The sequence below is a fragment of the Cyprinus carpio genome, chromosome B23 (assembly GCF_018340385.1).
Source record: "Cyprinus carpio isolate SPL01 chromosome B23, ASM1834038v1, whole genome shotgun sequence".
NCBI classification, from domain to species: domain Eukaryota; kingdom Metazoa; phylum Chordata; class Actinopteri; order Cypriniformes; family Cyprinidae; genus Cyprinus; species Cyprinus carpio.
In genome coordinates this window covers 16,805,213-17,045,354 of record NC_056619.1, presented here as the reverse complement: position 1 = coordinate 17,045,354, position 240,142 = coordinate 16,805,213, and the positions used below count along the sequence as shown (strand labels likewise).

At 38.0% G+C, this 240,142-nt stretch overlaps 18 protein-coding genes, 1 long non-coding RNA gene and 1 other non-coding gene across 37 annotated transcripts in view; 14 read left to right on the top strand and 6 right to left on the bottom strand.

Moving 5' to 3' along the window:
* Positions 1 to 2,030: 2,030 nt before the first annotated feature.
* On the top strand, positions 2,031 to 15,684 carry ankrd33aa (ankyrin repeat domain 33Aa). Of its 2 annotated transcripts, none has more exons than XM_042750966.1 (5): positions 2,031 to 2,162; positions 11,495 to 11,853; positions 11,972 to 12,101; positions 12,185 to 12,325; positions 13,634 to 15,684. In XM_042750966.1, the coding sequence occupies exons 2-5, from the start codon at positions 11,575 to 11,577 to the stop codon at positions 14,431 to 14,433; spliced, it is 1,350 nt and encodes a 449-aa protein (XP_042606900.1). In that variant the 5' UTR covers positions 2,031 to 2,162; positions 11,495 to 11,574; the 3' UTR covers positions 14,434 to 15,684. The 2 variants fall into 2 exon arrangements, with proteins under 2 accessions (XP_042606900.1, XP_042606899.1); XM_042750965.1 differs by lacking the exon at positions 2,031 to 2,162 and adding an exon at positions 5,687 to 7,752.
* Positions 15,685 to 18,516: 2,832 nt separating this feature from the next.
* Positions 18,517 to 31,571, top strand: acvrl1 (activin A receptor like type 1). The gene is made up of 12 exons (XM_042750484.1): positions 18,517 to 18,991; positions 22,168 to 22,239; positions 22,413 to 22,445; positions 22,545 to 22,587; positions 22,660 to 22,847; positions 24,833 to 25,020; positions 25,456 to 25,555; positions 26,121 to 26,267; positions 26,428 to 26,703; positions 28,316 to 28,513; positions 29,604 to 29,734; positions 30,486 to 31,571. Exons 2-12 carry the CDS (start codon positions 22,170 to 22,172, stop codon positions 30,630 to 30,632), a joined length of 1,521 nt encoding a protein of 506 aa, XP_042606418.1. The 5' UTR covers positions 18,517 to 18,991; positions 22,168 to 22,169; the 3' UTR covers positions 30,633 to 31,571.
* Positions 31,572 to 34,128: 2,557 nt separating this feature from the next.
* Positions 34,129 to 54,211, top strand: LOC109088362 (activin receptor type-1B-like). Its single transcript, XM_019102516.2, has 9 exons — positions 34,129 to 34,337; positions 48,547 to 48,786; positions 49,568 to 49,813; positions 49,889 to 50,119; positions 50,471 to 50,638; positions 50,750 to 50,906; positions 51,016 to 51,140; positions 51,532 to 51,662; positions 52,010 to 54,211. The coding sequence occupies exons 1-9, from the start codon at positions 34,247 to 34,249 to the stop codon at positions 52,133 to 52,135; spliced, it is 1,515 nt and encodes a 504-aa protein (XP_018958061.1). The 5' UTR covers positions 34,129 to 34,246; the 3' UTR covers positions 52,136 to 54,211.
* A 610-nt stretch (positions 54,212 to 54,821) lies between these two features.
* Positions 54,822 to 88,270, bottom strand: LOC109083090 (histone-lysine N-methyltransferase 2D-like). 2 transcript variants are annotated; one of them, XM_042751289.1, is made up of 54 exons: positions 87,678 to 88,270; positions 87,276 to 87,358; positions 86,798 to 86,909; positions 85,348 to 85,550; positions 84,129 to 84,238; positions 83,872 to 84,034; positions 83,608 to 83,779; positions 82,270 to 82,384; positions 81,669 to 81,850; positions 81,293 to 81,450; positions 80,274 to 80,423; positions 79,141 to 79,943; positions 78,888 to 79,022; positions 78,389 to 78,502; positions 78,189 to 78,293; positions 77,920 to 78,101; positions 77,670 to 77,834; positions 77,134 to 77,243; positions 76,998 to 77,039; positions 76,736 to 76,906; positions 76,354 to 76,542; positions 76,153 to 76,266; positions 75,372 to 75,635; positions 75,200 to 75,283; positions 75,027 to 75,113; positions 74,785 to 74,946; positions 74,614 to 74,683; positions 74,279 to 74,517; positions 74,066 to 74,139; positions 73,914 to 73,964; positions 72,232 to 73,824; positions 71,983 to 72,138; positions 70,259 to 70,380; positions 68,333 to 70,149; positions 68,115 to 68,238; positions 67,577 to 67,664; positions 67,438 to 67,498; positions 66,834 to 67,066; positions 63,792 to 66,746; positions 63,571 to 63,714; positions 63,291 to 63,455; positions 62,957 to 63,104; positions 62,779 to 62,860; positions 62,508 to 62,683; positions 62,297 to 62,421; positions 62,069 to 62,204; positions 61,842 to 61,957; positions 60,426 to 61,746; positions 60,203 to 60,339; positions 58,448 to 58,578; positions 58,070 to 58,355; positions 57,904 to 57,977; positions 57,714 to 57,822; positions 54,822 to 57,620 (listed from the first exon to the last, which is right to left on the bottom strand). In XM_042751289.1, the coding sequence occupies exons 2-54, from the start codon at positions 87,322 to 87,324 to the stop codon at positions 57,528 to 57,530; spliced, it is 14,967 nt and encodes a 4,988-aa protein (XP_042607223.1). In that variant the 5' UTR covers positions 87,325 to 87,358; positions 87,678 to 88,270; the 3' UTR covers positions 54,822 to 57,527. The 2 variants fall into 2 exon arrangements, with proteins under 2 accessions (XP_042607223.1, XP_042607224.1); XM_042751290.1 differs by having other exon boundaries at positions 79,150 to 79,943.
* A 4,031-nt stretch (positions 88,271 to 92,301) lies between these two features.
* dhh (desert hedgehog signaling molecule) lies at positions 92,302 to 98,488 on the bottom strand. The gene is made up of 3 exons (XM_019097984.2): positions 97,496 to 98,488; positions 94,668 to 94,929; positions 92,302 to 94,014 (listed from the first exon to the last, which is right to left on the bottom strand). Exons 1-3 carry the CDS (start codon positions 97,805 to 97,807, stop codon positions 93,221 to 93,223), a joined length of 1,368 nt encoding a protein of 455 aa, XP_018953529.2. The 5' UTR covers positions 97,808 to 98,488; the 3' UTR covers positions 92,302 to 93,220.
* A 4,778-nt stretch (positions 98,489 to 103,266) lies between these two features.
* Positions 103,267 to 122,337, bottom strand: lmbr1l (limb development membrane protein 1-like). Its single transcript, XM_042750358.1, has 16 exons — positions 121,954 to 122,337; positions 115,624 to 115,708; positions 114,192 to 114,225; positions 113,578 to 113,717; positions 112,410 to 112,513; positions 112,187 to 112,310; positions 109,540 to 109,608; positions 109,328 to 109,392; positions 108,829 to 108,901; positions 108,564 to 108,647; positions 108,402 to 108,478; positions 108,237 to 108,314; positions 107,869 to 108,033; positions 107,686 to 107,752; positions 106,520 to 106,681; positions 103,267 to 105,263 (listed from the first exon to the last, which is right to left on the bottom strand). The coding sequence occupies exons 1-16, from the start codon at positions 122,014 to 122,016 to the stop codon at positions 105,178 to 105,180; spliced, it is 1,476 nt and encodes a 491-aa protein (XP_042606292.1). The 5' UTR covers positions 122,017 to 122,337; the 3' UTR covers positions 103,267 to 105,177.
* A 923-nt stretch (positions 122,338 to 123,260) lies between these two features.
* Positions 123,261 to 126,047, top strand: dnajc22 (DnaJ (Hsp40) homolog, subfamily C, member 22). Of its 2 annotated transcripts, XM_042751151.1 has the most exons (5): positions 123,261 to 123,440; positions 123,938 to 124,200; positions 124,357 to 124,507; positions 125,324 to 125,616; positions 125,750 to 126,047. In XM_042751151.1, exons 2-5 carry the CDS (start codon positions 123,964 to 123,966, stop codon positions 125,930 to 125,932), a joined length of 864 nt encoding a protein of 287 aa, XP_042607085.1. In that variant the 5' UTR covers positions 123,261 to 123,440; positions 123,938 to 123,963; the 3' UTR covers positions 125,933 to 126,047. The 2 variants fall into 2 exon arrangements, with proteins under 2 accessions (XP_042607085.1, XP_042607084.1); XM_042751150.1 differs by having other exon boundaries at positions 123,938 to 124,507.
* Positions 126,048 to 126,177: 130 nt separating this feature from the next.
* LOC122141994 lies at positions 126,178 to 127,602 on the bottom strand. Its single transcript, XR_006158266.1, has 3 exons — positions 127,479 to 127,602; positions 127,261 to 127,401; positions 126,178 to 126,206 (listed from the first exon to the last, which is right to left on the bottom strand). It is a non-coding gene; the product is annotated as an uncharacterized LOC122141994 (long non-coding RNA).
* LOC109065058 (zinc finger protein Eos-like) lies at positions 127,278 to 148,755 on the top strand. Of its 8 annotated transcripts, none has more exons than XM_042751142.1 (9): positions 127,278 to 127,460; positions 129,342 to 129,396; positions 129,668 to 129,772; positions 129,933 to 130,238; positions 130,365 to 130,532; positions 131,367 to 131,519; positions 134,125 to 134,256; positions 134,546 to 137,570; positions 148,622 to 148,755. In XM_042751142.1, the coding sequence occupies exons 1-8, from the start codon at positions 127,278 to 127,280 to the stop codon at positions 135,340 to 135,342; spliced, it is 1,899 nt and encodes a 632-aa protein (XP_042607076.1). In that variant the 3' UTR covers positions 135,343 to 137,570; positions 148,622 to 148,755. The 8 variants fall into 8 exon arrangements, with proteins under 8 accessions (XP_042607076.1, XP_042607071.1, XP_042607074.1 ...); XM_042751137.1 differs by having other exon boundaries at positions 130,350 to 130,532; XM_042751140.1 differs by having other exon boundaries at positions 130,350 to 130,532; positions 134,546 to 136,654; positions 148,622 to 148,747.
* LOC109065061 (40S ribosomal protein S26-like) lies at positions 139,294 to 140,532 on the bottom strand. Its single transcript, XM_042751152.1, has 4 exons — positions 140,437 to 140,532; positions 139,755 to 139,932; positions 139,519 to 139,649; positions 139,294 to 139,382 (listed from the first exon to the last, which is right to left on the bottom strand). The coding sequence occupies exons 1-4, from the start codon at positions 140,437 to 140,439 to the stop codon at positions 139,347 to 139,349; spliced, it is 348 nt and encodes a 115-aa protein (XP_042607086.1). The 5' UTR covers positions 140,440 to 140,532; the 3' UTR covers positions 139,294 to 139,346.
* On the bottom strand, positions 146,600 to 153,090 carry LOC122141993 (protein Wnt-1). Its single transcript, XM_042751148.1, has 5 exons — positions 152,422 to 153,090; positions 151,726 to 151,831; positions 150,186 to 150,439; positions 149,759 to 150,024; positions 146,600 to 149,107 (listed from the first exon to the last, which is right to left on the bottom strand). Exons 1-5 carry the CDS (start codon positions 152,429 to 152,431, stop codon positions 148,616 to 148,618), a joined length of 1,128 nt encoding a protein of 375 aa, XP_042607082.1. The 5' UTR covers positions 152,432 to 153,090; the 3' UTR covers positions 146,600 to 148,615.
* LOC109065057 (wingless-type MMTV integration site family, member 10b) lies at positions 149,834 to 161,614 on the top strand. 2 transcript variants are annotated; one of them, XM_042751146.1, is made up of 5 exons: positions 149,864 to 149,971; positions 156,415 to 156,636; positions 157,726 to 157,988; positions 158,282 to 158,733; positions 159,660 to 161,614. In XM_042751146.1, the coding sequence occupies exons 1-5, from the start codon at positions 149,940 to 149,942 to the stop codon at positions 160,149 to 160,151; spliced, it is 1,461 nt and encodes a 486-aa protein (XP_042607080.1). In that variant the 5' UTR covers positions 149,864 to 149,939; the 3' UTR covers positions 160,152 to 161,614. The 2 variants fall into 2 exon arrangements, with proteins under 2 accessions (XP_042607081.1, XP_042607080.1); XM_042751147.1 differs by lacking the exon at positions 156,415 to 156,636 and having other exon boundaries at positions 149,834 to 149,971.
* A 2,881-nt stretch (positions 161,615 to 164,495) lies between these two features.
* On the top strand, positions 164,496 to 168,182 carry LOC109075383 (ADP-ribosylation factor 3). The gene is made up of 5 exons (XM_042750523.1): positions 164,496 to 164,579; positions 165,915 to 166,076; positions 166,225 to 166,335; positions 166,946 to 167,043; positions 168,021 to 168,182. Exons 2-5 carry the CDS (start codon positions 165,929 to 165,931, stop codon positions 168,180 to 168,182), a joined length of 519 nt encoding a protein of 172 aa, XP_042606457.1. The 5' UTR covers positions 164,496 to 164,579; positions 165,915 to 165,928.
* Positions 168,183 to 172,404: 4,222 nt separating this feature from the next.
* Positions 172,405 to 183,673, top strand: LOC109075367 (histone lysine demethylase PHF8). The gene is made up of 22 exons (XM_042751240.1): positions 172,405 to 172,720; positions 173,719 to 174,107; positions 174,451 to 174,536; positions 174,756 to 174,876; positions 175,085 to 175,245; positions 175,330 to 175,471; positions 175,803 to 175,989; positions 176,118 to 176,280; positions 176,402 to 176,489; positions 176,579 to 176,685; positions 176,785 to 176,876; positions 177,468 to 177,557; positions 177,641 to 177,946; positions 178,526 to 178,617; positions 178,716 to 178,882; positions 179,045 to 179,130; positions 179,213 to 179,350; positions 179,462 to 179,780; positions 179,893 to 179,988; positions 180,070 to 180,179; positions 181,037 to 181,418; positions 181,501 to 183,673. Exons 2-22 carry the CDS (start codon positions 174,010 to 174,012, stop codon positions 181,587 to 181,589), a joined length of 3,120 nt encoding a protein of 1,039 aa, XP_042607174.1. The 5' UTR covers positions 172,405 to 172,720; positions 173,719 to 174,009; the 3' UTR covers positions 181,590 to 183,673.
* Positions 183,674 to 184,305: 632 nt separating this feature from the next.
* On the top strand, positions 184,306 to 190,872 carry LOC109075376 (trophinin associated protein). 2 transcript variants are annotated; one of them, XM_042751239.1, is made up of 18 exons: positions 184,306 to 184,462; positions 184,680 to 184,754; positions 185,422 to 185,635; positions 185,969 to 186,482; positions 186,648 to 186,751; positions 186,875 to 186,920; positions 187,002 to 187,141; positions 187,254 to 187,317; positions 187,558 to 187,667; positions 187,752 to 187,815; positions 188,337 to 188,467; positions 188,550 to 188,613; positions 188,697 to 188,764; positions 188,953 to 189,051; positions 189,124 to 189,231; positions 189,327 to 189,636; positions 190,219 to 190,394; positions 190,490 to 190,872. In XM_042751239.1, the coding sequence occupies exons 2-18, from the start codon at positions 184,699 to 184,701 to the stop codon at positions 190,562 to 190,564; spliced, it is 2,343 nt and encodes a 780-aa protein (XP_042607173.1). In that variant the 5' UTR covers positions 184,306 to 184,462; positions 184,680 to 184,698; the 3' UTR covers positions 190,565 to 190,872. The 2 variants fall into 2 exon arrangements, with proteins under 2 accessions (XP_042607173.1, XP_042607172.1); XM_042751238.1 differs by having other exon boundaries at positions 186,645 to 186,751.
* A 519-nt stretch (positions 190,873 to 191,391) lies between these two features.
* pfkma (phosphofructokinase, muscle a) lies at positions 191,392 to 200,162 on the top strand. Its single transcript, XM_042750745.1, has 22 exons — positions 191,392 to 191,582; positions 192,355 to 192,428; positions 192,507 to 192,584; positions 192,678 to 192,867; positions 193,172 to 193,337; positions 193,441 to 193,485; positions 193,682 to 193,790; positions 194,446 to 194,541; positions 194,634 to 194,726; positions 194,821 to 194,946; positions 195,529 to 195,593; positions 195,691 to 195,754; positions 195,949 to 196,095; positions 196,503 to 196,573; positions 196,657 to 196,744; positions 196,874 to 197,026; positions 197,790 to 197,954; positions 198,055 to 198,116; positions 198,273 to 198,384; positions 198,478 to 198,577; positions 199,637 to 199,742; positions 199,849 to 200,162. Exons 1-22 carry the CDS (start codon positions 191,492 to 191,494, stop codon positions 200,000 to 200,002), a joined length of 2,355 nt encoding a protein of 784 aa, XP_042606679.1. The 5' UTR covers positions 191,392 to 191,491; the 3' UTR covers positions 200,003 to 200,162.
* Positions 200,163 to 200,984: 822 nt separating this feature from the next.
* LOC109068929 (la-related protein 4-like) lies at positions 200,985 to 215,893 on the top strand. 6 transcript variants are annotated; one of them, XM_042751528.1, is made up of 17 exons: positions 200,985 to 201,076; positions 204,351 to 204,477; positions 205,544 to 205,687; positions 205,847 to 205,934; positions 206,055 to 206,191; positions 206,271 to 206,374; positions 206,458 to 206,568; positions 206,650 to 206,703; positions 206,789 to 207,001; positions 207,101 to 207,204; positions 207,908 to 207,949; positions 210,096 to 210,305; positions 210,673 to 210,724; positions 210,830 to 210,988; positions 211,073 to 211,197; positions 211,277 to 211,472; positions 212,874 to 215,893. In XM_042751528.1, the coding sequence occupies exons 1-17, from the start codon at positions 201,059 to 201,061 to the stop codon at positions 213,264 to 213,266; spliced, it is 2,277 nt and encodes a 758-aa protein (XP_042607462.1). In that variant the 5' UTR covers positions 200,985 to 201,058; the 3' UTR covers positions 213,267 to 215,893. The 6 variants fall into 6 exon arrangements, with proteins under 6 accessions (XP_042607462.1, XP_042607459.1, XP_042607458.1 ...); XM_042751525.1 differs by having other exon boundaries at positions 200,999 to 201,576; positions 211,076 to 211,197; XM_042751524.1 differs by having other exon boundaries at positions 201,000 to 201,576.
* On the top strand, positions 212,440 to 212,512 carry trnak-uuu. The gene has a single exon. It is a non-coding gene; the product is annotated as a tRNA-Lys (tRNA).
* A 4,008-nt stretch (positions 215,894 to 219,901) lies between the features above and the next one.
* Positions 219,902 to 224,290, top strand: LOC109059346 (ankyrin repeat and SOCS box protein 8). The gene is made up of 4 exons (XM_042751220.1): positions 219,902 to 220,091; positions 221,179 to 221,363; positions 221,438 to 221,542; positions 222,647 to 224,290. Exons 2-4 carry the CDS (start codon positions 221,235 to 221,237, stop codon positions 223,280 to 223,282), a joined length of 870 nt encoding a protein of 289 aa, XP_042607154.1. The 5' UTR covers positions 219,902 to 220,091; positions 221,179 to 221,234; the 3' UTR covers positions 223,283 to 224,290.
* Positions 224,291 to 234,545: 10,255 nt separating this feature from the next.
* The window catches only part of LOC109100052 (cyclic AMP-dependent transcription factor ATF-7-like), a 19,853-nt gene continuing 14,256 nt past the window's right edge, over positions 234,546 to 240,142 (top strand). Inside the window, 1 exon segment of the mRNA XM_042751221.1 lies at positions 234,546 to 235,667. Within this exon segment, the coding sequence (XP_042607155.1) occupies positions 235,572 to 235,667 (96 nt within the window). The 5' untranslated portion in view covers positions 234,546 to 235,571.

The following is a 240,142-nucleotide window of genomic DNA, read 5'->3' as shown; positions in this document are numbered from 1 at the left end:
GTAATGACTGCTGATAAATTAGCTTTGCCAACACAACAAATTACATTTTAAAATATATTAAAATAGTAAACAGTTATTTTAATATTGCTGTTTTTAATATATTGCTGTTTTCAACAAATAAATGCCATCTAAAAAAAACTATACTTATTAAAAAAACTTAAAACAAAAATTCAAAATAAAATCTTACTGTAAGTGACTTTGGATAAAAGCATCTGCTAAATGATTAATTTTAAACGTAATTGTCCTTTATATTATTAAAATCACATTTAAGGAAAAAATAACCAATACTGTTTACAAAAACTAAAATGACAACAATTTTATTTTCATAAATAACATAACAAGCAGCATAACATTAAAAGTAATTGAGAAAAGTAAAACTAAACTAAAATACATTTAAATTAATTTATTCAAATTCATTTTTGATACACAGTATAAAATTGAAAACTCTTACAAATCCACTTTATTAAAAGTGACAAATTCCAATAGCCACAGCTTTTAACATCTTTAAACATACTTTGGCAGCCCTGTAATACTAAAACTTAAAAACTTAATATACTAGAAAAACTAAACTTTTTTTTTTCATAGAGTAGCTTATGTATTGTGCTAGAAATCATTCATCCAATTAACCCACCATAAAAAGGCTTTTGCCTGGATGTTTTGTTTACTTATCTAGAACCTGTGCGAGACCCATGCTTATTTTAGCCTTGATATTTTCCAGGTTAAATGAATGACCATGTCATGATACACATACTTGGGTGGCCCACAATATATATGTGTGCTTTTCTGAGTAGAGTAGACATACACATTCCTGAGTCTGCTGTTCATTCCCTCTTCACCTGGCCCGGAGTCAAGACACACGTTTATATAATTTCAAATGTTAGTCTATTCTCTCTCTCTCTCATATTACAGCCCAAACCGCACAAATTTGGTGATCGGATTTTCATCTAGACAGATTCTTTTGTGATGGTGTATGTTCACGGCCACTGAGACCTGTGAAAAAAGAGGAGGATGGTGGAAAGCTGAACGTGATCTGCCTGAGCCCCTCCGAGCTGAAGCCAAGCAGTGTAAAGATGGGCTGTGGAAATACTGCCAAGTGTCTAATAATAACTCTGCACATGGCTGTCTTTAGCACTGCTTTTGTGACTAAACTTAGTGCTCAGTAGCCCGTCATCCTGCAAAACACTCATACATGTACACGCACACACAAATGCATCATATGGTACAAATAAGGAGAGCTAAACTTACAAAATCTGACTAGCTAGTGCTGGTCTCTCTGGAACAAACGTCTGACCTTTAAAAAAAAAAAGTTTACAACAACATATCATTAGAAGGACATTCAGTACTTTGAACATAACGACAGTGTGCTGTATATAATTATGCTATAATTGCACATAATTAGAATTACTATAGGGTACTGTTTGTGTGTGTGTGTGTGTGTGTGTGTGTGTGTGTGTGTGTGTGTGTGTGTGTGTGTGTGTGTGTGTGTGTGTGTGTGTGTGTGTGTGTGTGTAAACACAGTTTGTACCGTGACTGACATTGAAAAACTGATTTCTTGCCCTTCACCAAACACCAGTTACGCGTTCCTCATTAATTACAGCTCTCTACATGAATATATGATGACTTGGGAAGTTTTTATTAAAAAAAACTAAAAACGAAAGTACTCTTAAATTAAGCATGTCAAAACTAAGCACTGAATTGTGCTGAGGTCGATTTTGTGATGGTACACCGAGTACCCTGAGAACATTATATAAACAAGACCCTATCAAGTAACAAATGCAGTAATGGTGCAGTTTGCTTCCCTCTGCTGGCAAATGAGGAATATGCACTCAAAAGCACACTTGTAAAGCAGTAAACACTGGGATATATCTAATTTGCGTGGTATTTATATTACCAGACACATTTTAACTAACACATATCAGATTTCTTTACTATTAAATCTCTCTACTCTAGTAGAGAGAGTCGCCCCTCTTGAATGATCTCTAAGGCCAACTGAGCTTCCTCTTTCACTGCCTCATTTCCTGAGTCTTTGCACTGCAATAACTCTTCTGCTTCAGGTCAACAGTCTGAGAAAATAACTGTGGCCGCACATCGCCTCTCCGCATGCTCTCCGAATCCAACTCTTCCAGCCAACCTGACGTGATCCAGCTCTAAAATTCCTAAAGGTTTGGCTGGTTTTGCTTTCCACTGAGCAAACACTTTACACACTGGTTTATATAGGCTTACTGTCATACTCATTAAGTCAGGGTTATATAAATTTAAAGTCAATAATAAAGGCTAACTGTATTTTTAAAGTGATATTTTGCATATGCAAAGAAATTAGTATGACAGCTTGCATTGATTTGTGTTTTTGGTATTTTGGTGTCATTGTGGTCTTGAATTGGGAACTATGAATGGACTTTGTGTTTATAAGACTACATGCTTCTGACATAGAGATGTGAAATGATAGTTCCAGTTGTAACTGACTACTATAAATAGAGAAACCATGAGTTTAGTAAAAATTAGTTTCCATTTGGAATACACCATTCCAGTCACTAAAGTTTGTTTTGTTCAGATTTTTAATTCCAAGGCCCTTATGACATGGGCCAAAATGTATTTTGTGGCTAACCAGCAAATGTGTCAGCTCAATTTGCTGGATGAACCTAAGTGAATTTGAAATCCTTGTACTTTGTCTGTTTGTTTTTGTGGTTTTTCACAATACTATGATGTCATGCATAAGGGCCCTACTTTAAGAGTTTCTGCTTTCTCGGTATGACGACATTTCAAAGCACATTAGGCCTCACTAATTATTTCATCAATTTTGTGAATTTATGTTGGCAGAAAAAGTTCTCAGACTTCATCATATGAAAACTTATGTGAGTTTTGTATGAGTGTTTCAGTTGATTCTAAATAGATTACAAATTTAGAATAAATTATACGTCAGGAATTTTTTTTTTAATTAAATACAGACCATTTTGGAGCAGCATAACAGAAATAAAAGCATAAAAGAAAATAGCAGTGATGTAAAATGTCAACAATTATACATTTCAGCTCTAGAAAAGACAATAATGTCATTATTCAGGTCAGGTCCGGTCCATGTGGATTTGACTCCATTTGATAGCAGTGTTGATCTTAAAGTTTGTCAATTACAAAACAAATTCTATTCAGCTATAAAGCAGCTCTAAAGAATCAATATTATTAATTTAAAGAATCAATTTTTATCTTATTTGAATAAACCAAGTTCAGTGTTGATTCAATTCCAGTTGGTGACTGTGGCAATGTTTCAAAACTTCCTCAATAATGAAATAACTTCAAAGGCAGCTCTACCAAAGAGAAACTGTCATTGCTCTGTTCAGTTCTCATAGTAGTAGGCCTCCTTCAGTCGTTGTCGACCATGGAAGATGCCATCTGTCGTGAAGTCGTGTCGACGCCTTGCAGACATCTTAATAAAGTAGATGGGGAAGGCCAACAGATCTCTTGCCAGAGGCTAATTTGCCATACAGGATGTTCTTTGAGATACATCCATCTTCCATCCGGCGCACATGGCCGAGCCAGCGCATTTTGTGTTGTTTAAGCAGCGTGTACGTGGTGGGGAGACCAGCACATACAAGGACCCAGGTATTGGGTACTTTGTTGCTCCACTTTATGCTAGGGATTCGGCAAAGGCAGCGCAAGGGAAAGCTATTCATCCTTCATTCTTGGTTGGTATATGTTATCCATGTTTCGTTGCCATACAGTAGAGTGCTGACAATGCAAACATTATACAATGCCATTTTGGTAGAAGCAGACAGCTTACTATTCCCCCAGACATGAGTGGTGAGTCGGCCTAGGGTTGTTGAAGCCTTGCCAATACGCTTGTTGATCTCAGTGTCAAGAGACAGATTGTCACTGATGGTGGACCAAAGATATGTAAACTGGTGGACAACATCAAGAACGTGGATGTCAATAATAATGACAGGATGAGTGTCCACATCTTGGCTTAGCACTTTTGTCTTTTGCAGGCTAATAGTCAGTCCAAAGTCATCACATGCTTGGGAAAATCTGTCCATGAGGCGCTGAAGTTGTTGTTCAGTGTGTGAGATGATGGCAGCATCATCAGCAAAGAGCAAATCTCTAATGATGACCTTGTGCACCTTAGTTTTTGCTTTCAGTCTTGCAAGGTTGAAAAGGTTTACCCGCACAAAAAGGCAACGCCGGTGGTGTGAGAGGGGACAGAAGCGCAGCAAGCGTGGAGGCACACGAGCTAGGCTAAGGGCTAACCTCACTAGACCAGCGATTCCATCACTCATGCTCTCAAACGTTCGCTCTCTGGAAAATAAACTGGACTTAATTCAACTCAGTTTGTCTACACAGCATGAGACAAGAGATTGTTGTGTATTTGTTTTCACTGAAACATGGCTAAACGACAATATTCCAGACTCCGCTATTCAGCTGCACGGACTTATCTGCTACCAAGCGGAAAGAGATACATCACTGTCTGATAAGGCAGTAAGGTGGAGTTTATGTTTGTGAAATGTCGACCGTTCTATCTGCTATGGAGTTCACGGCCATTGTTATTGTCGCAGTTTACATTCCTCTGTGTGCTAATGCGAAGGACGCGTCTCGCGAGCTGTACAGCGCCATCAGCGAACAACAAACAAATAACCCCGACGGCTTTTTCCTAATAGCCCTACCAACATGTGACGCAAACTTAAAGACAGTTTTGCCAAAGTTCTACCAACATGTGAACTAAAAAACAAACTGAAAAAAGCTCACACAACATAAAATAAACAACACAAAACAATACCCACAACCCAACACCACACCCCCATATAGGGTACTCGGATCACATCTCTGTTATGCTTATTCCAGCATACAGACCACTTCTGAAACTCACCAAACCAGTTCAAAACTCATCACAGTTTGGCCAGATGATGCTACCTCAACACTACAGGACTGCTTTCAGTGCACAGACTGGAACATGTTTAAAGAGGCAGCCACCTACAACAACCTCACAGACCTGCAGGAGTACACTGAAATTGTGAGTGCTTATATCAAAAAGTGCATTGATTATGTGACAGTCACCAAGACCCATCACCACACGTGCAAACCAAAAGCCATGGACGAGGTTTGTGGGCTGCTTAAGACCAGAGATGAAGCATGCAGATCAGGAGATAAAGCAGCCCTCAAAACAGCAAGAGCCAGTCTGTCCTGTGGCATCAAAAATGCAAAATGGTCATATGCTCAAAAAATCAACAATCACTTCACAGACAGCAGAGACACATGGAGCCGGAGCCTGTGGCAAGCCATTCAGACCATCACTGACTTCAAGCCCCCGCCACAGGCCTGTGATAATGACAAATCCCTCCCGGATGCACTCAACCACTTTTATTCACGTTTTGAAATGTAGAATGACACACCTGCACAAAAACTGCCCATACCTCCCAATGACCAGGCGCTCTGTCTGTCTCCAGCCGACATAAGGATGACCCTATCTAGGATTAACCCACGCAAGGCTGTGGGTCCTGATGACACAGTCTATGTATAGGTAAACATTTATACACAGTATATTCATATTCAAAATCTTACATTAGTATAGTTACATATATTAACAGAATCAATTTTAAACATATTAATATTTAATATTATTTATATTAAAAAAATTAAAAAAATTATATTTAATACATATATAGTCTGCATGGTGCAAATCTTACAATTTGCTTTTCGGAGTTTTCCTAATCCCCAAGCACCCATTGGGGAAGGCAGACTGTGATGGGACAACACCTATTTGCCTGGGGGCTGCCCAGCTTAGGCAGGTGGGAGCTGTCCAATGAGAGCTGAGGATCTCTCCCACCGTCATAAGCAACCCCTGGTGTTATGCTCTATGCCAATTGAGCTGTAGCTTATAACTGGTAAACTGCTGCTTCCCGTGTTGTTTCGGCGCCATTAGTCGAAGCTGGAGTTACTTCTCCAGGGCGCAAGCCAGGGCAGGATAATATAAAAAGAAGAACAAGCTGTTGCCCATGCAGCAGGTCCCCACTTCTCTACACTGTTGATGAACACAAAGGAGCAGCAGAAGCCGGTACAGTTTGGCACCAAACAATGTCGCAGGAGTTGCCAGAACGTTGCTGAAACAAGGACTCCAGCTCTGGATTTTTCTTCAGAGTTGACTCTCGAAGCAGAGGTTTGAAATCAGAGTTTTCCTTCTCCTAACCTTAGAATAGGTAAATAGGACCACTCTTTGTCTGGCCTCTCACCTGGGACCAATTTGCCTAGGGAGACCCTACCAGGAGATTAAGCTCCAGATAACACAGCCCCCAGGGTCAATGAGGCACTCAAACCCCTCCACCGCGTTAAGGTTGTGATCCAAGGAGAGGACATAGTAGTGTCAGGTTTGTTCTTATCAAAGTGTCTTTAAGACAAGTCATGTCACTAGGCGGCCATCTTTTAAACGCCTCTCAGGCATCCAAGTGCAGCTCCTATCTCTTTTTCCCCATTCAAAACTATACAAGTATAATGTCTTGGGTATTCTATAGTCTTTGTTCTTATCCAGTATTGTCAGTGCAGTCAAATCGATAATATTCCTGAAAGCTGATTCTCTTTTAAGTCTCCTTTTAAACCCCAACAATTTCTCCTCTGATCTAACAGTACAAACCTATTAAATTAAAATTCTTAAATAATTTCAGTGCAAAAGAATTTTGTCCACAGATTTCACACACAATGTGCGTATCCATATGTGAATGAGACACATTGTTTTTACTAAATCATAATTTGGGGAAGTTTAGAAGTTCCTCAAAACATGACCACTAATAGGAAGTGAATTATAATTACTATAATTAAATGTCATACATGGAAATGATTAGTTTTTTATCTAATTAGTTACACATCCATTAAGGCCTAAAATAACAAGTGTCTTCACCAGTTGGCCAAGAAATAAGTATGATATTGGAATAAATTAATAACAATTGATTCAATTAATTTCAGTTTCAGTCCCTCTGATTTTTCACGTGACTGCTGCAAGATGAGCAACGCCTGGCTGTAAGATGTGTGGCACGAGGTGTTATCTGGGCTTCTCTGATATGCTTAAGCTTTTTTAATTGGCTAAACTCTACCATATTCTGATCCATAGCTATTTCAGGGCACATATGACATAGGCGGTTTGAAGACATGCCTGGCAGAAATGGGAAAGGAACAATACAATACAACTCACTAGAAAATCAATTAGCAGCAGGATGATCATAATAACTGCAGCAAAGTTCATAATACTCCTCCCAGAATACACATGCTCTGTGAAGTTTACTGTTTTATGGATTTTAAGTGTAAAATTCTTTAGTGCTTGTATTGAGTGACATTCATCTGCAATGAAATTCCCAATTAATTGTAGAATAGTTTGTTGCTGTCAATAAAAAGGACCTTTTTTAGTCAGTCAAAGAGAAATATGCCAGCTCAGACTGGAGAAATGAAGCAGTGACAACCTTACAACCACAGACTCCTGGCAGCTGCCATTTCTGAAAGTTAATCCATAAATCTCCTGTAATCAGGATGAGTGGCCATGCCTGTCTTAACAGAGCACCTGTGTCAAGATTTGGAAGGATTCTTCAGTGATGGGAGGCCTAAGTGTCCGATCGAAGGGCTTGGGAGGAGGGGACAGGCAGGGACACGGCTCTGTCCTGCGGGATCAGACAGTCCACAGTAAGAATCCATACTGGAAGGACTAAACAGAAACAGCAGGAGCAATGATCTGATCACCCAGAGAGACGTGGACAATGCTAAAACATCTTTTGAGCACTTTAAATGGTGAGGTACAATGGATGTGTTTATTGATTTAGTGCATATAGATTTTTTTTTTAAAGGGGAAGCAAGTATCAATTGCTGAAAGGGCACGTAAAGTGTTACAACAAAGAAGAAAAATTGACAAGTTTTTTATAAAAACAACAGATTTTGTCTATAAAACTTTAAAATAATGTTTAGCTACTTCAAACATTTTCAGCAATTTTATGTAATTATTTATTTAAGCAAAATGTAGAAATTGCATGGAAATTTGAGTGTCCTCATCGTGTAATACAAAACTGTATCAAGCTGGAGTCACTCCCAAAATCAGTTTTTAATTGGGCAGTCTCTTGGGCATCCCTAAAAAGTTTGCATGGGGCGTAACAGGAAGTAAATAAGACATTTTTAACTTGTAATTTAGGAGAAAGAGGGAGTTTTACCTCCTACTGTCAATTTGTAATGTTTATGTGGATCTACTTCCCAAAGTTCATTTATTCAGTCCTACCGTGGGATGTCTTCAGATAATATAATGCTTAATAAGAATAAAATAAGTTAAAACTTTATGTATATGTGCAAATGCTGCATATGGGAGACAACCGGTTGGAAACTATGTGTCAAAATACCTTTAAATGTCCTATGGTGTGACGTGCTATAATAATATACACAGCAGTTATATTTTAATATAAATATTGTGCATACATTTATGATGGCACTGTACAAATTGTATCACTAGTGAGACTACTTGGAATAGAAACCATTGTCACACCACAGAACCACTGAAACTTAAAACTTGGTTAAAAGTGGGCAGTTAACAGAAGTGAAATGACCACCATCTAAAAACAAACTTTGTCTTAAACAAACATAATATGTGCATAAATCTAGACAAGTCTTGATCAGACTGTTTATGTGGCACTAATGGGGAATGTTTTCCCATGCTCGCTACCCCCTCCTGTCTCTCTGGCCACTGTGCTACCAGTAACACACACACAGTGCCTCAGTCTGCACTGGCCACTGTGCTACCAGTAACAATGGATAAATAAAGCTGGGAAAGCACTGTGAGAGCAAATGTGTTCTTTTTTAAAAGATTCAAACAATGTTTCTTTTCATGCATTGGCAAAATTTAACAAAATTTTGCATTGCATCTTTTTTGTATTATTATTATTAACAATAAAGAGTACATTTTTAGAGCATTTTCATTTTTGGACTAACTATTCCTTTATGCTCATGTTACTCATGTAACCTGTAAAATAAAAATTCTGTAAAAAAAAAAAAAAAAGAAAAAGAAAAGGTGAGAAAATAGCCATTTAGAAGCTTTTATTAAAGACTTATATGAGTAACCTGAGCATAAAGGAATAGTTAGTCCAAAAATGAAAATGCTCTAAAAATGTACTCTCAGGATGGCTGAGATGTAGATGAGTTTGTTTCTTTATAAGAACAATTTTGAAGGAATTTACCATTTACATCACTTGCTCACCAGTGGATCCTCAGTAGTGAATGGGTGCCGTCAGAATGACAGTTACCTGACAAAAACATCACAATAATCCACAAGTAATCATCTTGTGAAGTATAAAGCTGTGTGACTGTGGTAAACAAACCTATCATTAAGACCTTTTATCTTCATACCATTTCCTCTGGCTGAAATACAAGTCTTCTATCAATAATTTTCCTTTCTCCACTGAAAAATCTGTATCATCTAAATCAGGAGAGAAATAGGCATAGATCAAGTACTGTTTACAAGCGAAAACAACTATTTTTGTGGATTTTCGTGTGAGAGAACAACAGTGGATGGACTTTTATAGTGGATAGAAGTGTTATAATGGATTATGGACTCTTACCAATAGTGTTATTATGGCTCATGGATATTTTGGCCAGAAGTGATAGTTTAAAATTAAAATGCCTTTTACAAGCAAATATGCATTAACTGATGGACTGGAGTCATGTAAATTAGGCAATTTGTGGATTATTGTGATGTTTTTATCAGCTGTTTGAACTCTTTTCCTGACGGCACCCATTCACTGCAGAGGATCAGTTGGTGAGCAAGTGATCTAATGCTAAATTTCTCCAGAACTGTTCCAATGAAAATACAAACTCATCTACATCTTGGATGGCCCAAGGGTGAATAAATACAGCAAGTGTTAATTTTTGGATGAACTATCCCTTTAAGTACCTTCCACAATTGCTGGCTCCTAGGCATTTAAAAGTGGGAAGTAGAAATGGTCTTAACTATGATGATTTTGATTAGTCAAGAGTCATGCCTTGGCTGACACATAAGCAGACACATTACTCATGAGGTTAAAGTTTGACAAACTGAATCTGTTCTCCTGAGCCATTAGCACAACCTGCTCTTTCCAAACCATTTACAGACTTGCACCAGTGTTCAGTTCAGCATATTATTCTCATTAAAATCCCACATTAACAGAAATTAGAATATCAATGTGTTATGCTTGACTTGTGAAATGATTAATCATTTTGCAGTATGTTTAGTTTGGCATACACTTACTGAGCTTGTTTTCAACATTCCTTTGAATAATTTCAGAAAGCCTGTACAAAAGTTCATAGGTTCCTCCTCATTCACATTCATCATGTTTGTTGCTTAAACTTTGTGCTTCATAAGTTCCGCATTCAGTCAAATAAATAATAGTAACTGTTCTCCTGTTATCCTCTACCTATAAATAGTTTCATCCCAGATATAGGTGTAGTGAAGCGTTTCACAGACATTGAGCCTGTTACAGCACAGTTGAGTGAAGTTGTGCAGATTACCATCTGTCAATCACAACAACGTTCACCTCAGGTGAGACTCTTTATACAGTTGAGTCGTGAACCGCTCTCTGACCGAGATGTGCCACTGTGCCACCTGTTCAAACAAAGTGATCAAAAATTAAATAAAATTATATTTTAAATATTTAATTCTATTTAAATGTAATTTTATAGTTAAATCCTAAAAAGCCACAAATGGCTACAAAAATATCACTGTGCACGCTTAAGGGGGTTTCACAGCAATGCAATAGAAGAATTATTTTTGGTTCCCAAAAGAAGCTTTGAGTGAATAGTTTTCAAAATAAACTTTTCTTAGTGTGAAGAAGATTTTAAAAATCTAAAGAACCTTCTTCCACTATAAAGAACCTTTTGTGCAATGGAAAGTTTCCATGGATGTTAAAGTTTCTTCATAGAACCATTGATGTGAATGTTTTGTTCCTTGAAAAAAAAAAGATAAGAAAGTATGTTAGTAAGTAAGTAAATAAATAAATTCCTTCATCACTATTTTTGCTTTGTTTCTCAGTAAAAAAATAGCTAAACATTAAAAACAATACTGTTTGTGTATTGTATAAAGTCATTACGCAACCCTTTAAGTGCAAACTTTGCACATGCCTGAAAAACTTGCTCATGAGAATGAGAAAGCGTGATCACATGTTGCCACTTCTGGATTATTATTTTTTTCTGCAAATTTAACTTATAATATAAGACTGGCAAGCTGTTTTTCTTACTTTAAGCTAAAACCTCACTGAAAATGGTTAAATTTGTGGATTTTTATGTTTTAAATGTAACATTTAAGTTATTCTGATGTGTAAAAATACATTATTTTTCCAATGATTTCTGCTAATAATTAAAAAAAATGTAATAAAAAAATACAATTAATATCAGGCTTTTTTAACTTGGTTTTTATTTCCAACTATATAGCACCATGTAAAAAAAAATTATCTCATATGTATTCAAGCACATTTTGTTGTACACTCAAAGTGTGGTTTCAGCTTCACCTTTATCTTTGCAGATTCCAGGGAGTGAGCGGCGAGGACGCAGATGATGATGAAGTGCCTGCTGAGCATGTGAGTCCTGGCTTGTGCTGGCCAGATGGCTGAGGTTAAAGTCACAGTGCAGGAGGATCCAAATCTTGGCTCCAGTCCAGATGAGGATGCCTCTGAGTTGTCAGTTTCTGAGAATGATTCAGATTCTGGGAGTGTGTTGTCAGATGACTCTGTGCTCCCGAACTATGAACGGGAAGATGCCAGTGGAGGCTCTGCCAACACCTTGTACCAAGCCTGTGCCAAGAACAATGCGGCAGCCCTCCGCAGAGTTCTGGAGAGGGGTGTCACAAGAGAAGAAGTCATGGAACTAGACATAAATGGCAGGGTAGGGAGTCAGATAACCTTATTACTCATAAAGCATCATCCGTATGACAGAAATTTGGCAGAAGAGATGGTTTACACCATTTTCTATGCTGACAAATCCTCTTCTTGATCTCTGATAGAACGGTCTGATGGTGGCAGTCTCAAAAGGCTTTGTGGATCTGGTGTATGGACTCAATCAGTGTCCATTTCTAGATATCAATCATCAGGATAATGACGGCAACACTGCACTCATGATTGCTGCACAGGCTGGTAGGCTCTTTATTAAAACATTAAACAAAACAATTTTAAGGTACGAAGGACCTAATTCCTGATTCCTTCTATAAATACTGCAGGTTTCGCAGTCATCCTCACCTATATCCTAAATTACTTCAGCGGTGTGGACATGGAGCTCCGGGACAACCGAGGCTTCACCGCACTCCTCAAGGCAGTCATGCAGGGCAGCGATGACTGTGTGGCTTCACTTCTCATGGCTGGTACGTTATTTTAGGAGTGTAATAATTAGTTTACAGACTGACTAACTTTTGAAGAACAGTAGCACAGTGATGTGGTGACACGACACAAGCACGAGCAGGTTTAAAAGACGAACCTGAGGCCGTTTCCTTTCCTGATCCCTTGGATAATCGTTTAGCCCTCACGGCGAGTAATGGATTAGCCTTGTGTGCACTTAGCGGTGATTATTTAGACATGACAATTTACCACACTTACTGTACCTACAATGCAGTTAAATAAAAATATCAGTAGGTTTTTCACTTACCTAAATACAATCAATTCAACATTCTTTACAATAATGATGTTATCACTTGCTTAGAAAGATAATAAAATGTCTCTTCTTCAAAAATCATGTAAATGGGTTTTGCTCTGCTGGAATAGAGATATGTAAAAGTTAACAATGATTGTTCTTTCACACTTGGGTTGGTTAATCTGATTTGACAATAAATGCAATTCATTTAAAAAATAGAAATGTAAAATCCTCGAAGACTAGACATTGATGTTATACCCATAGTCGACACTTGGAGGGGTAAAAACTACTGCTTATGTTTTTCTAGTCCTACAACCAATAACGTTCACACTTTTATGCATTTCCTACCTAAGTTACTGGTAGCCGTGATTTTGCCAAGTAAGACATGTTCATCTTTTGTTGATCTTGGATCAACATAACTGTCCAAAAATACAGACTTAACCCAATCCCTACCCCTAAACCTAACCTTACCCATAATTTATCCCTAAAATCAGAGGGAAATGATAGCTGATTATCAAGGGTGTAGAAGCAACTAATCCTGATTGTAAGCCTAAAACTGACATTTCCTGAAAAGTTATCTCTCAATTCTGATTGGTTGATTGGAATGATGTTCCTGGATCAACAAGGATGTTGATCCAAGAACATGTTATACTTTGACAAATCACGCTCACCCTAAGTGACTATAGCCACAAATTCAACTCAGATAAACTTTATACTAACTTTAATTGTTAAAACAGTTATTAAACTTTTAAAAAACAAAATAACCATGATTTTTTAATAGAATGAAGGCCTTTTAGACCTTTCTTTGAAATATAATGCTACTGTAATCTCTTTAAAATTTACAGCAAAACGGCAGATAAAAGGACACATCATAAATATAGTTTTGTTCTTAAGTATTATGCTATAAAGAATGTGCTATAAAACGCTTTTTTTTTTTTTACAAAAATATGCATTTGGATATCTGGCTAACAGAATGGATTTTTAGTGTGTAAGCTATGAGGAAAAAATTGAATATAGTCTCCTTATGTCTCTGCTTTGCTAGGAGCCAACATAAATGTTGTGGATGCCACAAGGGGGAAGGATATACGAGAATGGGCTCTGAAGACAGGTCGTTTTGAGACATTAAACAGACTTAGACGGCTGAACAGCAGGCCTCAGGCTGAACAATTCTGTGAAAAATATGTCCCAGAGTGGCCAGACCTGAAGGAGCTAGTGGCCAAGGCCACAGCCACAAAAAGCACAGGACAGAAAGTCGCCCATCGCCTGAAGTCTACATTCACCTTTAGCTTTCCACATGACCCCCAGGACAATGGCATCATGGACCATATGGTGCGCATAACCACAAGCATCCATAGTCCCTTGGTGGTCACCGGATGCCGTCCTCTTTGTCCGCTGAGCCCGCCGGAGATTGGAAAGAGGCGCCTGGCCGTGCCTGAACTGATGCAGATGCACCCTGGGAAAAAGCTTGAGGAACATGAGACGCGGCACAGCAATGGCTCCATCTCTGTCGCATCTACCTCCGCCTCTTCTGTGTCGCTGGGCTCATGCTGCTCCGACTCAGAGCGGAAAGGCAGCATGCTCTCCATGGCCTCCAATGGAGTCCGCATGTTCGTCCCACGCAGCATGGCCCGCCACAATAGCGTGTTCCCCACCGGCTGCGTTCCCCAAATCAAAGTGACCAAGTCTGGAGAGCCAACGCCCAAGGAGAAGAAGAATAAGCTAACCAAAGGTTACTTAGAGCCACCGATATGGAAGTATAAGGAGGCTAAAGAGGAGAAGAAAAAGGAAAAAGCAGGACAAGACAAAATGGATAAAGGAGGCAAGAAAAAAGCTAAAAAATAAATAAACTGCCAACAGGTTGCCATGATGCTCTCAGATTTGTCTGCCATCATTCTAGACCTTTCATGTCTGTTTCAGGAGTTAAAGGGAAATGTAGCTTGCTTTCACAGTCGTTTTAAATGAATGGATAGCAGGACAAGGCAGTGTAAAGTCATCTGATTAATTTATATAACCTCAATACGATTAATACCTCTCCAACAACCAGTAGGCCTGTATTTACTCTATTTCAGGCCCACAATACTTAATGTGTTTGCTAAGGCCACGTTATTCACTGTAATGGATAATTTTACAAAAGACTTTTTAATCTACACTACCATTCAGAAGTTTGTTTTCAGTATGATTTATGATTTATTTAATGTTTTTGAAAGTCTCTTGTGTTCACCAAGGCTACATGTATTCAATACAACATAACTGTTTTCTATTTTAGTATATTTTAAAATGTAATTTATTCCTGTAATGGCAAAGCTAAATTTTCAGAAGTGTTTACTCAAGTCGTTAGTGTCATATGAATCTTCAGAAATCATACTAATACGCTAATTTGGTTCGCAGCAGAACCTCTTATTATTATCAATGTTGAAAACAGTTAGGCTTTTTAATACTTTTGTGGAAACTGAAGAATATTTTTCAGGATTCCTTGATAAATAAGAAGAAGAGAACAGCATTAAATTCAAATAAAACTCTTTTGTTACATTATAAATGTCTTTAATATCACTTTTGATCAAATTAATGCATCCTTGATGTCATTTTCTTTAAAAAAGAAAGAAAGAAAATCATACTGACCCCAAACCTTTAAACGGTAGTGTATTTGTACCTGTACTATTGTAATTTGTCTGCATTACACTATTCTGCAAGCACTTTAATAGTTTTCTATCATACAGGCAAAAGGACAATTCCAATATTTATTTTTCCTCTTTGCCTCTATGTAATTACATTTGAAATTAAATGGATGAATTTGTTCATTTTTTTGTGTTTTTGTGTCTCAGGGAAAGCACTTATTGTGTACATTATAAAGGCAGGCACTAAAATGACCCCTTGAAAAGAAAAACTATGCAACACACAAATTATTATTATTAATTATTATTATTATTATTGGTGTGTGCATGATTATCCTTTAGACTGCAATATGGAAACTGTTCTGTACATTGCACCAGCCAATATGTTATGTGTTCCTGTTTGTTTTGACTGACTATACATTGTTGTGATATTCTAGTTGGATGAAGCATATTAAAAAAAGAGACTAATTCAATAAAGTTTAAACACATATTTGTAACATGTTATTCTGCACTCATTTAGTTCCATGATATCACTGGAAGTTTTAAACCAATCACTAAGCTTAAGGCAAAGCTATAATTGGAGCAGTAAGGTCAAAACACAAAGGAGGACAAGTGGACTAGTGGAAATTAATCCACTCATTGTGCCATCCGATCTTTGCCTTTAAGTGAAGTGAGGTAAAGCCATGTAAACCAAATTACAGGCTAGGCAAAACTTTTTGAGGACACAACAGTTTTTTCACAAGAGGTTTTTTTTTTTCAGTATCATGCTGTTCCTTTTCTAAATATGAAATATGCTAAAATAAACTGCTGAAGCCGATTTGCTCTTCAATGTGTAGCTTACAATTAAAAATATATCAGCGACATGAGGGCCTAATGGACCTAATTTGAGGTAGATGCCATATTTAATTTAATGTGAATGAAAGAAAAACTGTGAGGGATAGGCATACCATTGGCATAATGGTTTTTCGAGAAATGTAGTATTACACCAGCATTGCCTCACTTTCTCACCTCTGCAGTGAATGGGTGCCACCAGAATGAGTGTTCAAACAGCACAAAACACAAAAACATCACAATAATCTACAAGTAATCCAAATGACTCTAGTCTAGTTAAAAGCTGTATGTTTATAAGAAACAAATCCATCAAGGTATTTTAAATTAAAACTATCACTTCTGGCAAAATACCAGTGCATAATCTATAATAATGCTTACTTCAGTTAAAAACTCCATCCCCTATTGTCCTCAAAATCCACCAACATATTTGTTTAGAACGGTTTCGGTGCATATTCCTGTCCTGATTCAGACGAGACCACTTTTTCACTGGAATACACAATATTATAGCCGGAAGCAATGGTTTGAAGTTCATAACATCTCAGTGATGGACTTTTCACTTCACAAGATGTGAATTGATAGACTCTAGTCATGTGGATTACTTGTAGATTATTGTGATGTTTTTATCAGCTGTTTGGACTCTCATTCTGACAGCACCCATTCAATACAAAGGATCCATAGGTGATTTAATGCTAATCATGTTAAATTTCTCTAAATCTCTTCCAGTGAAGAAACAAACTCATCTACATTTCAGACCTGTGAGTATTTAAAAAACATAAAAAAATATAAAATAAATAATTATAATAACACATAAAGAAGTGGTAAAAAGGGAAGTGGAGTTGTTGTCCCATGCTCAAAATAATTTCTCAGCAAAAAGGATTTCAATCAGTCATGTGGAAACTCTTAGTGCGTGCTGCTGTTAATAGAAGTCTGAGAAAAGACAGACCTCAAAATCACACTTATCACGGGAACAGGGAAAATAAATACACAAATGCTGTTCAAATAGCAGTTTTTCTTCTCCTCTCCTCAGATCTGAGGAGTGCCAGCTGTGTCCGAAAACACCAGTGAAGAAAGCAGATTGAAAAAGTCTCTAAAGGAAACTGCATGGGCATTTTCTCTCGTGTGTCATGATGCGGTCTAAGTTAATATTATTCTTGGGACTTATTTCTTGATTATGTTGTAATGAATGAAAGATGGTATTTTTGTTTCCATCATATCTATGAGAGCTGTCATGCTGTTTACTGAGATTCCTCTCCGCCTCATTGGACCATATGTGAGACTTCAAGCTTCAGAGGGAGATGTCACCATAACCTCAGGCCGCCCTGCCCTCAGCAGTGTCCCATCAAATAAACCAACTGTCCATCTGTGTCCAATCTTCTTAAAAGCAATTTATGGCCTCAGGATCACCAGTTGTGCTTGAAAAAAAAAAAAATACTCACATTTCACTGCTGGTTATATATGCTCTATATAATCGTGTATTTGACAAATAAAAATCTTGAATCTTGTTCTTATCACAATGATGTTTCCGAAAGTGACCTTACATTTGCACATACATATCCAGCATATTCTGAATAAATGAAGACATGAATGTCCTCACTTTTGTCATTTGTTATGATGCAATTTTGTGATTTTGACCAGAATTTGGTCTTATTCTATTATACTTGAATGTACAGTAGTGTTCAAATATTTTTTTAAATAAGACTTTCATTCAGCAGGGGATGCATTAAATTGATCAAAAGTAACAGTAAAGACATGTATAATGTTACAAAAGATTTTTCTAATAAATACTGTTCTTTTGACCTTTCTGTTCATCAAGGAATCTGGAAAAAGTGTTTGTAAACTGATTTAATAATGCTGAAAATTCAGCTTTGCCATCACAGGAAAAAGTTGCTACTGCTATTTTACTGTATTTTTGATTAATAAATCCAACATTGGCATAAGGCAACTTAATTAAAAAAACCTTACAAAATTTTAGCAACCCCAAACTTTTGAATGGTAATATGATTTCTAAATCTGAACTGAATTACTGTCAAATATTACAAAATGCAACATTAAATGGCAAAAACGGGCTTTTCCAGAAAATAACAGTTCATTATTCAAACCTTGCAATGTTTCAAACCTACAGTTCCCTTTTGGTTACCAGCTCAGATCTTTCAGATTAGAGCAACACCACCCAAAAACCCTGAATGACAACTTCAACCTCAAACCCGTTATGACAACTTCAATGATAAACAAACATTTTTATTATTATTATTATTAATCTATATTTTAAGATATAATTCAATACTTGGTTTATTTTCAAGTGAAAAGCACAAACTGGATTATGGAGATCACTTTTTAGATGCGATTTGCTCAGAAGCATGTATCCTCTATGAAGTTCTATTCATAAGCAACCAGCTATGAGAAAAAAAAAGACATGGAAAGAAAAAAAAGAAAGGTCTTGCAGCAACAGGAAAACAGTTATGAGAGCACATTCCAAGTGAACCCCGGCTTAGACAAAAAGGGGTGGGACAAAACTGTATATTTTAAAAATCTGTAATCTAACCCCTAAATCAAGAACATTGCTCAAAGTTTGCTTTACACTTATCGAGATGGAGTCGTCAGGAGGAGTCGATCAGGGAATGTTTATTTCCTAGCGGAAGAAGACTGTTTCTTCTCCGAGAAGCAGTTCCTTGTTTTCGGTTTATCAACTCGAGATTTGACTGGAGATATATGCCAAGACTCGATATGTTTTACATTACGGCGATCTACGCAACATTTCGGTTGAGGAAACAGGACTGATAGGATTGTGAGTGAATGAAAACTGAACTGTAAAAAAAAGTTAAACTATAGAGTTTACACCGAGAGTACAAGGATGTGGAAAAAGTTAAGGATCCAGCACATCTGGATATGACTTGCGCTGCTGATTTCACTATAGTCGCCATTAGGAGATAATCTTGTGAGCGCAAGACGAAAATCAGGTAAACCACCCTTCATGATTTACTAATCTCTTTTTTTTATCTCTCTCTCTCTCTCTCTGAAAGTGCTCTTAAGGTTAACGTGCCGTAATTTATTAATAGGCTATATATGAATAGGCCTACTGTTTAGAATATGTTGATAACGGTTTGAATGAAAGGGTCATGAATAGTTGATAAATGCTAAGGTGAGAGCTACTGTATTATTTAAATAAAGAGAGAACTACAACAAGCTGAAAAACACAAATCATAGTCGTTTTTTTCCCATTTAAATTCCTTTTTGAGAAATGTTCTCTTTACAGGTGAGTTGATAACAGAAGGGTATGCCTATTTAAAATGTGTTACAGCTTAGTCATTTTTAAATGTTTGTGTGTGTAATGTCTAATAATGATGCCATATCTGAGACTTGGTTGATGTTGTCATACAATAATGTGCTAATAAATGTGGGCTGCATCATATATCACGCTGTCTAAGTATTAAAATTAACTACTACAATCATTTAAATAACTTAATAACCATTACAATACCAGTATTCTGTGTAGACATCTTTGCACATCATGTTTTACAAGAATCCTTGTTGCACTCACTGACACAAACAGAGCTCTAAATGAAACCCACATAGTTATAATGAACCGTAAGGTCAGTTCGTTTATCTCTGTAACTGTGAAATGCTGGCGCTTACAAATACATTGAGGCGTACTAGTCTTTTTTAACTGCAGTCAAAACAGGCAAGTTCCTACAGCTGCAAGATGGAGTCAGAGATATGCTGCTGAATGCTGAATTTCCCCTTAACCATTTCAATATCCTGAGACAAACTTGATTAATTTCTTTAGTGACATGCTATACGCCATCTGAACTATTTTTAATTGAATTTTACTCATTCTTTTATAGCTGTTATCATTATACATGCAGCTTTTTCAAAGCTTAAAATGAACTAGTGAATGCAAAAAGTGAGTAAAAAGGTTCACTGTCATATCCATTCATAAAAAATGTTACCCAAAATGATAAAATAAAAAAGCATTCTCTATATTCACACTTCCTAACATGGTAAGTCACTTTAGTATAGCTAGTATTAGAAATAAGAGTATCGTAAATAAATGTAAATATAAATGACAAAAAGCTGTGAGCAGGCAAGGGGTTTATTCTATTTCAGAGAATGAGTCCTGAGAAAAGTGGAAGGAGAATTAGAAAGTTCACTTTTAGTTCCCATGGGTCTTCAGACTGCTCTCAGGAGAATGCTGACAAGCAGGTCATCGAAACAGGAATCACATTTCATCATGTTCACTTAAGGCTTTGATTCAAGACATACACTATCTGATTTGAGAAACATCCTGGCAGCTTGGAAATAAAGATCAGTGTACCCAGAGAGAAGAGAGCATTTCCAAAAGGGTGGGGTGGTTTTCCGCTTTAAATGTGCCCCAGAGGGCCTAGCAATTATCCATTTTTTGTGTACTAAGCGTACGTGACAAAGTTGTTGACACTGACCCACCTGCGCTTACACTGGTGAGCTTAGATGGAAGACTTAAAAGACTACTTCTCAGACAAAGTAACTCATGCTGGAATCTCACTGCATGTGTTTCTATATCAGAAAGTGGTCATCATCATTTCCAGTTACCCATTATTTGTGTGTGGGCTTGCATCCCACCATTCATTTATATCAAATGTATTGCAGATAGCAACAAATGTCACATATTAAATAGATTAAACATTAAAGGAAACTTCTCATACATATTGCTGAAGGCAGTTTTATCTATATGATATTTCTTCAGAAGGGAAGCATCAACTCAGCATCAACTCTGGCTCTCATTACCGATCCATTTCAAAACATCACGGCTGACTCTGTTTTTCCATGACATCACATATACATGTATATAGTATACGTACTTTAGTTATAGTGTTGGGGCTACACAAAATGTTCCGTTGTTTTCAGCATCGTACTGATATATAGTGATCACAAAATTTGGACAATTTGGGACACTTAATCAGTTAAAAATGTAAGAATAGCAAACAAACAGGCATCTATGCAACGCTGCTAGAGATTTTCTCAGAATTCTAATATATGACCAAAAAGTAAATATTATAAGAAAAAATTATTAGTTTAATAATGAATATTATTAGTTTAATACAAAAAAAAAATAAAAACATTTTATATTTCAAAATTTTAAACAACAGAAATATTTTAGATTAGATAAAAGACATTAATGTTAAGAAAAGAAAATGTAGTTCATACATGCCTAAAAACAAAAAATATAAATATATATTAGTATTAAAATATGTATGTTCCATATATTAAATGTTTCATGTAATATTTAGATATTTTTAGTGAAATCATTTTTATAAATAATCTATATACAACAAAACAATGTAGTTTTCACCAACTGCTTGTTGAAAGTGTCCTTAAAGGCCAACACTTCAGCATGCAGGGTTTCCATCATCTTCATATAATAGGTTTTCACTTAGCCATGTTGCTTGCGTGACCAGTCGACTTCCAGACCTAGAGGAACAAGCAATCTGGAGTATCTGGACGGCTAGACGGGTGTGGCCTCTGAATGGCAGGAAGTATAGCCATCAATATTTACTCTGCGTGTGCAGCAGCCAGAGTCTGAAAGGACCAGTGGCACAAAGGAGACCGAGGCCTCCTCTCAAGTCCTCTCCCACCCATTCTGACTATAATCGCAACACAGACAAACTGACTGGACCCTCTCCATCTGTTGTTCTTTAACTCATGACTTCCTTTGGTGTAGACAGGGGATATTTTTTCCATTAGGGCTTGTAAAAAGATTCCAACACCACATGTCACTGTATGATTACGCCATTATATAATTCCAGCATCGAGCAATGCCTCGTAAATGCCATATCATCAAAGGATGGTGCAAGGGAGCATGGGATATATACATTAGAATAAATGGAAGGAGCTGCACTCTCAGAAATAAAGGTACAAAAGCTGTCACTGGGGCAGTACCTTCACAAAATTTTAGGTAATATTAGGTTCTAATATGTACACTTTAAGTATTAATATGTACCTTTAAGGTACTATCGGCAAAATGATCCATAAAATATGCACACCTAGAAAACTTAAATACCCATTTACACCAATTCAACCTTTATTTCTGAGAGTATGGAAGTGTTTTGTTTTTTTGTGTCAAAGTGCTCGCTCTTACCCTCTATTTCCTCTTTCCTAGACATGAAGGCTTCTGAGATGCTCGCTGTACTGTTTGTTTTGGTGTATTCAATGAGTTACGCAACTCTTGCAGGTGAGGTTATATAATTGCAGTCAAACAAAATTTTATGTTTGCATGAAAACCAACCGGGTGATGTAGACATTTGTTTCCAGAGTAGACAATAAGCCAGAGGAGGTTTTTATCTTCCTGCTCTGCTTTGACATCTTGTTAGACACAGTTGCAAACAAACACATTTCTTTTTTCAGATCACGTTTTGACGGACTCTCCCCCCAAAAATGGTGAGTATGTTGTATATACTGTATATATAATCAACGGAAATACTGTGATGTTATTCACACATAACATTGTTACTTACATTATCCCTTTCTTGTCCATAGATGAAGGCAAGGAGGGCGCTTTACAGTGCAGATGTGAGAACACATAAAAAAAAAAGAGTTTTTTTTATTCGAATATTGAATTGTAAAAAGATATACCTGGCAGATGTGAGAACACATATGCTACCTGTGTAAACAACACCTGCTGGGGCCGTATTTGCTTCTACAGTTCGGTCCATGAGCGGGTAGCCTGGGGCTGTTTGTCCACTAGCGAGCAGTGCTATGTGCCTGATATACCTGGAGTGTATGCCAAGTGCTGCTTCACACACCTCTGCAATGCAAACCTCAGTGTGCCTGAAAAAACAGGCAAGTCATTTTTTAAATTTTAGAAAACAGTTACTAATTTTACAGTTAAAACAGAGATTTATTAGTAAAATGAAAGACTCTTTTGCCTTGGTTGACCTGACATTTGTAGAAGTTTGCTCTCTGCTGCTTCCTACTGTTATATTGTTGTTTGACCATAAACTAATTAAAATTACACACAAAAAACAAAAAAAATTAAAAAACTACCAACAATCACTCACCCTCATGTCGTTCCAAACCTGTATGACCTTCGTTCATCTTCGGAACACAAATTAAGATATTTTTGATGCATTCCGAGAGCTCTCTGACCCTCTTATAGACAGCAAGGGTCCTTATATGATTAAGGCTCAGAAACGTAGCAAGGAGACTGTTAAAATAATCCATGTGACATCAGTGGTTCAACCATAATTTTACGAAGCTACGAGAATACTTTTTGTGCACGAAGAAAACAAAAATAATGACTTTATTCAACACTTTGTCTCCTCCGTGTCCCCCTAGCACCATTTTGGAGAGTATCACGTACGTAAATAATGTATGCTGTTCTGTGTCAGCAGCACTGTATGCGGATATGCTGTTTATGTCATTTACGCTTTGATCTGAAGGTAAACTGTAGCCTTCGCAAACAAGATTGGGGTGCATTAATTCAGGATGTCACCTGAAACAATTCACCAGGCAAAACTTAACTTTATTTTTTATAAGGAATGGGAGGGGGGAAACTGGAGAAAACTAACTCAGGTATTTCTTCTTTTTCAAGTCGCTCCTGGTTGCATCAACTTTACATCTGGAGGGAAGGCAGAGGAGATGTATGAATAGTCAAGGGGGTTCAGGCTACTCACGTCCTTCTCTAGGCCTTTGTCCTCCAGAGCGTGGTTGGCTTAGGACTGTTCCAATGCTTGGGCTGTAGAACCTTCAACACTTTGTGTCTGCTCACTTTCCTTGCTCCTCTCCTACTGTGACTTCTTTGTTCACCTTTATGTGGTTGCTGATTGTGCCCAACAGCCTGCAGCTGAGGCTCCCTGTCAGGTTTTTTGTTTAGTTTTCTTTGCGCACAAAAAGTATTCTAGTAGCTTCGTAAAATTACAGTTGAACCACTGATGTCACATGGATTATTTTAACAATCTCCTTGCTACGTTTCTGAGCCTTGATCGTGTTAGGATCCTTGCTGTCTATGGGAGGGTCAGAGAACTCTCAGACTGCATCAAAAATATCTTAATTTGTGTTCTGAAGATGAACGAAGGCCTTACAGGTTTGGAACGACATGAGGGTGAGTAATTAATGACAAAATTTTAATTTTTGGGTGAAATATCTCTTTAAGCTTATGTTGTTTTTAACTCAAATAGAAACTAATAGAAAAACAATTTAAATATAGCCTATTTAAATATAAATATATGTATTTCAAAATACAAAATGGTCACAAATATATTGCTTCTTTTTTTTTATTTAATTTATTTTTAGTTTTATTATTTCCTCATATTTTTGTAAACTTTTATTATACTTTTAGACTAAATATATTTATAGTGTACTAAATGTATATATATATATATATATATATATATATATATATATATATATATATATATATATATATATATATATATATATATATATGTCTGTCTTGTATTTACCCAAACAGTATTTTCTTGCCCTTTTTATGTAATATCATTTAAACTTTCAAATGACCTTTATTATATATAATCATCACAACAGTAAAAGTCTAAGTCTGAGAAAATCTTTAGCATCATTTCTTTGCAGATACCTGTTTGTTTGCTACTTTATATCTAATGCAGTGATATTCATGCTTTTTAATTGATTAAGTCTCCATAAATGTCCAAATTCATTTTGAGGGATTTGAGGCAGCAGGATGCTGAACACAACATTTTCATGCCAAACTTAAATTTTTTTAAAAGAACATAAAATGTGGCTATGCAGCACGGTTTTTTCAGCTTTTCTGGTACAGTGATGTTTCTGACTGTTGTGTCTGTTTCCAGTGGAAACAGAGGAAAAGCCCATCAGAGTGATTCTGCTGGTGGGAGTGCCGTTGTTGGTGCTGCTGGTGTTGTCGATGGCAGCCTGTGGGATCGTGTTGTGGCTGCGTACGAGGCGACAGCACCACCAGCTGGTGGAACACGACACTTCCATGCTCAAAGTCCCCAGTGGTGGGGACCCAACTTATGGGGTAAAATAATACTGCTGGGTGGCATTCACAGCTTTTTGACTGATCTCAGTATCTTCACTTCATTATTTGTAATGAGCTAGCCTTAATGATTATTATCTGATTTTTGCACTCTTATTTACATAAGAGAAAAATCTCTGTTGTTTCTCAAAGACAACAATGAGATTCAATGGAGAGAAAATGTTATCTATTGAGAAGATACCCTTGTAATCTCAAATATGTCTCACGATGCCATAAACTGTGTTTAAGATACCAACGTTTGTAACTAAAAGAGGAGAAACATCTGAGACGTTTTTTAGTTAGAAATGAAATAGAACTGAGATCTTTAATTCAGCCTCCAGTGCAGCCTCTGAGCAAAATGTTCCTCTAAGTTGTGACTCAAATTGTGTGATTTTTCAGCTGGTCGGTAATCTAAGTGTGTGTAATTCTCCTTTTTAGGATATATTTGATGAGTTTTGTACGTCAGGCAGTGGGACCGGCCTGCCTTATCTGGTGCAGAGGACCATGGCGCGACAGATCTCTCTGGTTGAGTGTGTTGGTGAGAGAACATTCATATCTCATTACACAATGCTGCATTGGCAGAGGTTGAAACAACTGCAGGGTGATGCTGTGAAGTCTAGGAGTTTGAAATGTGTCATGCTGCATATTTTTTTTAAAAATACATGCTGTACAACATTGAATGTGATTGAAAGGGTGGTGGCATACTGATTTAAATACACCTTACATTAAAATACTTTAATATTTTAAATGCTACCATAATTTAATAAATATTTTTTTCCACTTACAGATTAAACTTAAAGATTACACTCATTTAAATCATATTATTATTATTATTATTATTGGTAGTAGTAGTAATATTATTGCTGTTGTTATTATTAATAATAATAATTTAATAAAAAACTATTAAAATTTATTGTAACAATATTATTATTATCTATAAAATGTATTAAAACTTTTATTATTATTAAATTAAATATTAAATTATATTTTGAAAAATAAAATAATAAACAATGATCCCATTTTAATGTGTTTTATAGGTAAAGGGCCACTATAATATGCATCTAATTTCATTATTAATGATCCCATTTTAATGTGTTTTATAGGTAAAGGGCGTTATGGAGAGGTATGGAGAGGCACCTGGATGGGAGAGAGTGTGGCTGTCAAGATTTTCTCCTCTCGTGATGAACAGTCCTGGTTTAGAGAGACTGAAATCTACAACACAGTCCAACTAAGGCATGAAAACATCTTGGGTAAGTTCCACCCACACTGAATTTTTCATTGCTTGTGTGGGAAGGGATCGTTCTGCAAGTACTGCTGCAGCCACAATATGTTCTGACTTACCCAAACATTACACAATGTTGATTCAAAATGTAATATTTCTCTCTTACACATTCTCTTTCCGGCTATCAGGCTTCATAGCATCCGACATGACGTCTAAGAACTCCAGCACTCAGTTGTGGCTGGTCACACACTTCCATGAGCTGGGCTCCCTCTATGACTTCCTGCAGTACAGCACGCTGGACCCCGAGGGCTGCCTGCGCATGTGCCTGTCTATCGCCAGCGGCCTTGTGCACCTCCACACCGAGATCCTCAGTACACAGGGCAAACCGGCCATTGCACACCGAGACCTGAAGAGCCGCAACATTCTGGTGAAGAGAAATGGGCAGTGCTGCATCGCAGACCTGGGTGAGAAATTAGGGGAAAAACAGAAGAGTCTTTATCACATAACACATTCCAAAACCATTATTGATACAGAAATAAATGACTTCTCACATTGTCCTGTTTGTTGAGGGGTGATGTGTTCTGATTACCAGAGCATCACTGAGGCTTTAAAGGGATACTCCACCGCAAAATGAAAATGTTTTCATTAATCACTTACCCCCATGTCGTTCCAAAACACGTAAAAGCTTTGTTCATCTTCGGAACACGATTTAAGGTATTTTGGATGAAAACAGGGAGGCATGTAACTGTCCCATAGACTGCCAAGTAAATTACACTGTCAGGGTCCAGAAAAGTATTAAAAGCATCGTCAGAATAGTCCATCTGCTATCAGTGATTCAACCGTAAAACAAAAATAACGACTTTATTCAACAATTTTTCTCTTCTGTGTCACTCCACATCAGCGTAGCGCTGAACCACTGATGGCAGATGGACTATTCTGACGATGCTTTTCATACTTTTCTGGACCTTGACAGTGTAATTTACTTTAGTAAAACCGTATCCTGTCTCATGTAATTGCTAAATCAGTGGGTCAATCATGCAAATTCATAGTATAAAAGCTTTTAAAAAATGTCACGTCACTTACCTCTGAATTAATTAAATCCATTAAATCCATCAGTTTTTATGACAGCCACCATGTTTATATTTAAAAAGATGAATTAGAGTAAATATAATTTTGTAATTGGAACTTTATTATTATTAAATCTTCATTGAGTGTGATTTAGGCATTTGTATATAAATCCTTTAATTTTAACCTTCAATATTATAGTAATGTAGTACCAACCGACTCTCATGTATTTTACAGCATTAGTTGAGTTTTTTCCTTGTGAAAATTTGCATCTACTGTACATGATAGCCTATATATATATACAGAATAACCGGCATCTGAATGGAATTGAATCAAATCCTGTTGATACCAAATAAAAACATTAAAATAATCAAAACCTATCAGAACAAACAAAACTAGCACTGTTGATACCAAATAAAAACATTAAAAGAATCCGAACCTATTAGCATATTAGCAACACCTTGGAAACCACCCAAAACACTGTACCAACCATCTAACAAACACCAGAGCACCTTTGCAATTGGATGAAAACAACCTGGCAACAACCTTACAACCAGGAGAACCTTTCAACTGCATAAACGCATGCTAAAACACCAGAGCACCTTTGCTACCGCATAAAAGCATGATAAAAACAGAACACCTCAGCAACATCCTGGCAACCAACTAACAACCACAAGAGCACATTTTCAATCACATAAACACATGCTAAAACACTCAGAACACATAAGCAACCACATAGCAACACCTTGGCAACAATAAGAGCACTTTGGTATTGCATAAAAACATGCTAAACACACTTAGCAACTATAGCAACAACCTGGCAACCACCCAGAACACTTAAGCATAATGGAAGAGTCTGTTATTGCCAAATCAATTTAGTGAAAAAAAAAAAATATTTTTTTTTTTTACTGTGGCAAATCATATGCTTTATTAAGGGTGAGATTCCAGTTGATATCAAATACTTTTTTGTTTTTCTTTTTAAACATAAATTTCTTCTGTGTGCTCTTTCAGGCCTGGCTGTCATTCACTCTCAGTCTAACGATTATCTGGATGTGGGCAACAACCCGAGGGTGGGCACCAAGCGTTATATGGCACCGGAGGTTTTGGATGAGAGTATCCGTGTTGATGTTTTTGAGTCTTACAAACAAACTGACATCTGGGCCCTAGGTCTCGTCTTGTGGGAGATAACTCGTCGAACTATTGTAAATGGTAAGATGGGGTAATTATTTAACTTTATTTCGTGGCACCACTGCTATTCTGTGCTCTTGTGACTTGGAATTAATTTTAATTATGCTTTAAAATGTTACATACAGTATTGATACCAAAAACTTTAATATGCCGAGACTTATCAGATAACAATTGGTTAACGTTTCATTGCACATCGCAACTTTCATTGAAAAGTTCTCTGACTGCATGATCTCAATGTTCTAACTAACTTTCGGTCTTCTGTTGCTAAGCAACGATTTTCACCATTCCGATAGATGTGATAGACTTCTCTATTTATTTTTTCTCATAAGTTTCTTCGTCTTACTTCCCCTCCATCCCTCCCTCAGTTTTTTCTCCATGGGCACGTATGTCTCCTCTATCCACCCACGATTAGCGGCCCAATAATTACAAACAATCTTATCTGGTGTCAGCACTCCCGCTAATGTAGTCCAGATGCGCTTGTTCTCTCTCTTTTCTCGCTGTCTCTCACACACACACTCACTTTTTAAGAAGCATTTAATCAACCCTTTATATATAATTTTTATGTACTAACTGTGAAACACAATTTTTTCAGGATTCTTTGATTAATATAAAATTCGAAATAACAGCATTTATTTGAAATAGAAAGCTTTTGTAACATTATAAATGTCACTTTTCAATCAATTTATCGCCTCTTTCCTGAATGAAAGTATTAACTTCTAGAATTAAAAAAAGACTCCAAACTTTGGCAATATGTAAACTTCCAATTTGTTTTTGTTTTTTTAAACTTCTTTATATTTCTTTATATGAACTTATGTTTTAAGTAAAAAAAAAAAAAGCTTTATTAATGGTCTCACTGTAGCTTTTTACCCCATAATGTCATCTGCCATATGCTGCTCATAGACTCCCAGGATAATTTCCAGTCATCCTCCCACAGAAGTATTAGTACTGCCAACCTTAAAACTCCCAAACCACTGTTTTATAGATATGGTCAGAAGAGACTTTCAGTCTCGGCACACATCTGCATTTTTGTCAGTAAAAAAATTCAAATGTAATGTAGTCAGCAAACGTTGACAAAAACCCATAAAATCCCTTCATTCTGTGGTTTTCTCAGGGATTGTGGAGGAGTACAGACCGCCATTCTTTGACATGGTGCCCTCTGACCCCAGTTTCGAGGAGATGAAGAAAGTGGTGTGTGTGGACCAACACAGGCCCAGTCTCCACAATCGACTACACTCTCATCCGGTAAGATAGTCAAACATGCCAGAGATACAGACTCAGTGACTCGGAAGACTTGGACTCCAGTCAGACTCTACACAAGACTTTGCTTTGACAGCTACAATCTGGAGCAATTTGTTAGGAAAGCATTAAATGTGTGTGGGACAAGATATTCTATCAGTCTTTGATATCTTGTGGCATTTAATTTTAGGCTTGCTGTAGAGAGCATATTTATTGCATATGCAACATAGAAAATGGATGGTAATTTACATTTATCAAGCTTAATGCCATAATCAAGACAGAGAAAAGCAGCTATTCAGCAGCCATGTGAAGAGTAGCAGACTTGCAGGCCGGTCACTTAATTTGTTGCAATTTGCACTTGAAAATAATTCTTCCTTTGAGCCCATATCTCTTTATTGAAACTGTTTGTCATATTAGATTGTTTTGTCTGCCACAAACACATACTCCTTTCTACAGTGTATCTACTCAAAATCCAAAAAACACGAACAAATAAGAGTTTTGAAATACACATCCGATACAACACGTATTTCAAAGCTAGCATGACACATCAACACAGTTCTCACAGAATCCTGTTGTTTTGTGTGAGAAGTTGGTTGATTTGGAATTGAAGTTGAAATCTGGGTCACTTCTTTGTGTCTATTTTGGTAGATGGATGTGTAATGAACTCCAGACACTTATATTCAAGACGAACATGTGACCATCAGAAATGACAAAATAATGATTGTCTACTTTTTCTGGGGGGGTTTTTTCTGTCCAGATCCTGTCTGCAGTTGCGAAGATTATGAAAGAGTGCTGGTTCCAAAGCCCTTCCGCTCGACTCACTGCTCTTCGTGTGCGAAAGACCCTCTCCAAACTGGACCAAGACCATGACTACGACATCGCCAAGCTCAAACTGGACCTCTAAAATAAACCTCCTGCCATGCATAGCCAAGGAAGTTGAATTCTAATGGACCCACATGACATATTCATCCATCTGAGTACTTTTAGACTCTTTTAATGTGCCTTTCAAGCTTCGTGTCTTAAGGCTCCACTGAACATGGCTTATCTTATCAAGACATTAGTTCACTGTGGGAAGTCGAGGCCAGAACTGCGCTGTTAAATGTTTCTCCTCAAATATATCTACACGAATGCTTTTCCAGGACCTGCTTATTTCAACAAGGTTAAAATAAGGTTGATGAACCCCAAAAAATCTTTTTAATATAGTGAGAGTGAGAAGTTTTTTTCAGGCAGGATGTGGGTCATTCAGGTGTTTCCTGAAATTCTCAACTTCCTAAACATGACTGTAACCTAGAAAGGTAGGCACATGCTTTAGACACGCTTTTTGCACTTATTTTTTTGTAGCTGTTTTTATTTTTATTTTTATTTTTATTTTTTTTTGGTTTCATGAAAGACTGGACCATCTTTTTAAGAACAAGTACTGCATTACAACTTGCACCGAGTAATTATTAAAACAGAGGACATTAGTATAGTGCACTTTTATAAATTGTTTAATGTTTTTTTTACAAGATTACAGTCACATTACTCTAGCTGTACTATATATTTTTTATAATGTACAACATAATTGCTTTTTCAAAAATAATCATCAAAAATGTGTATACAATGTGTATATAAGTTCTTCTGCACTAAATGTCTATTGTTATTTTCACTCCAAATAATAGTAAGTATTAATACATTTCAGGATGCTGAAGCAGACTTTGAAATTTTCTCTGTACCAAAAAAAAATTATTAGATCGCAAACTAATTTTTGTGGGGGAATCAATAAAATAAATGATAAAGTGTATAAATATATACATAATAATATGTATAAATAAACAAACAAATAATTACAAGCAGCTAAATTTCACTTAAATGTCTCATGTAGTTTTGTCCACTAGAGGGCATCATTAATTGCTCGTTTCTCCCCAAAGTGTTACATTGGGTTTTTGTTGCCTTTTCTCTCAGCACAGAAAACTATGCCAGAGCCTGATCTGGTTAATGTATACAGCAGCGTCACTTTAGAAGATATGAGGGATCTATTTCCTTTTGCCTCAATCCATTTCTTATAAACCATAAACAATGTGTATCCTGTCTTACAAGCCACGCAATCTCGCAATCGTTAAAGAATTGTTGTTCGACATGAGAGATACTAAAAGACCCAATACCCCTCGGGAACTACCAAGACACACCTCTGTGTTGTTGAACAACATTTCACGGATACAATACTGAATGCATCCTTCACTATCATGTTTCAGACAGACCTATATTTACCCGGTGCAAATAGATATCTCACGTATCTTATTCACTGAACCGAGACTGCCAAATGGGTGTCTTTCCAGTATAAATCCCTTCCTACGCACACCAACACGCAGAGAAGGCCAAAAGAGCAGATGTTCCACTGATTGATGGATATTTATAAGATGTTTATCTCGGTTTTTTTCCTGAGCCAAAGTTTCCCTTCAGCGTGTCGCGTTTGTCTTGCTGTCAGACTGCATGGCGGAGTGAGAGGACGGGCATTGATTTCTGTCTGCCTGTTTATCTATATCTGCGCCCTTGCTATATCCATCTGTGGAGGAGCACAGAGAGGGGGCTTTGCTGGAGATAACTCCCCAACTCTGCCTGTCCGGTTAGACGGAGAGCGGGTTATTTTTACCAGGCGCACAGTGGCTGAGTAGAGTATCAATGCCTTGCTCTGGTAGGCCAGACTCCTCTGAAACTGTGTCCTTCTATCAGCTGTGACATTTTACACAGAGCGGACCCATTCCACATGCCTTTGTTTGGAAAACTCGGATATGAACGCCCTGCTGAAATATGTGGATTGATAATTGAAAGATATGACCCTACTTTTTAGACAATAGACAGTCAGGGGCCAGATTAGTATGCAGTCTAGCAAAGGCAAAGAGGTTAATGGTAACAAAAGAGGTTTAAGACTGCAGGCCGCAACACTAAACGCTTTGTGTTTGACCTTTGCATTGAGAGCAACTTGAAAGGAATTTCAGTGTAATTAGATTAGGTCTTGTACATCATTCTTTATGTACCCATATGGCTTAATGCACTAACCGAGAGTCTCCTCGTGTCATGTGGCCATTAAGAGGACAAATACTGAGTGCATCAAATGTCTCTTTATTCCTCAAAATTAAAATCACAAGTTCTCCTCTGCCCTGCTATTTAGAGGAAGTAAACATCCTGAGGTCCTGGCAGAAGCCAGAGCACTCCTATAGGAATATGTTTGACTTGTTTCCCTAAAGACGAAGTTTCCTTTTTCATACTAGATTAAGTCAAGAACTTATTTTTTTGTAATCAGTGATTTGTTATGAGGGTCTGAGGTCTCTTAAGCTTAACCCATGCTGCGGTTTTTGTGGGAGTCCTGAATGCTTTTCGTGTTGCTCACAGGGGTTCTGTAAGCTCCTTTGGAACACACACATCGCACAATGTGGGTCCAGCTCAAAAAGGTAACTTTGGCTCTGGAGTCAAATTATTAATGCTGAGACTCTGGAGAATAGTGAACACCTCCTGCTGGATCACTACTAAGACGTGATCCAAAAACTGCAAATGTGTCACTGCATTCATACACGTCAGACCTTAAAATATTCTCATTAAAAAAAATTTTTTTTTGAATTCTCTCATTAAACAAACTATTCTGTAATAATGAATGTGTGTGTACAGCACATTTTATGATTTATGATTTACTCATCACTGATTCTTGAAAAATGAGACATAACATTCTAGTTTTAATTTTAATTTATTTTAATTTTCTTCTTATTGCAACACCTTTTCAATTTAATTTAAATAATTTTATTACATTTTTAAATACATTTTAATAAATAAGAATAAAAAAGTCCTGTGATTAATAAATGTGATATCACAATTATGGCTGTTTTATCAACAACATAAAAAAAAAATCAAAATCAGTTCAAACTATTCTATATTCTCAATCAATCATTTATTGAAATGACTTCAAGATCATTTATATATTATATATATATATTTTAATTGTAATATTATTCATATTGATAAAACCTTTTCGGCGTCTACCAGCACTGACCCACATTCTGAGAGAGAGTAAGACAAGGAAAAACATTTTTTGTAAGAAAAAAAAATTAATGTGTTAATACATCTGAATAGATCAGCCCAAAATAATTCATTGATTTATAAACTTTGTTTTTTGGGGGTTTTTCCCCCACTGATTTGTAAACAGTTTTGTCCCAGTTTTCAAGAATGAGTGTTACTTGTCTTAATTCGTCCATGTTAAAGCCACAAGCTAAATTTCTGGAACATATGACACAGAATAAATAAAAACAAACCTGATGAGACCTCAACTACAGACAGGACCATCGGGCCAATTCTCAAATGAGTCCTTGTAAAGAGACATTTCACCACAACAAAGGAGCCCAGGCGTGGAGCCCTCCCCTTTAAAACTAGTCACACCCCTTTAACCCACTATTGTCTAGCCGAGTCTGGCAGGCGGTGTATGGTTGGTTGGTTTGTGGTTGTGTTGGAAGTCTCGCTCGCTTGTCAATATCACACACAACGAATACATTAATGCTAAGAGATGGGAATCTTGCAGTCATGCTTCCACGACGAACTGATGTAGTGCTGCTCGCCCTGTGTGGATTAATAGCGGTCGGCGATGGTGAGTGGGGTGTTTGTGTGTGTGTCACCTCTCTCTGTGTGTATTTATTTATTTGATAGGCTGCTGGTGTGTGGAGAGAGTGTGGCCAGGCTGTGCTGTGTTGTGCTGGACGGGGCAGCCTGGCGCTCATCATGGCGCTGTGTCTGGGGTTTGTAAACCAGTCATCTGTATCGTAAATAATTTCTTATTCATATATAACTAGTGTTGTATTTTGAATTACGCTTTATTCGCCGCATGATGTTTGAAGGTATCATTTCTTAGGTTCGTCTGTTAGGTTAGGATTTAACCGCGTTGCTCGTTGTACCTTTTTAATAAAACATTAGCTAAATACATTATATATATATATATATATATATATATATATATATATATAAACTGTAATGTATTTGGTTATATAAACTTTTCCCAGTTTACATACAGGCCTGCTGTCCCTTACCTTACGGTGAAGTGTGGCATATTTGCTCAAACCTCCAGTATTTCACCTGATTTCATATAACTGACGTCAGATGTTGCAAAACTTAAAACTTACATTAATAAACTTGCAATGCCAACCTTTCCCTGTGGTTTGCACGTTGTGAGGAGCCATGTCCTATTCGTAAATTAATCGCGCTTCTGATTCGAATCTTTTCAATTAATCGGTTCCAAACTCACAGACTCGTTGAATCGACCGAAGCGTCTTTAATGTTTGTGCAGCACATAATACCATACCAGAGTTTCAGGAACCACATGATGACGTAAATATGTCATGACAATGATAGGTATTCCATTTAGAAAAATGTTCCTAGCAAAGCTATTTGTCATGACCTAAATTAATCCGAATCAGAATCGTTTTTGTATTCGATTTTCTTGGTGTTTTTTTTTTTACTTCAAGTAATAAAAATAATGTTAATAAAAATGTTTAAACCTGAAATTATATAAGGTGTTGGTTAATCCTTGGATATTTGTATTTTTTTATTTTGATGCTTTACTTCCATCCATTGTTGATGACTGACATGTTTCTATGATTTTTCATTTTATACAGATTTAATAACAAAGAGAACTTTTAAGATCAGGAAAATGTTCAAAAGAACCGATTCACAGAAATGAGTCTAAGTTCCTATTACTAGTTGTGACATGTAACTCAACATGAATTCCAGTGATTCATTTAAAAATGACCAGCCTTGTTTGTATACACATTATATAATATAACAAAAATTTTTTACACAACACATCTTTCTCTGTTATACACCCTTTACAAAACAGTCTGGTGGTGTTTCTTAACATTAATCAGCATTGTGTATTTCAAAAGCCGAAAAAAACAGTCCTCATAGACCCCATTGCTATTGCCAAGCCATAAGGCCTAAAATATTGCAAATTTCTTAATTTATTCACATATTTAACTGGTTCTAGAAAACCAGTGTTATGTTTTATAACCCCTGGCAAGTACATATTTGTTGTAGAGTACGATGGGAAGCTGGTCATTCAGCAAGTTCAGACTCAAGTCAGATTTGGAGTCTGGTCCTTTGTAATGGAAATGTGGGCAATGAGCCCTTTTCAGTGGCCTGTCAAGGGAGTCTGCCTTTCTTTTGTATGGCCAAACTGATGGTGGTTACATCCACAGCACAAATAAACATGTCTGTGGTTCCATGGCACAGCACGATAACAGTTTGTGCTTGGAAACACTAATGAGATTTTCAGGAAGGACAAAACTGTGCAAATCAGTGTGATGTTGTTCAGATGATTTTGAGAAGTCAACAAAATATAGTATGAAAACTGGGCCACGTTTTTGTGGTGTGATCAACTAGAATACTAATGAGTGTGGATTTTTTGGTCTTTAAAATTTGTAGTTACATTTTCGCCATTTAAACTGGCTGTGCTCCAGACATATCACTGAAGACTGTGTAATGAAATGTAACACAGCAGGGGCCATTTTCATCGACAATTTGAGAAAGTTCAGCAATCTGTGATCTCTAATTGGTGACTCATCTTTTTTCCGAGAAGCAACGCTCCCACTGTTCACAAATGGTTGTGTTGGACAAAATGCTGCCAAATGTGCTAATAGATTTTGATAGGAAATGCTAAACAGACAGATCCCACCTGTAGTACGTCTGACTGGGTCAGCTCAATGTCAGACTCTACAGTGAGCGGATTGTAGCGCGAGAGGCGCCTTTGGGCTGCCAGTGATGGGTTTGCACAGCTGCCGGTAGTTGGACGCAGACTAGTGGAAATGAAACAGATTGGCGACTCCAGCCATGTTATGGTAATTATTCCATTGAGGTGCTGCTGAAACCAAGCAGTCTGAGGCGATTCAATGTTTCAAGGCTCTGGACTTGCAATTTGACTGCCTAGTTTCTCAGTAAGCATGCAGTTTTTTTTGTTTGTTTTTGATAAACTGGCTTGTCGTGAGTCTTCGAGCTTCTAGATGTCTGTGTGACGCTTCTCGCAGGCCTGTGTGAGAAAACAACAGCAATGTGATATGGGCACTGTGAGCTAGGCAGACAGCCGTGAGGCAGGGTGCGTCGCTTTCATCATCTTTCATTCTCTCGCACATTTTTCTTTTCCCTTCACACACAGACCAGACTTAAGCATTAAGTCCCTGCTCTCCTACATTTACTTTGGTGAAAAACTCTTCAGGAATGACACAATAACCCATTCAAACTCACATTTTATGAGTGACTCACTTGCTTACAAGAAATGACCATTAATTTGTTCCAATTCTCATAACAGCCGCAAAGTGGAAAAAGTGAGTTAAAGAAATAGGTCACCCAAAGTGAAAATTTGCTGAAAGTGTACTCACCCTCAGGTCATCCAGGATGATGATGAGTTTCCTCAACAGAACAGATTTGGAGAAATTTAGCATTTCATCACTTGCTCACCAATGGATCCTCTGCACTGAATGGGTGCTGTCAAAATGAGAGTCTAAACCGCTAATAAAAACATCACAATAATTCAGAAGTAATCCACACGACTCCAGTCCATCAATTAATGTCTTGTGAAATGAAAAGCTGTGTCTTTGTAAATCTTTCTCCAATGAAAATTTGTCTTGTCTAAATCAGGAGAGAAATATGCACAAATCAAACATTTAGAAGCAGAAACAGTCCAGAACAGTTCTAAATAAATACAGTGAATTTTGATGTGACAGGACAACAGGGGATGGACTTTTTCACCGCTTTAATTGATGGATTGAAGTGGATTATTGTGTTGTTCTTATCAGCTGTTTGGACTCTCATTCTGACGGCACCCATTCACTGCAGAGGATCCACTGGTTAGGGTGATGTAATGCTACATTTCTCCTAATCTACATCTCGTTTTTTCTGAGGGTGAGTATTATGCAAATGTTTTGGATGTGAACTCTTACTTAAATTTTTAAATCTTGTACATTTTTAATTTTTAGATGTTTATTAATGCATACAATTATAATACAGATATTCTGATCCTCAGAGTCTCTGAACTTGTGTTGTGAAGGCAGGATGGAGTATATTTTTGAAGCCTGTATCGCAGGAGGGCTCCAGGTGCTTTGAGAGTGCCGTTATGGAAATGAAAGGGAGCACATTAAGCCATGTTTTGCATGTGTGTGCTTGTATATAAGATCAGAGAACGGAAAGTGTAGCAAAGAAAGATATGTGGGTTCATGTGGAGTGTGTGTGCGTGCGAGTATGTGTCTGGGGAGGCCGGCTGCTGGGGTTGAGTCCACGGTCACAGCCGATTGAAGCTGGTCTCTGCTTCATTAATGACCTTGCTAATGACCTGAATGACCGGCGGGCAGTACTGATTACATTGAGAGACAGACCTTTGTATGACCTACTTTATAGTAGATGTTTAGAAATAGTACATTTAATTGACTTTTTCCCCTTAGTACTAAAATCATTATCTTGCAGCTTTATTTTCTTATATATAAGGGTAATTTTGTATTGTTATAAGCTTAAAGGTATAATTTTCTTATTGTTTACTCACCCTCATGTCATTCCAAACCCATATAGCATTATATTTCCATCAGACAGTTATGAAGCGTCGTTATGCAGCTCAACCATCAAGTTCCAAAAAGCTCCATTAAAAACAGTAAAAGCAATGTGTCTTTTTAAGATTTTTCATTTTCGAGTAAAAAGACACTTCTATTACAAACAATTTAAATTTTAAATAAATGCTGTTCTTTTGAAATTTCTATTCATCAAAGAATCCTGGAAAAATTGGTTTAAGTTTTCATAAAAAAACTGTTTTCAACATTCATAACAATAAGAAATGTTTCTTGAGCACATAATCAGCATATCAGAGTACTTTCTGAAGGATCATATGACACTGAAGAATAAATTATATTTTAAAATAAATAAAAATAGAATATAGAAAAGGAGACTATAAAATCTTTTAAAAACTTTTGAATGGTAGTGTATCTATTTAAAAGTAATGCACCTCTTATACTTGTCAGAAAAAACTCTATTTTTTTTTGACGCATGAAATGGTTTGAGTCTGCTGCCCTTTAAAAGAGAAAAAAGCTAATTTTTTGATTCATGCCTCTGGACCAGATGAGTTATTTGACCATGAGGGTTCTGAAGAAGCTCCCCTTCCTTTCACTGCATTGATTTTGTGAGTGTAGACGTGTGTTTTAGAGTGCATGTCTGTGTGAGTGTGTGTGTGTGTGTGCGTGCTCTGTCTGGTGGCGTCGGCATGTCTTAATCAGCTCCCTGTCTGGGTGCTCAGTGGATCTCATTTCAGCTCTATGCATCTTGGGTAACTGCACTCTCTCAGTCTGCCCGCTCTCAGTAGCCCCTGGCACCCTGTTAGAAGAGGAGGATGATGGGCTTTCATTATCCAGAGGAGGTGAAGCAAGAGATAATACCTCCACTGCTCTGGCCATCTATTTGTAATAGATATGAGAGGACTGCTTGTGTTGCAGGGGGCAATATTTGCCTCTGAGTGTTTAAACCACAAACCCTGTCAGCTCTTAATCCTCGCTTTGCCCCCAACATGGACAGCTGGTACTCTTGAAGGAGAGGTTGTGAAATTTGTGTTCCATAGTGAAGGCTTTAGTCACAGTGCCGGTAATGTGAAGTTGTTTGTGGCTTCATCATTGACTAAAGACTTCCCATGAGCCCCGCTCTGATCAGCCAAGCACACTGTTAATGGCAACGATTTCATTCACGTCTTCCCGCAGTGGTTTTAATTTCCTGTCTGAACAAGAATGGAATGATAGGAACTTCACACTGGCAGTGTGATTTTGATGTCGTTCTTTACTGAATTCCCCCTTTTTTGTTGGGCTAAGCCAAGTCTAGACTAGGCTTTTAAGGTCTGTCGCAGCTAGTCCCTCAGCCGAAATCCCGTCACAGCTGGGGGTTCTGTGAGTCGCCCTCTGTTACCTCTCTGTGTTCTGTCCTGGCGTATCTGTTTCACCGGCAGCTCTTAAAAGCATGTCAGGGGAGTCCCCTACCCCCAGCCACTCTAACAGTAACTCCCCCATCCTCCACCGCTCAACCCACTCCCATCCTTTGTCCAGACACAACCCGCCCAATCCCTCCTCATGTCCCCTTAATCTCCACACAAAGACCCAGTGTAAGGCCACCAATTATGCGTATACAAGACCTCGCTTGGCCTGAACCGCTCACGCTCCCTTGCCGCATATTTGGAGCCACGCATGCCGTGTTGTCGACTAGCTTTGCGTAAACTTTGATTGGTCTTTTTGAAGTTTCACAGACTGCATTGCAGGAATTGGAGTGGAAAGAGTGTTGGGTTTCTGTAGCATAAGTGATTTGGTGGTTGTGGAAGGTTTGGTTTAGTAAGTTAGTCACAATAAGTATGGTAAAAAATCTCATGATTATGCCTTAATAGCGCACAATGTGGCTTTGTCTAATTTTTTTTACATTGAGGTGGAAACATGCATAGCTATCAGTAAAAAAAAAATAAAAAATGTAAGTGTAAGATACAAAAAAAATGCTCCTTGAGCTTACAGTCGCAATGAATGTAGCAACATAGCTTTTCTCCTGTGTTGTGACAGACATCTGATTGTAAAAGATTATTACAAAATAAAAGTTGTAGGGCTGGGAGCTGGATCAATCCATTTGATGTTGAGACGTGGGGAGGAGCGGGGATAAGCAGACTGAATGATTTGAGAAGTCCAAAATATATGTCACCAGAGAGAAGTCTGTCATTTTCACCAGAAGATTGAGTTACAGCACTTTCATAAAAAATTATGAGGTTAAAAATTAAAATATATACACATGGAGGAATCGTTCATATTAAGATCTTTAACGTGCATTACAAAATAGCTAAGATACACTTCGTAACAACTTTGTTTAACAACACCAAAGAGTTACATTCAGTGAACACACAATATTCTTAAAATACACAATTTCACACACATATTGTCATATAGCATCCTCTGATATAATTTAATGTTGGCATATTGATATCATGGAAAAATGTCATGCTGAGTTTTTTTTTTTTCTTTTTTCTCAGCTATGAAAAATGTTGGAATATGAAATATGTCCACATTATACATGCATATAATGGTTGACTTGAAGAGGCTTTGTGATTTTGAAACTGTGGTTTCATGGGCTGTTGGACTGACATAAATCCAGTGTTGTGTTGTACAGTTGTGACGTCTCTGGAATCCTTATTGTTTGATGGTTATTTTAAAAAAAGAACTTTGTAATTTCTGTCACCATGCAGAATTGTGAAATTAATGATTGTTTTTTTAAACGGGTATTCCCGAATTCGCCCCTCATCTTTCATTGGTCGACAAAAAGGGTAGCCCTGCCTCCAAATCACACCATTAGTTGAGTCAGTTTAACTTTGTCAGACTGGTCAGGATTCTCAAACAGAACGGTTTTGATAGTGCAACAGATGAAATTTTTTTGCCACATTTTGGCTAAATCAGTCTACGAATGGTTACTTACAGTTGTCTCTGCATATTACATTAGTTGCTTAATGCTGTCCTTGTTGTTGTTGTTTTTAAGTTTTTTGTTGTTGTTTTTTTTTGAGGCAGAAATTTAGGTTACAGTGAGGCACTTTCAATGAAAGTGAATAGGGGTGTTTGAATGTGATGCTTTTGATAATATAAAATCACTTACAATTAATCTTCTGTTAAAACTTGTGATATTTGAGCTAAGTTGTTCTAGCCATTTTTACTGTAATTTTAGCCATTATGTTTCCATGACCATGAAATAGTATAAAACTGAAGATAATTTTACACTAAAAGGGTTAGTAGAAAGTATTTTTTTTCCACACTAAAATCCCGTTAATAAACATTGTTTACATCTTGTGGCTTTACTATTGTATATTAATGTTAAAGGATTGGCCGTGTTCACTTCAATTCTAAGTGCCTCACTGCAACCCAGAATTTCACTTTTTTTAAACAAAAGGAGGGACAAGTAGAAATAAATGTTTGTGCTAATCAACATTATAGTGCTGTTGATTGAGCAACTTGTACTGAACCTGGAATATTCCTTTAAGCGTTTTAACCATAAAATTACACCCTTCAGCTGTAAGTATAGTCATCCATCCTGATTATGAATAATGTGATATCTACATTGCATTTTCTCAGACCTCTTTAGAAAGAGACTATGAAGCAATTACGGTCATTCTATTTGCTGCCCAGTGATTTAATGATATTGTGTGTGCTCCATTAGAGGGTTATTATGGCACCGGGTTGTTTTTCTCTCACTATCAGGGCCTGGTTACCTCCGTGTAATCTGCAGGAAATTCCTTGTGCATGTGAACTTCAGTTGACTTGGATCTGCTCCACTAACGGTTACTGGCAGTGTCCTTCGGTGTCTGTTAGATCACAGCCTTTATAAGATTTATAAAGAGTACACACACTCTCACACACTCCCTTTCTTGCCCTATGACACTTGACACATACACACACCCCCACACAAATACACACGGTGAAAAAAGCGTAGTTGACACTTGTTCAGGGTGTGGTTCCGCCACTTGCATGTCATAAGTTGTGCAATAAACCTGTGTGTGAAAAACTGTGGGAGGAAGCGTAGTGAGTCAAATCAATTTAGTGTGTGTGGAGCGAGATGAGTGGCAGTAGGACTACAAAGTAAAAACAGAGACCTGAACATGTGGGAAAGGCGAAAGAAAAGCATTAAAATGAGAAGAGAAGTTTAGAATAGAACGTTCATGACAGGGAGGCCCAGAAAAGACTGGGCATTAAAGTGCTTTTTGTCCCTTGGTGGGCCCTGTTGTGATCAGCAGTCAAGCGTCTGAAGTCCTATTATTTTAAAACCACTGCAATTTGACTTGAGTGGTCTGCCATTGTATGCAGCTTTGATAAAATCAAGTGCGCCGGTGAAGTATGAACGCCACCCCTCATGGCATGACCTCGGTCACCCTTGACCGTCTGTGTACCAGCCGTCATCACATCCTGTCTGGGTTTGTCTGATCTGCTGAAGAGACACAAAAATACACAATGGTGATGACAGATCTAAAAAAAAATTACAAAAGGCGAGATGTTCGTCCATCACTGGGCCATTTGAATGCCCCTGAAGATTAATGATATAGTTTATTTATGCCCAAAGGCTTTTAAGGTTAGGCAACAAAAAGGTACCGTGATGTAACCATTTTTTTTTAAGGTGTTACCATGGAAGTCTTTTCATTTTCTACTTTAGTATTATAGATTATTGCATGTATACTCCAAGCTTCTTAAAAAGTCTTACCATCTGTTCAATGGTACTTCGACAGTACTTTTTTTCTTGACTATTTTCGAAATAGTCAGTGGATGAAACTGGATATTTACAAATTATTTGCTAAACTCTTCATGAATGAATGTCATGAATGTCAGAAGATTTCTTTTTAGATATGTCATCAAGGTTTAGAATCTTAAATCTGATTAGATGTATTCCAGTTGACGGAAATTAGTGCATGTAAACATACCTGGTGATCTCTAGTGATAGTGATATACAGATATATTTGTTGATATTTTGAGGTCCTCTCGAAATGTCTCTCGACGTTGCATACAACTTTGCTGAGACATTGGGGCAACACCTTTCTACTTAGATTACTGAAGCCGGATTTGCTTAACGATGGCCAATGGCACTCAAGCACGTGAAAATTGGGGGGCATGGTGCCTCTTATAACACAGTTCTTGGTGCCATTTCCCTCAAAATCTTTCTCCTTCACCTCAATTATTTGGAAGTCTCTCCTTGGTCGTCGAGTCATCGCAAAAGTGGATATATTCAGCCCTCTTCAGTGTTCCGGCAAAGTTGCGACAGTGTTCCTCATGCTCGGGAAGTTGCCACTGAGGAGCTCAACTGCCCTCACTGTGATGCCATAAGTGTCAGGACTCTCCATAGAAGGATAGCCCTCATGCTCGGCAATGGCTCTACCCCCCCATCTGCCATCCTTCCCCTCTGCCGCTCCGCTGGAGCTGCAGATAAAGAAGCAACGGCCACTGGTCATGGAAACCAGCACTGCTAGCAGCGAGCTCACGTCGGCGCAGCACCCACGTGCCTTGTGCTCTCCAGACCGTCTCTCTCCAGTGAATTAAATAGAACCCCACTTCCACCCCCCCCAAAGAGCATGGCGACTTCATCTCTTTTGGTGCACCAGAGGAAGAGAACCGCGAAGATGCGATGTCCACTGCAGCGTCAGAGTCCGGCGACTGGTCCAGCCGTGTGGAGAATTCCGACTTTCAGCACAGCAAGATTTATGAGCCTTGTCACATAGATCAAGTGCTGCTCCACATCACTTCTATGGTGGTGGAAGAGCTCAACCTAGGCTGGTCCCCTCCCACGGAACCCGAGTGGAACAGGCTGGACGAATGGTTTCTTCAGCCCAGTCTATGCTGTGCGGCCGCCCCACAAAGGCCCACCCCATTTTTCCCCAAAGTGCACAAAGAGGTGTCCAAGTTGTGGCATGCCCCGTATTCGGCTCATGCCCACGTCTTCGGCTCTGCACTTCTGACATCTGTGGATGGCGCCAATCTACTCTACAAAACTCCTGCTGATTGAGGAGGGCATCAAGGCGCTTCACTGTTCCTCCATGTTGCTGAGGGTAAAGTCTGCAGATGTGCACCCCAACAAGCCCTGCCGCACCACTGCAACGATTGCTGGAAAATCATACATGGCAGCAGGCCAGGCAGCGTCAGCCCTCCACTCTATGGCTAATCATCAAGTTTTCTAACCGAAGATGCTTGAGTGCCTAGACGAACAGGGTCCAGATCCAGAAATCTTTAGGGAGCTTCGCAGTGTCACTGATCTTGCCCTTTGAGCCACTAAGATGACGGCACAGTCGATCGGCCCCACCATAGGTAGTCTGGTCTTTGGTAATGCTGACAGATATGAAGGTTGCAGAAAAGGCCGTACTTTTTAACGCCCCCGTCAATCCTTCAGGGCTTTTTGGTAGCTCGCTGGAATCCCTTGTGGAGCGATTCTCCAAGGCACAAAAGCAATCGAGGGCGATGAAGCATTTAATACCAAAATGCACCGGTCAGCCACCTCCCGTGCGTTCACACTCCTCAAACGCTCAGTGCTCCTCATCTGGACCAGGAGCCGATACAGCTCCAAAGCCCCAGCCACAGCCAGAGCCTTCGGTGTGTCCCAAGGACTCGTGGCATCGGCGATACCTGCCTTCCAAGCAGCATGGTCCCCACACATCAGGGAAACCGGCTAAGGATGACCAGTCATGTTTCTGATGGATTTTAGGGGAAGAGGAGTCTGACAATCAACAACAGCGACAGCCCAGCAGCAAAAAGAGGCTGTGTTCTGCATGTTCCCCTCGCCTCCCCGCCAGTTGCGTAGGGCGAGGTCAAAGAATGTTGTTCTGTGTTTGTTCCAAATGTTTGTGCAATAAAAACCAAACAAACTCATGAAAAGAGCTTTTGTCCTCTTCCCCCTGTCATTCACACTCACATCCTTCACAGCCCCCTGTCACTCAGTAGCGAGCTGTCAGTTCCTATCACGCTGAAGCCTCTCTCACAGTTTGCGGAAGCGTGGAGAATGCTACCAGGTATATCAGAGCTGATGTTGAACACTATAATAAGTGGTTAAACGCTTCAGTTTGCACGCAGACCACATTGGTTCAACGTCGTGGTAATGTGGTAAGTTTAAGCCACAAATGCTTCAGTTCTAAGAGAAGAAATACACAATCTCCTCGCCAAAGGAGCTGTGGAGTTTGTGCCTCCCAAGGAACACAAGACCAAATTAAAACAAGACCGTTTTAACAGCCGCTGTTTTTTTTAGTTCCAAAAAAGGACGGCGGTCTTCCCCCTAACCTAGATCTCCGTCATTTGCTCTAGCAAAACGCTCATTCGAAATGATTACACTGAAACAAATCCTATCGCTCATTCAGCCCCGGGACAGGTTTATTTCAGTGGACGTAAAGGATGATTATTTCTCCAGATAGCCCCACATCACAGGCATTTTCTGAGATTTGCTTTAGAGAGAGTGGCCTATCAATTTTCGGTACTCCCCTTCGGCCTCTCCTTAGCTCCACGCACTTTTACCAAGTGCATGAACGCAGCCCTCTCCTCTCTTCGATTGATGGGAATGCAAGTAGTGAACTACCTAGATGACTGGTTAATTATGGCTCCCTCAGTGAGCAAGCTTTGCAACCACAGGAATTTTCTCATCAGCTACCTCTAGTGTCTTGGACTCACAATCAATGCGCAAAAAGCCATCTGCATCCCACGTAAAATATTCCTTTCCTGGGTGTGAGTCTGGATTTTATATCTATGCAAGCCCACCTGCTACCGGAGTGCTTCAAAACCATCATGAACTCTCTAGCGGTGTTCAAAGAGGGAAAGTCACGTCCCCTAAAATGCTTTCAGAGAGCTATGGGTCTGATTGCAGCCGCCTCAATGGTGTGGCACTTGGGACTGCTTCAGATGCCGCTGTTTCAACTATGGTTGAAGATACGCGTTCCTGTATCAGTCTGGCACGCGGGTTCGATGTGTATATTAGTAACATGCAGATGTTTAGAGACTTTGGCCCCTTGGATGGACCCAGCTCTCTATGCACAAGGTGTCCCACTTGGTCAGATTTGTGAGAGAAAAGTTCACAACATATGCTTCATGCACAGGCTAGGGAGCCCTCTGCGACAGCCATCCAGCATCTGGCATTTGGAGAGCAGAGGAGAAAAAAATGGCACAAAATGCCTGGAGCTCAAGGCAGTTCACCTGGCATCACATGCATGTTCATCACACGCATGGTCTCATCCGCATGGACAACATGTCAGTGACAGCGTATATAAATCACCAGGGAGGCATTCACTCTCTTCTCTCGCTCACGACGAGCATGACACTGTGGGCCGATCAGCATCTCTTACTGATTCGCGCAGTCCATATCCCTGGCCACCTGAACTGCGGGGCGGACATGTTATCCAGGCAAAGAGTGACTCAGGGAGAGTGAAGACTTCACCCCCAGACCGTGAGCATGATCTGGAATGTATTCGGATGAGCAGAGGTAGACCTTTTCGAATCAGAGGAGAACACTCATTGTCCAAGGTTTTTTTCCATGACTGAGCCCTCCACTCTGGGAGTGGATGCCCTCGTCCACCCTTGGCCGAGAGCTCACAAGTATGCTTTTCCTCTAGTGAAAATCCTGCATCAGGTGCTGTGCAGAATCAGACAGGAGAAGGAGCCAGTTCTGCTAGTAGTTTAGTGGTTAAATTTTTACCAACCACAATCCCCTCCTGGGACTTGACTTTGGTCCTGGATGCCCTGACACACCCCACTTTCGAACTGCTGCAGTCAGCCGGACTCAAGGTGCTCTCTCTCAAGACAAGGCTTCTGCTGGTGTTGCTTTTGTCAAGCGGATTGGGGATTTGAATGCTCTCTCAGTCAACGAATCCTGCTTGAGCTTTGGTGTTAATGACTGTAAAGTCATTCTTTAGCCAACAAAGGGCTATGTACCTAAAGAGCTTTCAGCACTGTTCAGGAGCCAATTGATAACACTCTCAGCTTTCACCCAGACCGAGCCTGTGGATGGGGGAAAAAACCCTTCCGCAGCTGCTTTGCCCGCACCAAGCGCACCAAGAATTTCAAACTCTCAGAACAGCTCTTTATGTGTCAGCCCTACTAAAGGTCTACTGGTATCGAAACAGAATCTCATTGGGTTGTGGACACGATAGCCCTGGCTTATGACACACAGAATACAAATTGCCCCATCAGGGTGCGCGCCAACGCCACAAGAATCATCATTTCCTCCTGGGCATGGGCAAGGGGTATATCTATGGAGGAAATCTGCTTGGCAGTAGGATGGGCCTCGCAGAACACCCTTTGCCAGGTTTTATGATTTGGACTCGCAATGCACCATGCCACTAATATTATCTCAATGTGGTTCTCTTGTTAGTAAGCGCTGACTGCCACCGCTTCTATCATTCTATAGAACATTCATTCTAATTCAGTGACTACCTGGGCCACGCCCTCCCTTCCAGAGCATGGGGATTTAACCAGGTCCGCTGACATGCAAATATAGGGAACCTTTTCACTTGATTCTGCTTGGCTCTAGCGAGTCTATGTCAAGGGATATCCCCACCTGCGCAGCATGTGCCCTTTTCTACTTCAAACTGCATTGTGTCTTTATATCAGCAAAACAGTTTCATAGACTACATAGTGTAATTTCCTTCATGTATCCAATCCAAAATCTAACAACGACCTTGCCAATAGAAAATAATTTAGATTTTTAGATATTTTAGTGAAGTATATTCTCAGCGATTAGACAATAAAAGGGCTATTGACTCCAAAAAAAACTTTTGTTCGAGATTATTTTAATAAATAAACATTTTAAGACATTGCCTCTCTGTTTTTAGTATAATAAAAATCTACATTCAGTTGGATTTGAATGCACTGTTGATCCTACTAAGTCTTATGTGTCAAATATAATCATCTTGCTCATTATTTATTGCAAACTGAGTTCAATGACTGTGCAATAACCCGATAGTCTGTGAAAGTGTTTTGCTGATATAAAGGTGCTGCAGTGGGGGTCCAAATCAGGCCGTCCCATGCCAGCTTCTGCTATACACAGTCTGTTCGGGTTGATCTGCAGTGGCGGATTCAGTTTCATGTTATGCAGTTTGGTAGTGAACTGAACTCTGTATGCAATGCCTCTGGCCTGAGTTACCTTACTCAGTGATTCTTTACATCCTTATATTGGTCTTGCTTGCCCTCTGGTGGGTATTTTGAGTTAGCACAGTTCACTAAAAATCCACATGAATACATCCTCATTTAGAATCTGACATTAAGATGAAGACATAGTCATATTTTAATCGTTCTTCTCTCTCTTCCTCTGTCTAGCTCTTAAGTGCAATTGCACTGCCTGTGAGAGCACCGGTTATGTCTGTGAGACTGATGGGGCCTGCATGGCCTTTACGTCCCATATTAAAAGTCAGGAGGAGCAAGTTCGGATCTGCATCCCCCGTGTCAACCTGGTACCACCTGGACAGCCCATCTACTGCTTGAGTGCCGAAGGCTTGTTCAACACACACTGCTGTTATACGGACTTCTGCAACAGCATCAGCCTCCAGATTCCCAGCGGTAGGAGTACAGGCCAAATACACTAGTGTTCAAAAGTTTGTTTGTTTGTTTGTTTGTTTGTTTATTTAATTTTTTAATGTATTCAGTTATTTAACTATGTGACCCTGGACCACAAAACCAATCATAAGGGTCACGTTTTTAACAGCTGAATAAATAAGCTTTCCATTGATGTATGGTTTGTTAGGATATGACAATATTTGGTTGAGATATAACTATTTGAAAATCTGGAATCTGAGGCTGCAAAAAAAAAAAATCTAAATATTGAGAAAATTGCCTTTAAAGTTGTCCAAATGAGCAATTCATATTACTAATCAAAATTTAAGATTTGACATATTTACAGTAGGATATTTACAAAATATCTTTATGGAACATGATCTATTCTTAATATCCTAATGATTTTTAGCATAAAAGAAAAATGTGTCATTTTGACCCATACAATGTATTGTTAGCTATTGCTACAAATATACCTGTGCTACTTATGACTGGTTTTGTAGTCCAGGGTCACATATTACATTTAAGGATGCAGTACAATATTACAAAATTTTTATATTTAAAATAAATGATTTTCATTCTGTACATTTATAATGTGATGCTTAATTTCACCTATGGCATTCAAAACACTTGCTTTTAATTTTTAGTGTTTCATTTTCAATTTATTTGATACAAAATAGTATAAAGTTTTAATACTGACCATTTATCATAGCATGAAAATAATTATTAGAATTTTAATATTGGTCCATCCCTCTAGGTCCAACCTGTAAAGTGCATTTTACTTTTTCAGGGATTATTCAAGGTAAAGATGACAGTTGGGGTCCTGTAGAGCTGGTGGCAGTGATAGCAGGCCCGGTCTTCCTCTTTTGCTTATTGCTTATCGTGGGAGTGCTCGTTTTCCAGTACCACCAGCGCAACTATAACCATCGGCAGCGACTCGATGTTGAGGATCCGTCCTGTGATCATCTGTACTTGGCCAAAGACAAGACCTTACAGGATCTCATCTTCGATCTGTCCACCTCTGGTTCAGGATCTGGTAAGCTGCGCCTCTGTCCTCCTCCTGTATGTGAGTAGTGTGTTGTTTGTGTGCTAATGAGTTTTCTCATTGCAGGTCTGCCCTTGTTTGTTCAGAGAACAGTGGCCAGGACAATTGTTCTGCACGAAATTATAGGTAAAGGTCGCTTTGGGGAAGTATGGAGGGGGAGATGGAGAGGAGGGGATGTGGCTGTGAAGATCTTCTCATCCAGAGAGGAACGCTCCTGGTTCCGTGAGGCTGAGATTTACCAGACCATCATGCTCCGTCATGAGAACATCTTGGGCTTCATTGCTGCTGATAATAAAGGTAACCAGTCCAAGGAGTCAAAGGATCTATCTATCTGTCTTACATATAATGAAATTGATATATAGTTTAAACATTTAATTATCTATCTACTGTATATTACATATAATAAAATATTATTATAGTTTAAACATTTTATATTTTAATGCTATAGTATTGTAATTATTTAAAATAATTATTTGTTTATCTATGTAACTATTACATTTATATTACATTTACTTCATTTTTGCTTTTTAATATTTAATATTATAATTTGTCATCATAACATGATTACTGATATATTTTGTATATTGATCAAACATATAAAGAGCTTCCATCCCTAAATCTCTTTAAATATTTGTGTCTGTGTCATAGACAATGGCACATGGACACAGCTGTGGCTGGTGTCAGACTATCATGAACATGGCTCGTTATTTGACTATCTCAACCACTACTCCGTCACAATCGAGGGGATGATTAAGTTAGCACTCTCAGCGGCCAGCGGCCTGGCACATCTGCACATGGAGATCCTGGGAACACAGGGTAATTATGAATGAGTCAGTTTGACTGTTCAGCCTCTACGTCTGAACTGTAAAATCTCTCAAATCCTGTACTCCCAAAACCAAACTCAGTCACGATGATCTCCTTCCACAGGGAAACCAGGCATTGCACATCGTGACCTCAAATCTAAAAACATCCTGGTGAAAAAGAATGGTACTTGTGCCATAGCAGATCTGGGGCTCGCTGTACGGCACGAGTCCATCACTGATACTATAGACATCGCACCCAATCAGAGGGTTGGCACCAAAAGGTACATCTGTTGCCAGGCACTGCTACAACAGTCAGTTAACAGCTGCCACATTTAAATTTAACTATAAAGGTAACTGCATTACCTGATGTGAATTTATTCTGCCTTTTAGATATATGGCCCCAGAGGTACTAGATGAAACGATCAACATGAAGCATTTTGATTCTTTCAAGTGTGCTGATATCTACGCTTTGGGACTGGTCTACTGGGAGATTGCACGACGGTGTAATACTGGAGGTGAGGAAAAAGGATCTTAAATTATCTTCCACCCACAATCTCTTAGCAAATGTGATTAATATCAGTGCTTCCACTGGCTGTAGGAGCCACAGAGTCTTAAGTGTCATGTCTCAGTACCATTTATTCAGCATTAAATCAGCATATTAAGGAAGGGTCATGTGACACTGAAATAAATTCTGTGCATTAAATTGGAAGCAGTTATTTTAAACTACAATACAATTTCATAATATTACTATTTTTAGATCAAATGTTTTGATCAAACAAAAACAGCTTGGTGAGTATGAAACTTCTAGTAAATACTTGCTGAAAATTACTGACAAAACTGGAAAAAAGCAATATGACATAAAACATTGCATTGAGCTATCAACTCACATTTTTACTATCTTCTCAGGCATCCATGAAGATTACCAGCTTCCCTACTATGATCTGGTGCCCTCCGACCCCTCTATAGAAGAGATGAGGAAGGTGGTGTGTGATCAGAGACTACGGCCCAATGTGCCCAACTGGTGGCAGAGCTACGAGGTAAAAACTCCCACTGTTTAGCTTTACAGCTTATTTTGGCCATGACCCTCCAACGTTGAAGTTTTCAGTGACCAACCACAGTTTATTCAGTCAATACATGACTTCTAGGACTGGAACATGTGGAACTGATGATAACAGTAGACCGCAATAAGAAAAAAACGCAAATAATGGTGCAGCATTCACCACAAACATGCTTGCCAATTTGAAACGCAATTTTTGAGTGCAATATGCTTCTGGGATTTTTCAATGTGAAAATACAGCCTTTTAATTAAATTCAGCTGTTATTTGCAAGCTTACTTCTTAGAGAGGCTGGAAAACTCTGTTTTATTTGGGTTTTCTCTCCGCAGGCGCTGAGAGTGATGGGGAAGATCATGCGGGAGTGTTGGTATGCCAACGGAGCGGCGCGGCTCACGGCTCTGCGGATTAAGAAGACTCTCTCGCAACTCAGCGTCCAAGAAGACATTAAGATCTGAAAGACGCGGAATCCCTGTAGAGACGCACAAGCGAATAAAGATTTAAGCCAAAAGAAACCTGCCAGTTTTAGCCCTTTTTTGAACCTTCTAAAAGTTGCGACGAGGCCTACCTCACCATCTTTAGACGAAACTACTGAGGTTGAGTCCATCCCAGCCCTTTTCCATTTCTCCAACATCTAAGTTCCCAATCGTGGATGAGCCTCCAACCGCTGATTTCAGCACAACCTCCCTCCATGGACCTACTGTTGTTGAGTTCTTTCTTTCTCTTTTTTTGGCAGGAATGACAATTGAACTGTGACAGGCATTTTAATTATATCTTTTTATTTCACCACTTTCGTCATAAATAGACTTTGCCGTGACTTTTTTTTTTTTTTAAAGAATGTTTTGATTTCATTTTTGTGCGTCCTCACACACTAATACACCGTATGTCATATTCCAGTGTGAATCTATGATTATATATAGTGCTCTACTGCTGTTGTGAGAATGTGAAAAAATGTTATAATACTGTCTCCTCCTGTTATGACTAGCAATTCATGTATAAACCTAAGTGTAGCAAAGCGAACACCCCGTGACTGTGTGACAAAGTGGCATTGCATTTCTTTGTTCCTGTGGAAGAAATGACGAAGTGCAGATTATTTACTCCAGTAAAATTCAGCCTGCTAATTTATCTTTCTTCAGGCTGTTTTGGTTAAAAACTCACTCCATTATTGTGGTTTCGGGTTCGAATGCTTTTAAAAGTGTGTGTGTGCGCGCATGTATGTTTTATTTAATTGTTTTTTTTTGGGGTTCTTAAAATCCGTTTTGTGATTGCAGAATGCATTGTGGGATAATTGTTTAGTCCTGTTTTCCGTCAGCATACTGAGAAAATTAAGTTTTTTTTTTTTGTTTTTTTTTTTTTTTTTGTCATAAGGAAAGTCACTACCACTAGTATGCTTTTTTTTAAAAAAATCAACTTATTTTAATGTTTAGTATGTTCTATTCCCATTATTCTGGGATGTTGGCATGTTAAACTGCACTGTTGTTATTTGTTTGCAGTCAGTGTCCTTTTAAGGATGTAATAGACACACACGTAAAGTATTGAAGTAAAATAATGCATCTCTCTATTTGCCTGCATTACAACATTTATATTGCTCTGCTTTGCCTTGCATTGAAGAGTTGTCATTCAGTTTAATTTATAAATACTACTGAACATTTCTTCCTCATTCTTACGTTTAGGGTTTGCCAAGACTAACCACCAAATGCTGGGCACGGCGACACTGCATTATGCCAACTTCACTACTCCCTTCATCCTTTATTAACTTTACTTGCACCAATGTCTTGATAAAAGTCAGAAATCTGCAGATGTTGTGAATGATTAACTGGAATCTGGGATATATGTATAACAGTAGATGCAAAATGTGACTAGGTTAGCATTAGCTTTGGCATTAATGCCAAATGCTTGTTGAAGGGCTGGAGGAGAACAAGGGTTCTGTATTATGTGTAACATTTAATCGATTGCAGGCTCTATTACAGTCCATTTCTGATTGACCTGTGCATTTTATACAGTCAAGGTCATATCTTATTAATCGGCTCTGTGTAGCTGGAATATGTTTGATGACAGCAGCATGATTCAGTCGAATTGAGTGATGTTAAGAATGGCTAAAATAACTGAGAATTATGACTGAATTTTGTTATATCATAGTGCTGTACATCGTACACTGGGAATTCTGTCCTTAGAAATGTATAGGCTAATTGTTCCACTATTTATATTGTGCTTGCTTTTTTCCTTACAACTTGGATTTTGCAGATGTTTGTAAAACATGTAACTTTTGCAGAAGACTTAAGGAATGACACTTGTTTCAGATGGTAGTTACAGCCACTTTGTGGAGGCAATTTAGTCTAAGTTCCCTGATGTTTGTCCATTTTAGTCTTGATAATAAGAGTTCAGACTTGGTAGCCGATGCTTTCAATCCAATGCATATGAGTTTTTGATCCTGAGGTTCCATGTGTATTTTAAACATATTGAAAACAAATCCACTTGTGAGTTAGTTAATATAATGTACATAAATGGTATACAGTAATAAATCCTTTTTCTTATTTCGGTTTCATTGACTCTTTCCAGTAGCTTAAAGGGATAGCTCACCCAAAAATAAAACTCTTCTCATTAATAACCCGCAAGTCCTTCGTTCATCTTCAGAACACAAATTAAGACATTTTTGATTAAATACTAGAGCATGCGTCGTGGTACTCTCCATATTGGCATTTTACTTCATGCACAAAAAGTATTCTTGTAGCTTCATAAAATGACGGTTGAGCCACTGATGTCACATGGACTATTTTAACGATTTCCTTGCTTCGTTTCTGAGTCTGGGAACATTTCAGTTACATTGCTCTCTATGGAGAGTCAGAAAGCGATCAGAATTCATCAAAAATATCTTAATTTGTGTTACGAAGATGAACAAAGGTCTTACAGGTTTGTAATGACATGAAGGTGAGTAATTAATGACAGCATTTTCATTTTTGGGTGAACTATTCCTTTATTTAGAATTAATATTTTATAATTCTAAAATAGTACCATTATATCAATTTCTATATAAAATTGTGAATTTCTATTCAAATTTTGCTTATGAAAGATGCCACTCAATGTGATAAGTTTCTAAGCTTCAAATTTTTTACACATTAATTTTTATGTGACAACATAGAAAACTATATTTAAAATGCATTTTATTTTTCTTTACAAGAAAGAAAGCAAAGACAAAGAAATTAATGGAGGGCTGGGAGGGAAAGGGACAGCCGTATATAAAGAGATGCAACCTCTGACGTCAAAAAATATGTACAATTCAAAATTATATCCATACAAAACATGCCACATACAATAAAAATGACCATTTTATTCATCTTCCCTAAAAGTAGCTCTGCTGTACAGTTGCAGCATCTTTTTTAAAAAGTAGATCAGGCTGAAAACCAAAATCAGGATTTAATTACAACACGAGTAGAGACCTTAAATTAAGAGATTTCAAAAGAACAAAAGGGGGCGAGAGTTACTTAAAATCCAGTAAGCGCCCGTGTTTATTAACAGACTAGCCTTAAAAGAACCGATGCTAGTTCGGAAGATGTATAAATAAAATAATGCTGAGTGCAATTCACATGTAATTAATGAAGATATTTTCGATTATTGAAGTCATACCATTTTCCGGCTTTGCGGCCTTTTTCATAAGTCATATAAAACATTCACTTCTACAGGGAGGGGAGGGGAAGAAAACAACAGGACATGAATCAAAAACAGCATCATCTTGGGAGATTCAAGATTTTCCATTTACTGTATATGCTAATCAAACTGTCACTGATTCAAGGACAGGGTTCAGTAATTCACAAGCAGTAGCATAAATAAAAGAAATATACGTGAACAATATTACATAAATACACAAATGCTATGCACCATTTTACTGCTGTATCTTTCAAAAACAAAACAAAAGTAGTATCTATTTCCATGAAAAAAACTTTCCCATCTTCAATGTTTGCCATTCACCGCATCAAGTCTTCCGAAATTCATTGAAGACAAGAGAAACATCACACCTTTTTAGTTAAACTGTATATGGTCTTGTAGGAAAAATGCAGATAGAAAAAAAAAAAAAAGTTAAATGCAAAAACACTCTGGTTCATATACATAAAGATATTACTTAGTTTGCCATTTTACATATATTTATAGATATATATACACATTTAGTTTTCTGATAAAATGATATCCAGTGGTTGCTTTTTTCATGAATTTTATTTCTCTACAATTTTGAATTCGATTAAAAAGGGGCTGGATAAAGAGTTTAGACCCCTATTATGTACAGTTTATACATTTTGCATTTATTCTTAATGTGAGGTCATAAGTCAGGGGAGAAAGGAACAAAGTAGCATGGCCTATGTGGAGACTTTGTTCAACTCCCTTCTTTGAAATTCAACTGTTTTTTTTACCGTTTTAAATTACTTTAATATAAAAGAATGCCCTTTTGAAGTCTTCCTCCATCACTGCGTCAAGCCTGTAGACTGTGCTACCACTATCAAACCACAATACATAGATTAGATACAACCGGCCATCAGCAGGCAGAGAAAGACTCACTACAGTAAGTTTACAACAGTCCACTATCACAGAAGGGAAGAGGCTTTACACCTAAGGGTCCTGGTTGGAGTGATGAGATCCATACGGAGATCTAATGAACGCAGGATGGAAGGATTCAAGATGGGAAAACATGTTGAATGCAGTGGCAGTCTTGCATCACTAGTTTTTTGTTTTTTTGCCCTATGATCTTTCAAATTGCACCAACGTGGATCCGCACTGTGGCCCTTTCTCATAATTTGCTCCGTCGTCAAGAACGCGAGAGAATCCGGATGAGCGTTTCTACACTAAAAGCATGATCTGCATGTGTGTCGACGCAGCTACATGATATCTACAGTCGGAAAAAGGTGGCCTCTGAGACACCCGTTTGAGTTTTGATTGCTCTAAGTAATGCATTGTCATATACTGTATCTCATTTGTATAATCAAATTAAAAAGATCTGCACTGGCTCACTATTGTAATCATCAGAAAGCAAAATATAGATAGAAGCAAACCTGCTGCTTAAGTTTCCCTGCTTATCCGAGAAGGCAATTGCCATGGACACATTCCTGCCTTCCCCTTTCCACAGTAGCACTTAACAGTTTAATACAAAGCAGTGACGTCCCACAAACTCAATGAGGTAGACTGGGTGAAATAAACCCACCTTTTAACTCAATATAATAAAACATCTGGTGCCTTTCGAGCCACAGGTCAATAGTATTTCGACGTTATCCTATCTCATCACAGTTCTACGCAGAGCCACTCCAGGATTGTCTTGCCAATGTCCACGATCTTCATTGATTATTTGATGGGAGAGCGTTTATCTGGGGTGACGGAAAGGGTGGTAGCAGAAAGGATAGGTCCAAGCTAAAGTGTACTAGTTCATTTTTGAGTACTTACATGGCTTTAATCAAACATCTTCACTGAGTTCTTATCTAAGTGTATTGATATGCTATAGCTTCAGGTATTTTGGTAGATGTCGAAGGGATCGATTGCAGCCAGAGTCAGCTTATTGTAGGAGGAAACAGTGGAGGAAGTAGAGGTGCTTTTGGCAGAGGTGTACTTTTTAATCAACACGAAAGATTCAAGCAGGTCCAACACCTTTGAGCTCATCTGTAAAAGGTTGTGGCATCAAAAGTTTACTCTTCAAAGCTTTGGCTCTTGTTGTGAATAACAAAGTCTTGTCTTTCAGGTGACTGAGAGTGAACGTTTCTTCCTCAATTTAGAGCAGCTTATTAACTGGATAGTAAGAATATAACAGGCTTTGGCGCAGGAGTGTTCTGGCACCAGGCAGCAAAGACGGGTCGGACTCTTTCTCTGTCCCTGTTAGTTCATCCACTTTCTGCAATTCCAGGCTCCACAATGGCAGGGGATCTTGTGCTGATCGTCCTCGAAGTCAAACTGATAGTCATATGTCAGCTAAAATAGGTTGAGAGAGGACAATAAAAAGCATTACACTGGGGAACAATAGCATTGCAAAAAAATAAAAAGGAAAAGATTACTGTAACTAACCTCTTCTCCCTTTGGGATCCTGCGACTGGATATGATGATGATCTTGTCCTCTTTGTCAAACGTCACAACTTCCGCGACACAGTTGGGTGCACAAGAATGATTAACATAACTAGGGAGAGGAAGAATTCAGAAACTAAGACCCAAATCAAACACTTGGATTGCAAGAAGAGCACAGGAAGTATGATCTTACCGGGCAGGACCGCCAGTTAAGGTGGCATCAATCACATGCTCGTTATTAATGCGGAACATGTAGATCCCACGGTTCTGTTTGAAGAAAATATCAAGTTTAAAAAAAAAAAAAAAAAAGAAAAGGACAATTAGAGCAAATATATGTTGGAAGCTTGACATGTACAAACCTGCTCCTCGTAAATCTTCTCTCTGCGATTTGCAACCTCGTTGCGAATTATGGTGCCAATGTACTCAATGACCATGGTGTGTTTTTCAAGGTCTTTCGCGGCGTACAGACCCAGTCCTTGAATGCGAGAACGGGCCAGGTACACATTGTTCTTCCACTCCGTCTTCAACCGACGATATTGAGAAGATTTGGAATGAACGAACTGCTTGCTGTATGGGGTGTTGATCTCTCCTGTAAATGTACTCTGATAGGCTTTGGACATACTCGTGCTGTTCAGAGTATGAGGCCTGAAAAGCAGAAAAAAAATACATTAGAACCTTACAATCTCCAAACCATACTTATCTGACACATAAGGACTTCAGTTTCTTTTGTTCATTACCTTTTGCAGTGGGTGAGAACTTTGGGTTCTGATCGTGCACAGCCTGTAGGATTAATCATGAGTGGAAGCTCCATGAGAGGATGGCGGCCATATCGGAACGTATAATTCTGACAGTTTTCCACACCAGGAAGCTGAAGGATATAGGTAAGTAACAAAAAATAACAATATTGTTCATTATTACAATAAAGCCATTTAAGAAAACTATTATTATAAGTAGTTATATGTTAACTTAGGGGTGGACGATGACCAAAATCTTAATTTTATTTCACGGTAACAATATATATCATGATTAGGGATATGACAGTATCACATTTTCACGTTGTGATTAATTACTAATGCTTTTATCACAGTATACAGTATTATGAAATTTAGTTACAAAAAAGTGTTGTCATAATACAGTATAACAGGTTTATAACTTTTATCTTCTAACAAAAATAACTTACAACATTTAAATACAATAAAGCATTACACAAAAAATTATAAAGTTAAAATTTTTTGAGATTAAAGTGCAAAAGAATTATAAATAACAATAGGTATCACTTTACAATAAGATCTCATTAGTTAACCTTAGTTAATGCATTAACATTCACAATAGCTACATTTGCTACAGAAGTTATTAATCTTTGCTCTTAGTTCATGTTAGCTCATTAAATAACAATTGCAACGTTTTATCAAATTTATCAAATCATTACCTAAGATTAACAAATGTTTAGAAGAATTATTCATTGGCAGTTTACTTCGTTTCTGGGATAACGGCTGCATTTCTGCTGCTCAGCGCCATCTGCTGTCAGAGAGTGAATGTGCTTTCATTCAGAGCATCTCTCAGTGTTCCGCCATGCACTTCTCATCTGTGCTTGTTACATCAGTGCGCGTACATGTCTGACACAGCATACAGCAGTGTTGTGCGTTTTAACCAGTTGATGGGGAAAGTATTTTTAAAATGCATTCAAGATTCTGAATAATTTGTAATAAATAATTATTCTTGGTATTTTGAGGTATTTTAATTATCGTGATATATCGCATCACCGAATACTGGCACGTCTCATCATGATATAGTTGTTTTTGCTTTAAATAAGGTCTTTGATATAAAAATAGACAGTAGAACAAATAAATAGGAAATGCTACATGCATTGTATAAAGTAACTGAATACATAAAACACTGCATATTCTTCACTGTGTAAATTTAATGTTTATTTCTTATTAAAGTTACAAAAGTGATTTAGTGAAGAGCAGTGAGAGATTTTCTCGCATTTGTTATTTGATTACCAAATGACAGACAGCAGGAATATTAGACTTTCTCAGCTGTTTGCTTTCACTTAAGACCCAAATTGGATACCAGCAAAGACGGGCATCTGGACTCATATAAGTGTATTTAACCATTCAAGGCCTATAAAGCAGCAAAAATAACTCAGTACTCCTGCGCACTTTGAGCACTGTTCACATGCGTGTCTCTCAGATAGCACGCACATATATAGAAATGAGTTCTCTTTCGCTGCTGATTGCATTTCAATGGCTTAAAAACTGTTTTTAAACTATAATGCTTAAATATACGTGCAAACAATACGTTTTCATGACCACGTAGCACAGCAACATTAAGTGAGCATGTAACCATAATAAGAGACAATAGTCTAAAATCTCTACCAGTTGACAAATATCTCCCGGTTAATTGTGTTTACCAGTGTATAGCCAACCCCTATGGTAACTGTTCTTTTGTTAACAGTTCTCAGTTCCCAACCATACTTATTCATTTCTCACCGATTCAGTGATTCGCATCACTGCGTGGACAGTGAGTCCATACATCTCCTCTCCCTTGACATGCTCGGTGAAGAGTTTCAACATGGCTGCTTCATCACGCAGCTTGGTAACCTGCTGCACTATCATGGACCAAATTCCTGAAGAGCATGACGTTAGCATTATAAAACATTCCATTAGGATTACATTTACAGTAATTTCAGAATATAAACGGAGATTTTCATACCATCTGGAGTGGTGTCTCGGAAGTGCAGATCTTCATACCCGTGCTCCAGTACACGCACTTCAAACAGGGGCTTGCCATCCTGCTCACTGATGCGACAACGGTAGCGACATCTGCGGTTTGGCACACGAGTACTCCAGTAAATTCTTGTGGCCTCATAGCCCACTGGAAAGATAGCAGTGGGCGAGTGAAATGCAGCCATCTGAGAGGGCAAGAGCTGGCCCACGGCATGGAAGATGAGCCCACCAACACGGAACATGTGAATGCGGTCGCCACGTTGCAGGATACTTGCGATCTGCTTCACCTCGTCTCGCTCGATGTAGACGCGTCGAAAAACAGCAAAACTGCTAAGCTCCTCTTCACTGGGGCCTTTGAGCTTGTGCTGGGTGCACAGCATAGTCTTGTCTTTGAAAAACATGCAGCGTGCCCGGATTGCACAGGCAAAATGATAAACATTCGGGCAACGCAAACGATTGCAGCTGTTAGTAGCACCCGTCTTCTGACAGTAGGCACAGCGGGTGCGTAGTCCACGTCGAAGAGCAACCTCCACGTTAATAAGTGCACCGCCCTGGGTCTCATACACCTCAGTGGACCACAGAGCACAGTTAAGATGCACCCACAGATCAACATCGATGTTAAGCAAGCGTGCAGGACCATCTGTGGCACCATCTCCCTCCTCGTGGCAGAAACAGCACTTGCGCTTGTCTCGGGGAAGCTTGTCTGGTTTCAGCGTAATGCGGAGGCGCTCCATGAGCTCGGAAACTTCACGGCTGTTCTCTTTCTTAGAGCCTCCCTTCCGAATAGTGATGACTATCTGGAGACGCTTCCAGCGCAGACCCTTCCATTTTTTGACCTTGGGTCGTTCTTCTTCTTCATCAGAAAGAGGCCTGCTACGGTGTTTGATGGGTTTGAGGGACATCTCCATCGTGGGGGAGTCTAGAGGAGGGGAACTAGCTGGAGCAGAAGGTTGTTGTTCTTCTGATGGAGCAGCTTGGGGAAGGACCACAGGCTCTTGAGATTCAGACTCCATTGCAACAGGGGAGCAGTGAGACTCCAATTTAACTATAGATTCAGTTCTGACAGGTGCACTTGGGCTTGCGGAAGGAGAGGATGCAGTCTGAACTGGTGCATCTGGTTCAGGTTTGGGCTCAGGTTGAGTGATATTTTCTGGCTCAGCTACAGCAGATGATGGGGGTGGAGGTGGCGATGGTGATGGAGGTGGAGAAACCTCAACAGGAATAACAGGCAGGTGGCGCACATCCAGATCTGAAACATTCGTCATGTAACAGTGCTGAGCAGGTCTATCTTCTTGCTCTTGGCATTCCTGCAAAAGTGTGAAAATGTCAGAAGAAATGTGATGTACTTCTCAAAAGCAAGAAGACATTTACAAAAAACAAATGAAATTCTCAGGAAACTCACCTGTTTGATGAGAGCAAGAATATCAACTTGTTTCCTCAGGGTACACCCTGGGAGGGAAACATCAAACTGCCTAAGCCATTCTGCATCATGGCTTGCAGAAGGGTCCGCCTTCATATCTGAAGAAAAAAAAAAAAAACAACCTTGCTTAAAAAAAAAAAAAAAAAAAGCAGCAGCTAAACATTTAGCCAACACTTTGAGAATGTTGAATGACAGCTTGAGTGCATTACCTGGGTTGGAAGAGTCAGGTACTTTCCCAGGTCCAACACCTGCTCTACCAGAACTCTGGGGAAAAGCCGCCTCGTAAGAACTTGGCATGCGTATGTGCAGCAGTTGGGCAACTGCCAACATCACTGTGTTGAGATTCTGTTGAAGAGAATTCAAAACAGTACTTAAATATTGTCACGCAAAATTACCTTAAGTTTTTTTGGGGGTAAAGACATTAAGAGATTTGAAACCTTTGCTGCAGCTGAGGAAAGCATGAAGGTTACAGACACTTCATTGCTTTTGGTTTTGTCCCACTGGCTGGATGAGGCTACAACTTTTCCATCCACTGACTCAAATGGTTTTGTCTCTGCAAAACCTGTACATGGGTAAGATCAGCAAGTCGGTCAGTCATTAAAGTTTCAAGCAAACAAATTAAAATAATTTCCAAATGATACCACATACTTGGGATGGCAGAACGAGGAATAATGGGTATAACAGGAGAGATGGCCCTCTCATCTTCCTCCTCTTTGGGACCCAGCAGATGGGGGAAGCGTGTTGTCTCATCACCTAGTTGGCTTTCAGGTGAGGACGCGGGCACAATGCTGTCTGGAGCATCACTGTCCTCATCGCTCTCCATCCTGAGTTGAAAGAATCCATTAGTGCAGTGACATATACATAAGTTTAAGATTAGTTGTTCTGTGGAACATACTGCATTATAGAGCTGGTAATTTACCGTATATCTTCGTTTTGATTGTGAGGTGGAGTAGGGAGAGCTGCTAGTATGTCCACACTCTTAACTTCTTCTGGAACAGAACCTTCAAGTAAAAGGAAAAAGGAAAAAAAATTCTCTGCAAAAAAGTCACGCCATCAAACCGTCACACTAATGAATCAGAATCAATATGGTGTCTTACCCATGGTATCCTCTGATGCCTCTGTCTCTTTCTGACCTTCTGCTAGTTCTTCTACAGGTGTCACTCCATTTAGAAGCTTATGCTGCACAGAAGGTGGTGGAGTTGGAGGAAGTGATGATGGTGGTGTTGGAGGATTGCTGAGGTTGTTCTTATACAAAAAAACAAAGAACATCTCAAAATATGGATATTACATGTTGAAAAAATATATTTAAAAAAGTGTTGCAGTCATTACAATCTGGTTGCATCCTATTCTGTATTCTGTCAGTCTTTGGAATAAGGAACATGTCTTCCATTGTGTACTGAAAGGTATACAAAATGCCAAACTATACCATACCTTTGTAAGAAGTTGGGAATAGTAGTCTGGAATATTGTCCAGCATTGCATTTCCAAATGAGCCTTTCAGCTGGGCCTTAGCATTGGCTGGACTGCTGCCGAAAGGAGCAAACAAATCCAGACTAGCAGTAATGGAGGGCTCCATCAAAGGAAGAAGAGTATGTCCCTGTGGGTTAACCATAAGAGAGCAATGGTTTAATATAATATTAATCCAAAGTTTTCATAGCATAGCATCACTCTTACAGAATACAACAAATATTCAATAAGCCAATGCCACATACTTGTTTCAGCTGCTTCATTATTGCCTCAGTTTTTCCAGCCTCTTCTTTCTTGGTTTTCTTTCTAGAGTTTGGCCCACGCTCTCCAGCTTTTGTGGTACGTTTGGCCTTGACTATTGGAGTTCTCTTTGTGAGTGACTGCAGATCCTAAAAACGGTAGCAGATAAAAATTAGAAGCTCAAAACATGTACATGCACACAATCAAGTGGCTTTTTTGGTCGTACCTCCATGTTGCGTGGAGTTCCTTGAAGCTTCTGCTCCAGCATTGCCAGCTTGCTATTGATGTGCCCATTTATCTCATTATGAATGCCATCTTGGGGCCTCTGAGAAGCCATTTGTAAGTTTTTGGTTCGAAGAAGTTTCTGTAGAAGCTGTTGGCCAGTCTCCGTCCTTTGAATTTGAGATCCAAGATCACCTGCTTGACATCTAGAGCCCGGAATAGAGTTCGCAATAGCAGTGACTGCCTCTCCAGAAATTTCCCTCTTTATGCATTCAGAATGGGCCTCTACACTTCCTCCTGTGTCACACTGGAATTCACGTGGTTCCTGTTTGATGTTTTGCAGTGTTATTTCACTGGGCAGTTGAGTTGCTTGAGACATATGACTGTCAGATACTTGGGCAGCAGTTATTGCTTGGTGTGGGTTCTGTGCTGACTGAGGAGATGGACCATTGAGTGGAAATGGAGCTGATAGAGTTTCAGTATTGGGGCTCTGAGTCTTGGCAATTGGAGATCTCAAAGGTGAAGCTACTGATCCCCCAGTCTGGCTAAAGGGGCTACTCTTTCCTACAACATTTTCTGGCCTAGAAGGCAATGACACGTGACTAGAGAGGGACAAGGTGCCTGGCTCAGGTTTATGTACAGATGCTGGGCTTGAACCAGGTTCTGGAACAGAAGACCCTGCAGGAGAACCCGCATGAGAGGGAGAGGCTTGAAAAGGGCTCAGTGCTGTTGCCATATGGGCCTGCTGTTGCTGAAGGAGCTGGGGGCCTGGTGGAGTCTGAGAAATCCTCATGAGCCTTTGCTGATTAGAAAGCGGGCTTCCAGGAGAACCCTGACCCACTAACTGGCGAGGAGACATCGGTCTAGCCATATGTCCAGGTGCTGTGGCACGAACTTGACCCATTACTGGCCTGGGCACTTGACCCCTCATCATCTGATGCTGATGTAGTTGTTGCTGTTGTAACATCTGCTGCTGCTGCTGAGCACTATTAATGTACTGAGGCAAAGGTCCTTGAGAAGGCTGCTGCATAGCCCCTGAAACACCTTGAAGAAACTGTGGAGCCATACTAGATGATTGTACCATTGCTCCTGATTGCTGTTGAGTGCCAACTGGACCGTGTTTGCCTGCTAATCCAAAGCGGTGCTGCTGTTGTTGGGTTTCAAGACCTGGCATCCGTGGACCAACTGTGGGCCCCTGTGGGATCTGGGGACGCATTTGTCCCTGAGCCTGACCTTGCATTCTTAGCATCTGGCCTTGTTGTAGCTGTCGCTGAGCAATCATTGCCTGAATTTGCTGCAACTGTTGGCTGGGAGTCAGGTGACGCAGTTGGGGGTTCTGTGCAATGAAGGCCTGAATGTTAATAGGGGCACGTATTTGCCCTGTTGGCACACCAGGCCTTGGAGTCATCATCATCTGCTGGCCTCTAGGAATGCCCATCTGTTGAGTCAAGAGAGCTTGCTGCTGTTGATTTGTAATGCCGGTCATTGTAGTTTGAGTCTGACCATTATTTTGGCCGAGCACATTCTGTGGTTGTTGAGCAGCAATCTGACAAGCTTGCTGTTGTGACATAAAGCACATTTGCTGATCTTCCTGTTTTATTTGTATGGTGTTCTGGGTCTGAAGACCAAGTTGCATCTGTTGTTGCTGTGGTTGTACTTTAAGATGAGATCCAGCCTGTTGGTTTCCCACAAAACCATGTTGTTCTGCTACTCCAATATTCTGGTTTGACTGAGGCTGTGCTGTCTGTTGTTGCCCCAGAAAAGCATGTGCTTGCTGTGGCTGTCCAACACCACTTTGCTGCTCTCCACTAGATCCCTGTTGTTGCATTTGAAGTGGTGTAGGAGGTCCACCCTGCTGGGGTGGTGTTTTTGGACTAAGTAGTCCTCCATTTTTATGATCAGGATTTTGAAGATCTTGGACACCTTGCTGTAAGTTCTCAGTAACCCCTTGGGTATTCCCTGATTGTTGAGTTTCTAAAGCTCTTTGTGGCTCAGATGGACCAACCTGCATTGGTTGTTTCAGTTGTGAAATTTGTTGCTGCTGAAGTTGAGCAAGGTTTTTTGCAGCATTCTGTTGCTGTTGTGACATGAGCATGCGCTGAGCCATTACACTCTGCTGTTGAGGCGTGAGTTGGGTTGGTGGGCCCCTAACAACATGCTGTCCACCTGGCCCGTGCTGATCCATCAAACCCTGAGGTCTCTGAAGCTGCTGAACAATTTGTTGATTACCAACCATACCCTGTGGCTGGCCTGAAATCATATTTACGGTTTGAGTCATTGGCTGGCCCATGACATTATGTTGCGTCGGCCCAATAGCCTGGTTTCCCATCATACCTGGAGTCGTTTGCATTAACCCCTGCTGATTTTGCTGGTTATTCATTAATCCTTGTTGTAAGCTTGGTTGCTGCTGCCCCATATTGCCCATCAAAACTTGGGTTGGCTGGTTGCCCATGGCTCCAGGCTGCTGATTCATTACACCAGGCTGCTGAGATTGATGTGAGATGGGCTGCTGTCCCATTATCAACTGTTGTTGTTGTTGTTGCTGCTGCATTTTTTGGACCATTTGCATTCTATGCTGTAACTGTCGTTCCTGTATGACTCTTGGATCTGGTACTTGTGCTCCAGGAGCTTGCTGGAAAAAAACAGGAGGTGGCACTTGTTGCACAGTGCCAGGTCCGAGTGGGAGAGAAGGCTGGGCTCCACCAAAAGGTTGCATTTGTGGCATTCTAACTGGCATGCCTCCTTGAGGCATCCCTACCTGAGGCATTCCTCCAGGCGGTTGACCAATAATTGGTGCTCCTTGTTGGCCCATCATCATTTGTCCAGGCATCTTGGAAAGCATGTGGGGTGCCTGCGTAGAGGGCCCTGGAGCTAGTATGGAAGACCCTTGCTGATGCTGTTGTTGCTTGCTTCGGTACTCTGCAATAAGATTGGTGTGCTCCTTTTGTTGTTTACGCACCTAGAAAAGCCCATTTTATTGTTCTTAGCTGAATGACTTTCAAGATAAAATCTCTCAAATATATTTGTAAAAAGACATTTTGCATACCTGGTCCAACTGTTTCTGGATCTTACTTTGTTCCTCAGTGACCAGTTTGAGCTTTTCAGCATCTGCTTCTGCAAATTCACGTCCAGCTTTCTTTGCAGTGCGCTGCTTGGCACACAGAGCTTTACGGGATTTACGATGTGCTCCAATTTGCTCTTCTAAGAACTTCAACTGCATTTGCAGCAACTGCTGGGTGTGCACAAGCCATTCTTCATATTGGTGTTGCTCAGCATCATCTGTTATAAATGTGATGGCCCAAGAACATTAATAGCATGAAGTAAACTAAACTGTCTATAACCTAAATGCACAATGTGTGCCTATACACTGTCCACAATTCTGAGCAACCTATGTTCTCTATGCAACACATAGTCAGACTTCCATGTTATAATCTAGACTCTGAAATAGTGTCAAATTTCTGCAATCAGAAATCAGAATTCCATTTTATTGTCTGGATTGTTTTCATCACTGCCAAAATCATAAGACTCTAAATGTGTACATAGGGAATGTAATATTTCAATAAAGGAAAGAGTAATAATAGCATTGAGGGGGTGGTTTACTTATATATATAAAAAAAAAAAAAAAAGAATATTAGAAATGCAAAACATACTGATGATGCCAAATTGCGGAGGATTTGGTCTTGTTTGAACCTGGTTGCTGCCTTCTCCCTCCTAAAACAGAAGGATTAAGGTTAAGAAAGTATATTAATTTCAAATGAAATGTGAACTGCAGAAGAATGCCAAACTTACCTTGGAAGACCCAGGAGCAAGCTGAGCCTGGGAATCCTCATTTCCAGGGACAGAGGTTAACCTCTGAGCCAAAAGAGACACTTGTTGCCTAAAGTTAAATAAAATTGAAATTAAATCTGAAACAGAAACTAAGTGGCCACTTTTATGGAAATGTCAACCAGGAAATTTAGCAAAGGAACAAAACCACTTCTAAATCTAAATACTACATTTAGATCTATATTACTGTATTAAGAAGCTATAATAGATCTAAGGCAATTGCATAATGCATCTACCACATGAAGTGTGCACCAAATTTTTCAAATTCAAATTATAAAAGAAAAACAAAAATTGCATTTTCCAGATTTAAACTGTAAAAACCTGCCTAGACCATTGTTTTTCTTATGTCTGAACTCTATGTACAAGTTTATTAATACACATACAATAGATGTTAAAAAAGAAACTAGCATTTTCACTTCAAATTTAAATAATATCGTACACAGTTTTTTTGTGAATATTTTTTTTTTTTTTTTTTTTACTATGTCAAAGACAAAAACACTACCTATTCATTCCTGGTGTTACACCCATAGGATCTTGAGCCAACACCCTTTTAATTCCTTTCAGTGCAACCATTTTAGCCTTCGCAATAGGATCCATTATGTCATCTGTCATGATTTTATCCAGATCTGAGAAAAACAAGATTTTTATATTTACAAAAACACATTCATTATTGGGATAACAAAAATTTGAATAATCACAAGTTGATGGAACTCAGCATACCTTTATCTGGGAAAAAGTTGCTGGCCAAGTTCTGCTGTTTAACAATATGTGGAGGTGGTGCTGTCTGCTGCTGAGGAGTAAGACCAGGATGAATTCTACCAGGCTGTACACCCCGTAAAATGCCTTGTTGTTGTCCCATCACTGCATGGGGAGGTGAAGGCACTGCAGCACCAATTAACCTCTGCTGCTGTTGTGGTAACATGTGAGGTGGCCTGGGCACCATACCAGCTTGAGGCACTATGCCTTGGGATGGATGGTGGTGCTGTGGCATCATAATTTGATTTGACCCTTGTGAAGGCTGTTGCGGATTCTGAATGCTGTGATGTTGACTACCAATCCCTCCTTGTAGAGCACTTTGCTGCTGCTGCTGCTGCTGCTGTTGTTGCTTCTGAAGCTCCTTCTTTTCATGTTCCAAAAGATCTTGTATTAACAAAGGTAGTTCACTCGCTTCCAGTGAGCTTTCTACTTTGTCAAGATCATCTGCTGTAGAGTGGTGGCCAGCATCTGGCAATCCAAGTGGATCACCACCCAGGTCCGGATGTGGTGCAGTTGGTGGAAAAGACAGTGCATCTGCTTGGCTGGGAAGAGGAAAACGTATGCCACCTAAACGGACTGTGTTCAATGAAGCACTTCCGGTCTCTGGTTGATTAGAGGCTTTTGTTCCACTAAGCAAAACAGACACTGTTTCACTAATGTCATGTTTAACAGGAGCTTGTCCTGACTGTGGTTGTTCAATCAATCCCTTATCTTCAAGTTTTATAGAGGATAGCCGAATGACATCAGAAGACTCTGCCTTCAGAGTTTTGGTAGATGAAGTCTCAGTCTTTAAAGGCGGTTGAGTGGCAGTTGTGTGCATGTCCTGGGAAGCTATATCCACTTTTGGTTTCTCTTCAGCCTTGATTTCTACTTTAGCAGAAGCCCCCGGTCCTTCCCCCTCTGCTTCTACAAGTCGTAATTGGTCAGAGAAAACATCTTTGGGATCACCCTGATCTAGCTCAGGGTCAGTGTAAGCAAGCAAATCAAATTCATCACTGTTGAGCAGATCATCCAAATGAGGATCATTGGTCTCAAGATTGTCAAGGTTTCCCAAATCATCATCACCTTTATCAGGATCCAGGTCAAGAGTAGCAAGATCATCATCCTCCACTCCGGTTTCTGCCACTGTATCGCCCAACCCTAGGTCAGACTCCGGTAGGTCAACTGGATTCGCAACAGTCTGCTGACCTCCTACTGTACTTGTTTGAGGAAGCTGTTGAGTAGTAGTGTGAGAAATGGGAGTTTTGGGTATAGTAGTTGGCACCTGCTGTGGCCGTAGTTGAGACTGAGAAGGGGGTACATTGCTTTGTTGCTGCATCATTAGGTCCATGCCACCCTGCTGTAACCCAATTCTGGGATCACGCATTCGCTCCACTGAAGCATCGAGAGAAGGGGGTAAATTCTGCTGAACAAAAGCAGCATTCATTTCCTGCTGCGGAAGAAACATGCGTGGTCTGGGTATAGGCACCCTTTGCATAAACTGAGGACCCAGTGGCATCCTCTGGGAATTATGTCTCAGCTCTATAAACTGAGGTGGAGCTCCCGACACATGGCTTTGTACAGCCTCTGCGCCAGTGCCTGGAACCCCAGTCAAAGGATTAGGCATATTCTGCATGGACTGCATGTTAAGAGGATTGTTGATGGGAGTATTAAGGTGCTGTCTGGGAACGGCTTCCATCATAGATGGCTGTGGGAACCTCCGTGGAGCACCTTGGTTTTGCCACTGTGCAGGAAATGGTGGATGAGGATACATCCCCTGAGAAATATTGGGCCCAGCTTGCCTACAAGAAAAGTGTTGATTATGAAATGATCAGTGTGGAAGTAACGTACAAGGACTGTGTGTAAAAACAAAGAAATCAAAATCAGTAGCATTTAATAAGTTCAATCTACCTTAATGGGTCCATAGTTGCTGGTGTCCCAGTAGGAGGTGGGCGGCAGAGCTTTTCATCCATTGCTCCCACTGGCGGAGGCATCCTGGTGGCAAGGGCTGCCTGAGCAACCACAGCTCTGTCCTGATGGACAAAAGATGATGTTATGCCAACTAAAAAAAAAAAAACACTTTTGGCTGTTTACTCTAGGGCTGCAGGTTCAACAACAGACACTAGAGCCCTGCATTTCAGCCCAAGCCCGACAGACCATGACTTTTTTATGCCCCTCGAGTCGGGCTTCGGGATAATTTTCATTTCATAGTTTAGACGTGGGGCAGGCCTCCCGCCTGTTTTAGACTTCTCCTTACTTTTATATTTTAGACATCCATCAATTAGTGATGAAAAAAAAACTGCTGCGCTGGTGGAAATAACACGAGACCGTGCTACCGCGACTGTCAAGAGTGGCTCAACGGTGTTTATTGTCCCGCCAGCAGCAGCGCAGCTGAACAGTTCTCCATTCAAATACACGCAATAGCCTCAAGCTTGCCGCAAAGCACCGGCAAAAGTAATTACCATAAATGTGACATAGGGAAATAGTAAGGATATTTGAATTATTTACTAATAAACTGTTTATTAGTGAGTCTGAGTCTGTATCGCAAGGATGAAGTTGCTGATCCTGACTTGCCATCTCATTAGGCGCGCCTTTTTTCTGTGAGGCATGTTTATGGATTATGATTATAATGAAAGGAGTTTTTGTTTTCGATTTGTTTTATTTCGTTAAGTAATCATTTAAAGCTTTCTATAGATATATTCATCATTTCTGTGAGGCATGTTTTCACTAAGTTTCTGTTCATTTTTGTACTCCTGTTAAAGACGAGACGCAGAAAGCGCATCGTGTTTGTTTTCTTTATTTTATAAAAGCGCAACGTTTTGTTGATATTGTGAGTGCACACAAATAAAAGACCCTTTGCAGTCACGAATGATGTATTACTCTTACCTTTATGTGCAAAAATGATGGTGTATCTACTGAAAAAAAATGCAAGTGATCACGTTGGCGTCTCCATGTAATGAAGCATCTCTGCACAAATATTTGGATATAGCGCACATTTTTCTGGGTCTAATGTTTAAACTTTGTTATATGCTTGAAATGTTTTATATCTATATATTTCGTGCTATACAGTGATTTAGAAATCGCGCACGCTAAATTTTGATGACCATTTCGATTAATCGCACAGCCCTAGTGGCCATCTGGTTTAGCCAAGGCCAAAGATCAAGAAGGCCAAACTACAGGAGTTTTGCCATCCGAGGGGCATGTGACTGCAATGGAGGATAGTCCATAAAACATTGAGCCATGAGATGTTCAGTTTGAAGCCCTTAAAGCACTTCATTTAGATTTTCCTTTTATTTCATTTATCTTGAGATGTTTTAAGTTTAAATTTCAGCTCAGTGAAGCACTTTAAGCACCAACACTTTTTCAGTAAGTTACCTTTCTTATAGAATTGTGCTTCAAATAAAGAACTTTACGTTGACCAGATTGTTAGTTAATCATTTACAAGTCAATATTGCCTATATGGACAGCGATTTAAAAAAAAAAGTGAACTTGTAAAACTGCTGTGTTAAATGTGATGTGGTCGAAAATTTGGGTGCATCTAACTTTTGTGCTGGTACACCAAAGAAAACAAGTTGCAACCAGTGCAAAAAGTTAGTCTAGAGCCCTGCCATTCAATATTAATTCAATATCAATACCTGAGGGTATGGAGGTGGTGCTCGCTGGCTTTTGTCTTGCTGAAAGGCCAGCATGTCACCGCCTGGCCAACTCTGAGCAGGATTACCCACCACTGGTGCTTCCTTCTCTTGGCGTGAGTTTCTCTGCCTTATCAAAAACTCTCTTAATCGTTGCCTCTGAAGTACATAAAACACAAAAGTACAATGAAAACCTACATAATTCTACCCAAAACTCTTAAAATTTACACATCTACTCAGTGTCTACTTTACCTGTCTGTGCTTTTCTAACTCGGATGGGCTAAGGCTCATGAGAGCTGGATCCTGTCCAGCTGACAGGTCTGACATATCCTGCACCCCTGGCAAGTTGGGTAAATTTGGAGCATCTGTTGCCCGCACACTTGCTTCTTGGTTTCCAGGTGGAAGTGCTATTCTTGAGTTATATTCAGCACCCACTGGTTGTGTCTGGGACTGTGGCTGCTGGAGGTGGACCTGAGCTTGCTGAGGAGTTATCATCTGCTGCTGGCCAATTACTTGTTGCTGGCCCATTTGAAGCCCTACACCAGGACTGCAGCTGAAAGCAGGGGGTTTTCCAGAGAGCGGATCTGAGGGTGAGCAGGGGGGTTGCTGGCTAGGATGAGGTGAGCCTCTAAAGGGAGAGTTACCTTCTGGCGCTACAGAAGATGGGCGGGGGGGTTTATGCAATGAAGTGAAGGAATCTCTGGACTGAGGTCGTGAAGGTGGGCGAGAGTAGGGGTCAGGTGACTGGAAGCGTGGAGTGGCTGGTGACTGCACAGAAAGCACATCATTGGAAATGGCTCCTGGTGTGAGAGGCGACTGAGAACTGCCTTGTGACTGAGGGCTGGAAGGCAATCTTGAGTATGTTTCTTGCTGAGGCGCAGGAAGTCTCTGGGGTAGAGGAGAGGAGCCATCACCTGACTGAGGTCGCGGTGTGAGAGGAGGCTGGGCGTAAGGGTCAGAGAACGTAGAGGGAGACTGGCGGTAGCTCTCAGGAGGATGATTAGGAGAGGCACCTGGCGGGTGTGAAACAGGTAATCCGCCTGCATCCCCCTGATGCATCCGAGGTGTCATAGGTGCTTTAAATAGCCCATCTCCAGAGTCCAAACTAGCAGGAGAACCAGAGCTTAGGTCTTGTCTGCCAAATGAAGAACTTGGAGATGGGGCATTCATTTCTGACCTATTTGGACCCACCCCAGCAGGTGAAGAAGCTATCGCAGATGGTGATGGAGATGAAGCATGATCTTGTCGGCCAGCTCCATGCTGGCCACGGTAAGGGTCACTACAAAGGGCTGTATGAGGTGGTGAGAACATTTGCGAGTCTCCAGGCCTAGATCGAGGACTCTCAGGTGGACCTAAGGCCTCCTGAGAGGGCAGCTGAGGTTTGGGGATCTGCTGTTGTGATTTAAAGAATGGGTCAACCTGCTGGGCCCTGCGAGGAGTCCCTGGTTGCATGTCAAGGGAGCCAAAGTTGGCTGGCCGTCCCTGAGTAGCACCCTGTGGGCCAGGCATAGGATATCCTGAGGAAGAGGCCTGCAGGGGGCTGGAAGAAGGCTGAGAGTATGGGGTGGATGGCTGAGACTGAAGATGAGGAGACTGAGAGGGAAGTTTAGAAAAAGGGTCTGTCTGCACATCAGCTGAGCAAGGAGTCTTGAGTGGTCCATCGGGAAAAAAGGCTGAAGATGCAGAATCAGGGGCTAGAGGGTAAGGACTCTCAGCAGAGCTCGGTTGGGAGGGTGTGGATACAGAGCCTGAGGGTGGGGGAATTTGGAGGTGCAGATTAGGGCGCTCTGCTTTAATACAGCCAGGCTCAATTTTGATAGGCCGACATACTTGACTCTCTGCCTGCTGTTGATTAGAATAAATAAAAATGTGTAAAATTAGAATGCAAACACATCAAATGATTATACAGTGCATTTGAATAAAATGCCACTTACCTTCTGTGCCTTATTTATTCTCTGAGCAGCCCTATTATCTTTGGCCTTTTGCTGAATGGATAGTGGAAACGTAGTAAACAAAAGAATACTGTTAGAGAACAAAGACATTACTATAAAATTAAGTTACACTATAGATTCAAACTTGCACTTACCAGGTAAGGAACCTTGTCTGCTGCTGATACCTTCCTCCAAATCTTCATTATTTGTTTACAGCGACTGGCCCAGTCTATGAATAAAAAAAAGGAAATAATGAAGCGGAACTAACTAATCTTTAACTGTGTAAGCTCTCTATATTTTGAGCAGTAAAGTGGTTAATTGACAGATACTCCTACTACAACACTTCTAAAAGTCGGTTTAATACTAACCAGGGTAGTCCTGTTTGAGACTAGGGAAGTTCATGTTAGCATATAGTACAGGAGAGATGGTAGATAGATTTCCCAATTCCTCATCCTTCTCCCAACGCTGCAGACTGCGCTGATTGTAGGAGAGGCCATCACCTTCCGGTTCAGTAGGAGTTGGAGGAGTGGAAGGGGTGGCTGGAGTGGATGGTGTTGCCCATGGGCTTTCCTCATCCTGGTCTGGACTGAAAAGACCACCTCGATCACTGAAGATTATACAAATAAACAAAAAAAATACATATAAAGGAGGAGAAATTCATTAGAGGACAAAAGTGACAAGATAAAAAAAATCTACAGCTTACCGTATGTCGAAAAAAGGGGACTGTGAGAGACCTGATAAAGAGTCCATCATACTAGTTGTGGGTAGTGCGCCTGTAGTTAAATTAGGATATTTTTTATGGTTAGTGTAGACATGTATAAAAAATCTGAGTTATATAACACATCTTAGTAATAATATGAAATTTTGCCCATACCTAGAAGGTTTCTTTGAGGGCAACTACTTTGATTTGAATCACCCTCCCGAACAGGCTTAATGCTAGGCTGCAGAGGCCCACTTGCGGTGATTCCCTCAGTGGGTCCAAGTACTTTCCGGAAAAATTGCTGAGAGTCCTGACTTTCTAGTCCCTGAGGGAGATCTGGAGGGTGAAAAGGTGATCTTTTGAGTAACACAACTGTTCATGACAGCTACCTCATTTGTTTTGTTAAAAGAAATTACCTTCATTCTTCTGTAAATCAGACCCTTGTGCATCTCCTGAGCTCTGATTTTTGTTGGAAAGTTGCCCACTTGCTCCTTGCCCTTCTGCTACAAAATATTATGCAAGTTAAATATTATGTTCTGCTAACATTCATTGTCAAAATATCGAAGTACCGCAGACTTGAAAATCCCACCTGCTCGATCTCCTGGAGGCTTGGATCCCTCACCCTCTTGCTTTAGCTCCATGGGGAGACCAGTCGGCCTGGCTAGGGCCTCAACTGTATAAACAAAATGAAACAAATTTTTAAATCTTCACCAGGTCAAACGTAATTATTCTCAAATACAAGCATTTATGTAATGCCTTACATGGTTCAGAGGCTGCATTTCTGGCCCCCTGCCCAGGGAGTGGAGGTCTCAGAACGCCCTGCGTTTGTCTTTGGGTTGGAGGAGCAAGAAAAGCTCTCTTACTCTGATCGAGTAATGTCTTGCCAAAGAAAGCCTCCTGTAGGTATGCAGGAAACATGTCCTCCAACTTGCTCTTCTTTCTGCCCCTGCGCTTCTTGGCTTGCTCACCCTCTCCCTCTGCTGTTTTTGCCTCTGGGACATCGAGAGGTATATCAGGATGAGGTCCTAAATGAATAAAATTGACAATGAAAATGACTGACGTTTTACAAAGGTTTGGTAATGTCTTTGATAAGCTTAGATTGAGGCTAACATGTTAAATCACACTGTGCTAAGATACGTCTCTAGAGGATGCTGGGCTAAAGTTGTTGGTGAAAAAAGCTAATATTGTACTGCACAAAAACAACTATATTTGCAGATGAAGTTCACATTTCCTGAGTGTTTTGATGTAATACATAGAGAAATTATTTTATAAAGAAACTGAAAAATATTTTACAGTCAAGTAAGACTGACAGCCCCAGCCAGTTGCACCCACAAACATTTATCTTAATGCAGTTCCCAAGGGCATTAGGGTTTTGTGTTCACGTCAGATTACATAGCTTGTTGGAAAAATATACCAAACTCAAAACATTCCAAGACTCAACAAAAGCATATTCAAGTTAACACACTGACACAATAAAATCCAACAAACACTGGTTGCTGGTGTTTGCTGGGAGACTGTGAACTCCCATTTGGCCACACTTGCCTTCAAGTTTCATTTCAGCTGCTTGACCTTCAGGAACACCATCACCAGAAGCAGACAGACTTCTCCTCATTCGTGTGTGACACTTTCTTTGCCGGACCATGAACCCTCCAATCCCTACAAGTGAAAAATCACTTTATTAACTATTTCTTTCAAAGCACGTAACACTGATAGAGCCGTTAGGAAATGAAGCAGCTCAGTAACCTGGTCTGTATGGTTTACGCTTTCTCTTCTTCCCGTCTTCAGTCTCCTCAACTCCTCCTTTGAGAGTTTCACAGTCAGCCATGCCCTCTATACCTCCATCTGCCCCAGTTTCTCTGTCCACTCCTCCATCCCTATCTGGGCTCCCAGGGGCTTCCAGCTTGGGCTCACATTCCATCAGTTCTCCAACTCCTATTACAATTTCAGTTTTTTATTATTTGCATTCACAATCAATGGCAGTGAGTCACCTTACTGATTTAACACAATGTTCCGGTAAGTTCTTTAGACATTTATAAACATTGCACCACACTTCACTTGCAACAAAGATATAAATAAATGGTCATCATAAAGTATACAAAATAATTAAAATGGGTGATTATCTGACCTTTTCCTTCGTCACCATCTGCATCGCCTTCTTTCAGTTCATCAATACAAATGGTGCCCAGTCGAGACCGGCGCTGTCTGCGCTTGTGCAGGGGTGACATGGACATGCTTCGCAATAAAGACATACCAGTCTCTGTTAGCCAGACTCCCTCCAGACGATAAAATTGTGGCTCTGAGCAAGTGGATGGAGAAACAGAGATTAAGTCATATAAAAATAGCTAATAGATGAAAGCCTGACAACTAATTATCAAATATGCACATACCTGGTTCTTTCATTTTGAAGGCTGACATCATAGTAGACTCCACTAAGAGAGATAGATAAAGGGTATCATTATGGGAAATGTATGTAAAATTAGCACTTTCAAATGTACTGGCAATCGAAAGCATCAAGAAACTCACCAACAGGCCTGGGAACATAAGGAGTGCAGGCTGTACAGGCAAAGCCTTCATCAGATGCTTGTTCAACCTCATCCTCAGTGTAAAGACTCTCACATACAGCATGAACCCATCTATAAAGCAAAGACACAATACAATTAGTCTCTTACGCTCATCCAGGCTGCATTTTATTTAAAAACTACTACTAATGCTGTGAGGTATTATATCAGTTTCAATATTTTAAAATAGAGTGCATTCCTGTGATGACACGTTTTCAGAAATCATTCTAATATGCCGATTTGGTGCTCATGAAACATTACTTATTATAAATGTTAAAAAGAGTAGTGCTGCTTTATATATATTTTTGGAAACCATGATTTTTTTCCCCCATTTTTTTCATGCCGCTCTTGCAATAAAAACACATTTACTGTCATGTCTTATCAATTTAACGCATCTTTGCTGAATAAAAGCATTTAAAAATACTTACTGAGCCCAAACTTTTTAACAAGAATGTAAATACATTTTCTATTATCCTTTTATTAACAGAATGCATTACTGACCTGTCACAGTGCTGGCACTGCAGAAGCAGCTCCTCTTCCATGAAGTTCTCACGACACACAGGACAAGTTACCAGGCTGGCACAAGGGCCGCAGTGATTGTAGTTATTTTGCCACTCACAGTGGAACCCAGGGGAGCTAGCACCACACTGCATACAGCACACACACCTGAAGGGGGTTAAACAATGCTTTGGTTAGAAAACATTCTCTTTGGACTCATGGCACATATAAATGCATGAAGGCAATGACACACCATTTGCACTTCCAGCCTCCCTTGGGCACAGTCTGTAAGGGTGGGTCCAAGCAGTAAGTGTGATAGCTGACATCACAGTCATCACAAAGCAGCAAACGGGCAGGATCTGAAGCCTTCCCACACACCTCGCACACAATGCACTCAAGACAACGCCAGCCTTTTCTCAACATCATCTTGGTGATCTAGAGTGGAGTCATCCAAATAAAGAAATGATGAGTGTCTGTGCATAATGCCGGTAATCATACAGAATAGATAGTTTAAAAGCTTACCTTACTGTTCACACAGTATGGATGATAACATTGTGCACACTGAGCACAAGCTAGAAGCTGGCCCTCCACACCCTGTCCAAAACTACCACACACTACACACATGTCCTGTTAAAGACAAAAAAAACAGACAAATCAAGTAACTCATTCATGACGCTGAATTTTATAGGAAGACAGAGTGGAATAATGAGTTAAATTCGTACCTGCTGCAGGACAAACTTATCAGTGTTGGAGAAAAGTACCACTGTATTTTGCATGGTGTCATCTTCCTCCTCATCTTCTTCTTTGCTAAGTCCAGTGTCTGCAGTCATGGTTTGCTGTAAACAAAATATATGCATTTCATTGAAAATAGCAAACCCTCGGTTTATTTCATTAAAAAGGCTTCCAGGATTAAGGATGGGAACACTTCTAAATTCAGCATCTTGTAATTACAGGATAACAACAGTTAACCCATTAGAGAAAAAAAAATGTAAAGACAAGATATATGACTGTATGTCTGGAGGTAATGTTTTTAGAATAATTCACATTATATAATTAGTAACACTACAAAAAATACAAATAAAAAAACTAAATTTTAAAGGGGAAATAAATTGTTATACAATTCAAATTCACAGCAATAGTTAACAATAGTTTACACTTAAAAGAAATATACTTTAAAATGCTAGTAAAAGGAAGAGCTGGCAGATGAAGTGAAAAACTTACTAGAAAAGCATCAATGCAAGAGGCCATTGCTTTGAGACGTGACCGTCCACGCCCTCTTCCACCATTACTGCCGCCGCAGCCACCACCACCACCACCTCGTGGCCGCCGCTTCCCTGGGAAACCACTGCCTCTGCCCTGAAAGGTCAGAAAATAAATGTATTTGCATCAAAATGACTACTTTTGGACTAGCGGTGTACCCTAAACCCATCAGAATTCAATGTTCATGAGAAAAGGTTTGGTGTCTGACATCCACCTGTTTTACCCGTGAGCGTCCCGGAGAACCTCTGCGCTTCACTTTATCACCATCGGGCTTCAGTGGATCAAAAGGCAATGAGTCCTCCGTTTCGGTGAGCAGCGAATCAGAACGGGTCCTACCGGCTGGCACCAGGCTGAGCTCCATGGACAGCATCTGAGAGTCTGCCTCAGCCGGCGAGCCGAGGAAACCGCTGCTGCTCTCATCACCGTGGCTAAGATTTGATGTCTCATCGAGGACCAGCTCCGGCTTCATACCCTCTTGCATCTCTTTCCTGGACTGGTCATCTTCCCCCTGACTCTCATCTTTGAGGAGCGACTCGTCTAAGGATTCCTCCACCCCCTGCTCATCCTCCTCTTCTTCATCCTCAGACTGGCCCATTCTATCATCAGTGTCAGATGCAGGGCGCATTTCTGTCTGAGGAGCAGGGGGAAGAGTCCGGTCTATTGCCTCCTCTTGCCGTGGCTCTTCCAAGTCCATAACAACTGGCTCTGCTGCTTCCAAAACAGGGAGTGTGATTTGAGAAGACTGAGAACATAGGCTTGTTGGAGGGTTTGTTTCTGTAGCCTCCTCTGTGCTGACCGTCTCTGTCTGAGGAGTACTGTCTTGCCTGTGCAACTCCTCCTGCTCTTCTATGTGAGTTTCAGCTTCATCAAGTTGGGCTTCCTCTATAGTGTCCGGAACAGGGCTGTCTGGGCTATCCTTCACAGGAGGGTCCTGAGTGTCCACTGATTTTTCCTCAATGGCCTCTGTAGCCACTGTTTCAATGGTAGTCATCTCCTCTTTTTGTTTTTCATCAGCTTCTACAAAAGACAACAGGCAGGTTTTCAGTGTTCCACTGCAGATACATACAATTTGCAGATATAATTAAAAATATTATTGGATATATATAGCTTGTTTGCAAAGAAAAAATTAAAACATTGTTTAAAAAAAAAACACTAAATGTAATAATATATATAATTTACATTCCCCCCCAGAACTAATTCTTTTTATTACACATTTAAACAATGCTGTCATAAATATAATGCATCACTACTACATTACAAATAAAAACAACCATTTTTGTGACAGAGTCCGTGTAAATGTCAGCACATATATAAGCCTGAACTACTGTGGTGGGTTTTAAAAGTTACCTGAAACTGTAGCTAAAGGGGCCTGCTGCTCTGTAGAGACCTCACTGTGCACATTAGTCTCTGTGGAGCCCTCAGCGCCTTCTTGCTGTAGTTCCTCCTCCATAATGCTTTCTTTCACTTCTGCTCTTCCAACCACCTCAAGCTCTGTCCCTAAAATTACACACATCAGCTCAATATCCCCATCTAATATCAGTCAATAAAACTCACAGAGAAAAGAAACTAGGGCTGGGTATCACCAGCTAGCCCACCATACAGAGAACAACTGCAATACATCATTCAGAACTGAATTATTTAAATTCCTAAATAGTAATTCAAATTTGCTTTGTTCAAAAGACATTTATGTTGTTACAAAATATTTCTATTTAAAATAAATTTTGTTCTTTAGAACTTTCTATTAATCAAAGAACCCTGAAAAACATATAATTCACATTAAGCAACACAACTGTTTTGAAGATTAATAATAAGAAGTAAAGAAGATAATCTAAAAAATGTATTACAATGTAAAATTTCAATTATTACTTCAGTGTATAATTACACAATAATTAAGCATAAAAATGAATGCATAACAAATGAAAATAAATAAAAACTGTTGTAAGTGATGCTTTTTTAAATAAGAATCTCACAGCAAACCAGACATTTCAAGCTGAATTATTTAATCGAGCTCCTACACTAACACTACTTTTGTCACCTGATCTATGCTGACGTCAAACTAAACTTCCCAGAAGCTTTATGCATGTATGGGCTTTTCCTAATAGCTGCACATGTCCATCATTTTAAAACCTAATGGATAATTCACAGGAACTTAGGCAAAAGGAATCATAAGTGTTTACACTACAAACGTAATGTCACAACCCCTGAATGTAGTTTGAGGAAAACAAAACATAAGAACATCTTGGACCCTGTTTACACCTGTATTTAGTCCTTATCACATGAGACTCGCAAAATAGATATCTGATTGTACAGTCCTATGAGAAACCAACAGAGCACGCTCTTAAAAAACAGAACACTAAAGATCATACCCAATTCCATTGGCACCTCCAAATCAGCTTTCTCATCTACTTGTGTGGATGACACTTCAGACTCGATTGGAACCTCATCTGGGTTTTCTTTGCAGAGCACACAGATGCATTTCTCCTCAGGAGGCCCTGACAGAGAGGCACAATCACTGTGTACCCACCTGCAGAGGACATCAAACACAAGTTAAATTTATGCAAAGAGACAAATGAAAGCCAGTTTGTTCGTTACTTCATGGCAAATACTGCTTCACATTGGAGAATCTTTAAAGGTCACCTCCATTTTAGTAACCCACTTCTTTGTACAGCACTCAACGCTCGGCTCTAGACAATGAAGCGGCTCACTTGCCTGTTCTTAATGCCAGAAGGTATATAAACTGACCTGTGGCAGATGGAACAGCGATGCTGCAGGGAGACCGAGGGCTCCGTGGCCTTACTGCACACGCCGCAGACAGAGGTGCGCCTGCGCTGACAGGCCTCGCATACCGTGTAGCTCTCAAACCACTGTTCAGAGCCAGGAAGCTTTAGCCCTCGCATGCCACAGTCAATACACACACGGCACCGCTGAAACAGACATGCAAATCAGGTTAGACAAAACAATAGAGTGATATTTCACTTACAAAAACTACATTTTCCTACTCGCCAAACATCTATACAAACGGATATCGCCATTACATGCCGCAATCGCTCAAAGGGATACCATAAAAGGATTGCCACAGATTTTGAAAATGCTTGGATGACGTTTTATTTGAACTGGATAAACTTCTGTGTTTCAACGACATGCCGGTGAGTAAAACGACAACAATTTTCATTTTTAGGGGAACCTTCGTTGAAAAATTCAAGTGGTTTCTCTGTGCAGTTTTAGGCATGAGAAAAGAGCAGAGCAACTATGTAAATAAATGGCACAGGTCTGAATTCTGCCTTAAATGGTGATATTATACAGATGAAGGGCACGTTAGAATGAGTCATGGGTTTAAGCTTACTTTGCACTTCCATGAATCAGGGGGCACAGAGTCCATGGCCGGCAGTAGACAGAAGGTGTGGTAGCCCTTGTCACAAGCATCGCAAACCAGCATCTTTGAATCCTCCCCTGGTTGCCTGGATGTTATTAAAAGAAACACACATACCACAAAGTCTTTGCAAACATCAATATAAATACAGTGAAGCATCTGCAAAATTCAGGATGCACTTGGCCGAAAATAAAAATGAAAATACATTTTATTTAAGAATAAAATAAATAATCAAATGTAAAAATCAACATATAAAAAAAACGGAGTTGTTCAAACATTTAAGTTTCAAATAATGCTTTATATCCAATTTTATTAACAATTGTTTCTACTCCAAATTGGTTGGCAAAATATAAACATTTTAAATGCTGGCTGTAATAGCTCGTTTTCATTAAATATTTATTCAAACATACAATAAATAATGAAGATAATGGGTTAAAAGTAAAAAATATAATACATTTGTAATATAGCACACATTTATCAAAATGCTCTTATCTAGAGTGATTTTGCCTAGTTTACTTTCAAGATTACAGACGCTCAGTGTCTTTCCTGTGGTAAATATAGCATGTCTACAAGCTGTTATATGTGTCTTTCCACTGTTGAAACACTGATTGAACAATTACATTTACATTTAGTCATTTAGCAGACGCTTTTATCCAAAGTAACTTACAAATGAGGACAATGGAAGCAATCAAAAACAACAAAAGAGCAATGATATATAAGTGCTATAACAAGTCTCAGTTAGCTTAAACGCAGTACACGTAGCAAGGGCTTTTAAATAATATAATAAATAAAAAGAAAACAGATAGAATAGAAAAAGATTACATGAGACATGATACATTCCAGCATGCTGTACTGTTTCTTTTAACACATTCTGATGTTCATTGCCACAATAAAGATAATCAAAACCACATTTACTGTATTTCGTTATAAAACTGACAGAATTCAAAAGCTTAGACTTTGTCTCATATTAAAAGCAACAGCACAAAACTTATTGCAATTAGTGAAGTTCACGCATCAACAGAAAACAAACTAAAAGATGATCTTGAGATCGTTAAGAATCCGTATAGGCAGTGATTAAAAACAGATATCAATTTTGGTAATCCAGCACTAGTGTTGTAGTTTATATAATGTTGTGTACATAAAATAGACACTAACAGAGTCAAAACGTACCACTGGAGAAACACTAATTAAACATCACTGTTTCTAACAAATGAAATCAAAAATTGCTGTATCGGACAAATATTTGCCAAAATTTCAGCGCACCACTGATAAGTTTCATGATATAAACATGCACGAAGCATTCAAACATACCTGCAGGTCTGGCACACCTTGCACTCGGGACACTGCCAACCTGACCGCTGAAGTGGTGTGGCACTGATCTCTAGACAGGCATCATGATAGTGCTGCCCACAGCCCGTACAGTATAGCAGACCCGACAGTTCCCCGATGGAGTCGCACACTGCACACCGCGCTTCCTCTCCGGCTGCAAAACAAACACAGCATCATCTCAGCAACCGATGAAACATAAACATTATTTACTGATGATATCGCATCTATTTCGCTGTAATTCCGCACCAAACTCCTCGGCCTTGTCTATGTGCTCTGGACAGAGGAGCGCCAGCTGCTTCATGGACTGGAATGATCCACTCGCAGCCGAACAGGGGAAGTGGTAGAATCGTGAGCAGCCTTCGGCCCGGCACCGGATGGTAGCACCCATCCGTTTACAATAATCACATGGCTGAAGCAGAGATAGAAAAGCAAAGCAAAAGAAAGAAGAATTAATTTGCCTGCCATAAAGCAAGATTTACAAGGTTTAAAGCTCTCAGCCTTACCCGCTGTATCCCTGAGATGACTGCCTTATCCACGTTTATCAGCACCTCACCCTCAGTCTGCTCCACTCCCTCAGACCACACGGCACACCAGTGGTGAACCCAGCAGCTCCCTGTTTCATAAGAAAACACTACTGAGAAGAAAATACATTCAAGACAAGTTTTATGAGCTCTTGTTTTCTTAAAATCCCAATTTTGATGTATGAAACAGACAGTTCTCAATGCAAGGCAAAAACTGGCAGCTAAACATACGCTCACAAACCACATTTTTACCTATTGCAGGGCTCAACGTTAAACTCTGGGGGCCAGTGAGAGAATTTAGAAGCAGTTGATGGAACTGTCACTTACATTTGTTGATGACATGTATTTTTATAGCATGCAAACCATAAAAACTGATTTCTTGTGATATACTGATTAATATTATCTTTCGATGTTGCTTTAACATCCTGCTAAGCAAATGTTGGGTAATACAGATGTAGTTGTCTAGATTAGAATAGGTTGAAAACTATAATGTTTTTAGAATTAATGTTACTTAATTTTATAATTGCAAATAATTTATTTCAAGTGTTATTGTAACTTACACTATAATTTTAAGAAATTAATACTTCTATAAAACAAGGATGCATTAAATTGGTAAAGAAGTGACAGTAAAGGCATTTATAATGTCACAAAAGATGTTAATTTCAAATAAAGGCTGTACTTTTGAACTTTCTACTCAAAGAATCCTGAAACAAAATGATCCCAGTTTCCACAAATATAAAGTAGCACAATCATTTTCAACAATGATAATAATAAAAAAAGTTTCTTGAGAACTAAATCTGTATATTTCACAATATCACTGTTTTTACTGTATTTTTGATAAATCAACCTTGGTGAACATAAGAGACTGTCAAAAACATTCAAATAAATAAATTAAATTAAATACTGATCACACATGTAAATGATAGTGTACATGCCATTGTTAAAAATAAAAATTAATAATTTTTTTTGTGGTTGGGGAAGTGACAAAATGGCATGTATAAATCTAAAGAACCAGGTTGATCTCTGTATTATTAAAAAAAGGCTACAAATCGAAATGCTCAGTTTAAACAGAAACCATGTTATTCCAATCACTGATGGAGAAATGTGACAAATCGGGAAGAAACTCAATGTGCCTCACTCCAACATCCAAACATGACAGTGACATCACTAAGATTCAAACAGTTTGTTTTCATTATCATACCGGTGTCATCAAAGAGAGATGCCAGACAGGTGGATTCAGAGAATCCAATGGAAGACAGGTCATCATTTCCAGCTGCTGGCAAAGAGGAGACAGAGGGCTCCAAGCTGGGCCGATCGGAAGAGGGTCCAAAACACTGGAGCTCCCGCTGTCCATGCAGACTACGCTCCACACAGTTACAAAGAGCACAGGCCCTGACAGACTCCCTGAAAAAAACACCAAACAAGAAAGACATTCAGCAACTCTGTACACATTACTTCAACAAAACCGCTTGGTTTAATCAAATGGGATGCATTTATATTCAACAGGGTTCCTACATATTTTCCATCTGATAATTCTATTCTACAAAAACTATTGAGTAGATTTTCAGACCATATAGACCATATGATAGAAGCTTTATTTACAGTTCTATATTTGGTATGTGGTACAAGTCCTGTGTTTATTCGTTGTTTTTCTCAAAGTGTCAACATATAGAGCCCCTAACAAAAAGAAAAAAACAGACTTTTGCATGCACACTGAAAATATTCACATGCGAATGGGAATTTTGTAGACATGCTTACGCATTACAATTTCTAGCACTAAATTCAACACATCCTCTGTGGCGTTTGAGAAACAGTGACAAGGAATAAGCCGATATCACAATATGGCTGTATGCACCATCCTACTTGTCATGTTCAAGGGTCTATAAAGACTGGTAGTTTAAAAAAATATGCCTTTATTTAGAGCAGCACGTCATATTTCAAGGCCATAAGTCTGCTTTAACGCATACTCAATGGAGTAAAAACCATACCACGAAATGGGTTGATGGCGCAGTTAAGCTCAGTTTCTCATACACACACAAAAGTCTGTATACTTTTTATTAGTGCAAAGATCCTTTTAGAGGCTTTGTAATACAGCCCTAAGAATATTGTGAGAAGACACCCAAAACCTGCCTATAACCTGCATTTTTAATTCATTCAGTCGTGTTAGACAATCATCAAAGAATCATTAAACAGCTAAAAACATACTTCTTGTATGATACATTTATTTTAATTTAATTCTTAATGTTCTATTATAGAAAATTAAATATGGCAAACGTCTGGAAATGCAAATATTTTTCCATACTCTGCTTTCTTTTTTTCCATACTTTTCCAGACCTGGACATTACTCCAGTCAAATTCCATACTTTTCCAAACTGTGTAAGAACCCGGATTCAAATTTTAGGTTGTATTTGACCTTGGCTGATAGATAGATAGATAGATAGATAGATAGATAGATAGATAGATAGATAGATAGATAGATAGATAGATAGATAGATAGATAGATAGATGCCTCTAAACAAGTGACTAGTTTGTCTACTTAACGTCGTGTTCTATTTAATGAAGATAGCCTTTTCCTATAAACCGAGCTTTTCAAGCATGACCTACATTTTATGCAAAGCAGCTCAAACCGCAATATTTATAGAAGGCCTTACAATGATGAGCTGGAAGTGTCCACAGTAGTGCCTGAGATGTCCTCTGCAGCAACAGGGTCACTCAGTTCCCCCTCAACTTGGACGCTCTCCTTTGAAGGGGTCCCATCATCAGCTGAGAGAAACATGGTAGCCGTAAGTTAAGATGGAGTAAATATAAATGTGCCCTTTAAAAATCCCAGATAGATAGGTAGCACTGTTCCCTCACAGTGATTTCAAGCAAAGGTCACAAGCTCCCATTTAAAGATATCACTGCTTTGCAAGATATGAGTTCACGTTTTTATCCACTTTCTTTGAAATCTGTCAACATGCATTTAAATTATAGTATGTCCACAAAAATGTGCATGAATAAGAAGTGTGGTGACTACAATAAAAAGTTATGAAAGTGTTTACATGCAACTTTATAAACAAAAACGACACGCTTATGAATTTACAACACACTTATGGCTAAAGAAATCACCTTTTTCTTATGTTTACTAACCTGCAGTTTCTGAATCATTTTCTTCGCAGTTTGATTTCTGCTCGTCCATTCCTACTCCTGAAGAAGATCTCTATTGCAGAGATCTGAAACAGTGAGAACAGTTACAGAGTTTAAGGTCAAAAGAGCAGCAAGCATGCAACGTACAATAACCCACAAAACCACTGTCATTTTAATTAAGCCTCTCAAAGGCGGTAATGAAAAAGTTCGACTGGTTAACTGCAGGTGACCTCTCTCTGGATAATGCACAATATCCGATCAGCTGCGTTTGGGAATGTCTAATCATTCCGCAACCGCGTAATTAATGTGCATAATCCAGCAAAGTTGAAATTACTCCACACCTAACTACGCAAACATTACTGTATAAAGGAAAACATAACTCAAATCAGCTGCTTAAATACAAACCATGAGGTGGATTCGCGTGTTCGAGCCATTTTCTCCGTTTTGGTTAACGCTGGTAGACAAACAACAGTTTACAATTGTTTTTAATTTGTCTGATCCCGCAGCTGCGTCGTTCTGCTCGGCTTACAGTAGTGCACAGACGCAGCTAGTACGCTAGCTTTCTGACCGGGGTTAACAAACTCTCTGCAAAATAACCCGCTCGCCCATCATCAAACCAGGCAGATACAGACGCGTATACACAGCTCCGTTGGTTAGCGATACACCGCGGTCAATAAAACTCTAGAACTCCGTGCATAACTAAGATAACGTGTTACTTTCTTTATGTTAAACGACGCTAAAGGGAGAAACACAAAGAAAATACAACTTCCGTGTAGCGCGCTTCCTGTGACACACACAACGATGTCGGGCTACAACACGGGCATCGTTATTTTTGTTCCGCCTGTAATAAGAGTGCACGTTTTAAAAACTCTCAAATATGGTCATACTGACAGAATGACACCACATAGTATGTGATAAGCTCAGTGTGACTTAAATTACAGTGCATTTAAACTGACTTTTATTCAATTACGGACTAACGCTAACTTTCTCTTCCTACACCCCTGTTGCTCTGCCTTCTTTTTATGCACTGTATATCTGTATATCTGTCTATCTATCTATCTATCTATCTATCTATCTATCTATCTATCTAGAATCATAGCATGATGTAAATGTCACCTCATGTTGCTAGTTCAGCAGGAAATGCAATTCAGTTAGAAGGTTGCATAATGTGCTCAAGATTTCACGCATTAAAAGAAAAAATATGAAACAGACTGAAATACAATGTCCTGTCCTTGTCAGGACCCCGGCACACACGTTTCCTGATTTATATGCCTGTTTCCTCCCATGTTATTAAAAAAAAAAAAAAAAAAAAAAAAAAAAAGATGTGAAAACAGTGTTGCAAGATATGAAATCAGCAGATTGTACATGTGCTATTTTTTTTTTATAAACATGTTTAGTGGCCTTTCGTGAATATTTAAAGGGATTTTCACTGTGGGGTGCATTGTTGTATGAAACTGAACACAAAATGTGTCTGAAGTCAGGTTATGACTAGCCATCCTCATTCAACGCCTAACTACTAACCCAAAATACATTAGACACGACACTATGCCCTTTAATTATGAATGTGTGAATGTTTGCATGTATATAAAATCAAGCAATCAGCATTATACACCATATTAATCCTTGAAATGACTTATTATAGAGAGGTATTGTGATTGTTATGGAGAAAAAGCATAACATTCGCGTTGTGTTTGATGTTCTGGTTTATCCTGACATGCTAGCGTCTTATTCTGGAAACTATTAATGTGACCATGTTTCTCTATGAAGGGGAAATCTTAAACGTTTCTACACCTATTTCGTTCGTCAGTTTGGTCAATGTGTTTAGTTAAGGTGTTCGCATAAGGAACTGTGTACCGATCACAAATCCTTTAACGTTACGCAATGCTTCCCCATTTCAACTTTCAACTGCGCAGCTAATTACAAAATATAGGACACATTGCTGCCATTTGCCCTAGTGTGTTTTTAAATGTCTGTTTGACTGAACAAAATGAATTTAAACTATCCGATGCTAAAATATTCCCCACACCACCTTGAAAAGCCCTGACCTTTTAACTTGGAATAAACTGTCAAGCTAAATCCTTTCACACTAATTTGTTGACATGTTTCCCAAGCGGTTTAAGTCCCAACACGCTAACTGACAACCACAGTCACTGAACGAAATCCACATAGAAGATCGTCTCTCTATTAGGGCTTTCAAATGTTTTATACCGAGGTAAATATTGAAAAGTAATTAAACGCACTGCCTGTAAAGCAGTGCATGCTAACAGGCAGCAAGAAGTAGCGTCCCTGTGTGGTACACAAAACTGCAACCACTGCTAAAACGACTTGTATTAGATTAATCACGAATTGTATTCCATGTTTATTACCAGCCTCACTTTTGCAAAAATAAATAAATTAATTAAACAAATCACCCAGTTTCACATCTGCTAACTCAGCTTGCTAGCCAGATACTTTCACACTCCACAATGCTGTTGCTCTTTCCAACAACAACAACAAATAGGGCAGTTTTAATGCTAGCAAATAAACCACAACAACATATTCGACAGTAAGGCAACACATTAAGTCCTAAGCTTTCGTGGTTTCGCTCTTAATGACGGATGGTTCACGAACTGGTGCTGGCTAAAAATATGGCTTAAGTTACCCATTTATCAAGGACATAAACACTAACGTTAGTGCATCAGGCTAAACTAAAAACACAACGAGCTACGGGAAAAGAAACTAAACGGCCAACACAAAAACAGCTAAATCCTAACACTGGTGTTTGTAACCTTGAGTTTAGGAAACGCAATGGTACGTATGAAGCTAGCAGCACATTCATTTCGGCCGACAGATTCGCACTCACTTCGCTAAATGGACGTTGAAGGGGGGCCCGAGTATCGCTAAGGTGATTAATCAGCAAGTATGTATTTAAAAAAATATATATTAAATACTACTTTTAACACTTACCTACAATGCGCCGCTAACGTCCTCGTACATGTTCGAAACAATCCTCCGGATAATAATCGCTGGGGTCCGTTTCATTTCATTAAGCTAGCTTTGGCTAGGCAGGGTTTACTAGTTTGTTGTTGATGGGGGAAGTGCTGTCGGACGAGCAAACGTTTGCAAAACTACCTGATATTAAGATTTTGGCTGGCCGATACCAATGAATCAAATGAGTTCATGCTGGACTCTCGTGTTTGCTGCTTTCATCCAGAGTGAGTAGCTTTGGCTAACCCACACCCAGATCTCCAATCTGGAGAAATGTTGCAAGCTTGTTTGATAAACTTGCTTCATGTAACAGTTTGAAGGATACTGCACCAGCTTTCTTTCTGTGTGAGTGCAGGCTGCAGATTAAAACGTGTTTTTGACACCGATGCAGAGTCCAACTGCGACCCCTACTTTTGAGAGGGGAAAAAAATTGAGGTGCACTACAAACTCTGGGTCATGGTTAAACAGGTGTTAAATCTGTTAGTTTCTACCGATTTACCGTTGAACCACCTGTGCTTCACAGTGCTGCATAGATGCGAAGCTGTAATGAACTATAACTAGCTGTTCTCTATCTATCTATCTATCTATCTATCTATCTATCTATCTATCTATCCGTCTGTCTGTCTATTTATCTGTCAGTGAGTCTGTTAATCATCTATTAAATACTAATCTATCTATCTATCTATCTATCTATCTATCTATATCATCTATCTACACAATTACATAACCTATTTATATATCCTGTTTATTTACTGCCTTAAATGGTAGCCATTTAAAGTAGCCGGTTTATTATCTGGCCACAATGCTAACAGCAGACCTCTCCGTACAGAGACCTTTAGTCATAATAGATGTCAGTTCATCCTTGCTTTCAAAATTAGCACACTATTAGCTCAGTGAAAATCGATTCTAAACAAAACATTAAAAATGAGTAAATGAGACCACAAAATATTGCCCGATCAAAGATTACTATTAGTCTGTTCTTAGACTAGATATGTATAGATTTTAAAAAGAGACAGACTTTATCGATCCCAGAGTGCAAATGCACGAGCTGCCAGTTTTGAAATAAAATGCATTGTAAAGTTGTCTGTATTATGTATACCTGCATATGACATGGCTATTTTTATTAAATATTATCATATTGTTTCAATCTCTGTGCCTATAAAAGATATGCATTGTTGAATCAACTAAACTGTTCTTTATTTACTGGAAGAAACCAAGCAGGAGCAGATTTGTTTAAGCTGACAAGCCATCAGAGTCACATAGTTTGAGTCACGTGCAGTAAATACAGTTCTCAACATTTTCAAACAGACTGTTTAATTCATATACCAGAGATAAATATGATGGAAGAATGGCCATTTATGGACATGCTGGAGCACTACCAACATCTACAATGAAGTCATGTTCTCTCCAATATATTACTCAAGCATGCTGCATTAGGTCATGTTTATTTTACAGTCAGAAACTGAAATTCTGATATTGCTAAATTTGTCTGTGCAGTATAGGCCTTATCTGTTTCATATTGTTCTATTAGAGCATTGGTATATTGATAGAATATAACTTGATGGCATATTTTTTTTTTCTGTACTTTCCGATCATACCCCATTGACAAGATTAATAACTCCTTCCCAGCTTTCACCGGGATTAGTTTGAACGGGAAAGGTTTTGAGGGATCCTGACTAAGCTTATCTTTCAAATCTGATTGGTTCTCCAAAGGTAATTGTTGGGTGGGCCTACATTACAGTCTTTGCCATTGGCCTGATCCAGATAGAGTTTAGAACATCTCCTCTCCAGTGGGGGTGTGTGTCCATCTGCCCCCTCCATGACCAAGATAATCCTCTTCTATACCTTCACAGCTGTGAAAAAATAAATAGAGGAAAAAGCATGCAATTCCAAAAATGCAACACAGTCTCAAAAGCATTATTTTAGATTTACAATGCTAAATCCGTTACATTGTCAGGCTTAAATTTATTTCAAAATTTAGTTTGCATTGCATTGATATATTCTGATATATATTTTAAACAGGAAAAATAATAGAGAGCAAATTCAAAAATATTACAAATAATAATTTATTACCTTTTTAATTTATTATTAATTACAGAAAGCTGTTTTTTTTTTCAGAACAGAAAGATTGTAAATCATACTAAGCACATCAGAATAGACAGTGGTGTATTCTTTGGTATCCACAAGGGGGTGTGATGCACTTAGTAATAGCCAGACTGTTATTCCTTGTTTAGCACATGGCTGTTGATTTTGGACATTGGAAATGAACCATAATTAGTCATTAGTCATGGTTACTCTGTGTTAACACAATATTTCGTTTACAACTCATTTCTGTTTAAAACGTCTAAATTACCAGCTACAGGACATGATGTAATATGCTGATTTGTCAAAAATGTTTATTTTTTTTTTAAATTGGGAACTGACTTATTTTGTACTCAGTACAAGTCTAGTGAGAATAAAACTTGTGTTTGTTCTAAAATCTAAGCAGATCAGGTTTATTTTGCAACACAATAAACTAAATTAACTTTAAGTAAAAATAAGATCACAACAACTGTATTAGTGTCTGTTTGGTATAACAAATAATCAGAACTACATGAACAGTTTAACATGAAATATATATTATGAATCCAAAAGTATAAAAATAAATATTTATTACTCTTCGAAATATTTTCTTGTAAAACAAACATAAAAATACATGTTTACATTTTGAAACCCATGATTGTCCATATGGTGATTATTCAATATGACAAGTCATGTCATTTTTTTTAATTACACTGAATATGTCACATACAGTATATGCATAACTGAAACACATTTAAAAATTCTAAATGTAAGAAGTAACTGTAACTGGACATTATATGTGGTGAGTAATTATACCAGTTATAGTGCCTATTTCATTTCCTTTTTGGTCAGTAGTTTTTAAAAAAGCTATCATTTATTTTGCAGTTGACATTATGTTTGCATATTCCCTGTCTTGAGCATCAGTAAAACTTCTGAGGGTCAAGAAATATCTGTCCTAATGTGTGCAAAAGTCTTGCATACCAGTAAACCTCCTTTTGTTGCAAAAAACTGTGTTCATTTTCCGTTTCCACTGTGACATCTGGGAATTTCTTGCAAATGCTGGAAGAACTATTGTGCATCACATTTGTGAGGAAGGTCTGATCTGTGGAACAGATATTAAGGACCATGGCACTACTGTTAACCACCACTCTTTGTGAGTTCTCTTCCATTACTGTCTGGAAAAAGCGAAAAAGAACACGGAGAGGCCAAAATGCCCAGTGTGCGAGTCTGTGATCCTCAACAGAAGCGTAGTTGGATACCAGCACGCCATCCACAAATAAGTTCCCATGTTCTGTCAAAGGAGCATAAACCCCCATCATCTCCTCCAGTGAAATTGAGACCACTTTAGATGGCTGAAGTCCTCTGTTGTCCCCAGTAGAAAGTATATAGTGCCCAGTCCTAACGTTTTTGGCAAACATAGCTTCATACTCATGGTGGTGCAGTTTGAGATTGGGAGTCGCAAAAATGAGGTGATTGGGAGTAAGCGCCATTCGTTTTCCATTTTCGGTGGTAAAAATAAAGAACATGGTTCTGCTCTCTCTATCCAGATGTAAAAAGAGAAGTACCCGACTGAGAACAACTTCACCTGACTCAGACAAGGAAAGCACCTTCTCGCCAGGCCGCAAACACGACATAGGTTTTTGCACACCATCAGCCATTGTCACAAGTCCCGATCCTGAAAAGCAGCCACCTTTTTCTACAGCTACAGAGTGATCTGGAAAAATTAAAAGTGGAACGTGTTAAGAATTTCAACGTGAAATCAATTTCTGTCATGAGAACTCTCGGAGAGGTTAGCATGGCAATATACATGGCAATGTTAATGTGTTTGGTCTTTGCAGAATAGATATTGCACAGCAAGTACAGAGATTTGCTACTGCCAATACATCCACAGACATGCTGCTGTGAGCATGTAAAAAATATTCCACATATATAACATATATGAAATAACCCTACATAAAATCACCCCATAGCAGATCTATACAGGTGGAGCTGGGGAAGGTGGAGGGTTCTGAAGCACTGTAACTACTAAAGCAAGCACTAGCCGAGTATTTAAACATTGAGCAGCAAACTCCGCTGCGTCATGTGAATAATGGTGTCATTATATCAGATTGAGTTAGACCTATCAGACTGCACAATCCAGAGTTTCATGACAGAATTTTTGTCCATGCATTGAACACCACTGACTTTCATTGTATGGTAATTTTACAAAATATCTTGTTTGTTGTCTCTCATACAGTTTTGGAACTACAGAATGGTGAGTAAATGATGACAAACGTTTTATTTTTTGGGAGAACTATCACTTTAAGAGCTACATTAAAAGATCTGAATAAGGAGTAACTGATGAAAAGCAAAGATTTACAAGCTTACCAGCTTTGACAGAGCAGTGCACATGGTACTTGGATTCATAGTACACCCAGTCAAATCCAGCCTCAACTGCCAACTGTGCAAGTAGTCCATATTTTTTTGTGTCCCTGTCTGAGGTGGTGATGTCCACCGCACGGCCCTCATAATGCAAAGAACCAGGAGGGTGATGGCCATCCTCATCCCAGGCTTCTGTTACTCGCAGTCGGACCCCAGGCCACTGGTTCATTACTGCTATTGCCAGTTTATTGAGGCAGTCCTTACAGCGCTGTGAAGCAGAAATAACAAATGAAAGCATTAAACAGGTGATACAAAGGAAAGGACTATACCATAAACAACTTTGGAACCCACTGACTTTCAGTGAAATGACTAAAAATACTTTCACAGGTTTCAAAATATCTTCTTCTGTGTTCCACAGAATAAAAAAAGGTACTGCAGGTTTAGAATTTCTTAAGAAATTTTTTTTAGGTTGGGGTAAATGTTCACTTCAACTGTTCCAGATTGCCAAAGCTCCTCCTTTTTTTACCAATGATTTAAACCAGAGGTGTGCTAATGCTGAAAGCACAGCAAATACCATGACATTTCAGAATTCTTTGTCAGAATTTGGAGCCAGTAGACATCAGCAATTTTTCTCCAGCATATTCAGCTCTGCAAAAGGCCATTTCCACCCCCAACATCTAACAATAAGAACAAAGCTACTTTAACTCATTTCCAGCATTCTTTGGACACTTCAGCATGGTCACAGAGTAAAGTCAAGGTCAAGTCCTTTTTTTTTCTTCACACGATTGGAACATTTTCACACAGTCTTTTGAATGACCCCAATGTCAACCTTGAGACTTTGTAATACAGAATTTAGACTTCCTCCAAGCATTTTCAACATTTTGTGTCTCTCTACACCATACGTAATGGGGAATCTGTAAAAATGTAGTATTATTTTTCAGGGAAAATAATATTATGTGACCTAAGGTCATGACTGAGAGGGTATGGGAAAAGGCGAGAGAGCAAGACAGGGTCGAAAAGCCAATTAGAGCAAGAAGAAAGCAAAGTCTGAGCGAGCAGGCAGATGGATGGAATGTTTAGACGTCTACTTGGGAATGTGACAGCAAGAGTGAGAAATCAAGAGGGGAAGAAAACAAACCAGGGAAATTTTTCTCGCAATGCTGTTGGACAGAGGCGATTCATTGTTAAAACTACAATAGAGGCTTTTCCAATGGTGCCATTACTTCAACAGGCGAGAATTCTGCACAGGCGACCCCACAGCAGAGGCTTGAAAAGATACACAAAGGATAGCTTTCAGAGTTGGGCAATGAGAGGGCACATGCATACGTACACATACACCAACTTGAAGCACTTTCATAAGTGTCCCCACAGTTAACTAGATGTCAATCTTGTCAAACTTATTATCAGTGATATCAAACTTATCAGTAATATCTAAAAAAAAAAACCTTTATACCATAACAGATTAGGCCATGCCAAAGAATACAGTGTCTATTTCTATTAACTCATCCAGCTGAAAATGTTCATATTGCCACTAAGAATTTAGTTTTGAATGTCTCATATTTTGGCTTCTATGTATTTAAGGTTTTAGAAGAATATTTAGTGTACTCTGTGTTCTTCACAATGTTATCTGACTTACCTGCCTTCATGTTTATACAAGGGAACATGTACACACTCCCAGGCTAAGGAAGTAGAGGTGTAGTGATCATTTTATAGCACACTAACGAAGAACTTGGTTAAAGATTAAATGGTGCTGTGGCAGTCCAGACAGTCTTATTGTCACGTTTTTTACATTGCCTAGGGAACATGGTAACATGGGTAAACAATCTATGAGATCTCCTCTTGGACAAGTTAAAATTTTGCAGGGCCTGTCCAGAAAAAATCGGCTTTTATCACTGCTTTATAGCTGTTTGCATCAATTAAAAAAAAAAAAAAGACAATGAAACAGCTGAATTACAGGAATAACAAAACCCTTTTATTTTCAAGTACTGTTTAACTGTGCATGAAGTATGTCATGGTTGACTGAGAGAGTTGAAAGGGCCACCTGATGCATCTGGGTCATTCCATGAAACCTGTGCCTTTTCCATTCTGATTTTAAATTAGATTTTAAACATTACAAGAGACAAAGAATGTCATTATGTGTCAATTGCTTTTTGCTTATTGTGTACATTCTAAAATTGCTATATAGATATACAGTAAATAAGCCTTTAAAAAGTACAAGGGTTGACGCAGTAACAATGTTGACCGTTTTACCATTCATTTAGCCATTGCTAGGCTTGTGCTCAAGATTATGACACTACTAAATGTTTATGAGAAAAATTATTTAAAGCTGACAGATGTACAAATATCTAATTTTCAATAAATTAAAAAACTGTATACGTTACATAACCAAAGTCAAATCTCTACTGAAAAAGTTGTATGAAATAAAATTAAATAAACAATAAAAAGACAGGCACTTAAGCCTAATTGTCCATGAAAAGTTCACATTCGGAAAAATTATAATGTCCTAATGACATATGCATACTTTTAATAAAGGAGATTATTAATCATAAGAGTTTACACATATCTTTAAAAAACTATTAAAATATGTATTCTAATAAATTAGAATAATACCATTTCAAATAAACTATATAATTAATATATAGGCCAAACTTCTTGTATTTATTTTATATAATAATGTATTAATTATGTATAATAATATATTAATATATATATAAAGAGTAAATCTATTAAGAAACATTAAAGTATAGCTTACAGGTGTTTATGAAAAGCAATGTGGAGTGACCCATCTGCAAAATGGGACGCAGCTGACTCTGTTAGACATTGGTTTCCTTTACCTTGGTCATGAACCGGTCAGCTTTAGTGTGTTCCTCGTCTTTGAAGTCAATGTCAGTGTTATAGTTGCACACGAGCTCATTGAAGCGTTCCGAACTGCGCGTTATCCTGCCCTCCGCTCTTCCGCTCGCTCCCAGGTTGTTCTCAGAGACACTGGGCACGTACTGCTTGTAAGACATTGGAGACAACTTGCGTTGCCTATGGCGAGTGCCGTAACCCGGACCCGGTCCGCATCCCTCCACCAGCAGCCATGAGTAAAGCCAGGCAGTCAGCAGGCCGAGCCTCGCCAGCTTTAACCAAGGAGCCAGCGTCATTGACGCGCGTGAAGTGTGTGAGGGGATCAGCGAGCCGCGAACCCTGCAGCACGAGCGTCTCTCCCAGCACCTCGTGGCATTTCGTTAACACAACTGACTTTTTCCACGTCCATATCACGGTGCTGAATTAAAATGGGCACTCGTGGGGATTAGCCTCGTGAATCATTGACCAAAGTGTAGCCTAATGGTTTCCAGATTAAACTGATTATTTAGAGTTTAACATCAATGCATCCGACATCCAGCCATGGTGAGGGTTTAAACCTGAAAAGTTTTGCATATAATTAGGATATAATATCTAGCCTTTAAATGGCTTATACGGGTCAATCCATTAATGTTAGCCAAATTTCAGCATTCCAAGCAGAGATGGACTGATTGCATCCTCGTTCTCGTTTGTAGATACTGGCATAGCAACAGGTGCTTCATCCCATCATCCTACTCCACCTTGGACAGCTCCGCGCGAAACTGCGTTTTCTGCGGTAAGGTTCACAGCGCGCGTCTCTGTTTGTCCTCCTGCCTGATAGTCGCGCTCAAACATAATTTCATTCCTTTACTGTCTGAGTGTTCTGACTCTGCTTCTACGTGTGTTTGCTCCCGCTTTTAACCGTTGCGCTCGGACCATTGAGTGTTTGTGACCGGACAAAGATCGCCCTCCCTTCCTGCGCGCGCGCCGGGACAGTAGCTCACACGCCTCCCCGCTCGCGCTTCCAGTCATGCAGTTGTGAAGTCATTACAGTGTAGGCTATTGCAACGAGTGGGGGATACTTTCAAAAAGTTATACTTTCCTGTGCTGTGTATTTAACAGCATATTAGTCCCTTCTTTTAAAGTGAGAAAGTAGGCGATACTAAAGCTATAGGCCTATAAATCAATATTTCTCAGGGTCGGTTTATTATTAAAAATAAATCTCTGTACAGTTTACTATCTTGGCTACAAAAGCTCTATTGGGCTTACAGAAAAAAAAAACTTTCCTGGATCTCATATTTATATTGAACGCACGTTGCCCTTTTGTGACAACATGCCCCAGTGGTGTATGCTATCAAACTGATTTGGTTTGGAAACTATTTTCACTCATTAAATTTCACAAGTAATTACAAAGAAATGGAAATTAACACTGAAGCTGAAAGACTGAAATACTATATCTTGTTAAACTTATTTTCCAAAAGATACTGTTTTTACAGAAAAAAAAAACTTTCCTGGATCTCATATTTATGAAAAATACTGTTGTTGTGAGGTCACAGTTTACATTTTTTGTTCAAATCAACCGCCATTATAGTGATGACCCTTGCATAAATTGTTCCAAGTATTTAAATTAATTTAAAATATTCTAATTATACTAAAAGAGTTTTCAACAGCAATGCTAGGGTGAAAAAAAAATGTTAACAAAAACTTATGAAACAAAAGTTTGTCCCTTGAAACACAAAGAATGTGTGACAACTAGTCTCCTCTACCCATTCCCTCAATCAGCTTGTAGTGTATTTAGATGCAGGTGAGGGTCATTGACATGAATCTAAGCTTCATGACAGCTTCCTGCTGAGAGATAATGGTGTCATTTCTGTGACTCATTAATTTCTCTCTTTGTTTTTCTCCTGAAGGAGAAGACACTGGCTGACACATGTGTCGAGAAGACCTCTGGGCTTCGTAATTATAAACCACCTCTGAACAATGGCTCAAAATTAGAAGACAATACAAATATCTCAAGTCAATATGGCATTGCGAGCAAGAGGAAGAAAAATAAAGAGCAGCAAAATATCAAAATGATTTCCGCTGACCCAGACCTTTGGCATCTCAGACAATTAATTCACACACACAGATAAAGCATGCAAAGGTTAAGGCTCTTAGGAAATCTATCAAAAATACTATATTAAAAAATACTATTTTAAGTAATTTCCCTTCATAATATATCTTTGCTTCAGTTTTTTCTAAAGTCTATTTTCAGGTTTAAATTACAATTTTACATAGCAATCTCACACTAATAGACAGAAACACCTATAAGATATTATTTTGTGTCTTATGTAACATGTTCGAATAAATCAGAGATCCATCCCAATCATACAGTAGGCCATATTTTATGCACTTCCGAAACTCTGATGGACGGATCTGTGGTTCAATCACACGTCCCAGACACCACAAATAACAGCAAATGTGGGGGAAAGCTTAATCACAAGTACAAATGCTTTCAAGAGCACAATCAGTGATACTGACATTTCGCCAAGGGGAAATAGGGAAAATAGCTGCCATTAAACATTAAAGGGAGGAGATGACAATAAAAATAAACACAACTGTTTCAAAATGGAAATTGTGTAATTGTTATTAGTATTTCTGCATCCCCCCCACCTCCTAGTCTCTTAAGCGACCTCACTCCCCCACTTCAGGATGGGAGTATATAGAACAGTGAATGGCTGAGTTTCCTGAGCAGCCACAGCACAGAAAATAAGATCTTTCCTGTCAGAGTTACTCTGGCCCTCATTTTCCCGTTACAGACGAATCGTGACTACACCTGGCCTTATAATAGTAAAGTGCCATTGAGCTCATGGTACTTTACTTGGCATCAGCAAAATTAGATGCTGCGTCATTCGCAAAGCCCTCGATTCCAAAACTGCCTCAAATAGTCAGCTGATCTTGGGGGGTGATGGTGTTCAATCAATCATGTCAGATGTTACAGTGCATGTTTATGAAACACGAGCCTGTAAATAAGGTAGAGCCACTTAGATTTAGTAGGAAAATGCTTACTGGACACTATTCTGCATACGTTTCCTGAGACAAAAGCTGTTGGGGTTACCCAGAAGAGTCAAGGAGCTTACACCCATTGTGACCCACCGCCATCGGTCAATTCTATCGTCCCTCACCCTGTTATCAGTGCAGGAAGAGGCAGGGCGGTGTGTTGGACTGTGCTATGCTAAAAGCACATGATTTCTGGCTTCAGCGCCAACATACGGCTTCATAGGCTGCCCCTTACCTTAAATAACATGCTTATCGCATTCCAGAGCAATGTGACAGGGGATCATGGATAAACAGGATGATCTGTCATAGGTGTACATAGATTCTCCGTGCTGCATTATGGCCTGGTTTAGTCGTTACATCATGCGCCGTCTATATATGCATGATCTGTGCTTTTATAAGAGATTGAAATATGCCTATATAATAATTGTCGTGATACAACAACCGTGACAGAACAATAGAAGATCAGGGTGGAACTTCCTGACCCAAAACAAACAGGTTAAAGGTCAAGAGAAGAGAACATATTGCAGATAATGTACTATACCTGCTATCATGCTGACCAGATTTAGAAACATGTTTTTACAGCAGTGAATAACTAACTTGACCAGGAAAACAAAAGATAACACAGGACTACATCATATCTAGCTTTTATGACTAATTGATATATTATACAAAACACTCAGAGAACAATTCATACAGCCTTTAAAGTATTTATTCTAAAAAATGCGAAAGTCACTTTCACTTTGTCTAGAAATATAACAGTAGGTGCAAGTGACAAGTGACTGTTTGTACAAGTTTGTTCACTCAAATGATTCGTTCAAAACACTGATGCATTCAAGTTGTATTGAATTTGGAACCATACTAGCATACTATTTTAACATATGCCATAAATAATATGCTAGTAGTAGCATTTCTGAATTTAGTAAATGTCTTTGAATGATTCATTGAATCATTCACTCAAATGATTCATTCAATACACTGTCGCTAGGAATGAGCCCTGGGCCCTGTGCACTGAATTTGCTATGGGGCCCCCTCAAAATCAAGTTCAGTGGGGGGGAATCCTCTGGGCCCTATGCACTCTGTAACCCTTTCCCCCCACTAGTGACACCCCTGAACAAAACATCTTTAGTGTCTATGTGTTTTTGGATATGCGCTTCAATGTGTTGTGGCAAGCAAAAATAGACCAAATTTTTAATATATTTTCATTTTAAAGAAATAAAAGTCATTGTCGAAGTTGTTGGAGTGTACTAAAATGAATTAAGCCTAAATAAAAAAATAGCCTAAATAAAATTAGAGCGTTTTAAGTTTTTTTATTTCTCTATAAAATATATTTTATATATATATATTCATTTACTGTGGTCCTTTTCTGACAATAACACCTCTGTGTGAGAAAGGCTGAGTGTGTGAAGGGAGTGTGTCATGAGTGTGCAAGGTGGGTGTGGATGTTCTGTCGGAGGTGGGCAGCGCCGCTCATTATCAGTTGATTAGCAAGTCTTTTCCGGCCGCGAGTTTTCTATTTTCCAGAAGGAATAATATCTTCTAATGCACTTTGGCTACACTTCAAACAACTGCCAGGAAAGCTAATCTGCCTATTTTCCTCTTCATTCTTGTGTTTTGACAATAACGATAGCCTATCGCAACCTGTGAAAGACTGCCTTTCTTCCTCTTGTCTGATATGATTGATTTGGACCAGTCAATGCCCTCTGCGGACCAACACAAGTGACATGCGTCAACCCAGTACTGTTCAACTAAACGTTTCTGAGGTCATCTGAAACTGAAAGGACAAGTCCTAAATTGCCATCATATATGTACATCAGTTTGTTAGTTTGAGTTCACATGATCAATGTCACAAATTTTGATAAGCTGCTTAGACATAGTGTAGTATCTTAAACATTGCATATACATTTCCTTCATAGTTACATGTCTCTAAGAAAACATCTTTATAATTTAATTTTCTTCAATGTACAGATTTAAAATGACATGTGGAGTCCCATGTATTCAGGTCAAAGTAAATGAACAATTTGCAAGACTAAATTGCTAACATTTGTTTGATTATAGAAAATTGGTTTAATAAATGCTAAATATTTTATATTTAATGTATCATAAATCTTAACTTTTGCTCGTCATAATGTCTGCTTAAACTCACTGCGGTTTCAGTAAAAGCTTCTTGGTAAAACTGTTTTAGAAGAGGAAATTCAACAGTAAACAAATCCCATTTTTTAGCTCAATCAGAACAAAGAGCACAAGAAACAGAGAGAAAACAAAAATCGAGACAGACAAATCATAATCAGAGGCCGGGATTTCTTTTTTTGCTTTAAGAGAAAAGAAAAAAGGAAAAGGAAATGAACACTCAACGAGTTAAACGGATGGACGATATAGAGGTGGGGGGTGAAAGCGAGAAAACGAGTGGTTTGCACTCTCCTGATGATGTAGAGCTTTTATCTGTCAGGGGCATCCGTGAGGGGAAAGCACAGGATGGGTCAGCAGCGGTGTCTTTACGGGCCTGCTGACAGACCCAGGGCAAAATAAAGACCCTGATTAAAGCTGGGCCGAGGGACAGCTGGGGGAAGATGTATGGACAGACAAGCACACTAACATAAGAGCTAAACATAACCACCACGGCGCCATTAAAGCAGTGGGCAGGTGCTCAGACAGCAAGAAATGTATGCTGACCTCTACGGAAAGGTCTTCAGCAGATCCAGAACCAAAAATGGGTTTAAAATGACTCACAAATGACACATTGTTTGGAAAAACTGGTGTAAACACATTTATTGTTCTTTTCTCTGCATTTCGAAGGGAATGAAAAGAAATGGTTTGTCACAGTTGCTAACCTTGCTGGATTTTTCAAACAAACAATTAAAATGTCAGCAATTTCTTTTTAAAAATGAGCAATGCTCATTGTATTTTCTTTGTTCCCTGAAAGAATTCTCTAATAGTGAAATAAAACAGACCTCCATATATGATCCAGTAATGCAGAACAGACAGTCTATCATCATAAATCCAGTTTTTCTGAGCTGAGCTGTAAAAAAGCATTTTGTGAGACTAGAAAAACACTTAAAGGGATAGTTCATCCAAAAATGAAACTTATGTCATTATTTAACCGATACTCACTAAACCTGTACGAACACAAAAGATAATATTTTGGAAAATATCTGTTGTCAGTGGGGTCCAATGTTATTTTAGAAGGTCTTCAACATTCTTCAAAATGTTCCCAAAGGTTCACAAAATATCTTACTTTGTGTTCCATAAAAGAAACAAAGTCATACAGTTTTGGAACAACATGAAGGTGTTTTTTTTTTTGTTGTTTTTTTTGGGTGAACTATCCCTTAAAGCAATGATTCACATTCATCTTTAAATAGCTACATTACTCCAAATGATATTCAAAGAAAAAGAAAATCTGTTTTATGCAAGTAACATGTTATTGAAATATGGTTGAGAAAGAATCTGAAGGATAGAGATGTTGCACACTGTCCTCTACTGGCCACTGCTTGAAGGACATTTGTTTAAAAATTATGCTGATACAGAAGCAAATTCATAAATAACTGAATCATACAAAAGAATAAACAACAGTTTGATCAACAAATGTGTATACCATAATACTGCACCATATAAAACGAGTGATTATCGATTCAATAGTCACAACAATTTAGTGTCCGTGAAACAAAAAATGTTCATGTGCGTTGATTGTCCCTCTACACAGCTCAACCCAAAACATAAGAACTAACAAAACTTTGACCTTATTGCCCAATTTAGGTGTTCTTAATTGGACCAAACACCTTCTTTTGGTCATCAGCACAAGTTTCTGGAAGAAAGTCAAGGTAGATTGTATCGACGTTTCATTATACAATATTGCACATTAAAGATTCACATATTAAATAACAAAAAAGGGAACAAACTCCCCAAACATTCACAGCTGTCTTGGCCTAAAGCTTGAAATCACTGTCAGCCATCTTTTTTAAACATACATTTTAAAACCTAAACTCTACACGTGTATTTTACAAACTAGAACCCCATTTGTTTTCTCACAATGAAGATCATCTCCAAGGTCACTTGTTATCCTTTCATCCCTTTTCTCAATGATCTTCACTTCATTCAGAAGCAGACAAACCCAGTCAGACTGGACTTCCAATGCAAGTGCAATAAGCACCCACAGAATTGAATTCACTGGCTGACACTAAAAATAGTGATATACTAGGGGAAAGTGTGGGGGCCCACCAGGACAGAACTCAACACTCTCATTCCACCACCAGGAAAAGGAAACGTGGTCATGGCTGTGATGTCATCCTCTGAAATAGCTCTCCTGTCTGGACGCGTGTCAAAGTCCTCTGCAGCCATTGTTCATTTTTCATATGGCATTTGTTCAAGGCGTCCAGTGATTTGACATCCCTTTATTAAATGCAGTAATAAGCGTAAATATTACTGAAGTGAACTACGCATAAAACTGCAGTTGCAGAATCCTACTTAGAAGGTCCCATCGGTCAATATATATCATTCAGGCAACCTTTGTAAACATCTTTGGTGACTTTTGTTCACCTAAAATGGACACAAAATAGCTCTGGTCCAATAGGAGAAAGCCATAAACTGGGATCCAGAACCTTCTCCAGAAGGTAAAAGGCTTCAGTAGCCAATGATATATCAAAAAGCTGATTGCTCCTCAATGAATCTTTGAGAGCCCATTGGCTAGGAGTAGTTTGAGGGGGATAGTTGATCGAGACACAGTCAGAGGCAGTCTGTGGAGACCTGGAGAAAGGAAAAAGGAGAGTAAACAACATGATCTAACAACCAGGAAAGGTCATTTTGGCAGGCGATGTTCGGGTTGAAAACAAACCAATCGATCAAAGAACAAAAACCAGTTGGGGGAGTAAAGAAAAAGAAATGCTATCTGAAGATGGTCTATGCGCGCAAGTGTGTGTGTGTGTGTGTGTTCACATTCAGCAGTTTTGTTTATATTGGGCGGAGGGTGATGGGCGTGTGTCTTCCAGAAGGAGTTTGACGCCCTCAGGTCCCCAAGGAACCCTTCTCCCCTTCTGTCCCCTCTCACTTTCCTGAGAGAATTGTGCTTTTTCTATCTGAGGAAAGAGACCTACCCATAGAGAAACATGGCCTGTGCGGGGAACACCTCACCCAAAGACCAACTACAAACACTGGCAAATGGCAGTGTAGCACACCCCTTGTCCTTTCAAGATACAATGCGTACATGCACAAATCTTTCTCCTCACACGTTTTCCGTGAGATAAACAATAGAATTAACCACTACGAAAGGAATGTTCTGGGTTCAATACAAGTTAAAGTGGTATAGACAGCATTTTGGTGTAATGGCAAAATTAAAGGGCTTTAAAAATATTTCAACAGATTTGTAAATATTACATGCAGTTATTTTTTAAAGATATATATATATATATATATATATATATATATATACACACACACACACACATACATATATATATACATATTATATATATATATATATATATATATATATATATATATATATATATATATATATATATATATATGCGCATTTAAATTAGAGCTGTCAAATGATTAATCGCGATTAATCGCATCCAATATAAAAGTTTTGTTTTACATAATATATGTGTACTGTGTATATTTATTATGTATATATAAATACACACACGCATGTTTATATTTCAGAAAAATGTTAGGTTTATATATTAAATATTTATTCATAATAAATTATATGAATATAAATATAGACATGAAAATATTTTCAAAATATATAATGTATGTGTGTGTATTTAAATATACATAATAAATACACACAAAACACACACATTATGCAAACAAAAACGTTTATTTTGGATGCGATTAATCGTTTGACAGCACTAATTTAAATACATAAAAAATCTCACATGTATACATATACATAAAAATACACATATACATACACATACACGTATACATATATAAATGCATGAGAAATGCTATTCATGGATCATCCTTCTCAAATAAATAAATAAATAGCAACTAACCAAAGGCACGGATGAGTTCTCTTTGCAAGGCCCATGTGACTGTGTTGATGAGGCAGGCGGATGTGAGTCCAGCAAAAAGCATATTGTACAGGAAAACAAGGTGGAAACTGCCAAGCCAGTTATACCGTCCAAAGTCTCCAAGCAGATCAAACCTTGTGATTCCTACATGTAATTACATGGAAAAAGAGGAATATAAAAAGCTTATAAAGTTAAATATTTTCCTAATTGTAATGCACAATGGAAACATATTGCTGAAATATTGCTACTTAGTGCCCTCTTGTGGATAGACAAAACAGCATTACAAAACTGAACTGGTGATACAATAAAGACTGACAAGTGGCCTTGAAGGTATGGGATCAAATTGTTTGCAAAATGTATTGCAGTCACGGATGAAAAATAACAAGCGTGAAACAAAAATTTAAAAAGGAAGTAAAAATATATTGCACAAAATGTAAAAATGAAAGCAAAGTTTGCAGAATGGCAAACAATGGTCACGGATCGAAAGATAATATGCATAAATCAAAAAATGTCTGCAAGCACAAAAAAGTGAGAAACATAACCAAAAACACGATTTTGTGTGCAAGTCTAATAATTTAGCATGAATGTTTCAGCTTTGTGCAATATGATTTTAAATGTGTTTAAAGTTTTGATTCATGCTTATTTTTAAAAAATGCGTTATTATTACATTTTTGATGTACACTTATTTTTTTTGATCCTTGACCATTGTTTGCTATTCTGAAAACTTTGCTTTAATTTTTACATTTTGTGCAATACATTTATACTTGAGTTTTTAAATTTTGCTTTCACGCTTGTTTTTATATACGTATATATAAAAACAAGCGTTTTTTACGTATATATATATATATATATATATATATATATATATATATATATATATATATATATATATATATATATATCTCCATGACTGCAATACTTTTGGTGGGAATTTGATCCCATACTAAAGTACCTTTTAATTTTCATTTTTAAATGTTTAAATAAAACAGTTAAATGATTTAGTAGAGTTTTCCCTGAAATCAGTGAAGAAAAAAAAATTGCAAATTGTATCTTGGCCTACAACCGACTTTAAAACCATGCCACTATTAAATATCATTTTACATATTAAAATCCTATTAAATAATGGCCAGTCGTTTTAAAATACTTACCCAATGTGCGGGAGAAAACAGGCAAGGCTGAACTGAGTATTAAAAGAGAAACACAGTTCCCTATAATCTGTGGAGAGACCCAAACAAAGATTTAATTTGATTATAAAAGAGCCATGGCATCTGAATGTGTGACATCCAGCACCATTCCCACAGTTGTTTCATGACTATGAGGGATCTCTGTACCTGTGTGAGGGTGGTGTCCTGTGCACGTGGCAGCAAACCGGTGAAAAGTGGAGAGCTGTAGAATCCAACGACAGAAGAAACCATGAGATACAAGATGATGACCACCTGCACTGCAGCTCCCAGAGAACCGAACATGGAGAATGAAGCAAGGCCCAAGTGAGGGTCCTGCAACAGAGAAAACCAACCATTGTGAGATTCTGATAATAAATTATTACTGCAATACTCTATGGACTACTATTATAAGGCTTTAGTAGCACATGAGGGTAGGTAAATTCAATTACAAAAACATCTTTGAATCTTTTTCCATGAATTACTTTTACAGGTCCATCTAATGACAAATAGAAATGCACTATGGTCATGCATCTCACCTCCATTCCTCTAGGCATAGCAGACTCATCGAAGAGCAGTTCAAGCACATGGAAACACACCATCAGCACAGACACCGCCTGAGAAAGACCATCAATTTGGTTTTAGCACAAGGGTATAATCGTAGCCAGTATAACTATTCTGTATTCCACAAGGTTTACTCTTACAGTTAAAGCTAAAAGCAGCAGCATGGCCACTGGGTATCCCAGGTTTCGTTGCCATGGAGATGCTCTTTTCCGCAACTCTATAACGGAAGAAACAAGGATGAAGCAAGAGTAATTTTTGATAGCTAAGTGATGTTTTCAACACTTTGGGAGGCATGTTCGTACCTAAAGCAATGCGTTTGGACTGCACACTCAAAAGTTCATTATTGATGGCCTCTGTGTTTGCACTGATCCAGCAGTAGGTGTTACCTGAAACATTTGATAGAAAGAGCGTATAAGAAAATGTTTCGAAAATGTAAAACCTTGTTCAACTTGCCAGTAAAGCTTGTTTGGAAATGAAAACGAAAATGAGAGAAAGAGAAATAAATCTTTAGAAGGTGGGGTCACTTCCTTAGCAGCAAATGTGTCTTGCTCACATCCTGATACTCACTTTTCAACTTCCTGGACAGAGAGGCCTCTTCAAACGCTGTGCAGTTCATTGTCTCTTCTAGGTTCTCCAACAACTAAAAAAAAACATAAAAGACCAAACATCATACTTCTAATTCCTCCTTAAATATTTACAATATCCTTCAAAACATTCGGCGTCAGTAAGATGTTTTAAATATTAATACTTTAATATTAATACTTCAGCAAGGATACATTAAAAGTGACAGTAAAGCGAGTAAAGACATATATAATCATTTCAATAGAATCCGTTCTTTAAAACTTTCTATTCATCAAAGAATCCTGAAAAAAAGATATATTACGGTCACTGTCACAGGAATAAACTACATTTTAAAACACTGACCAATACATTTTACTGTACTGACCAAATAAATGCAGCCTTTTGTTAGCATAAGTGACTTCTTTCATTCATTTTGTTTACATACTGACCCCGTGGAAATACATCACAACCAAAAGAAATTTTAAGAGATATCTTGTCCACCTACCCGAGGTTTGACCAATAAGCTCCCAGTGACGCTAAACATACGTGAAAGCCCAAAGGGTGTGCACACTGTTACAAGATAAAAAAAAAAAGATACAACAAATCTATATTTACAGAAAGTCAAACGCAGTAAAATATCAAACTAAACATCAACAGTAAATGACTTAAAACAAACCCACCAACAGATTATAAATATATACACACTCAAACACTTACACAAAAGCAGCAGAACTCCAAAGAGTGAGATTCCAGAATAAAGATGGGGCAGGTAATATTCCCACAGGTCTGGAAAGCACAAGAGAAAAAGCAGACTGTTACTAAAACCATTTGTGTATCTTGCTCTTATTCAATTAAGAGGAAATTTGGGAGTACTGAACAAGTGCTACTCTAATGCTTCACAGCCTCACCATAAAGACTCTCATACCTGCCAACCTTAAATAAATTTTATGAGTACTACAACCCCCACCTCCCCCCACCCCCGCGCGCACGCGCGAGAACCTGACAGCCCACCGCCAATGTATGCTCCACCGTTTCACACACACCTGTGAGAAACCTATGAGATACCTAACACTATAATACATATTATACACATAATATCCTTTCACCAATTAAGATTTATTAGTTACTCCATAACATATATACAAGTAGACCATAAATGTTATACAATTACTGCAATCACTCCGAACATTTTGTACAGGAGGCATAGCCCATGGAAACTTCTTCCACCTGAAAATCTTGTCAGAAATAAAAGTAAACTGAGGACATTCTTTGTAAATAAATAAATCAAAACATTAAATAAATGTGCAAAACCAGCAGTTATCAATATCAAAATCAGTTTGCTAAAAACAAACAACAATTTTTTTTATAATTTTCCATGCATAGTGTTTAAACTTTTGCATTGTTTAACTTGTTAAAGGTTGCAGATTTGGCTTTTTTAAGTAGTGCGTCAGTGAAAGTCTCTTTGTAACAAATGCTGCCTTTGGAGGCAATCATGACTTTTCTTGTCACCAGAGAACTAAGCATCTCTGTGCTCAGGCTAGCACGACATTGTGTTTTGTTTTTAGTGACCAAGCTGAAAATCCTTTCACAGTCTGCATTGCTGTGAAAAATCACACACACCCCAAGCATAACTGTGGAGAGGTTTGCAATATTTTTGTTAGTCTAACCAATAGGAGGCGGAGTGAGCTAATAAATAGGCCTAAGTAGTAATGTGTTAAAGATGAGAGTAAGACCAGGTTACACTTAGCCTTCTGAATTACACTGCGCAAACCAGAAGTAATACTACCCACTGGAGGAAGAAGGGGCTGGTTCTCCACAGAACATAAAATATTCATTTTATTTTATTTTTCGTGTTTCGCATTTATGAGGAAAAAAAAAACAATGTGATGGACGTGACAGTTCTCAGTTACTGACGTGAGCGCTCTGAAAGCGGCACTAAAAGTTGCTTTACAACTTTCACAGAGACTTCAAAAAGAAAGCACAAAGCCTTTCTATAAAATGAATTTCGTATAATAAAAATTGAAACTCAACTTAAATCAATCTTTCATCAAGCAATTGCCTGGATTTAATAAATAAGAAGTAAATACAGACGACAAGAGATAATCACGACACGGAGGCGCCAGCGCCTGAACTGGAGCTCGCCTCATAAATTAACCGAAAACTCAGCGCCTACTTTTATCTTTTACCTTTATATTTTCAAACAAAACAACACAAAACGAAAGAAAACAGACTGCTCTCTGCTTATGTAACGTTAATCCGTATGAAATGTGCATTTCTCTGGCGCGTTCACTACTGCGAAGATCGCGAGACAGCATCGTCAACTTTATCTTTGCAGTCGACACGACATTGATACAGAAAACACTTGTTTATTAATAAACAATTAAAACTCTACTTTCTATATTTGACATTATTCATAATCATTACTTTTGCCGGTTCTTTGTGACAGCTTTTAGGTGCGTTATTGGCAGCGCCACCCTTACATGTTAGCCTACATGAACGCGTGAACTGAACTGAGCTCGTCACAGCTGGACTGCCTGTTATGATGTCAAGGTCATTTTTAATGTTCATAAATTCAATTAGGCTAAAAAATAGCCTAACTGTTACCTTTATCTTACGTTAATCAGCACCTGGCCTGTCTAAAAACCTTCTAGATTTCTAACCATTCCACCACTTTTCTAACTGCCAACTAATATCCCCAACTAATGGGAAGGATGGCCGGTTTGATAAACTAGCATATTGACACTATGAACGTTTTTTTCTCATCATCCTTTTATTTTTAATATAATTATGTTTCTGGGGATGGGGAGTATTTGTGTGAGAGACTGTGCTCGTTACCTGTTGCCCCATGGTGACTGATGTCGACGTCCGTCTTGCAGACGGTGCAGAACGCATGATGAGGTAGCCTGGACATCTGGAGGCAAGGCCATCTCTCACGATAGCGGTCTAAAAATCTTTGTGTTTTTCCGAACCTTTTTTTGTGGCGGTTCAGCCATGGCATGAAAGCCTAGTATCTTATCCGGCCAGTCTGGCTTGCTTGAGAGGCACTGTGACTGAATTGAATTGAGCGTGAAGCTTGTGGATAGGAGGGGCAGGTGGGCGGCGGGTTAACATGCAGCGCTCTGATTGGCCGAAAGCTTTTCACTCCACTTACACGCTGTGGCTCAGCGGCAGAATCAGCGTCATAGATTGCATAGAAACTGAAATCGGCGAAATGCGAGAAGCAACAAAATGCGTACCTAGAGAGCAGCGAATACAAGTGCTACTCTAATGCTTCACAGCCTCACCATAAAGACTCTCACTTACACCACCCAAACAAATCACAAAGAGACTGAACAAGTGCTACTCTAATGCTTCACAGCCTCACCATAAAGACTCTCACGTGCAGTGTTGTGATGGATGAGGGCTGATGCCACCCAAACAATGCCCAGCACCAGCAGACTGAGCAGCAGCAACATTACAGCAGTCTCATAGACTCGCGCCATAATGCCCTTTCAGAGGAGAAAACACATATCAAATGGACATCAGACACAGAACCGAGTTTAAATGTTCTGTATTTGCATTTACTATTACACTAATGACATTTTTACCTTTTTGGACCCAGCAAATCCTTCCGATTCAGTAAAGAAATAAGCAAATGGCATGAGGAAGACTAATGAAAGGTTTGAGAATAAGAAGACTAGATTCCACAAGCCTGAAACAGAGACAGAGAGAGAATGAGTAAGTAAATGGAAAATTATTTTGTACTCTTACCATATTAAAAAGCAAAAACCCACAATCTGCACAATACACAAATGCACATTTGTGGTTACACTACTGTTCAAAAGTTGAGGTCAGGAAGATTTTTTTATACTTTTATCCTGCAAGGATCAACTAAATTGATCAAAATGGACAGTGAAGATTTCAAAGGTAAAGATTTCTATTTCAAATGAATGCTGTTTCGTGAAAGTTTGTGAAATGTATCAGTTTCCACAAAAATATTAATCAGCACAACTGTTTTCAACATCTGTAATAACACAAGAAATGTTTCTTATGCACTGAATCAGCATATTAGATTTCTGAAGGAAAGTAGTTTTATTTTTGATCAAATTTTGCCAGCATAAAAGACTAAAAAAAAAAAAAAAAAAACAAGCAAAAAAAAAAAAACTCTGGTAGTATACATAAACGTTATTCAAGTATGGATTATATTGTGTTTTCAAAGAGGTAAATTGGTGAAATACAAAAAAAAAAAAACCCATCAAACTAACCAACCACTAGGGGGCAACCATGTGCCATACTGACTTCATCTAAAGCGCTATTAAGCTTTTAGCTGTTTTTTTTCTCAGTTGGTTTGAGATTTCCTGGCTAATTTTATTGTGATCACGTACAATCAGTCCTTGCAGCTTATGAGTTCTGGTGCTACACGTGCACTGCAAAACACTAGAAAAGACATTTCACCATACGCCTACCAACATAATATCAAAGTGCAAATAAAAATCTGGATTTTAAATTAAATAGTAGCCTTAGATTTACAGCCAGAACATATTATACTCTTGGCAGACTTGCCACCACGCTCAACACGTGATAATACTAAGACCTTGAGAGAATAAAAACAATAACACTTTGGTTCAGATTGGGCAACGAAATACTAAAGAAGTTGTAAGTGAATTAGAATGGCAATATTATTGATTCTCTTTGAAAACCAGTGTTATAGTCATATAATCCACGTGTAAAGCAAACCAATTAGTTATTCTTGTGTGTGTGCGTGTGTGTATTTACCACGGATGAGTGATCCATTGAGCCACTGCATGTAGTAGCTGTGAGGGAATGTGAGCAGTACTTCATTGGACAGGATGGAGATGGGCAGGAGCAGCACTGCACATACAGCCACTGAGAGTGTGAATGTACACAGCCACAGCCTGCAGAGTGAGAAAAACAGTCAAAGAAGGCGAGGACGTGTTTTGCAGCCCTTTACTTTGACATAGTGCCAGCTGTGAAGGGAGGTGGTTGTTAAACGCCACGCTGGAGACCAAAGGGCAAACTGTCCCCTTACAACCATTCAGGGCAAACTAATAAAAAGCAAAATAGCCACCAGCAGGGTGCCCTTATCAGCCTAGTTTCCTTAAAATCTGTGAGAATTGCTGTGTAATGTAGAATTTTACTGCCATAATGTGACATTTCTGAGTGAAACAAGAATCAACCACTTAAGTAGGGTGGGAGCTGATTTCATGCATTTGGAATTTATTGGATGGCGAAAAGTGGGATGTTAAACACTCGAATGGAGCCAGACTGAATTTATGCTTGCTTGCATAAATAGATACAGTATTTGGCTATTACCGACCATCCAATATTCATGCGGCATACATTAAGAAGAAAAAAAAAAAAGAACTTACGCAATTTTGTTGACAGTGGCATCCTCAATGTCATCTGTGGGCAAAAAAGGAAAAGGAAATTAGTTTGTCACCACAACATTATCCTACTGCAGACATACTAATGTCTAGACTCACAGTTCAGCCTTGAAACTAAATTGAACAAAACAACAAGTGACCCAGATATTTCATCAAGCTATTCCATTAAGTAAACGCAACACTTTTAACCCCTTATTTGAAAAAAATATATATATTTGTAAGAAATCTTGGGAAGTCTTTGCTGTTAGATTTTACATATTTCTTGTGCAGGAAAACAATATCCGTTGCAAGAGGAATTTGACTTATTAACAGGGATGTATTGCAAACATAAGGAAGAGAGAATGAAAAATAGACCTCAAACTTTTATAAGTGAGAAGAGCAAAACATGGCCAGTGTGACACAGCTGCAGGGTAGATATGTGTGACATTTCCTGGGAGTGCTCCAAACCTAATGCAAAACAGGTTTTCTGCACATATTCTTCAAAAGAACCAATATCCAACTGAAGAAAACGCTTCAGCCCTCCATGATCGGGGCACATTTAGACTATAAAATGGACTGTTTAGACTATGAAAATGTATGTTAATGGCAATGGCTTGGCTTGAAGTTCAGTACACAATGTTCTTTAAGTGTGTCTAACAAGATGTTCTTACATCCCTCTGCACTATTTTTTAATTTGTGATAATGCAAGCATGTGCTAGATGGACGTATTTGAATGTTGTGATGACACAGGAGCAGCTGTGCTCATGGGGACCGAGGTTCAAGTCTGAACTAATGTCCCAGAGCTTTCCTATCAGCTCTCCACTGACCTATATAATTATAAAAGGCAAAAAATAGAAAAGATTAGACCCCTGCATTCTGTCCTGCTTTACTTGTTATGGACAAGAATTCATCATGTGTGGACAGTTCCTAACAATCCTTCAACAGTCTAAACAAGCCTGATGTGTTTTGCACGAGTCAGGCTCTAGAAAAAAAAAAACATCCCTCAGATTTTCCACTGAAAGTAGGTATAGCAGAACTGGGAAAGAGCAGAGAGTTCAATTACGGGGTGTACAGCGAAACATGAGGTAGTGTTCTCTTATGAAACCTCAAGCAGTGCTCGGGCAGGGGGCCTATGTTTATCTCACGGGAACATTCCTCATCCCCACTGCTGCCCTCCCTCGATGTTACATAACTGCTGTCGACAGCAATCAGACACTTTGACTCTTCTATTCTGGAGGTGATTTCAGATATTCAGCCAATAACACTGAATACTTCACTATTTGAGCATGACTGGGTACCAAACAAAGCATTTATGGAAAGTGCAGGAGCATGACCATGTCAGGTTGTGCTGACCAACAAATGGAGAGCAGCTGTAGCAAATCACAGGTGTGCTATGAAGGACTGGACTGCATGAAGCAGGGGGTCGCGATAAACTTACCAGTGACAAACTCAGCATTCTTCTTGAAGTGAGTGAGAATGAAGTGAGACAAGATGTACAGGCAAATGAAAAGCAGCACGCAAATCTAAAACAGAGAAAAGAGAAGAACCTCAGTGCAATTTGAAAAATGACATTTACATTACATTTACATACAACATGCCATTCAAGAAGAATAAAAAAAAGATTAAGCAGATTTTAATATGCCAAACCATAGCAATTTTGGATTTTCTTATTATTTGTATATATTGTAAGATTTCCTTCTCTCATAAAGCTTTGGTATGACTTCAAAATACACTAAATATAGTGCATGGATCTATTTTAGAAAGTCCTTCTAGGAACATTAAGATCCCTAACACTTAGTCTCCAGCCAATTTCATTACATGTAAGAGAGCAGTGTGAACATTCTTCAAAACTTCTCATTTCATGATCCATGAAGGAATAATCTCAATCTTTCTTGGAAGATTGGGTGTAAATGGCACTTTGCAGAATATCAGAGATGACATACATTTTCACAGACATCTGCAGTATGAGTCACGCAGTTAATATGAGCAACACAACCGTCAACAGGCAGCAACAAGATGTGCTATGCTAACGCGTTGCTTAGATGTGTTGCCAATTTAAGTTATCAAGGACACATTAGAGACCCTGTAACAGAGCAGAGTTCAGGAAACACACTCCAACATAGCCACATTATCACTGATACACACTGCTGTGCACAGTCCAGATTGCCTTTACAGCTCTGTGACATAAGAGCTCCTAATCAAGGAAATGTTTTTGATAACACAGACTGGTGAAGGGGTGGGATGGGACGGGACCGGTCAATGATATTATAGAAGTACATTTCATATTCTTTATAAAAGATAATGGAAGAAAATGCATTAAGTGTCCCAGAATATAAAACAGTCATTTGTGTGGCAATAGCAAGTGAATCAGCAAGTGTGCATCAGTAAGTACAGTGTCATTTTTGTAATGCCAGCTGTCACTTTTCTTAGAAATCTGAATTCCAAATGAATGAACACCCACAATACAGACTTGAGAATGAAGGTAGCAGCACCAGATGGAGGATGAAGATTACAGCTTAAATGCAAATGAAGAGTTAAACCAGTTACAACTGGTATTGGATAATAGATTAGACACAGTAAAGATTTACAGGCAAATTAGACATTTACAGCATATTTAGAGATTTATCACAATAACTTAACAGTTGGTCATATTTAAAATGTTAATACCACTAAACATGAATTCATTATTGTTAGCACAACTTGAATTATAATAATAATAAATCAGTTTATGTATTATAATATTTATAACTACTGCTATAAAGTATTGTTACTGACACACACTGCACAAATGTAGCGTGTTGTCAAAGCACCCTAAAATGTAAAAAAAAAAAATACATTAAATTAGGGCTGCAAAAAGATTACTCATGATAAATCGCATTCAAAATAAAAGTTTGTTTTCATACTACAGTATATGTATGTACTGTGTATATTTATTATGTATATATAAATAAACATATATTAATGCATATATTAAGCAAAAAATTTTAGATTTATATATTAAATATTTACAATTATAGAATTTATTAATTATAGAATATAAAAGAATAAATAAATACACATACAACTATTTTTTAAATATATATTAGATTATTACAATTGACATTGAATGATGTTTACACCATTGTTTGAAGCAACTGCATGCCGTATTTTTATATGAAATAAACAAGCTAGAAAAACTGTAACTGAAAAACCTTAATCCTTTTAATCCCTTCTTCATCATCAACCACACAACAACACGACGCTCTCTTTCAAATCTAAAATCGAAATAAAATAAAAAAAGAAACAGTGCGGATGATACAGAAGAGCACACGCAGCATACTGTGATATGGAGAGACACAGAGGAGACTGTTGACAAAGGAACTGTTGAATAAAGGGGTTATTTTTGTTTTGTCTTTTCTTCGCTTACAAAAAGTGTTTTCCGTCCCTTCATATAAACCCAGATTGCACGTCTGATGGCAGATGGAGTATTCTGACGACGACTTTCAAAACCTTTTATGGACCTTGACACTGTTATTTATTTGGCAGTCTATGGGACAGTCACAAGCCTCTAGGTTTTCATCCAAAATCTCTTAAATTGTGTGCCGAAGACGAACTGAGCTTTTACAGGTTTGGAACAACATGGCGATAAGTGATCAATGACAAAATTTTCATTTTGGGGTGGAGTAACCCTTTAAGCCTCAAATGTCAAATATACATCAGATTGGTTTCTTCTTTAAATTCTAAAAAAAGTAAAAATATGAATGGTATTATAATGTTATACTAAAACAATGAAAAAAATCCTTAAGATAACATGTAGGAAAAAAAACATATCTTAAGTGTGCAGAATAACATAAATGGACTTTGAATGATTAATTGCCACTTTTAACGATTATGTAATTGTGGCATCCATAATTGTTATCGCGATTAGAAATTTGATGAATTGTGCAGCCCTATTTTGAAAGCAATTAATAATTTTGCAGCCCTAAATTAAATTACAAATAATTTAATTCCTAAATCATAACAGCCATAAAGAATTGTAGCGCTGCAACATCCCAACATTTGACCAGAAGAGAACAAATACAGTAGTTGATGCAAGAGTAAAAAAAAAAAACAAGTAACATTTTATGAATGAAGCATGTGCAAAAGAGTTGTGAAAAATGGCTGAAGACATATAATAGACTTGGTTTCACAATTACCTTGATTTCATGCCAATGTCTCATTTTACTTTAAAATAAACCTACACAGCCACAATCTCTAAAATCAGATGAACATTTCCTATAACACGCTGGGATCAGACTGCTATTCTTCTTTTGGTGCTATTTTAACATGGAATAAGGGCAATGCCAAACTCATCCCAAGAAAACTTTATTAACCCATAATTAACAATTTCAGATACAAGATCTGCATGTGGAAACAATACTTCTGAGAAAGGAAACAAAAGACATGATTATTATGTATTTAATACACCTTATAGGTGTGCAGATATATTGACTAAACTGAAGATAAAATTAAATTCTGAAGCACCATATGTCCAATAAAAGAGAGGAAGAAAGACAGCAAAAGGAAGAGAGATGAGGGAGGGGACAAGACAGGAAACTGGGAATTTGTCTTCAAAGTGCAAACAGCAGTGAAAACAATAGATCTGTGGGATACTATCACTCAAGTGCTGAAAGGTGTTCACACAGATTTGTTTGCTCAGCGTTTGCATAGTTTTTCATTCGACTAAAACAGAATAAACTCAACCAACCGGTTAAAACAGCCAAGCTAAAATATAGCATGTAAAAACTGAAACAAAAGATTGCGTAACAAAACAGTTGGATATAACATGAGAATACATGTCCGATCTTATTGTATTGCCAGTTAAAGAAATTTTGAAAAATACCTTATATTTTTTGTCTATACAATGAAAGTCAATGAGGTCCAAAACAACACTGGACTCAATTGACTCTCAATGAAAGTACCTTCTTTTGTGTTCCACTGAAATTCCACATTAGAAAGAAACGTCATACAGGTGTGGAACGACACTCTGTGACGACAGAAATGTCACTGTTTGTGCAGTATCCCTTTAAATCCTTTCAAACAACCAAAAGAGTGGACAGAGACAATATTTACCAGTTTCTGTAGGTCAATAAACAGAAGATAAGAAACTAAATCTTCTATTTCACTAATCTAATTGGGCAATGGTGGGCATGTTTTCAAACCTCTTCATCAATATGAGTCAATGTCATTGTGGGTGACCATATAACGCTAGTGTGGTTTTAGTATGGAAACTGGAAACCAGGTCATCCATAGTGTATTTGCTGACCAATTTGGAAGGACTAGTTAAACAGCTGAGCTCAAACATTCTGAATCTTAAGGCTTATTTAACTGCTCTGGGTAATTCTCTCTGCACAATGACACTTGGAACCAAGCCCAAGTTATTTACTCAAGTGAAACAGGCTATTTAGCAAAACAGTCAGCTATAGAGTGACCGTGAATTGACACAATGAGAAAACAACACCTGAGGTGTCCTGGGATAGACTAGCAAAAGGACAGACGTGTGACAAAAACACTAATAACGTGATTTGATCAGAAGTACTAAACCCATTACTAGAAAGGATTAGAATAGAACTTTGGGGAATATTAAATATAAAAAAAAAATCAAGTTGGTTTTCAGGAGGAACAAATAATAATGTGTCCAATCATAAAGAAGGTCCCTTCTTAGTAAACACTATTAAACATCTGTGGGTGAGAGAACAAAACCCTCTATTGTTGAAGGCCAAGCAACATGTTCAGATATGCACCTTAATAAAGTGTATTACATGCACTGCATTCCTTGCACATCTAGAGAGAGGGAACCGTGCCAAACCTGCTACTCCCTCTAACAGACTGTCCCTCCTGAAGATCAACCAAGAACAAAACTGACATTGTCATACATTTTTGCAAGTGGAAATTCAATAGTTCTGAGTTCCACCCAAGGATCCATTTACAAAAGAAGGGTTTTATCTGACATATTAAAACATCCGTGTACGTTCTCAATTTAATTCTGCGGTTTATTTAAAACAAAATTTATTTAATTTAGGTGGTAACAACTTATGGTAACAATTTTATCAACTGTTTGATGTTAGTGCAAACATCTTGAAATATGAAAAGATTAAAAAAAATTGCCATCACAGAAATCAATTACATTTCAAATCATTATAGTTAAAAATATAAATATAAACAGTTGTTTTAAATAGTAATCATATGTGACTGTTTAATTTGCTGTATTTTCAATCAAATAAATTGGTGAGCATTTGAAAACTATCAAAAAACATTTTTTTTGTACGGTAGTATGTATATTTATGTGTATATATATATATATATATATATATATATAGATATATATATATATATATACACATACACACATACATATATCACACACACATACACACATCACTTTACAGTCTGAATCAAAATACGCAAATTCATTTAAATCAGTGGTTCTCAAAAGGTTTTAATTCAAGATCCAGGTCTTACTTTGGGCATCAAATGGCAACCCAACAAAGTGATTAATCAGTAGTAAAGAATCATCTCAAAAAGGCATTTTATTAGTAGTACAAAGAAAAAAATTTAAATATATAAATAACAGCATAAGTGATTAATCAGTAGTAAAGAATCATCAAGCCTAATATTTTGTTAGTAGTATTAGTCATATTACTGAATGACGGAGCCAGTCTGACTTTACGCACATTGTATGGTTGTGCGCATCTCTGTACGTCAACAACAAAAGATATGTAAAGCATTTTCTCCACCCTTTTGAAAAGGTGATTTGACAATTTGTTACAGTAACTACAAATAAATTACATGGTTATTTGCATTTTATTATTCGTAATTTTTCCTTTAACACTGTTTTTCCATGTAGTCTGTGCCAGCCAGAGACACGTTTTTAGGTCACAGCCCACCATTTGAAAACCACTGAATAAAAATTATAAATCCCAGATGAGATAAGCATCAGCGACAGGGATCAATAACCATGACAGCATGAGCTCTGTGGTGCCCACGGCCTGGGGCAGGACAATGGGTCTGATTTACATTATCTGGTGTAACCCATCTGTGCATTTCACTAAGAGAGGCATTTCTCATTTTCTAGTAGGATTACAGCTTTGCAACAGACAGACGAAAACAGAACAGAAGAATGTATAAATAAGAAAGTATGCACTTAAAATGTCTGAAAATAGAGTTTTTGTTTGTGTAGTAAAACAGATTAGTGGTTTAAAAATAAGCATTAAATGTATTGCTCTAAAATGCTGAGTGAGATACAGAGTAAAGGTTAACTCCAATTGTCTCGCTGTAAGGTTCTTGAGGTCTGAAGGTCATTTATAGTTGTAATATATTAGGTGTTGAAAGACATCTTCATGCATGAGGATGCAGAAAACTCATTTGTTCTCCAAAATGAGCTCTGGATCACAAAAAGCTGAGCAGTCTCTTCCTTTGCCATTCAATTTTACAATGAGCAGCTGTGCATCACCATGTAATAGTTCTTACAGTACAATATAAAGTAAGTGGATGCCTCAGGGTCTCTTTTGTGTAGACAATACTCTATAACAAAATGTTTTGTAAATAATAAGTAAGAACAACACAACCACTCACAGTGAAATCATGATTTTATGAGAACATAAAATCCTCGTGTACAGTCACAGAATCATCTAATCTACCAATTATTGAATTCCATCAGGACAAACACAGGGCGCATTCAGATTGTAACACCGCAAGCGGTGCTTCATAATACTGTGTAAACAAGAGAAGCAAAGAGAGGAAAACTCACAATGGTTTCTCGGACTCGGTCGTGAAATAGTTGCTCTCTAACCGTCACGTCTTCTGTTTCCATGCTTTGAAACCATGTCTTGGCGTGTTCTCTGTTATAAGCTGTAAAACATTTGTGTCTCCGAGACAATAATAGCCTACGTGGAAACGTGTCTCGAATTAAAGCGTACAAACTTTTTTCAATTCCAAACGCATCGCGGTTGCTCTAGCTGAACGAAGTCACTGGGTCAACGAACTACTCCTGTTTTACTTCAGTGAGGAGAATAATTGCTTCTCAAAGGATTATTCCCGTGCTAACAAGGAAATTATAAACACTATGAAAATCTTCGAGCCAGCGTGCTCACAGATGCTCTTCAAATGAATCGTTCAGACGCTCTCAAACTCCATCTACTGGAGGGGCTGGACTGTGGGAGGGGGGAGGGGGGAGGGGGGAGGGGCGGGGCTTTAAGACTAATGAAAATTGCAGACCCAAATAAAATGATAATATCAAAGTATTTTAAATACTTCATGTCATAATAATGGAATATTTTTTATTAAATTAAAAAACAAAACACTACACTGACAATAAAAAAAAATCGAGGAGGCCAAAATCTAGTTGTTGTTTTTTCTGGGGAAAAAGAAAAATTATTGTATGTATTTTATTATTGATTGTATCTTAGTATTTTATTTTAAATTTTGTATGTTTTTTTATATATTTATGCACTTTAGACTCCAACAAACTAAAACTGAGTATAACATAATTTTATTCTTCGATATTGTTCTTGTTAGAGCTGAGCTATCAATACTCTTTGCTCTTTTCACAAGCAACTGTGTGCATTTCTTTAAAACAAATAATAAATTGTGTTAGGAATAACTATATTGTAATTAATAATTATATAACAAATTTAAAAATGCTTTATCTATAAAAATCATTCTAAAATGCAAATTTTGTGCTCAAGCTCAAGTTTGGTGCTTAATATTTTTGTGAAAACCATGATACTTTTTTTCAGGATTATTTGATGAATAGAACGTTCTAAATAACAGACTTTTTTGAAACAGATATATTTTTTGTCATCTTTATTGTCTATTGTCAACGATTAAAAAAAAAAAAAAACCTTTAAACCTTAATGTAGATTAACAGAAATGTGTTTAAGGTTGCTGTCTGAGGATACAGCATGTTTATCCTGTAAAAACACTTTTAAGACATCCAGTGCATTTTAGTAAATGTCTAATGTTCCATGTCTGAAAAGTGTTCACAGATATTGTAAATCAAAGTTTCTGATTTACAACTGTGTCATCATCACAACCAAAGTCCATACTGATGCAAACTCGGAAGTCCATAGGTTATTACTTTCTGAAAGTGAATGATTTAAATTTTAAAGTTAACCTCAAAGCGATAATGCTGTGATCTGTTGCATGCAGTCTTATATTTTTAATGCTGACCATGTGATAGGAGTCTTCTAAAACAATTTGGTATATGAATGAAGCTTGATCTCTCAGTTCCCGCAGGTAAGAGAACAGTGAGCTGTATGATTTTATAACTTGAAAGCCAGTGATATGGGTGATATGACAGAGTGAAAAGAGAGATTATCAAAAGCATAGAACCCAAAAATGCCAATTCTGTCATTATTTACTCACCCTCATGTAAAATCCAAACCTGTATGACTTTATTTCGTCTGTGGAACACCAAAGTAGAAAATACTTACCAAAATGTGCTTTTCTTGTTCATACAGTAAATGCAGACCAATGCTATCAAGCTCAAAAGAGAAAAAAACACAAAAGCGATGAAAACGTAGTCAATATGACTTACATGCTAAATTCCAAGTCTTACATGATTTTTACAAGTTTTACATGAGAAGCAGATGAAATGTCCTTTTTGGGTGAACTATTCCTTTAAAAACTGAATGAGATTCACATGACATGCTTGTCCATAAATTTTATTATTAAGAATCATCATAATCACTAAATTTGAAAAATATTAAAATTATTTACATTTTTTTTTCAAGCTCCTGTGTGCAGCTAGAATGACCTCATGGCTAAAAAGATCATGATCACATACGCCTTGTGGGCAATGGGTGGCCCACTTGGCCTTCATCACATTTACCTGGGCAGAGACAGCCATGCTCTTCTTTGGATACTAACCTTCGGCGGTTTTGGCATTGGTTGGGCAAGGGAGTTCTTCCGTATCCCATCGTACGTGAGCGAAGCCAATCATGCAGCAGACAGAGCCCCCGTTAGACGTCCACAAGCCACTCCACCACCACCACCAGTAGGCCTGATTCGGTTTACCGGTCAGATTTGTGTTGGTATTTACTTTGGCTCTGTGGCTTTAATAAGCCTTAGTTCTTTTAGCTTTTTCTACTTCCTAGTGCTGCCACTGAGCATAGCTACAGGTATTCATCTGGTGTCCTCTGTGGGCCAGCAGACCTCTGACCTTCAAAAGACCCTCATAACGTGCATCATCACATCATCCATCTTCTACGGCAGCAATCTTTCTCCTCTGCCCATCAGCATTGCTGGCAGTGTTACCGCTGCGCAACACAACACGTTCAAACCTCTGAGGCCAGAGCCACTTGGTGAGATGCACTAAACATATGACATTTAATGCATATCAGAACTGGCTAACACTCTGGCAAAATCTTTCGAAAGGGTTCTTGCAGTAATATTAATAGAACGTTCATTCAGAGTGATTGGGTTTTTAAAAATGTTCTCAAAATGTTTGCAAATCATCATTAATTTAATGTTTGTTTGTTTTTTTCAGAAACATATTTAGATGTTCGTCTAACATTTTTTAAACTGTACTACTTGTTTCAGAATGTCCAGAAAATAGTCAAGAGTAACAGTCCCACAATGTTTGCAAAATTATCAAATATAAAAATAAACATAAAAAAACAAAAAAAACTAAAAAAATTGTCATTATTTACTCACCCTCATGTCATTCTAAACCTGTATGAGTTTCTTTCTTATGCTGAACATAAAAGAAGATATTTTGAAGAATGCTGTAATCAAACAGTTGATGCTGGTCCCCAGTGACTTCCACAGTATTTCTGGAAGTCAATGGGGACCAACTACAACATAAGAAATAAACTTATACAGGTTTGAAACGACATGACGGTGAGTAAATTATGACAAAGTTTTCATTTTTGTGTGAACTTTTCCTTTAACATTTACATAACCAAGAAAAAAAAATGTTTTTAAAACATTTAAAAAACTGGACCTAATGTGAACATTAACACGACTTTCTAAGAATCTACACAGCTAAGAGTTTGAATGTTTTCATAACATATTTGGAATTCTTAGAATATATTTTTGTTAGCTAGGTAAAGTCTGATGTGTGGGTTACATCATGTACAAGACTGTTTAATGAACCCAATTTGTGTTCATCTTCCCAGGGCCTCGTTTGTATCGTCTGAGTTTAGGTGTGCTGGCTTTCTCTGCTCCACTGGGATACTGTGTTTTCCACAACACCACTGCCACATTATACTACATATCGGACTGCATAGCGGCCCTGCTTGATTTCTTCTGGTTTATTCCATGGCTCAAAGGACTCTTGGAGTATTTTCTGCTGTTGCCATACCGTCTGCTATGTGTCCTGACAGGGGGGGGTTTCTACGAAGAAAGCTGGAGGAAGGTGCTAGAAATAATTCTTAATGAGTACAGTAAAAAAGAAATGGATGCACTGAAGGTGAGCTCAGTAGGCTATAGTTTTGAGTTGTCAGCTGGGTATATAACATTTATTATTTTCACTTTGCAGTGTGTTTACATATAATCAGAAGGTAAATAACATATTTGTCATCATATTATTTTCTTACAATCAGATACTATCATTATCAGAAGAAGCTTCTCTGGAGGAGGTCACTCGCAGCTATAGGGAACTGGCTAAATTGTGGCATCCAGATCACAACCCCAAGCAGCAAGCAGAGGCACAAAAGATGTTCATTCAGATACAGGATGCATATGAAATACTTCTCAACAGACATAAGACAAAAAGAAGGCAATGATCTTCTGAGGAAGAGGTCACATATCGTTCTGAAAGACACAGAGTTGATTTACACATACTTGAGAACAACAGATAAATTGAATCTCAAGTAATAAAGTGCATCTTTTTAAACAAAAGTGTTTCTCATTTTTGTTCAGAGACGTTCTCCCCCGAGGAGGACGACTTAAGGTTCTCTGCATTAAGTATTAGAAGAGTTGTTTTTATACGCTAACACAGTGGTCTTCCAGAGGGAGATAGCGACCCCAAGGGCCGGCCAATTATTGTTTGCAATTTTTCTAAAAAAAAAAAAAGAAGAAAAATAAATGGCCAAATAAACAAAATTTATATTATAATTTTCAAAAATAAAATATTAAATGCTATTACCATTCACACATTAAAATAAATAAATAAAATTAATGTATATGACTGAATATTTTTATATGAGCAAATAGTAAATATACTCAGAACAGAGTATTATCTGGTATATGCATGTCACTATAGTACAGGCCTACATAACAGTCACACCTACAATAATAAAAAGAAAACGAAGAATATGTACACTAATGAAATTATTAATGGTTTTAGAATTTAGAATATCATGAATGTATCATTTTTGTCTAATTGTATGTTCAACAAAACCACCTGTTTCCCACGGGGAAATAATTAAGTGTTGATTTAATTAAGGAATTTTGTGTTTATGATAAATCTTAGTAACACATTTGCTTTTTGGATGTAATTTTTTTTATATGCACAATAATATAATTATTAACGGTTTTAGAATTTAGAATAGGCCTGTCATTACTGTGTGATTTGTTCTTATCATACATTCATAGAAATTCCCACAAACAGACTAATTTTACCTGTTTGACACAGGGAAGTGCTTAAGGGTTGCTTAAATGAAGTAGCCTATTATTTAAGATAAATCTTAATCTTTTTTTTATGTCTCTTGTCACTGAAATAATAACAACAACAATATGCATATTAAGATTATTAATGGTTTAAGAATTTAGAATATACTCTGTCATTTGTTGAAATTATACGTTCAACAAAATTCCCACAAAGCTTAAATGAAAAATGTACATTTAAGATCAATCTTAGTAAACACGTCTGTTTTGAATGTTAGTACTTTTATTGACAGCGCCATAGAAATACTAACAATAATAAAATAAGCACAAAAATAATACAATTAGCCTACTGATTGTTTTAGAATTTAGAATATCATCGTGGCATTTGTTCTACTTATACGTTCTACAAAAAGTCACTGTTACTGACACTATCATCGAAATTAAACAATAGTAATACAATAATATGTGGCGTTTGTAGCTTCTGCGTAGCGTTGTATTTCCTAACCTGTAGCATGAGGATCGATGCATTCGATAATCCCTCCCAAACATGGGGTTTTCGGTTATAGCTTATTCGGGCCTGTATCCCGGCATGGGCCCGGAAGTTGTTTGGGGTTTCAGGTAAAAGATCCCGGAGATGCTGCCTTCGCTAGAGAAAACAAACGGCGCTTCTGCTGTATAAATATCGCAATCACAGTCGATCGTCAGGTAAGAAAAAATACTCACCGTGAAAAATCGATAGCGGTTATTCAAGGAAAGTGCCATTAGGTCAGGTAACTATGCTCGGATTGGGAGGGTTTACACGGCTAGACGCATCTGTCTAGTGCTGGGTGCCATAGCAACGCCAGCGGGCTCTCAGGAAACATAATTCCGCTTTAGTTTGTCACGTCTAAAGATCGACTGTATTACACGACCGGAGGCTGCCGATTGGATTGCGTTGTCAGCAACGCTAGTTCTTTCGTTTGTGAGTTAGTTTAGCGATGTCTTTGCCTTATTGTGAGCTGTCACGTCTCGTTAGCTGGTTAGCAGCGGTTGCTAGCTAGTGTTGCTCTAGACAGACAGGACTGACATGATTCTGCGTGCTGTCTGTCAGTCATCCTCTGCAGCACGATGGTGCAAGAAAAGTTACTAAACATACGAGCGCTCGAGCACGATAATCATGTTCTCGTCGCCAGGCATTGTTTATGGTGTGGTTGTTGACAGAGAGGGGCTGTTTCGATTATTGCGGTAATTGGACTCATTGACAGCACTGTGAATTCACGAGATCTGCCTGTTGCAGCTGTGTATGTTTTCTGTCCTTCACGACACAAAGAGGTCTTACGTTTCTGAAGGCCTGTTTATTCATTTCATATGCTACTTTATATGTTCAGATAAAAGATTGTTGTAAGTATTGCACCATATAGATAATATAAGATAATAGTCTTTAAGAGTCCATGTTTATTCTAGGTTTTTAAGAATGAAAAAGAAAACAATATGTCGTTTGTCATCTAACTGTCTACACCTGCTCTTTGATATCGGGGGGGGTATTTTAAAATAAAATATTTGTTCATGTTTTTTCAATCACTTATAGCAATATTTCAAAATTCTCTGTTAACTTATGAGTGGACAGACAAAAATTATTTTGATTATTTTGCCTTTATTTCTAATTTTAGTTTATGTATATTTCAAAATTCTCTGTTAACTTATGAGTGGACAGACAAAAATTATTTTGATTATTTTGCATGTAAATTTCAATGAATCTATTCATTCCCACTTATGCCATGCACTAGCAATGTTTGGGAAAGTGCCATGGTGGTTTATGTTGTTATTTAGTGTAAAATATTACATTAAAGGGGAGGTCATTAGCCCTTATATTTCCTGTCATAAAGAACAGTGTGTGTGAGGGTCAGAATTTTAGATAAAATGAAATATTTTGGCGTCATATTTGATTTATAGACATCCAGAAAGAACTTTTTACAATGGTTAAAGGCTTTCTTTAAATACGCCTCTCATTTGACAGCAGATGTGCCAAATAGTTATTTTTATAAACATAAACATGTATTTTGTTTTGCTAAAGGGTTGCATCTGTTTCCAGTACCAAAGCAACAGACAGTATGTGGAAATGTCTGAGTAATACCAAATCATAACAACCCCTGCATTTGGCTTAGTATCAGTGTTGCTTTAGATGTCAGCCTGTGTTCTGATAGGTCACAGGCTAAAGGGAGGGCAGTTTCTTGCATTTTAAACTCTCCATTTAAGACTAGAATTCTATAGAATGGACACTCAGTTCAGCTGTTGAGCTAGAAATGAGATCTTGACCAGTGTGTGCATATAAATTATTCAGCTACTCGAACCGTGCAACCACACAGGAAAGGAAGAAATAACAAACTGCAAGTGAACTAGTTAATTTTTTCATTTGAAATCAGAGGAGCCAAATAAATACATTTTAGGGTTCTTTGTGTGCACTGTATTATTGTAAAATGTACCAGTGCATGCACTTAGGTTTCTTAAAAACATGTTTTGCTATTTTATGTTCAAAGTTTTTTTGTAAGGTGTGTAAGCTTTGTGCCTTTTAAAGACATATTTGTTTTGTATGATTTCTCGGTACAGGCAGCTGGTGTGATGATGAATGCTGACGATTGCAATGGCCGTTCGTACATGTCAGGTAAGGTGCTTTTTCAGAACTTATTCTTTTGTTTTTAACAGACATGCATGTATCTTAAAATAATGGGTTTCAAATGTCCATGTTCACATTAAAATCTGTGATTTTTGTTATTTTTAACTTTTTTTAATTAAAAGATATTTTCTAACAAAAAAAAAAAAAAAAACTTTTCACTCAAATATCAAGCTGATATAATTTATAGTGGAAAATCTGCATTAAATATAAAAATGCAAAGAAGTATTTTGAACCCCATTGTACGTGTTAATGTTTTCAGGTAGTGGAGATTCTTCAACGGAGCGGGAGTTTTTTGCAGGGCTGAGAGGACCCACCGTGAGCACGCCAAACAGTCAGCAGTCCTCACCCAGCCGTTCACTCAGTGGTCAGTATTTCTGTCCACTAAACTCACTTTTACATCTTACTTTTCTAGAACAATTTCTGCATTTGCCATAAATCACTGCCACGCTGATAATCGATGATTTCTACTTTGGATAAAAGCATCTGCCAAGTAAATAAATGCACAACTTTCTCTCCATTCCCAGCTAACTCCATCAAGGTGGAGCTGTATAGTGACGAGGAGGCAGCTGGTGCTCCGCTGGCGGAAAGGCGAGTTGGCGAGAAGGATGAAGGATGGAAAGATGAAAAGGGCGAGTTGGCAGAAGATGGTGGTGTGGAGATGGTCGGAGGTACACAAGGGCAGGCTGGGAGCGGCTTCGGGGAGATGGCCAGCTCTGAGTCCGCATCCCCTGGTCCCATTCGGCTGCCCAATGGGAAACTTAAATGTGACATATGTGGGATGATCTGCATTGGTCCCAATGTTCTAATGGTGCACAAGCGCAGCCATACAGGTAAGCATTTCTTGACTAACTCTTGCCAAAAAAAAAAGATCAAACGTATTTAAAAATATTAGCTTGAAAATATGTGCTGCTGTCTTTTTGGGCCGGTGGGAAAACTGGTAGTGTTGGTCTCGGTAGGTGAGCGGCCATTCCAATGTAACCAGTGTGGGGCCTCCTTCACTCAGAAGGGCAACTTGCTGCGTCACATCAAGCTCCATTCTGGCGAGAAGCCCTTCAAATGCCCCTTTTGTAACTACGCCTGTCGCCGCCGTGACGCCCTGACAGGACACCTCCGCACCCACTCCGGTGAGCCTTTGTGGTTAGAGAGAGGCCATTTGCGAGCAATAAAGAGAAGGAAGGAGAGAGAACTTTGTGGCTGGAAAAGTGTGTGGGATGGAAAAAGCCTTTTGATTTGCCACAGAGCAGAAATTAATGTAGTCAAGGTCATTCGAACCTATTTCTCCTTTAATGCAAGTGGTGATTATTTTGCTGCTTAGAACTTCCTTTTAAACCTGTTGCTTTACTAAGGGTTGTGTGAGCAGACTAATAAGTGTGAATAAGACCGCATCGATCGGTTATGTAATCAAGTTAAAGACAACAAAATTCAGCGGTCTAGTAAGACATTTAGAGTATTATGAAAACAGGATATCCTGCTTGTGTTTTTGAATGATGAAGAGCATTCACCTGTAGTAGCTAAGTACAGGCACCTAAGTAAGGCAGATATTCAGAGAAAACACTTCATAATGCATTTCTCCGAAATGACGCACATCTCTGAAGCTGAACGGACAGATGCCATCTGTAGGTTTTCCTATTCTACAATCGTCATAGATGAGCAGCGTGTCGTTTCGTTTTTGGGGAAACTGTGACAAGGGAAATTCTGTGGTCTGATGAATCCTGTACCAGTCATTACATTATTCGTATTTAATAATTACATTGGAAATATTATCATATTATATTAACATTTCTATTTTGCATGCTTTGTTGAATTTTTCTATATTACAATTTATAAAAAGAATAGTTTTAGTAGGTAACACCTTATATTAGCCACAACATCAATATTGTATTAGTAATGTTCATGTTTACATAACACATGCAAAGCTGTGTGAAATGCATTCATATTCTGACTCCTCGGTTTTTCAGTGTCCTCCCCTACAGTAGGGAAGCCCTACAAGTGCAGTTACTGTGGCCGCAGCTACAAGCAGCAGAGCACCCTGGAGGAGCATCGTGAGCGCTGTCACAGCTACCTACAGAGTCTGGACCACCAGCCAGCTCACAACACCCAGCCTGCACACGGTAATACCATATTTACTCACAAATGCAAGTTGATGTTAAAATGCATGATATCAGTCTTTCTGCAGTAGCAGTAGTATTCATTACTCAAGTGCTGTCTGACAGGCGGCTGCTTTTGAAAGCTCTCCAGTGTTATTGCATTCATGCTCTGTGAAGATCACAGCTGGGGATGTAGCTGCGCGCGTGAACGGTCCAAAGCACTTTGTGATTAAAATACAGGCTTTTGAGTGGTATTATTGTAAACACAGAGAATATAAACTGGTGGTTATGTGTAAAATATTACTGTGCTGTAGGCATTGAGGTATTTACGAGTTAAAGGGGTCGTATGATGTGATTTCTATTTTTTCTTTTCTTTAGTGTGTTATGTAGCTGTTTGTGCATGTATAAGATCTGCAGATTTACAAAGCTCAAAGTCTCCCACAAAAGGATTAATTCTATTTAAAAGAGAAGGATGATCCTGATCGGGCTAAAACGGCTCATTCAAACACGCCTCTACATGTCTACATCACTATGTGGAAATATTTGCGTAATGCCGCCCAAATGTTCACGCAAAGAAAGAAGGCGTGGTTTCAGCAGTAGTGTTGATGCAGCCATGTCAGGGAGACGCTGTGTGTTTCTGTGCGAAAGCAAAAGCATTTTATTTGGCCTTCCGAAAGTAGATGCAATGAGGAATCATTGGGTAAGATTTATTTACAACAGAACAGCACAACCCAGATGTACGTATTTGTTCAACGCATTTAATGGACAACAGTTTTGTGAACCCAGGAGAGTAGCCTTCAAGGCTGGCTGTGCAAAGGCTATTTCTAAAAATAAAAAAAGGGTCAATTCCGACTTTGCTATCACGATCTGGCGCTTATTCTGAATCAGCTACTGTAAGTATGTTTTCTTAATAGTTTAAGTATTTGCTGTTGACTGTTCAAATGCAGAGTTTTGCGCCGTGTAGAGTATTGCGTATGTGTGCACGCCAATGAGTAATACCAGTAAAGACTGTGTGTGAAAGAGGCTATTCTCTTCCTCTGCATATGCGTGAGTTTGGGTTGCTTAATTAACGTTCATCTGGGAAAACTCACTTGATTTGTAATGTAAATCATTTAAACCTATGCCAACACAGGCGAATCAATACATCAACATATTTCTAAATATGCGATTAATTGTACATTGCGATTTCAAAATAAAAGTTTCTGACTTTGCATGTGGCAAAATATTAAAGTTAAATGGATTTAAACGTTGTTGAATCACATGAAACATCACCAGGCCGTTGACGCCCTCTGCAGGTATTGGTTATAATATAGGTATTTTGCATTATGTATTTAACAGTGTTGTTCAATAAAACCATGTACTTGGTTTTGATACTTTGTTTAAGGCCAATTATTATTGCCTCATTGTTACTTTATATATAAATATAGTCACATTAAAGCCTGTTTTTCCACTTAGTTTTATTTGTATTACTAAAAAATATCAGATTACTCGCTTGTCAAAATAATCAGATTACTTGATTAGCAAAATAATCATTAGTTAAGCACTAGATTAGTTAAAACATTTCAAAATACAACTGCATTGTTTTACTTTTATGTGATTAAAAGACAAATATTTTTTCATTTGAATTTCTTAAAGTATTAAATCATTGTCTCATTCTAGTGAACCAACTATCTGCATTTTGTCTCACCTTGTGAGCTAAGTGTATCGTCACACCCCTAGTGTCTATGAGCATGATAAAGCTCATAATTTTCCACGTGTATGACATAGCTTTCATTCTTCAGGTCAATCATATATTCATAAAAATGATATGATCAGTTTGAATAAGGAAAGGACAACTTTGCCATAGTATCCTACTATCCTTTCAAATGTTAAAGTTGCCACAGTCATTGCATTTTTTGCATGTGCTGCACTTTATTTGTACCATTTTGTTTTATTAGTATATTTAGTAGAATTTGAAAGATGATAACAATATTTTATATTAATTTCCTAGTATTGAATATACCATTATTTCTTTTGAACAAAACAATTTCAGAAATTTCATGTTTTAGATTGTAGGTCATCTTGTACCCTGTCAAGGACAAAACTAACCAGCAAAACTTGATATCAAATGGTATGTGTTTGCACGATATTGTAGTGAACAACCTTTCTTGTTATTGTTGTTTCAAATATCCCACCATAATCTGTAGTCTTAGCCTGTCAAGGGCTAATGGCAATGGCAGATACGTTACTAATTAGTTTCAAGGAAAATCATTTCATTTTCTTTTTTTGTTTACCAAATAACCCTGCATATGTTTCCACCCCCACAACCCCCAACCCCCGGAAAAAAAGTTTTTTTTTGCTTTAAACCCTGCATTTTATTATTAAAATAGAAACTAGTTTTGAATTTCACAATATTACTGATTTTACCGTATTTATCAAATAAGTGCAGCCCTGGTGAGCGATTTCTTCCAAAAACCGACTCCAAAACATTTGAACATTACTGTATATTTAATAACATATGAAAATGGCTGTCCTATGAAAAATGGTGTGAAATTTCACTGGTATTGCTAATGCATTTGGCTAATGTTTGAAGCCAAGCACTCACTATATTTTAATTATAAACATACTTTTACATTGGCATTATGTTCAGGTGACGAATCCCATAACGTGGAGATGATGTCTGAACCGCTGATCCAGTCCTCCTCAGAGAAGATGACCTTCATTGATCGACTGGCCAATAGCATCACCAAGAGGAAGAGATCTACACCCCAGAAATTTCTGGGTAAGCCCATTTCTTTGAATACCTGAAAAGTTGTGAGCTAGTGAACTATATGCAGCGAGAGAGACAATATACAAATTACTTTTTGTATTTATATTTTATATAATTTATTTCATGTGTGTGTGTGTGTGTATTTATATTTATGTATATTTTGTTGCAGTTAATTCAATTTTAAAAATGTAATGTGTTATAAAAATAGTATTGGTAATTGCTTGGCTGCAAAACAATATCACTTCAGTGCAATCTAGTCATTACTGAAGATCAATGATACAGATGCTCCTTGACTTTCTAGGTGAAAAGCACATGCGCCTGAATATATCCGAAGCACCTTATGAACTCGACCCCAATCCTGATAAAGAAGGGGACATGTTGCTTTTGCACCACGAGGGTGACCCTGCTGCTTTAGCAGGCATGGGAGGGCGTTTCCTGCGGGGGCCGAGAGGAGGCAGCAACGATGTAGATCCTTCCCACTCCCTGCGGATGCCTCCCCATTCCGCCTGCCTCTCAGAGTTCACCCCAGTCATCAGCTCCGTCTACCCTCACATAACCCCTCTAGGGCAGCGTCTAAACTGTGCAGGGGGCATCTCCATGGGCCTGGCCAGGAGGGAGGCCGGCGAGGGTCATGAAGATGCGTCCTCCACCCGCAGCCGTGCCGCCTCGCCGAGCAACGGTTACCAAGATTCGACAGACACTGAGAGCATGGCAGAGGAACAGTGCGTCATCACCTCGGTGCCACCGGGAAACTTGAACCACCGCGGGCGCGAGCGGCACAGTCCTAGTCACGCCAAAGAAACGGACATGGAAGGAGACAGGGAGAAAGGGGTCCCTGTGGGTTTACCGAACAAGGTGAGCCCGCGCTCGCCACCAGCGAGGGAAGCCATGCAGGTGGTGGACGGGGAAGGGCGGTCAGTGCGCTCCTTCCGCTGCGAGCACTGTCGCATTTTCTTCCTGGACCATGTCATGTTCACCATCCACATGGGCTGCCACGGCTTCCGCCAGCCCTTCGAGTGCAACATCTGCGGCCACCGCAGCCAGGACCGCTATGAGTTCTCCTCACACATTGTCCGTGGGGAGCACCAGGTTGGCTGAGGTGGGCTTGTAGATGGCGGAAGTCGAGACTGGGGGGAGATGTACAGAGAGTTGTATGCTGCTTTGAGATGGAGTCATGGTGTCTAGTTCGGTCTGCACCAGATTGGGGCACATTAGCACTTGCTTTTATAGTTAGCTGACACTGTATTTTACCGCCGAAGGCTAAACGCTTAGGTACGACCATAAGATGTGCAATTGCATCCCGTGTTGGAGGATGTCAAGAGGATTCAAACGGGGGACAAGTCATATCCTCTGATTGCACTCCCACACCAAGTCATTCATCGCAAGACGCAGCTGTTTTGCTTTAGAAGTGCCTTCCTTCCGTGGGGTTTATTTTTATCAGTTGAGCAGAGTAATTCAAGGTGTGAGATTAGGTCTATACTCATCTGTTTCGGTGACGTTTACATATAGTCTTGAAGAGAGAAAGACAATGAACTGATTAGTCGTCCAAAGTCTAGACTGTTTCCAGAGCGGCTTTCCAAAGTGTCTGAGCCTGTTAAACAAGAGAAATCTATGCCTAGGAGTATTCACACAAACTTTGTGCTCTTTTAGGATACCTCGGTGGGACTGTTGAAATTAGGCGACTCAGGGAGGACACTGCTGACAGAGAGGGAATGGAGAGCAAGCTGCGGGAATTGCAAAACTGAGGCTGGAGTATTGGTATGTTAGCCATATAAGGAGCACAGACACATATTGCCTTAATCGTTGCTTTATATGAACCCTGTACAAGCTAGTTGTCGAATTGCACATGGTTTTTATTGCTGGACGATTCAGTAGGTACAGTGCAGCATGAATTCGGGTAACTTCAGAATTGAGATGATACGGCACTTTTGGGTCAAGTAGGATTGGGGTTAGGCAAAGGCTTGGGTAATTTTATTTCTTTCTAAAATGTATTTTGATGTTTTATTTGAGAAAGGAAATGAACTTGAAACATTTGCCTTAGTTTTTGAGTCTACAACCTCTGTCCTGAATATAACAAAAAACAGTTGGTTATCTCGTGCCTCAGATCTTGATTGTCATTTCAAACTTTATCTTGACCTCACTTAAGTGACGATAAATTTTCCTTATCAAATCTATTTTTTTTTGTAGTACAAAGTCCCCGCCATCCATCCTCTGCCATGCTGCGAACACAGTGGGCCACATTATGTTTTTTTTAGATGCTGTAAAACATGCGGAGGGGGGAAAGGAGCCTTAATGTTCTGGTGCAGACCAAACGCAGACCCATGTTGCATTCCGTGACTTTGAGGACGAGTGAAGGGGAAGGGTTGTTACCTCAAAAGGAGGATTGCACTTTTTCTAATTCTGCTTAAATGTGAGTGTTTTGCTGGGGCTGTTGGGAGGGTTATAGGACAGGTGCGGCTGCACAGGGTGGGGGGGGGGGGGGTTTGTCGGGGGAATTTTATTCAAAGGCTTTAGGGGAGCAGGCACAGTAATGACTGGTAACTGAGCTTTGAAGCATATTCTTTTGTTTTCTGAAATTGCTCTATTGCACTGATTTCTGATAAAAATGCTATTTAGAGAAAACAAGATACAATTTGATACAAGAACACGTTGGTTATAAAGACCAGATGAACAGTGTGGTGTTTTTAAAAACAATTCTATAAAGGCTATTTTCCTAATAACAAAAGGGGTGGCGGTCATTTAAGGATTCAGAACTGAACATTTTCTCCTTGTGTTGTGAAATTTGGTGCTTGGATGTTTGTGTGACTTCTGCCCTTGATATTGGACTTGTATCCTGTACGCTTGTCCTGTGTGGTCATGTCCTATATGAGTTCATGCATACGGTACTCTCGGTCCCCACTGAGTACGAACTGCTGCTCGATTTTGAAGGAAAGGACTGAAATATTGTCATAGAGTCACTCAAGTACCATCCTGCAAAGATATATCGTGGCCTGTTTTCTCAGTGGATCTCACTTGCACAAACTGAGATGAAACGAAAGCACCAATGAATGAATTTTGAAGATTCTTGTACATTTCTCACCTCTATGTGACGTGGGCTGTGGTTAAGGGTACTTGGATGTTGTGGCATGTGTGTATCACTTGACCTTGGAGGTGGTCAGCTGTTTCCAAAACCTGCTTACGTATAATCCAATGACCCTCCATCTTTCGGTTATTTTTACAATGTTTGTAGGCCTCTTAATGTGTGTGCTTGAATTCACTCCAGTGCAAGCCTACGAGTAGAATATGAATGGATCGAAGAAGTGAGACCAAATCCAGTATTTACAAAGGTTAGTTAACGACTTTGCACCCTTCGTAAACTCTCATTTTCTTTTTTCTGCAGAAATCAATTTATTTACTTGAAATTATGGCAAAAACCATATATGACACTTAATGCACTTAATGGTCAAAAAGAAATTATGTAATGAATTCTACCGAATGTGTGAATGGGAGAGGTTGCATGTGTACTCGTTTGTTTGCTGGGGTTCTGCAACTGTTCTGCTTGTGAAATACTAGCTGCAATTTACCCTGTTTCCTCTAAACCAAACCCAGCTCTTTTCTGCACCATTTCATATTTCTTATCCCCAAGGTGTGATGAGCTCAATATTTTTAAACGAACTGTGAAGCAACCATAATGAGCAGCAACTGAGAGAGAGCCCTAGCATTTTTGGGGAGGCCAGGATCAAACTCTCTGTCATTCTTGGGCTTTATCCCTGGGTTCAATGTTTTTAAATATTTTGTGAGAAAAAAAAATGTATATGACAAAGAAAAACTCTTTACCTCAAATTTGTTAAAATATAAAAAACTGCCTCATGTTCTATAAAAGGTGTGTTGGTTTTAAGAGGTATTGTTTATTTGATCTTGTTTTTAAGGAGTGTAACCCAACTTTAAGTTGAAGTAATTTTTCATGTCCAATAAAGTAATATTTGTTGTAACTTCTGTCCGCTTACAACTCTAAACACTTGTTCTCTAGTTTGCCTAATTAATGTCTAGTCTAGATCAAATTGTCTTTGTTGATTTATGTTGTTCAGTATGTTCAAGGGAAGTGGACATTTAAAGTGACTGCTCAACATCTTTAACCACCATTTTTTTTATTTTAGTAGTGCACTTAAATAGTTAATTTTGTAAAGTACAAATATTCCATGTAGTCTACATTTATAATTCTTTTCTTAAATAATAATAATTTTAGAATTATAGCATGTATTATAAATTACTTAAAGCTTATTTTCTCAGTCGAGCCGACTTGTTTAAGTGCAGATATTTTAGTATTATTAATATACTATTATAGTATTTATTTTGTATTTTTATTTGTAATTTTGACTAAGTCTTTATTAGGTGTTGTTTGTTTAGTTTTACTAGTTTTATCTTTTATTTCCATTTTAATTTCAGTTTGTTTTCTCATCTAATAGTTATATTTTATTTCAGTAAACAAGATGTTTTTAATCATTTTAGTATAGGTTCATGAGAATGCTATTAGTGCTTAATTATTATTTACTACTAGTATAACAACTATATAATTTGAATTAAATTAAAGACTAGGTTTTATTTGTAAAAAAAAAAAATATAAATACATATATATTGGTAATACTTCTCTTACATGAACTAACAATGAGCAATATATTTTATAGTCTTTATTAATTTTTACTTTGTTCACACCGCATTAAATAATGTTAATTGATAGAACTTTTGATAAAAAAATTATTAAAAAATGAAAAAACAACCAATAAAAAAAATGCAGCAGCACTACTCATCATTAACAAATCATAACAAATTGTAGATTGTAAAATGTTACCAAAATATTTGACAATTTCCTTTTTAAAATGCATTGCAGTAAATACAATAACACTATAACACTAAATCTATAATACAAAAAAATCTAGCCCATATGACTATAACATTAAGCTGTTTTACTTTACCTTTGTAATCTTTCTCAGAATACAACCAAACTTCAAATACACAAAGAAAAGTAACATTTTTCATTTTTGAGTGAACACAGACAAAAGAACACGCTTATAATTTTAGTCTGCTTTATTTCCTTGCATAAAAATGCATGCAAATATCTCCAATCACATTGGTTTTGGAGGGGCTCTTGGGGGACCACCCTGAAAGGAAACAACATCAGTAAACTCTGTATTATATTTATAGACAAAATTGTTTCATAATTTAATTCTGACAGCTATCAAGCACAACATGCATGTCTATGTTCTTATTCAGAGTGGATGTGGATGCATGACTTACAGTGGGCCTAAAGCGTGGAGGAGGGGTCCGGTCCTTCCTGGCCTCACGAGAGCGGTTCCTCACCACTTTGCTGTGGATGGCACAGCTGACACAATAGTGCAGCTTCACATACAGTTTGGGCAAAACGTAGGCTGTAGAAAGACAAAGGAACGACTTCAGTAAATGTTTCAGCAAACCCCTGATTGTTCCTCCTCCCCAAGAAGCCTATACTTTCTAAAGCAAGCGTATTTACTCACAGTCAAACACACTGGCTTCAGAGATGTCCCTTACAGCCGCAGCCTCCACAATATTTCTGATGACAAACTTCTTGATGGCTTTGTCCTTGGGGACACACCTGGCACAGTTTGTGCAGCGGATGGGCTGGACATGTCCACGTCCCTTCTTGGCACGACCGTTATTCCTCCTCTTCTTAGTCTAGGAGATTAAGAAATATGGTCAGCACTGGTTTACGAATGACAACACTGTGGACATGATCTCACAAAAGATGTTAGAATTATGATTTTTTAAAGTTAAAATTGTAACCTAAGTTTCTGTGTCGTTTACTCTACTGTATTTGTTAATGTACTTTATTGTTATAATACATCTCTAGTATAAAGTACGTACATAGGTATATGAATAGCCTACAGAGACTGAAAATATCAATCATTTATCCGAGCTTATAAAACAAAGAATCAGATTATTAGTCGTTACCGAATACTGAAGCGTAACATAAAAGCTTATGTTACGCGCTTCACTGTACACGCGTTACACTTCGAAGGATCGCTTTATTGACTTAATATGAACAAAACGGAGTAGTGTTTAGCTGTACAAGGAAAGACATTACTCCGAAATGTAGATTCGATGGAAAACCTGCACTAACTCGTCGTCATAATCGCACATTGAAAGACTGGCCTCTGTCTGAACGATTGGCAAACTCACCATCTTGATTCAGAGAGGCATGAGAGAGGACCGGAAAAGCGCTTACGTCACTTATATAGTGCGCACAGCAGCCGGAAGTCTCCTGGTGACATGATAAAAGCCCCAAAGGTTTTTAAGTTATAGAACATTATTTTATTATTTAAAATAAATTGCGTAATTTTGATAGATAGATAGATAGATAGATAGATAGATATAGAGAGAGAGAGAGAGTAATATTTCTGTATACATACTAACGACAGACAGTCTATAACGTAAATTGGTGCCATTTAGAGATATATAGTTTCAAAATAACCCTTCTAAAGTACCTTGAAGTTTATTCATTAGCATCTCGGTAAGTCCAAACAATTCAAAGTTTGTGTGCATAAATTTGTGGCTTATTACGATTTCCACTAGATGTCAGTAAAGGCTTTGTTATAGCCATAGACTGTATGGTTGTAGCACAGAGAACCAATCTTACCCAGATGCTTTTGTCAAAGTTGAGAAGTTAAATAAGGATCAACCACTTGCCAAGTCAAGCTTTGCCAAGAGTAGTTGCCAAGATTTGGACATATTAAATGTAGAAATTTAAGAATCATTAAAACACCCATATTGTTTGACCATATTCTGAATATAGGTGGGGAATGGGGATGGGTTCTTCTCAGTGCTTATTGGAAAGGTTTTTATTTTTATTTATTTATTTATTTATTTTTTGTGAACAGTTTGCTGTCTAAATACCACTGACACTCAAGATCAAACCACACCTCTGTATGTGTGATTTGTCATTTCGCAGAGATGGATTTCTGAGATTATAGACAATGATTGACGGTTGGCTGATGACATTTCTGAAATGTCCTCTGGTTTGCTTCTGGAAGTGATTATAGAGTTGGGTTGTGGAGTGGAGTGTTGGTGAAGGGTGGGGGCAAAAGAGGGAGGTGTTCTTATGCAAGCAGCTCTCAGCAAGCATGTGCAGTCTTGAAGAGTGGATGTGTAGCTCCTGTAGTTGACTGTCCCCTGTGTCACTGCAGTTAGGGAGCTGTTGCCAAGAAAGATGTCTTCTTTACAGTGTCGCTGATGGGAACTGAAAGGATGAAACCTACTGTAGGCCCACTGACGCAAAGGTGCATGCAATCAAATTCACTCCCACTCACATTGTGTTTTGCTTTGACCTTGTAATAGTACAGCATTTAAGATATCCATTTTAGTGTTGGAGCCTGAGGGAAAGATTGCTGTGATTGTAATATTAGCGCCAGTAAATTGAATCTGAGAAGAGAAAGCTTCAGTCAGTGTGTGTGTGTGCAGAAGCTGAATAGTTTTTTAAGATATCATGAGACAGAGAGAAAAACGGAGAGATGGTGACAGAGGAATGTGTCAGTGTTCCTGTAACCACTATGCCCCTAAACTGCAGCAAATAAACATTCCTCCGTTCGTGTGTCAGAGCTGAACACTTGCCCACTGTTGCTGTAAAAACATAGCCAATAATTAAAACCAAAAAACCCAATGCATTTTTCTTTGTCTTTAATAACTTTTTTCCCCCAGTCGATTGCATTTAGACAATTGTACCATTGATATATTTTTTTTCTTCCCAATTCTGGAGAAAAGTGTATGAAGCACTGCAGATAAACTAAAATATTACTACTTACCACTACAGTATTTATGGTAAGTAGCAACACTGCAAACAACACTGGACCCCATTAACTTTTATTTTACGGACAAAAAAGCACTCATATTTTCTTTTGCATTCTTTAAAACATTTGTTTCTGAAACAACAGTAATGATTCACTTTTTACAACAATCAAAAAATATGGCACGATTATTTAAACTTTATCTCTTTCATCATGTGGTTGCAGAAAGTGATTTAGCCTGGCTGAAAATCAGGCCTACTGAGAACCGCCTGTCGGCTCAATGGACTAAATCAAGAGGTCATGGTCCATTAGTTAGGGGGGTTGATATTGCCACCTAAATCATTACTGCATCAGGCCCATTCGCCCACACATGCCGATGTACACACTTGCATAGGAATACAGATATTATTTCACACAGACTTTCTCCCCCAGACTTGTACATCATCCAGGCTCCATTCTAAACTGCACTGCACACATTGCTCAGTATAAGCCACAGACATCAGTCTAATGGTTTATAATACCCACCCTCATTCCACAGAAACATCCTCAGGAAAGAAGTTGGTTTAAGAGTGCACGGCTCTTATTCAGGGCATATTGTCTACTTATTCACTAAATAATGTAAAAGTTTCTCTCTACACAATTATTCATGTTAGTCATACCCTCTGTTCTATTAAAAACAGTATTATGTATGTTGCTCCATTAAAAAAAGTGCATTTTTTCATATATTAATTATTTCCTTTTGAATCAGGAGATATGGATGGACATATGGAAAGATCGAGTTACATCACAGCCATCAAACATGATTTGCTATTGCCACTGCATTCAGAAACAGGTTATATAAAGGAAAAAGTTCCCCCAAAAGTGAAAACTTGCTGAAAATGTGCTCTTTGTAGATATTTTGGAAAATGTCCATACTATGAAATTCAACGGGCTCAAGTGTCATTTTGGACCTTACAGATTTTCATGGGCAAAAACAGTTGAAACATTTTCCAAAATATCTTGTGTTCAAAAGAAAGTACATCATACAGGTTTGGAATGACATGAGGGTGAGTAAACGACCCTTTAAATTAAAGTATTGCTCATATGAATCAAATCAACTCATTTAGTAGATCAGTGATCGTACATCCACTTGCATTATGATTTCTAAACAATGATGCCAACTAATGCCCTGTCATCTTTAACACTGCTTCTTCTCAGGGAGCAGTTGCAAGGCAGGGTAGGAGCGAATGATGGAGATGTTACAAGACTAGAGCCTTTGTGATGTGAGATGGCAGTTTCTCTGGAGCCACCATCTGCTGAGAGGGTCAGGCAGCATGTAGGGTTCAAATCTCCTGGATTCTGCCTGCTTCCCAGCTGCCATGCCCAGGCACTCCGAAATCCACACACAACCGAACTTGCACACCTCGCAATTATCACACACACTCGCAGACACGCATAATCCCAGGCATGCTGCGCTGCCGAAACCATTCTCATCAGGGCTGACACTAAAGAATGTTGGGATTCTTGTCTTGAGGTACCAGAGTTTTTTCCTCCCTCTTTGGGTTTGTGCAGAATCCACACATTCTGTTGAACCCATGCGCCCACACTACATCAGCCCTGCATGTGACCACTGCTCCACTGTGCTCTATTCAGCACAGTGACCCGAACTTTGCTCACATTCCATATACTTTCTTTGGTCCATTTTGCCCGGCAGCCTGCATCTCAACCCTTTCCATAGGCCCCGAGCTAGAAGAGGGAACAGCTTTCTGTAATATTTGGTAAAAGCTGCTTGTCATGATTTTTTGTGGTCCATATATCATGTACCTGTTTTAAGCTGAGTTTAAATTGACTCTTTTCTTTCTTCAAATTGATAGCAGTCGCTCTACGACAAAATTGCTTTGCCAAACTCTTACTCGGTCCAACCCAAGTTTTGTTTTGGATTTTATTTTTTTGCCATTATTCTATCTTCCACAATTTTTGGGAAAGCTGCTTGTCAGTTTTTTGTGGTCCAGATATCCTGTACCTGTTTGCTGTACAGTTCCCATGAGTTTAAAGAGACTCTTTTCTTTCCTTGGATGGAAAGTAGTCGCTCTGCAACAACATTGCTTGGCCAAACTCTCACTCGGTCCAACCCAGTGAGGTTTTGTTTTGGATTTTTATCAAGTGATTTAATTTTGAGCCATTATTCTATTAGTTTCAAACCACGACTGGAAGGTTAAATTTCTCGAAGCTCTTCAGAGACCCTCAAGGGCACTTATTGAATTAAAACTTTATTGCTCCGTTTTGGAAAAAGAGCAGAGCGCTCCAATAAAGGGAAACGGCAATTCATAAAATCTCTCGACCACATTACTAAATAGAGATGTACAGCGTTAATGAGTTTTGAGCTTGTGGTTTTACATCTATTGTAATCTGTGACTCTGAATTTGCGCTTTTTTAACTCTGTCGTTTGCATACGTGCATCATGATCCTTATTGGCATGGAAAGCAAAATGAATTTATGCTTTTAAGAGCTCTTGTGTTTTGAGATTCCTCCCTTTCCCAGCCTCCCTCCCTGCTTGCCGCCTGGCAGGCCCGTGTGTCAAAGGTGGCTTCTGCAGAACAGACTGTGGGAACAGCCGGTCAGCCTCCCCTGTCCCCTATTCCCTAACCAGAGGGGCAGCCATCAATCCAAGGCTGCTCGAACCCCTCCCGGCGCACACATCTCCGCAACCCACACACTCGCTCCCCAATAATCCGCGGAAGCAATTTCATCTCGACTCGGGTGGCGGCCCATTGTCGCCAACTCCTTCAATCTTTCCTAATTAACTCTCGCTTTGTCCCGCATCCGAGCTTCTGGACTCATCTCTACGACATTCCGATCTGGGCCGGTCTTCACACTCCCGGGCAACCCTCGGACCCTAATCCCACCGTACCCCTCCCTCCAGAGTAACTCTTTCCATTTTTTCTTTCCCCAAACCTGCTGATCACCTACTTACAGATTTAGGTAGGGGCATTAACTCCTTGGGTTTTTTGAAAGAAGAGGACGAAGGAGGGGGCGAGGAGGAGATGGCCAGAAAGCGACTCCAACCCAGACAATTAGAACAATGGGCCTGGCCTGTAGGGGGCTAACTCGCAGCGTCACGCCTGGACGGTGGGGTATTTTGTCGGTTTAATGAATTGTCCGTCAGTCCCTGGCTGCATCACAGGCCGTGTAGAGAGTGGACAGCAGGGACCCAGACACTAAGTCGGTATTTATTACACTGCCTTTGTCACTAATTGAGCTAATTATCAGTGACTCTTCAGCACTCCCACAATGACAGTAGCCCTCCAACCTCCGCCTCCCTTAACCCACCAGTGCCTGGGAATGCAGTCTGACTTTGCTTCTTTATCCCTCTTTTCTATCCTTCTCTTCTTATTCTAACTATATCTTTCCTGTTTTAATTAATGCTCTGCATTCTTGCACAATTTTGCCTTGTAATGAATATGCATCTATACAGAAACTTCCTGTAAGATCGAAGATTGGTTTATGATACTGATTTTTATTTTATTCATTATTATTTCACTTTCAAGCAGGGAAGCATTTCAGGTTTTCTGTTGGGCATGTTGAATTGTATTGGTTAGGACAGTTGAAAAGGGACAGGAGGTGATAGGATAGTGACTGGACCTTGATTTCAGATTCAAAGTCGGGTCGTCGGGGGTGCTACTACACAATATGTCGGAGCGCAGCCCAAAAAGCTATGGTGTTCGAAGGTATTTTGTTGTAGAAGTTTTTTTTGTGTGTGTCAGTGTGTGTGTGTGTGTGTGTGTGTGTGTGTGTGTGTGTGTGTGTGTGTGTGTGTGTGTGTGTGTGTGTGTGTGTGTGTGTGTGTGTGTGTGTGTGTGTGTGTGTGTGTGTGTGTGTGTAAAATGTGCATTGTTTTTGCCCCGTGTAAGTGCTTAGTCAAAATTTTGGAATAATTAAGATGTTTTTTTTTTAAAGAAATCTCTTATGCTCAACAGGGCAGCATTTATTTGCTAAAAGAATGCTGAAAAAAATTGAGTAGAAACAGTAACATTGTAATATATTATTGACATTTAAAATAACCATTGTCTATTTGATTGCGTTTTAAAATAGAATTTATTCCTTTGATGAGAAAGCAGATTTTGCAGGAGCCACTGATCCAATGTCCTGTGTCACGTAATGTTTCAGAAATTGTTCTAATATGCTGATTTTCAGATATTATTGGTGCTCAATTAATAATGGTTCTTAATATCATTAAGACTTGCTGCTCAATATTTTTTGAAAACTCTGATCCTTTTTTCTTCTTTTTTTTTTGATGAACAGCAAGTAAACAAAAAACTGCATTGATTTGAATTTGAAAATTTTAGATATCTTTTGTAACCGTATGTGTCTTAACTGTCACTTTTGATCAATTCAGTGCATCCTTGGTGAATAAAAGTAAGTCTTTTTAATATAATTTTTTAATCTAAACCCCCAAACCTTAGAATGGTAGTTTCCACAAAAATATTAGGCAGAATACCCATTTTTAACATTGATAATAAGCAGAAATGTTTCTTGAGCATCAAATCACCATATTAAAATAATTTCTAAAGGATCATGTGACACTGTAGACTGGAGTAATGGCTGCTCACGGTCCAGTTCTGAGATGTGGATGTGACGACGACAGCAGTGCAGTGCTCCGTCTTGCTGACCTTCAGTGGCCCTGTGATATGTTGCGGTGGGTGAGAGAGAGAATCGTCTGCCTTCATCCAAACTCTTGTGGTTGCACCGGCCTCGCCAGCAGGGTGGGGGCAACGCAGCCTTGTCATTATTTCTAATACCATTTCTTTATTTTGCTTCTGATATTAAGTGAAGCAAAACCTCTAGTGTCATGAAAACACACAGATTTAACGCTGTGTTACACCAATGCCCAAATTCCCTCAGCGGTTACTGTGGATTTAGGGTGCACGACTGTTCGAAGAAGAGGGCTGCTCTCGTGCTTTTAGTGGTGGGAATGATGTTTAGAGGAGCGGATATACTTGCACAGTCACATTGTTGATTTTAGGTTAAGTGCTTTAGACATACCCTGTCATACCAGTTTGCGGTTCTGAGAAATGATTGATGGATCACAAATTAAGCTGAGGCGAATACGCTGTGGAACATATGGAAAGACAAACCTGTTATTGAACACAAACTGTGAGCACTGTTAGGAAATGAGTGGTTCTCTGAAAACAAATAATGAAAATATAAACTTTATTGTGCTATCACTCTATATGAAAACAACTCTTCTAAACTGAGCTAAAATATTTCCTTTTATCAGCATTTCTTCTCTAAAAAAGCCATCATACAATAATAAATACTTTTCATTCACAATATTAAAAGATGGTGTTCAGTGCATGTAAAACACAAGTGTTGAGACAAGCAAATCAGGCATTTGACAAAGTAATCATGTCTCTGAGATATATGTGGCCTATCATCATATAAGTTAGCACACAACTAGCTTTCAGATTAAATCATTTTCTCACATTGCAAGTTGCAGCATAAATATATAGATCATATCTATTTATAATATTTACAACATTTTGGTTTTGTTAGCTGATATACAAAATACAGTTTCCATAATTGTGGCTCTTTCAAAAACATCATTGTGAACTGTTTGTCCACTGTAAACTAAATAGCAGGGCATTTACAGCATTATCTTTACACACATTTTTAAAACCTAGTATGAACTTGTGCGTAATCCATGTAGACAACTTCCGACAGAAGACTTCTTCTCTCTCAAAAGAGATTCTGTAATACTAAACTTGCTTCTGTCAGAGCCGAATCGACGAGTCAATCTCGGGTCAATCTTTTCCATCAGTACAATAACATGGTATACCACATAATAATAAATGGTATTAAAAAAAATGGCAGGAGACTCAAAGCAATGACGGGAAGTGTGGCAGGTCCGAATGGGAAATCACGAGAGGTTGGGCCGAGTTCGGGATTCCGCTACATAGTAATCGGAAAAGGAAGCCCCATCCCTTGAGAAGCACTTCACACAGTTTTATGTGAGACGAGTAGGACTGCAGCTAAAGAAAACAAAACGCTAAAATATTTTAAAGAACCGCCCTCTTGTTAGAGTTTTGCACTGGTTTATGAGAGAGCATGCTTGTGGTTCGCTAACCACAGGAACATCTGTCAAACTGTGTCCAGTTACTACTTTCTAGCTTCCAGAGCACCAGAGACGGAGATCTGGAAAAGAGAAGACAACTAGAACCTCGGGACTAGTGCTTCAGCATGCTGAATTTTAAACTGTGTCTACATGTGCATAGTGCATAGTGGTTCTCGACCCATTTCGTTTGATTTGAAGCCCTACATTACCAAAATATCAGTCCAATTATCAAGGACTGCCATCAGCTAAGAGTTCTGTACATGTACTTTTGAACTTTTCTCAGTAGTTAATACATTGAATATACTTGCCTATTCAACCAACAGAATGTTTAGTCCCTTTTAACTGTGCTATTTTATCTCTTTTCTCCAGTTTTTATATTTAACATGTTTATTCATTCCTATATAACCTCCAGATACCACAGCGGCCACAGTTTCAATACCCAGTTTGGGACTTTGCCTCCAGTTTGTCAGTTTGTTCTGTTTGTTGATCATAGACACTGATGGACGGTCTGTGTACTGGTGCAGTTGAGGCAGCTCACATGACAACACCAGTGGAAAGTACAGTGGCATCTTTCTGTGACCTGCTCCATTCGAGTCTTGTATCCCCGTCCGCAGCACAGCAGCTCACACCCGTCGAGCGCCGGAGATGAACTGTTGCAGGTACGTCCTGAAGTGCCATGTGTGCCTGTTTTGCCATTGTAGGAACAGAAGTTGGGTGACTTTTCAAAATACACGAGGTCCCGGGCCGAAGGGAGCTTATGTGCTGGGTTCTCTGGTTCCAGGTGGCGGGGGTCAGCTCGATGGGATGCACGGTTGCTGCCTTTGTTGGCATACACAACTCGGGACGCACCATCGAAACGGTCCTTCAGGAAGTCTCCCACTACACGGAAGCTGGGCAGTCTCATCCAGCATGTTCGCACAGTGCAGGACCCAGACATCCCATGACACTTGCACTCTTGTTGCATCTCCGATGCGACTGTCTGTGGGGAGAGGAATGAAAATTAATATATATTGTGCAAAATAATTTATACACTTATATTTCAATTCATAACAAATACACTTTTTGGATCTATGGCTGATGGATAACTTCTTCACAAATACATGTATTTGGATCAATGGATGATGTACTATATATATATAGTACACACATAAAGTGTATTGATAGACCTATAATGACATTTAAATTATAATCAATAAATGAATTATAATTAATAAATAATAACCTGAATGTTTATATTTATATATTCATGGGGGGGGGGGGCATAACATAACATATAACATAGCATATAATGTAATGTAATATAATTAATATATATTGACCTTTTTTTTACTCATTTTAGACTTAAAATTAAATTTGCCATGTTACATTAATTTTAAACTAATTAAACTCATTTATTTTGACCTTTTGTATATTTAAACATAACATAACAATCTGTAAATGTGCCATGTTAAATTAATTTTAAACTAATTAGTTCATTAGTATTTCATTGGTAAAGTTAATTGGTTATAATTCATTAAATTAATTTAAATCATAAAAATAACCATTTTTTCCCCCGTCTTTTTGTGTATTGATAGATCTATTAATGTCATCTGCATTTGGAGGAGACAAATGGTTTTTGATTGTCTCTTACCATTCTCCCTGCCTCATTGTTGTGCAGGTTGGTCAGATACCGAAGATCTCTGCCCCTCTCACTGGAATCTACAAACTCTCGCCCGAACATCCTGCCAAATTCCACATTGTCGCTGCAGCCTCCCCAGTGCCAGTCTGGCCCTCCAGGACCCCGGCGCCGGTAGTCGCAGGTGCAGGACTCAATGGCTCCCTCAGAGCAGGACCGAGCCACGGCGTGAGTAACACCGGCACTTGTGATGGCAAACACAAATGCAGTCTCACGGCAACCTACCAAAACAATAAGCACAACTTAGAATCTCTATCATGCTGTGTCTTCACACAGAAAATATTAATGTGTAATTCCATATTCTCCTGATTCATTGTATGAGATATGAATAGTGTGCATCGTTCAAAGCTTTCATAATGTCACTGTGAGAAGCCATGCTCACCTCGGTTGACAATTTTGCCAAAGACGTTGGGGCTTTGGGTGGTCGGACAGTTCCAGCGGCGGTTACGAAACTGCCATTTGCATTCCTTGATGGCTGTATGCAGGCCTGCTGCAATGGCGTGCAAGATGCCCGGGTTTTGCCGGATCAGTTTTCTCTGACGACGACTTAGCAACGCCAGGCTGGGGTCCAACACCAACTGCACATTCTTGGAGTTGGTGAGGAGATTGCCTGAGGATGCCACATTCACAATACCCCTGGTGGAGAAACAGAAAGGTTGACTTTAGTAAATAATAGTTTTCTCAGAAATGCAAATCGTTCAAGATTTTGGGACTTTAGGCTGATTTTTTTTTAGTGTGAGATGAGAATTACAGACACTTACGTGCAAAAATTTTAACAAAAAAATTAATTGTTTCATTAGAATGCATAGAAGGAGTTATCACAGCATATGAATATAAAATGTTAATGATGTATTATTGAACATAAGCCAATGCATGTCTATTTCTCAATGCAGCTGCTGCAGTATGCTGCAACAGGTCCAAGTCATGTCCAATGAAATTGAAATCTAATATGAAAAATTGCTTAATACTAAAATTTTCAAAGAACCAATCAGATACGGAATTGTATAATTCCTCTGAATAACACGTACATTTATATGATATAAAATCAGGTAGGCATATTTTTATAATATAATATATTAAAGAAATAACTAAATAATAGATTAAAGAAATAACAAAACCTTTCTTCGTAGAGTATTAGATGTATCATTTTTAATTCTCCTTTCGCCGTTATTATGACAGATACACATTAGAATGTATCCTTTTTAATTCTCCTTTCAGGGTTATGACACACGCGTACAGCTTTGGCTCATAAGTCGTGTCTTTTACCTACTCCGGAATGCTCAGCACATTACACGAATTCGACCCTGAAAACGACCTGGAAAGGAACTGCTCCCAGCCATAAAATAAATCCGCATTTAATTTATCCCACATTGGGTTGAAAAATCTTGTCCCGTGTTCAAGCCGCACTGTCAAAATGACAGAGAGAAGCCGAGAGCGAGAGAGAGAGCGCGGGCGCGCAAGCAGCAGCTCCGCGTAAACAGGCTAAATGAGATTGCATTGATTTATTTGGGAACAGAGTTTGACTTCTCTACTTTAAACATAAATTCGCGCTACTTTATTATATCAGTAGGCCTAATATAATGTTGTTCTTTTTTTCATTTTCTAAAATAAAAATAAGCTATAAATTACAGAAGGCTACAGCTCTGCGTATGCATTGCAATTGTTTACTAACAAAGTAAATGACATTCACTCCAACCACTTAATGACATTATAAATCTGTAGCTTGTCTAACAGGTTTGATCGTTTAATGTACTGCTGTATGCACGAAAGATCTAGGAGACTTTAAACTAGTTATTGATCACAGACATTGTGCACCAGCTTACAAAAGAAAAAGCTTCAGTTGACATTCTAGCATGACCGTACTATATGTAACCTACTAAATGTCATAGCCTAATATATAATATGGGCCTGCTGTATCTTACCACCACCGGCCGCTGTTGTTCACCGCCACTGTGCCAGTGAGAGAGGAGACCAGGAGGACACATGCCGCTTTGACTGCGAGAAGCAACGCGAGTACCCGCATGATATCTGGAAGGGCAAAGTTAAGCAGAAAAAAAAAAAAAAAAAAAAAACTAAGTCAGGAACTTTCTATATTAGAGGAGCTAGTGAGCATCTTGACAATTATTAAATGAAAAACAATAGGAAAATCATTAGGGTAGTACACAGAAATTAGGATTGATATTTATGTTTTAGCTTTTAATGCAAGGACATTTTATTGTAATTTTGTGTGATGTGTATGCTTTAAATTAGTATCAAAATACAGTTAGTAAACAATTTAGTAATCGTAGATATACCTCTCAACAAAAATAACAAATATCAGTCTGCCAAAAAATATATCAGCCTACATTTAAAAAAAAAATCTATATTTGATCATGAGAGTCAAAATAACCTTTTAAATAACGTTTTATTTTCTAGCTTTTTCGAAACCCGTCTCATGCTTTAAAGAACATGAATACGCTTTTCCAAAGAAGTCTCCAAATCTCCAAAGAATCATACAGCAACTCACGAACCATATAGTGCCTATACGTTTTTAATAGATGCTTTTTAAGGGCTGCACCTTTATTTAAACATTATAAAATTAAATAAATTGCGAGTTTGTTGCAAGAAGCATCACTTACCACTCCACATTCCAGTGCGACTGACAGCGTGGGTCAAAGTTTACTCATAAAATCAGCGTAGAAGTCACAGAAAGGGTCCTGGATGGGATGCCAGAGCCAGTGCCGCCGCTGCTGCTGCTGCTCTTACAGTCTCTGTGTTAGTGATGCTCTACTCACAGCACTGAGCGCGTGGGACAGTCCCGTAGACCTGATCCCCTCGGTGACTGATAGGCGACACATTGTTCACTTATTGAACGCTACAAGATGAATAAAAAAGGGATTTGCTGCTCTCATCTCCCTCTGTTTTTTTTTTCCTCCCTCCTTTTGAGTGGAACTGAATGGACGGATAGCTTAATTCTTCTCATTGGGCACAATGAATACAGGAGGCAAAACCCGACATAAAGAAGAGGAGATGAAGAAAGGATCTGTTATAGGCGCTTTAAATTACATATCATTTTGTAATCCTCGTCCAGAGATTCCTCAGATACATTCAAGCGAAAATGCAGTTCCTTCAGGAGTCTTCCGTAGACGCAGAGCAGATTTATTCCTTCTCATTGCAGTGGGTGTGTGCGCGCGCGCCACTTGTGTCTTCTGTTCCCTCTGCGTGGATAGTGTCGCGACACGGTTACAGTAAGAGGGGAATATAAAACATCTAAACTGGCCTTTTTACCCGGAGTGCTTGCATGCATTACTCCCTTAACTGCGTCTCCTCCCTCTTGCGCGTATTTTTTTTATAGATGTCCATGCTTGCGCTCTGCACTCACCCGTTTGTACTGTTTAGCCTATAAATAAAGCACATCAAGTGGAAACGTCATGCTGTAATTATGGTGAAAAATCTGGGTTAAATGAAAAGGAGAATATTAAAGACACTAGACAGCGCTTAATGCTGCTTCAGTTTCTAGTTTTAAATGGAGCTTGACCAGTGATTTCACATTTTGATTTCTAAGTCTGTAACTCAATGTCTTTTGGGTGTTGTGTGTCTCTCATATTTCGATATATTTACATAATTGTCTGCCACAAGTTAAAATCCATAATTCATTCCCAAACCGTTTAAATTTATTGGGTTGTAACGACACGGTTGTAACAGCAATAGAAAACGTGGGGATTTTACAATTTGGATGTGAATTTATTATGGTAATCAAATTAATTTGTTCACAATTATTCCATCATATCTTCACTTCATTTTAAACATTTAATTAAAAAAGGTAAATAGCAAACGTTTTATAGGAACATATCAACAAAAGACAGCGTTACATATCTTTTAACCTTAAAATTAATCGCATAAATATATATTTTTTTTACAGTCTTACAACTTCTAATGGTAATTTAACCCCTGTAACTCATTTCTAAGAAGTTTCACTGATGTTGCAAGTCGTTCCAACAATTCTAATAAGCAATTCTTACTATTTTTGACCTTTTAGAGAACGAATAAAATAAGAAATCGTTACAGATAAATAACTCAACACGTCTGATTTTAAATTGTGACACCAAACTAGAAAGAGTCTAGATAAAACTGTATACCATCTGGACTGCAGACCTCCCTTGATCGCATGTGGTAGTAAAGGCACGAATCAAAAAGTATTTTGCTGTCAGTTTTGACTCCATACATTTATGGCATCGTCTGCGCAAAGAATTACGAGCAATTGGCAAATATTAAATCAGCGTATTTTGAGCACATATAAGGTGTTTGATGTCGCAATGAAAGCATCGGAGAGAAAGAGAGAGAGAGAGCACTTTTTTTCTCTGAGGGATTGAAGTAAATGGCTAACTGAAGGAAGTGCGCTTTTGTTAGTGGTATTTAATGAGGGCTGCTTTTCTGGGCTTAGCCTGCTCTTATACTCTTGAAGGATCTTAAACAGGTTTTCCTGAAACACTCATGCGATGTGGCGCAGATTAGCGGCAATCCGGTTAAAGGGACGCCTTTTATATACAAATCAACTTCAAATCACTTTTTAAGCCACTTAGATATACACGCCATGGCAAAATGCTAATGCACTTTTCGTTGCCAGAGCTTAGGGAGAGGAATAGAGGTGATTAGCTCCAATACGAGAATTGATCTTCGAGAATAGAAGGTGATTAGGCCAAAAACCAAGAACTGTCGTCAGGATTCGGTGTTAAGAATGGTTAAGGGGGATTTAACTCAATTTCGTGACATTAATCCTAGTTCTACTACTGTTAATGGTAATATTAATAAAGATAAGAAGCAAGATGCTCGTTCTAGGGTCAATTAAAGAGTTTTTTCACCTGCTTTGCATAATGCATAGCTGACCACCAGCACGATAATCCTTTAATCTTGTAAACTGCTAATGCCTCAAATATTCTGGTTTATTCATACATTTATCAGTAGCCTACTATATTCAAGTCTTCTTAGCGTGCCATCATGTCTACGTTGCAGCTACATGAAAAAAAGGAAAAAACACTAGCAGCTTGTCTATTGAACAAACTTATTATGTGCATTATGCATAATTTGTTGGCCCACTGTGTAATTGCGTATCAGTTTCAATGAGCCTTGACAACAACCTCTCCATCATGGTCAGTTATGGGACTAATTATACGCACAAACTCAGACGTGTATAGACAAACAAACGAAATAAGTCTATTTTTCCAGAAGTGCTCTAGGCTATCTGCAGCAACAGTCAGCTAAGCCTTCTCATTAAGAATGTCCTGGAAAATGATGAATGTGGCCTTAATTAAAGTGAAACGTCACTATAGGCTGCACGGTGAACTGTTGAACTGATTCTGAGTGGGAGGATGGGCGAGCACATGAACGCGCACGCACCTCGCTTTGTTCAAGAAGAAGCGCACGCTTGCCTGCTGCTGCCCTGCGTATTGTAGCCTATATGAATGACTTTTAGTTTAGTTTAGCCTTTAGTTCACATATACGTTTACGGGGGAGCAAAATGTCTTGTTACAAGTTCTGCAGTGCAGACAGGTCAGATAATAGGCCTACTTTATAAACAAACAGAAATAGACAAAAAGAAAAATAGATAGCCTAAATAAAGAAATACAAAGAATGCACACACTGCAAATGCTAAGTAACATTTAAGAGAGAGGTTCAGAGAGGCAGTTTTGTTTTGGTGAGTGAAATTGAATTGCAGTAGTTTCCATCCATAGCATTTTACTTGAGTTTCAGAATTATTCATGATTTAATAATTCATATTAATAATGAATACTTCAAAATTCGATTTTATTCATCAGTAATTATATTTAAAGTGGTTAATTATTACAGATTGTCACTTTAGTTTTACATAAATTTAAATGTAAAAAGCTAGATAGATTTATGTTAGCTGAATTAACCGTATTTATTTATTTGTTTGTTTGTCTGTCTGTCATCATTATTTATTATTTTCTTATCAGTTATCGGTTCTTTTAATATTCTACCGATAAATGGCGTAATTAAAAAAAAAAACACATCAGAATGCCATTACAACACCTCAAAAGGAAACAAATCGTTAAAAAAACGATCGTAAAACAATTTTGCATAAATGGTATGGCGGAAGTAGCTACTACCCACTAGTAATAAAATAAAATAAACCATAAAAATATAATGCATGTATTTTTTTATGTCAAAAAAGTAGAAACAAATATAAACAAATAGCTTAGATTAAATGTAGGTTTTGCATGTCAGATGGTCACTTAGACAAAAATAATGCCTATAGGCTATACTGGATTAAAAAAATAGGCTAGATATAGGCTACATCGAAAAATGGTCATATTGTTAGTCACGTGTTGCTCAGTGCACTTGATACGAAAAAGATCAAAATATAGTCAATGCCCGTGTTGTCAATATCGAGTCACCTATGAGACAGTATTGGTTTAGGCTTCTACTGAAACTGATTTATTCATAGTCAGATATATGACCACTGGTGGGGGTCACGGTTATGACATAAAGTTTTAAGAATATAGAAAGTTTGACAGGCCTTGATACTTTTTCATCGTGTTTAAAAACAAGCGCCTCAGGCGATGTTTGCCCACCCTGACGGCGCCCCCTCCTCCTTCTCCTCTTCTCCTCAGTGACATACACGCTCCCGTCCCAAGCTCCATCAAATGCTGCTTGCTCAACTCCCCGCTCCTCACACAAACAATTGAACTCATTTCCAGTTGCTCTCCAAAGCGATCCAACAGGTGTTTTAATGTCCCGTCGAGAAAAGCTTTCAGCGCAATGGAGTTACCCCACAGACAGTATTTGGGAAGAGTCCTGATTGTGACTGCAGCGCTTCTGTCACCTGCGTTCACGTAAGTAGAAAGGTAGAAGCGCCTTCATGGGATCTGTTGGAGTAGCCTAAATGGACTGTTTGTTTTGGAAAACCAGTGATTCAAATGAATGATTAGCCTATGTGTAATACCCTCAGATGATTCATTTATTATTAGTAGGCTGTTTAATAAAAAAAAAAAAAAAAAAAAAATTCAGTTTCGCGCCACGGCTGCTAGTATCTAAAACTAGTAAGCTAGTAAACTACTTGTATCTAAAACGAATTTGTATCTTTTTAATTATCAGTACTTTTTTTTCTATTAGTATGTAGTCCAATAAGTTTCTCTTTTCAGTGAATAGATGGCTACTTAATTATCACATACTACTCATTCCTTTGCTACTAGACAAGTGTTACTGGTAACAAACTGCAGGTTTGGCATTGAATATATGGGAATCTGTGGTTCAGATACTAACTAGCATGTATTCTAACTTGCTGGTACTGGTTTCACTAGTTAAACAGGTGTTAGTAACAATTACCTCCTAATATTAATTGAATACTAGTGTTTATTCTGTTAATTGTTACCAGAAACCGTTTTAATCTTATTGTAACTGTGTGGTTATGGATGTTCTCTCACTTCTTAAAACTGTCGATGGGCATAATAACATCAGTGTGTTATGATTTGGATATAATATTGCACACAAATCGTTTCCATATAGTCATTTTCTCATCAGATTATCCTCAGGCATGCCAAGACACTGATAGAAAGCAGGGCGTTTGAATATTCATGGAAGTTTTATGTATGCCTCTTGCAAGGTCACAGCCTTGTTTGAGTGTCAGGGCACTTAATCGCACAACTTCTGATATAAAAAGCAATAGAATTTGTCCCTTTTGTCTTTGCCGTCCTAGTAAACATGTATTGATCATATTGTTTGAAATTAAAAGCATCCATTCCAATATTTTCCTGCTTCTCGTTAATGACTGAATTCATTGTCATAATTTCTTCACATATGTGAGTCATTTAAAAAAGACCACATGTGATGCTAAGTAACACCAGCCTTCTGCAATATTTACTGCATGCGGTGTTACTTCATAATGATATCACTGCTATAAAATTAATTTTCTCCTTTCTCAGGGTACTGGGCAATGACATCCTTGGCCTGAAGGTGGCAGGAGAGCCAGTGCTTACCCCCAACGCAGTGTGTTTACGACTGGCAGGCCTGACCAAAAAACAGATGCGTTTGTGTGTGCGCAGCCCTGATGTCACAGCCTCTGCTCTGCAGGGCATTCAGGTTGCTATTCACGAATGCCAGCACCAGCTCAGAGACCAGCGCTGGAACTGCTCCTCCCTGGAGAACCATGGCAAGTTGCCCCATCAGAGTGCCATTCTCAACAGGGGTGAGTTGATGGCAAAAGGGGCATGGGAAGTGCTGAAGCTGAAGTTGTAGAGAGCCAATACAGTCATAATCCGGGCATTGAAATGCTACATTGGCCAAAGAGGGAAAATATCAGCGTTGAGTCATTGTTTAACGCATTTGCACCATGGAAAACATCTTTTATGAGATTTTAGATAAAGATCATTATAGATAATTATCTCACCAGCTGGCTCGTGAGCACTTCACTTTCTGAAGGCTCTGTTTACTCTGCTGGCAGCTTTATTTGCGCTGTAAAAGTGCTTTCTTTCGTCCCAGGTTTCCGAGAGAGTGCCTTCTCGCTGTCGCTGCTGGCCGCAGGTGTCGTGCACTCGGTGGCTTCGGCCTGCAGCCTCGGTAAGTTGCGAGGGTGTGGCTGTGAGGCTAAACGTCATCTGGATGATGACAAAATCCGCCTCAAGTTAACCCAGCTCCAGCTTCAGACTTTCCAGAGGAGTGGGGTGTCTGTAGCAGGTGCAGGAGAGAACACACCTGAGTTTGGTTCACTTCACGGCAGCCTGCCAACTAATCAGCACTCGTCCCACCCCATCAGTCTCCTCAAACCACTGCCGGATGAGGTCACGCCGCTGCAGGACACCTGGGAGTGGGGAGGCTGCAGTCACGATGTCCGTCTTGGCGTACGGTTCTCTAGGGATTGGTTGGATTCCAGAGGATCTCCTCGTGATATACACGCTCGGATGCGGATTCATAATAATAGAGTGGGCAGACAGGTGTGGTTTTATGTTCAAATATCATAACCTTTTCTTATAATCTGAATTGACATCAAACAATGACAACCATGTCTTAAACAGGCGTGAAAACACAAAAACACGATTTTTCCCTGTACACTGGAGTTTGTTTTCAATTAATCACCTGCTTGGTTTTCATTTATGCAGATATGCACGGGTTAGCCCCACCCACATTGAAATCTCATTGGTTGAAAATTCCCCTCCACAAACAGTCACTGTTAAAAGATTAAATATCTTCAGACTGGTGTGATTGTGTATCAGTTACATAACACTAATTTTTGTCCATTAATTTATCAAAAAAAAAGGCAAATTCAATTTAAACATTAACTAAATTTAATACACCTTATATATGCATTTTTTAATTTTTTTTTTTAATTACATTTTTAATGATTTTAAGTTCTAAATTAAAATTCCTGTTTATTTTTGATTTTATTTATTTATTTATTCGGAGGGACAAAGTCAAAAATGTTAAGGTGATACAACTTATATCACATGGGGTGCGACTCCCCAAATGTAATGATATTTATGAATTATTAATTTAAAATATATCAAAAAACTTTTTTAAACATTTTTGAAAATTATGACTAAGCTGTGTACAATCTCATGTATATTGGATTTTTTTTTTAACTTACAGCCATTAAATTTAAACTTTTCTTGAAAATTATTTGTTTTTTATTTTTCAAAACAATATGAAACCAACATGGGTACAAGAATACGGAGCATGTGATTTTTTTCCCCATTTCCTTTAATGTGGATATTTTTATATGTCATTGACCCATTTTTTCAGTTAGCTACCTCATAGATGATAGATAGATAGATAACTATATAGATAGATAGATAGATAGATGGATAGATGGATAGATAGATTTACATTCACATTCTTTTCATTATGTGTTTGATCTTAACAGGTAGTTACTGACAACATGAGAAGAAAGTGCAAGTGTCATGGCACATCAGGCAGCTGCCAGTTCAAGACCTGCTGGTATGTTTCTCCTGAATTCCGGCTCGTGGGATCACTGCTACGGGAGAAATTTCTGACTGCCATCTTCATAAACTCTCAGAATAAGAACAACGGAGTATTCAACTCTCGAACTGTTGAGAGCCCCAGCTCGGATCAGCTCAGAGGCCGGCGGCGGAACATTTCCCGTGAGTTAGTGTACTTCGAGAAGTCGCCAGACTTCTGCGATCATGATCCCGCAGTGGATTCACCGGGCACGCAGGGGCGCATCTGCAACAAGAGCAGCCCCAGCATGGACGGTTGCGGGTCGCTGTGCTGCGGCCGAGGACACAACATCCTCAAACAGGCACGCAGCGAACGGTGTCACTGCCGCTTCCACTGGTGCTGCTACGTGCTCTGTGAGGAGTGCAGGGTTACGGAGTGGGTTAATGTGTGCAAGTAACCAACCCATTTGGATCCAAATCCCCATTTCTTTTTTGGACCGAAAGACAACAACCTGTGACTGCCTGTCTGTTGTGCTCTCCTACAGTGTGTCTGTTTATCCATTCTTCTCCTCCTTTAACCTTCATCATCTGGGATCCATTTGCATTGTGTTGCTGTTATGTTCAAAATGCCAAGTCAGAGATTGAGGAGGAGGTGACTCATGTCATTTGTCTTTTTTTTCCTCGCTTGGAATCTTCAGCCTCCAGAACCAAGCAAATGGCCTGAACGCCATCTGCACTCCTCCAAATAACAAGGCATAACAGCAGGAACAAATTATTCCTGAGAAATATCGGCACTGCTATGGTCTACATTTTTTTTTTCCATTTAAAAAGTGCACTTAATGTATATTCCTTACCTTGGCAAAATGTTTGAGAAGTTTATGTTGTAATCGTTCTTGATGGTGAAATACCATCGTAGTAGGGCTGAGGTTTCTGAAACACTGTATCTTGCAGTATTCTGATCTTTGCCCACATTGATCATGAAGAATCAATGGCTGTGATAATTGAAGGGAACATTTCAGTGCCTTTTATGAGGTTTCATAAGATGTTGTAGAGAAACTCTCCCAAGTCTGGAGCGAATCTTGGCCATCGACGGAGAACGTGGGGTCTGAGCTTAGTTGGTTTTTATGAAAACCAGGACAATTGTGAAGTTGATATGCTGTGTAACCCCATTCTAACCTTTATAGAGACAGACCAATCAGAGAACGGAGATGGATAGAGTGAAGGAACGACTGTAGAACACTTGTGCCTCCCATGGATTTTTTGCAGCTGATTAAAAACACACACATCTCATCTCATACTGCTGAACAATATTGGATGCCAGATGACTTTGATGCAAGAATGGGAAGACATGCATACTCTCAAGTTCCGAGTTAAACTGTATTTAAACAGTTGCCATTACAATCATATTACAGTGAATCTGATGTATGCGAGTTTAAAACTTTACTATTGAGCAATCAGTGCTTAGGGAATCAAAATAATTATATGGATAAATTAACTTTCATGTACTGCTGCCTTTTGCATTCTTAAGGAGACTTTTATCGTTGTAATATGTTACAAGAACACCTCAATTTTTGGTTATGAAACCTTTCTTGGTTTATCATGTGTGTAGGTTTTAGAACCAGGAAAGACCCTCTAGAACAGAGGAGGGGTCATAGATCAGTGTATTAGATAGAATTCTTCTCTTCTAGAGATTTTTTTTAACTGAATCTGACCTCTCATAATGGGCAACAGGGATAGGTTTTCATAAAGAGTTTTATAAGCAGATTGAGGTATGAACCGGTCTTATAGGGATCAGCTGTCCAAAGTTGCACCATGTGCTGCTGAGAACTGTTTGTCCTTGTCTGTGAATCTGCATCTGCAACTGTCAGAGACTGGAGCACTGTGTGATTTCCTAACTAAATACAGGCGCATGCACTTCTGATGTCTCACTCTGTCTGAGTTCTTTGAGTGCACAACAATCACAAACATCTTAGGAATAAGTGAGTTTTTCTGTATGATTCCTCGTGAGACTCTGTAATGAGGATGCGCTGTGGCGGCTGTGGATTGAGTGAAGTGACCACCCATGGTCTGCTGGCTTTATCAAACTTGCTTCTCGTGGTATTTCCTCTGGCAATAAAGATGGGAGCAAAAGAGAAAAAGAAAAACAGTGGTGTGGAATGATAAAGCGCTGGATATCTGGTTTGCATTTCTTTATTCCTTTATCATTTCACCCTGGAGCTGCTGCGAGAGGGAATTTCCTGTCGCTGTTCCTCCCATGTGTGAGACAGAAAAATTGGACGGCCATAGACCCCCACTTCCCCACCTCCCCCAGCCAATCACACATACAAAGCAACATACTGACAACATCAAGAATAATGACAACCAGACACTGCCAGAGTTAAGACAGAAGGGCACAGAACTAATACTGGGTCATCTGAAATATTTCAGTTAGCTACTATACAGACAGACAGACACACGGATAGATAGATAGATAGATAGATAGATAGATAGATAGATAAAGTATACATTTTTATAATGAAATTCTTTTTTTTCTAGTGGACAGATGAATAGATAGATGGATGGATGAACAGATGAATGTATAGATAGACGATGGATGGATGGACAGATGAATAGATGAATGTATAGATAGACATGGATGGATGAATAGATGGATGGATTAACAGATGAGTGTATAGATAGATAGACGATCGATAGAGGATGGATGGATGGATGAACAGATGAATGTATAGATAGATGGATGGATGGACAGATGAATAGATGAATGTATAGATAGACATGGATGGATGGATAGATAAATGGATGGATGAACAGATGAGTGTATAGATAGACAATAGATAGATAGATAGATAGATGATAGATAGATAGATAGATCGATAGATAGATAGATAGATAGATAGATAGATAGATAGATAGATAGATAGATGGGTGGATGGATGATACATGGATGATAGAAAGATAGATAGATAGATAGATAGATAGATAGATGGATGATGGATGATGGATGGATGGATGGGTGGATAGATAGATAGATAGATGAACAGATGAATGTATAGATGGATGGATGCATGGATGGATGGACATGAATAGATGTATATATAGATAGACACTGATAGATGGATGGATGGATGGATGGACAGATGAATAGATAAATAGATTGATAGACAGACAGACAGACGGATAGAGAGGGATAGATGGATGAATGTATGGGTGCATGTTTAGATAGATGGATAGATACTGTAGTAGATAAATAGATGACAAACAGACAGATAAGTGTAATCAATATACAACATGAGATATTGATGTTAGCGGATATGGAAATATGTGAATATATATTGCACATACTTAGGTACATCAAAAGAGAAGGAAAAGGGGAAGAAAAACAGCTGGGAACATCTGCTTCTGGGCTCCTTGTCCAGCTTCCCCTTCCATTTTTGATGTGGGATAGAGAGAAAAAGAGAAAAGGAAAGAAAAAACAAGGAGCCAGCTACCCAGAACATCAAAGCCGTTGCCTAAATGTGCAAGCCCTCATTAGTTCTGCAAGCCTAACCAACCCGACTTATGATTGTGTTTGCTGGGGTGCACTTTGGCAAACACTTCAGAGGAGAGGCTCCTTTAAATTATAACTCCCACCCCCCGGGCCCAGCTCTCGGCTCCCACCCCTACCGACTGTAGCCTTTTCTGCCCACCCCATAACCCCCAAAACTCCCAGTGCACACAAACACAGCACTCCCCCCCCATACAGCACTCCACCCTATAATCTGGTGTGCAGCTGCAAGCATCTGCTCCACTCCCTCTCTCTTTCCCTAACCACTGAATTGATAAACACATCGATCATAAAGCCACTGACACACGGTGGACCGTGTGAAGCGACACGGGGACAGAATTTCCTTTGCATCTGGACGAGGTCTGGGCAGGCACTGTGTGCTGTTTAAAATATAATATGAACATGCATTTTAAAGAATATATTGATGCATGAGAATGAGCACCATGTTATGAATAAACCCTACTGTAATTATTAGAGCATTTCGATTTTTGCATGTCATGATTTCTTGTAGCATTCAGTTTAACAATACAATCTTTACTCTGTGCAGAGTGATCTTTTGCTTCATTACTGATAATCTGGCATGCAACTACTGAGTAATTTGGCAGCCTGAAGAAATCAGCTAGTTGCTGCCAAGTTCTGTAATTTGGCAGCAACTAGCAGGTTACTTATTCATTAGGTTCAGTCATAGCTGAATAATTAATCACAATATGGAAATGTGCTTCCAAACACTTCCAGCAACAGATCCTTCAGTCGTAAATTATCACATTATACACATTTCTGGAGGAAACAAAATGTTCACTGATTATTGAGATATGAGACTAAACATGTACCACAATTTTGCGTAGAACAATTTTGCCTGCCAACTTTACCAGAGTAACAACATTTCCGATTTTATATGATTTAGAGATCATGAGAATGTACAATTTTCATTTATTCTAATTTTTAACTTGTTATGACATCAATATCACTTGTCTTCAGACAATAACTCAAAGCTTAGATTGCAATGTATATTAAACTTAAAAACAGACATATAAATATGTATGTAATACATAAGCATTTATATATTTGTGTGCTTATATTTAATATAAAGACATTTATGAATTTTTAGATATATGGGATCTATTGTAGGTAAATACCTAATAATGCTGTTCATTTCTAGAGATCTTACAATCTGATTCTTACAGTCCACCGCTTGCTTGAGTTTCATTCATTGACATTTTAAATGCACATACCAGGATGCGCTTCGATGGTATCGCGAGATCTTTAAAACGCTCCTGCCTATTCGGCTGGTATCGCGAGAGCGGGGTGACTTGCGTGAAATTATCCGGTTTTGGTCTCCGAGGTGAGTGGGGATGTTGCTAAGCGTGAAAAAAAATACGGTGTAATTTCTTCTAAAATAGATTAGACATGGTTGGCGTGTTGATATATATTAAATATTATTGACATTAAATCGTGGAGCAATTTATAATTTGTCAATATGCAGGCCGGCTCTTGCTGCTATAGGATGGTATCTCTACGTCGTGACAAAAATGATGTGACATGCGCCGGTTTATCATGAGAAGGCATTTCTGTCTTAAGAATGATAGAACGGGATGCGAGCATCCCTTGCGTATTCATTAGCAGCCCACCTATGTGTATCATATCTGGGTATTCTGATCCTAAATGATTGTTTCCATTTGCCAGTGTTTTAAAGCAGGCTGATTCTGAAAGGTGAATGTGATCAGTTCTAGGCTTCAGTAGCCTAGTTCTGCTGGATTGAAATTAATACAAATCAACAGTCTCAGATTTTCTTTTTGCATACTATACTCATGATACTCATGATATCATCACCATTTTATGGAGGATGAGGAATCTTTCTTCCTTACAGACACATTAAAAGAGTCACATCTCATGAATCTGTCGCCGGACACATCTCATTCTGTCAGACAGCACCTAAAATTAAGCAATACTTCATTAGTTATTCTAATATAGGTGTTTTAAATTTTGTATTTTAGAAAGCAATCATCATGATTGACTGGAAAGTCCAGTAGATTTGTATTTTATATCACTGACTGATTTGTGTGTGTGTGTGTGTGTGTAAGTATATTGTTCTTGACTCATTGTTCTGTACACATTTATTTAATCAGTGCATGATGACAGTTATGAATCATCTGAGATGAATTTCCAGACTGACTCTCACTGTACGGCTAGATCAAGATGACCTTACATTAACATGATATCACTGATATGTTCCTGTGCTTTGGCACTTTTTTAAGGTTTACATTTGTTTTGCAGGTTGTAGTATCTTCTATGTTTTTCTAAATGCAAATTAAGCTTTATTAGTAAAGTGTGCATATTGTTTTTCTGTACTGCTTTGTTAATTAAAATTCCAGAAGGGTTTCTAGAAGATTAATGTGTTGCTTTCTGTGAAAGAAATATTATATTTTTTGATTTTGTCCAGCCACAGAGTGTAAAGATCTTAGATGTATTTAATCATTAAAATTCCAGAAGGGTTTCTAGAAGATTAAAAAAGAGGAACATTGGCATATTTGTAATGAATTAAGAAATTACAGAGTACAATGTTGTAGCAAGTGCTCTTTTTGTAAGGGTCAGTGTTTTAATTGGAGGTATGACAGTTGCGTGTGTCAATTTAAAAAACAAAAATGACAATAGATGTTCTCTTTTTATATTGGTAAAGGCTAACCAGCTATCATGGGGAACATTTTTGGCAACCTTTTGAAGAGTCTTATTGGGAAAAAGGAGATGCGTATTTTGATGGTCGGGTTGGATGCAGCTGGGAAGACCACGATCTTGTACAAACTGAAGCTGGGAGAGATAGTGACTACCATTCCTACTATTGGTGAAGCACATTTTTAGACTTTAAATTTTTAATCCCTTGATTATTATTGTTTTATTTCCCTCTTACATAGAGACAAAAGTCTGGATGTCATGTTTTATGAGTCTGGCCTCTGTGTAATTTCTGTGCTATTGTGTTTTCTTGTTACTAGGTTTTAACGTGGAGACTGTTGAGTACAAAAATATCAGTTTTACAGTGTGGGATGTTGGTGGCCAGGACAAAATCCGACCTCTTTGGCGTCACTACTTCCAGAACACACAAGGTGAGAAAATGACACAAGCACACTCATTCACTGTAAAAACACAAACAGGATTTTGTGTCAAACAGAGCCATGATAAATAGCCAACAGTTTATGTCATCATACTGGTATTTAAAAGGAAGAACATGTATATATACCTTTCCAACACACACACACACACACACACACATATATATTAAACTTTTTTTGAGAGAAATCTCATATTCTCACCAAGGCTTCAATTATTTACAGTAAAATACTTAAAATTGTAAAATGTTATTACAATTCAAAATAGCTGTTTTCTGTTGTAATCCATTCAAAAAATAAATACAATATAGAATAATTTGTAATATTATAAATGTCTTTACTGTCACTTTTAATCAAGTCGTCCTTGCTAATTAAAAATATAAAAAAATGTACTGACCTCAGACTTATTTCTATAGGGAATACATCAACACAGGAAAGAAAACAGTACTTGTGAAGTTTCATCATTCCAACTTTAATCTTAACAAATTTAGCATTGAAATTAGAATTAAGATCTCATATTGAGGTCCACAAGGGTCTTTATTTTCCCTCATATTAATGACTACCTCTCTATAACCACATTTGACATCATTTCTCATGTATTTTGAAGGTTTGATCTTCGTGGTGGACAGCAATGACCGTGAGCGAGTGAATGAAGCCAGAGAAGAAACTAAGAGAATCCTTACTCATCATCAACTCAAACAAGCAGTAAACATCAACCTCACCAACAAGCAGTAAATATCAAACCAAAAACACTTCATTAATTTTGACAAATAATAAACAGCACATTCATTGAGATTGAGATAGCATTGCATCTGCTGTCTACCAATTTCAAATCAGCCTTAGTATGTGCATCAGTTTCTGTAATATATGTGTCGATTTGTTGAAGATGGAAACATAGCTGCTGTAACAGTATCTATGGTTGTAGTTCATTAGTTAGAAAGGATTGAAAGGAGGTAATTGTTTGCCATCCAGATTTTATAGAATTTATACAATTTAAAAGAAGATATAATTTTGTAATCTCATGGAGCTTAAAAGAGATGTAAAGTTGAATATCATCTGCATAGCAGTGATAACATGTACCTTGAAAAGTGCTTATCAATTGCCCCAGAGACAGCAAATACAAAGCAAAAAGCAATGGGGCCAAAACTGAACCCTGGGGAACCCCACAGGAGAGAGATGCTGTAGATAAGGCATATTTTTGAACTCTAACTGAAAAAGATCTATCTGATAAGTCAGCCAGGCAACGTCTATAAGACAGAAAATGTTCCTCAGTCTAGTTTGTACTTTTTTGCCTCGTCTTCCAGATGGCAGAGGTAAAAGCAGGCTATTTTTGGGCTGGATGGGCTCTCTGATGATTTGGAGAGCTCATTGCCGCCGGTAGTGGTTGTTGAGGTCTGCCACTGATGTGTTGAGCAGTTTTGACCACCCGCTGAAGGTCTCTCTGATCTGATGATGTGCAGCTGCCGTATCTTAGTGAGAAGCAGTAGGTCCTGATGCTTCCAACACCGAATCTGTAAAAGATCTCAAGAGAAATGGAGGATTTCAGTGCATGCAGGAATTATAGACTCTGGTTCCAGGAAAATGAGTTCAGGAACTATGAGAAATCCTCAATGATGAGGGCATGCAGTATGTGTATAAACAGTAAGATATGTAGTTGTGTCTGTTTCTGTCTCACTCTCCAGGATCTGCCAAATGCCATGAATGCTGCAGAGATCACAGATAAGCTGGGTCTCCACTCCCTGCGCCATCGCAACTGGTACATCCAGGCCACTTGTGCCACCAGCGGAGACGGTTTATATGAGGGTCTGGACTGGCTGGCCAACCAGCTCAAGAACAAGAAATGAGGCAGAGCGGATCCAAGAGGAACTGGTGTGGGCGAGGAGTCACCTGAGTGACAGCTCATCAGGGAGCACTAGTGGTTTCCAAGTTTCTTTCATTCTGTTTACAAGCTGAGACCAACAGGAGCCAGGTCATTTCAGACAGCGTAACCCCTCGCTATGTCCCACTTAACAGATCCGTGAGATGAATGGGGAAGCACCCATGATTCATATTCGTATTTCCTAGTGAAGATAGACATGTTTTGCTATTCTCGTGTGTTTCAAACATCTCAGTTTCTCGTGTCTCTACACTGTAAATGTATAAAAGGCATTAACAGGGAGTGAATGAAAAGCTTTAACTTATATTAATACTGTGTGAGTAACTCTTAAATGCAGGTCATTTAAACTGTATTAACTGCACTGATAGACGAGAAACCTGTTGATTCAGTTTCCTGAAATATTGAAATAAAATCAAGTGAAGTGTTATTCAGAAAACATGTGTTTTTTCCCACAGTGGTGTTGTTTTGCTACTGAAAATTAAATATGCATTGTGATTTATTATTAGCATATCAGCCAGACTTCATGACTGTCAATGATTATGCTCTTATTGCATGTATTCACCAGTGTCTCTGCACAGGTTGCTGAGCAAGCTTTGGTTAGTGCTGTTGTAAGTAAATAGATAGAGGATCTCTTGTCTTGGCATGCGTAGTTTGCAACGATTAAATAGCACATTGTTCTGTGTACAAGAGCTGTTTCTTTTGTGCTGATATTGTTCACTACCCAAGCTGCTGTTTTGTTGTGTAGTTAAATGCGTTTGTTTCACTGACTGTATCCGCTGCTCTTGCATGTTGTTCATCTGTGCTGTGCTGTGTAGTCATGCTCATTGATTGTGTCATTGCATTCGTGTTAGTGCTTTTTTTGCTAGTGCTGCATGGGAAGATCTGAGGAGCTAAACAAGAGTAGATCTCTATAGCCCTGTGACTGGAAAGAGTGTCGAAGAGACTTTAAAGTAGATGCAGGTACTAATAGACTCGAATATTTATGGTTGTGTGTATGCTCATGAATGAAGTGTGTTTGTATATTACACGCTTAATAAAGTATGCACTTAGATAATTTAATGTGAATATCTATTATTTCTTGTAGTCCTGTGTCCATACATTTTTATCTATGTTCCTTGCATTGAAATACTTTGGGGAAAAAACTGTTCATTCTGCAAACATTAAGGTCATGTTGCCTAAAAAACTCTTAAGATGTTTTTTTTTTTTTTCAACTTTGAAAATCTGCACAAAGTATTTTTTTTCCATTATCCATACTTCCATTTATCCATTTATGCATCAACGACTTAAGTTTGTTTCTAGTTAACTAAAACATAAACTATTCAAAATAATTTTTGTTCATTCAATTTAATTACAACATTTTGTCTCGCAGCTACTGTAACTGAAATAAGTACTAAAAGTTATTAAAAATAAGCTAGTTAAGAACTAATAAAATAACAAAAGCACATTAAAAAATTATTAAAACTTAAATTAAAAATCTAAATATAAATGCTAATTCAAAATATTAATAAATACTATATTAGTACATAAATAATACTAGAATAACACTGTTGACATCTATGCTCTTTCAGTTATTACACTCCAGAATTTTAAAATATGGTCAAATAATTACAATATATTAAATACTAGCAAATAGTCCCCTCTACTTGTGTCTTTTTTAAAACAATACTAAATATTTTATCAAATCATTACCTTCAAAGTGTTTGTGTTCATTTGAGTTTTAGTTCAAGTTTAATAAATTTGTCATGTGCATTTGCCATTTTTATTAGTTTTTACATTTTTAATGTCTATTGAAGTTTTAGGTATTTTAGTACTTAAAATGATTTCAGCTGGTTTCAAAGATGAAATTTCTAATTTATATAAAAATTAGATGATGGTTTTAACAGTTTAGTTTTAGCTAACAATAACAACACTGAATCCATTTAATTAAAGTCAGAAGTGTTTAAGTGGATGACAAGTGCTTGCTCCACAAAGTAAAACTTATAGCCTGGGAAAAGCAACAAATAACACAAGTTTTTCAAAACCAAGCAAACCTTCATAACAAAAATGAACCCACATGCCTGACAAAGTTCATCTACTGTAATTGCTTCCATTCTGGGATCTTTTTCTTCTTCCAGAAAAGTCGCTTCAGTCATTCAGCGGTTTGGTGCACAATTATAAAATTTGTTTCTGCATTCTGATAACTTTATAAAACACCACAGAATGTGATAAATCTTATCTTTGTGTGGTTTGTGAACATTTCATAGAGCGTACTGAAAGCACTTCATCAGCTCTGTGTGAACACTTACGGCTCTTAGTCTCAGAAAAGGCTAGAAATAATAAGAAGGGAAGTCTGTTTGTTTAGCAAGATGCCCAGTACCTCACCCCCTTATTCTGTGGCAAATCCCACACACCTCCCCGCCTGCCCTCACAGTGTGTGTCTCCAGGGGCGTGACAGCAGTATGTGGGTCAGGGCTGCTCCCTGGGTTGCCAGCCCCAATGGCCCCCTGCAGGCCGCTCATAATAGCGGCACCATGGCGGGTGCCATAGCTGGGATTCCCTCCCGTAACCGGGGCGCCCTCGCCCAGGGCACAGACTCACTGGCAGCAATACTGCAATCAATTCATCAATCTGTTATGGGAGCGGCAACCGCTAAAGCCAGGCCAGCCCACCCCTCATCCAGGCCATGACCACCAGCAATGAGGCTGAAAAGCAGGACTGGAGACATCAGGAGCTGGATGGCGTACAGCTGATTATTTAGGGGGCTGGTATTCAGTCAGAGCAGACGGGCATAATGAGAGTTGTTTCACTTTGGGAAAGTCCTCAAAAAGTTGAAATTAGTACATGGATTGTCAAGCATGAACAAGCAAGTACACACACACACACTTGAACACAATAATGTCACATTTGGAGTGAGCCAAGGCTGTAGTAGCCAGAAACACTGAAGGGAACACATCACACCCAGACTAGTGGCTAATCAATATGGCTTTTCAGTGACTATTGTTTTTTCTTTATTCCCCCATATCTTGAATATTTGATGACAAAACTTTTTAATAAAATTGTTATCATTATTATTAAAAGTAGTCGTTGTAGTAGTAGTTTTGCTTATTTAAACAGTAGCAAATGCAAATAAATAAATAAATAAATAAATAAATAGTAGTGTTGCTTATTCATAACCAACAGGTCCAATGAAATGGGTCAAAATGTGGTGTGATAATATACCAGGGAAATGTAAGTGGTTTATGGACATGGGGGTGTTCAGAAGGTTATCATCACTGTCAGTTTAAATCTTTGTCTGTATTCCCTCAAAGTAACCATTATAACAGTACTGTACAAAATAAGCTCGTACCGATGAGGATTGACGTTTTAGCATCATTCTTCATCATTTAGCTGATGTCTCCATCTGCTGGACAATACACTGTAGCGTTACCTCCATCTTCCACTTCTCAATGGGCTCATATTGACACATTTAGATTTATAGATCTAAAATATAGGTCTGTATTTTGGAAAATTGTAACTATTTTGCTTAAAATATACCACGTTATAACTACTGCTTTGTGCTTTACTGAAGAGTAAAGATTGGATATAACAGCCCTTCAGAAAACATACCTTGGTCTTACCCATAAGGTTTCACCCAAAGACTTTTACCCACGCACTATAGTACACTATATGTAAACAGAAATATTAATAAAATAATGTAACTGCAGTAAAAACTTTGGCAGTAACGTAGTACATTCATAAATTCAGATTCAGGTAAACCCTGGCATATGTATAGCTTCTACATGTGTAGGTTATTTATTTTTTATTAAACAACAAGCTTGCTTTATTAAAGTCACATGAATCTAACAACGGCATTGAGGAGCTTTGCATGGTTATAAACAAACAAACAATAATGGTTATTTCCATAGCCTATTTGTTTTAGTTATATTATCATATATATATTTTTATTTTTATAACAAACCCTTTTTTCATTTTTTTTTTTTTAACTGTAGTTACACTGAGCTAACCATGGTGATGAGGAGCTATCTAGGGTGTTACATTTTAGTTAATGTACAAGAACCACTGCTAAATAAATAAATAAATAAATAAATAACTTATGTAAGTAAGTAAGTAAGTATGTCTTAGAGTAAGTATACTGGCTATGTAATAATGTTGTGGAGTATATTATGCTCAACTGAAGTCTCTACCGTCCGAAGAAAGACCGACGCGCGAAGCAACTTTATTGTTCCCTCTCCCGCAGACAGTGGTCGCTGCACGGGCGGATTGGGATGGATTTATAGCACGGAAAATCGCTGCGTTATGAATTTCATAAAATCTTTGCTTCTCAGCTGTGGACTGTATTCTTTCGAGATCTTGCCAGATTTGTTTATTCACTCTCCTCTGTTAAATACGTAAGAACGGAAGAAGTGTACGATTTTTAGAAAACATCTTGTTGTTTGTAAAGCAGGCCGCTGAGCCCTCGGTTTTTCCTAACATTGAGTCCGGCATGGTGCGCTCGGCCCACGGGACACTCGCGGCATTTTACACCCGGTAAGACCCGACAACGCTCTTCGAAACGGCGCGCGCTGCAACAAGTTCTTTTGTTTTGATATAGGTTATATGATCCCAACCTCTATATTTCTTATTTTAGCTACATCTGAGTTTAGATTGAGTTTGCTCAGTAACGTATCGTAAACACAAAGATTAGGCAGATTCGCGTAGTTAGACGTTGACGAGCATGCTATGTTATTAGCAGCTAAGCTAGCTACTAGCGCTTATGGTTCAACAAACAGTTTTCTGCTATCACAGACCGCGTTGCTAAATCAAATACATTTCTTTTTAAATTAACAAATCCAGTGGACACAGTGCAATTAATTGTGCATTGCACATAATAGCTTTTAACCTTATTAGCATCGTCCAAGTGTAAGTAAGCTTTTATATATGCAGCTCTAAACTGTGAATTCACTATTAATACATATGTGTTTAGTGACGGTTTATGTTATTACTTTGTTATTTATATGATTATAAATGACCTATAATGGATCTCTTTCATAAATGTGCAGTTTTTGTATCTGTAACGCATAAATGTGTATAAAAGTGTTACGACGGTCTTCTCAAACACCTCTCTCTAGATCTAACCCAAAGTAATGAATATCAGGAAAAGATAGGCTAGGAATTATGATTTATTTATTTATTTATATATATATGTATATGTATGTATGTATGTTTAGGAATTATGTTTAATAATTTGCACATTTTGATCATAAAATATATAATTATAGCAGCTTTTTTGCTTTTGCCTTTATTGTATAAAGTCTTGTGTTAAAATGAATAGGCAACTTGTTTAGATTGAGTCTCTTGACCATAATAAAGGCGGCAGGTGCATGGATGTAGAACTTTAACTAACCAAATGAAGCAGATAACTGCATCCTGATCCTATTGGACATAACTTTTTTTCAGAGTTTAGAGTGCATGTAGTGTTATTTCCATTGTAGTATGTGTGTCTTTCTTCAGTTTTCTCAGCTATTTGTCCTCCACTCTGTCTACAGGTGCCGAACCATGGTATCCACCCAGTCCCTGGTTTGACTGCAGCGGTCGTAGTAGCGAAACATTTCTCATCTACGATTGACTGAGAGCTGTCGTCACGGCCAGCATACTTCTACAACACTCTACTCTGAATACAGCAGTCTTGACAACATTGCAAGCTGATTGGTGAACCACTCTGAAGTGAAGCTGACTCTCCACAAAGGCAACTAAGTGAACTGTGGTCCCCAAACAGAAGCAATACCACATTACAAGACTTTTTTGTTACATTGACATATTTGGCCAGAGACTTTAGAATGGCATCTGTTCCTGTTTACTGCCTGTGCCGTCTCCCTTACGATGTCACCCGCTTCATGATTGAGTGTGATGTGTGTCAGGACTGGTTTCATGGCAGGTGAAGTTGCATTTTGTAAATTAGAAATTTGAAAGCTAAATTGAAATCACCTTTATGGTGTATATGAATAGTTTATTTGCAAAAACAGATAACTGTCTTTTAAAAATGTCAAAAATCATGTTTTTATTATGTTATTTTGTTTTATTGTTAGTTAGCTGAATTTTTCAGTTATTCTTTAACTTAATAAAAATAACCCAACTGCAGTTTGACTGAGATTAATTGGAATGCACAATGAAGAAACATGATTTTTAAAAATTGTTAAAAATGGAGTTATCTGTTTTTGCAAATTAACTCTTCATACGTTATTTGTTTGCAATTGTAATGTAATTTTTTTCTTGTGTAGTTGTGTTGGTGTGGAAGAAGACAAAGCGGCAGATATTGACCAGTATCACTGTCCTAACTGTCAGGTGACACATGGACCCTCTGTCAGTAAGTGCCGCAAATACTGTAGAATCTGTATAACTGGTATTTTGTTGACCTGTAGATGAAATGCATTATTTTCTTTCTTTAAGATTTGTTTTATTTTCCTAGAACATTTCTTAAGAGTGCTAGGATTATTCTGACTTCACGTTTATCCAGTTTTTTTTTTCTATCATTGAGATACTATTATAGTTTTTATTATAATTTTGATATTTGCTTCTCTCTCAGTGCGCAAACGTCGGGGGGCTTTTAAGCACTCTGATGCAGGAGTGAGCAGAGACTCAGGACGACCTGTGAAGACGGGCAGTGCTCAGTTTGTCAGGGAGCTACGCAGCCGCACTTTTCCCAGGTATGGTCACAGGACGATTATTTATTGGCAGGTCAAAATTAGGCCACTAGGTTACCTTTCTTAACCCAGATTAAATTATATCTGATCAGACTTTAAGCCGTGATTCATACCATTATACTGGGGCGAGCAATCTGTGGTGTTAGTGGATTTTTATAAGATGATGAGTATGCTGGAAAACGTATTTGACATTTTATATGTTTGTGTTTAGTGCTGATGAAGTCCTGCTGAAGCCGACTGGGGCCCAGCTCACGGTTGAGTTTCTAGAGGAGCGCTCCTTCAGCGTGCCAGTCCTGGTCCTCAGGAAAGATGGTCTGGGCATGAATTTGCCCCCATCATCTTTCTCTGTATCGGATGTAGAGCATTATATTGGTAAATAGCTCTGCATTGCCATTCTGTGCTACTTTTTCATGTTTGCGAAAAGTCATTTTTACATGTTTTATTATTGCTTCATAGGTGCTGACAAGGAAATCGATGTGATTGATGTCATCCGTCAAGCAGACCTGAAGATGAAACTGGGAGAGTTCGTCGAGTACTACAACAGCCCAAACAGAGACAGAGTGCTCAATGTGATCAGCTTGGAGTTCTCAGACACCAGGTACGAATTTAAATCCACAAATGTCCATCTGAATGTGTACGGCTGTAGCAGCGGTGCTTTGAAGGCCTCATGAAATGGAAATTGATGGTTTATTGATCTTATTGTGATCGAATCATTCATAAACTCTGCCCCTTTCTTACAATCAACCACATGATAACTCACCATTTCACTCTGCCCCTTTCTTACAATCAACCACATGATAACTCACCATTTCTGTCACATCACAACTTCAAAGGGGTCACCTTGGAAACTGCCCTATAATCATTGTCCCATCACAACTTCAAAGGGGTCACCTTGGAAACTGCCCTATAATCATTGTCCCCTTTTGTAGGTTGTCAAATCTAGTGGAGACACCAAAGATCGTGAGGAAGCTGTCATGGGTGGAGAACCTCTGGCCTGAGGAGTCTATTTTTGAGAGGCCTAATGTGCAGAAATACTGCCTGATGGGAGTGAAGGATAGTTACACAGACTTTCACATTGACTTTGGTGGAACCTCTGTGTGGTACCATGTACTCCGGGTTAGTCATATTTAGTGCAAAATAGCAGAGAAAGCAGGGAATGTCTATGTATTTCATTATTTCAGAAAGCATCATGCTTTGTCCTCAAGACAAAAGTGGTCTTATGTAGTTCTTTTTGTACATGTCAGGGCGAGAAGATCTTTTACCTCATTCGTCCCACTGCTGCTAACCTGTCGCTGTTTGAGCGCTGGAGTTCCTCCTCCAATCAGAATGAGCTGTTTTTTGGGGACCAGGTAGACATGTGCTACAGATGTTCACTGAAGCAAGGAAACACCCTCTTCATCCCAACAGGTACTGTCTCTGTTCTGCCTGATTTATTTCAAAAATAACGTTGTTTGCATGTCCCATGTGACTGAGAAGTTACAATTAGATTTAGAATGGTGATTCTTTTTGTGATAATTGTCTGCTTCAGGATGGATTCATGCTGTTTTGACCCCTGTGGACTGTTTGGCATTTGGAGGAAATTTTCTACACAGCCTCAACATTGACATGCAGCTTCGGTGAGATGATGAATGCGATTTGTCTCCTATCTCGAAGTAGTATTGTACTCGGCTTTTTCATTGGTCATCCCTTTCTTTTTTTCTGTCAGAGCGTATGAAATAGAAAAGCGACTGAGCACAGCAGACTTGTTCAGGTTTCCAAACTTTGAGACCGTGTGCTGGTATGTTGGCAAGCATCTGCTGGACACCTTCAGAGGTGAGGTTTCTCCTCAAAGCAAAGGGCTGTTTTTACTGCTTATTTTTGATTTAATACAACATTCTTTTCTGTACTTCAATTTTTATCACTCCGCTTTAGGTCTAAGAGAGAATCGACGGCATCCTGCCACGTACTTGGTCCACGGAGCTAAAGCTCTGAATAATGCTTTCCGCAGCTGGACACGGAAGGAAGTAAGTTTAATTGTGTTAAATGCAGAACTGGGTAATTAATAGGCTGTATATGTTCTATACAAATGATACATTCACAAAACATTCAGATGCTTTTGGGAAACGCAGCCCAGTTCATTTTCATTTCCTTGAATCCGTTCTAAATGTTTCATTTAGTTCATTCAAAACTCTGGTTCAGTAATTAATTTGCATCATCACTGGAAAATGTTCACTAAAAAACTTAAGTGAATATATGTTGGTAAGTGTTGCTAATATTTGAATCATATAAATAATAATAATAATAATATATTTCCTTGTGTTCGTTTAGTGAAAAAGCAACTGAAAATCCAGATTTTATTGTATGTACTTGTAATTTTTAGTACATTTGTTACAGTATAATTTTTACTATTATTGGAAAAAACAGCCTTTTAAATAGTAGATTTATACAGAATTTTGTCAAAAGGCTAAAAAGAAGAATTTTAGATATGTCTGTGATATGTCATCTGTCTTAAATTATGTGCTGAATGTTTCAAATACTATCATAAATCACTTAATAGCAGTTATGTGTGATGATACAAAGTTTATATTGGTTGTTTTTGTGATATTTTTTTTCAGTCCCTGGCTGAACATGAACATGAGATACCAGAGACTATAAAGACCCAGCAGTTAGTGAAGGATCTGGCAAAGGAGATACGCCTGGTTGAGGTGAGAGTAGCTCTGACTTAAATTTTCAAGAAAAAAAATCTAGTGTTTTTTTTCTTAGTCGATTTTTGTGTCTTTTTTTGCAGGATATCTTCCAGCAGAACATCGGCAGGAGTGGGACACCATTTGGTGGCTCTCAGGGTCTTCCCTCTCCACACCCCAAAGCTCCAGTAAACACAGCCCTCACTTTTGGCCAGCACCCTGGTAAAAAGAAAGGCCCCAAGTCGAAGGATGGATTTGGAGGAGGGGGTGTCTGCCCTCCAGGAGCTAAGAAAAAGATCCAAAAAGGCAAAGAGATAAAAACAGAAGCCGGAGAGCTGGACCTGCTGGAGATTCATACCAAACACACGCTCAAGAAGTTCCAGCCAGGGTGCAAAGTGAAAAAGAGCAAGGTAGAATTAAGAATACTTGAATCAATCAATATTATGTTTATAAAATTACCATTCAAAAGTTTGGGGTCAGTAAGAATTTTAAGAAAGTATTACTTTTAATCAGCAAGAATGGATACAGTAAAGACATTTAATGTTGCAAAAGACATTAACAATTAAAACAAGACATTTACAATTCATGTTTTAAATGAACTGTATGTTCGTCAAACAGCGCAGCTCTTTTCAACATTTAGAATAAAAGAAAATAATCATGTGCCAATGAAGACTGGAGTAATGGCTGCTGAAAATTCATCTTTGCCATCACAGGAATAAACAAAAAAATAAATGAAATTAAAATAGAAAACAGTGTTTTAACATTGTAATAATAATATTATCGTTTTCATTGTTATTTTGATCATGTAAATGCAGCCTTGTAAGCATAAGAGTCTTACCGATCCCAAGTTTTTGAACAGTATTGTACAGATTGTTATAGTTTTGATTTATTATTATTATATATTCTCTGCCTGTTATATTATTACTTTTCACCTCGAGTAACTTTGTTTTAAAAATGTTAAATAAAAAAAAATACTATTTCCTTTTCAGCTTGAACTGCCTGATGACTGTCTAGATGATTTTGAAGAGAAGATCAACAAGAGCAAGCTTAAGCTTGTGCTGACTAACGGAAAGATACAAGGGTAAAACAGTTATCTTCCCTCATTTCCCTCTTGTCAGGGATTTTCAGTGTTACACATTGACACCTTTATTTTAATACCTCCTCTTCTTCCTCTCTTAGGAAGAAGGGTCGTGCTGGCAGTGCAAATGGAGCCGGGAGTTCACTTCAGCAGTTCCAGCCCCACATGGCTACTTTGTCTGACTTTGATTCAGAAGACGAGCTTCAGATTGATGAAACGCCTCCACCTCGCCGCAGACCTTCTCTACCTAGCAAGAAGAAATTAGCTGGTAAAAGATTTCTTCATTTGCTTGCATGATTTCATTGTTTATGCATCATTTACTCGTATTTATATCAACCCAAACCTATAAGACTAACATTCTTCTGTGGAAATATTTCAATTGAATAACATCTCGATATGAACTTATAGTTGGCTCAATGGTGTCTTTAAGGTCTACCAAGGAAACTACCTCGGGCCAAACCATGCAGTGACCCCCACAGAATCCGAGAGCCAGGAGAAGTGGACTTTGATATTGAGGTATGCAAGTCTATTTTAGGCAGCTTCATATTCCTCTCTAGGTATCTGGTTGTTACCAGTTTTATATCTTGTTGTAAAATAGGAGGATTACACCACAGATGAGGAGATGCTTGCAGTGCAGGGTGTAAAAGGTGGAGCAGGTGGGATTTTAGACTTGCTCAAGGCAAGCAAACAGGTGGCGGGTCTCGATTCTGCACTGAGGTACTCAATGCGCACATTTGTTTTTATCCTAATGTACATGCTGATCATTATTAGCCTTTATCTCAGTAAAATATGCAGTTATGTACTTGCTGTTATACTCAATTCTGTTGATTTTCCCCTTACCATCAAGGAGGAAGCACCAGCCTCCCCCAGCACTCGTGATGCTATCCAGGGCATGCTCTCGATGGCCAACCCTCCATCTTCCTCATCCTCTTCCTCCTCCTCCTCCTCTCCTCTGTCCATATCTGGAGGAGGTGAGATGCTGGGGCTTATGAAGGAGAAAGGAGGGAGAGCTGGGTGGATAAGTGGAGTCAAGAAAAGCGAGAAGAAGACCACATTTCAGAGGCCAGGAAAACGGCCCGTTAAACGTCCAGCACGGCACCTCAGTGATGAAGAAAGCTTGGATGAACAGGAGACCCTGGGTACCTGTTTTAAAGACTCTGATTATGGTGAGTTCACAGATTCATCAACGTTTACACCAAGGTTGCAAACATACACAGCAGAGGAAATACTGGGACCCAATGGGATTGTTTAAAGGAGAATTTCCACCTTCTTCTACAGTGTATCCATCACTAGAATCTGACGAGGAGGATCACATAAACAAGTCTAAAATGAAAAGAAAGCGAAACTGGGATGATACACCCTGGAGTCCCAAAGGTAACTGTGTTTTTGATTTAGGATTTTGTGGCATTTTATTTTCGAAACGGTTCTAAACATCATTTCTTCACACGTCCTCAGCCCGTGTGACCCCTACACTGCCCAAGCAGGAGCGACCAGTGAGAGAGGGTGCAAGGGTGGCATCTGTAGAAACGGGGCTTGCAGCTGCTGCCGCCAAACTGGCACAACAGGTGAGCTTCTGTCCAGAACGTCTGTAGATGTGGACTGTTTCATACCATTACTTTGTGTGTGCACCTTTAAAAGTGTTTGTTTGATTTTTTTCAAAATATCCTTTGTATATACAGTCAAAATTTGTTCATGTCATATTAATTTTAGTACATTTTACTAAAATGGCATCTAATTATAGTCTTTGAAAAATAACATTTTAGTTAACAAGGAAATGTAAAATTAAACCAAAATATTAACTTTTTAAATATATGACATTATATATATATTAATTGAGGAATAAAAACATGTATAAACATGATCTGTTTAAATAAAATTACGTTTCAGTTATTTGTTGTCCATGTTTTATAGATGTTTTAGTTCGTTGTTGGAGAAAAAGAACTGTTGGCGTTTTAACTGTAATTGGATTTTTAAAACATCCAATTATAATCATATTTTTTTTCCAAAAACATTGCTTTTAAACATACACTATGGATCAAATGTTGTAGTCTGTAGGATTTTTTTTAATGTTTTTGAAGGAAGTCTCTTGTGCTCAAAAATTGAGCATTTATTTATTTAAAAACAGTAAAAATAGTTATATTCTGTAATATTACTACAATTTAAAATAGCTGTGCTGCATAATATTTCTGTGGAATCCTACTGACATATACACATTTTGTTTATAAACATTAATAATATTTTTATTGTATTTTTTTTCATCAGTGCTATAATTTAATATTCATAAAATTATTTGATTTTTGTCATTATGCTGTTTTTTTTGTTTGTTTTGTCTTTATCATTGACAATCAAAAAAACTCTTTTTGTCAGTATTTTTCTTGACAAGATTAACACTGAGCTAAACATCTTGTTACTTTAATACCAGGAACAGCAGAAAACCATAACCAAGAGAAAATACACCAAGAAGAAGGTCCCTCAAGAGAAAGTACACTCTGCAGCTGCCCAGCTCCAGCGCCAGCCGGACTCTGCGCCCGTGTCTCCTCCTCTGCCCTCTGAGCCTCCTGTGGACTGCATAGTTGAGGAGAGGAGAGTGGAGGTGTACTCTGCCAGCCTGCTGGACCACGAGTACACAGCAGGACCGGGTCCGTTCAGCCCAGGGGGCCCGAGAGGAAGTGGTGCCATGGCCCCTGGCGTGTTCCTGACTTCAAGACGCCCATCACTCTCTCCTCAAAACAGCAGCAGCTACTCTCCCTCTGCCCCCTCACCCGGAGGGCTGGCTTCTTCAGTGTCACCAGTAGCATGTCAAGGTACCTGGAGTTACTGTACGTTACCTATTAAAAGTTAAGTGTTCGGAATCACGCTGAATTTTTTCACTCTTCTTTCTCACAGGAAAACGTCCAAAGAAAGGACTTGCTACAGCTAAACAGAGACTGGGAAAAATTCTGAAAATACATCGAAACGGCAAACTTCTCCTGTAGTTTGATAATATGGAGAGGAGACTGCAGGGAACAATAGAGGAGGAGAAAACGAAATAGGATGAGAGAGGACCTGAATGATTTTGGTGTTAATTTATGTGACTGTTTTATGGTTAATGTTCTGCTAGCCTGGTTTTTATTTGCATCATCGGGACGAAAAATAGAAAGGACGGTAACTTGCTGTGATAAATTCAATTGAAATCCATTAAGCATGGTGTTTCAGAATAGGAATTCTATTTGAAAAACAAATCGAGCTAAACAGACGGATACATTAATGGAGTGATGACTGTATTGCTAATTGTTTTTGAAAACAAATTGTTCCCTTAAACCCTGTTTGTTTCATAGTTATTGAGTTTTAGTTTTAACATTGTATATTTCTTAATTAAAAAAAAAAAAAAAGAAGCTGAATGGAGCACTTGATGTTAGATCAAATAGCCTAAAGCCATTGCAAACAAAAATATTACATTGTTCAGAAGGTTTATTTGAAAAACTGATTCCCCAAAAAACAGGATTGAGGTTGCTGTTTTCCTTGAATTGTCCCATGGATAAGAGGAGATCCAATTCTTTAGTCATTACCCCAGCAATTTGTAAATGTCACACTTTCTCATGGCTATTTGTCCTGGTCCAATCTCCTCCTGAAGCCATGCATATTATGTTTACATCCTTCATTTAGCATCTTTTCATATCAAATTATTTTATACCATAGAAGGCAGTTTGATACACAATTGACTGTAATTGCTGTAGATGAAGTCCAGTAGTAATGTCTCTTTGCTTGTTGAAATGTTTTTACAGTAGTGTACTAACACATTTTTATCAACAGATGTATTTTAGATGTGTATATACTTTAAGTTCGTCTAGTTTTATTTGTTTTCCACTTAGCATGGACAGCATAATATCCTGCCACCATTTGGCCAGGGTTGTCTTTCCCATCTATAGTTCAGCTCCATGTTGTAGAGGTTGAGTTCAGTGGTGGGCACATTTTAGTAATTGTAAAGAACACAGAAATTGACTTAGAGCAGTTTGAGAGCATATGGGTGGTTCTGTAGGTTCAGTGTACATATTTGGTGTTTTATTACTTTTTATTATTGTTAACGTTTTTCTTTAGAAAGAAATTGCATTGGAATCTTTCTTGAAACACCTTGTACAAAAATACATGTTTTGGTAAATAACAGCAGAAGAGTTGTTTAGTTGGTTTTATTTGTATAGGATAATTATGCTGTTATTTTTCATTGAAGCTTATGATATTAGCAATGTGATGAAGTTGATATTCTATTGCTATTTCAATGTTATTGTTTATTTTATTTCCCCCCATTTATCAATAATATTAATTTTATTGTCAATATACTTTAGTTTGGCTTTTATACATATAATACTCCATTCTAGAAGAGTTAAATGTAATGTTTTATTTTGTAATTTTATGTAATGGCAACAATATTTTTTTAGTTTACTCCTTTGACCATTATGTCTATAATCGGCACCAAAAATGTTGATAAATCAGTGGGCCAGTGTAAATATTATTTTACTTTTTTGTTTGTTTTTTCCTAAAAATGTCACAGATTGTCACCCTGCCGAACTGTCATCATGCCATCCACATGTAATTAGAAACTTGTTTTGATGTTTGTAGAAATTTGTTTTTGAACGTAAAATAACGGAAGACAGTTGTTGGAATATTCTGTTAAAACCAATTATTTTTTAGACATTGTTTTCAGATGACTCTGAAATTTAAAAGGATATTTCTGTAATATTTTGAGGGTTTTTTTGTACATTTTTTTTTTGATTTGTCATCATCTTATCTTCACATCGTCTCTTAATGTTGCTACTTACACTCATATTTTACTAAACATCTGTGCCTTCAGTGGAGTCCCAAACATGGCAACCTCTCTTACTGAAACTGTGCATCTCTGCACATCTTTTGATACTAGATACTTCAGTTAAATAGCAACAGCTATTCAGGATTTCTGGAAATTGACAGTGAAAAATGGGAATGATGTGAAGCAAGATGTGCAACAAAGAAAGTGTTCAAAAACCTCAAAATATGTAAGAACTGACTTTTAAATATGTACTTATTAAAACTTCCATTTACTTAAGTTATTCTCCTCTTTATCACCTGAAGTTAATTGTGTGCATTTTAGGATTTATTTATCTTTTAACCATTTTCTTGTCTGTTAAAGTTTATTTTGAATTGATGTTGATCACACAGTTCCTCTCAGGGTTTATTTTGTATCTGATATCATTTTGATAGAATCGTTTAAAAAGAGCAACGGTAGTGTTAGGAGTTCACATTCAGGACCACTTAAAAACCAAGTCAAATTTGAACCCATTTAATATTTATAATTGGACGTTGTCTTTTGCTATTGTCACCATCTTTGGTTTTTGAAACGGCTTGAGCAGAATTTTCCAAATGACCTCTATTAAAAGATATTTTTAAAAACTGTTTGCATTTTTGTCATTTTAAGCCTATTTTCCTCTGCGTCATGTGGTCTCTCACGTGCTTACTGGGTCAACTCCACATTTCCCCGCGAAGAAGCTTCTTTGTCTCTTTCAAGAGTTCATAATTCTATTGTGCGCCAGACGTTAAAAATAAAGAACCCATGAAAATGGAATGAACGGCACGGCACAAACGGAATTAGTCACGTGATTTAAACCCGCATCTCTGTTGCCATAGTAGTGTTAATAGCGGTCAGCGATTGGCTGATGTCACGTCTCCGTCAGCCAGTCAAAATGCGCGCTTTTTACAAACTACTCCGGAAGTCAGCAGGCTGGTGTTGTTTTCTAGAGCCTGGGCCAGGGGAGAGTGGCTTGGTTTGGAAAGTCCTGTAGCTTAAAAACAACATAAAAAGCTGCAGTTTTTGGATACTGCCTAAGCCCAGGCCTTGGTACGTATGTGTGGGTTGGTACAAATATATTTCTACCGTCTTAATCATGTTATTCGTAAGTTTATTCATAACAACACGGAGTAACGTTACCCAAGAGTTTGCGTATTGGCAGTTTACTGAGGCTCTGCACTGTTATGGTTTTATAGTAGTATAGGTTTTAACGACTGAGCCTACATTTCAACGTTTTAAGACCATTCAAGTGCCGTCTTGTTTATAGGCACTGAGCCCCTCTCGAGATGGCGTCCTCTAACCCTCTGAGACCCCAGAACAGAACTCAGCAGGATCAAGCAGGGTGAGTCAACTGATCATGAATATCTATATCAACCTTCTCCTCCACAAGTAACCTTGTTTCAGTCTCTCCTCCTTAAATGATTCAAGCTATGCATTTGACAGGAACTGTTCAGAGTGTTAATTTTGCTTTGAGCAATTTTAGGTACCCCTCACCACACCTGTCAAGAAATATACACTCCACATTTCACTCAAAAATAAAGAAAAATAAAAAATAAATAATGCAAAATAGAACAAAACATGATTTGTAACATTGTTTTCATACCAGATTTCAAAATGTTTTGTATTGAATCTTGTATTATCTTTCTCGTAGCTTAATATTTCATTAATCATTTCTTTTGTTATCAAAAAATTTTTATTTAGGAAAAAAAGTCAAGGTATGTCCATGCCACAAAAAAAAAAAAAAAAAGAATAAAATAATGACACATTTTTTAAAAATATCAGAGTTATACTTTTTCAGGACAATTAAACACATTTTACCCTCTAATTTGCATTACTGTAATGGATCTGATATCGTCTTGCTCAGTTTTTGAATAATTCATTAATCTTTTTTTAAATTAAAACCAATAATTACTTTAATGATTGAATACTTCATGTAAGAATCAAAACTGGATAATCTTACAGTGATGCTGTGGTGCTGATTTCTGATCCATTATTTTCAATGCCATTAGGATCTTGAAGAATCAGGAGTTGAAGACAAAAAGTGCTTCCTCTAAAAGAGGATCTGAAAATTTGGACCCCAATGCTTCTGGTGAAGCTGGAAAAGGAGTCAGTAAACTCAAAGGCATCAGCAGGCTTCCTGTTCTTGCCAAATCTCTGCAACCAGCCCTAAGCGCGCTCTCCCAAAATCCCAGTCACAACAGCTGGGAACAGAGGCCTCTAACAGTAAGGATACCAATTAAATGTTATTTTAGTATATTTTTTTATATAGTCATATATTTTTTATGAATATTATTAGAATATTATTATGTGCTTTTGTCATTTATTTCATTTAACATTTAACTACCTGAAGTAAGTGTAAGTTCTAATTCTAATTGGTTTTTTTACTATAACTGTGCTGTAACAGCTTTAATTTCTGTTTTAGTAATTTTAGTACTTAAAAAAAAATTTTTAACAAAACCTTTTCATTTAACTACCTGAAGTAAGTGTAAGTTCTAATTCTAATTGGTTTTTTTACTATAACTGTGGCATAATGATTTCTGTTTCATTTGTCTTCAGAGTAAAGCTCAGAAAAAAAGGACCTGCACCAAACCTGTTCCTTTCAATTTGTCCCAGTCACGCACACAGAGTCAGAGAAACACAGGGGATCTCCAGGGAAAAGCACCCCTGATGCCTTCTACCCGACTAACACCAGGGGCAAAAGTGATGAACTTGAATCCGAGTGCCAAAACTGAAACTCCAAGCCATAAAGCTACGACACCAGGTGTCCTCAGAGCTCAGGCCAACAAATCACAGCGACTGCAGCCTGGTAGTCATGTAGAATACAAGGCATCAAATCAAGATTCGACTGATGTTCACCCACCTTCACATGAATCCGGATGCTGTAGTCACACTGATTTAAGTTCACGTTTAGGTAGCATCACTCTTACACAATCTAAGCTTCCCGAAGACTCAGGTTTGAGTCATTTATGTAAAACGTCGCTCTTTAAAGTAGATGTTAATTCTGATAATCAAGCACCAAAGGACAAGCACTGTTTCCCATCAACAACACAAAGGCATGTAATCACTGAAGGTGAGTGACATAATGTCCGATCTTTTCTTATTGTGTCAATCAAGTCAATGTTCAAGTTCGATCTCGACTGTATTAATAGTTCTTTGTTTAATTTAGCCACTGGTTGTTTATAATTGATGTATGTAACTATGAGTGCATGATCATAATCAAATCTTTCATCAGCAGTGCACAGTGTCCTCACATGTGAGGGATCAAGTGCTGTTGGAGCACAATGCATGATGCCACGTTTATCTACCTGCCCCCCTGGACAAGGAACCTCCAATAATCTGGTTAGGGATTGTAGAAAATCTCAGTAATAAAAACAAAATGTTTTCTGAACCTTAATGATGATCATGACAGTTGTCGTTTTAGTCTGGTATGTGCTCTGGTGCTCATATATTTTGATCTTTTAGCCTCAAAGAGTTGTGAAGAAGAGTCATGGTGTTGATGTCACCACAGGTTAGTCCATTTTCAAAGACTCCCAACTTTTCTCATTGATTACTGATGAGTGTAAGCTTTATAGTTCTCCTTTCATCTCAGACAAGGCTGGGCTGTTTTCCCCTGACCCTTCAGCCCTACGTAGTATTCTACAGAGTGATGGAACAAGACTGGGGGAGCATGTTGGAGCAACACCCAGAGCATCAGCCTGTCCTACTGGCAGAGGAACCTCTATTTATTCTGTGAGAGCATTCCTTTGTTCAGTGTCCATTCACACATTGATTATCATATTTTACTTCTGAATGGTCAATTTAGGCAGAAAAAGATTTTTAATAGTGACCTTGTCCACTTTAGGCTCAAAGAGTACCTGCCAAAAAGACTCAAAAAGAAGCTCCAGCAGAGGCCAAAAGCCCTACAGGTATTTAAAGCTGATTCTTCAGCAGCCATTACTCCAGTCTTCATGATTCTTCAAAAATCATTCTAATATGCTGGTTTGGTACTTGAGAAACATTTATTATCACCTGTAAATGGTTGTGCTGCTTAATATATATATTTTTTCTGGATTCTTTGATGAATAGAAAGTCCCTAAACTGTTTGAATAAAAAGAATAGAGAGATTAAGACTTTTAACTGTGTCTGTGTATGGTCTGTGCCTGCAGGAAGTGCCTTCTCTCCTGATCCATCAGCGCTTCGTGGTATTCTACAGATCAATGGAGCAACACCTCATGCACCGATCGGCCTTACGGGCAGAGCAACTTCTGTTTACTCAGTAATGCTCAGTTCACATTTGTTGTCTTAAAATTTGAATTTGGAAAGCTAAAAAATAAGGTTTGAAATACCTTGTTCACTTTAGGCTCAAAGAGTGCCAGTTAGGAAGCCTAAAACGGATGAATCCGCAGCTGTCAAAGCTCCTGCAGGTAATCTAGCCCATTAATTTTGCATTAAATGAAGTGTATACACTTCTGCTCAAAAATGAATACATTTATTCAGCATGGATATATTAAATGCATCAAAAGTGACAGTTATGACATTTAAAATATTTTAAATGAATGCTGTTCTTTAGAACTTTCTATTTAAGAATCCTGAAGAAATGTACCATGATTTCCACAAAAATATTAAGCAGCACACCTGTTTTCAACACTAATAATTAATAAATGTTTCTTGAGCCACAAATCAACATATTAGAATGATTTCTGAAGGATTATGTGATACTGCTGCTGAAAATTCAGCTTTACAATCACAGGAATAAGTTATATTAAATTGTAATATTTCACAATAATACTACTTTTACAGCATTTTGATCATATACTGTAAATACAGCTATGTTGGGCATAAGAAACGTTACACCACCACATACAGACTTGGAGTTATTATTCAGTGATTTTCTCCATAAAATTGATATTAATGTCATGTGGTCCAAAAAAAAATCTTCCTTTAGGAAATGCTGTGTCCTTCTCGCCTGACCCGGCGGCCCTGCGCAGTATCCTACTGAATGAAGGTGTGAGGGCTGGTGGAGCAACACCCAGAGTTTCCACCTGTCCCACTGGCAGAGGAACCTCCATTTATTCCGTGAGTTTGCTCGGATGGATTCAACTTCTAGTTGTGTGCTATAATGAAGGTGTTTCGCATCATGTAACTTTCTTTACTTCAGGCCCAGAGAGTCCCAGTGAAGAAGAATAAGCCTGAAGCCGTGGCAGCAGCAACATCATCTCAGTGTAAGTTTGTCTCTCTAATGTTTCTTCCCCTTCAACATCATGTTTTCGACCCTTTAAACCAATGGTTCTCTGCTGTGGTGCAGGTGCAGTTAGAACACCAGTGATGAAGTGGACACCGCAGCGGGTCGCAAAATCCAAACCACAGTCAATGGTGAGTATTCTCCTGCCTTGTCTCATTGTTTTAAACAGTATCCATTGCCATAAATTAAAAAAAAAAAAAAAATTGAAGTAGAGGCTATAAAAAGTCTTTGATATCTCCTGTTTTTTCTTTCTTTGTGTGTGAGATTTGTTTTAAAACGACTTGTATCCCAGGTTTATGTTTACTGTTTATATTTACAGAGGAAGCTTTGTACTACCCAAAAGATGTCCAGTTTAAGGGGCTCCCCAGGTTTGCGTGAATCTCATGACCCAAGCACTGGACTCTTGGTGTGTCAGGAGGTAAAACAGCCCCATAATGCAGAAATCTTGTTTTTCTTAGGTCAGGTTAACACTGTGTTGAATTTGTTATAGGGGGAGGATGTTGTTCAAAGGTTATTTGAGGACCAAGAGCAGATGGAAGATGACCAGATAGGCCAAGATGACATCACTTCACAACAGTTACTGAACAGCCACCAAACTGTACGATTAATTTAACTCTAAAACATTAATTTATGCATCACTGGTCAGTTTCTTGATGACCTAAAAGTAATCTCACATAACTTCTCTCCATGCAGACTGAAGCACAGTCAAAAATTAAAGAAAATTCTGATACAAATCATTGTCACACCGAGAATGAAGGCAAGAAAACAGTCCAGCCTTTCATACAAGCAGCACACAGAGGGTCAGTCATTGTTTTCTCATCGAGCCAAAGACTTGGATCAGACCGGTCTCAGGATACTCTGAAGAATCCTGGGATAAGTGCCCCTCTGCAGCTCTGTTTAGGCCAGCTTACATCCCATAATGCAATACCACTGCAATCAGACCAAAGCAATGGATCATGGATCAATCCCAGCTTAGACCTGCCTAAACAAAGCCAATCTAAAGGTAACCATTCCATCCAAAGTAAACATAAATGGAACCTTTTTCTGTTTTCTATTTTAAAATGACCATATCTGTCTAATGTTGTAATTAAAGGGATAGTTCACCAAAAAATGAAAATTAGCCCATTATTTACTCACCATAAAGCCATGCTAGGCATACATTACTTCCTTCTTTCAGATGAACCCGATTGGAGTTATATTAAAAATTAACTTTGATCTTCCAAGCTGTTTAATGGCAGTCAGTGGGTGTCGCAGTTCATCAGTCCAAAAGAAGTTAAATAAAGCGCATCCATTATGAATGAACTGTATGATCAGTCCTGATGAACTGTAACACCCGCTGACTGCCATTAAACAGCTTGGAAGATCAAAGTCAATTTTTAATATAACTCCGCCTGGATTCGTCTGAAAGAAGAAATTCATATACACCTAGGATGTCTTGAGGGTGAGTAATTCATGGGTTAATTTTCATTTTTGGGTGAACTAACCCTTTAATAATCCTTACGCAGACATTTTGCACATCCTGAAGACTTTTAAGCATTTGTAGTAGTGCTTACTACATTAAATGCATTTCCACATCTATCTGTAGCTCCTGCTGTCAAACAGTCTACTGCTATGTCTGCTCTGCGGCGGCGGCATACTCCTCTGGAGGAGATGATTCTGGATGAGGAATGTGCTATGTACACCTCTCGCCTGCTGTCCTGCCCACTGCAGACCCGCTGTGGCAACCCGGTGGCCACCACACTTCTGTTTCAAGACTCTACTGTGAGTGATCATTGTGTTTTGAATTGTGCACTGCACACTAAACTGGTTACTCAAGTTGAATAGCTGTTGATGCATCTCATCTCTCTCCTCTACAGTGTTTTTTACCTATTGGCCTGTCTTCTCCTATACGTCTGAGTCCTGTCCCTTCAGGTTCCTTTATCAGAGCATAAAGGCAGATGTCCCACAACACACTGCACATGTCAGTCTGACTGTCTGAAACCATATTTCTAGTTGCACTTTTAATATGAAATGTCATACAGTCAGATGTATCTGGATACAGATTCCGCAAGCAGCAAAGTATTGGACGGGCACAGTATTTGGTGGGATTCACTGTGGACAACATGACTGAATGCAAAACTATCTCTAAATATTGAACACTTTCATAATTTTTACACTGAATTGTCACTGACTGGTAACACTGTGTGCTTTCCACTTGTCTCTTGTATAAAGTGTATAATAAATCTCTATATAAACAGTTTTACAGTAAGCTTTCTTTATAAATTTCAGTTGTTCTTTTTTTCCAGAATTGTACTATTACAATACTGTAGATGTCCTTTATGAAATCGTTTAATATTACTTGGTGCTCAAGCTTTAAAACACATTTATAATTCATTAGGATATTCTTATTTTGAAGAATAAAAGATCTGAATTTCTGATTTTTTTTTTAAATGAATGATAAAATTATTATAAAAGTATTTTGTTATATATACTGTAAATTATAAATATATTGGTTTTCAATCAATAAGCTACATTTAAATAAATATCATAAATTAATATTAAAATAAAACATGACATTAAGACTGTTTATGTAACACTGAGTCACGGTAAACTTGATCTTTTTTTTTCTTTTTATTAAGCATGTAACCTTTGCTGTGCAACTCAAGTTGATACTTTATATTTAGCTGAGTCAGGGGGTGTGTGACTGCGGTGTCTGTGTTTGTGTAATGAAATCCAGGGGGTGGGCACAAATTGCTGAAACTCCGTCCTATTAAACCCTTCCCTCTGGAGCCCCTCGCTTTGAGAGACGGTGCAAACACGTCTTTCATTTGCCTCCTTTTCCAATTCCCTCTGCCACCAATTTCTGGAATACCTGAATCATGGCTAACATAAGCACAGCTGGGGTCGATCCGACAAAGATGGGGGTCGGACGGGCCATTGCTGTACTGACGTCAGGTGGTGATGCCCAAGGTAAGCAGAAAGTAGTGATCTGCCTCTTAGACTTTGTTCTAGTTCCTATGGTGGTCTCCTAGAGGGTGTTCAAAGAAATGCATGCATAGATAATAAGATTCTAGTGAATTTGGTGCAATTTTTGGAACATCCTTGTATACACAATAAGAGCTTTTCCACCTCAAATACAGTATTCATATTGTTATAGACACTTTTTTTATGTTCAAAGTCAGATGACTCTCTGATGTTCTCTATGGTTTAAAACTATCTTTTGAATAAACATGAGCTAAATTTTAACTTTTGAAAATGTAATTCTATCTATCTATTCTGGTCAATTTAAAATTAAAGGAGTTAAAAATAAAGAAGCCTAAGCAGAAAATAGAACTAAATGTACTGATAAAAAGAAATCTAGTATTTTGGTTTGCTCTGGTCCATTCAGGTCAGTGCTCTTGTAGCCTTTAGCTTTAGCCTGTAGCCCTTGTCCCTGTCTTCCTATTTCCATAATTGAAGGCTAAATTTATCTCCAGTGACCTTCTTCTGAAATGACACGAGGTTAAGGAGTTTAGCAGGCTTTTCCACAGCTGCTCACTGTTGAAACTAGAGAAACTACATAACACCGTCCAACACCTACAGCTTTAGTGCTGAGCTCACAGAATTAAGTTATCTCAGACACTCTTGTTCACATCATTCCACAATGTGGTCAAGTAATGAAATGTCATGAGAGGTATCTCTGTACTTTCCTAGTAGCCCTCTGCATCCTTCTGTATATGATATGTCTTCTTGTCTATTGCAGGGATGAATGCAGCTGTGAGGGCCACTGTCAGAGTCGGCCTTTACACAGGAGCCAAAGTCTTCTTTGTCCATGAGGTACATTATTATAAGAATACTAACAAAAATGTCCACGCCAATCACCTCTGTTAACATTGTTGCTGATGTCATATCCAGGGCTATCAGGGATTGGTTGATGGTGGGGATCACATCCGCCCTGCTACATGGGAGAGTGTGTCCATGATGCTACAGCTGGTGCGCCTTCAGATGCTGGAATTCAGTTTATTATTCCTGGCAAACTTTTTTAAGTAGTGTTGTGATGGTCTGTTTTCTTTGTGTCTGTCTGAAGGTGGGACAGTCATTGGCAGTGCCCGCTGTAAGGATTTCCAGACCAGGGAGGGGCGTTTGAAGGCTGCTTCCAATCTCGTCAAACTAGGAGTCACCAACCTTTGTGTAATTGGTGGTGATGGCAGTTTAACCGGTGCCAACATATTTCGCACTGAGTGGAGTGACTTGCTGAAAGATCTAATCAGCAAAGGTAAACAATCTGTACTGAAGGTACAGATCATTTCAACATGTTTATATATATATATATATATATATATATATATATATATATATATATATATATACATATAATTTTTACTGTTTTAATATATTTTACATGAAACAGAAAGAGAAAGAACATTATCTTTCATAACATTATACATGTCTTTACAGTCATTTTTGATCTATTTAATGTAACTTTACTGGATAAAAATATTAATTTCTTTAAAAATAAATAAACTGTATCCCAAATGGTATGTACTGAACTGACAGCCATATTCTCTGTTTGTACGCAGGTAAGATCACAAAGGAGGAGGCCAAGACTTCATCTCATCTGAATATTGTCGGTATGGTTGGTTCTATCGACAATGACTTCTGTGGAACGGACATGACCATTGGCACAGACTCTGCCCTACATCGTATCATTGAGGTGGTGGACAGTATCACCACTACAGCACAAAGGTCACAAATATTTGCAATTTATCAAATTAGCTAAGATCCTCAGTGTTCTGTTATTTTGCTTTGGCATTTGTTCCTACATTGTGACCTCTGCTCTCACACACAGTCATCAGCGTGCTTTTATCCTAGAGGTCATGGGAAGACACTGTGGGTAAGAATGTGATTGTGTATGTATGCTTATACACTGAAGCATAAGTGTGCAACAGAACTGGAACTGAGACCAGAACCCTTATATCTAGATCATATGGTTCATTTAATTAACTGAAATGATCTTGCATTTGTTGAGCAGAGTGTGTGTGTGTGTGTGTGTGTGTGTGTGTGTGTGTGTGTGTGTGTGTGTGTTTCAGTTACCTGGCTCTGGTCACTGCTCTTGCGTGTGGTGCTGACTGGGTGTTTATTCCTGAGATGCCCCCAGATGATGGGTGGGAGGATCATTTGTGTAGAAGACTCACTGAGGTACTAAGAAATTGACAAAATGCAAGATATGTACACAGAAAAAAATTATATTTTCAAATAGTTTTACATCCTTGAAAAACTCTACCATTCAAACATTTGGGGTTTGGTTAGAATTTTTTTTTTTTTTATGTTTTTGAAAGAATTCTCTTGTTCTCACCACGGATTATTATTACAAATATTATTACAGTTTACAATAAAATTTTCTATTTATATTTTAATATATATTAAAAAGTTTGTGTGTTTGTGTGTGTGATGACAGAAGCTGAATTTTCAGCATCATTACTCCAATCTTCAGTGTCAAATGATCCTTCAGAAATCATTCTAATGCTGATTTGCTATCCATGAAACATAAAAATACATTTGTGCTGCTTAATATTTTTGTGGAATATGTGATTTAAAAAAAATCAGGATTCTTGAATGAATTGAAAGCAAAAAAACAGCATTTATTTTAACTTAATGCATTAAATGCAGAATTATTTACAATAAATTAGTTTAGTTTAATTCTTCTTTATAGGAAAATAGCTGGTTGTTTGAACCATAAATCTAACAAAAATTGGTAAGGTTTGTGCTTCAATCAAGAAAAATGTCAATATTTTGTCTGAAAAACAAAACAAAACACTCATAATGATTGATAATTTTGTCTCTCCTCAAACAGACCCGAAAGGCAGGTTCTCGTCTGAATGTGATAATTGTGGCCGAAGGAGCAATCAACAAAGCAGGGAAACCAATCACCTGTGACCAGCTAAAAGATGTAACTTAACCCATGACCGTACTCTTGAAACAGATGCACTAATATAGTTTCGTAAACGTGCACTTTAATTATGCTTATCTGTTCTCATACAGCTGGTGACAAAGAGGCTAGGCTATGATACTCGTGCCACTATCCTCGGACATGTGCAGAGAGGTGGCACCCCCTCAGCTTTTGACAGAGTGCTGGTGGGTAGTCCCTCTTCTCATTATGTCACTTTTCGATCATCTGTGCCATATTTATTTCAGGAGAGTTTAAATGTGGGTGTTTGTTGTATATCAGGGCAGTAGGATGGGTGTGGAGGCTGTAATGGCTCTACTGGAAGCCACTCCAGAAACTCCTGCCTGTGTGGTCAGTCTCTCTGGGAACCAGGCCGTCAGACTCCCCCTGATGGAGTGTGTGCAAGTGGTGTGTATAAAGTACATACATTTTAGATGTGACCTAATTTAAGATGTAACAGGCCCCCTTTCAAAAGTGTCCTCACTTTTTATTTTATTTTTTATTTTTTATTTTTTTGATGGTTTTGGATGTAAACATTTTTAAATCGTCTTTAGTCTTGAGTCTGCATATACAATATACACAGTATACGGCATAAAAGGAGCTGCTTCATCACTGACAAATGATAGGAATTTGCAAGTTTTGTTTCCTACCTCTTTGGATTGTAGGTAAATACTCACCTCATCCAGTGCTCTGTTTTCTGTTTTATAAAAACATCCTGGTACTTATTTCGGTGTGCGAATCTGCTGCAAACGATTCAGTGTGTGAGTGAACTGTTCGAATGAATCAAACTGAATCGCGTTGACTGCTCAAAATAGTAATTCATTCGAGAATCTGGCATCATTTGTTCTCATTCTAAACAGCTGACGCCCCGACTATGATTTGCAACACTCATTCTTTATCTTTTCCTTTTTTTATTGTATTTATTTATTTCAATATGTTAGATTTTAAATATAATATTCATTTATTTTTTTCTTCTTTTTCAACATATAGACCAAGGATGTCACTGTTGCAATGAATGAGGGTCGATTTGACGATGCTGTTAAACTCAGGGGAAGGTATGTTGGGAAATATCATACTTTTTTTTGATATTAACATAAATTTTTATAGTATCACTATTAAATGTTACAAACTCAAAAATATCTGCCTTTGCAGGAGTTTTGAGAATAACTGGAACACATATAAGCTCCTGGCTCATGTGCGCCCCCCAGAGACAAAGGTGAGGAGATTCAAAAATAAAATTGAAAAAAAGAAAGAAAATTATTTATATTATTATTTTTTTTAATAAATTAAAAATAATAATAATAACATTGAGTATCACTTATAATTCATTACCGTTTTTCTTATTTTTAAAAATCTTTTTATTCTTATTTTTATCATGTGTTTCTGCTTTGTGCACCTTTGCTTCATCAGAGTAACATTAATGTGGCTATTTTGAATGTGGGTGCTCCCTGTGCTGGCATGAACGCAGCTGTACGTGCAGCTGTCAGGATCGGCATCATCCAGGGTCACAACATGCTGGCTGTTCATGATGGCTTTGAAGGTCTGGCTTTGGAAAAGGTAAGCAGCATTGACCAATTGAGTACCGTTTCAAAGTTTGGGTTCGGTAAAAAAATTTCAGCTATTATTCCAGTGCCATTACTTTAGTGTTACATGATCGTATAGAAATCCTAGTGTTCTGATGTACTGATTTTGTGCTCTTTTGTGCTATTAATATCTTATTAATATATTCTTGAAAACTTAAAGAATAGCATTTGTAATAAATAAAATATATTTCACATACAGTCATTAACAAACAAATTAATCCTTCCTACATAAAAAAAACATTTAAAAAAAAAAAAAAAAAAAAATCTTACTGACCTTAAATTTTTAAATGGTAGCTATGTTATAAAATTTAATGAAAACTATTATGAGGATATTAAAGCCATTGTAGTGTTGTCATATTCTGTCTAACACAATGTTGTTAGATTGAGCCCATCACCTGGAACATTGTTGGAGAATGGACAGGGAAAGGTGGCTCTGAGTTGGGAACCAAAAGGTACTGGTCACTCCTTTAAATATTCTTTAGCATCATTTATAATTCTGCAATATTTAAAAAGTTCCTCTCTTTTGTTTATGCAGAGTGTTACCTGGAAAGTACATGGAGGAGATCAGCTTGAATATTGCCAAGTACAATATTCACGCTCTGGTCATCATTGGGGGTTTTGAGGCAAGTGATGAAATGTAATGATATAATATACAATACAATGCCTATAATATACAATATAATGTTAATATCCCATTCTGTTCTCATTCTGTCCATATTCTGTTCAGGTCACATTAAAATTCCCCTTTTCAGGCATTTTCAGGTGCATTGGAGATGGTTCAAGGCAGAGGGAAGTATGAAGAGCTGTGTATTCCCATGGTGATCATTCCTGCTACTGTATCTAACAATCTTCCTGGCTCAGACTTCAGCATTGGAGCCGACACCGCCCTTAACACCATCACCTCGGTTAGAGATACACCACACACACTTACAAAAAACACAATAATCATCATCAAACAATATTAAAAAATAAAATAAATAAATAAAAAAAAAAAAAAATTGATCTGTTCATTAAATTTTTTTAACTTTATGACAAAATCTTTAAAACCATTATTTTAACATTATTTAAATATATTTTAATAACACTGTTAAATGTAATCTTTGCCAAATTTGAAAATAAATGTCTGTACATTACAATGAATTGACTTACAAAATTGTAAATGATTTAGAGTTTTATTCCTATCTATATTCTGAAGGTTTTTACAGAGGAATTTGTTATTATATATTATGATGTATGACATATATTTATGTCTAAAAACATGGAGAATTTTTTTATTGGCTGTTGACAGTATTTGATTCTGATTAATGGAGTGATAAAAAGAGATATCCTATTTATTTAATTTTTTTTAAACAAACAAAAAAACTAAAACTTTTGAACCTGCTTTGGTCCTCGCATTTCTGTTCTGGACATTTATGCAAATTATTGCTTATTTAATCAGATAATGCATCATTTCAGAGATCTTGTAATACAAAACAGTTGTCTTAATGTAAAGTGATTAATCAACTGGAAAAAAAAAATTATGATTTTGCAATGTCTTGCCAGTTTTATTTTTAATTTGTTTCAACAAAATGGCTATTCATTGGTTATTCATCTTAACACAAATTATTGGCAGAATTGTAATACTGGTGCATTCGTAGTATTTGGTTGTTCTCTAATTGGCTTCTGTAGACCTGTGACAGGATCAAGCAGTCAGCAGCAGGAACTAAGCGGCGTGTGTTCATCATCGAGACTATGGGAGGATACTGCGGATACCTGGCCACCATGGCTGGTCTCTCTGCAGGAGCTGATGCTGCTTATATATATGAAGAGAAGTTTGGCATCCGTGACTTAGAGGTAACAAACGACTTAAATGTCATAAGAATAACTGATATCACTCAAAGTGGATTAAACCAAACCATTCTATTTGGACTTCTCCAATAACTTATGTTTTCAGAGAAATGTGGAACATCTCACTGAGAAGATGAAGACCACTGTTAAGAGAGGCCTAATTCTTAGGTTTGTCATTCAGTGTGTGTGAATGCGAACACCAGTTTAGTTTGTTTTTACTTTTGAGGTGAGAGTGCTTAAAGGTATAACTTCTATCAACAGCATGCATCAGGGATTCATAGTGGAACATGAATAGTCACACCTTTCAACTAACATGTCTTGCAGAAATGAAAACTGCAGTTCCAACTACACCACTGATTTCATCTTCAACCTGTATTCAGAGGAAGGAAAGGGTGTTTTTGACTGCCGTAAGAATGTCCTTGGCCATATGCAGCAGGTTAGATGTAATAAACCCTGTTTATTTGAATAAAAATCAAGAATGTACATTTATCAGGAGTTGTATTTTGTCTGACAAATGTTCTTTTTCTAGGGTGGCACCCCAACTCCATTTGACAGAAACTTTGCTACCAAGATGGGTGCTAAGGCTGTTCTCTGGCTCACTGAGAAGCTGAAGGAGTGTTATAGACATGGTGAGAAACAATGTGCTCTATTATTTCTTTAGATTTTAGTTGTCCATGCCATGGCAACACTGTATATCAGTCTGCTCAAAATCACGGCTAATTTCAATACTTTTAATATTGTTGCGGTGTACATCTTGTTGTTATTGCTGATCTTTTTGTACTTTTGAATGGATACATTTTTCTAGCAGAAGCTCTAAAATGATATAGCCTATAAAAGTTTAGGGTCAATAAGCTAAAAAAGAAAATCATGCATGGAAACATTAAGTTGAACAAAAGTGATGGTAAAGACATGTATAACGTTAAGTATTTCTATTTCAAATAGATGTCTTTTCAAGTTTCTATTCAACAAAGAATCTTGAGTCAACTTTCAAAAACATTTATTGACTTTTAATTGAAAGTGTTCAATTATAAAATAATTTCAACTCAGATCAGTATTTCATGTACAAGTTTATATTTATTTGGTGAGTAGCTATGTAGTCATGTTCACTCAGCCAGTCACAAAAAATATCATTTTTATTAGTATTATTTGTTTTCAACAGTGAACTGCTGACAAAACATTATCCCTTTACTTAAAGGGATACTCCACCCCAAAATGAAAATTTTATCATTAATCACATACCCCCATGTCGTTCCAAACCCGTAAAAGCTCCGTTCATCTTCAGAACACAATTTAAGATATTTTGGATGAAAACCTGCAGGCTTGTGACTGTCCCATAGACTGCCAAGTAAATAACAGTGTTAAGGTCCATAAAAGGTATGAAAGTCGTCGTCAGAATACTCCATCTGCTATCAGACGTGCAATCTGGGTTATATGAAGCGACGGCAACAATTTTTTGTAAGCGAAGAAAAACAAAATAATGACTTTATTCAACAATTCCTTTGTCAGCGGTCTCCTCTGTGTCTCTCCATATCACTGTATGCTGTGTATGCTCTTCTGTATTATCCGCGCCACAAGGATTGCGCTGTTTCTCATCCTTGTGGCGCGGATGATACATAACATCAACATAGGATGATTAATTAGTTCTCAGTAACCAGGACCCTTCCCTTCCCTTTTGACTGTCTGTACAGGGCGGATCTTTGCCAACACCCCAGACTCTGCGTGTGTGTTGGGCATGAGGAAGAGAGGACTGGTGTTACAGCCTCTGGCTGAATTGAAAGAAGAAACAGATTTTGAGTAAGAATCTTCCATTATCATGTGCCATTTAATGCATGTCATTCCTAAGTTTGTGACTCAAATCATTCATGACGGTCCACAAACCTCCCTTATCTCTTTCCCTCAGACACCGTATTCCAAAGAACCAGTGGTGGTTGAAGCTGAGGCCTATTATGAAGATCTTGGCCAAGTACAAGATTAGTCTGGACACCTCTGAACACACTCTTATGGAGCATGTCATCAGCAAGAAGCCTCCAGTGCACATGACTCTCACAAAGTAATCATGAGCAAAAATGAGGACAGACAGAGACAACAAACATATGAAAACATATTTATTTAAATTATTTGTTCATCTGTCTATGTCTTATTCTTTCATTTTGTTTGTATTTATCATATTTATGGTAATGCTGTTGCAACATGCAAATTAAAATAATCTTATTTAATGCCCTTGGTCTTCTTTTTTATTTTTAATGGAGGGAATGAAAAAACTAAGATTGGTAAATAAGCCTAGTAAATATTTCAGGATAATGCACACAAGCAACCACTACTTCATATATATATAAATATATGTGTGTGTGTGTGTGTGTGTGTGTGTGTATGTGTGTGTGTGTGTGTGTGTGTGTGTGTATCCATTACATATATAAAAGTATGAAGAGCTGACCCCATACTCATGCACTATTTTATTTGATACAAAAACTGACTGAATATAAAATTTTAGACAATTAAGATCAATTTCCTATATAAAGTAAACCCAGATGTCAGTCATGAACGGAACATTCTCGACATGCCATGATGCATTTGCATGTTTATTCATTAACATCCATTATTGCAATAATGACCAGATATTGTCTTAATTTAAATGTACTGGTTGGGTGAAATGCTCCATTACACTCTTAAACTTAAAATTGTTCCTTTGATGAAGTCTTTGATTGAATAACATCTGTCCGTAAAACATCTCTGTATTTTGGGGGAGTTTATTTTAGACGTTTTTCCTGAGTTTACTAAGATTTATCTGCTTATCTTCAGTACAGACGTGCTATTTAAAATTTAAAAAACATGGCAAAATTTTCATTTTGGGTTAACTATCCCTATAAATATTAAAAATGATAAATAATATGTGTCCCACAGAAGAAAGTAATGAGTTTATTGCCAAGTATGTTTAGACACACACACACAGAGAGAGAGATAAAGTACATTTAAATATTTATTAGGAGAAAGACATTTATTTTGGCAGGCAGCTTGCTGTCAGCCATTGCTCGAACCGGAAGCTGAGCAGATCAGCTTCAGAGGGTATCAAGAGGTCGCTGAGGAGTGTGGGACGGTGGCGGACTGTGTTAATGTCTGCTTACTCATTGGTAAGGTGCGTGTCCCCTGTGTCCGCTTCGGTCGCCCGTTTAGGAATGCACCCTATGGCACTGGCGCTTGTGTAAATCGCGAGGAAGGTGCGTTAGGAACGAATTCGCTCTTTTCGGCGCTTGCGCTGTCATTTGCACCCGTCGGTTGACAAACATCGGAGCCTGCGCCGTATTTGTCGATGCATTGATAGCTAGCGAGCTAGTTAGCAGGAGAACTAGCCAGCCAGCTCGCTTTTATTACCGAGCGCTCAATAAGTTCAGGTTCTTCAACCGGTCTGCATACTCTGCGCATACTGGTGCATTAGCGAACTACTCAATCAGCAAGCAGGGTGACTCGAGGGGGGCAGGGAGAGAACGACGGAGGCGCGGTGAGCCAGGAGCGGCCGATGAGTTCAGACCAGGGCGGAGAGCCGCAGCTGCAGGAGGAGGCTGAGCCGGGACCCAAACCCCGCGGGGAGGACGAGATCACACCCGGGACCGGGGGAGACTCAGGCGTCATGGTGAGTCGGGGCCTCTTCACCCCTCCCCAACAAGACGATCGGTCTCTGGCCGTTGCCCTTCTTAAAAATAGGGTCATAGGAAGTATGATCGCTCGCTATATAAGGCCATCGGTCGGTTCACACAGCTTGCAAGCTCTGACATCACCTAAATTGGAAGCTGGCCCTGTTGTCGAAGACGCTTCTTGTTGGCAATTGACAGGATGATTCATTAATCTCTTAGTTGGCCCGCTTACAAAAGCCTTTTCTGATCTGCGGCAGCATGTTTGTGGTTTTAACATTTGCTTTCTCTCACACACAGTCGATAGTTAACCACAAAAATGTCACTTCCTCACGCTCATGTCGTTGAAAACGGCAAATAAACAAAAACAACAGAAATCCATATTAACTCCCAACAGAAAACCATCAGAAAAAAATAAAATAAAATAAAATGAATGGAGACACAGAGGCTGTCAGTCTCTCACATCCTACCTGATATCTCCTTATGAGTTATAAAAGCACTTGCTTTCTGAGATGCACATATAAAAACACAAACATTTACAGAGTCCACACATAGCAATAAACGCAAATACAACAAAAATGCAAGTCGAATTCATATTTAAAATGTTTGTTAATTGTTAAACCTGTATATATGCCATGATACGAATCTCATGTGAAGCTGTTATGTAGTAATAAACGCAAATACAACCAACCTTTTGTTTTGTACTAAATAAAGGAAGTTTGACACGACATGTTAAATTTTTGGGGGTGAACTGGCCCTTTAAGGCTGTCGAGCATGACGAGTTAACCGGCTAAATTAGCCCATATGCTAGCGAAGATACACATAGGAGCATTTTGCTTGTTAGTTATAGAGTAATTCATACTTTGGCCTAGAGATACTGATTTTAGTAGACAAATTCAACCGCAAAACCCGCCGTAATTCGCCAACATTCATTCAGCGGCCTGCTTTCATAAGCTTATTCACGCAGTCATATGACACACACGAGCTCTAGTGAAGTTAAAACCGCATAAAACAGATGAACTCTAAATAATATGTGCATTACACCGAGTTTGGAAGTTGATATAGTTTTCTGAGTACTAATTAGCAAATATTTGTTTCTGCTCGTCTAGCTGTAAGCCGATGTTCTGCTCTGTTAATATACTGAACATTTCCTGCACTTGAGCTCGGGAAGACCCGTAGCAGCCGAGTCTTCAGAGAGGGAAACACAATATGTCTGCTTTCGGCTTAGATCTTCAGGCTGACATCTTTTAGAAACACTTTATCCTAGTATCCTAGAGGGTATTTTAGTGTTGTTTGTGTTACAGGCTCTCAAAGCTTAACAGCTGTTTTTGATAGTTTATGTGGAGGATGAAGGTTAGGAGCAGGTGGATGTTCCCACTGGCGCCCCGTGGCCGTGTGAAATAAGCAGGTACGAATTATTTTGAATGCAGAATTTGTGGCCAAAATATTAAGCGTGTAATACATGTACACGTGGGAACCTTTTTATTTTTACATTGCACCTGCTTCAGTACCTTCCTTTTAAGTGTGAGGACTTAAGATGCGTTTGAACAGAAACGTGTACATTAGACTTTTGGATACTTATTTTTGATGGGAGCAAGAGGACAGTCTTTTAAATGCTTATTTGTTTACCATAATTTGCATGTTTCATGTCTTTTAAGTATTTGATTTCCGCAGTGTGTTTAAAATAGAATGAAAAATTATATATATATATATATATATATATATATATATATATATATATATATATATATATATATATATATATATATATATATATATATATATATTAATTATTTATTATTTATTTATTTATTTATTTATTTTTTTAAAGGGGGAGGGGGGGAAACAGGCGTGGATCTGGAGCTGAAAGACTCTTAGTCCCTTATATATTCTGTTCCAGACCCGAAACTACATGCTTTGTACTATTTATTTTTATTTTATTTTTTTTGGTTGGTGGAGAAGAAACATGCTAACTGGCCAGGTTTTTTTTTTTTTTTAATGTTGCTCAAAATTAATTATTTATTGAACTGTTGTATAAAAGCAAAATCACACTCGCCATAATGCTGTTGTGTTGGCTCAGCTCTCATCCTGTGAAAGCTGTCTGTTGTTAGGATGAAATGGAGCTGTTGGACAAGTTCAAACTGAAAGAGTCAATCTTTCCCTGTCAGGCTGCAGGAACTACTGACAAAAAAAAGACTGAACCTCTGCTGTAGAGACTCCTGCTATCTTGAATGAGAAGCCTTGTGACCAATAATAAAATGGTAGTTTTGGCTGTTCATGTGTTGTAAACATGAGCCCATGTGATTCTGCTCACCTCGTGCTGCCTTTGTGTGTTAGTATTGACTGAAGGTGTTGACTGAGAATTTATTCAGTTCATTCTCCCACCAGTACATACCGTTTTGACATTTCTTATAAGTTAAGCACTCTTGATTAGTTGCACAGAGAAATCCAGCACAGTATTCATTCAGTGGTATGATTATTATGGTATGTTAATGTTTTCAAATTAGATTATTATCATTAACTGAAGTACCATCTTTCTTGTCTGGTTGAGGGAGGTGAAGGGGGCTCATTTGTCATTGCTCTCAGTGTCACTCAAGACATGTAAACAAACCTTGGTGTCATGGGAACAACACTGGAAGTGTTTTGCATGTCATGCCTATAAAGAGAGACAAAAAAAGAGAATAAGCAATGTCAAGATAACCATGCTTATACTATAAAATGTCTTTTGAAGACCTAAGGTTTAATGAATTCATTACATTGCCTTCTGTTGTTTCAGGTCACTGCTAAAGGAGCTGGTCTGAACCCTAATGCCAAGGTGTGGCAGGAGATCCCTGCAACACAAAGTGAAGCTCCTGTGGATGGCACTGTGGCCTCCCCCTGGTCCCAGAACAATACGGCTGAAGGTAAAGGAAATTTCCATGTGTTCTGCATCTCAATTCCATGCAACTGATTTGTTAGTGTTTTTCCAGGATGCATATACCCTACTGTTCAAACATTTGGGTGGATAAGATTTTTTGTAAACATTTTAAAGTCCCTTATGCTCACCAAAGCTATGTTTATGTAATAAAAAAATACAGTAAAACAGTTATATTGTGAAATATTACAAATTAAAACCAATGTTTTCTTTTTTAAAATAGTATAATTTGTTCATGTGATCTTCAGTGTCACCTGATCCTTCAGGAATCCATGTAATATGCTTATTTGATGCTCAAGAAACATTATTTAATGTTTGTGAAAACCGTTAAAATAGAAACCTTTCTTTACATTATAAATGTCTTTACTCTCACTTGACCAATTTAATGCATCCTTGCTGAGTAAAAGTATTAATTTATTTTTAAAAGCTTGATTGAACCCAAACTTTAAACGGTAGTTGCGAAGCATTTGTTTTGATGGTCTATGTAACTGTGCAAACAGATGGCAGTTGCATTATGTCTCACTTTTTCCCAATGTTGTGCCATACATATAGAAATTTAAGACAACTTCAAAAAAAAGCAAACATCAAAAAAATAAAACAAGCACAATCAGAACACATTTAAAAACACTACCAAGAAAAAAATCCATTCTTAAAATTCAATAAAATAATTATTACGCTGCTCCTCCTTAGGGGACAGTTCACCCAAAAATGAAAATTCTGTCACTAGTTACTCATCGTCATGTCGTTCCAAACACGCAAGGCCTTCATTCATCTTCAGAAGACAAATTAAGATATTTTTGATGAAATGCGAGAGCTTTCTGACCCTCCATGTATAGCGAGGGTCCGCCCCCGTTTAAGGCCCAGAAATGTAACAAGAACATTGGTACAACCGTTAATTTATGAAGCTATGAGAATACTTTAACAATTCCTCTCCCCCGAGTCACCCTCTGCCTCCATTATGGAGAGTACCACAACACAAAATAAATAATAAAATCTCATTTAATGTATTTATGATTTTAATTGTTCATCTGTCATTTGTTTCTTCGTTCACATAGATAACTCTGTAGGTAAACAGTACACGCCTGGCTTCTCCACTCCTGAGGACAACAGCACCACTGGTACTGTAGTGGGTGTGGTGAACGGTATGGACCCCCCTGACCAAAGCTTCCCGGTTTCTGAGCACACTACAGCAACTAATGGTATGTGATGTTCATAATTTTGAAATATGATATGGTTCATGTGTACATGTTTATTAGATAAATCTCCTAAATCCATCACTGCTAACTGTTGTCTGTGTTTTCAGTCAGCAGGCATTTGCCAAACACTTACCTTTGTTTATGCTCTTTGTTTACATGCAGTGGAGTCCAAGCTCCCTGAGGAACAGCCTGTCTCTGAAGAGACCTTGCGTGAATCTCTCAAAAAAGAATTGGAGTTCTGTTTCTCCAGGTAAGTGCAGCCGTGTAATGCGATGTAAGCTTTCAATTTAATGCAACTGAGTAAACAGCACTTCACGGCCATTCTCCTCCCATCAGCTGCGTTTACCAATGCTCCTCTTTCATCCCACAGGGAGAACTTATCTAAGGATCTTTACCTAATATCTCAAATGGACAGTGACCAGTTTGTCCCTATTTGGACTATTGCCAGCATGGAAGGAATCAAGGTCCTCACAACTGACACGGACCTCATCTTGGATGTCCTCAGATGTACGTGCCTGCATTTTACATCTATGGTCTAGTTTTTTATTCACAGTACAAAAATTAATATTTCTCTGACCGCCTACAGCATCTCCGATGGTCCAAGTTGACGAAAAAGGGGAAAAGGTGCGGCCAAATCACAAGCGGTGCATCATCATTCTGCGAGAAGTCCCTGAAACAACACCTGTTGAGGTGAGAAATATTATCAAGAAGTAGAAGCTGTGGCTATCTTAGGATCCTCTTATATTTATGTGTGTGTTTGTTGTTCTCATCAGGAAGTGGAAGCCTTGTTTAAGAATGACAACTGTCCCAAGGTAATAAGCGTGGAGTTTGCACACAACAACAACTGGTACATTACATTCCAGTCGGATACAGACGCTCAACAGGTATGCATTTCTGTTTTTATTTAGAGATGAAACAAATTGCTTACCCTTGGATTTGAAACTAATTGGGTTTCCTCCATCCAGGCATACAAATATTTAAGGGAAGAAGTGAAAACATTTCAGGGAAAACCAATCATGGTAAGTTCTTTACAAAAACGTGCGGCGTTAAATTAGTTTATACATGTCAGATGGGTTCTTATCTTTTTCCGTTTCCTGTTTTCAGGCCAGAATAAAAGCCATCAACACGTTCTTTGCGAAGAATGGTTACCGCAGCCTGGACTGCAGTGTGTATCCTCAGCAATCTCACACTCAGTCCCAGTACAGCTCCCCTCTCTTCATGCAGCCTGTTTACAGCCCCCAGCAGCAGTACCCTCTCTACGGCATAGTACCTCCTACCTGGACGCCATCTCCAACTCCATACTTTGAGACACCCCTCGTAAGTCTTTCTGGTTTGACTAGGGATTCACCTGACAGTCAGTTTTGTTGTAATGATTTTTTTAAATTTCATTATTTTAAGTGATGCCGTTTTCCACAGGCACCTTTTCCCAACAGTGGTTTTGTCAATGGATTTAGCTCACCTGGACACTACAAAACTGGCTCAACTTCTCTCAACCTTAGCCGTCCCTTTAGCAGGAACCGGTAGGTCAAGTTGGGCTCTTCATTATACCACCAGTTTATTTAGAATTAATTAACTGTATAGTTCTGATCTCATCATAGAGTGCAACAGGGTTCTGGCAGTAAATTGATGGTAACTTAAACTGTTAAAAGACAGCATTTAGAGTAAGCTTTGAGGTTATAATCTGTGGGTATATGCTTTTGTAATAGCTATCAGCACAATATCATCTTTCTTTAATTTTAAATAATTGTGTTTAGCAGTGGAATTCCTGGTGAAAAACTACATTACCCATAATTCTGCAAAAAAAAAAAAAATCCACCTATCAGAGAATCAAAAGAACACTTTAGGGCCCACCCATTCTCATAAAGCGCTATGAATGATGTGATAGTTTCCCTACACTCTAATTTCTTATATTAAATAAAAAATTGAATCAGTTTTAATTTATCAGTTTTGTACCTTTTTCTGTTAGAACTCTTTAACAATGACTTTTTTTTTCTAAATTCCTATGAGAAAAATAACTGTAGGAATACTCCCAGAACCAAGGCCGCTGAAAACGGGTGCGGGCACTGTTGTACTCTATTATAAAGGATGTCTGAAATCTGCATTCCCATTTTTGTATTTGATAATAGTTAGAAAGTTTCATTCATGTACAAGCTTCTTTTGTGTAGTGTAAGAATGTAGTTAGTTACAGTAGATCACTTGGATATTTTTTTACTGTTCCCACAGTGTTCCACTCTATTCAAGAAAGAATGTAATAAATGCCTTCAGGTACAGCTTCGAAAACTTCAAATATCAACAATCATCAATCCATTCTTACTGTCCTCTTCAGAGAGCTAAAATACCAGCTCTGGTGTTTAGCTCTCTAGCTCAAAATTCTGGTGTACTAACAAAGTGAGTGGGGGAGGGTTATACAGTAGGAGAAAAGAATTACTGCAATTATTATCTCCTTAATATTTCCATTAACTAATTATTGTTTCTTTATTATATTGGCACTCAAATCACTACGCTAACAGCTTTTTATGCTGAATGATCTTCATGAGCAGTGGTTAAACATTTCTGTATGTTTTATTCAGTTAAAGAAACATTTAGATTAAGGGCTGTCAGAATTAATGTGAAAGATTAAATTTTAGTGTGTACAGTTTTGCCTTGTGTTGCTAAAAATGTGTTATCTAAAAAAATAATATTTTACTCAATTTACAGCCCTAATTTAAATGCCTGAAGTGAGTTTACGGCAGATAATAAACCATAAAAAAAATGTGTATGTATATAATATATTAGGGGTGTAACGGTTCACAAAGTTCACGGTTCGGGTCGATACGACACTTGTGTCATGGTTTGGTATGTTCAGTACGTAGGTAATTGCTTTCGTCGCAATGTTGGAGATATTTTTTTTTTTAAACCATAAAGGTGAGCCAATGGATATCACATGAGCAACGTGCAAACTTTGCGCAAGAGTTATGCCGGTGAACGTCTTCATCTCAGTCAATTCACTGTAAGCAGAAAGTAAAAACGGAATGACAGCGTAATGACAGACCTTTCTGCGTCTGACGCTGCATATTTTCTCAGAGACGGCGAGACTAATCTACTTCAACATATGCTGATAATGGTATATTATAGCTAACTGTTTTCATTTATTCCCGTAATATTTCTCTTGTGGCTCGTACATAGTGGGGAAAAAAATGAGAAGAAACTTTTTTTTTTTTTTTTTTTGCTAAATAGGTTATTTTTGAAAGTCGGCACTTTAAATAGGCTAAATAAAGCTTTTTATTTCATTGATTTTTATTGATGACTGCAGTGTTAACATTTTAACTATAGGCCTATATTTAATTGTATGATAGACCTTTTTAAAATACCTTTTTTAAAACATTTTATTTGAGGAGTAAATATCCTTATCTTTTGTTATCCTCACAGCATCTCAGTTATGTGGTTTTGCGGGGCAAATTAATTGTAATTTTAATTTAATGTTAAATTTAATAATAAATGTAACTTCATAATAATAGGCCTAATAAAATTAAGAATGTAACAGACCTACATTAAATGGAAATGCCAAATCCTCTTAATATTGCCAATAATTGATGTTTTTGACGATATCTCTGGCTATCAAAAAGAAGGAGGTTATCACGGGGCAGACAGCACATTGCCAGTTACATCGTTTGGGCTGCCTTGTTGAGCACAGTGGCACTGAAAACATTATATTTCACACACTTTCAGCTATTTTATTTTCCAAATGTAATAGGATTAGTCCAACGAATCGTTCAGTTTTGAAATGCGTACTGAACCGAAAGCCTAGTACCGAACGGTTCAATACGAATACTTGTATTGTTACACCCCTAAAATATATAAATATTCAAACAAAGGATTAATTGCATCCAAAATAAAAGTTTTTGTTTACATAACGTGTGTATACTGTGCATATTTATTATGTATAAATAAATACAAACACATGCATGAATATATTTAAGAAAAATGTTGCTTGTATATTAATTATATTTATATATAATATAAAATAGAAATTATGAATATATAAATGTATAAACGTAAATATTTTCAAAATATATACTGTATGTGTGTTTATATAAACGTAATAAATATACACAGTTCATAAAACATATATATATAATATAAACACAAACTTTTATTTTGGATGCAATTAATCACGATTAATCGTTTGACAGCACAAAATATATATAAATTTGAAAATCGAGATAGATGCCAGTGTAAGCTCACTGGCAGGAAAAATACTGTTTGTCTCCCTTTTTATTTTGGAGCAATTGCATGCTGCCCATTACTTGAAGAACCATTATCTACATCCATACTTGTACAATTATTAGCAAAAAAAAAGTTTGTATGGACAGAAGACACTGTTACATAGAAGCAAATCTCATGTGTTTTTCTGTTTCTGCTTTTTGAGTAGGAACCATGTGAAGCCTCAGACGAGGGCTAATGATGGTCTGTCTTCCACTGTGTCTCCGGTGGCTCTTGTGGATGGGCTGTCTGGCCTGCACAGTCCCCAGCCTCCATCCAGCGCCGGGCCAGTGCTGTCATCCACTGAGCTCACCTCATCCTTTCCACACCTAGCTTCCAATGATCCAACTGATGATGGTACCATGGCGGGACGTGGAAGGTTTGTCAGTTTTTCCTTTCTTAATACTGAATGTCATCTATTGAAACAATGTAAATGTCTTTACTGTCACTTTTGATCAATTTAAGAGGTTCTTGTTGAATAAAAGTATTAATTTCTTTAAAAAAAGAATAAAATCTTTTACTGACCCCAAACTTTTTAATGGTAGTGTATAAATGATCAAAATAGTCATTAGTTGCTGCCCTCTTTTCCGGGTCCCATGTGACCTACAAAATGTAATCCTTTTATTTTAGTTTAGCCTTGTGAACTAGTGCAATTATGGAGTGTTTCACCTCTTTAGAATGTCATTTTTAATTCAGTTTCAATCAGATCGCATGTTTTATAAATTTGTGTTTATCTTTTGTTTCAGGAGAACGACATACAGAGGCACTCGAAGGCGGCGAGAGGATGATCGCACAACAGTAATGCATTTTTTTTTTGTGTGTGTGTGTGTTGCTGGTTACAGTTGAACCTCTGCTTATTTATGCCTTCTTAATTGTGTTTTTTTTTCTTGTTTGTTTCCACAGAGACCAGTTCCCCTGTCTCAAGTTAAGGTACCGTCCCCCAAGTTTGACCTGGCTGCCTCCAACTTCCCTCCGCTGCCTGGCTGCTCTGCCAGTCCGCAGGGGGAGCCTGTGCTGGAGAACCGCCTTTCTGATGTTGTACGGGGCCTGAATAGGGAAAAGGTATGTTAAAATACGATAATAAGCTTTAACACCACTCTGATTGTTTTGGTTTTGCTCATTGCTTGTTGTTTAATTTCTCTCCAGCAGCAGGATTCAAACAAAGAGTCGGCTGCGAGTCCCGCGGGCCCAGTCTCAGAGGAGACCGTCTCCAGGCCCACCCAGCCTGTGGCCAAGATGACTGCTCACGTCCCTGATCCCGTGACCTTCAGGTAAACAATTGGTACAAATGACAGGCATTCTGAATCTTGTTTTTATTAGTGTCTGAGTTTTGCTACTTGTGTTTTGTAGCTCCAACCACCTGGAGAAGAAACCAGAGAAGGTGGAGCCTCTGGTTTTTAAAGAGACGTCTGTGACCTCTGCCCCCGTCGCAGCCGTGCCACCCACTCCTGCCCCAACAGCACATGGTCCAAAGCCTCAGGCCAGCTCGGCCACACCTGCAGCCACCCCACAATCTAACATTGCCCCCTCCAGTACTCCTGCGCTGGTGAGTTATTGCTTCTCTCAGTCTGACGGCTATATCCAGAAGGGCCAAGTAGTCAGTGATGTGAGTGTCTCTGGTCTTCCTGAAGAACTGTAGACTCGGTGTTCAATGGGATGTAGGTTCAAGACCCCATTCTTTTCTCATTTTCTCTCTCCACTTTTTCATTATTTCTAGTCTTTCCTACAAATGAAAAAATCCTATTCTAGATAGTTTTTTTTGACCTGGGTGATAAATGTTCCATTTCTTTTTTTTTTTTTTTTTTTTTTTTTTTTTTAGTTTTTGTATTCACATAGTACAATGAATATATTCAATCGTATTACAGTGTTTTATTGTGATTTACTATTTTTTTGTAACATGTAAGTATTGCAGTGTACCATATAACTTGTTTTTGAAAATATTAATGTTATAACATATAACAGTATTTTTTTTATTTATTTAAATAGATGTGATTTTTTTTTTCTTTTCTTTTTTTATAGATATTTCTATATTTTCCTAAAATTATAATTATAATTGTTGAAATCTTAAAATCTATAAAAAAATAATTTATGTTTTACAAAAACTCAAATCTGAATTCTTTATCACAACATAATAATGTTTTACATAAGTGTTTTATGCTCACCAAGACTGCATCCGTTTAATTTTTTATTTATATTTTAGTTTTTTTATTTCAATATATTTTAAGATTTGGGTATATTATTATTTTACCTTACAATATTATTTTGCAATAGTAATGTCTTTGTTTTGCTTAATTATTTTTTTTCTTAGCTGATCACTTGTCTTTTATTTATTTACTTATGATCGGCATGGGTAAATATTTATACCCTCCATCTAAACGCAAACCTAAAACAGACATTAAGTCTCCCAGACATTTCCATGTACCACAGCTATTCAAAGTTCTGTAACCTATCTTTGAATATGGAGTAGAGATGCGTCTCTCAGTACTTAGAGATGTCTCTCAGTACTTTTAAGAGCTCAGGTAGCTCATTCGGTAGAGCATCAGACTTTTAATCTGAGGGTCCAGGGTTCAAGTCCCTGTTCGGGTGTAGGGTCATCTTCTGGGGAAGTCGTGGCCTAACGGTCAGTGTTGGACTTGCAACCCAAGGGTTGCGAGTTCAAGTCTCGGGCTGGCAGGAATTGTAGGTGGGGGGAGCGTTCTCGTCCACCTTCAATACCACGACTGAGGTGCCCTTGAGCAAGGCACCGAACCCCCAACTGCTCCCCGGGCGCCGCAACATAAATGGCTGCCCACTGTTCACGGTGTGAACTTTGGATGGGTTAAAAGCAGAGCACGAATTCTGAGTATGGGTTACCATACTTGGCTGTATGTCACATCACTTTTTTTTTCACTTAAAGGCTAGTGCAAATTGAGAAACCTTTTTTTAATTTGTCCCCTCTTCTCCTCAGGAACCTCGCAAGCTCAGTTACGCCGAAGTATGTCAGCGACCACCTAAGGATCCCCCTCCTCCAGCATCCACTTCCAGCCCCAACAATGCAAGCACGCAGCCTCTGAGAGAGCTGCGCGTCAACAAGGTGGAGGAGCAGCAGCCGCCCTCCAGCCCTGCAAACAAACAGGAGCGGCCTCAGGAAACGGGGGGAAACTGCAAGGCCAGGGAGGGCCGACCGGCCCGTGACTCCCAGGGCTTTTCTCGTGGCAGTGGACCCCCCAGAACCAGTGCAGGGGGGTTCAAGCTACGGGAGCAGCAGAGACGCCCTCCTTTCGGCCATCGCGGTTCCCCCCAGGGAGGTTCCAGACACACTGGAAAAGAGCAGAACATCCCCCCCATATCGCCAAAGTAAAGACTCTAAACAGAAATCCTTAATGTATGAATATTTACACACGCATATATATATATAAGCTATATATGTAAATATATATAAATATATATATAAAGAGATGAAATGATATAAAATTCAACATTTAAAATGGTATTCACCTCTCCTGCCTGGAGCACTTCCAGAGGAAAAGTCTCATGAAGTGACAATGCACAGACTGGGGTATCCAGGCAAAACAGGCATCAGAAATTGGAAGCAGTTGTTGCTTACTGAAGGATGCCATCGAATAGGAAACAAACAAACAAAAAACATTTTATGCTTGTAACTTGACAATGTCCCTTCAGAATGTAAATCCATGAGTTTTTTCTTCTTGAAAGGAGGGTGGTCTCTCTTAGCTTGGGAGAGGGCAAAATGGGTGGTCTGATGGCCCTGATGGGGTGTCTGCAAAGAGCATATGCACTAAGAAAAGGAACATGCATAAATGATGTCATGTACCTATACAAAGATATCACTCTGACATGCAATGATTCATCTTTTTGTTTTCGGTTGCTTCATTGGCAATCACAGGACACTGGGCGCTCGACCCCCGGGGTGGTTTGACTGTGTAAATGAAATTTTGAGGTTTGCTTTAGAGTCGATTCATTTGGGATTTAGATCCCGGCGTGTAGAATACGTTTGAGTGAATAATTTTGCAAGTATCTTGAGGGCTGACAGTGCGATTTGGTCTGGAGTTTTGCATTAGTTTGCGTGACATACTGTAGCTCATGATTAATTCTGGAACTGGCGTTCAGATTTACTAACTTTGGAGCCTTGTTAATGATTCAAAAATATAGCCTACTGTCACTTCATGAAGTCAAAGCCTGCCAATTATGATGCTATGTTCACTGATTTGCTGATGGGTGATTTGTTTCTTTTTAATTTTATGTGATTTGTCATTGTTTTTGTAGCTAGTTTGAGTAACCAACAGCCTGTGAATGATAACTCTAACAGTCAGGTACATAGGCACTCATGAACTTTGTGTCATCTCAGATTTGTCCTTTTTGTTTTTGTGCATTCTCCTTCCTGGACTGCTCAAATATCCTGATAATCAGTCAGGCTCTTGACTATGTTTACAACAAGGTGGTGGTGGATTGGAATAATGCAAGGCAGAGTCCGAATCATGTTCGTTATGTGGATTAGTTCTTATTTAGAGGGTTTCTTATATTCATTATCAGTACATTCAGAGTTGGCTGACTGTATGGAGCAGTTGGTCATCATGATATAGGTCAAGCTGGTCTGAAGTTTAGTTTCTATCCATTACTGTTGAAATGATAAAATATGGTTACCACTGTTATATCTAAATTAAGGCACATTCAACCGCTCATCTTTTTGCGTTTCAGTAAAAGAAATCCTGATTTTTTTTTTTTTTTTTCAGCTTTTGGAAACCAAAATCAACAGTGCTTGTCTCTTTCAGTCATTTTTATGATGATTTATGTGCAAATCTAATGCCCAGAGTGGGTTATCTGGCTCAGGGTGACGTTTCATCTCATTCCTGTCATTTACAGCACCAATACTGGTCTCGCATTTTTATTAACTTCCAATTCGGCAAAGCTTAAAAGTTTTATTGTTTGAAGGAGATGAGATTGAAATGAGAATCGAATGTTATATGCTCGGTAGCCACTGAATGTGTCCTCCATGAATTGTAATACAAACCCCTTATTTAAAATAATACATTTCTTCCTCCCTAAACAGAGCATTTTGACTGTTGGATAAATTGCAATATCTGTGCAAAATCCTCTCATTATGATTGCTGCAAAGTTTCATTTAGCCTTGCCATGGTAATGTGAATGTCGTCATTGCTATGCCAACGCCAGCGTGTTTTTTTTTTTTTTTTTTTTTTTGATAGGGTGGCATGTGTTTGGATAATTAGAAATTGACAGTTGCTTTGGTAGATGGTACCTGATAGTGACTGTGGGGAATATGAATAGCAAGGGTGCATTCATTACAAAAAAGTTGCTGTGGTGAATTGGTGCTGTTATTTGAACGTTTAATCAGGAGGATACAGTATTGCTGTTCAATTCATTGTAAAGTATTGCTTTTAAAAATTGGTTTTTAATTTATTTTAATTCTGCTGTCCATCCCCCATGCAAACCCTGTCCCATGTAAGTTTATCCATGACTATGTACAAAAAGACATTGGGAGAGAATCACAGATTTAACATATTTGTGTGAAATATGTAAATTTATTATTATTATTTTTATTTTTTTTCAGCAGAGAAAATACTTGATGCATTTACTAGAGGCTTAGTAATGCGGTAAATAACAAATCACTGGGGCTTTTGTTTTCTTTCTTGTTTTCATTAATGAATATGAGCAGCTAGTGGTTTAGGATAATGAAATGCACTAACTTGTTTAAAAAAAAAATCTTATTGTTATGTAATGTGAAATTATACTAGGAGCATAAGATAATGATATTGATGTTGACAGGCTTACAGAAATCTACACAAAATAGCAAATTTCTCTCTAATGTTTGGGTTATTACTGTTAATTGATTTAGGGGTTGGTGTGGCAAAAGGAAGAATTATATAACATTGGATTGAAGTGAGACACTAAATTCTAGCTGTCTGCATAAAATGTCACAAAAAGAAAATAAATTATTTTGTTTTGGCCTTACCCTTGGCTGGTTCATTTGCTGCATTGTTTCTAATTTGTTGTCAGACTGTTTTGTGTTGCCTTTGTCTGGTTAACAAGAAATGTATAGAGATTTAACGTCAAAAACATGTATAGACCATTGATAATTTATTTTACTTAAGAAGGTTTAACTCTGTTAAATTCAAATTCAACTTATTTAAAATATAGTAAATTAAAAAATGAGTTTGTCGTATTTCTCTGACATTTAATGGTACACTACCATTGAAAAGTTTGCTGTTGGTAGGATATTTTTTGAAAGTCTCTTATGCTCACCAAGGCTGCATTTATTTGATTAAATATACAGTAGTATTTCTTAATATTATTACAAGTTAAAATAACTATTTTCCATTTTAATATATTGTAAAAAGCAATTTATGTCTGTGATGGCAAAGCTGAGTTTCCAGCAGCTGTCACTTCATTCTTCAGTGTCACGTGATCCTTCAGAAATCATTCTAATATGCTGGTTTGGTGCTTAAGCATTACATTTTTTTTTTTTTCAGGATTTTTAGAATAAAAACTAATCATGTAAGTGTCACTTTTAAACCGTTTAATCCCAAATTAATACCATACATTTTTTTAAACAAACAAATTCATCAAACCATAAAAATTTTTAAATAAACAAATTCCGCCATTCAAAAAAATTCACATACAAGATTTACTAACAAATTTTACAAAAAATTTGTTCACATTCTAGGCTTACTATTATGCATAAAAACCCTTATACAACATTGACCGGAATACTGAGATAAAAAACAAAAAAATACAACCATCAATTTTATAATATATTTTACAAAAAAGTTGTAATTGTGACTTTTTTTTTGTCAAATATATTATCAAAATTTTATATTAGTGCTACCAGTATTACATCAACATTATAACTTATTTGTAACACTTGAACTTTTAATTTAGTGCAATATTTTGTCATTGCAACATTTTAGTGTAATTTTCACTAACAACTGCAATTGGATTTATATGATATACCTAAATTAACTGTAATCCCACCTGTCACTATTGTGACCAAGATGTTTACTCATTCTATGACCACACTCAACAAAACTAAATAATTCTGAATTCATATATTAATACTACTAGACACCTTAAAGATAATATGTACCAAAAATATTTGTCATATCTTTATGTTAACATACTTTACTAAGCATTCATTTTTCAGCTTGCACTCAGCCATCATCTTCTCAAGGTGCAAACAGGAAGTAAACTGCTCTGGTCATGTGACAATTTGCACTAATAATGTTAAACTCTGCATATTTATTTGAGACCATTGCCTTTTTCGGAGTGCCTATTCACACTAAGGCAGAGGCTATTTACACTAACTCCGCCCACCGACTTGAGATTGGGAAAGTCAACACTGAAAAAAGACGCTCGTTAAACATCAGTTTCAGTGGCGAAGATGATAAGACTTTTTTTTTCTCGCTTTTTAAATCTCATATCGCATTGGAAAGGCATTTATTTTCAATAAAAATTAAGGAAATAAAAAGTTGAAAATAAAGTATTGGGTAGGTGTAGGGAGGGCTTTATTGTCCCAATAAGGTGGCATCCATTTAATAATTTGAATTAAAGTTATAATTTACACTCAATATTTTATTATTGCATACTGTAACAACTGCACCTTAAAACACAAAAAATTCACTGTTCTATCTGAGGTCCTGAGGTCAAACAAAAAAAGTTCAGTTGCAGAAAGTACATTTAACAGAATGTACATTGGTCAATCTCAGTGTGCGTTTGTGTGTGTGTGTGTGTGTGCATGTGTGTACATAGCCTCTGTGAGAGAGAAAGATTTCTGAAGGAATGTGTTATGTCCATGTAGTTCATTAAAATCTGGAAAGAGGAGAGAAAGGGGAGAGAGTGAGGGAGAAACAGAGAAAACAGCATGCCATGGCGGGTGCTTCTGGATCCTGAGGTCAAACAAAAAAAGTTCAGTTGCAGAAAGTACATTTAACAGTGTTTAAGATAGAATTGCACTCTCTCCACTTTCTGCATTTTTCTCTCTGACTGAAGTCATTGATTAGTTTCTTCCTGCCTGACTCTAGGTCCTTTCTGTATCTTTCACGTTCCTTCTCTAAATATTTCTGTCTCCTCTCTGGCTCTGGATCACGTCATTCACGATAAAGTCACTGCTTCTCTGCAGCAATTAGTAGTGGATTTTTAGCACTCTGTAAGTATGGTAAATACATGGGACATATGATACATTTACAATATAAATAATGGTAACTGTAAAACATAAAATGAACACGTAAATCATATTACATAAACTAATATTCACACTATTATGTCAGTGGACCAGAGAATGATTCACTCCTGTTATTTTTACTCAGTCCTGTTTTGGCTTATATGAGTAATAGGACTGAAGGAAACAGGACTGAGTTTTTAGCATAGAATTAGCAAATACATGCTAAATAGCCACATGACACACATGCTAATAGCATGAGGATACTGAGCTAATTCTATTGATTTATCAAAAATGTGTATTTTTAAAATGAACAAATAATATCTAAAAAATAATTTAAGTAACAGGGCAGTATGTTGAGACTGACCCTCTCAGACACAGTTGAAATACCATCAAATATATTAAAAAGAAAATGAGAGGACTTACCTTTGGTCTCCCCATTGTCTTCAGAAGATCTGGATAATGCAACGTCCTGTTGAAAAAAATATCTTTTGGAATGTTCCAAGTTTATCAGAGGGGGAAATGTGTTAGGGTAACAGGACTGAGTGTAAACCTGGGGACACTAAAATGTGTATTTTATCAAAAATGTTATGGATTTTTTTTTCTTTTGAAAAAAAGGAAAATCATTGATTGGATATAAAGTTACACATAAATTAAATTTCTGAAGGGTTTTAATCACAATATTTCATTGTAAATTATTGAGGCAGGGGGTAGGGACATACAACAACTACTTTTTCTTTAGGATTCTAGGTAGTTTTTATTAATGATTTTAATTACACATTCTAAATTTTGCAGTTAGCTAAATGTGAAGACACTTTGCTTAAAGGGATGCTCCACCCCAAAATGAAAAATTTTGTCATTAATCACATACCCCCATGTCGTTCCAAACCCGTAAATGCTTTGTTCGTCTTCGGAACACAATTTAAGATAATTTGGATGAAAACCTGGAGGCTTGAGACTGTCCCATAGACTGCCACGTAAATAACAGTGTCAAGGTCCATAAAAGGTATGAAAGTCGTCGTCAGAATACTCCGTCTGCCATCAGACATGCAATCTGGGTTATATGAAGTGACGGGAACAATTTTTGTAAGCGAAGAAAACAAAAATAAAGACTTTATTCAACAATTCATTTGTCAACAGTCTCCTCTGTGTCTCTCCATACCACCATATGCTGTGTGTGCTCTTCTGTATCATCCGCGCCACAAGGATGCACTGTTTTCTTTCAAATCAAAGCTAAACACACGTAGAAACAGCGTATCCATTTTTTAAATAAAAATAATTAATTAGGCTACTGCAATGAATTTTGAATGGTAGTGTTTATGTAAGGTATACTGTACAGTTTGTTATCACACAAAAATGTGTATATAATTACAAGATGATACATAAAGTATGATACATCTCAGACTAATTTTTCTAACTGCTAATCAGGAGGGTAAATTTTAATAAGAGCATTGCTCTAAGGCAAATGTCAAATAAAGTTCATTTCTAGATCAAAACCCACTGAAAATACGACTTTAAACTGTGAATTTACAACACTGCTTCATTTGATGTTTCTTTTTACAAAAATTGTACTGTAACAGGAAAACAATCAACAGTGTGAAAGGGTACTGAGTGACATAAAGTGTCATTCACTCAGGGGCCCCTCAGCACGGGGCCCTTCGTGTCTATATTTGGCAGGAACAGTACGGTATGTGAAGAATGGCCTCTCACACATACAGACGCGCATAACTAATTTTAGCTGTATTTCTAGGCGCATGTATTTCGCCAATAAAAACAGACGGATAAATGTCGTTGTCGTTTCAAATTGTTTGTCACTTCCTCTCGTGACGTCACATTGTTTGTGTTGCGCGCTGACACTCTGGTAGATTAGCTACAAACCTGCAGCTGTTTTCATTTCCTGCAGGTACCGGTTTAACGCTTAATCGTCTTCGATTACATAGTTTGCGCCTTGCTTTTGTTTTTTTCTCGAGCACTTGCGTCTAAGAAGATCCAGAGGTAAGAAAATATGTGTAATTTCACCTCCCGGGTGTCGAAACTAGCTCCAAACGGCTAGTTCACTCCGGTAGGACACATACCGAAAGGAGTAATAACATAAACTTAAAAAACCCCAAAACAACTTCATTTAGATGGAGCCAGATATCTTTGCTGACTGGCACTATAAAGCTGTCATGTTTTAGACTTTATTTGCTTGTTAAATCTTGTGTTTCTTCGCTAGCTAATCTGGCATATGACCTTTTGTTGACAACATGACAACAAGACGAGACGAACAGCAAACAGCTCTTTTGCTTTATTTATTTGCATTACTATGTTGCATGCATGCTTTGAGCAGTATTTATAAGACAGGTCGAGTGTGTCAGGCACCTGCTACACAAAGAATAACTAGATTTTGTTAGTATTATGTCTGCAGCTTGATATAACCCACTAGAGTATTACCTAGACCTAGATGGAGGAGCGAAATTTGTAATTTTTCAAAATAAATATTTCTGAATGAAGACATGTTTCGAAAAGATACATTGTTAACCCTCATCCATATGAAAAAATACATATAAAAAGGAATGTATCAAAAAATAGATTTTGGAAATGAAGTGAAAAATTCAATAAATACAGAAATGAATATAATTAAAGCAAAAATCTATAAACAACACAATAAATAAAACAATTGAAACTATTGTAAAACAGTCAAATTTATGTTCTTAATTGATGTAAAAATAAATTAAAATTTTGATGGGAAATAAGCATTTATGTATCTACATGTATCTTTATTATAAATACCAGCCAATTAAAAAAAATAAATAATAAAAAAAAAAATATATAAAAAATTATTATATAAATGTGTATTATTATTTAAACATTTATAATTTGTTTAATGTGTATTTATTGGCATTTATTCTATTTATTTTGATGACTGTTTGATTTATTATTATTATTATTATTAAATAAATTATAAATGTGGCATATCCCCATTGTCATAAACCAGTAAAGAGATTGAATGAATTTATGATTCCTAATGTAAATATATTACTTGTTCTATCAGCTTTATACTCTTGTTAATCACTTTTCTATTATTTTCTCACTTTCACAGCCATCTCATTTTGGTGCGGCGTCACCCGGTCTGGGTGAAATGTCCTTTAGTTTCACATGAGCTCTAGTATGTGGTACATCATGCAGAGTATTCAGAGCAAATACTCTTTGTCGGAAAGGCTTATTCGAACCATAGCTGCCATTCGCTCCTTCCCACATGACAATGTGGAAGATCTTATACGCAGGGTGAGTTGTGTTACCAAAGCTTCAGAAAGCGTTTCACATAATGCATTCTGAATAAGAACATGCTGCTTTCACAGGGAGCAGATGTGAACCGGATGCATGGCACGCTGAAGCCCCTGCACTGTGCCTGTATGGTGGCTGATGCTGATTGTGTGGAGCTTTTGCTGGAGAAAGGTGCTGAGGTACAGCGTAACAAGAATCATTCTTTAGGAGTTTGCAAACTAAAGCCAATTCCCTAAATTCAGTGTTTTGACAGTTTAAAAATGAAGCGTGCAATTTTGGTGCCACTAGTGGTGAAGAAATGACACATTTTATTGTTAAGTTATTAATGGGTCTGTGACAAGTAAGTGATTAAAGGTCTTTTCAAATGTAGTTTAAAACACGTCAAGTTATGTATAATGTTTTTTCTTACATTTTGAATAATTCTGAGAAGAATACACATCTTAATCTTTATTTTCCAAGAAGTTATTAAATATATTTTTCAAGGTAAATTTTAATTTAAATAAAAATAAATAAATAAATAAACTAACTTGACTTGTCATTAAAAGATCCAAATATATGATTGACTTTGATACTCAGTCTGCAAGGGTCCTCTGTGACATCAATTCCTGTTTTGTTTTTTTCCTGTATAATTTTGCTTGTTGTTTGCAGCAGACGACTTTGATTTGGCAGACAAATTTTTTTAAATATTAATGAGAAATTATAATGTTTTGATAAAATACACTACTGGTCAGTATGATTTTTTTTTTTTTTTTTTTTCAAAGAAATTAAAACTTTCAGCAAGGATTAAATTGATCAAAAGTGACAGTAAAGACAATGATGTTACAAAAGATTTAAATTTCAAATAAATGCTATTGATTTGAACTTTTTTTTTCATCAAAGAATCATGGATAGAATCAAAATATTAAGCAGCCCATCTGTTTTCAATATTGATAATCAGAAATGGTTTTTAAACCGAATTTTCTGAAGAGTCACGTGACACTGAAGTTATGGCTGCTGAAAATTCAATTTTGCCACCACAGGAATAAATTACATTTTAAAATATTTAACAGTATTACTGTTTTTACTGTATTTTTGACCAAATACATTTAAAGTTGTTTTGTTTTTTATTTACATTTTAATATGGCTTTTTTTTCTTCATTATAGTATCAGGAAAAATGCATCACCCCAAAATTTTTGACAGTATATTAATTCAGAATGAAAATAATAATAATAATTATATATATATATATATATATATATAAATATATAAATATAAATTTTCACCATCTATCTCTCTCACACAGGTAAATGCCTTGGATGGCTACAACCGCACTGCCCTGCATTATGCAGCGGAGAAGGATGAGGGTTGTGTGGAGCTGCTTCTAGAATACGGGGCCCAGCCGAATGCTCTGGACGGCAACAAGGATACCCCACTACACTGGGCCGCCTTCAAAGATAACCCTGAGTGTGTACGGGCCCTCTTAGAGAGCGGCGCGGGCCCGAATGTCCGCGATTATAATAACGACACACCCCTCAGTTGGGCGGCCATGAAGGGCAACCTGGAGAGTGTCCGTGTGCTGCTGGAGTACGGCGCTCAAGTCCACGTCACCAACCTAAAGGGCCAGACGCCCATCTCGCGGCTGGTGGCGCTGCTGGCTCGGGGCCTGGGCACGGAACAGGAGGAGGAGTGCCTGGAGCTGCTTTGCCGCGCCGCAGGGAGGTTCGAGATCCGCAGGGCCGATGGCTCTTTACCACGTGAGCTCAGCAAAGATCCTCAGTTACTGGCTCGACTCACTAGCCTCGTAGCCCAGCCGCCCTCGTTGCGAGCCTTGACGCGCTGCGCCATTCGTAACAGCCTGGGAGTTCAGTACCTTCCATCTGCGGTGAAACAGCTCCCGCTTCCAGAGTCAGTGAAAGAATATGTGCTCCTCAGAGACTGAGCGAGAACACTGTGCTTACTGTCAGACGTGGAGGAGGTAGATGTCTTCTGTGTACGTGAACGTGATTGTAATCAGACTGCAATCTGAAGTGTGTCTGTCCATCTACAGTGGGTGAAGAAGTGAGGAAGGTTCATCTATCTTTTGTTGCTATAATGCCATCAAACAAATTCAGTTGCAGTACGAATGTCTGCTTTGGTGCGGAACAATATTGATCTGGTAGGAGAGATGTCGATAATGCACTTTTGAACCCATAATGTTAAAATATCAGTAGATAACATTGTGTGAAACACTCTAATTGCAAAAACAAGAAAATAATGAAAAATATTATTTACCAGTCCTATGTACACACAAATAACACTTTAACAGCACTTATAAGTTAGAATTATATTAACTTAATTTCTTCTATTTGAAGTTAAAGTTTTTATTTTTGCAGTAATAGTTTTTTTTTTTAAGACAGCTAAAACCTTTAAATTTTAAAGTCAAATAAATATTAACATTTTTGTTGAATCATTTTATGAAGCTTCCAAGTAACCTTGTTTTACATTTGTTTAATGTAAGGACACTTCATTGGATTTCAAAACAGCATCTATTTCAGTCCATCTATCACATTTGTAATCATGAATATTTCTCTTGAAAACTACCTGGTTTATAGTCTTGGAATGTATTACTTATTTTGGTGCTGATGATTGCTGAAAATGTGCTGTATTTCCGTCTGAGGTGAAAACATAGCGAACCTTAACAAGAATATTCGGTGTCAGTAACGGGAATGTTCATTTTTGTAGCTTCGCAGTGTCATGTAAGCATAATCATTCCAAACGCTGGCAGACCATAAATGGGTTGTCTTCAATGAATTCATGTCAACACTGGTGTCACATGTTGTGAAGCCTCACTTATTTTTTGCAGCTCTGTTTTCATTTCTGTTGTTATATTGCTTGATTAAGACGTATGTAGTGCTCACATCTAGTTTTATGCATGCAGACTAACCAGTAAAAGCCTCCATGCATTGTTCAAGTGTTTTACTGCAGTTTTTTTCTTCAAACCAAGTGAACCATGAACGTGATTATGAACACATCATTTACCTTCTCACTGACTTGAAACCTCAGACGAGCTGTGTGTGTATAATTTTAACCAGTGGAGGGAGCTGGAATACCACATGATATACAACAGTCAGCTAAAGCCACAGAATTTGGCCATTTACCTCATTTGTAAAATAATAAAAAATGATGATCTAATTTTTCATGAAAGAAAAAGACTGTCAAATATCAGATCTTCAGGAATGTGTAAAACCTATATTAACTTATAATAGCTAAATAAACAAGTTGTGCATCCGATGCTTATTATTTTATATTAATTAGTAAAAATGCATTAACATTTGTTACTAAGACTTTAAAAACGCTCTCCGTTAAAGCCATGGTTTTGTTTTCTTAATTTTAGCGAGAAAGAAGCATACTTTAATTGTGTACATTATGCTTCTTAACTTATGCAAGTTTTTTTTTTTAAAGCTCTTGTCTAAGCACAGGATGTCCTCTTTAAGAGAATGTAAATCGGTCAGGAAGGAAGTTACAGTAGGACTGAATAAAGGCCCTCTGCAGCTCACCTTCCTCTGCTTTCAATGCCGTCACCTTCAGTTTACATCACAGTTTTCTTCTTCATCATGGCTTTACATATTAATGCACAGCAAAAGCAGTATGATACACTCAATAGCAGAATGAATCACTGACCACTTGTGAAGAGAGTTAGTAAGGCCGGGATGTTTAATAATAAGGTGTTTTTTTTTTTTTTTTTTTTTTTTTTTTTTTTTTTTTGCCATTTTGTAATTCAAGGAATGAGGAAATACTATAAAAAAAAGTGCAAAGAAATGGAATTTACAATCATTTATTATATTCTAAAAAGTTATTTTCTAACTATTAGTGATTTCTTAACTAACACTTAACAGAAACTAGGAGTAACAGAAACTGATATATTAAATGAATTAAACATGATACATTCTGTGATTCCAGAAGTTTCAAGAACTGTTTGTCCTTCAATAGTTACTGACAGGATAAAAATTAAAATTAAATTTACATCTTTTTATTCATTTTTTACTTTTTTTATATGTTTATGTATTTTAATTTACATTACAGTTGGATTGTTTTAATATATTAATGATCTAAAGAACCACTATTCTAAAACAAGACAGTGTAGTAACGTTACCCTACAAAGATTTTATTATTTATTATTATTTAGAAACCTGTAAGACTGAAAAAAGTTCAAAAGTCTTTAAGAAAAAGGCATGGGGTTAACATTGCAAATTAAACTGGACTTATTTTCACACTTTAAAATAATCTATTTCTAGAGTAAGAACGTGATTTACATTCACATTCATAGCGACATTCACAGTTCGTGACAAAATGTTAACATTATTATAGTCAGAAAATAAACAACCAGCAAGTTGACAGTAAACATCCCATCCCAGGTGAGCGCTGAGGGACTGGCGTTGTGTGACGCCAAAATCTCGCGAGACTTCACAGGGAGGGGCGTGTCAGATTCCAAGAGGAGAGAGAGAGATAGAGAGAGAGTGGGATAGAGGGGCGCTGTGGTAAGTTTGTAAACATTCCTCTTTTGTCAAAAATGTGGAATCGATGGTTGTCTTGATTTGAAACAACGCGTAAATTGTTATTTATATCCGTTAACAAGGTCTGTCTGTGATCAAGAGTAACTTTTATGAGGAGACTGAGAGGCTGTCAGATTGGCAGTGGGTTACAGCCAAAGTCTTCGCGTACACTGCAGCTCGTTCAGAGCTCTTGACAAGCGAGAGAAGAAAGTCTTAGGAACAGAAAAGTGTCCCTAGCGTCACTTATTATCTTGTATATGTATGTACCATGTTACTATATACTCTAGCGTTTTTAATTATCGGTCAATATATAAGTTTTTGCTCATATGAAACGACAAATTTGATTCTACGGTCACTTTGTTTGCTTCAAAGTACTCTTTGCATACTTTTGTGTCAATCGGGGGGAGTATGAGCGGCCTGTACGCTCTAAGTACGTGAATTCCATTTTTTGAGTGGGATTTCCGTGCGCCAATGAGACACAACTAATAATCGTGATTGACGTTTATTGTAGCCAAACAGCAATTCGATATTTTTGATCGACGCGCATGTGACCAATCAGAACGCGGGTAGGGCGGGCACATGCGGGAAAAGGCTGGCTTTAAAGTTGGCATGTTCGCAAGACATCAAGCTAGCATGGGTTTGCTAAATAGTTAGCTACGTTTATTTTCGGCGAGGGAACAAGAAATGAACATTATTTCTTGGTGTATTGCAGCAATCCAACATAGAAGTTAGAAATTGCACGTTAAAGTGTCATAAAACTATGTATAAAACACATCTCGGCAACCGTGCCTTGTGTTTTTAGTACATTTCCATAAAATTTCTATTTTTGTTGCTTACAGAGACATGATTTGAAGTAGGATAAATTACTTTTCATATATATATATATATATTTTAACCTAAACTCTTTCTAAAAGCTTTGCAGTAATTCCTGTTAGGTTAAGGTAGATGTTTCTTTTTTATGCCACAAATATCAGAATTAAAAATCACAAAATTCCTTGCAATTTAAACAAACAATATTTGTTTATGTCTCGTGTGTTAGCTGTAAGAATGCATTATATAAAACAAGCACCTGCTGTTAATCAGTTTGTTATCCCATTAAAATGTTGTGGGTATTTGTCCAGATTAATTTAGTTGAAATAAAGATAAGATAAAGACATCTTTGCTCATAATGCATCCAGTGTGAAAAGACGCCTCCTAAAACAGCTGATAACAATCAACTTGATTTCTTCTGAGCATGTGAATGTCCCATCTTAGACCTGTAAACACCATCTGTATGTCTGAAGACCTGAAACTGTAGCTATAGGTCATTTTCACATGGCACTTGTTGATTTCCAATAATGTTACTCTTTGGAATAACTGTATGTCTCCCTTTAATACATCATCCTCTCAGCAGACATACTTGCTTGTGCACTAGTGAGCCTTTTTGCAGCTGTTACAATAATTGCCTCATAGCGGTTTGGTTAATAAGAGCTCAGAGCCTTACTTGTTACTTTCACCGCTGCTGTAAGGCATCTGCAGCGGTTCACAATGTGTTAAGTGAAGATGTTTTACAGGAAGGAACTTCATATGCCAGTTTGACGTCTTTCATATGATGAAATCGCCACTGTTTGTGACTGCCAGGTCATTTGTTGAACCATTAAAAGTCAGAACTGTGAATGAAGGATTATGTTATGATTATGTAAGTTGTCCTGGCAACGGTTGTATACAGGATAATACAATTGGCAGCATATGATGATAGTTGCCCGGATGCGACAATAGAGTAATAGAGCAGACCAAATAACACTGTTTCAAATATCCAGCAGACCAAATAACAGACTGTTCAAATAAAACAGACAATAAGGGTGAACTTCCAGCCGTGCTTGAGTTGATTCTGGGCATCTGTGCTCTGCTGAAGTTATGTAATATTTGGTCTGCTTTAAAAGGTGTGCCAGGCTCATGAAGTACTGTGATAGAGCTCGCAAAGATGGAGGGAGATACTGCATAATAGAAATAATGAATGGACAATGTGGGTGGCTGGAAACTGTTTTCGTCCGGTTTTTGGCAAGCACAGCAGGGTTGATGGATAGCTCTGATTTAGGAATCATTAAAATATGACATTCGCATGCCATCATGGTGCTGTAATGTTTAGAGAAACAGCAGATTATGCCAAAATTGAATTGGTATGTCCATTATAATGTAATTAGCCACTCTTTTAGAAACATTGCCATACTGATAGCAATATATCTTGATATTTTTTTCCGGCTATTTAATATGATCTTGATGTTTATTTGCTATGAAATTGCTTAAAATGTTTTTGCAGTCAAATCAAAGAAACCATCATCTTGACCATATGCTGTGGTTTGATACAAGAAGTAAAATATGGTGAACAATTTAGATAATAAAAATGATACAATGTTTTCACACTGTTGTACATCAAAGGAACACAACATTTCTATTTTCATAGTTTAAAAGTTTGGGGTCTGCAAAAATTCTTTAATGTTTTTGAATGAAATTCTGTGCATGTACTGTATTTGATCAAAAATACATTGAAATCTATAATACTGTAAATATTACATTTCAAAATGTAACTTATTGCTGTGATGGCAAAGCTCAGTCTTCAGCAGCCATTACTCCAGTCTTCAGTGTCACATGACCCTTTAGAAATCATTTTAATATGCTCATTTGCTGCTTAAGAAACATTTATTATTGTCAGTGTTGAAAATTGTTGTTGTGCTGCTTGATATTTTTGTGGTATATTTAGATTCGTAGACTAGAAAAGTTCAGAAGAACTTCATTTATTTGAAATAAAAATCTTTTGTAACATCATACATGTCTTTACTGTTACTTGTTTTGACAAGTTCAGTGTGACCCCAAACTTTTGAACAGCAGTGTTTGCATGCTATTGCATTGCTATACATTAATAAACAGTAATATTATTTACATGTTTTTACTACTGTATTTCGTAGGGATTGAAACAAAGGTTTTTCAGTATTTCAGTATGATGCAAATAAGTCCAGTTGAATCAGTGTCACATAACATATTGCCAGCAACATAATTGCAAATATATCATAGACGTTAAATATATTTCTGTAAGCAGAAGAGAAGACGCACTGATGCTATTTTGTTGACTTGTAGCATGTCCAACATTGTTGCAGCAACAGTATGATCTGATCTGAGGAGGATTATGGGTTTACAGAGGGGGACTTGGGGTCCACATTGTTCCTAGCAGAATACAGGCCCTGGGGACTGCATTGGACTACATTGTGTATTTCCTCACCATGGATTTAGCACTGGGCACACTGCAGTCATGCAGACATGGATCTAAAGTTTCATTTGTTCCATTTTCCAAAGCTCAGGTTCACTAAGGTTACACAAATCCAAATCAACCATAAAACACACCCGCACCCTAGATCACCCGTCCCCGAAACCATCCGCGGGACCCTTGGCCTTTACCTGCGAGTTACCAAACACCCTCCAATAGCATTCGTTCCATTCTCTGCTCCCTGCCCCCCTTTTCCGTTGCTCCCTTTTTGTGGGGTCTCCCTTACTCTCTGGCAGCTCACTCTCCGGATTCCTCATTCTTGGCTTCAGCCGGAGCTATTAATACAGTTTGTTTTGTCAGTTTCCTAGCAGACAGCATCAAACAGTGCACGCCTGAGGCAGATTATAGCCGGACCTTGCTACAACGTCCACCTGCTGAGTAGGAGAAATCCAAGTTAACAGCAGGATGCTGTTTGTCCCCGTCTTGGACCACTAAGGCCCAATTGGTCCTGAGGAACTGGGCTGTGAATTAAAAAATGCATTTCACGGAGTTCCCACAGTTCACAAATATGAATTTGAAAAGTCAGGGAAATTAAGGACATTTTAAAATGTCCTGGAAATTTCTGTAGTCAGTATAATTCTCTAAAATGTTTCATAGCTTAAAAATATTTTTTTTATATATACATTGTGTTAAATAATTTTTAATAATCACTTTTTTATGATTTTTTTTTTTTAATGCATCAATTGTTTACTCAGGGACTGCTAATAATGTTAGCTCCCGTATCACTTGCTGTGATTCCACGTTTGTAATTTTGAATAAAAGCAGCGTCCTCTTAATGGTTCGATGCAAATATAAATGTAAATGTGAAAGTCATGGAAATCCATTGGTTGGAAAGTGTGGGATCACTGAATGTATTGCATTTTTATAAACTCGAGCAGTGCGTTGCTAGTACTGCCAGCTGTCTTCCTGTTTAAATTGTTGATGATAGACAAACCCAGCTGTTCAGTTTGTCTTCAGTAGTGCTATCAAAGATGGTGGATGTTGTCAGAGCCGTGGCTTAGCAACAAGCACTCATGCAGAGATATGTGGTTCTCATGTAGGAGACTCTGGTTGAATTTTTTTTAGTGATGCATCAAAATGAATTTTTACTAAAAGACTGAAACCAAAATTAATGTTTTTATTTATTTGTAACCAAAAATAAGTTTGGGTCATTGATTTTGGGAAACTGGGTAATTAAACTTGGTTTACTGTTCAGGGTTTCATGTTCTCAGGTGACAAACAACACTAAAAAATATTTAAGTTGTAAATAAAACAGATTATTGGAGAATGCTTCAGTCTTTCTACTTCAAAATGTTCTGTTTCTTTCACTGTTTAACTTACAGTTTCTTTGTAGTTTTTTTTTTTTTAATTTACTAGCAATTTCTGGTCCTACACTAGTTTTTTTTTTTTTTTTTTTTTTTTTTTTTTTACTTTTTTAAAGATTTTTATTTTGGCATTTTGCCTTTATTTAGATAGGTCAGTGTAATGAAAGGTAGCAAACTGCGAGAGAGAGAGGGGGCAGCAGGATCGGGAAAGGTCCACGAACAGGGATTCGAATTCGGGACGCCCGTAGCGCAACAGCGATGTATTGGCGCTGACACACCAGGTTTTTTTTTTTTTTTGTGCTATTTTAGTAATTTTTTTCGGCAACAAGTCACCTCTCGTTATTTCAGCTGAACAAATGATGCATATGCTAATTTAGCATCCTTTTTGCTCACTGTGAAGTGTTTCCACCATGCTAGTTTATTTATCTACAGTATATTGAGTGCACAAAATAATATGGCTGACACGATTAAAACATGTAATTGGAAAAATTCGTATTTTGTTGGTTGCTGAAATTTTGTCATGTCATAGATTTATTTATTTTGTTCTTTTTAGGTGCACTTTAGTTTGTTATAATGTAAGCTTTTTGAGATGTTAAGAGAATGTTGTTTCATTAATAAAAGTTTTTTTTATTTTTATTGAGGATTCGTTGGAAATAATTAAAGTATAAACATGCTTAAACAGACTTAAATTACAAATGCTTCCCATGCTTTTATATTGCAAACATAATCTTAATCATAACAGGAAGTGGTCTTAGATTACTGCAGAATGTCCTTGTGAATAATCCTTCAAGGCTCTATTTTTGTTTTGGACGGTCAGTTGTAGCACACATTGACACAGGTGGCCCGAACTCTGTTCGGCTGATTTATTGTGCAATGGTAGACTTCAGACTCCTGCATGAGTGCGCTCTCTTAGTTTGAGGCTTACTGAGTTGGGAACACTTCACCAAGGGTATAACGAATGGATGGTTCTCATTTGTATATGGTCTCTCCGTGCGTTTCTCTGACCAAACTGTCTGTGTGTATTGCAACCAGACTGAAATATCTGGCACCAAGCTGTTGGCTCACTTGTAGAGCGTGTGAGGTCTGCAAGGAATCAAGCTGCTTAGCTTGTACGCCACTTTGATCTCAGCTGTAATGGGAAGGGCCTTTTGGGGCAAACAAGATGCAGTTATTTTCTTTATGGAAAACAGAGCAAGTATCTTGGCAGAGGCTGCTGATTTCAGTTTATAACTGCGCGTCCCTTCACACAAGACACTTGAACGCAACTGAAATAAAGAAATATACAGCATTCTGTTTTGTTCTTTTGTGCTCTGTATACCTGTGTAATTTAAAGGGATAATTCACCCAAAAATTAAACTTTTGTCATTAATTACTCACCCTCATTTCGTTCCAAACCTGTAAGACCTTCATTCATTTTCAGAACGCAAATTATGATATTTTTGGTGAAATCCCAGAGCTTTCTGACCCTGCATAGACAGCAAAGCAGCTACCACGTTCAAGGCCCAGAAAGGTAGTAAGGACATTGTTAAAATTGTCCATGTGACATCAGTGGTTCAACCTTAATCTTATGAAGCTACGAGAATACTTTTTGTGCGCAAAGAAAACAAAAATAATGACTTTGTTCAGCAATTTTTTCTCTTCCATGTCAGTCTTTGATGGACATTCACAAGAGTACCACAACTTAATTTGTGTTCTGAAGATGAACAGAGTCAAAGTAACAATGAATGTTACTTTACACAATGAGTGAGAGAAATTAAGGACAGAATTTTCATTAATGGGTGAATTATACCTTTAATTAAGTAATTTTTGTAAAGGCCCCCTAAACAGCATGTCCATATGAGTGCAAGATAGGTAAACCGAAGCCAGCCTTAATACACATTGATTAGTCAACGAGTTGTTCAGACAACCCGCCAAATAATTGTTTTTTTAAAATGTGCATTTTGTGTAATTCTATTCAATTTTCACTTTGAGAGCAGTTGCTTTTGTTTGCCGTAACTTTACAGCACTAATGCCTGCAGACCTGCCCGTCTAAATGGCTTTTTAAATTTTTACAGATGACATACGCAAGCTTTATCCATTTAAATCCCTCTTGTTATAGTCAAGGAAGATGTTTGGTTCATTCTTCACCTTTTGTTTGCGGTGGTGGTTGTGTAACTCACCAGACGTCATTCTGAGCTGGTGGGGCATGTTGAAAGTTTAATGAAACTTCCCTCCATTTAAATTTAATGACTGTGTTACTTTTTCCAAAATTCCCAGCCTCTCTATGCGTGGAGTGTTGGGTTTAAAGGAGTGAGAGTGTAGATTGAGGTGAGCTGCTGTGAAGACAGATGACAAATTCAGTCAGCCCAGTTAAACTTACTGAAGGCCACCACATCTAAATATAAAACGTGTATATAATGAATACATATGTAAATTCTGTCATTGATTACTCATCTTCATGTCGTTCCAAGACCTTCGTTCATCTTCAGAACACAAGTTAAAGGGGTCATATGATGCGATTTCAAGTTCTACTTTCTCTTTGGAGGGTTACAAGCTGTTAGTGAATAGATAAGATCCATAAAGTTGCAAAGACTAAAGTCTCAAACCCAAAGAGATATTCTTTTTAAAAGTTAAGACTCGTCCATGCCCTCCTAAAACGCCTTGTTTAATCACATCCCCACGTCTACGTCACTGTGTGGGAAGATTTGCATAACACCGCACAAAATGTTCACGCAAAGAAAGAAGGCGTAACTTATTTTTGTTGCTGCCGCTGCCACCATCATGTCGTGGAAACGCTGTGTGTTTCGTTGTGAAAGCGAAAATACTTTGTTTGGCCTTCCAAAAGAGGACACAACTAGAAATCAGTGGTTAAGTTGTATTTAAAACACTGTTCCAGAACAGTTCAAACCAAATATTTGTGTGTGGAGGACTGTTTCCTGAACCTGGGAGAGTAGAATACAATGCCAGCTGTTCTGACTCACAGCCTGTAAGTACGTTTTCATATTTAAAGAATTTGCCACTGATGATTCAAACGCAAGTTTTGAGCAGTGCAGAGTAGTGCTTGTTTGTCATTTCTCCGATCACAAATGCAGACATGGTTTTATTTTTACACGGCGAGATGTAATGCAATGCAACACGTAAAAAGAGAGTATAAGTCATTATAATCAGTAATTATGTCCCCACAGGATGCTACAAATGCCTCGTTTGTAATGGTTTTTTTTGGTTTTGTCTCATCGTGCCGGGAGACAGCATCACAGTATGGTAAGGGGCGTGACATTTCCGTCACACGCTTGAGGTATACGGCCAATCACAATGCACTGGATAGCTGGCCAATCAGAGCACACCTTGCTTTTCAGAACAATGAGCTTTGTAAAAATCTATGCTTTTCAGAAAGGCAGGGGATAGAGGAGAAACAATAATGTACAGTATGTGGAAAATAATGTGTTTTTTGGACCTTAAACCGCATAACCACATTTTATTACACCAAATACACTAAATAATGTTCTCTTTTTTTGCAACGTCATATGAATCCTTTAAGATATTTTTTATTAAATTTCTGACCCTGCATAGACAGCAACACAACTGACATGTTCAATGCACAAAGAGGAATTTGTTGAATCAAGTCGTTATTTTTGTTTTCTTTGTGCACAAAAAGTATTCTCATAGCTTCATAAAATTAAGGTTTAATCACTGATCTCACATGGACTATTTTAATGATTTCCTTCCTTATTACAGTGCCTTTCTAGACCTTGCATTGCTGTCTGTGTGGGGTCAGAAAGCTCTCAGATTTCAAAAATATCTTAATTTGTGTTCTGAAGATAAACAAATGTCCTACAGATTTGGAACAACATGAGGGTCATTAATAACAGAATTTAATTTTTTGGGTGAACCATCACTTTAAAAAGGTTTTAAATGCCTCCTTGTTACATCTTTTTACTAAATATACGGCTATGCTTTGGTAAATATATGGTTTTTTGCTATATATTACGTTGGTGCATTTAAATTAAAAGTGATTTGAATTAAAAGAAATTTGAGAGAATTTAGGTAGAATAAAATATATATAAAAATTGGAGAAGTCACTGTACATCACCAGAGAGAAGTCTGTTTTCACCAGAAGGTCCAGTTATGACATTTTAATTAAACATGATGAAGAATTAAGAAAAGAGAGTAGATTTTAATTTCGTGCAAACTTAAAGTCCCGTAATCAAGGACAACTGGAAAAGTCATTAAAAAATAACTGGTCCAAATTGTGGACAACCCTGTTTATAAGTTTGAGCTGCCCAGCCCTTTTCTGAACATCTCATGGATCCATCATGAGTCCAGGGAAGCATTCGTTTAGTTTGATTACAGAGTAATGTTGAACATGTGTGGGTTTGTGTGGAAGGTGCTGGCAGTTTGTCTGGAATAACTGCAGTGGTTCAGCTAATAGGAAAAGAGGGAGTGTCTACAACAAGCCAATACACACGCAAGCCATTCTCCTGGATCAGAGCGGCTCATTCCAGACATGTCTCTCCAGAATTACCAGAATTGCACTATTCGTTCCTCAATTCCAAAACTTGCCCTCTTTACACCCTCTTGAATTAGATGAAAGCAATCAATCGATCTTATCTCCGAGGGAAATCGTTTCCCGGCGTCTGGCAAAACGGTACCAGCACAAGCTCTTGATGTCAGTGTAGATGTCTTGAGTTCCTGTGAAAAGTGATGAGCGTCTGGGAGTGTGGGTTGCTGATATTTGAGCCTGAGAATCGGGTGGAGGAGTTCAGAGAATGACTGCAGACAAAGGTGTAGAGTGGCACTAGAGTCGTCGCCGCAGAAGAGCTTTGTGGAGTTGGTGTCAGGAGGACTACAATGAAAAGTAGAGGAGGGGCTAAAAAGACTTTGCTTCGAGCAAATCCCGAACTCCGTGTGTCATTGGTCTGCCAGATGCCCCCAGTGTAAAGGAAGTATCACCAGGGAAACTTGTAGTCGCTACACTAACATGCATGTGCTTGGTTCTTCGTTATTTTTAAACACCCGTCGCTTCCTGCGCTGAGCGAGGATCCAGGCAGAATCATCCCTGGGATTGGCTGTAGAACTTTTTCTGGCTTGAACCTTTAGAAAAATCCTTCAGTAATGTTCTCGTCTTCTCTTCCACAGTTATATTGCAAAGCCTTTGCAAAGATGGGGGACGACAAGCCTTTTGTGTGCAGTGCTCCTGGCTGTGGGCAGGTAAGTTTGCTTTTACTTGGTCTTGGGTTTCAGGTGTGGCTGTGCTTTTCTGGTTCATAGGGCATTCTCTGGTTATTGAAGAGTCGTCCTCTCAGCTGCACGGTAGCCAGACGTCTGCCTGTCGTGTGTGCGGAGGGAGGTGCGCCAGCTGCACCGCTCTGAAAACGTGTTGTTTTTGTCACACTGCAGCCCAGGGCCACACTGATGAAGCTGATAGCACGCTTGTGAAACTGCGCTAACGTCTCTTGCACTGTCTGACTCACTCACAAACTTGGCCAATGAGTAATCGCAGCTAAGTTATCGTCTACACTCGTCTGGTTTGAGTCAAAGTCCATGCAGACGCTATGATGAGGTTATTGATGCTAATAAGTGCATTTATGATGAACTTGCAGACAAAGCAGTTTGAGAGTAAGTGCACTGCAAAACGATCATTTAATCTCTTTTTTCTTCCAGTAAAAATATCACTAAAACAAAAAAGAACCTTAAAAGCAAAATTGCAAAATGTAGTAAAACTGTTAACAGAGAATTTATATCCTTATTAAATTTGTAAATGAAAAACATCTAATAAAAATGTGAATTTTTTATAATATATAAGTAATAATATAACATATAAATTGTAATATATAAAATTTGAATCAAATTAATTCTCTATATATGTCTATATGTCTAATTTTGCTTCTCAAGTAAATTGATTTTGGTTTAAGGATCATAATACCAGAAAATCATTTTTTGCAGTGTAAGAACTGAAAAACAGTGTGGCCTTTGGAGGCATGTGCTGCTTTGAGGGCATTGAAAACCGAAAGAGGAAGTGATAGAAACCCGTCCTACTCAGTGAGACAGTGATGTTCGTTCTGTGGTTTTGATCTGAATGTTCTCCTCCGCAGTTACGTAGAAAACAGCATGAGAAAAATAGCATGGATCAGAATGAGGCAATTTAACAGTTAGACTGCCTCTCCAATACTGAAAGCAACAATGATCATTTAACCGTACCGTTGGCAACATAATCTTGAGAATTGAGAGGAACAACATGAACCTGATGAATAATTTATGTTAGTTAGTCGTTTGCAGATGTTTCTTTCTCAGACGCCACAGGGACCATGACTGTTTAATACTTCTTGCTCTGACCTAGCCAGACTTTGAGCAGGAGAAATCTGTTTTCCTTACGTAAAAAGGTGCCTTAGATATCTGTTTCTAGACTTGTAATGGCAAGATCACTTTTCATCAATTTAACACATCTTTGCTGAATTGAAGTGTATTCATTTCTTTATCTTACTGATCCCAAACTGTTGAACAATAGTGTACATTGAAGCATCCAGGTTTCTATGTTGAATATCTTAGTTCATAAGTGGTAATGACGTATCATGTCGTGAGGTGAAAATATGACCACTCAGCTCCTGTAAACCAAAACTAAAGGCCACATAAGCGGGGGAAAAAAGGATAATAGTTGAACTAGAGATCAGGTTGTGCACATCTGTCAGGCTCTATTAACACCGGTGTGTAGCTGGATGAGGGGAGTGAGGGTTTACTCTAGTGGAGGTATTGTTCTTTTGTTGACGAGCAAACGCTGTTTGCGTCATACTGAAGTCCATAGGGGTTTAAGATTGTTTTGCTTTTCCCAGTGAACCAGATTTTCATGCGAGTCCTCTATTTTGTCAACCTATTACTGAAAAATAACACGCTGGAGGAAACTGAGATTTGAGATTCTTAATGCTAGTGCTTGTTTAAAGCTATTTCCAGAGTAAATGCACTCCGATTATAATGTCTGATATTTTAGACTAATTTCCTCTGTATCATAGTCATTGTGCAAAAAAATCTAATTGGGTTTAACTAAAGGCTACACTTTAGTTAGTGCTTGCTAGTCAGTTTGTGGTTTAGTTTTTTACAAAAGGAAATCCAGGACATACACTCAAATATTTGGGTTCAATTAGTTTTTATATTTTGAATGAAATGAATAGCTTATTCAGTAAGAAAGCATTCAGTTGATCAAAAGTGAATGTGAAGACATAATATTACAAAAGGTTTCTATTTCAAATAAATGCTGTACTTTTGAACTTTTTTAAAATGTAAAGCAGCACAACTGGTTTCAAAATTGATAATAATAATAAGAAATGTTTCTTGAGCATCAAATCAGAATATCAGAATAATTTCTGATGGATCATGTGACACTGAAGACTGGAATAACGGCTGAAAATACAGCTTTACTATCACAGAATAAATTACATTTTAACATATTTTGAAAATATAAACAGTTGTTTAGATGGTAATAATATTTTATAATATTACGTTTTACTGCATTTTAAAAAAAAATATTTTGCCGTTATTGCCTTCTTTTATTAAGATTCAAATCTATGGTATACCAATAAATATTAGCAATTGGAATGAGCAAACTGAGACTGTTTCTGCAGTATATTTAGGCCATTTTTTAATGTTTTTGCTAGATATGGTATAGGAAAAAAACAGGAAATAATGGGAAGAAGACCAGGAAAAGAAGTGAGCTGGGCTCAGGCTTTCTTTCTGCCCGCATGAGCACCACAGCTCAACGTGTAGGAGTATGTGTACTAACCTTAGTCCAACAAAAACTCTGATTTTATGCACAGATGACCATGTCCTACTAGGAGAACTTGGTCAGAGTATTTATACTTTGGTATTTGACAAATAATGTGCATTGCTTGACGTTATTTAAGCTACCTACGTTTCCCTTTTATGCTTAAGTGAATTAATGAGAAATGCATATAATATTGATCTTAGTAAGGTCAGTTTAATACTAGACTGTGCTGCTATATAACATTCATTCTCAATCTTGACTACTAGATAAGCTCTATTTGCTGCATTTCCCAGTGTTGCATTCTCCTTTCTGGGAGGAAAGTACAAACTTAAGATACAGCTGCAAAAGTGGAAGTAAAAAAAAGTCTACTCCATGCACATAAGGCACTCTAGCTGTGCCTCTTGTTTGTTGGTGTTAATGAGTTGCTCTGTTTGCTTCAGTCATTCTGTTGTCCTTGTGTTGTCCTTGTGTTGTCATCATGTGTTGTCCTTGCCAGAGCAACTTATTTAAGTCGAGGGAGAAGAAGCTACTGGCCATGGAGTTGTTGTATTGGTGATGCTGGCACATCTAAAAATACTGAAAATACTGACACTTAACTGTGTTTCCACTTTGCGCTGTCACGGCTGAACTGTAACCGTGACACGGAGCCAAAAATAGTCTGAAGAAGACTGTGAAGCCCAGAGAACACGGCTTGAGTCAAGAAATCCACTCAGAAAGAGGAAAAGCTAATCCTAGAGGCTCCATGTCCGCTCGAGCTGTTTTGGAAGAGACCGCAAGGATCCAGTAGTTGAGGCGCTTCGTTAAACAACTGTTATTTTCCGCAAAACGTTCCATTACAAAAAAAACTGAACTGGATGATGCTTGACCAGTGTGGTCTGGTTCCAAATGAGCCAGTTCTTTTTTTTTAATGAATTCAACAAATGCAGTGCTTACCAGTATAGTCCAATTCCCGAGCAAATGACTCTTTTGAATTGGTTCTTTTTAGTGAATCAAAAACACGCATCGCAGACGATGTGGTCTGAATCCAAAGCAAATAGCTATTTTGAGTAGATTGTTTTTAGTGAATCAGAAACAAATTGCACAAACAGTGTAGTTCTGATTCCTGAGCAAATATCTATTTTGAGTCAAACTTTTTAGTGAATCCAAACTATGCATCGCAACCAGTAGTGTCCAAATCCATCGGATCTTTAGTAAATCACAAACTTACAGTGTAAACAGTGTATACCTGAGCAAATAACTCCTGAATTAATTAATCTTTTGAACTGGTTCTTTTTAGTGACTCAAAAACATACAGTACAGTGCTGTCAATGTAGTCTGATTCCCAAGTGAATGAAACATATCCTGCACCACATCCAAAGTAGTCTGATTCCTGAACAATTGACTCTTATGAGCTCTGTGTGTGTTGTTGTTGGTGTTTTTTTTTTTTTTTGGTGAATCAAACAAAACAGCTCATCCAAAGCAGTCTGATTCCTGGACAAATGACTCTTACAATCTGTTTTTTAGTGAATCAGAAAATAAAGAGTTTATGTCTTGCTGTGTAATTTTGTACTTACTCTTGTTGTTCATATTAAATTATTAATATTATTCATTTAACGTAGTTAAATAAGACAATATGACAATGCTGCTTTTAAGAAGACTTAGAAAAGTCTTAAAAAAATTGTAAATCCTTTTTTCAAGAATTGTTGTATATTTATGTAGCAAAGTTATCTCATCATTTGGCAATAGAGTTGCTTTTTTTTCAGATTTTCTGTTGTGAAATGTTCAGTAATAGAACTGTTAAGAAACTGAAATCATAACAATGAAACAAAAGGAGGTTCATGTATATCTTTAATTAGATTTCCTTTCCTGCTTACTACACCCATTTCATTGTTCATCTGTCAGATCATAGGGGCATTCTATGCATCATATTCCAAAAAAATCATCTTTAATA

What these genes read in the sequence shown, in the direction of transcription:
- ankrd33aa (XM_042750966.1), top strand. Translation starts at nt 11,575, where the DNA reads ATGGCTGAGGTTAAAGTCACAGTGCAGGAGGATCCAAATCTTGGCTCC. An exon ending in AACTAGACATAAATGGCAGG is followed by an intron (nt 11,854 to 11,971) that starts GTAGGGAGTCAG and finishes GATCTCTGATAG; the next exon opens with AACGGTCTGATGGTGGCAGT. An exon ending in GGCTTCACTTCTCATGGCTG is followed by an intron (nt 12,326 to 13,633) that starts GTACGTTATTTT and finishes CTGCTTTGCTAG; the next exon opens with GAGCCAACATAAATGTTGTG.
- acvrl1 (XM_042750484.1), top strand. Translation starts at nt 22,170, where the DNA reads ATGAAGGCTTCTGAGATGCTCGCTGTACTGTTTGTTTTGGTGTATTCA. An exon ending in GTGGGGACCCAACTTATGGG is followed by an intron (nt 25,021 to 25,455) that starts GTAAAATAATAC and finishes TCTCCTTTTTAG; the next exon opens with GATATATTTGATGAGTTTTG. An exon ending in TCGTCGAACTATTGTAAATG is followed by an intron (nt 28,514 to 29,603) that starts GTAAGATGGGGT and finishes TGGTTTTCTCAG; the next exon opens with GGATTGTGGAGGAGTACAGA.
- LOC109088362 (XM_019102516.2), top strand. Translation starts at nt 34,247, where the DNA reads ATGCTAAGAGATGGGAATCTTGCAGTCATGCTTCCACGACGAACTGAT. An exon ending in ATTAATAGCGGTCGGCGATG is followed by an intron (nt 34,338 to 48,546) that starts GTGAGTGGGGTG and finishes TCCTCTGTCTAG; the next exon opens with CTCTTAAGTGCAATTGCACT. An exon ending in CAGCCTCCAGATTCCCAGCG is followed by an intron (nt 48,787 to 49,567) that starts GTAGGAGTACAG and finishes TTACTTTTTCAG; the next exon opens with GGATTATTCAAGGTAAAGAT.
- LOC109083090 (XM_042751289.1), bottom strand. Translation starts at nt 87,324, where the DNA reads ATGGACGAGCAGAAATCAAACTGCGAAGAAAATGATTCAGAAACTGCA. An exon ending in CTTCAAAATGAAAGAACCAG is followed by an intron (nt 76,907 to 76,997) that starts GTATGTGCATAT and finishes CCACTTGCTCAG; the next exon opens with AGCCACAATTTTATCGTCTG. An exon ending in AGATGGTGACGAAGGAAAAG is followed by an intron (nt 76,543 to 76,735) that starts GTCAGATAATCA and finishes AAATTGTAATAG; the next exon opens with GAGTTGGAGAACTGATGGAA.
- dhh (XM_019097984.2), bottom strand. Translation starts at nt 97,807, where the DNA reads ATGACGCTGGCTCCTTGGTTAAAGCTGGCGAGGCTCGGCCTGCTGACT. An exon ending in CTGACCGGTTCATGACCAAG is followed by an intron (nt 94,930 to 97,495) that starts GTAAAGGAAACC and finishes TCTGCTTCACAG; the next exon opens with CGCTGTAAGGACTGCCTCAA. An exon ending in GCACTGCTCTGTCAAAGCTG is followed by an intron (nt 94,015 to 94,667) that starts GTAAGCTTGTAA and finishes TAATTTTTCCAG; the next exon opens with ATCACTCTGTAGCTGTAGAA.
- lmbr1l (XM_042750358.1), bottom strand. Translation starts at nt 122,016, where the DNA reads ATGGAAACAGAAGACGTGACGGTTAGAGAGCAACTATTTCACGACCGA. An exon ending in GCTTATTGGTCAAACCTCGG is followed by an intron (nt 108,902 to 109,327) that starts GTAGGTGGACAA and finishes GTTTTTTTTTAG; the next exon opens with TTGTTGGAGAACCTAGAAGA. An exon ending in TGTTTTCTCCCGCACATTGG is followed by an intron (nt 106,682 to 107,685) that starts GTAAGTATTTTA and finishes AATTACATGTAG; the next exon opens with GAATCACAAGGTTTGATCTG.
- dnajc22 (XM_042751150.1), top strand. Translation starts at nt 123,964, where the DNA reads ATGGCTAAAAAGATCATGATCACATACGCCTTGTGGGCAATGGGTGGC. An exon ending in TCTGAGGCCAGAGCCACTTG is followed by an intron (nt 124,508 to 125,323) that starts GTGAGATGCACT and finishes TCATCTTCCCAG; the next exon opens with GGCCTCGTTTGTATCGTCTG. An exon ending in AAGAAATGGATGCACTGAAG is followed by an intron (nt 125,617 to 125,749) that starts GTGAGCTCAGTA and finishes TCTTACAATCAG; the next exon opens with ATACTATCATTATCAGAAGA.
- LOC109065058 (XM_042751137.1), top strand. Translation starts at nt 127,278, where the DNA reads ATGCATTCGATAATCCCTCCCAAACATGGGGTTTTCGGTTATAGCTTA. An exon ending in GCACAAGCGCAGCCATACAG is followed by an intron (nt 130,239 to 130,349) that starts GTAAGCATTTCT and finishes GAAAACTGGTAG; the next exon opens with TGTTGGTCTCGGTAGGTGAG. An exon ending in CAACACCCAGCCTGCACACG is followed by an intron (nt 131,520 to 134,124) that starts GTAATACCATAT and finishes CATTATGTTCAG; the next exon opens with GTGACGAATCCCATAACGTG.
- LOC109065061 (XM_042751152.1), bottom strand. An exon ending in TGAAGCCAGTGTGTTTGACT is followed by an intron (nt 139,650 to 139,754) that starts GTGAGTAAATAC and finishes GTCTTTCTACAG; the next exon opens with CCTACGTTTTGCCCAAACTG. An exon ending in CTCCACGCTTTAGGCCCACT is followed by an intron (nt 139,383 to 139,518) that starts GTAAGTCATGCA and finishes GTTTCCTTTCAG; the next exon opens with GGTGGTCCCCCAAGAGCCCC.
- LOC109065057 (XM_042751146.1), top strand. Translation starts at nt 149,940, where the DNA reads ATGGCTCCCTCAGAGCAGGACCGAGCCACGGC. An exon ending in CTTCTGTCACCTGCGTTCAC is followed by an intron (nt 156,637 to 157,725) that starts GTAAGTAGAAAG and finishes CTCCTTTCTCAG; the next exon opens with GGTACTGGGCAATGACATCC. An exon ending in ATAATAGAGTGGGCAGACAG is followed by an intron (nt 158,734 to 159,659) that starts GTGTGGTTTTAT and finishes TGATCTTAACAG; the next exon opens with GTAGTTACTGACAACATGAG.
- LOC122141993 (XM_042751148.1), bottom strand. An exon ending in TGGCAAAATTGTCAACCGAG is followed by an intron (nt 150,025 to 150,185) that starts GTGAGCATGGCT and finishes TTGTTTTGGTAG; the next exon opens with GTTGCCGTGAGACTGCATTT. An exon ending in ACAATGAGGCAGGGAGAATG is followed by an intron (nt 149,108 to 149,758) that starts GTAAGAGACAAT and finishes CTCTCCCCACAG; the next exon opens with ACAGTCGCATCGGAGATGCA.
- LOC109075383 (XM_042750523.1), top strand. Translation starts at nt 165,929, where the DNA reads ATGGGGAACATTTTTGGCAACCTTTTGAAGAGTCTTATTGGGAAAAAG. An exon ending in CTACTTCCAGAACACACAAG is followed by an intron (nt 166,336 to 166,945) that starts GTGAGAAAATGA and finishes TGTATTTTGAAG; the next exon opens with GTTTGATCTTCGTGGTGGAC. An exon ending in ATCATCAACTCAAACAAGCA is followed by an intron (nt 167,044 to 168,020) that starts GTAAACATCAAC and finishes CTCACTCTCCAG; the next exon opens with GATCTGCCAAATGCCATGAA.
- LOC109075367 (XM_042751240.1), top strand. Translation starts at nt 174,010, where the DNA reads ATGGCATCTGTTCCTGTTTACTGCCTGTGCCGTCTCCCTTACGATGTC. An exon ending in AACATTGACATGCAGCTTCG is followed by an intron (nt 176,490 to 176,578) that starts GTGAGATGATGA and finishes TTTTTCTGTCAG; the next exon opens with AGCGTATGAAATAGAAAAGC. An exon ending in TACACCCTGGAGTCCCAAAG is followed by an intron (nt 179,989 to 180,069) that starts GTAACTGTGTTT and finishes ACACGTCCTCAG; the next exon opens with CCCGTGTGACCCCTACACTG.
- LOC109075376 (XM_042751238.1), top strand. Translation starts at nt 184,699, where the DNA reads ATGGCGTCCTCTAACCCTCTGAGACCCCAGAACAGAACTCAGCAGGAT. An exon ending in GGGAACAGAGGCCTCTAACA is followed by an intron (nt 185,636 to 185,968) that starts GTAAGGATACCA and finishes ATTTGTCTTCAG; the next exon opens with AGTAAAGCTCAGAAAAAAAG. An exon ending in AGCTGTCAAAGCTCCTGCAG is followed by an intron (nt 187,816 to 188,336) that starts GTAATCTAGCCC and finishes ATCTTCCTTTAG; the next exon opens with GAAATGCTGTGTCCTTCTCG.
- pfkma (XM_042750745.1), top strand. Translation starts at nt 191,492, where the DNA reads ATGGCTAACATAAGCACAGCTGGGGTCGATCCGACAAAGATGGGGGTC. An exon ending in CCTGTGACCAGCTAAAAGAT is followed by an intron (nt 194,542 to 194,633) that starts GTAACTTAACCC and finishes GTTCTCATACAG; the next exon opens with CTGGTGACAAAGAGGCTAGG. An exon ending in TCCTTGGCCATATGCAGCAG is followed by an intron (nt 198,385 to 198,477) that starts GTTAGATGTAAT and finishes TTCTTTTTCTAG; the next exon opens with GGTGGCACCCCAACTCCATT.
- LOC109068929 (XM_042751524.1), top strand. Translation starts at nt 201,463, where the DNA reads ATGAGTTCAGACCAGGGCGGAGAGCCGCAGCTGCAGGAGGAGGCTGAG. An exon ending in TTGGAGTTCTGTTTCTCCAG is followed by an intron (nt 205,935 to 206,054) that starts GTAAGTGCAGCC and finishes TTCATCCCACAG; the next exon opens with GGAGAACTTATCTAAGGATC. An exon ending in GAGAGGATGATCGCACAACA is followed by an intron (nt 210,725 to 210,829) that starts GTAATGCATTTT and finishes TTGTTTCCACAG; the next exon opens with AGACCAGTTCCCCTGTCTCA.
- LOC109059346 (XM_042751220.1), top strand. Translation starts at nt 221,235, where the DNA reads ATGAGCTCTAGTATGTGGTACATCATGCAGAGTATTCAGAGCAAATAC. An exon ending in TGGAAGATCTTATACGCAGG is followed by an intron (nt 221,364 to 221,437) that starts GTGAGTTGTGTT and finishes CTGCTTTCACAG; the next exon opens with GGAGCAGATGTGAACCGGAT. An exon ending in TGCTGGAGAAAGGTGCTGAG is followed by an intron (nt 221,543 to 222,646) that starts GTACAGCGTAAC and finishes TCTCTCACACAG; the next exon opens with GTAAATGCCTTGGATGGCTA.